This window comes from Panthera onca, chromosome A1 (assembly GCF_046562875.1).
Source record: "Panthera onca isolate mPanOnc1 chromosome A1, mPanOnc1 haplotype 2, whole genome shotgun sequence".
Taxonomy (NCBI): Eukaryota; Metazoa; Chordata; class Mammalia; order Carnivora; family Felidae; genus Panthera; species Panthera onca.
Window position 1 is genome coordinate 143,966,602 of NC_138339.1, and position 271,554 is coordinate 144,238,155.

General features: G+C 45.1%; 1 protein-coding gene and 2 long non-coding RNA genes across 10 annotated transcripts; 2 read left to right on the forward strand and 1 right to left on the reverse strand.

Annotated features, from left to right (window-relative positions):
- The first annotated feature begins 19,180 nt into the window (after positions 1–19,180).
- LOC132681651 (uncharacterized) lies at positions 19,181–38,947 on the forward strand. 3 transcript variants are annotated; one of them, XR_009611173.3, is made up of 5 exons: positions 19,181–19,535; positions 19,825–19,878; positions 20,835–21,008; positions 29,896–29,990; positions 38,437–38,947. It is a non-coding gene; the product is annotated as an uncharacterized LOC132681651 (long non-coding RNA). The 3 variants fall into 3 exon arrangements; XR_009611174.3 differs by having other exon boundaries at positions 20,871–21,008; XR_009611175.3 differs by lacking the exons at positions 29,896–29,990; positions 38,437–38,947 and adding an exon at positions 25,136–25,542.
- A 57,264-nt stretch (positions 38,948–96,211) lies between these two features.
- SEMA6A (semaphorin 6A) lies at positions 96,212–231,634 on the forward strand. Of its 4 annotated transcripts, none has more exons than XM_060636317.3 (20): positions 96,212–96,944; positions 166,526–166,663; positions 169,235–169,352; positions 174,260–174,320; positions 175,285–175,347; positions 176,079–176,180; positions 182,236–182,326; positions 185,753–185,872; positions 186,547–186,635; positions 187,505–187,722; positions 191,748–191,879; positions 193,860–194,015; positions 195,500–195,676; positions 196,002–196,142; positions 196,228–196,308; positions 199,160–199,218; positions 201,664–201,684; positions 201,822–201,872; positions 207,572–207,736; positions 227,303–231,634. In XM_060636317.3, the coding sequence occupies exons 2-20, from the start codon at positions 166,564–166,566 to the stop codon at positions 228,499–228,501; spliced, it is 3,144 nt and encodes a 1,047-aa protein (XP_060492300.1). In that variant the 5' UTR covers positions 96,212–96,944; positions 166,526–166,563; the 3' UTR covers positions 228,502–231,634. The 4 variants fall into 4 exon arrangements, with proteins under 4 accessions (XP_060492300.1, XP_060492302.1, XP_060492303.1 ...); XM_060636318.3 differs by lacking the exon at positions 96,212–96,944 and adding an exon at positions 135,936–136,038; XM_060636319.3 differs by lacking the exon at positions 201,822–201,872 and having other exon boundaries at positions 96,215–96,944.
- LOC132681654 (uncharacterized) lies at positions 108,491–226,794 on the reverse strand. 3 transcript variants are annotated; one of them, XR_009611178.3, is made up of 3 exons: positions 225,436–226,794; positions 204,759–204,839; positions 108,491–108,945 (listed from the first exon to the last, which is right to left on the reverse strand). It is a non-coding gene; the product is annotated as an uncharacterized LOC132681654 (long non-coding RNA). The 3 variants fall into 3 exon arrangements; XR_009611177.3 differs by lacking the exon at positions 108,491–108,945 and adding an exon at positions 168,528–168,887; XR_009611176.3 differs by lacking the exon at positions 108,491–108,945 and adding an exon at positions 199,233–199,436.
- Positions 231,635–271,554: the final 39,920 nt, after the last annotated feature.

A 271,554-nucleotide genomic window follows, 5' to 3' on the forward strand; every position in this document is an offset into this window, starting at 1 on the left:
ATTGAACAAGGCAAATGAGCATCCCACATACTTGGTACAGTACTGGGCATAAAGTTAAGTGCTTAATAAAAGAGTGATGGGCCTCATTATTCTTGCCATTTTTTAAAGTCTTATTTCTGCTGTTAATATTATTACTCTTCCAAAACTATGAGGACTGACCTCCTCCAATAAATGTCCAGAGGCACACTCACATGTAAAAGCTTGACTACAGTCCATGCGTTGATAGGCTATATTATCAAAAGGTACATTTATCAAGCCCAGACATATGTGCAGGTCCATGAAAGGCACAGAAGAGGTAGGGTATGGGCTTTACATCCTCAGAATCAATCATGTGTGTTCTCTGGTCCCGTTTTGAGTCACCAAGCTGTTTCTCCCAATATTCAGCATGGTAATTATTTTACATCTGCTATGAAAACAGATTCCAGTTCTCTTCTTAAACCCAGACTCTTTCACCCTCTGTAGTAATTCTCAACTTCTCCAGTGGTAGAATTCACAGGATAAGGGATGAAAAGAACTTTTAAGAAATTCATCTCCACTCCAAAGAACAAAACCATAGCCAACAGGGATTCTATAATTTACTCATGTCCTTATTCAAATTAAGATATGGAGACACCAATAAGGGAAACCAGGAAAGCTGTAGGCTAAATAGCTCGTCCAGAAGAAAAAAAAAGGGGAGGGTTTGGCCGTTCTGAAATGAAGTCTTCTTCATAAAACCAGAATTCCTGCGGGGCAAGTCAGCTGATTGGTTTTTAATGGAGTGCAAAGTTTAATCCCGTTACAAACTAAATCGTACCTAAATCAAATCGGAATCCCTCCAGCTGACTGTAAAAAGAATCTAAGAGGGTACCATTCCTGTCGCTTGCCTAAACATCTCACACCTCCATGCTGTGGCCATCATTCTATAAAACACAGAAATCATTTACCGGTAACTCTTTGAGTCATGATTTACATTGAGTCAACTGCTTTTGGGGAAAAATAAAATAAAATAAAAAAGAAACTGTCTTCTCTTCCTAAGGTCAGGAATAATCCAGGGCTTTTTTGAAACAATACAAGAGACAATATACTTTGAAAGAGGGTTACCAGTCATGTGAAAGTCAACTTTCATCTGTTTTGAACTTAGCAAAAATAAACCAAACAGTGGATGTATTTGAAGTTCTGACAAACGGAGAAAATGATCATTTATGTCAATGGGTAGAACTCATCTGGCCATGGTAAAAAAAAAAAAAAAAAAGAGAGAGAGAGAGAGAGAGGAGAAGAATTGACCATTCGTTGTGAATCTATTACGTGTCAAACAGTGATGTTTTATGTAGACTGTCATTTACTCCTCATAACAATCCAATGGTGAGAATATCGCTGTCACCATTTTAGGGATTATCAAAGAAACGGATATTCAAAGAACTTGAAAACACTTCGCCAGAGTACTGCAGCTATTAGTGACTCAGCCACCAGAGACCAAAAACCCATCCCTGGTCTCTACACTATACCATTAGCCTACCAATGGACCAACCTACCTCACACAGGTACGCAGACATTAATTTTTAAGCAAGTTCAAAAAATTATTAACCTGGATGTCAGGAACTTAAAGTGCATTTTGATATAGAAATAACCGTATAGATGACAGACACGTCGGCCACTTTGCAAACAGGTAACAAGGCCAGAATTTCACAAAAGCGAACAGCTGAATAGCCCTATTGCTGCTGCAGAATTGTTGGTTATTTGGGCTTCCTTTATTTTCTCAGATAAGGGGTTTCGGTCTGTAGGAGAAGGAAGGTGAAGAATTGCAATTAGTGATTCCAGATATTAGCCAGGGACGATCTGGTTGCAAGAATCAAAACTCACTTAAATTAGTTTAAGTAAAACAGGAAGAATATGGGGATTAAGGCTGGGACTGGCAAGCTGGCACCAACAGATATTCCAACCTCCAGCTCCGAGGGTTCAGTTCTTGCCTTTGCACTGATCTGTGAGGCTGCTTCTTTCTTCTCTCTCTGAGGATAATTTTCCCTGCCTTTCCACACTCAGGGGGCAGGGTTGGGGTGGGTGGGGTGGAGGGAGGGTCCACTTTTATCATGTCCCAGTTCAAATACGTCCCTGAAAACAAAAATCTCTGAATACATTGGCAAATATCCTTTAGAATATCTGGCTCACTGGAAACTTTGATTTCTTTTCTGTTCCAGCAGCAGAAGAGGGCTCTTCAAACACTCAGCTCATAGACCTGTGTCTTAGTCTGCTCAAGTTGCTACAACAAAATCCTATAGACTGGGTGGCTTGAACAGCACACATTTATTGCTCACAGTTCTAGAGACTGGGAGGTCCAAAAGGCAACTGTAGACAGCTGCCTTCTCAGTGTGTCCTCAGATGTACACTGAAAGAACTCCAGGTCTCTTTATCCTACTGTAAATCCCATCATGGGGACCCACTCGCCTGACCTCATATACCATCACATTGCAGGTCAGGGACACACACGTTCAGTCCATAACAAGGTGGCTCACCAGGACCTTGGTTCTCAGTGTCTCTAAGGGAGTCCCAGTCCCACACTTCCTGGCCTCTCCTTCCATCCATAATCTTTCTTCTACTGCTGACACTTCTTTTTTCTCTGTTTCATCACCTGGCAAAGCTCTAGAAGAGCTGTTGGCCAAAGACTTTGGACCAAGAGTAGTTTGGGCACTGAAAGGTCTAACAGCAGGTATACAGCTCCGGACGGGTCTCTGGTGGAGGTGGTCTCAAATGCAGCAGCCCGAGAGCAGATTTAGGGATCGCCCATCCCGGACTTTTTTCAGGCACCATCACCTGATAACAGTTATCTTGGGCAAGTCACTTGTTCCTTTTCATGTTCATGGGAAGATCTGAGTAGATGAACCCTCAAGTCTACAATTCTGCGTAGACAGAATTCTGGCATGACACAATGCCAACTTGCCCATCTTCCATTCATTTGACCTGAAGTCTATATAACTAGACTGAAGGCTTAAGCTACATCTACCCTCATATTACAAATTGCCTTCTCTCCATACTTGTGAACACAGATTTTTAGTTCTTGAACAATCACCATCAATCAAAAAGGTTATGTTGTGTTTTATGAGCTCTTTACTGCAATTCGCACTCCAGGGGAGTCATTTACTCATTCATCTCTTTGGACGATTGCTTAGTGGCATGAAGAAAAGGGTACAGGCATGGCATAACCTCAAAGGAAGCTGAACTTCAGGGGAGAGAGAAGACTGATCATCATCAAAGGACAGCAGAGAGAACTGGCAGCTTTAAGGAAGGCTAACCATCATGGCAGGCTAAAATACCTTTAAAGTTCGGAATTATGGGAAAAAATATCAGTGATGATGTTTGCCAAATTTCTAAATGTGTCTGAGAAAGCCAAGTCCTTACCAGACCAGCTCCAATAAGCTGTCTTCTAGAGGAATTAACAAGTCACAAAGATACACAACAAAATTGAGCATGAAGGGAAATAGGGGAAGGGATATTATTAGTTGGATCCAGGTCTAGTTCTTATCTTCTTGCTACAAGTGGGGAGGGGAGTGGCAGAGAAGGTAAGAGTTTTAGACATCTGTCACTCATGATGCCATATTGCACTGGAACAAAGGTGATTCACAGAAAGTCCAGCCGGCCAGCTGTGTGGGTCTCCTTGGTCATTTCATTAATGCCCATCACCATCCTCACGTAAGCCAATAAAAGAAACTCATGGTTTGTATGATTGAATTTTCCCCACCTATATTAGCTGGAATTCCCCAGAGAAACAGAAATCAGTCTACCTACCTACCTACCTACCTACCTACAAACCTACCTACCTATCTACCTATCTACCTACCCAAATATAGACAGCGAGCAATTATGAGGAATTAGTTTAAGAGATTAAAGAGGCTGAGAAGTCCTGAGATCTGCCATCTCCAAGCTGGAAACCCAGGAAAGCTGGCGGCATAATTCAATCTGAGCCAGAAGGCCTGAAAATCAGGAGACTGTTGGGGTAAATCCCAGTCCAAGGTCAAGGGAAGATGAAATGAGATGTCTCAGCTCAAGGAATGAGGAAAATAGAGGGGATGGTGGTGCTGAATTCCTTCTTCCTCCACCTTTGGTTCTATTTAGGCCATTGACAGAATGGATGCCCACTGGGGAGGGCAATCTTCTTTATTGAGTCCACCAATTCAAATGCTAACCTTTTTCAGAAACACCCTCATGGCATGCTTATAAGTAATGTTTAATCTGCTATCTGGGAAACCTGTAGCCCAGGCAAGTTGACAGGTACAGTTAACCATCATACCGCTTACCACACTAGGACATGGTTGCACTCTATGCGAATAGCTTATAAATTGGGGTAAGGAGTGATGGGGGTGGGGCAGACTAATTGTGAAATAAAGGCAACTCTAGGCCTCCCACAGGCAAGAAAATGTGCTGGGAGTCTAACCAAATAACAAGAAGGATGATCTGTGAGTTTCTGCTTTTCTTCATGAGTGTCTTCATGCCCATGTTTTTGCTCTACTCCCACGCTGCCCTCTTGACCCATTCACCGTGGGGTTCCCAGCTGGCCTCCCCAGGGCTAGGCTTCCTATCCTTCAATGGTATTTTCAAAACTTAATTAGATATCTTCTCCTGACTGATTCCATCACATCACTCCCCTCTCAGAAACCTGATTCAGTCTACATCAAATACCTGGACATAGCATTCAAACTTCCTGTTCTCATTCCCGTCAAACTGGTCTCACTCCCACAGACAGCATGCTCGTTCCTGCCTCTCTGCCACGCTCCTCTTCTCGAATACCTGACTACCTGCCCATCACTGGCTTGAACCTTCCAGTCCTTCAAAGTCAGGAAAGGTCCCCCATCTTTGTAAAAGTCAGCTGTGACCACTCAGATCCTCCCCCAGGGGATGGGCCCTTCCTCAAACATCCACACTGCCATGTCAAACAAGTTTGCGAGTAATGATGTGTTTTAATAGCTTTTAATCTTGTGTCTCCAGTCAGACCGTCAACTTCTGCCACTCAACCGGTCACATAGGCTCTATTGGTGTTTAACAACTATAAGAATGAATGACTATACTTGGCCATATGACCTATACCCTTTATCTCTCATAAAACAAGTCACACAAGGCAGTACCGATATTTCAGCCCAAGTATTAGTTAAATGGTGTCCAGTGGTAGCACTTGGAAGAGTTGTGAGGTGATAACACAGGCAAACTCTTACCTTCACGGGGCAAGGCACGTAAGTAAGAAAGACAACATCTAGGGGCGCCTGGGTGGCGCAGTCGGTTAAGCGTCTGACTTCAGCTCAGGTCACGATCTCGCGGTCTGTGAGTTCGAGCCCCGCGTCAGGCTCTGGGCTGATGGCTCGGAGCCTGGAGCCTGTTTCCGATTCTGTGTCTCCCTCTCTCTCTGCCCCTCCCCCGTTCATGCTCTGTCTCTCTCTGTCCCAAAAATAAATAAAAAACGTTGAAAAAAAAATTTAAAAAAAAAAAAAAGAAAGACAACATCTAACGTCTATATGGTCAATTGAATATTCTGGATGTATAGAGGATGGGGAGACAGTTGTCATGCGCACAGGCCACGAGAGGATGTGAGGGCAGTGGGATGGCAGGCAGAAAGCAAAAAGAGGAAAAAAAAAACTAGATTAATAACGAAGACGAGCATGGAGACATCTGTCCACATCTCAGCTTGGATAAGGATAAAGGCAAAGAAGGGAGGAAACAGGCACAAGACATATGTACAACCTGGGACCCCTTTAGCTCTGTCCCCAAAATAGGAGTCTGTGCCTGTTGGAGTTGCAGCAAGAAGGTGGGGGCTGGCTTGTTAACCCGTTGGTTGTAACTCCAAGGATCTGAATGGATGCTATCCAGTCACCGACTCCAGGTGTTGTGTGTGGGTTCTGGTGGTGATTCATTTGTTCATTTGCTATTTTATTAGGTGTTTACTGTTTGTTACGTTCCCTGCCAGCTGATGTTACGAACCATACAAGGCCCTGGGCTGGCCCTTCAGGTGAAAATAAAGGCTGATGAGAAGGAAGGAAAACGGTAATGTGAGAAAAGCAGGCAAGGACCCTGTGGGTGACCCTCTATGTGTCCAGAGAAGAAGGGCTGACTCTGGAGGCCGCTGCTGAACTAAGAATTGGTTGGAGCCAGCTTTTAAGAATGTTAAATTGTTTGGGTTTACAGTATACATTTTTTTTTTTTATTTTGCATTTCACTGTATCTGACATCAGGATAATAATAATAGCAGACATTTAAATAGCACAGGCTGTGTGCCGTGATACATTTTCAATGCTCTACAAGAGTTCATGAGTCTTTACAATGACACAATGAGGTAGATACAATTATCAGTCCTGTTTTAGCGAGGAGGAAACGGAGGCACGGGAGTTAAGGCGCTTGCCCGAGACCACAGGGTTTGCCAGGGGGAAGCCCTAGTGTTCACGCCACGGAACTGGGCTCCAGAATCCCCTTTCATCAGCAGTAAACTTAAGGGAATATGCACACGTGTGCATCGAATATATCCACCCCCAAACAGCTATTAAATCAAAGTGCATCTTAAAACCAAGGGCTCCTTCAGATCACAGAACCCTGCACTGCCTTGAATTGGGGTGGGAATCCTATGGGGTTTAGCAAATATTTATGTAGCTGTGGAGGATTAAGACACAAATAAGATGTAGTCACTCCCTGTAAGGAGGTCAACGTGTAGTGGGAAACCCAGATAAGTAAACACCTCATTATGGTGCACTGTGCTAAGGGCTGTGGTCCTATTTCTATTGTGTCGACAAGCTCGTGGGCTGCTAAAAACAAAAGGATTCAGTCTGTCTGCCAGGTCTAAAGAGGCCTCACAGCGCTGGTAATCACTGAGCTGAGTCTCAACAGAAGATACATTTCACTCGGCCTAGCAGAGGATTGTAAGCATTAGCAAAGACCTTCCAGGAGGTAGTCCTACAGAAAGCTAATAAGGGATAATCATGAAATGGAACTGTAATAGCACCTAAATTCTGTTTTGGCCTCTCCAGTCCTTCCTCTCCAAGGTTTCTGAAGAGGGGCGCCCGGGTGGCTCAGTCGGTTGGGTGTCCAACTTAAGCTCAGGCCATGATCTCACAGCTCATGAGTTCAAGCCCTGTGTCGGGCTCTGTGCTGACAGCTCAGAGCCTGGAGCCTGCTTCGGATTCTGTGTCTCCCTCTCTCTACCCTCCTCAGCTCATGCTCTGTTCTCTCTCTGTCTCAAAAGTAAATAAACATTAATCAATCAATCAATCAATCAGGTTTCTGAAGAGCCCAGGTGCACAAAAAAAAAGCCCAAGCAAGGTTAGCTAATATTTTCTTCTGAGCTTCCTGCCTGCCTCCCAACCTCAACCCCTACTATAAAGTCAGAAGCTAAGCTAGACCCGTGGAAAATGCCTTCATCTAGGTTAGGATGGTTGAAATACCCTAGAATCCCAACAGCGCAGAACCCAAACCACAGGTCTCAGCATTCTGGTTTGATGATCCAGGTGTAGCACCGGAGTCAAGACAGAGCATTTGAGCACAATGGCCTGGGCAGCATGAGAGAGAAGAGAGCCTTCCAGTGAGGAGCCTGGGTCTTTCCTGTGGCCCGAAGCACCCCCGGGCAAGTAAATGGAAACACAGGATGTGGGTAAGAGCGAGAAGCAGGCTGCTTACAGGACTGGTCCTGATCCTCAGTTCCACTCCTGCCTTGTGCGGTCCTCTGGAATTTTCATAATACATGCACTGGGACTTTATTTTTTTTTAAAGATACGGTATAATGAAATCTTTAGCCACTGGCAGTCCTTATGAGAGACGGATTTATAGCACCCGTTCCTTCATAGAGTGGAACAAGCCAGGTAAAGGGGAGCCTGAGGAACAAATGGGTCTGCATCCCCCACAACACACGGAGGCATAAAACTCCGCCATGCATGTAGGGAGCCAGTCTAATTCAGCATTGCAGAGCATCTATTCAGTGAAGAGTCAAAGAGGTGAGGTCATGTCTCCCGGTCAGTCTGTCTCCCCATTTGGAAATGAAGGAAATCATCCTGAGATCTTAGTAGGCAGCAGTTATTTCTGACACTCTAAGCATTTTTTGGTCCTAGCTGGGAGGAGACACAAGGCTTGAAGGAGGACGGGATTTCACTGCCTAGCTCTGTGGCCTCACGCAGGTTACTGACCTCCCTAACCTCACTTTTGCGGATCGGGATGTCAACAAAATGGCGGCAGTGCCTACCTCCTAGGGTGCTTGGGATGAGCCAGTGAAAGAATGTATGTCAAGTGCCTCACGTGAAGCCTGGCACGTGGAACTTGTTGGTTCTTTGTGAGGGCCTACTGTATAAGGACAGTCTCTGCCCTCAAACTCTATCAGACTGGGCATAATTACTGTTAGTTGCAGTAGGGTCAGTGCAGGAACCAGAATTCACCCCACATGTTTTCAGCAGAATGGGTTTAATACAGGAGTTGAGAGGCTGACAAATTCACTAGAAAGTGAGAGATGAGCTTCTTGGAATGAGTCCCAGAACAACCCAGAACTGGCTTAGCACAGGGCCTGCGAACGTAGAGGCCCAGCTACAGCCCTGGCAGGCGTCTGAGGCCCCTGCTGCAGCAGGAAGCAGGAGAATAGACTCAAGAGGCTGTGCTTAGAGACTGGAGATCAGATCAAGATGTGGCCACTACCCCCACTGCTTCCTGACAAGCAGGAAGCTACAAAAGACCAGAAGCCAGGGCAAGAAAGCCATGACCTTGCTGGGCAGTAAAGACAGCCAGAGTGGAAAAGAAGCCCCTGTTTCTCTTCTTAGAAATCTCCTATGAGACCTTCTATCAGTGGAGCCTAATTTATAGCTTGGAATTTTAGCCGCAAAGGAGCCTGGGAAATGTAGTTTCTAAGTAGTCAACCATGCATCAAGCCAAAACGCTAGGACTCATGACAGAAGGAACAGAATTTTGTAAACAACTAAAAATCTATTTCTTTCAGTACAAGATGAAGGAGAGGGTATGTGAAGGCAGAGAATAGTATCACTAAGCCCCCGAGGAAGGAAAAAGGAGTCAGCAAGAACAACGGGATGACCACCAGGAAGGAGGATAAGAAGGACCCTATGAAGAAAGCTAGAAACTGGGTACCTGACATTGTCTAACAGTGGAAATAAAGACCATTTCTGACTTTCCTATTTTCATCCTTTTGGAGAGTAAAAACTCCTAATTCCTTCTTCAGGATTCTTCTTTCCTAAGTGTCCCCAAATGCTGTTGAAAGTCTCATTAACTTGTCTATTGTTAACGAGAGCATCATTAACTGGGTCCAGAAAGAACCAGAGGCCCCTTCCTCAAAGGCCGGCTCTGCATGGAGCTGGTCCCCACGAAGTTGTACCACATCATCGGCTTAGTTCAATTAACGCACAAAGGAGTTGTTAGTAATTACCTGCCACTAGGTTTTCTGGATTTCTCTTTTAAAATGCCATGTCTTATTATTATTATTATTATTAATCAAGGTATGCTCTTTGAACGAAGATTGCTTAGAGTTGAGTACGGATTGGCAAAAGGAAAGCAGACCATGGGTGGCAATTAGGTGTTTACAAGGAAACATATTTTATATCTTGAAGTACAAGCCTCTGATGGCTGACGCCATTTTTCTTTGTGCCCATGGTACAGGGAAAGGCGCTAGTTCTTTACTGGTGAAAATGGGAATGGCAGAAGCAAGCAAAAAGACACTATTGTTTTCATTTTGTACTAAGGTCCCCAGACAGAAGCAGGCATTTCTCACATTTGCTTTCTCAAGGCCTTTATTGTCCCAGCTTCCTGTTAAAAATCGAGCTAGTGATGGCAGACCCATGCGATCCCGTTAGAATACTGAAAGCAGTGTATTACAGTACCAGGCAGGAGAGTGAGGCCCAGACAATAGGTATAATAGGAAAGTATTAACCCCAAATGAAATCGACAGTAAGCTGCAAATTGCAGAGCCCGGGCTCCAGCCAACACAACGAAGACACAAGTTACCATTGATGGAGTTTCACAAGCAGGCAAGATCGGAGAGGCTGAGAACAAACAGAGAGGAGACAGAGAGGTTCAGGGACCCCCAGCTTTGTTCCTGTCAGCTCTCCCAGGGAATTCACCACGTCTCTCTAATTTACATTAAGTTGGCGCTATCAGAGACAAGCATAGCCCAGACATTGAAAGAACAGTTTCAAACAGAGCTATTTGGATGAAGAATGCTGGATCCATCAAGTGGAGAAACATGCTCGGAGCCTTTAATCTTTTGTGTGCATGCCCCTGTGTGCATTATCAGCCATAACATCTAATGGTGACTCCTCTCCTTGCCTGAGCAGGGGGGAGCAAGAAGAGACTGTCTTTCAAAAAACAGAGAAGATGAACTTTCGGGTCGGTTTCTTAAGGGCTTCTGGCTAGATTTCCTCCACCCTTCAGTGAATCTAAGAGGTCATTGGCCAGAGAAAGATCAGCAGGTAAACATATAAGAATAAGGGTGAGTGATTCTTCAGCTGGGCCTTGAACATGTCCCAGCGGAAGAATTATGCTGAAATATTTCCAAATTACTAGAGAGCGTGTTTCTAAAGATGTAGACATACAACCATAGGTTCACAGCCTCTGTCCACATTAAACGTTGTCCTAGAGAAGGCAGGCCATCCCTTGCACAGAGACGAATTCAAAATTCCCCATAAAGGTATTTATTCCAAGAAAACAAAAACTCACCTTCCCCACATCCTCCTGCCTGGAACAAATGGCAAACCTTCTAGAAAGAGAAGACACATCCTAATGATCTGAGGTACACAAACTTCTCAAAATCAGCCTAGATATTTCAGCAGAGAAGATGGGTCTATTTATACACCCTTAACTGAAGTCAGGAAGTGGGAAACTGTAAGATTGTTCCCGTCAAACAAAAGACTTTTGCCTTAAGACCTATATAAATAAAATCATAAAACTTTACTGAAGAGCATAAAAGAAGATTTGGATAAATGGGGACATACCGCTTTGCTGGACAAGAAGCATCGACGTGATAAAAATGTCAATTCTTCTCAAATTAATCTACAAATTTGGTGCCATCTCAAGTAAAACACCCACGGTTTCTTTCATGGAACAGACAAGGTAATGCTCTGGGTTTCTGTGGAACAGAAAGTGTCCAAAAATAATTAACAATAATTTTTTTAAAAATTGTTTAAGTAAAGCTATATGAGATAGTGTGTGATTAGCACAAAAAAAGTCAATGAAAACAGCTAATCACAATAATGTACTAAATATCTCCCGTGTATGTATGTGTCTGTGTGTTTTGTGTATATATATGGGAAATTACTTCCAATTAGTCAGGGGTGGGGCACCTGGGTGGCTCAATGGGTTATAAGTATCCAACTGTGGTTCAGGTCACGATCTCACAGTTCGTGAGTTCGAACCCCATGTCGGGCTGTCTGCTGTCAGCACAGAGCCTGATTCAGATCCTCTGTCCCCCTCTCTCTCTGCCCTTCCCTACTCATGCTCATTCTCTATCTCAAAAATAAACAAGTAAACTTTAAAACATCAAATTAATGGGGGAAGGAGAATAACCAATGTAAATGTAGTTTTTTACCCATCTTAGGATAGATGGGTAAGAAATATAAGGTCTATCCACACCTTCTAATACAATCCCCCCAAAACAATCAAACATTATCATAAAAGCATTAGGAGATGCAAAATCTAGAAGAAATAGAAAAGACTGACAAATATAACTGTGCAAAACAAACTTGTGATCGTAACAAAATACTGTAAAGCAAAAAGACAAGGAATAGGTGAGAAGGGAATATTTGGAACATGTATCAGAAAAAGGGATAATACCTCACAATCTAGAAGTAGGTACTGCAAAGCAGTAACAGAGAGCACCATAGTCAAAATGGCAGAAGGTTTGAAAGGCAACCATAGAAGAAACTGGGCAGATAGAACTGAATCTTCCTTGACTCTTCTTTCTTTCTTTTTTTTTTTTTTTAAGTTTATTTATTTATTTTGAGAGAGACAGAGAGAGAGAGAGAACGTGAGTGGGAAAGGGGCAGAGGGGGGAGAGAGAGACAGAGAGAGACAGAATCCCAAGCAGGCTCTGCATTGTCAGTGCAGAGCCAGATACGGGGCTCAAACCCACAAACCATAGGATCACAGCTCGAGTCAAAATCAAGAGTCGGACGCTCCACCTGCTAATCCACCCAGGTGTCCCTCCCTTGACACTTCTCTGTCACCTAGCCCTACATGCAATACATGACCAGTTCTTTTCTCTCCAGTTCCACTGCCAGTATCCTAGTTCAGGGTCATCTCTCTCTCCCTTCTACCCTGACAGACTCCCAATTGAACCCCCTGGCAACTAGTGAGTCCTCCACACTGAAACCAGGCAGAGCCCGATGAAACACATCACCCCCATGCCTGAATCACTGCTTCCATTACTCTTGGGGGTGAGAACCGAGTGCCAGCAGGGTCTACAAGGCCCTACAAAGTCTGGCTCTTACCAGCCACTCTGAGCTCGTCTCCCATGGTGACAGATTTACTCTCTGGATGTTAGCCTTGTTTATTTTTCTCAGATGCATGTACCTCCTCCTATCATGAAGCCTTTTACCATGCAGCTTCCTCTACCTAAAAAGCTCAGCTGTCCTGGACCCTCTTTTCCCCTCATGCCTGTAGAGGCCAAGGGCAGGCCACTCCTGCATTGAACACAGTTTTGAGTTAAAGGCAATTAGAGCCCAGGGGATTCAAGAAGGGCTCTTTACCGCTCCCCCCTGCACCCCCCCCCCCCCAGGCCTAAATTTACACGGGAAAGGAGAGTTTATACCAGGAAGACAACTATCAACAAAAGATTCCTCTCTACCTGAGAGACTACTTACTTCATAAGGCAACCTTTATTTTGCAAGCATCTCCTCTCACATTCTTGCCGATGTATCCTCAGACCTCACCCCTCTCCTTGGCTCAGGATGGCCTCTAAGCCTCGTGGAATTTTGTGTCTGTGTAAACCCCCTCTTATGTACGAAACCAAATTTGATTTTCTGTCAACTCGTCTCCTATCAGTCTGATTCTCAGTCCAGCTAGATGGACCCCAAGGGGAAAGGAAATCCTTGCTCCTTGACATCCCTATCTTTTCAAGGCACCATCTATCTTCTTCCTGAAAATCTCAATTCAGTGTCATCAGTTCTTCCAGAAAACCTTCCCTGGCGTCTTGGATTAAGCCCTTGTCCCCAGCATAAAGTCTTATCATACGTACCTCTCCTTCATGGATGGCACTTGCCACATTTGTAATGTTACAGGTTTCTTTAATTAATCTCTCTCTCCTGCACTAGGCTGTTAGGCTCCCCAAGAAGAGGGACCATGTCGGTTTTTGGTCACCACGGTATCCCATTGCCTGGAACATAATAGATGCTCAATATATAATGTTATGAACAAGTGAATTTTTAATAAAAATGCATATATGTATACTTATATATACATAAATTTATGTATACGTATAATTATATATATTTGTATCTATCATTCATATTTATGTGTCAGATGGAAAGTGCTGGAAAGAGCACAGACACTCAGTGTTAGCAGAATTTTTCACTGGGGATTTTTGGAGATTTTTACTCAATTTCACATTTTAATAGTGAGTATCAATTCCATTGGGAAGCTAAAAAAAATGAAGTTATTACCATTCGGAGGAAAATACTCAAAGGTAAAAATTAAAGCTATGTAGCAGCTGGGAAATTTAAAAAATTATCAGATTTGAGATGATGATTCTGTATTCCTTTGTTGTTTTTCTGTTTTGTTGTGCTTTTTTTTTTTTTTTATGTGAGTTGGCCAAAAGCCACTGCTCAGGCCACCCACTCACCTACAGCTGCAGGATTTTCAAGTCACCTCACAGCTTACTACTGCAGGTTAACTTCTCTTGTCACCTCAGTTTTTTTACCCTTATCTGTTGTTGTTGTTGCTTTACTATTGTTATTAGTTTTCCTTCTTTCTTTCTTTCTTTCTTTCTTTCTTTCTTTCTTTCTTTCTTTCTTTCTTTTTCTTTCTCCATTCCTTCCTTCCTTCCTTCCTTCCTTCCTTCCAGCAAAGCTCATTTTAATTGCTCACTGCAAATACCACCTACTTACCTGGCAACACAGACTGTCCTCCGCCTGTTTGAAAAAGGGAACCTAATTAGCAATAATGCTAAGAAGAAACTAGAAACAAGAGGGTGGAGGAGGCAATGGAAAGAATAATTGAGAAAAAGTATTTTAAACAGTTTAGAGCAGGGCCCCCAAAAGGCCAAGGTGGCCCTGAGTTTTGAGCGATTGTCTGGCTTCTTAAAGGTGAGGCTTCTCAAATAATTACGGTAGTGGAGCCGGAAAAGGTGTTAATTGACTTGGGGACTCAGGCGGCTTTTCACTTTGCATAATTACTCAGAGGAAATGAAAGACAGTTGTGGGTTATCCTATATGAGTCCATCACTACAGTAACCCAGGAAGGGACTAGCGTTGTGACAAAAGAAAGTTAATGAAACGAGGATTTTTGATTAAAAGTTTTAGATTTTGGCCTCAGCATTTGTAGGATTTCATTCCCCTTGCAGCGCTGAAAACGATCATGCCCTCTACCACATTTTAACAAAATGAAAGCCATGTACCAATTTTAAATCTTGGAGACCCTTAGCAACCCAGGCATTTGCTCTGATTTTTATAGCTATTATGAAATTATTGCAAATCTCACCTTAAAAAATTAATAAGTGACACTCCGTGAGCATAATTACATTGTTCATCTTTCCATAATCCATAATTCCTCTGCGTGTAATAACATGTGATCGGTCCTTCTGTAACCCAGCTGCTTCACATAATTGCTTGCTGTCCTACTGAGAAAAACTTTTAATAAACGACACATTAAGCAAAATTGCGCAACTCTATTCTCTTAGCTACAAAATCAGAAATGGTTTTTCCCCCAGAATTGAATCCTATGATTCTTTCTCCCTTTTCACAATAGCATTGGTGGGTTGGGGAGGAGTGGGGATTCGAATATTTCAATTAGAACCCCCACAGTTCTCCAGGAATACTACCAGGATTTTGCGACTAATTGAAGAAATAGATAACACGTGTCTTTCCTGCAGCGGCTCTTATTTCCTTAATGGACATTTTTTCAGCAACTTTAAGACATGTTTCCCTTTTGAAATACAACATCACATAATGGGCCCCATCTGGAATGGAATGTGCACAAACTAAGAAATGGGGGAAGAAAATCTTTTTTCCTTTTTTCTTTTTCTTTTGGTCTTTATCTAGGGTAATTGCAATTAGCTACTGTACTATCTATATATGTTACCATGATAGAAAATGAGCAAAGCTTTTCAATGACTAGGAACTCCAAATCTTGAAAAGGCTGATATCCAAGGAAAAAAAAAAAATCTTGTGAATTTTGTTTTTCTAGAAGGGAACCGTTTTGTTTTCTATTTAGCTCTATATTACCTTCATTACTGATAGATTGGCTTTTTTTTTTTTTTTAATATCCATTTGGAATAACATCTGAAATTTCTAACCCCCTTCTTCAAATTTGGATGAATTCTGTGGTGAATGAATCTTTTCTTTCAGTCAAAAAAAACATGGAGAATTTAATGAGGAAAAGTATCCTCTGAAATCTTATCCTAGTGTTGGGGTAAATGAAGACTTGGACAAAGCAGAAGGATTTAAGACCTAGGGACAGAAAAATATTAAATCAGAGCTGCTGACTCCCTTCATTCTGTAAGGATTTCCTAGGTCTGCCATGAGAATTGCAGGTATAATTTAAAACACCAAATACCCTGTAGTGCGTGAAAGCCAAGGCCCAACCCTGGAAGTATGGACCAAAGATGACATTTGGGAGGAAGCAATAGACAAATATAAGATGAGGGGATCATTCTCTTGAGAGCGAAATCAGAGAGGGATTCCTAGTCCTGTGTGGAAAAGGCCCTGAATTTCAAGTCATGGCAGTGGGCTAAAATATTAGGTGGTTAAGGGACAACTGGGAGGCTCAGTCTTCGGCCCAGGTCATGATCTCCCAGCTCATGAGTTCAAGTCCCGCGTTGGGCTCTGTGATGACGGCCCAGAGCCTGGAGCCTGCTTCACATTCTGTGTCTCCCTCTCTCTCTGCCCCTCCCCTGCCTGTGCTCTCTCTCTCAAAATAAATAAACATTAAAAAAAATTAAAGAAAAATATGAGGTGGGTTAAGTGATATCCCAGCTTTGGCGGATACTGACAGGATGGCATTGGTGGCCACATTAACACAATTTTGTTCTTGCTCTGCCTTTCTCTGCCATCCGTGGTAAAAACCATGGGACCAATCCTGGAGACATGTTTCAGGATAAGGCAGTGAGTTCAACCCCTTCCTTTAGTTCTGTTGTACGACATGGTTCCAAATCAACAGCTGTACATCCTGTTTGGGCAGAGTTTTCTCCACCCCTCCCCCAGAAATTAAGGTAAGGTATGCTACCTGGCAAATGAAGAAGAGAGCAGGGGTTCGTTCTAATTAGTTCTAATCAAAGCATCGGGTTTTGAATTCTCCTTGTCATTCTATCTGAAGGCCTTTATAAACCCAACAATCATCTATGACAGCCAGAATAAGAAGCCTTCTCATTCTCCTCCAGCCTTTCTATCGAATAGTCTTGGGCTGCTGATTGCTAAAATGCAGATCCTATGACAGTGTCTGTGCATGGAAATCACAAGCGTCTTCCAAGATAAAACAATGAGTGCAAAGCTCAAGAAGCATTAAAAGGAAACTACCTGTATTTTCAGACCTCAAAGGAGTGTATATCTTTGGAAGATAATGACATCTTGGACACAAAAATCACTACTTTACAATAGAAATCTCTGATATTCAATCTGCCTCTGTCAACATATGTTTAGGGCCAACGCATGCTGCTTATTTCATTAAATCACCATGAATCTGGGATTGAAATCGTTACACTATTACAGTGCTGTGCCTTCCTCTAAAGCATTATGTTCCCCTTAAGTGTTTACTTTCATTCTTTATCCCAGCCCTCTATCCTATTTCCCCTCTCTCTGGCAATTATCCATGACAGTAAGAATTGTCTGCTGGTGCCATTTTGTAATCCAGGAATACGGGAGCTCATACAAAAGTTTTACAGTTAACTTTGGGGAATGAGATCAAAGACTCCACCATAACACTCTATGATTGAACAATTATCTACCAAAAAAAAAAAAAAAAAAAAAAAAAAACCCACAAACGTAGTAACTGTTACATGGAAGGCATAGCAAGTCAAAATTTCTCCATTTGTGCGTGGCTGCGATCCTCCTGACGTGTTATCCATCTAACAGCCATAACCTGCAGCCCAGAATAATACCTCCCCCAACTCCAAAACGTGGTAGATCCCAAGGGATTCCTCTGGAGTCACAGACATCCCCTCAGGGTGACATCCCATGCCAGTGAAACTCAAGTTCCCAGTTAAGAGAGGTGACCACAGGTAAAAGTAATGTTCCAGAATTCATCTTTCAGGAACGGTAAATCTAGAACCTGTGTAATTAACATTTTGCAAATGTTTCCCTCAAGGAGAAAAAAAAAATTAGATAAACGCTCCATAAATTTTCATAGCGAAAAAGGGCGACGTTCTGACAGAGGCCCACCCACCGCATAAACAACTGACAGAATGGGCACCATTGGCGAGCCCCTCTGAGGCTTGATTAAAGGCTCACTGCACTTTTCCTAAAAATCTCCGTGTTATCACACACTCTCTGGCAAACCCTGAACCCTGTCATTACCCTCGGCTCAACAACACTCAGAAACCTTGGTCCCCAGGGATGTTGCCATGTTTCACAAAGGGCCGCATTGTGTCTCTAATTCCTGCTCTCCTCGCGGTTCATTTTATATGCTCTGCATGTGTGTTTGGATTTTCAGAACATGACTCATACCTTTTACATTCCTCTGCAACCCTACCAATGGAGAAAAGGAGTGATGGGTTGGCTGATTGGAAGTGAAAGAAGGTGTCCTTCTCTCCCTGGACAGTATGACTTTTTAAAGGATGCACTAAGTGACTTCCCGGCTCACCAAGATCAATGCGATGTGACATCTGAGAAGGGACAGGAGTAGTGGGTGTTCTCCTTATGTTATTTTTAGACAGCTCATCATTTCTTCCACTGACAGAAATAAAGCTTTTTTTCTCCCCCGTCTTTCTCTCAATAGAATAACAGAGCAACATGGAATGAGTCTAGCTCCGTTAGCTCTCCCACACAATTGCATCTAACCGAAAGATTTCGCTAAGCCACCTATTTAGCGTCATAGTCAAAACACATTGAACATGATTCTGTTATCAGTGTTCGGCCCTGAGAGGCTGTGGAATTTTTAAGGAATATGTAAATTTTTCACACTTTTGTCAGGAAGTGAAGACAATTTTTTCTCTGGATCCAGTTGGAAACCCTCTTCATTATTTGAAAGAGTGCCTTCTGGAAGAGGAGGAGCCTTGCCCAGGGAATTGGGGGTGGTGGAAGGACGCTGCCCTGCTTGAGACGAGGAAATGAAATCTGTTCTTTGGCTCCCTTAATGGTAAGGGACGAGGGATGTGGGAAATGAGAAGGGTCAGGAAGAAGAGTCAGCTTTTGGAAAGAGGCTCTCAATCTCTCCTGGAAAGGAGTGGTCACTCAAGATATGTCCGGAACGGAGTACTGTCTTCACTGTTGCCGAACAAACGGAGTCCCACCTGCACACCCAGTGCACTCTCCCCCATTCCTACATGATCGACCTCATGTTTGGGATGGAAAATGGGGAATGTTGGGATCAGAGAGGCTGAGTTTCTCTGTGCTGTCTCTCTAGGTCACACGGTAACGAGTCTGCCTGTCGGCCGCAGAAACCCCAAGACAGAAACGAGAAAAACTTGTGTAACCATCAGAAACCTGGGGAACTTGTAGAAATCTTGCAGAGACTTGGGGTGCTCAGAGACTCGGGTAATCTGACTCAGATCTATAAGAGCAGAGAGGTTCCAGCTACATCTGGATTACACTTTCCCCCTCTCTCGGTATTTACACAACCTTTTTATATTTCGTAGGCGTATGTCCTGCGCACACGTAGGTTTGGGTCTGTCCATGCACGTGTGTGTGAGAGAGAATATTTACAGCAGGATCTGACCCAAGACGGGGAGCTCACTGCTCTTTTCCATTCTTCTTTTTTCCCTAAGAGCGTGGTTAGCTTGAGACAAATCTGTTAAAAACTTGGGTGAAAACCCTGGGGCCTACAGAGAAAACTTGGCTTGTCATTGAACATTCCAATTGTCCTGGGGTGGAAGGCTCTGACATCATTGGAATCATAATGCTTTTTTGTTCTTTTATTCTTTGGACTTACGTCTTTTATACTTTTCAAAGGACTTTCATATCCTTTATGTCATCTCACACTGACGACATCCCTGCAGGGTGGAAGGACAGGTATTATTATAATAACTCAGCCACTCTTCCAACAACAGTCATCATTCATGACTGAGGCCCCAGAGCCCACAGCAGGAAAAGCAACTGAATCACTTTATGGCCTCCCAATCCCCACCCAGGAAGGTCCTCTGAGGCCGACTGTGTGACCAGGCTTTGCAAGTGGCCGAAGGAAAGAGTCCCGATCAAAGGGCAGCCTGCCTGATGGTCAGATGCCAACAGCTCTGCCTGGTAGGAGCTGGGTGGGTTGGGGAGAGAGATGCTCTCCTGTACGATGACTTTTCTTCTTTTGAGTCTATTAGAGCACGTGAGTTAGAGGCATGGGGTGGGGGTGTGGGGCTCGCCAGAGTGTTTGCTGCCTTCCTTCAGTCTGGGAGATAGAATGCAATGGGACAGGATGAGAAAGAACATTCCCTGTTTTTTCGTTTAGAGTTCCTTCTTTGGTAAAGCAGCAAGAAAGCAAAACTCTCTAGATTTCGAGGAAAGATGCATAATGTTCTTTTCTTTTGTCCTTTCCCAGCCGGTGACGAACATGCTTCTGTAGAGCAAATGGCTGGACTATTTCATGGCCCCAGTGAGTCATTTTATGTTCTTCAGGAACTTCTGTGTTCACAGCATGAATTTAAAAACAATGCGCAGGGGATGCCTGGGCGGCTCAGCCGCTTGAGAGTCTGACCCTTGATTTCGGTTCAGGTCACGATCCCAGGGTCGTGGGATGGGTCCCCACGTTGGGCTCTGTACTCAGCGTGGAGTCCGCTCCAGATTCCCTTTCTTCCCCTCTGTCCCTCTCCCCCGCTTGTGTGCGTGCGCTCTCTCTCTCTCTCTCTCAAAATAAAATAAAATAAACCATAAATAAATAAGTTAACTAATTACAAAAATAAAAATGTGTAAAGTTATCAACCTAGTACCTGCTACACAGTAACAGTTCAGCAAGTGTCATCTATTGCTATAATGATATGCATAATTATATATATACATATGTACCTGTGAGTGTGTGTATGTGTGTGTATATATATACATATACATATATATATATATATGTATATGTATATGTATATATATATAAAATTTACTCTCTGCAACAGAGTAAAGGTTGGTATGTCTCTTGAAGCGGCGGGAGGTGCCACATAGTACTTCCGTGCCTAGGCGTGTCTAGATGAGGCTCATAATTTGAAATTGGCAAAACCAGCGTCCTACCTGTCCAGGGACTGGGGTAAGCCCAGCCCGCATGGAGAGGCCATTGGGTGTAAGATTACCACCAACTCTGCTGGACCCACTAACGCAGGGGGAGCACACCTACAAGCAGACACCATTACTTGGCACTAACACGTGAAACCGTTCATTAGGGGCAGGGAAGCAGTGTGACCGACTCGAACAGGCCTATTCACATTTGTTGGATCATCCCCCACACAATTCCAAAGGCAAGAGCCTGCAGCCATTTTTAAATGTATCCATTTCACAGCCAAGCGAAAATGTTTCTGTACCAAGAATAATCTTACATTAAATTTCTCTTTTTTTTTTTTTTTCCAGCAGCCTAAATTTAACCAGGGGGAATTCTTTTTTTAGACGCTATTCTACTCAACCTTTAAAAATGAAGGATCCGAATTTAATGTGAAATCTGCATTTCATCAAAGATGGGACACCGCGTCCTTGGCTTAATTATTCTTTGGAAATCGAACATCTTTACTACTGCATGCTTAACAGGTAGAAGGAAAAACAAACTGCAGACGATGTGATTCAGGCCTGAGGGACTGGAGGCACTGATTCCATCTACACTGATATCGCATGGGGAACCCCCTTTGCATTGATAATACTCACATGCTGAACTAGCACGCGGTATAATAGTCAGTGATAATGTCGCTCGATGTCTACCCTTAGAAAGAGAATTTAGAGCATGAATCAGTAGAATAATAATACTCCCCAATTACATGACACTTTGCTTTATAATCCGCCCCCCCATAATATGGATCTCTCCATTTTATTCTTTTATTAGCCCCTGGAGGGGAGAGTCACCAGGGCTCAGGGAAGAGAGATTACTGTAGGTGGTGAAGTCAAGATTTGCATCTTACCCTTTTAGAGCACTTCTCTTGCCGTGGTGCAGCTTCCTAATGAACACTGAGAGTTTTGTGAATGGGGGGGGGAAGGAAGTGTAGTAACTGTACCTCAGGAAACAGCTTCGTGAAAAAACAGAGGAAGAACTGAGGGATGAAAGTCAAACTCAGCCGGAGCCTTGATTATGCTTTTGAGGCCTCAGGGTGACCTGGGACAAGTGCCTTAAATATCCACTGCCTCTGGTTTTCATCTCACAGGAGGGAATGTTAATTCTAGTTCTTTCCACCTCATCAAGTTTTTAAGTAAAGAAGGAGCTAATGAATATGAAACTGTTTTAAAAGGTATTAACTCTTTTCAAAATGTAGGCACTGGGAGATGATTTTTGAAATAAAGTATATTGCTAGTTAACAGAAGCACTTGGATCAAATGAATGTACTCAAGGCCTAGGAGGTCCAGTCTACTCCTGGCCATTTAGATGCCTCCAGAAACCAGTGATGGAGCGGGCACCGGGTCCCTGTGCCGTTTCACTTGCATTTCCCTTTTGATGCTAAAAGGTAGAGATTTATCTTGGGAAACTCCTCCCTCTGGATCCAGACAAGAAGGGAGCTTCATCAAGGAATCCACCTTCCCTGGGCACGGGCACCCTGAACAGAAATCGGAGATTGAGCAGAAGGTTATGGTACCTAAGAAGGGTTGGTGCCCATCAGCCTGCAGTGGAGGCTCAGAAGAGGCCTCCCTGCCTCCAGTCTTCCGACAGTTCCTTACTCCTCTGCCTGCCCTGCCTGGTTTCTCAGCCTTCCTTTTGATTCTGGAAATTCTCCCACACCCTTGTAGGAAATCCCATCCATGCCCTCTTAGGGGTTGTTTTACACCACTGAGTCTAAGAGGGGCTTGCCAGGTCACCATAGTTATCAGAACAGAAGATTTCTTGAAAGAGGGACTATTAGAACCCCGTCAATGTTTAGACACGAACAACCTGTTCTTTGAGTTGGCCAGGGTTAGTCCCAGCAACTTGCAAAGAAAACACCCTAATGGTGAAAGCTGCAACACTAACAGATCATTGCAGCCAGAGGAAGGAGGACAGAAGAGTGACGATCAAGAAAATCAAACCATTTGGTCACCTAGTAATCTACTGTGGAACAAAAGACAGGCAAGTCAGGTAAAAGAGCCGCTAATAAGTCTTCAACCACCATTCTTGAAAAAGTCTCCTTTTTTCTTCCTTTGCTAAATCCATAAAAGTTTAAAAGATCAAAATAAAAATATTACGGTTATGACAAAAATTAGTTTCAAACTAAATTACACTATATGTGTATGTGTGTGTGTGTGTGTTCTAAAAAATTTTTTCTGTGGCCATGTAAAGAGTACTGTTTAGTGCTATTAGTTTTATAAGAAATGTACTAGTAACTCTGCTAAGGAAGTTGTCAACTTTTTGTTTTTTTTAACTTTTTAAAAAATATTTATTTTTGGCAGAGAGAGAGAGACACACAGAGCATCAGCGGGGGAGGGGCAGAGAGAGAGGGAGACACAGAATCCAAAGCAGGCTCCAGGCTCTGAGCTGCCAGCACAGAGCCCGACACAGGGCTCGAACTCACAGACTGCGAGATCATGACCTGAGCCGAAGTCGGACGCTCAACCGACCGAGCCACCCAGGCACCCCAGTTGTCAACTTTTTGTATGAAAGTTAACTCTCAGGGTGCACAGGTGGCTCAGTTGGTTAAGCGTCCAACTTCAGCTCAGGTCATGATCTCATGGGTCCTGAGTTCGAGCCCTCCATCGGACAGCTCGGGGCCTGGAGACTGCTTTGGATTCTGTGTCTCCCTCTCTCTGCCCCTTGCTCCACTTGCTCTCTGTCTCTCTCTCAAAAATACAATATTAAAAAAGGAAGGAAGGAAGGAAGGAAGGAAGGAAGGAAGGAAGGAAGGAAGGAGGGAAGGAAGGAAGGAAGTTAACTCTCTTCAAGACTCGGTTCTGCTAAAGTGTATTTGATGGTACGGGGTCATCACGGAATGAAATAGCAAGGAAGAACCGCTTTCCAAAACCTTCGAAATGTCCTAAAATCAGATAAATAAATATCTAGAGATACTTCCACAAGACTGTTCAACAGCCAGAACATCAAACGTGAAAGGGAAATTCAACAGGTTCCCTGCACAATAAAATCACCACCCTCATTTAGTATCACACTGTCTTCACACCTAAACATTGACATATTCCCTCTTTCAAGAAATCTTCTGTTCTGATAACTACTGCAACCTGGCAAGCCCCTCTTAGACTCAGTGGTGTAAAACAATCATTTTCTAATGTTCCCAAATTCCATGGGTCGGGAATGTGTAGCAAGGACGGCTTGACTCTGCTCCGGGATGTCTGATGCCCAAGCTGGGAAGCCATGGTCATGGGGGCGAGAATCGTGTGAAGGTGCCTTCCCTCACATGTCCACCGAGAATGCTGGCTGTCAGCCAGGACCTCAGCTGGGAATGTCAACCAGAGCATACATGAGTAGGCTTTCCATGTGGCCTGGGCTTTCTCGCAGCCTCAGGGCAACTGGACTTCTCACGTGTTGGCTCAGGACTTTTTCCATGATATCCCAGCCAACAGGGTGGGAACTCAATCTCATTTTCTGGGCTAGCCTCCAAAGTTACAGGGCGCCATTTCTGCTGGGCCCAAATGAGTGACAAGCCCATTTAAGAGAAGAACACACCAACTTCCACTCTGAATGGGAAGAGTAACAAAGTCTCCTGATAAAAGACCAGGTGGGATGGGAGAGATTGTGTGGCCACCCTTGGAAGATACAATCTGTCACATCATCAGGGATCTCTTCTTTCCAGCTAGAAATAAGCTCTCCTTCTGTAAATTCTCACAACGCTCTATTTTCGAACTGAGGCTTACAGATTTCCATCTTACACTGTAATTACCATGGAACATGGGCCATCTTCACCATTCGATGAGCTCCTAGGGTTTTCTTTCCTTTTTTTGGATCTTCACGGTACCTTACAGAGCTCCTGGCACTTAGGAAATGCTCAATAAGGTTTACTGAAGAAATGTGGGGTTTTTTTTAACCAGTTTCAGATGGGACTACAGCTGACCCTTGAACAGCACAGCCAAGCCCTGGCCCGATGCAGGTGAAAATTCACATAGAAATCCTGACTCCCCCAAAACTTTACTAATAGCTTTCAACTGACCAAAAGCCTTATAGATAACATAAAGCGTGGATCAATACATATCTTGCATGTGATATGTATTATATACTGAGATCTTAACAATAATTCCCAATTTTTGTGTTACTTTTTAGGGTATTTCTAGGCTATGTGCTTCACCTGGGAGTTTTTTCAAATTGTGGCAAAATCTCCCCCAAATTTCCCAATATATTTATTGAAAAACACCCGCGTGTAAGTGGACTCACACTGTGAGTTCAAGGGCCAACTGTATTAGCTACCTAGGAGACACTCACAAGTGCTTTTGGAAAGAAGGGAGGGATGAAAGAAGGGAGAGCGGGAGGGAGGGAAAGGAGTAGGGGGAGGGGAAGACGATGCAAGGCAAACAGGCAGGCATAACTGTTTGAAGTGAATCGTTCATTTTAGAAACATTTACATTGCTGCATTTAAATTTTTCTCCGGAGGAGAAAAGATCCAGTTCTCCACCTTTCATGTACACAGCTAAAGATCCCTAGGGAAAAACACACAATCACGCTGACAGGTGTCATTTCAAACCCAGGACCGTGAACATCAAGGAGGCACTTGTGTCGTGCTTCCTTAACCCATTTGTGTCCCTCCCTTCCCTCACAGGTGTCTATTTCATACCTTCTCCTCTCGTCTCAACCTTCAACATCTTCTCCAACATCTTTGTTTTCGGTCAATGACCTCCTTCCTTCTGTGAACAACAAAACGATGCAAAGGGAGAGCTGCAGAGACCCCTCCCCTCTCATTGTCCAGCCGGGCCTCCATGCAGAGGCCCTCTGTCTTCCCACCACTGCCATACATGGGCCATCTATGCCCCATTCCAAAGCCAGTCCCGCTGCTCTAATGCTGGACTCTAGTCCCACCTACCATGATGCTCCCAGAAGTCCCACCCCCGTCCCCCTGCACCAACAATGTCAGTAGTTGTGTCAATATGCTGGTATTTCTCCCTTCTTAAAAAGATATCTCTCTTCACCATGATTCACCAACGGCCCATTTGTTTTCTGTCCTTAATAAAAAAAGAAAAAAGTAGTTGAAAGTTGTTTATACTTATTGTTTTATCTACATCTTCTCAAAGTGTCTCTTAAGTTCACCCCAATCAGGTTTTCACCCCTACCACAAAATGTTCTTGTCAAGGTCACCCTTGGACCATCTCAGGACCAAATCCAATTTCCAATCCCCAGTCCCCATATTGCTTGACCCATCGGCAGCATCCAATGCATATCTGTAATTGACTTGGTTTCCAAAACACTGTATTTCCCCCTACCCCCAACTACCTCCCCCACTCTCCTTCTGTATCTCCTTTCTTGGTTCCTTCTCCTCTTCTTCTTTGCATTTAATGTTTGGAGCTCGAAGCTTAGACCTTGAATTCTTCTCCATCTCCCCTCGTTACCTTGTCCAGTTTCTAGTCACAAAGCTTTAAATTACCATCTCTACATGGGAAAGAGCTCCCAGACTTTATCTCCCCCCACAACTCTCGTCCAAACTCCAGACTCAACATCTCTGCTTTAGATGTCTAGGAGGTAGCTTGTACTTAACATGCCCAGTAGTGCTCGTGTAGTCTCTCCCACCTCAGTTGATGGTAAACTCCAATCTTGAAAATGCTTACACCAAAAACACTGCAGTCATTCTTGCCTTCTCTTACATTTTATATCCATTATATCGGGAAGTCCTGTATCCAGACTGTGACCACTTCTCTCCACTGTTTCAAGCTACTACCATCCCTTGGCTATTAGAATTGCCTCCTAACTGGTCTCCTCCCCACCCCCTCCCCCCCAGCTCCTGCCTCCCTACTGTCTGTTAGCAACAGTGCAACCAACATGGTTAGTTAAAATACCAGTCATATCCCGTCTCTCCTCTGGTTAAAGCCCTGCAACACCTCCCCATTTCAATCAGAGGGAAAGCTAGAGTCTAAACAATGACCAACAAGCCACTACATGGTTACTTCTCTGACTTCACCTTTTATTGTTCCCCACCTCCTCCACTGGCCTTGTTCTTTACTTTGAATGTTCCAGGCATGATCCCACATTAAGGTCTTTGCCTTGGCTCGTCCCTCTTTGTGGACTGCTTTTCTTTCGAATATGTGAATGGCTTATTCCCTTATTGCCTACAAATCTTTATTCAAATGCCATCTTTTTTGTGAGTCTACCCTGAACACTCATTTCAACCTTCAGTGACTTGCCCCTGGGCATTCCCAATCTCTCTTACCCTGCTCTGTTTCTTTGGTATCATTTATCATTGTCTAACAGACTATTTAATTTCCCCATTTATTATTTATCATGTCTACTGTTTGTTCTGTATCACTCCCTGCTAGAACATAAGCCTCAGAAGAGCAGAGCCTTTTGTCTGTTTTGTTCACGGACGTGTCGTGAGCCCCTAGAGTACTGCCTGGCACATAGTAGGTGCTTAATGAATAATTTTTGAAAGAATAGTGTGAAGACAAAAATCTGTGCAGAAATGGAGTAGAAGAGGGGCACCTGGGTGGCTCAGTCACCCAGAGTGTCTGACTCTTGATTTGGGCTCAGGTCATGATCCCAGGGTCATGGGATTGAGCCCTGCATCAGGTTCTGCACTCTCTCTCTCTCTCTCTTTCTCTCTCCCTCTCCCCCCTCCCTTCCTCTCTCAAAAAAAAAAAAAAAAAAAAAAAAAAAAAGAAAAGAAAAAGAGGGTAGAAGAGAACTTACATGGTGTGATTTTAGGGACATTGTGGCATTTCTTTTGTCCCAAAGTAGCTTGCCCAACACAATACCAAGGCGTGACCACCCTTCCTTCTCTGGCTTACAAGTGCCACCTTTAGACTCAGTCATTATTAGTCCAGAATAGTGCAGTCAATAGCTAAAACACACACTCATTCTGATGTGTTGGTAGGAGCTCATAGCAAAGTTGGGTTGGGATTGGCAAAGAGGTGAGGGAGACAAGAGACAGGGTGTTAAAGTCAAAGGGCATTGGACTGCAGTGTTTGGCCGGCTCAGTCCAGAGAGCACACGACTCTTAATCTCAGGGTTGTTAAGTCTCATGCCCACATCAGGTGTAGAGATTACTTAAAAATAAAATCTAATAAAAAAGGGGGGGGGGTACTGGACTTCGGAAGAGTTCTATAATCTCCTTTCCTCACCTGAAAAACTGAAGAGGTGTATTGTGATCACTGTGTTTCCTCCACGCAGTGAAGTACAATAAAAAGCCATCTTATTGGAAGTCAGACAGCTAGACTCAAATTCTAGCTTTCTCACTCAGAAGCCTGAGAACACCACCTAACTTCCCTGTCCGCCCTGACCAATTAGCAACATGAAGGCTCCCAGACCATGAAAGACAATGCCCGGGGTGTGTCCTCAGAAACAGAAGTTAAAGGATTTCAGGGGCATTGAAAGATAAACATGGCTGCCTCCATCATTAAGCCTTGCTCTGTAGTCTACATACGGCCAAGACAAACATAGTCTCCCCGATCTTTAAAACATCGTAGCGTTACAAAGAGGACATGTGACATGGAAAGGGATGCTCTTACCTTGTCATCCATTTATTAACTGTGACTATGATGAAAACCTAGAGGGAAACATGTCCTTACAGTAGACCCTGGGGCCCAGGACTATAACTTTAAGTCAAAAGAGACTCAGAGGCGGTACTGTAAAACCCAGCCAGGCCAATCCCCTGGGGTCCTTTTAAGGAACACAGGCATCAGAACCATGTGTCCGCGGCCCTACGGCACAAGTCAAAACAAGTCAGCTCAACAAGACTTTCATTTAGAGCTAATTCACCCTCTCCTGTAAATAAGGTCTAAGGTAGTCATGAACTGGCTAATGTAGCTTGTTCATATTCTTCCAAAATTTTTCATGGACTAGATCACTTTCAGAGTAGCTACAGTCAAATGGTACCCAACAAACGTCCCCTCTCATGCTCTTCCCCACCCTCCCTTCCTGCCTCCCTCCGTGCCTCCAAGAATGGCATGGAAACCATCACGGCATTATGTGTAGAATCAAGAAACTAAGGCGGTGTTAACAAAAAGAAGCCAGACGCCACAAACTGCATCCTGTATGATTGCCATTTATATGAAGTTCAAAACTCAGCGAAACTAATGTAGGAGGTGAGAGGTCAAGGTCATAGCTCAGTTAGTGGTGGCTGCTATTATAAGCACCTGCTAGGGAGTTTCTAGAGTGCTGGTAATGTTCTCCCTCTTCATCTGGGCGATAGTCACATTATAATATACTTTTCCATAGGTTCATTCTACTTCATGTAAAAAACAAACTGGGAAGTGTTTTTGAGGGAAACAGCCTCCTTCATATTATCAGCGAGCCCACAGTTCAATCACACTACAGTGAATATGGTGTCTGTTCTGTTCCAAAATTAAGTATATGGCAAAAAAAAAAAAAAAAGTCACAAAAATTAGTAAAAAATCTATCATACCATCACATATTTGAAAATCAGCATGGGGGCACCTGGGTAGGTCAGGTGGCTGAGCGTCCGACTTCGGCTCAAGTCATGATCTCATGGGTCATGACTTGGAGCCCCACATCAGGCTCGCTGCTGTCAGTACATAGCTCGCTTTGGGTCCTCTGTCCCCCTTTCTCTGCCCCTCCCCTGCTTATGCTCTCTCTCTCAAAAAAATCAATAAAACATTTAAATAAAATAATGTAAAGCAAAAAATAAAAAAAATCAGCTTGGAGGTCTATAATATTTTAGTATCAAATTATTCATGTCTCAAATAGAAACTCTCCAATGTTCACATTTATTTTTAAATTTTGTTTTTTTGTTTTAGAGACAGCATGAGCAGGGAAAAGGGGCAGAGGGAGAGAGAGACTTAAGCAGGCTCCACACCCAGGGTGGAGGCTGACATGTGGCTCAATCCCACAACTCTGATCATGACCTGAGCCAAAATCAAGAGCGGGACATTCAACCGACTGAGCCACCCAGATGCCCCACAAATGTTCACATTAAGGTGGCAGCTACTGCCTACTAAAATACTGACTATATGCAATGCAGGCATTCAATCAGCGTTTGAAAGTTTTGGCAAAGCCAAAGCACGGCCTGAGAACAAAGGAGAAATTGGATTCTAATAGATGTTCTGAGATGTGTTGCTGAGAAAATCCCATACTATAATACTTGAACAAAAACTGTGGTATGGAGGGGTACCTGGATGACTCAGTAGGTTAAGTGTCCCACTCTTGACTTTGGCTCAGGTCATGATCTCATGGTTCCTGGGGTTGGAGCCCCATGACAGCATGGAGCCTCCCTGGGATTCTGCCTCCCTCTCTCTCTCTCTCTCTCTCTGCCCGTCCCCTGCTTTCTCTCTCTCTTTCTCTCTCTCTCTCTCTCACAAAATAAATAAAATGAAGATTTTAAAAAATTGTGATATGGAAACTCTCCTCCCTGCCCAGATTCTGAACCAGTGAGTATGGAGAAATGCCTCTGGTGGAAGAGAAGAGAGCTTCTCCAGGAGAAAGAAGGAAGGAAGGAGAAACTCACCAAACAGGTAATTTCACAGCATCTTCTATTCCCCCGGGGAAGGAATGAGCCAAGGCCAAGATGGCAGCACTGATGCTTTTCTAGTCTCGTGGAAGGAAGCATAGTGGGGTCCAAACTCCCTCAGTTACAGATACCAAGATTTGATTAGTAAGTTAAAAGGTGCCTTTCAATGAGGTGGCTGTTGCTAAAAGGACATTCCACAGATCCAGTCTTCCACAGAGGTGGGTGCCGGCCCCAGTGCTGCTTTTTCCTATCTTTCCCCGAATGTTTTAAGGGGACCATCCTGGGGGGGCACCTGGGTGTCTCAGTCGGTGAAGCGTCCGACTCTTGATTTCAGCTCAGGTCATGATCTCAGGGTTCTTGGGTTTGAGCCCCACGCCGGGCTCTGCACTAACAGTGTGGAGCCTGCTTGGGATTCTCTCTCTCCCTCTCTCTGCCCCTCCCCCGCTCCCTCTCTTGTGCTCACTCTCTCTCTCAAAATAAATAAAATTTAAAAAAAAAAAAGAAAAAGGGAACCATCCTGGAGTGCATGAGGGGTGTCCTTGTGGAATCTGGAGAGACGAACTCTGTGCTGGGCAGAGCTGGGTGACAGGTTTATGACAGCAGGAACTCGGGGGCCAGAACAAAGGAGAGGCAGTGTGATAAGGAGCCAGACTTGCCTGGGCTCAGGGACCTGCCTGCTCAAGTACCTGGAGCTCCACCAGCCCAGGCAGGGAGCGTAAACTCTGTGTGTCTCAGGCTCCTCACCAGCAAAACAGGATAAACACAACCATCTCATGGGTTTATCATCAAGTTTAAATGACCGTATGTACATAAAGCACTTAAAACACCTGGCATACAGAAAATGTTATACGATTTTGGCTGTTATTCATATCATTGCACTAAATAATAATGTAATATAAAAGGCAGGACACATTTGGAAGCCTGGAAATGTACATGCTTTGGTTGTTTTGATTTGCTTTTCTAACCGATCAAGGGAGAAAGTTAATAGGGATGCCCAGATGTATTAGTTGAACCATGTAAAACAGGTGATTTGGGGCCAATTGTGTTGTTGTTGTTGTTGTTGTTGTTGTTGTTGTTGTTTGCCTATGCAACAGCACTTTCATGTGATTTGAACTATTATCAAGAGGGGGGATATGAATGTGGGGTTTTTTCCTGTTTTTTGAACTGTCTGGGCCCCTCTTGAACCTAAGGCCAAGAAGTGCTTATGGATTTGCAGTCCCAGGGCTCAGCCATTAAGCATCCTCTACCCTCAGATGCCTCTGGCAAAGGTGTGCAGCCGGCCACAGCCACACTGGGAGACCCTTTCTTCTCGCCTGAGCTTTTAGGTGGGCAGGGAGGCGGAGAGGGCCCGAAGGCATCCATGGTTTTACCCCAACTATTTCACGGGGCTCTTCAAGTCTGTACGCTCTTCAGATTGAAAAAAAAAAAAAGTGACGTGACCTCCTACTACAAGTCCCAACCCGCGGCTGAGGATGCCAGCCTGGTCTTCCTACAGTGTATGGACCCAGCCTGTTTCACAGTGCACAGTTATTTTTTCACTTGATCCATGAAGGTATAAAATAAATACGAAATCTTCCTTGCCTATCCTCAATAACTGACCCCTTTCCCTAAAATAAATACTCTTAAAGGTTTTTTTTTTTTAGGTATTTAGCCTAAAGAAGTTATGTTTTTACCTGTATTTAGGGTTCTGCTTTTTTTTTTTTTAAGTTTATTTATTTATTTTGAGAGCAAGACAGAGAGAGAGAGAGAGCTAGGAGGGGAGGGGCAGAGATAGAGGGAGAGACAGAATCCCAAGCAGGCTCTGTGCTGTCAGCACAAAACCCAACGCTAGGTTCGAACTCACAAACTGTGAAATCATGACCTGAGCTGAGATCAAGAATCAGATGCTTACCCGACTGAGCCACCCAGGTGCCCCAATATTTCTTTTTTAAAAAAATCTACCCAAATGATGGGATCTTCCATGCATGCTGCTTTTTCTTTCTTTCTTTCTTTCTTTCTTTCTTTCTTTCTTTTTCTTTCTTTCTTTTTCTTCCTTCCTTCCTTCCTTCCTTCCTTCCTTCCTTCCTTTCCTCTCTGTCTCTGTCTCTCTCTCTCTGTCTCTTTCTTTCTTTCCTTAACAACCTACTTAGAAATCTATTCACTACGTACATATAGGAGACCATCCTGGAGTCCACGAGGAGCCCCCAAGGAGTCCTAAAGGTCTGTTGGGGCAATGGTCAGTCATGTTGTAACACTACTAACAGTCCTATCATAAAGTAGCTAGAAGGCTCAGAGGCTAGAGAAGTCTACCTGTGGAAAATTCTATTGCATAGATGTTGCCCCCAATTTTTTAAAACAGTTTTTTTTCCCCATGACCTTCCATGTTCCTCCCAGTTTTTTGCTATTTAAAATGTTGATACGCTATTATCTTTGGCTCAGAGATGCACTATTTTTCGGACAACCTGCTCCCCTGCAGGACACTCCAGTTATTAGGAAATGTGTCCTTGATTTGATATAATATCCAACACTTTTTGAGTTCAAAGTATTGGTCATCAATTATAACTTTAGAGTCAGAGAGACAAAGAAGCATGTGGAATAATGCACTCTCAAGTTTATAAGTCATTGCCAGTTAAGTATTGCACATGTATCCCTGGCAGGCTTGACAGATTTAACAAATAAAAATACAGGACACCCTGATGGATTTAAATCTCAGATAAGTAATGAATAACGTTTTCGGCATGAGTTTGTCCCATGCAATATCTGGGGCATAATTATACTTAATAAATATTAATTGTTTATCTTAAATGCAAATATAACTGATGCCCTGTATTTACCCGGTAAGTATGCACCCTTGGGTTTCTTCTTTCAGCTACAAAGGTCCAGTTCCTGTGACCATTTTCCATACAATTTTATTCCCAGGTCCTCTAGCATTGGGACATCTATTTGTTAAAATTTTTAAGAACTGGGATATATTTTAAAATTGGGACATCTAAATTAAAAAAAAAATTTGTTTATTTTTTCAAGTTTATTTATTTATTTTGAGAGCAAGAGAGAGAAAGCATGAGCAGGGGAGGGGCAGAGAGAGGAAGAGAGAAAGAATCCCAAGCAGGCTCCATACCATCACCACAGAGACTGAGGTGGGGCTTGAACCCAAGAACCATGAGATCATGATCTGAGCCAAAACCAAGAGTCAGACACTTAACCTACCGAGCCACCCGGGTGCCCCACAGCGTGCACTTTCCTTAATGCAAACCCTAGACTTTCATAATGTCACTCACCCTTGAAGTTTCTTCTCTCTATATATATTTTTTGTAACTTTGCCAAATTGTTGGATTATCTTTGAGGCTTTTATAGGAACCAAAGCAAGCAGGTTTCCATAAAACAGATACTATTACCGCTGCTCAATTATTCATTCACCCGATCGTGTGAGCTGGGGCGTGGGCAATGGATCCATTTGTTTTGACACTTCGACTACCAGTTTGGATGGGCCGCGCTGGTTGTTGATGACAGTAAACAGAAACGGTTCAGAGTAGGTAGATTGGGCTCCCAATTTTAAGCCACGAAGGCAGGGGATTAAGAGAGGGAAGAATGGGGAGCAAAGGGGAAGGCAGAAGTCATAAAGGAAAGTGGAAAGAAAAGGCACGGGAGAGGACTCATTACTCTTATCCCTGCTCCTGAGTCCCTAACCCAGGTCATTTCTTCCTTTCTTTTTTGTTTTCTAATGTTTTATTTTTTGAGAGATCGTGCATATGAGCTAGCACAGGGGAGAGGCAGAGAGAGAGAGAGAGAGAGAGAGACAGCAGATCTGAGGCAGGCTCTGCGCTGTCAGTGCAGAGCCCAACGTGGGGACTCAAACTCACTATGATATCACAACCTAAGCCAATGTCCGATGCTTAACCAACTGAGCCACCCAGGTGCCCCTAACCCAGGTCATCTCTATCAGGGAATCATTTTCCTAAATAGCCCTGATAAAATAGAATTCTAGTAACTGCAACTTTTTCTCCACTCAACAGTGCCTCCTGAAGATAATTCCACGTCAACACTCACAGACCCACCTCACTGTTTTCACTACTGCATACAGCGTCACTGTATAAATAGACGACAATTTATGTAGACAGCCATCAAGGTGTTTACCTTTATTGCCATTATAAACAATGCCGCGAGACATATCCTGGTTCAGTCATTCTCCTGCACATTCAATGGGTTTTCGTAAGTGTAACTTCTGAAAAGTAGAATTTCCAGGCCAAAGAAAATGAACTTTAATTTAAATAGATACTGCCAATTTGGAAAAGGTCTGGAAGGTAATGGTCTGTCTTCCGGGGAAGACTGGTGTGACAGCCAAAAGGAATTTTAGCCTTATCTGGAATGTTTGAATTATTTTTTCAAGAACAAGAATGAATTCACTTATTAATTATGTAATGAGAAATAATTTTTAGAAAAGAGATTTTAGACACAGAATACATCAATGGCTTAAATAACCTTGAGAATGAAAGAGATCCAATCAACCTGCCTGAACTCTAAGGGCCCAGGTGATAACAGAGGTGATAACAGCTGTCCTACTGAAAGGAGCTCAGGCTTGCTAGATGCTTCTCCCCCGCCCCACATCACACACCATATACACAACACACACCATGCCCGCATCATACATGCCCCCCACATCACATACTACATACATCACACACACACACACACACACACACACACATACACACACACCCACACTACACGTATACCACAGACCAACCCCCATGCCTCCACACATACCACACATCACACATCCTACCCACACGAACATACACCACACATACACCCCACAAACATACCACACAAACACACTGTCTGAAAGGTATCCTTGCGTGAGTCAAACCTGGTACAAGTTGTGCTTGACGGAATTTGGGTTTCTGAAGGAGAAACCAGTGAGTAGCTTCCCCTGAGGAATGAAACGGGATTAAATCCCGTGAATTTAAACACAGAATTAACGTAGAGGCCAAAATATCTTTATCAAGCTGATTCTGTAGGTTTAAGGATATGGTTTCCATCTGAGAGTGGGTGCTCGTACTAACACGGAATTTAGAACCGAAGAACAGGCCAGACACCCCTACCAGTCAGGCCTCCCCTGGGTCCCTGCTCCCATCAGTGAAGGTCCCAGCAGGATTCAGAAGACACTCTCAAATTAGGATAATTCAGGGAGAGTGCGTCAAAAGTATGGCGGGCGAAAGTGCTCTGAGGTGAAGTTGGTGCGTCGGGGAAAAGCTCTGAGACAGAGATCAGCAGGCAGGAAGTCCACTGGGAAGCATTCGCAAGCCCCACATGTGCGAGGGAGTAACAGAGGCGGAAGAAGCAGAGGGAGGGGTTGAAAGTCCGGGACGTGGCAATTGAAGTCCTCAATTGATCCAAGGACTGGGATGAGCCTTCCCAGATGTCCTGCTCGGTGCAAGGGAGATGGGCCATTACGCTGACCCCACGCTGGACGGGGGCTGCCTCTGGGGAGCGGGCTGTGACCTGAGGGGAGAGTGACCTTGGCTCTCTTTAGCGGAAGGCAGCTCCCGGAGAGGGCCTCGGCTGAGAGGCCCGGGTCACCGAGTCACGAATGTTCTCTGAAGCTGCGGGGATGGTCTCCTCTGTCCAAAAGGGGGATCTGGCAGCTCAGCCCTGGGCCACGTGGATCCACGTTCTTCAAAGGTAAGATCTGGGAACAGCTGCCCCTGGATTCTGGCTGGCCTGTTTTTCTGGATAAATTTCCTCTTAAGGAAGGCTAGTAACATGAAACACGGCTGTTGTTGGGGCAGCTGGTCTCAAGGTCACCGATACACATCATCTCTCCACTCTGCGATTGCTTTAGACGCGTCTCGCTCTCAGTTAGCACCGTTGTGGGTCTAAGGGGTTGACCTGGTGGGCTCACCCTGACCTTCATCAATGACATGCTCTGAGCCCGTGGTCACCATGCCCTTCTCAGGCTGTGGCCACTGCCTTTGTCTATTTATTGTTAAAAATGAGTTAAGGGAGGGGTGCCTGGGTGGCTCAGTGAGTTAAGCAAAGGACTCTTGACTTCAGCTTGGGTCATGATCTCATGGTTCGTGGGATCAAGCCCCTCGTGGGCTCTGTCGCTGTCTCTTAAAATAAATACACTTTTAAAAGAATGGGTAAGGGAGTTCCAAGAGACACCCCAGGATGTGACAGTAGCCCTACCTCCTCCTGATCATCCCAGTCTATTACCCCTGCTTGGATGGAGATTATTTCCCTTGCTTGGAAGACTCTGGCACAAAGGTCAGTCAGCAGATAGGGCTTAAAGCTTAATGTGACACCTGCTGAGTTTCCTGATGGAAATGTTCTCCTTCTGGAAAGGGAGGTATCTAAACCCAGAAAGCCGTGAAGTGCAGTAACACGAAGCAACACTGCCCTAAGTGGGTCACTGGGAATGATACAAGCAAAGCCACACCTCCTTGGTTTCCAGACTCACACTTGCTACCTACTGGTGACACAGCCCCATATCATGGTGGTTGATGTAGGGTGCATTCAGTGTCCTGAGGATGGGGCCCATCCTCATAGCATATCATCTCTAAGCTGAATCCTCAGTGGCTGTTAAGAAGCTGTTTCACTGAAGCCAGCAACTTCTGAGTGACACAGTAGGTGACCAGGCCAGTGGACCCCACGGTCATGCGCCCACTGCCACACCTCTATGTCTACAATTGAGTCTCTCAGTCCAATGACGTGGGATCCTGTGTCAGTGAATGGAGCGCTCTACAAGCCCTTTGACAGTCATGCTGGCAGATGCCTCCGGGCAGAAAAAGCAATCCTATGTCTGGTGTCCGTGTTAATTCAGTCAACATGACTTGCTGCTCCTTCAAGATGGCAGCAGTTGAATGTAATCACTTACCGACAAGTCTCCACAGAGAATGATGCCAAGTTAGCAGCTCATTATTGGTCTCTATCCCTAGAATGTTGGGCAGATCACCCGTGGTGAGAGGAAACCCATGCTGTTAGAAACCCATGCATAGCTTTCATCCCTTCCACCATGGCACGAAGCCCCTTTTGCCAGTATTGGAGTGTCCAAGGATTGACATCACTGGCCAAGGCATTTTCTCAACTTGGTTGTTTAGTGTCTCCTCCATGGTGAATGGATGCTCTCTGTTGAGCATTCACGTTTAATCGGAAGTTTGCAGCATATCATGCTCCCTCCCATAGATGCTTCCATATCCTTCTTCCCCAGACTTCTTTGTCACGTCTCCTCCAATCTTTCTCCCTCTGGATCACCCTCATCAACCAGACAAGCCCTTGATTACTGACCATGAGCCCATATTTATTGTTCCTTTGGCTACTTGTCTCTCAGCACAGAGTGGCTAATCAGATACATCTCCCAAATCCCTGTTGAGAGGATTTCTCTTCACTCTTTCTTTCAAGCAGCCCCTGAACGGAGCTACAGGACAGCAGCTTACTGTCAGCTTACAACAAACACTAAGAGCCAACTCATCTGAAAACTCTCTTTGGCCTTTTACCTCTTTCCTCAGTTGGTCACAGGGGACCTTGTTGGGGGAGGTCATGGAGAGGACATGGCTGCTGGTTGAGCCATGAGCTGGACCCAGGCAACTGAAGGATCCTCACCCCCACCCGCTGCCCATGGAGTGTACGTTCTGCCCATTTATTCTGCCCATTTGTTTTATTGTGTAAAATAATAAAATAGGGAGCCTGGGTGGCTCAGTCGGTTGAGCGTCCAACTCTTGGCTCAGGTCATGATCTCATAGTTCACGAGCTCTGTGTGGAGCCTGCTTGGGATTCTCTCCCTCTCTCGCTCAAATCAATAAACTAAAAAGAAAAGAAAAGAAAAGAAAAGAAAAGAAAAGAAAAGAAAAGAAAAGAAAAGAAAAAAGAAAAAAGAAAAGAACTGTAAAATAGAAGCCATTTAGTTAATTTTTTGAAAGAGAGGAGTGGAATTCATTCTATTATCTTACAAACATGGCTCTCCCTTCCACCCCATCCCAGGGACACTAACAACAAAATCACCTAATAACAATCAGCAGCCTCACTGCATCAGAGGAAGTGAGATTCTCACCTATTTTGGCTGCCAGTCCTTAGGAGGAAAAGCCTAACAGGACAGGCTGAAATTCACTCGCAGGCAGGGGAGGGCTCTCGTCTGGGAATTACGTAATCCCCCCGCAGGGCAAACAGCCAGAAGCCAAATCTGGCAACTCACCAGGGCTTGCTGATTTCTTCGCCTGTCTGTTTGGCCCTTTGGCACACTGCTTTTGTTTTGGTTTGGGATGTTGTGAGTGATGTTTTGAGCGGTGTGAGTATTCTCAGGTCTGCCCCTTCCCTTATTGGGGGAGAAGAAGAGAGCTTCCTTTGTTTGTGAAGCTCAGTAATGATCTAGTTCTTTCTACCGCAGAAGGTGTCAGAGAGTTCAGGGGTTCAAATTTTAATCTCGCACCACTGCGGGTCCTTCTGATGAATTTGTGCTTTAATTTTTCATGCAGGTCTCAGCACCAGACATCATATAAATAAATGAATGCATAAATAAAATTCATGAGGCCGGCCCAGGGATTTGAGGCTGGGAAGCCTTGCTGAGTTCCAGGGACAAGTTTTAACATCAGAGCTTTCTCATCTTATTCTTACCTACGCAAAACTCCATAATGAAGGAACAAAGTAGGTCAGCCCCAGCTGTACTGAAGGAGGACAAGGTGAAAGAATTATCAAAGAAATGCAAAAGCCTGGCGTGGCCATCAGGAGTGCACACTTCTGTAGTGTTTTCTGGTTTTTTTTTCTTTTAGTGATAATCTGGCCAACCAAAAACATGCCAGTGGATTGACTTCTCCACTGTCATCAAAGCAGCAGTCATAAATCTGGATTCCTAACAAGGTTTGTGTGGAAAAGAGCAGTGGGTATTCATGACAACTAAAAGCACTGGGAACCTGTGTGATGTTATTCTTGTGTCTTGGGGTTTTGTTTTCCTGTGTAAAATAATAAAACAACTTCAGTTTCCTCTGACCTCCTGAAAGCTGCTTTCTACGCTTCCTGAAAGCGAAATCCAAATCCACTTTTGGCTGGATTCTACGGACTTTTCCTTGGGATTACCTGCATTCAAATAGCTCTACCAGTCTGCAAACTTTTTGTTCTGCAAAGATGTAAACAAAAACAAAGGTTTTTGGCAATTTGCCATCCTAAAAAGGAGCTAAAGTCAAATCCCACTTTAAAGAAAAGTGGGATTCAGGGGCGCCTGGGTGGCTCAGTCAGTTGAGCATCTGACTTTGGCTCAGGTCATGATCTCATGGTTCGTGACTTTGAGTCCTGCTTAGGGCTCTGACAGCTTTGAGCCCGGAGCCTACAGATTCTGTGTCTCCCTCTCTCTCTGCCCCTCCTCTGCTCACGCTCGCTCTCTTTCTTTCTCAAAAATAAACATAAAAAAATTTTTTTTTAAGAAAAAGAAAAAGTGGGATTTGAAAGACAAACATAATGAATGAAGACAGAAGAAATCATGGACTATGGGTTTTACTTTTCAGAGGGTTTCCTCCAAGAGAGGTCCCCCGTTAGAAAACATTTGCTGAATATTGGGGTGCCTGGGCGTCTTGGTCGGTTAAGCGTCTGACTCTTGATTTCAGCTCAGGTCATGATCTCATGGCTTGTGGGTTCAAGCCCTGCGTTGGGTTCCACAGTGAACAGTGTGGACCCTGCTTGGGATTCTCTCTCTCCCTCCCTCTCTGCCCTTGCCCTGGGCACATGTGCACCCGCACGCACATGCGCACACACACACACACACACACACACACACACATACTGCCTCCCTCGCTCTCAAAAATAAATACTAAAAAAGAAAGAAAACACTTATCACACAGATATAGTCTTAGCAGAAGGACGCACAAGGTCCAGATCAGCCCTTCCTGAAGGCAGGAAGCACTGTTTTCTCTGGTTCTGAAGAGATGCAGGTAAAGCCAGGAGCCTTGCACCTGAAACGCACCTGACCAATAAGTGTAAATTCCCTCCTCACTTATCTCCTTTCCTACCTCCATTTGGAGGGCCACCTGATGAGGAAACCAGCCTCTACACTCATGCCCGGGAAACCTGAACCCCACAAACCCCTTCTGCCAAGGGCTTGGGAAATCATGTCCTCCTGTTTGGTACGTACCCGACAGGCAGGGTGACCTGAGAGTTTTATCCCCCAAAGAGAAGACACCTGCTTTCTTCCTTTTCCCTCCACCTCCCCGTCCCCAACCTGCTCCCTGGAAGCATCTCTGTCATCTGACATAATACCATGTCCTTATAATACTAGCGTCCTTATCGTTAACACCCCTGCAAGATCATTTTCTCCTCTTGATGTCAATTTAGAAAGGAAAAGATCCTCAAAGGGGAAAGGTGAGCAGTGGGGCAGGTGATGTGAGAGCAGCAGAATATCCCCTCTCACCAGGCTGCTGTCCTCAGGCCACACACACACACACACACACACACCATGAGCCCCCTCCTGTGCTTCAAGCTGCAGAGGTAAGATGCACATCCTTTGAGGTCATGAGCCGGCTTCTGCCCAGCCATCCTCTCATCCCCCATGAGAAGCAGCTTCCTATGTCTAAAGGTATGGGCAGTGCCCCACGCAGGGCCCTAGAGACATGGTATAATGGAACGGTCCTGGGCCAAGTCAGATGGGCAGCCTTATCCCAGCTCCCCACGGATGCGCAATCTTGAGCAAATTACTTAACCTCTTTGAGCCTTTATTTTCTCCTGAGTACATGTCATAGTAACACCTAGGTCACAGAGCAGATAAGAGGCTCAAGAAGATAATGTATAAAAAGCTTCTAGTCTGGCACGCATCATAATCCCAATAAATATCAGCCCTTTCTCTCTCTCACACACATACTCACACGTAAGGGATGGAAAAGTCAGGAGAGGAGCACACGCAGATGTGTACAGAAGTCACTCAAGTTTCACAGGCCATGGCGTTGTCCGCTGTAAAGTCAGTAGGCTGGGCGCCATGATTTTGATGACCCCATGGAAAACCGAGGTGATCCATGACTGAGGGAGAGAAAAGAAATAAGCAGCAAAGGAATGGCAGACCTCAGAGCTGGATGGCAGGTTGGATCACAGTCTATAGAATCCCCAGAAGACTAAGAAGGCTGCCCTAGAGGGGATCACAAGGGTTCTTTGCGGTTCCCTTTAAGACTCCAATCCCAGAGGCAATCCCAGAATTCGACCTGAATAGAGCCAACTCAACAAACGTGTGTAGGTAACAAGTTCAACGGCACACCTAAAAATGTCGCATTGAGATTGGAAATGCTGCGTCCTCCTTGGCTCCTGTTGCACCTTCTGTTGAGCAAGAGGACAAGAGGTGGACAGATGGAAGGGAAGCATGGAGGAGAGGTTCAATCAGATCCCCATCCTACAGACCCCCTTCTCCAGCCTTGCACCTCAACCCAGATTCCTTGAAGAGTCCAAATTACTGGGACCTTGAAAACACATCCAAGTGTAGATTGCAAATATGCCAGGGAGTTTCACTTTTGACACACAGATTCTGGAGGTAATGCACACTTATCAAATGATAGGAGGACTCTAGCCTCCCCTTCCATCTTGGAAATGGGTCATTTCATTTCCTTTTTACCTTGAGAATTTACCCTTTATTTCATATCTGATACAGGTGAAACGAGACAACTGTCAGGTCAGAGATTTCATTATGATGTGCAGAAGGGAGTGAAAAAAAACCCAGGCATCGTTCAGAATGGGCACCCACCCCACTCTCGGGTGCCGAGAGGCCCAGCTTAGGAAGGTGGACACAGATCTCCCTCCATCCACTTCCAAAATGTTTAGGAGCTCAGGTCCAGGGTTTCTGTCACTTTCTTCCTCGGTGTATTAATATAGGACATGAAAACTCAGAATATGTCTGTAGCTACCCTCAGCATGGCCAACCCATCTGTTCTAAGTGGTGAATGATTAGAGAACATGAAAGAAGAAGACAAGCAAGATGTCTTTTAGGGTAAGTGTCTCTCTTTTAAGTTGAGCTGGAGATCGGAAGCTGGAAGTTGAGCTGGGTGGGAGTCAAAAACTGGGTGGTCCCGGAGAACTGCCAGCAACCTACCCATTCAGTGCCTCGTAGATATTCTAAACAGCAACATGTTTTACATTTTTGAAAAGGGTGTTGGCTTTGGATTCAAAATCAGTTTCAACTCAACAACATTCTTTCCCTGTCTTGTATTGTCTATGGGACATGGAAGGTTGCCTGCCCGTAAGTGAGTTGAGGGTCGTCTTTGGTGCGTTTTGTTGGAGATTCACAAATGGTGGGGAATTTTGTTTCCCTAACTCTATTATAGGTGCTTTGTGATGTGGCATGGTAGAGTCAGGGCAGCTACGTTGTACTCATTTAACCTTAAGATCGAAAGCTCGGTGCATTCCCTAATGAACACCTGACTCTCTCCAGCCAGTATCACATACAATGAGGCCAAACACTTTTTGCTGGCAGGTTCAAAAGAAAAAAAAGGAAAGTGGGATTAAGTCCAGAATGTGTTTTCTTCACTAGGAGACTTCTCAGCTCTGCTTTCTCTCATTATAAAACTGCAAGAAAGTGGCAAACACAGAGAAAATAAGGATTTCTGGTACAGTAGGTATTATGGAGGTTTTACCCTGCTAGGTAGAAGAATAGTATTTTTTTTTTTTTTTACAATTTCTTCAAATTCAGGTCCTGAGTAGGCTCACTCATATAAAACCGGACCCCACATTCCAATCTGTACCATGTCCTATCAGCTGATTCCAGGGGTCACACTCAAATGGTGTGACCTTGTGGGGAGTCCAGTGGTATGAAGGCTGGGAGGTCCGGGTCTCAGGAGCCAGATGAGCCTGTTTGATTTAGTGGCGGTACCAATCTGATCCTTTAAATTGTTTCCTAGCAGAATGTAACCAGCTCTTTTGAAAGTCAGTCTGACTGTAATTTGCTACTAATTGTGGTGTAAAATGAGCTACTCTGGGTCCAGCTGATAGCAAAACATAAATTCAAGTGGCTGTTCTCAGCATGTCCTTGGATTAAGGTGAGCTTTAATATTCTCTCTACCCGGGCTTCTGGAAATCGGATCATTTCCATGCCCACTGCACATATCACACTACTCATCAAGTTAAGGTAACCTCCCACATGATGAGAAAGATAAGAATGGCTTGGACGGTGCTGGAATTTCATCAAAGAACAGTGTCTTAGTAACTCACTGTGCAGCTTGCTTCCATTACAAATGCCTTTGGGGTGCCTAGGTGGCTCAGTCGGTTAAGCGTCCAGTTCTTGGTTTTGGCTCAGGTTGCGATCTCACAGGTCATGAGTTCAAGCCCCACATCAGGCTCTGTGTTGACAGTGTGGAGTCTGCTTGGGGTGTGCAGTCTCAGTCTCTCTCTCTCTCTCTCAAAATAAATAAAACTTAAAAAAATATATGTGTTTAAAATGTGTTTTGCTGGCTGCCCAACTTCTGACATTTTTACTGCTCCTATGACTACTTACTCCTTAGGGCTATATTCGCCAAGCATGGTCCATGGAGCACGATGGGCCCTTGCAAAAATGCAGATCCCCAAGACGTGATTGAATCCTACCGAATCAGAACTCGGGTGTGGGGTAGGAAACGGGTCCCAGACATCAGCACTTAAAATAAGACCCCAAAGGGATTCGATGCACACCCAAGTTTGAAAGTCACTGCCTTAGAGAGAGACAAGGCTCATTCAACAACGGGAAATTTTTAAGCCCAAGAACTGAGTGTTGACTGTGGTGGAATCAAAACCAAGAGGAGAGTGTGGGCTGGAGGTACCAGTAGGAGTTCCCGTATCTCCCTTCAACCTCCATTACGGTCCAAATTACTGTCACCCCCCTTCCCCCATAGGGCTGGTCAAAGGGTGGTATTAAGATAACAAACCACAGGTCTGGGCTCCCCATGGTTTGGCCTTGATGCCCTCTCTCTTTCTCAAGTCCACGCCAGGCTGGCCAGGTTAGTGGCCTCTCTTCGCACATTGGCCGTGCTCATGTGGTCACGTGCCCAGGCCAGACTCCATGCCCTTGTCCATGCTGCCTCTTCCCCCCACCCCGCCATATACAAAGCCTCACCTCTGCCCCTTGATACATCTCAATCCTACACATCTTTCCTAAGTTCTAACTCCATATGAAATTTTCTGTCCACCTCAGAACACCATCTTCTCCGTTATTTGAAATTTTATTACCCTGAGAAGCAGTCTCAGGTTTGGGTGTTTTGGTTAGCATTTAGTATGCCATGTAGGACCCATCTTGCCAGCTAGATTTGGAAGTTCTCTAGGCAAGGACACTACTGTGTTACTTATTTATTAATTTTGAGAGAGAGAGAGAGCGCACAGGGGAGGGGCACAGAGAGAGGGAGAGAGAGAGAACCCCAAGAAGGCTCCGCGCTGTCAATGAGGAGCCCGATGCAGGAGTCAAACCCACAAACGGTGAGATCATGACCTGAGCGCAGATCAAAAGTTGAACGCTTACGCGACTGAGCCACCCAGGTACCCTGACACTATTGTAATTTTTAAAAAAATTTTTTTTAATGTTTATTTACTTTTGAGAGAGAGAGAGAGAGAGAGACAGAGAGAGAGAGAGAGAGAGGAAGGGCCAGAAAGAGAGGGAGACACAGAATCTGAAGCAGGCTCCAGGCCCCGAGCTATCAGCACAGAGCCTGATGCGGGGCTTGAACTCACAAACTGTGAGATCCTGACCTGAGCTAAAGTCAGAGGCTTAACCGACTGAGCCACCCAGGTGCCCCACTATTGTACTTCTTACCATTTCCCTTAATTTTTAGCACTGAGTGCAAAGTAAGTAAACAGTGCAAATCTATTAAATTCTCATTAAACTGTTGGTTGATGGAAAATACTTGCCTGCCCGGAGGACTATGTGATGATGTCCACCTCCCCTATCCCATCTGGCCACTGTCAGCACTCACTGAGTCAGTGGTATCGTAGAGGACACTGAGAAGTTGCATAAGAAACAGGCACAGAGAGGACAGCCCTCAACCAGTCATTATTAAGCACCAACTGTATGCCAGGCACTGGGTTAGGTGCTGAGAATACAGTGATTAGGAAAACATTCTCCTTATGGAGCTCCTGCCCTCCCAGAGGAGACAGATTATTCAGGTGATCATAAAAACCAATATAAGATTGCAACACGATACATATTAGAAGGGAAGGATCTGTGTGGGCACCGAAAGCAAGATACGAGAGGACCTTATCTTTGTGCAGGATCAGAAGAAAGGAAACAGTGTTGGACACAGAACTCTGAGCCTCCAGGCTGAGACTGTGCAAACCTCTCCCTATATCCACCTCTCCCCCCAGGGACCCCCAACAACTGGAGAACTGCTTGAGTCTGTGGCTGAATCGCAACTGCCAGGTAATTAATAGGTTTTACCCCCGATGTGGCCAAATCCCTGGAATTCTCCTTGGACTTTCTGGCAATAAAATGGGTATGACAGGACAGCTCTGCTAAGGTCACACTGGAGATGAAAGAATGACCGTAATGCATTTGAACTCCTGGAAAGGTAGAGCGGTCATGGCCCCAAATTAGGAGAGTCAGCCTCAATTTTTTTTGCTAACCAACCCCAGGAAAATGTGAAGGAATGAGGGACAAGGATGTGTGTGTGTGTGTGTGTGTGTGTGTGTGTGCGCGTGCGCACATAATAAATTAAACTCAGTTACACAGCTCAGCTGTTCTCTTGTGACTTTCTGTGGATTCCAACAAAGGGACATTTTAGGGGGTTCCAAAAGAATCTTCTGAGGAAAATTTGGCTGCCTATCAAATGACAGAGGGTATTGTTTACTCCTGAATAGCTTCGTCAGCAACGGGCAAATTTAACAGGATAGTTACCCTGAAAACTCAGTACGTAGGAAAAGCAGTAACATATGGAGATAGATACATGGTTTTATTATTTTTCTGTTCTTGTAAAGCTCACATAAAATGTGTTACTTGTCCTTCCCTCCTGAGAGTGTGTGGAAAGGTAGGGAAGGGGTGAAGGGAGCCACCAGAGACGTTGGCTGGCCACTTACTATAGCCCTGTTCATTCAGACGGGTTGTACTGTGCAATCTCACACATTGAAGACATTTCTCTCCAACTTTAAAACAGGAGGCTCAAAACAGCACTGTCATAAGACCCAGAAGATCCGCACAGATAAGGCAGCTGATTGTACTTAACACATGTACACATACACACACACACACACAAACACATTTTCAGTGACTCCATCTATGGAGCACTTTTGTATTAAAATCTGATCTGCTTCTCCTAGCCGATTTTATAGTTAATGTAATATAAAAGCAAAAGAGACCTGTTTTTACAAATATATGTTTTCCTGGCCTATCTGTATGTCTTGCTCCTCTAAGAATTCAAATACTACACATTCAGAAGACAACGTAATGAGAAGAAAGCATATTTCTGTTTTTCTTTCTAGGCCTCAAGCACCACTCTGCCTTGAGTTATAGTTTAATGCATCTCCTATTTGCATACGGGCATTGTTTCCATTCCCAGATGAGGAACCCAAGGCACAGAGAGGTTTAGTAACTTGCTCTAGGTCACAGAGCCAGCTTAGTGGTTAAAGGCATGAGTCGAATCCAGGCATATGGATGCTAGCGTCCATTGTTTGCCCGCCTCTGCTATATCCTCTCTCTGACGCCATGTTAGAGAGATGGCTGGTGGTAACTGTAATTTGCTTGGAGGAGACTGGAAAAATTTAGTGTTTCCCTAGGCTTTCCATAGGCTAGTTTTTAAAACTCTTGTTTAGCTAGATGGTTAATGCTAAGGTAGTCACCAGTTAACTTATAGCAAACTAAACGCCATAAATAAATCGCAAATGGCTAATTTGTACAGCCTGAGTCAAGATTCGCAATGAAAGCAAGGGGGAGAAAATGTTTGAGCGAAGTATCTTCAGAGAAAAAAAGCAGTAAGTTAAAATTGACTCCCTGAGGTAAAAAGACTGTACTCTTTGCAATTTACCCAAGTGCTCGGAGGTGACTTATAATTCCCAGCCTACGCTCAGATCTGAGTTTAAAAGTGCTTCTTTTAGCAGCTCTTGCAAGGATAAATTATGACTTCAAAGCGGAAACGTCTCCATTCACAAATGGGTCGCTGACAAGAGCTTGAGGGTGCAAAGAAAGTCTAACAAGCAGGAGAAATATGGCAACAAGAAAAATGAATTTTTACCCTAGATTCCACTTCCTCTCGGCGCTTTCACGCTGTATTATGGAGAGCCCCATTCTCCCTCTTGTCACACTGGGAGGAGCACGAGAAGGGGAGCAGGTTCAATGAAGCCCCGTGGGTCGGGTCCACACAGAAAGAGGCTGCCCGCATAAGAGGCATCGTCTACTTCTCCGAAGGATCGTGCGGCTCTCACGGCGTGGGGGTTGACCAGGACGGGAGGGCCAAGTGTGGGGGTGGAACTCTGGGCCTGAGGTGACATGGAAATGCCCTCCAGACGTATCCCATGAAATCTCTCGGTGACCAGAGATTCCAGGTCGTTGAGGATCCGTGTAGACTTGCACCCGCTTCTTGAATCTCTGTATCAAGGTGGGGTTTCCTGTCTCAACAGGAACGGACGGTGCTGACATTGTTCCACTGCATATACAGAGGTGGCTTTGCAAATGCCAGTGTTGACAGCATAGGGATGAAAGGAGATAGCGTTCTAGAAACGTGAAAACCTTCTGTGCACCCAGAGGTAGGAGCCTAGAATGTCGGGTAAGAGCAGAGGGGCCACCAGGAACACCCAAGAAAGCAGTGGATGCGTGTGAGGGGTGGGGGCCTATGTCGCCACACAGACAGAGATGACAGGAGGGCACCCCCGCCCCCATCAGAACTTGGAACCAAAGCCAGTTTGGAAGGAGTTGGTGATGCCACTGGGAAGCAATCCTTAGCACGAGTCAGCTCAGAACCTCCAGCCAGTGGGCAATGGAATTTACTGGAAGAAGACCTGCTCCACTCGGGTCTCTGGCTCTTGCCTCAGTTTCCAGCCTGGCACCACACTTCTTCCCGAGGATTAGAGCATGGCTGGGACTCCGGCCACTCGGCTGAGCCCCCGATGTCTTATGTGGGTCCTACCATCTTCCTCCTTCACCCCTCCCGGAGGCATGAACACGTTCCCCTCCCTCAAGCCACAAGAAAGAAAACTTGGTGAAACAGAGCTCCGTTTCGTGACTAAGAAGTTCAGAGAGAACCTGCGAATATTCCCAAGAAACTGTGCCTTGCCTGTTGGCGCCCCTCGGCAAAAACGCTAACAGACTGCAGGCCAGGCTTTGTGCCAAGCGCTTTGGTTAACCGCCACGGCCTCACTGGAGAAGGAGGAGTTTTTGTCCCCATTTTGTAGATGAGGCCACAAGGCCCAAAGGGGTCATGACTTACCCAGATCAGATCTGGAGTCGGCCCTTGTGTGGTACATTCCGCTCCTTCCAAGAACGTGGCGGATATATCACATCCCCTCGCCGTGTGGCGCGTCCCCTCTCTCTTCTCTAGCAGAGGTGCCAGCTTCGAGAATGGTGTCACTGGGTGAAAATGGAATCCAGTTCAATACAGTCATTAGAAAACAGGATCCCCTCTGTGAGTCAGCAACACAAGGTGACTGGTGTGCTGGAAAGACCCTCTTATAGGAGGTGCCCGGGGTGGCTCAGTCGATTCAGTGTTTGACTTTGGCTCAGGTTATGATCTTGTGGTCCATGGGTTTGAGCCCGCTGTCAAGCTCTGTGCTGCCTGCTCGGGCTGCTTCAGATTCTGTGTCTCCCTCTCTCCCTGCCCCTCCCCCACTAGTGCACGCACTCTCTCTCTGTCTCAAAATAATAAATAAACATTAAAAAAATTTTTTTTAAAGGAGCAGTTTCTTAGGTTAAGTTTATTTATTTATTTTGACAGAGAGAGAGAGAGAGAGCGAACACAAGTGGGGAAGCGGCAGAGAGAGAGAAAGAGAGAGAGAGAGAGAGAGAGAGAGAGAGGAGGCACAGGGAGAACCCCAAGCAGGCTCCTCATCACCACTGCAGAGCCTGATTTGGGGCTCAAACTCACAAACCACAGGATCATGACCTGAGCTGAAGTCGGACACTTAACCGACTGAGCCGCCCAGGCGCCCTCTTACCGTTATTTAAGACTTCCCTCCCCACCACCCCATCTCCCTCTACTTTTGTGGTAATATAAGGAAAAAGACAAAGTCAGCATTTCAATTCTTCCTGCTGTCTTGATTCAGCCAAGAAAACATGAAAAACAGATCCAGCTCCCTGAGGAACAGAATATTGAGGAGCAGGGGTGGAAAGCGTTAGCCGGGGGCGGGGGGAGGGGGCGGGAATTGGATGCATCAAGAAAAATTAGAAATGAAAACAAAAGTGAGTTCTTTTATTACTGCTAATATATACCATATCAAGATACAGATGGAGGAAAACTTGGGTGAAAAAAAAATAAGGAAACAAAAGAGAGGGGGAAATTCCTTTTTGCAGTTATGTATCTTATCTCCAGTGGCATGATAATCCAGTTGGCAGTGGGCACTGAGGGTCCGCCCTTGGCCGTGTTGCGAGCCGGCTGTGTGACACTGGCCAAGACGCTGCCCATGCCTGGACCTCTAGGTTCTAGGTTTTGGTCCAGCCACAATCTAAACAAACACATTCAATCAATTCACCAATCCACCGGCAGTTGCTTAGCATGAGTTGTTTCTACATTTTTATGCCCGTAACATTCGGAAAAGCAAAAGGTAGGGAAGAAAATGGCAATACCAAGTCACCCGTTTTCCTGTGGGAAGAATCGTTTCATCTCAACGTCATTATGAAATAATTTAAAAGTCAGCTTTAGGGGCACCCAAGTGGCTCAGTCGCTTAAGCATCCGACTTCGGCTCAGGTCATGATCTCACGGTTTGTGAGTTCCAGCCCTGTGTTGAGCTCCATGCTGACGGTACAGAGCCTACTTGGGATTCTCTCTGTCTCCCTCTCTCTCTGCCCCTCCTCTGCTTGCACGAGCCTGCTCTCTCTCTCTCTCAAAATAAATAAACTTAGAAAAAAAAGTCATCTTTGCATATTCATACTCACATAAATGCTTTCCCTGTGATTTAAAGAAAGATGCGTACTGACATTCAGAAAAGAAAAAAAAAAAAAACAGCAGGTGGATAGACTGTGAAATTAACATTGCCATATTTCAGTTCTGCCATCCTTAACCTTAGTCCGGATACAAATACAGCTGACGAAGCATGTGGGCTTGTAGAAAATAACACATATTTCATTTCCAGGAAGAGCTCGTATCATTTCCTCCAGATAAAACAATGACTTGCGGACTTAACCTTTCTTCTCTTTCTGGAAGTGAGTAAATGTTGTAGGCACAATCATCAAATCTGAGTATGTGTTTTCCAGAATACTATTGACCCTTGAGTAACACGGGTTTGAACTGCACGCGTCCCCTCACAAGTGGATTTTCTTCAATAAATACGGGAGAGTACAGTACATGTATTTTCACTTCATTCTGATTTTCTGAAATAACATTTTGTTTTCTTTAGCTTTCTTTACTGTAGGAATATAGTATATAATCCATATAACATACATATCTGTGTTAATCGACGATGTTATTGGCAAGGCTTCTAGTCAACAGCGGTAGTTAAGTGTTTGGGGGAATCAAAGGTTATACCTGGATTTTTGACTGTGTGGGGATCAGCGCCCCTAACCCTCCTGTTCAAGAGTCAAGAGTAGGTGTTTTCAGACGTTCTTAGCTAAGAAGATTATCACCCACGTTTTTAAATGTTAAATACACACAGTATGAAAGCGACAAGCATAACTGACATTTTGTATCAAAATTAGTCTCCCTGGGGCTGCTGGGAACTCTGAACACTCCTCTGAACTACAATTGTGATGGAAACCTGGAAAAAGGCAGACGACGTCTGACGGAAAGAGAGGTGGAGAAGGGGTCTATACTGTCTACCCTTACCTACGAGATGCTAAGTGAAGAAACACAAGGAGTCGCTTCTAACCCTTGCTATGACGTGTTCTTTATTTAATGCGCTCAGCCACTTAATTAGCATGCCAATTTAAAGCTTTGAAAAACTGTGTGCAAAGTCAGCAGGGGGTCTGAGCCCTGATGTTATTTTTCCCACAGCTGAATAAGTGATTTCCACCACCACCACCAACACCACACTCGCCCTCATTAGTATGTATGACATGAGTGGAATAACCATTGGGAGATTTATACCGTGCAATCTCCAGCTTAATTAATAAGAAAGGGAGCCGATTTCTAGAGGAAGAAGTACACGTGCACAGGTTCCTACGTACCTCTGTTTAATTAATAATATAAATCCATTGCAAGGAGAGTTTAAATGTGCCCTCCTCGTTTTGTCTACCCATTTAACTATTAACTAAACTTTATAGTAGCTTACAGATGTGAAGGTGCCATGATCTTTGGGTAAGCGTCTATAATGTAATTATAACCTTAACATCCCTACCCCACACCAACTCAGTCATTTAGAGAGTATTCAATGAGAGTCAACCAGGCGAGACAATGTGTTAGGGATGCAGGACACACAGGCGAACGAGGAAGAGCCCAATTTTCAAGGAACTTTCAGTTAAACAGAGGAGACAGGGATATAAATAAATGTGATCCACGGAGGGATTTTTCTGAAGGGGGGTGTGTGTATAAATTCTAAAAAGAGCCTCAGCCAATGGTGGAGGGTGAGAAGAATACAGAAGGAAGGCAGAAGAGAGTTTCACAAAGAGCTGGTATCAGAAGACAAGGGCCAGGATGACAGGACTAAGTCCATTAAGTCACATCCACCAGTCTATCCCCAGCACCTAGCACACATTCTGTGCCCAAAATAATTTTCTGAATAAGTTCACGAAGTCTGGCAGGCATAGGATGGGACAGCATTTCAGGTGAGGCACAGGGACAAGGATGAAAGGTCTCGGTTTTGAGAACCACAAGTAACTATTACAACAGAGAAAGCGGTTTGGGCAAGGAAACGATGGGGCGGGGGGGACTAGAAAGGGATTAATAAAAATCCTGGTTTATAAAATTAGGTAAAATAGGGGCAATGGGGTGGCTCAGTTGGTTAAATGTCTGACTTTGGCTCAGGTCATGATCTCATGATTCATGGGATCGAGTCCCATGTTGGGCTCTGCACTGACAATGCAGAGCCTGCTTGGGATTCTCTCTCTCCCTTTCTGCCCCTTTCCTGCTCGTGCGTGCACGCTCTCTCTCCCAAAATAAAGAAGCATTAAAAAATAAAAAATAAAATAAAATTGAGTAAAATAAACAGCCGTCTTCAAAGAATATTTACTTCACTAAAACTTGGAAGCCTATGAGAGCGTATGTCAACCTCATACATAAATTCAGCATACTATTAGCGGGTGCCTTGATAACTACCCTACATCGTTTCTTGGCTTGTCATGCACGGCAGAAAGAAAATAGAGCCAGGTATCTCAATAAAAAACATATTTCTTTTCAGTTTGGAATGATGAAAAAGTCCTGGAGATGGACAGTGGTGCTCTCCATAACAGTGTGAACGTACTTAATGTCACTGAATTGTACACTTAAAATTATTACAATGGTAAACTTCATGTTCTGTATATCTTACCACACGCACAAAACTATTCTTTGAGGGCCTACCAGGCCCAATAAGCACAGATTTTACCCTACAGAGTTATGGTAATGACTGAATATTAAGCTCACTGGGTTTTCATTATTTTTTTGTTGCGATACACGTTACACACACACAAATCTTAAGTATACAGTACCAGGGGCACCTGGCTGGCTCAGAGGAGTGTATGAGTCTTGATCTCAGGCTCATGGGTTTGAGCCCAATGTTGGGTGTAGAGATTACTTAAAAATGAATAAATAAACTTAAAAAAAATTTTTTTAAAAAGGGTCCTGCTCAATATGTTTTAATATATGTATATACCAGCGTCTAGATCAAGCTCCCTTACCAAGATGCCGACAATTTCCAGCACTGCCCCAGGTCCCCTCCTGTGCCTCTCCCAGTAACCTCTCATTAAAGCTACTGCAACGTTGATTTCTATTTGAAGAATCTCTTCCTCCTTCTTCTTTTTAAAAAATGTTTATTTCTGAGAGAGCACAAGCAGAAGAGAGGCAGAGAGAGAGAGGGAGAAGAAGATCCAAAGCGGACTCCGTGCTGACAGCAGCGAGCCTGATGCAGGGCTCAAATTCACGAACCACAAGATCACAACCTGAGCCAAAGCTTGACGCTCAACCGACTGAGCCACCCAGGCGCCTCTCTTTCTTCTCTTGAAAATGTACGTTCAGCCTCACTGTTTCCTGATTTCAAATTAAATCTACTGAACGGTAGAAGCGTTTGGCAGCTGTTGAAAGGACAGTGTAGGTTCTATTACGGTGTCATGAAGCACCACAAACTCTGTGACTTAAGACAACATAAATGCATTATCTCTCCATGCCCAGGGGCTGAGTCCAGGCACTGGTTAGCTAGGAACTCTGCTCAGGACCTCAACAGGCTGAAATCAGGGCGTAGAAGGGGGTTGCTATTTCCTTGGAGGTGCAGAGCCCTCTCTACCCGTCACTGGCGGGGAGTAGAATTCATTTCTTCGCAGCTGAGTTACTGAGGTCCCTGTTCTCTTGCAAGCTGTCAGGCAGGAACTGCTCTCAGCTCCCAGAAGCCACCCTCTGGTCCTTGCCACATGGTCCCCTCCACTCCCACCATGGCAGCAGACTGTTCTTTCAAAAAGAAGCCATCTTGTAAGGGCCCACCTGATGAGCTCATGTCCACCCACAATAATCTCCCTTCTGATTAGCTCAAAATCCACTGATAGGACCTTAATTATATCACCAAAATGTCTTTTGCCACAAACATAACACAATGATAAGGGAGTGACAATCCATGACAGTCACACTCAGAGGAAGAGAATGTACAAAACATGCACCTTGAGGGGCAAGGGTCCTGGGGCCATCTTAGAATTTGGCCTCCTCTGGTTGCTCTTCACTTATGTCGCTTAATCACAAAAACAACAGTTTTATTTCTTTTGAAGACATTATAGAGAATTGAGAAGATCCAGATCAAAGAAAAGTAAAATACAAATTAATATTCCAATCATGATTATAACCACATAGAATCACTGTTAGTATTTTAGCGAATCTATTTCTGTTTTTTTCCTAAGCATTATAAATATGCATATGTGGGTATTTATAGAATAGAGATTGCACTGTCTAATGTTAGGTAGCTATTTAAACTGAGTTTCAGTCCAGTTCACCACTGTTTTCTTGAAGGACTATTTTCATCTTTTGATTTTGAGCATATGTGACAGACTAGCCCTGTGTTTATCTATGTATTAAGCTCGTGCATATGTGTAAAGACATACAATTCTAAGTTTCGCTAGACCAGCATGTGCAATAAGTGAATGCCAGCAAAATATCCATGAAGTACTGCTTTCTAGGTAGCAAGCTAGAGACAATGGGACAAGAAGAATGCTCCTCAGCTGAGGGACTGCCCAACTGAGCTTTTACTGGATAGCAGGAGGCACAATTCATGAACAGAGCAGTGGGGTATGTCATAACTCATTTCTTTTTAATAATTTTTCTCTTTGTATTTTTTTAAAAAAATTTAGTGTTTATTTATTTTTGAGAGAGAGTGAGAGAGCATGAGTAGGGGAGGAGCAGAGAGAAAGGGAGACAGAATCTGAAGCAGGCTCCAGGCTCTGAGCAGTCAGCACAGAGCCCAACGCAGGGCTTGAACCCATGAACCATGAGGTCATGACCTGAGCTGAAGTCAGACACTTAACTGACTGAGCCACCCAGGTGCCCTGAAGCATAAATTTTTTTTTAAATTTTTTTCATGTTTTTATTTATTTTTTACAGAGAGAGAGAGAGAGAGAGACAGACAGACAGACAGAGCATGAGTAGGGGAGGAGCAGAGAGAGAGGGAGACAGAATCTGAAGCAGGCTCCAAGCTCTGAGCCATCAGTACAGAGCCTGACGCGGGGCTTAAACTCATAAACCAGAAGATCATGACCTGAGCCAAAGTCAGACACTTAACCAACTGAGCCACCCAGGTGCCCTAATTTTTCTCTTTTTACATCTGTAGCAGTCATTCGAGCTTCCACAAATGTTCCATTTTCCCTCTTCTGAGCATATCATAGGACAGCGTTTCCCTGTCCCCACATAGCATGGCCTGTGTGACTTACCTTGGTCATGAAATGGGAACAAAAGTGATGTGTGTCATTCCACAGCAAAAACATGAAGAACGAGCTTGTGATTGGTGATGGGGACTTCGTTACTCCAGCTCTGCGAGACTGCGTGAGCTGTTTGGAGACAGCATCTTGGCCAGCAGGGTCGCTGGGTGGCCGTAATGGGCAGAGGGACTCCCTGTACTGAAAGAAACAAAATGTTGCCTTATGCCCCTGAGAGTTGTTTCTTACTGCAGCATGGTCTAGCCTCAGTTGAATAAGGCAAAAATGAAAGTTTAACAATAACTCGTCTCTTTTTATAAATTAGGGCAGATTCAAGTTTGTACCTGTAAAAACATGTCTTGCACTCACTTGCATCCTGATGAGTTTTTGCGGAGGGGGAGGGAGCGGGTCATGGAGACGCGGATGCACCGAGAAGCACACATGGGAGCCCGTCCTCAGAGTGCACATCTTCTTTCATGTGTGACTTAGCGGGAAAAACGTTGAGAACAGCAGACTATCACACTGGAGCTGTGAGGCCGGAGGGCTGAAGCATCTGTCTCCCTCGACACTTGTGTCTCACTCACTGCTAGTTCATCAGGTTTGTTACGAACTGTAAGTGAATGTATCCAAATGCATATCCAGACTAGGAAAGTCTCAAGGCCGCTACAATTCTCTTTTGAAAAGTAGGGCACCATAAATAATTACTGGTAAAACATATGAAAAGGCCTTAGTTGGTATGCACTTAACCCTTTATAGTAATGTCTAATAGGAATTAGCAGAGGGCAGAGTTCGACCACTGTAGCCAATTACAACATTATGAGGCCAAGACACGTATGAATCGTGGTGTTTGCTATTGACACTGAACAAAACAGACACGCGAACAAAAACAAAAACGGTTTTCTTGAGTGTGATGAGCTGAAGTGATATTTTTAGCAGAGAGCAGAAGAATGCTTTTAGACGAGCTAAAATCTAGCTTCTGGTCAGGTGGCATAGTTACTATATTTAATATCGAAATCACCCCTCCCTCCTCACCGCCCCCCCCCAGCGTCTATTTCCCCTTCTTCAGGTAACTCTCCTGATTTCGTTTCATTTCCAGGTAGCTACACCTTCCGTGAGCACCTTGTGCTTGCAGGGAGGTGACTGTCCCCTGCGCCCACTGAGGGTATGCTATGGAGCTCAGGCTTCAGCTAATCTCTGAGTTCTCCTCCCATGGCTACATTGATCGGCTCAAGTGGATCGTCCACCAAGTGGATAGGCAACTGTGGGCCAGTAAGACTGGAGGCGATTTTTTTCCTGTAACCCCCAAGGAAGATCCATCTTTGCTCTTTTCAGAGAGCTTATGAGAATGGCCACCTCTCGGATCTCTCCAAGGGATACCTGTGAAAGCCAGCATCCTGAGAATTTGTTAGCAGCCAGATTACCCCTGTGAGGTAAGACCAGCCTAAGGGTGAATCTGCTGTTGTGGTGAGCAAAGAGGAAAAATGAAAAGAAACCTTGATTACATTGTTGAACTACGACCTGAAGTAATCCAGAGGTCTGTCCTACCTGTAAACTACTAGCTGGACACAGTAATCTACGTGCTTCTAATGTTGAAGACTGTCTTTGTTGGGTTTTTTATTCTTTTAAATTTTTTTTAATGCTTATTTATTTTTTGAAGGAGAGAGAGAGACAGACAGAGTACAAGCAGGGCAGGGGCAGAGAGAGAGGGAGACACAGGATCCGAAGCAGGCTCCGGGCTCTGAGCTGGCAGCACAGAGCCCAGACATGGGGCTAGAACTCACGAACTGTGAGATCATGACCTGAGCCAAAGTCGGACACTTAACTGACTGAGCCACCCAGGAGCCTCTGTTGAGTTTTTGATTCTTTACATCAGACACACTTAAACAGATACAACTACAGACTGACTGCAAACCCAGTTGCCTAAAGACCCACATGGAACACAAAAATCAGAAAGTAGTTGCCCTCTCAAAGTAATAGCTTTAAGGAGACCGAGTCTAAGCTTCCTAAAATGATACATCATACTATACCCTCGCAGTTCCAATTATGTTGAACAGAATGTAAAGAATTTCAGGCAGGGTCTTTTCAGTGTTTTGGGGAGATTAAGGATGTGTGATCAGGAAGGGAATGACAGAGAACAAAGAGAGAACATAGACCCGAAAACCAAAAAAGCTAATGTTATACTGGTCTTACTGTGTGCCCAGAAGTATCATGGGTAGTGGGTGTATTAATTCGCCTTCTCCCCATAACAATCTTACAGTACAATTATATTTGTTTCAGAGAAGGAAACAGAGGCACCTGGGGTTAAGCACCGTGCCCCTGGTGCAACACAAGCTAAGGATCTGGCTCCAGTGCTGGAAGCATTTGCCATTTTGGTCACTTTTTAAGGAGACACGGAGAGGGGCCCTTAGCTAGGTGGCTCAGTTGGTGGAGCGTCCGACTTCGGCTCAGATCAGGTCACAATCTTATGGTTCAGGAGTTCAAACCCCACATCGGGCTCACTGCTATCAGGGCAGAGCCTGCTTCGGATCCTCTGTCCCCTCTCTCTGCCCCTCCCCAACTTGCGCTCTCCCAAATTTTTTTTTTTTTTTTTTTAAAGGAAATAGGTAGAGGGGCGCCTGGGTGGCTCAGTCGGTTAAGCGTCCGACTTCAGCCAGGTCACGATCTCGCGGTCCGCGAGTTCGAGCCCCGCGTCGGGCTCTGGGCTGATGGCTCAGAGCCTGAGCCTGCTTCTGATTCTGTGTCTCCCTCTCTCTCTGCCCCTCCCCCGTTCATGCTCTGTCTCTCTCTGTCTCAAAAATAAATAAACGTTAAAAAAAAATTAAAAAAAAATAAAATAAAAATAAAGGAAATAGGTAGAAATCCCTCACTATCGATACTGGGCATTCTCTGAGTGCACTCTGCACTGAAACCCAGTGGACGTACGTAGGATTCATCTGGATGAAGCAAGATGTTCACACAGGGATGTACCTGGCAGAGCCTACGTGGACAGTGTTTGCAAATGAATCACGCCAAGGAATGAGGTAAACACAGGGAGTTCTCCAGCCAGTTACCTGCACAGACTTCACTGCCACCTACTTACCTGCTGATGTCATTGAGAGCCAAAGCTGCTTCTTTGTAAACAGACTCTACCTTTCTTCCTCACTCCTACACACAAGGATGTTATATGAGGATGAAAAACCACCTATCTGGAAGAGGACATCTTTTGTGCTTAAATCGTAATGATGTTAGTCAAATCTAATTCAGCTGTGAAAGTCACTAAAAGAATATTATTAAAAGTTTTTTTTAAGTATTTTTAAGTTCTTTTTTTTAAGATGATAGCTTTACTTTTTAAATTTTTTTTAAAATGTTTATTTTATTTTTGAGTGAGAGAGAAAGAGCACGTGAGGGCGGGGGAGGGAGAGAGGAAGACAGAGGATCCAAAGCAGGCTCTGCACTGACAGCAGAGAGCCTGATGTGGGGCTTGAGCTCAGGAACTACGAGATCATGACCTGAGCCGAAATCAAGAGTTGGATTCTTTATGGACTGAGCCACCCAGGCGCCAATTTTTTTTAAGTTCTTACTTAAATTCCAGTTCGTTAACACTCAGTGTGATACTAGTTTCAGGTGTACAATTTAGTGATTCAACACTGCCATTCAATACTCAGGACTCATCGCAGCAAGAGCACTACTGAATTTCCATCATCCATTTCGTCCGTACCCCCCGCCCCAGCTTCCCCCTCATAACCATCAGTTTGTTCTCTACAGTTAAGAGTCAGGTTTCTTGGTTTGCCTATGTCTTTTTTCCTCCTATGATCGTTTGCTTTGCTTCTTAATGCTAGAAACACACTGCTTTCACTGTAAATGTAAATTATAAGCTCAAGGAGTTAAATGAGGCAGTTTTTATTAAGCTCCTTTTTCATTATCGCCAATGTTGTGGAAAGCATAATAGAAAACAACAAAAAAAGGCCTGGAGGTTAATATTTTTTTTAAATATTCACTTAATTTTCTTCTCCTCTGTATTTTTCTTCCTTTCTTTTTTTCTTCTTTTCCCAGTAAAGCTCTCCCACCCCACCCCACTCCAGCATAAGACCAGATCTCCACTCATTCAGGAAGGGCCCACAATAGACTGGAAAAAACGGGCTTTTGTGTCTTTGTTTTATAAAAGCCTAAAACCATGGGGAAAGAGATGGGCTATTCACATCCCAAAGACAGAGGAATGGAGAAGTTCCCCTAAACTCTCCCAGGTCCCTGGGCTTGGGGAAATGTGGAAGAGGCGGGGGTCTGGGACCCGTCCCAAGAGCACAGAGCTGTGCCCTGCATTAAGCAGCCTGCTAGGAAGTCTGCCAGCCTCAAGAGGGACGGCTACATTGTGCACATTGACAGAAATATAAGCAGCCTTCACGAAGATTCCTGGGCTCCCAGCAGGACGTGGGAACAGCAGAGGACCATTAAAACCGAGCACAGAGATGAGAAGCTCTCAGGGCTACCCTGTCTTGGAGCATTAACAGAGGATCCAGTGTCTTCCTGGTTGTGTTTTGCTTGTCGGCTTGTTCTTCTACAAGCCCAACAGCACGGGCAGATAGTCGGATCATAGTCGGATCTCAAGATGAGGTCTACAAAGTGAAAAGATGTGGTACTTCTTGTAGACCAGGGTTTGGGGTATGGGGCTCGCGGATGAAGAGAGACAATGCGGTGAATTCTACCATAGGGTGTAGGATCTCGTGTATATACGGGCTACCGAGACTAAACGAACCTGAGAACAACAAACACAGAAAGCCCAATGGTGAAGGAGATAGGACGGTGATCCAAGTGAAACCCTGGAGAAGGCAGAATCTCACTTGGGATCTCAACAGAATACGTAAAAACAGGAAGACCAGGGGACGAGGCAGGGCTCTCCAGGCAATGTGATGGCACGCATGAGCACGCAGAGTTGAAGGTGAGCACATTCAAGGGTGCTAATGAGGAGACGTGTCTGGCAGACTGAACCGAGGGAACAGTGAGCAACCAGAAAAATAAAGAGAGGCCGCCCTGTGGATGGTCTGGAGTGTCTGGCTCAGAAGTCTGTATCAGATACCATAGGCAACAAGATACCCACTGGGAGTCTGGACCCTGACTGTGAAATAGTTTTTGAAAATTATATTCATGGGGGTTCTGGGTGGCTCAGGCGGTTAAGCATCTGACTCTGGATTCCAGCTCAAGTCAAGATCCCACGGTTTGTGGGATTTAGTCCCGTGTCAGGCTCTGCACTGACGGTTTGGAGCCTGCTTTGGATTCTCTTTCTCCCTCTCTCTCTGCCCCTCCCACACTCCTCTCTCTCAGGGTGAATACATATACTTAAAAAAAAGAAAGTTATATTCTAAGGTTAATATGATGTTGGCATAATGGATCATGAAGAGCCAGGGAGTGATACTGGAACAAGGCAGCACTATGGGGCACCATTTGTGCAACCCAGGAGAAAAAGGAGAATGGGCCTGCGTTCGGGGGGGGGGGATGGACAAAAGAAATGGGGGCATGAAAGAGCGAAAGGAAACATTCTGACGAGTGGAACTCATTTTGGCAATCGACACCGGGCGTAAGACAGTTCATCGTGTCTAAGCAGCGTCACTGGCAAAAGCGCTGTGATATATTTCAGTCTGCTATTGTAAGCTGCTGTTCGCCCTTGTCCCTTAGGAGATTCGCCGTCTTGGTTTGGGCTGGGAAAGAATTACAAAAGTGAAGAGAAAACAAGTGTTTCCATCCTCGGAATGTTTTCATGCTTGTAATGTTCCGGCGGTACCGCTGTTCAATGTCTTCTGACGCTTGGCCACGCTGTTGCATGAGGCAACTGCAAAGACAAACGTGTCCAACTCCAGGAACAAAGCCACCTAAGACTACTTGAATTTGTTAGTCCTGCGGAAGTAGGGGAGACTTCATAAAGAAACAAAGAGCTGGGCCAAAGAACACAAACACAAACAAAAGCAAAAAAAGTGAGAAAACACACGGAACATAAAATACATTCAAAAGGCAGGCAAAGAATTGCTTCAACAGTATAGCAGAGTTTTTAGGGACCGGGTCCTGCGTTCAAATTCAGATTCCACCACTTGGTGACCGTGTAGCCTTGAACAAGTTACTTCAAAGGCTAGCCCTTAAGACCCCCTTCAAATTAGAAGCACGTGTCCCTCTGGGCAGATGGAATCCAGAGGAGGCTGGAGAACTCATTGCTGACCCCCACGCTCCCTTGTGACCGAGCACCCACGTGCAGTAAGCAATCCACGCAATGGTACACAGTGGCTCTATTGCTCTGAATCTCTGTGGTTTCATTTCCTCTTCATATAGTGAAGGAAATGAGTGTATCTACCTCATGGGGCTCTTTTGAGGATTAAATTGCTATAGAACACGTAAAGTGTTTAGTATAGCACTTGGCACATTGTAAACATACTGCAAATGTTTACTATTATGATTGCATTTTTATTCATCTAGAGCTCTCATATTTTAGGGCAGAGGTTAGCAAACTAGGGCCCGCAGGCCAAATTCAGCCCACCACCTGTTTTTGCGCAGCCTGAGAGGTAACGAGTGGTTTTTTTGGTGTTGTTGTTTTTTTTTTTTTTTTTATAGTTTTAGATGGGTTGGAAAGAAATCCGAAGAAAAATACCTCATGACACATGAAAATTACATGAAATGCAAATTTTGTTGTCCATAAGTAAAGTTTTATTGGATCACAGCTACTCTCAGTGACGTATGGATCATCTACGGCTGCTTTCACAGCACAGCGACCGAGTTGAAAGGCAGCATCAGAGATGGCGTGGCCCATAAAGCCCAGACTATTTTCTATCTGGTTTTGCGGAAAGGGTTCCGCTGATCCGTTTTCTCACTAGCTTCGGGATGTGTTCTTCAGTCTTTCCCAGGGATTAGAATGAAATCAAAATGATTTTCCAAATTCTTGAGCACCAGTGAACATCAAGCTGTTGAAAGAGAGGCATTCTGATTCTTTCCAAGTATTTTGCAATATCTTTCAAAACACTGTCACCTCCTTTCATGGGTGATGACAATGTGCTTAACATTAATTCTCCTTCTGATATACAAAGATAGTGGCGGCAGAGTGCTGTGTCAGAGCCAGAGCAAACACATGCCTGTAGAGGCTGCCCTAAGTGTTACTATATGTTAAACAGGTTCAAGATGGAAACATATTTCGTATGGACAGGTGCCAACCCATCTTTGGCTGTCACATGATGTCAACATATACACAAGCAAAGCAGAAAATTCAGTCCATCACTGAGATGTTTTATCTGTTTGATGCCAAAAATCCAGATATTTGGAAACATCTGGATAACTGATTACATTTTTCATGTTTCATCTGGATTTGGCAGTCAGCCTATTTCAACTAAAGAGCCAAATATTAGCTGTGTTCTCAATGCTAACGTAATACGTAGAACCCACTTTCCCCATAGCTTTTCCAACGTAAGTTTCCTGGTTCCACTTTTTCTTCTTAATACTTCTAGGTTCTCCTCTGTTTATCTCTTTTCTTTATCTTCTTTATCTCTTGTACTTTTTTCTTCTTGCACGCCCTCTCTCTCTCTCTCTTTTTTTTTTTTTTTTTTGCCTTGACTATTCTCTTTAGCACAATCTCTACCATAAAACTTTTAACGAGTGTGATCTTCTTTCCGACCCAAGAAGAAAAGTGAGTGGCTTCTTAACAACTGAAGTTTCCAATTAAAACCCAATGTCTAAACCTCTGATGGTGTCAAATGACCTTCAAACGCTGGGATACTGCTTTGTGTTCAATCGAGCAGACCATGTCTGTGGCAGAATTCAAGGGAAAGGTCACAGGAGCAGCTTTTCATTTACCTAGTCACACTTTTTCTATTGTTTTCAATTGATTTTGAACAATCTGTTCAATGTTATAAATGTATATAAAACCCCTGTGATATAATACAGGCTCCTCTGATCCACTTATTTACAATTATGGCAATTACACCCTTTCCTTGACTCTGGCTATTTGGGGAGGCATGGTTATGGTCTACACTGGTCCACAGTCTTCTTTTTGTAATACTATGGACATTGCCAAGACAAATGCAACCCTCTCTCCCTGCTCCCCTAAATTCCTGACTGATGCTCTGCCTTTATGAAGTCTTGCTTTGAACACAGCAGTTAACCCATGACGTTCCTGTCTGGGTGTCTTTTGCACGTTCTCGGTGAGGGCTTTTTCTTCCCCCAACAACACTGTAGAAGTCATTTAGCCCCAGATCATACAAACAGGAACACCAGCTGAAACTGCAAAGTGGAGAATGTTATTGTCCTTGGTCCTAACCTGATGACTTCATACTTAAGGAGAAAGAGCTTCCACAAGAAAAGAGAAGGGATGCCTGGGTGGCTCAGGCAGGTGAGCACCTTACTCTTGAGATTTCGGCTCAGGTCGCAATCTCATAGTCGTGGGATCGAGCCCTGCATCGGGCTCCACGCTGAGCATGGAGCCTGCTTAAGATTCTCACTCTTTCTCTGCCCCTCTCCCCCACTCTCACATGCTCCCCCTCTCCCTCCCTCCTTCCCTACCTCTCTCTCAATCTGTCTCACAAATTTAGAACAGAAAAAAGGAGAAAACATCTTGGTGTTAAGATACCTATTGCATGATTCCTGGAGGTAGTGAACTATGTTATGTTCGGACAAACGTTTGGTTTTCTCTTTGCTCAAAGATCACTCAAGCACGCACGCGCACACACACACACACACACACACACACACACACACTTTTTCCTGAAATCCTTTATAATTAAAAGGAGAAAAATTATGCTTCCAATACTAGAGTGTACCATGTCATTTTAACGCCAGCTCAAATCATAGAAATACTAAATACAAAATTGCTAGAAGAATATAAGTAATAATGATGAAGTTTCAACCAATACAGTTGTGTGACAAGAACATCATGCCAGACCAAGACATTTTCAAGGTAAAATTATAGTACTTTACAAAGTATACCATTACAGAAATATTTCTGTATCGCTAAAGTGCTTTCCTGTGTTGAGAGATAAACCAGGATGACAGTGATTGTTTAATTCAATTAAGAACAATCCTCTCTAACAAACTATTTTAGGGAATACACACTTTTTTGGGTCTCTGCCAGAAAGCCGATATTCCCAACCCTTCGGCAGCTTTTGTCCTTTACCTGTGCTGGAAAAAAAAATAATAAAGGAGAAGAGCCAACCAAGATCACCGCCACTCTTCTACTAACCTATCTACTAACGAGGCATCACTTTTTTAAAAAAAACTTTTTTTAACGTTTATTTATTTTTGAGACAGAGAAAGACAGAGCATGAATGGGGGAGGAGCAGAGAGAGAGGGAGACACAGAATTGGAAACAGGCTCCAGGCTCTGAGCCATCAGCCCAGAGCCTGACGCTGGGCTCGAACTCACAGACCGTGAGATCGTGACCTGAGCTGAAGTCAGATGCTTAACTGACTGAGCCACCCAGGCAGAGGCATCACTTTTTATTCTCCTTCCCACCCGACACCTTTACCACCCAACCACACTGCTGAACACAGGACTTGGTCCCTCAGAGGTGGGAGGAGACATGAAGAACATCTCACTCTGTCTAGAACCTACTGCTCTCTTCATTGACTGACTCACCAAAGAGCCCAGGAAGCAGTCCTGTTTGCTCCTGAAACCTCTGCTAAGAATGGAATGTTTCTAAGTTCACTGACTTCTAGAAACTTATGAGATCCTCCCTGCCTCAAAACCCTCCAGTAGACCTGCTACCCAAATCAGAATGAAATCCCAAATTGTTTTCTAGGGGGACCTATGAAAGCCCACATATCCAGCGACCGCTTTCCTCAGGACCTCAGACCCTGCCTTCTCCTGCCCCTCATCTACTCTGTCCCAGCCACACTGGCCTTTCTTCTGTTCTTGTGTATGTGCCCAACTTGTCTTGTCAAAGAGCTCCTATACTCGCTCTTTCTGCCTTCTACCAGCATCTCCCATGGCTTACTTGGGTCTCTGCTAAAGGTCAGACCCCCACAGAGACTTTTCCCAACTACTTTGTGACAGAATAATAATAGATGTTCACAGTCGCAATTTCTGAACCCTGTGAATATATTACCTTACATGGCAAAAGAGACTTTACAGGTGTGAATAAGTTAAGAATCTCAAGACAGAAGATTTTCCTGGGTTATCCAGGTGGGCCCAATGTAATCCAAAGGGTCCTTATAAGAAGGTAAGTGTTGGGCTTGCAAATTGGCCTCCATACACGGAGGGCAAGGAGAAACTGGAGAAAGAGGCAGACCACTCCAGATTGGTAGGCCATTTTAATAAGCACAGGGACTAACATACAAGGCTTGTCTTAAGCACCCATGAGATAAGTAGCAGCCATCAAAGTCTTAAAATTTTGTAGAGAGGTCTTAACTGGGTTCAGTCATGTATACCAGGCAAATGGTTCCAACAATACCTTTCTCTCTCGAGGTTGTGTCCTTCAAACAGCTCATACTGTGGGAACACTGGACAGAATATACATTCCAAGGACAGGTGTTGTGGTAAAGAGCCTCCCATTGCCCTCGTCCAGCTCCTGAGTCAACCAGTGGCCACATCCTCTCCATGACCTCCCCAATAGTAAGAGTCAGAGACAGATCTGAAGATGTTAGGCTGTTGGCCTAGGAATGAGCCAAGGAATGAAATGAATTCTAGAAGCTGGAAAAAGCCAGGAAACAGACTGCTCTCCCCTAAAACTTCCAGAAGGAAGGCTGCCCTGCAGAGGTCTTGACTTTAGGCCAGCAAGACTCATTTTGGACTTTCGGTAAGACTCAGTTTGGGTTTTTGGCTTGCAGAAGAGTAAGATAAATGGTGTTGTTTTAAGAGTAGTCATTTCTTGCAGCAGCAATAGCGAATATATGCACACCCCTCTAAAATAACCTTGCCTCCCTACTCCCCACTGGCTTGCTTTCAGTGCCTTACTCTGCTTTATTTTTCTTTATAGGACTGGCTACTACTGAAAACCATATTGCTGTCTCACCTGTTTGTTTGCTTGTCTGTCTCCTGAAACAGAATGCAAACCTCATGAAAGTAGAAACTTTGCTTCATTAACCTTGGCTTACACATGTACAAGATCACCTGAAGAGAGTAGGCACTTAGTGGATGTTTGTTGAATGAATGAATGAATGAATGAATGAGTAAATTAATACTTATTAAAACCAGACCCCACTGAAACATAATTTGGATGCTAGTGGTGTGTGTGTGTGTGTGTGTGTGTGTGTGCGTGCGCACGCGCAGGTGTGTGTACAACAAAGTGGAGTAGGAAGACTCATAGTGTCAAGCTGAGAGCTAGTACTGCTATTGATCGTGATAGTGGTATTATTGTGGAATTCAACCCATTTCTGTGATAGAGCAACGGCCCTGATTGATATTAATTGAAACACATCCATTATTTCAAGAAGGCTTTTGATTAAACCCCCATATGAAAATGCCCTCCATATATAACGTCAGGAATGTTCTGGACTATGTCTCCCTACCAAGTAGGTAACATCCTCGAATGAAAGGTCCTGCTCACAGGGCCATTATCAACAGTTTAGTGTCCAAGCATGAATTACACACTTTGAAGAATCTCCCCCAAATTACGTGGCTCAAGTAGTCAATGTAGTTGTGATCAAAGCAGTAACAAAAAATCAACCCCCAAACTACAGTCAAAACAGTAAGGTACTGGCATACAAACAGACACACAGATCAATGGGATAGAACTGAGAGCCCAGAAATAAACCCATGGGAATATGGCTATTTCATCTACAATGAAGAAGGCAAAACCGTGCAATGGGGAAAAGACACTGTTTTCAATAAATGGTGTTGGGAAAAGGGGACAGTTGCATGCAAAAGAAATAAGGTGGACCACTAAATAAGCTCAAAAAGGATTAAAGACCTAAACGTAAGACTGCACACCATACGACTCCTAGAAGAAAACATAGGCAATAGTTTCTTAGTCATCAACCTCAGCAACATTTTTCTAGATGTGTCTCCTGAGACAAAGAAAACAAAAGCAAAAATGAACTGAGATGACTTCAAACGAAAAAGCTTCTGCACAGTACAGTAAACCAGGAATAAAACAAAAAGGCAACCTACTGAAGAGAAGAAGGTATTTGCAGATATATCTGATAAGGGGCTAGTGTCCAAACTGTGCAAAGAACTTCTATAGATCAACACACAGAAAAACAAATGATCTGATTAAAAATGGGCAGAGAACCTGAAAAGGCATTTTCCCCAAGAAAATATATAGGAACCCCAGTGGAGCACTGGTGAGCACGCGGTACTTATAGAGCACTGGGTATTATACGTAAGTGATGAATCACTACACTCTACTCCTGAAACCAATGCTACACTACATGTTAACTAACTTGAATCTAAATTTTAAAAAAAAGAAGAAAGAAAGAAAGAAAACATACAGATGGCCAACAGACTCAGGAAAAGATGCTCAATGTCACTCATCATCAGAGAAATGCAAATCAAAACCACAAGGAGGTATCACCTCATACCAGTCAGAACGGATAGCATCCAAATGAAAAGAAATAACAAGTGTTGGCAAGGATGTGGAGAACAGAGAATTCTTGTGCACTGTTGGTGGGAATCCAAACTGGTGTGGCCATTGTGGAAAAAGTATGGAGGTTCCTCAAAAAGACTAAAAATAGTTTTGCACAATCCAGTAATCCCACTTCCGGGTATTTATGTGAAGAAATGAAAACACTGATTTGAAAATATACATGCACCTCTATGCTTATTGCAGCATTATTTACAACAGCCAAGACACAGAAGAAACCCAAGTGCCAACTGACAGATGAATTAATAAAGAGGATGGGATATGCACGCGCATGCCCACACACACACACACACACACACACAAGCGCGCGCGCGCCCTCACGGGAATATTACTCTGCCTTAAAAAAAGAATGGAATCTTGATATTTACAACAACATGGATGGACCTGGAGGGTATTAGTCTACATAAAATAAGTCGGAGAAAAACAAATACTCTATGCGTGCACTTACATATGAATCTAAAAAACAAAGCAAACAACATCAACACAAGAGAAACAGAGTCATAAACATAGTCAACAAATTGGTGGTTGAGGCTCCTGGGTGGCTCAGTTGGTTAAGCGTCCAGCTCTTGGTTTTGGCTCAGGTCATGATCTCCTGGTTTGTGAGTTCAAGCCCTGTGTCGGGCTCCATGCTGGCAGTGCGGAGCCTGCTTGGGATTCTCTCTCCCTCTCTCTCTCTGCCCCTCTAGCTCGCATGCTCGGTCTCTCTCTCTCTCCCAAAATAAATGAATAAACTTAAAAAAAAAAGCCAGTGGTGGTTGTCACAGGGAGGAGGGGTGGGGGAAAGGTAAAATAGGTAAAGAAAATTAAGAGGTACAAATTTCCAGGTATAAAATAAATTTTTTAATGTATTTTTTAAATGTTTTTATTTATTTTTGAAGGAGAGACAGAGCATGAGCTGGGGAGGAGCAGAGAGAGAGGGAGACATAGAATTTGAAGCAAGCTCCAGGCTCCGAGCTGACAGCATAGAGCCCGACGTGGAGATCGAACTTACGAACCGTGAGATCATGACCCGAGCCGAAGTCCGACGCTCAACCAACTAAGCCACCCAGGCGCCCCAAATAAATTTTTAAAAAAGAAAAATTAACCCAAGAAATGGTATCTCATTTTGTTTCAATTTGCATAACTTTAATCATTGGGGAATTTGACATTTTTTTCACCTACCTTTCAGGGTTTTTTTGAACTTTTTTTTTAAGACTGTTTCCTTTTTTCCCTAAGTTTACTATTTTGAGAGAAAGAGAATGCGTGACTGTGAGTGGGGGAGAGGCAGAGAGAGAGGGAGAGAGAGGATCCCAAGCAGGCTCTGTGCTGTCAGTGCAGAGCCCAAAGTGAGGCTTCATCCCATGAACTGTGAGATCATGACCTGAGCTGAAATCAAGAGTCTGACATGTAACCAACTGAGCCACCCAGGCGCCCCTGAACTTATTTTGATAACTGTCGGCTTATGATCTGCACAGATTTTTCTTTTTGTTCTTTTTCTTATTCATTTATAGACACTTTTAAAAGCTACATTCTCGATACCAATTCATTCTTTGTTACATATGCTATAAACTCTTTCTCCTCATCTGTTTTAACTTTAAAATGTTTCATTTCACTTTATTTTCATCTACACATTTTTCTTTAGCCTTGCTTTTTGAAACAAGCCTGATAAACCATATATCCATTCATGTTAGATGACTGGAAAACACATATACATATTTTCTGGCCTTGCTGTCAGAAAATTTTGTGAAAGGCTCAAATTATCTTTAGCATAACCAAACGTAGTAAGCAGAAGTACCTTTCTTAGAAGAGTCATACTGGATCATGGATAGAGACACCACAACATTTAGTAACATGATTTTCCTTAATGGCCAATCACTGTATTTCCAAATATAGTTAAAATGTGCCTATTCATTTGCAGGAATTTTCAGGAACTCTTAATATTCTTTCCACATGGGCATGTTCAGGTTGAGTGGTTTCATGATATCTTATTGAAAAAAAAAAACCCAACAAACTTCGATACGTATTTTTTGTTATGATATGGCTAATTTTACTTTTGTGAACCAAAAATGAACAAGTTCCCATACCACATTAATTTTTTATTTACCGTCAGTGATGCCTTTTAAATGACACATGCTGGGAACGAGTTTCTTTCATTTAGTATTTAAGTAGTGTATAGACTTAAAAATACAGACTTTATTATCATGTAAGCAAAATGCAATAAAATGTTACAGATTACACAATCCTTTACATTTCCCCAGAAATGTTGAAACAATGCTTTTTAAAGACCATCTAAAAGAGATCAGAAATTTCTAGAGACTCTCCCTCAAAGAAGTGGACACAAGTTTGAATGATGTGTTAGAAACAAGACCTTTCACCTATAGAATGGGTGGAACTAGGAAACGTTACAAGTTCTCAATGAGTCTGCAGAAGGAGAAAGCAAAGCCACAGAAAATTTTCATTTCCAGCCAGTATTTCAGACCTCTTTTGCCACTGATTCTCTTGTAAGAACTAGAAAGATGCAAACATGCATCGATGGGTGGACGGAAGGAATGACTTTGGTTGCTGTAACATATCAACTTCTCTGGAAAGCTCTTCTAAAGAGAAGAACAGCCAACACAAAGGAGTGAACTGGCCAAAGAACTGAGTGTGCACAATCCACAAACAGGACCATTAGCTTCTAGGGTCAATGAAACCAGTCTTGAGTCTGAACTTCTATCTGGAATTAAAGAACTAGTAAATAAGGTGGGTGTGGGGAGGGCAGGGTTGAACACTGTGTTCTGATTCACCCAAGATTTGTATTTTTTTTTAAGTTTATTTATTAATTATGACAGAGAGGGAGAGAGAATGTGAACTGGGAAGGGGCAGAAAGAGAGGCAGAAAGAGAATCCCAAGCAGGCTCCAAGATCAGCACAGATCCTGACATAGGGCACAATCCCACATCCCACAAACTGGGAGATCACGACCTGAGCGGAAATCAAGAGTCGGACACTTAACCGACTGAGCCACCCAGGTGGCCCACCTAAGATCTGTATTTAAAACATCAAAAATGTGTTGTTTATGGGAAGGTACACTGAGGATATAAGGGAGGAAAGAGGTGGATTTCTTTTATCTACCTATCTATTTATTTATAATTCACATTCAAGTTGGTTAGCATATACCACAATAACGATTTCAGAGGTAGATTCCAATGATTCATCCCCTACATATAACACCCAGTGCTCATGCCCCTTACCCATTTAGCCCATCCCCTTACCCACAGCCCCTCCAGCATCCCTCAGTTTGTTCTCTGTATTTAAGAGTCTCTTATGTTTTGTCCCCCTCCCTGTTTTTATATTTTTGCTTCCCTTCCCTTATGTTCATCGGTTCTGTGTCTTAAAGTCCTCATATGAGTGAAGTCATATGGTATTTGTCTTTCTCTGGCTAATTTCACTTAGCATAATGTCCTCCAGTTCCATCCACATAGTTGCAAATGGCAAGGTTTCATTCTTTTTGATTGCCAAGTAATACTCCATTGTATATGTATACCACATCTTCTTTATCCATTCACCCATCAATGGACATTTGGGCTCTTTCCATACTTTGGCTATTGTCGATAGCACTGCTATAAACATGGGAGTGCATGTGCCCCTTCAAAACAGCACACCTGTATCCCTTGGATAAATACCTAGTAGTGCAATTGCCGGGTTGTAGGGCAGTTCTGTTTTTAATTTTTTGAGGACTCTCCATACTGTTTTCCAGAGTGGCTGCACCAGCTTGCATTCCCACCAACAATGCAAAAGAGATCCTCTTTCTCCGCATCCTCACCAACATCTGTTGTTGCCTGAGTTAATGTTAAGCCATTCTGACTGATGTGAGGTGGTATCTCATTGTGGTTTTAATTTGTATTTTCTTGATGATGATTGATTTTGAGGATTTTTTCATGTGTCTGTTGGCCATCTGGATGTCTTCTCTGGAGACGTGACTACTCGTGTCTTTTGCCCATTTCTTCACTGGATTATTCATTTTTGGTGTGTTGAGTTTGATAAGTTCTTTATAGATTTTGGATACTAACCCTTTGTCTGATATGTCACTTGCAAATGTCTTCTCCCATTATGTTGGTTGCCTTTTAGTTCTGCTGATAGTTTCCTTCACTGCACAGAAGATTTTTATCTTGATGAAGATCCCAATAGTTCATTTTTGCTTTTGTTTTCCTTGCCTCCGGAGATGTGTTAAGAAGTTGCTGCGGCTAAGATCAAAGAGGTTTTTGCCTTTCTCCTCAAGGATTTAGATGGCTTCCTATCTTAGGTTTAGGTCTTTCATCCATTTTGAGTTTATGTTTTGTGTATAATGTAAGAAAGTGGTTGAGGTTCACTTTTCTGCATGTCGCTGTCCAGTTTTCCCCACACCATTTGCTGAAGAGACTGTCTTTATTCCATTGGATATTCTTTCCTGTTTTGTCAAAGATTAATTGGCCATCCGTTTGTGGGTCCATTTCTGGGTTCTCTATTCTGTTCCATTGATCTGAGTGTCTGTTCTTGTGCCAGTACCATACTGTCTTGATGATTACAGCTTTGTAGTATAGCTTGAAGTCCGGGATTGTGATGCCTCCAGCTTTGGTTTTCTTTTTTTTTTTTTTTTTTTTTTTTCCAACGTTTTTTATTTATTTTTGGGACAGAGAGAGACAGAGCATGAACGGGATGAACGGGCGAGGGTCAGAGAGAGAGGGAGACACAGAATCGGAAACAGGCTCCAGGCTCCGAGCCATCAGCCCAGAGCCTGACGCGGGGCTCGAACTCACGGACCGCGAGATCGTGACCTGGCTGAAGTCGGACGCTTAACCGACTGCGCCACCCAGGCGCCCCTCCAGCTTTGGTTTTCTTTTTCAGGATTGCTTGGCTACTCAGGGTAGCCAAGCAATCCATACAAACTTTGATAGAGATTGCATTGAATACATAGATTCCTTTGGGTAGTGTTGACATTTTAACAATATTTGTTCTTCCCATCCAGGAGTATAGAATATTTTTCCCTCCTTTGTGTGTCTTCTTCAATTTCTTTCATAAGCTTTCTATAGTTTTCAGCGTATAGATTTTTCACCTCTTTGGTTAGGTCCATTCCTAGGTATTTTATGGTTTTTGGTGCAATTGCAAATGGGATCGATTCCTTGATTTCTCTTTCTGTTGCTTCATTATTGGTGTATAGAAATGCAACTGATTTCTATGCATAAGAGATGCATTTCTTAAAACGAGAGACCAGATCAAGAGCTGGGCAGACTGCTCAGTGATCCCAACTGAGCAAGAATCTGTAATGACATGATGACCTTTCCTCTGCCATCTTCTAGAGGTTTCTCCTCTAAATATCTTTTTTTTTTTTTTTTTTTTAGGATCCTCTTTCTCAAAATACGTAGCCACTGTAGGGGCATAAGCCACTGTGAAAAATACATAAGCTATTTCATTCTACTTGGAGGCACTCTAAATATAGATAGGGATTGTGGAAGGAGTCTGCCACAAGCCTGCAATTGTGGGTCCATGCTATTGATGTTGGATAAACCTCTTGGGCAGTCTATTCCGTGCCAAGCCTTGAGCTGAATTAGCCACTTCAGCACGTTCAGAGCGGCATTCCGAAGAGGACAGTGTACTAGCTCTGCAGTTACACGGCCACGGATTTAAGTCCTGGCTCTACCCCTTGCCTAGCAGTGGCCTCGGAAGGTGGTTAGTCTCTCAGAGACTCAATTTTCTTCTCTCTGAATCCAGGGCGCACACCTGCCTTTCAGCTTTGTGCTGCAGAGTAAGGATGCTGAGTGTCAAGTGTCTGTGTGGCAGAAACAGCGCTCCTGGATTTCACTTCCAGTCAGTGGACGGGGAGCCAAGGGATCCACGCCCCAGGGGAGTGGAGAAGGTTCAGTGCCTCTTACATCCTTAAAGGCTGTGCATACAGATGGTCTAACTATAAGATCGAAGAGGGCTGCCAGAGATCACACGGAGCTTTGTGCACGCAAGAGGCAGACCTTTTGCTGTGTTACGCTACTGAGATTTTAGAGTTTTTCTATTCCAGCAACACCTGGGAACTGGCTGGAAATGAAAGTTCTTAGGCCCCACCACTGACGTGGCAACACAGAAAATCTGTGTGTGTGTGTGTTTTTTTTTTTAAGTTTTATTTATTTTTGAGACAGAGAGAGACAGAGCATGAATGGGGGAGGGTCAGAGAGAGGGAGACACAGAATCTCAAACAGGCTCCAGGCTCTGAGCTCTCAGCACAGAGCCCGACGCAGCGCTCGAACTCACGGACCGTGAGATCGTGACCTGAGCCGAAGTCGGCCGCTCAACCGACTGAGCCACCCAGGCGCCCCAGAAAATCTGTGTTTTAAGCAGCCCAGGAATCTGAGTTTTTAGGAGCCCCCCAAGGGTGATTCCAGTGTACTGGCAAGTTTGAGAACCACTGGTACAGACCAGCCTGACTAACCCAACCCAGCGCCAGGTGAGCACTCAACAAATAAGGAGTTAGGATTAGTTTACCGCAACTACGTAAAAACACGCTGGTTATGTTTGTCGCTACAAAATATGTTGGTCATATTTTATAAATGGAATCTGATGCCCTGTTAATATCTGCTCCTTCTTCTATCTGGACGGTGGGCAGACGGTGGGATTAAGATGATCGAGAAACCTACCATGTGGTAATCCCGATGCTAAAGGCAAATTTATGATTGCAATGAAACTGATATGTGAGACTCGCTGGTGAAGTATGGAAATCAAATCCCTCAAATTTGCAAATATTTCGTAATCAGTTACACAACAAAGCCGCAGTCACCCAAGACTGGACCTCGTAAGAAAAGCTGCAGTTGTAAAATGTCTTTAGAATTATATTTGTCTAATTTATGCCACAAAGTGTGAGTGTGTGTCTGTGTGTGATAGCCAGGTTGGTCTTCTTGGATAAAATTCTTAAATTTAATTATAATGAGATTTACTACAATTTTGCCTGCTTGCCTCTTCTTTCTACATTAATGTCTGCTTAGATTTTAAATTCTGTTCTCCCCGACCAGTGCTGTAGGGACCTTGATTCTCTAACAGACAAGTGCAGGCTCTCCGAGCTCAGGCTGAGCCACTAATATATCATATAATGACCTTGGAAAATTGTTAATTGGCCTGAAACCTTACTATGACATCGTATAGAGCCTAAGGTTTTGATCGTAACATAATAGTGTCCTACTTATCATGGCTAGCCTCATTAATTTGATGTGATGATCCGTTTTTTCTCTTTCTAGTGCTGCATAATGTATATTTATTTGTCCTAATTAAAGTCAATGAAAACAAATTTTGTCTGAAGAATTAGGTGGCATGCATGGAGCTTTCCTGGAAATCAGCAAAATCAGATCTGGAAGCCACTTTTCTGAGGATACCGCACCTGGACCATTCTGAACTAGTATGCACAAGAGGAGAAAAAACACAGAATGTTCCCCTCATGGACTTTTTCCCTTTAAGACTGAGAGAACAATTTTGCACTGGTATTTGGAACGTCCTAGGCTAGGGAGACTCAGAATTTTTCTATTTTGTCTGTGCTAAAGAATTTCGTCTTTTATGAAGTACCAGACCGTAACTACCTGGCAGTATTTGCCATCGTTATTCCCCAAACCTTGGAGGGAATTCCCAACTGACAAATGCATTTTTTTACATTTTTATTTATTTTGAGAGACAGAGGGAGAGCGCAAGTGGGGGTGGGACAGAGAGAGAGAATCCCAAGCAGCCCGATTCGGGGCTCAAACTCAGGAACCGTGAGATCAGAGTCGATGCTCATCCGACTGAGCCACCCAGGCACGCCAACAAATGGAGCTGCATAATCTCCATCCCTTCTGTCTTGCTGTTCCTTATTCACGGTTACTCACTGTGGAATTTCATATCACCTGCATTCATTGCACATTTAAGAAACATTTGTCCTCACTCACTTTATTTTTCTGTTTCATCCTATTTCCCATGCCCGTCCCTCCCTTCTAGAAGCAGCCGTTCTAATATGTTAATGTATTCCTTTTTGTTTATATTCTTGGAAAACTGTTCTACATGCATATATTTTAAATTTTTTAAGAATAGTTTGTGTTATATACATCCAATTTCCTTTCATACTGCTTTCACGCAGCAGTATGTTTTGAGATACAGCCATAGGGCCATGGATACGGCCAGTCCACTATTTTTAATTCTTGTATATTAACGATGGGCCCTTTTTCTAGCTATGAGGTGTAAAGGGTCAAATGAGAAACTTCATGGCTCCTGTTTCTTTTTTTTTTTTTTTTTTAACATTTATTTATTTTTGAGACAGAGAAAGACAGAGCATGAATGGGGGGGGGGGGGTGTCAAAGAGAGGGAGACACAGAATCTGAAACAGGCTCCGGGCTCTGAGCTGTCAGCACAGGGGCCCGACGCGGGGCTCGAACTCACGGACCGGACCGTGAGATCGTGACCTGAGCCGAAGTCGGCGCTCAACCGACTGAGCCACCCAGGCGCCCCATCATGGCTCCTGTTTCTACAGAGCTTACATCTCATTGGGAAAATACACATTAAACAAGTAACCACGCACAGCAAGTGTTTGTCATTCATGTTTTCCATAAAAATTTATTGAACGCCTTCCATGTTCTACATATGTTAAGGACTGGGGATAAAGTAGAGAATGAGACAGAAGAGATCCCTGCCCTCCTGAGGCTTATACTCCAGAGGACTGGCCAAGTCCTGAAGATCATGGTAAGGATTTAAGGTCTATGGCAAGTGATTACATGGTTTTCTGCAACAGAATGCTATCACATGATACGATATTTTTATTCTAGATGCTATTGGAATAGTGGAGGAGAGGGGAACAAGACAGGGTTCAGGGGAACCAGTTAGAAATCTGTTGCAATGAAACGGTTGAGAATGGATAGTGCCTTCAGTGGAGCTGGTGGCAGTGGAACAGAAGAGAAAGAAGAGGGTGATGTCTCATATGCTGGAGAAAGAATGGGCAAGATGTGCTGCTAGACTAACTGTGAGGGGTGAGGAGGAAACAGGAATCATCCCTGGGATTCTGGTCTGAAAGCTTAGAGGGAGATGATGGAGGGTGGGTTGAGTTTGGGGAGAAAAGTCAAATCCTCTTTGGGTAATGATGCTTAGGCAGCCTCTACACGGTAGCCAGCAGGCAGGTGAGTCTATGAATATGATGCTCAGAGTACAGCTGTCAACTAAAGATGCATTCGGGAATCATCATGGAGGGATGGTCTTTAAAATCATGCATGGGCGGGGGCGGGGGGGGGCGCCTGAGTGGCTCAGTCAGTTAGGTGTCCCACTCTTGGTTTCGGCTCAGCTCGTGATCTTGGGGTTAGTGGGTTCAAGCCCCATATCAGGCTCCACGCCGGCAGCGTGGAGCCTGCCTGTGATTCCCTCTCACCCCGTTTCTCTCTGCCCCTCCCCTGCTCATTCACTCTCTCAAAATAAATAAACTTAAATTAAAAAGAAAAATCCATGCATAGGAATGTAGACAATGGCAAAAAAAAAAAAAAAAAAAAAAAAAGTGGGGGTGGAGGAGGCATGACAGAGCCCAAATGAATCCCAACATTCGGAAACTGGATGGAAGAGAAAAAGCCAGCAGGAAAGCGTAGTAACTGCTCAGAGGTTTACTGTGAGGGAAGACACCTACAGAGAAGGGTATAAACAGTAAGCGGAAGTTAAGAAGCAGAGATGCCGTGTGCAGACAAATCTTTAGTGGATGCTGGGGGCAACGAAGAGGGAGCAAAGGCAGGGCGGAATCTGGAAGAAAATTCTGGATGAAGATGGTGTGATTGGAACATGGTGCCCAGAGAGGGTGGAGAGTGGAGTGCTCCTGAGACGCCGGGGCAGGGGCAGGCTCCTGGTGAGAGAAGGGGGCTCCCCTTCGACAGCACCCATTCCACGCCTTTCTCTGAAAGCTACTTCACTGACAAAATAAGGTAAGAGCAGGAGCCAGTGTGACAGCTCTGTTCCACTGGATTCCATCCACAACGAGCAGAAGCTAAGAGGCCTAACTTCTTAAAAAGTAATTTGTTCAAAGGTCATTGTCAAAGAAACTAGGCCTCAAAACAAGAAGATATCTATAGAATTTGGCACAGAATCTGATTTTCTATTGTCACAGGGCAAATCTGGGTTGGAAGAAGGCTGTCTGGTGGAAGAAAATTACTCTCTCTGTCTGAGAAGAGCCCGTAACAGGCTTTGACAGAAACCCAGAGAGACCGTGCAGCCTTTTTCTGCGTTTATCAAAAAGCTGAAATCTCCCTCCTTTTTTCCAGCTTCAGGAGGCCTACAGAGCAGAAGACAGATACTCCAGGATACATTAAATTCAGGAATGTCAAAATAAGGAGGGGGAAATGACCGACCAAATGGGTCGAGATCAGAAGACAGACTGCTGCCTTCCAGCATCTACCTGGGCACAGGCCAGGTCACTCTCCCTCCAAGATCTTACCTATGAGTCTGAGTGGACCAATTTAATGAATCTCTACTCAGGCTACACACAAATTACATAGTATTTAATAACAGCTAAACGATAGGACCAAATCTATCTAAATATATTTACTTCTTTAAATCTTGGACTAAAGAGCACAGATGTTAATTGCCCTGGTCATAGTATTCATAGTGTTTTTTTTCTTTTTTCTTTTATAGAGAGAGAACACATGTGTGAGCAGGGAAGAGAGGCAGAGGGGGAGAGAGAGAGAGAGAAAGAGAGAGAGAATCTTAAGCAGACTCCATGCTCAGCATGAATGAAGCCCAACAGGGGGCTCGATCCCACGACCCTGAGATCAAGACCTGAGCCAAAATCAAGAGTCAGATGCTCAACTGACTGAGCCACTCAGGCACCTGTGTTTTGGCACTTTCTGAGTTGACTGCTTATACACAGTAATTAATTTATCCAACCACATTCTCTGTTTTGTTTTTCAGATCTTCATGCCACGGAGAAGTGTAAAGAGTTGGGTCACAAAGCCAGGTCCAAGAGGCCAATATCGACGTGTGAATGTAAACAGGGTAGCCCAGAGGGGAAAAGACGTCTCTACAGGGTTAGACTCTCAAACCCAAGCTCGTAAAATGCCATCACAGGTGGTAAAGAGGAGCAGTACATTACATTGCAAAGAATGCTAACTTGGGAACTAACCTTTTGCCACTGGCCTGCCCCTAACATACAGCACCACCCTGGGCAATTTACGAACCCCCCCACGTCATTCCACCTGCAAAGTACCCATAAGCACTCAGGAATTTTTAAGGTCTATCCTAGTCTTAAAGTTTCTTGATCTGATGTATTAATAGGGATTAGTTTTGTTCCGAGTGACAGAAGCAGACCTCAAAATGACTGAAATAAAAGGGGGGATGAGAGGCGCCTGGGTGGCTCAGTCAGTTGAGCGTCTGACTTTGGCTCAGGTCATGATCTCATGGTTCAGGGAGTCCAAGCCCTGCATCAGGCTCTCTGCTGTCAGTGCAGGGCCCGCTTCAGATCCTCTGTCCTCCTCTCTCTCTGCCCCTCCCCTGCTGGTTTTCTCTCACTCTCAATCTCTCTCTCTCTAAAAAAATAAATAAACTTAAAAACAGGGTGAGGGGGACGAAATTGATTGGTTCGTACAACTGTAAAGCTATCGGCAGCCCACGAAGCCCCTTCTGAGAAATGGGAAAAGGGACTCCTGAGTAAGCATGTGGCTTGGCAAGTAATGGAAGCCTTTGTGTGAAACACAACACAACAGAACAAGTCCCTTCCTCTAGGTAGATGCAGCCCTGCTCCCCAGTGGACCAAATGGATTTCAACCCCACTTGCCCCTTTGGCTGGGAACCCTCCACAGTTCACAAACTGTTCAACTGTATATAGCGGCCCTGAATCCGAGGGTAACCGGCATCAAGTCCAGCTGGGTCTACAGACTCAAACACTATCACCAGGACTTATGATCACTCTTTCCTCCTGGCTCTGCTGGTCTTTTGTGGACTCCCTTCTTCTGTGTGTGCATGTGCATGTGCATGTGTGTAGCTATCAATCAGCTGACTGAGTAGTCTTAGAAGAACTGAGGAACCACCCCGCTAAGGTTTTTACATTAGCAAAAACCCTGAAATGATACTCACCAATACCCATGAAGCTGCAGTAAAACTGGTGTAGTTGTATTTGTGCATATCTAGGGCTCCATCAATTGGCACAAGTCTTTGGAAAGCTATTGGGCAATTTTGACCAACAGGAATACAAACTGCTGTGTCATGTGGGCCCTTATGAATACCCCTGAGAACTTACCCTAGAGAACTAACTTAAACCTAGCACTTCACATGCATGAGAATGTTTATTCAACATTGTCTACTATAACAAGTTGGAAACGGACAGACAACCACAGAGGAACAGGTAGGTGAATCACAACACGGCAACAGAATGAACTGAGTGGCCATTGTAATGACAACTGTGGGGGCACTTGGCTGGCTCAGCTGGAGCAGCGTGACTCTTGATCTCAGTGTCGTGAGTTTAATCGCCATGTCCAGTGGAAAGATTACTTAAATAAATACAACCTTAAAATAAAGAAAGAAACAAACAAACAAACCAACAACCTCAAAGAGTCTATATAACCAGGGTGCTAAGTGAAACAAGGTACGGACAAAGTTACGTACATATGACGATAAGCATACAGAGATGAAGCCTAGGAAGGGGCACCTAAAAATGGAAGTCATGTTTGTGTTTACAATGGAGGAGTAATAAGAAAGCTGTTTCCTCTTTTCAGTTTCTTGGCAATCTCGGTACAACTTTGTTTTAGAAGAACTAAAATCTAGTGAGCAAATTCTACGATTTAAGAATCACTATCTTGGGGCACCCGGGTGGCTCAGTTGGTTAAGCGTCTGACTCTTGGTTTCCGCTCAGGTCACGATCTCGCCGTTCATGAGTTTGAGCCCCGTGTCGGGCTTTGCACTTGCTTGGGATTCTCTCTCTCCCTCTTTCTCTGGCCCTTCCTTCTGCCCCTCCCTCACTTATTCTGTCTCTCTCATAGATAGATAGATAGATAGATAGATAGATAGATAGATAGATAAATATGACTATCTCAGTTTCCTTATGATGGTTTTTTTACGATTAAGTCAAAGGTTGTGTATGAAATGTTTAGGGAATGCCTGCCTCAACCTGAGGCAGAAATAAACGTTAGTCATCACTGTTAGGGTAATATACTTAAAACATCGAGTGTGCTCTGTACACAGTAAAAGAAGACAGAAAGTGATTTTTTCACTTGAGTTTTCTCCGTTAATGTGAAGACAAAGCGATTTTCCTTTACCACACATGCCCTTACCAATTCACACCGTCTTGCTTCGGTGATCTAACCTCAAGGGCATTCCATGCTATCTCCTCAGAGCCTCTTGGAAACTTTTGTTGGGAGGCTCAGAACATAAGTGTCCACCTGGATTGATACTGCTCAGGGGAAGATAAAGGCAGCAGGGAGAAGGCCAGTTACAGGGGAAGAGGGAAGACAAGACTCGCGTTAAAAAGTTAATGTTTCAGGGCGCCCGGGTGGCTCAGTCAGTTAGGCATCTGATGCTTGATTTGAGCTCAGGTCATGAGCTCACAGTTCAGGAGATGGAGTCCCATGTCAGGTTCCACAATGACAACATGGAGACTACTTGGGATTCTCTCTCTCCCTCCCTCTCTCCCCCACTTGTGCTTTCTCTCATACTCCTAAAATAAATAATTAAACTTAAAAAAATATGAAGACAGATAGTGTGAGCGGGGTAAGGGCACAGAGAGAGGGAGACAGAGGATCTGAAGCAGGCTTCGTTCTGTCAGTGCAAAGCCCAAAGTGGGGCCCAAACACACAAACCATGAGGTCATGACCTGAGCTGAAGTTGGACGCTTAACCGACTAAGCCACCCAGGTACACCCAAAGGTCAACGCTGTAATCACACAGGTCATTGGTAAATACATTCTCACTGTAGAATGAATTTAGAATAGCCAACTCGTCAGCTAAGCCTAAAGCTCAGGCTGCCATCACAAAATACCCCAGACCTGGGTGCTTCAACAACAGACATTTATTTTCTCACAGTTCTGGAGACCAGAAGTGCATGACCAAGTTTCCACAGAGTTAGTTTCTGGTGAGGACTCTCTTCCTGGCCTGCAGATGTCCTGCCTTCTCACTGTGTCCTCACATGGTAGTGAGAGAGAGAGAGTGCGAGAGCAAGAGAGAGAGAGAGAGAGAGAGGAGAGTGCGAGCTCTCTGGTATCACCTCCTATAAGGGTGTTAATCTCATCAGTGGGACCCCACCCTCATGACTTCATCTAATTACTTCCTTACTCCAGTCCTGGAGGGTCAGGGCTCCAACATAAGAACTTTGAGGGACACACACATTCAGTCCATAACAAGAGTCCCTTCCTTTCCCCACCTAGATGCTTTTCCCCCAGTTAGAACTCTATGATCAATTCTCAGGTACAGAAATATATCCAGACTTTTCCCTTTTAAAGAAAAAAAAAGAAAACTATCGATTTTATGAGGTTTATTCTGTGCAGTTTTTAAAATCTTTCTGAGCGTAGACCTCTTCAAATTCTTTTTTTTATAAAATATGTCTTGGTCAATGGTCAATGTTCAGAGTGTCTGTTGTTTTTTAGCTGCTGCATAATATTCTAAAATAAAATGTCCAGATCCTACTAGTTACTTTGTTATTTTTTTAAAGTAATCTTTACACCCGATGTGGGGCTTGAACTCACCACCCCGAGATCAAGAGTCACATGCTCTACTGACTGAACCAGCCAGGCACCACCCCCATTAGCTACTTTAAATAACTATTACCATATTGATAAATATTTAAGTCATTTCTGATCTTTTTTTCCAATTACAGACAATTCTGCAATAAAAATCTTACACCATCTCTGCGCACAAAGGTGAATGTTTCTCTTGGGTTGGTGCTGAGAAGCTGAATTGCTCGATCGCAATATATGCACATTATCAATTTTAACAGACACTGGCAAATTGTCCTCTAAGGTGGCTATCCTATTTATATTCTCACTAGTAATTTATGAGACTGCTTGAACCTCCTTGCCAACATTTGAAATTATCCAACTTGAATATTCTTTGCCAATCTCATGAGTACCCAAAATGTTATCTTACAATTTAAATTTGTATTTCCCTGTTGGATGGGAGGCTGAGCATTTTCTGGAATATTTATTGGCCAACTCCCAAGCAGTCCCTCATAAGTATCACCTCCTTATGTGTTTTGACCATTTTTTTCCCCTATCAAATTGTTTACCATTGTCTTATTCAATCTGTATGACTCCTCCATATATATACTAATCCTTTATTGTCTGTTAGTTAGGTTGCAAATATTTTCCCCCCAATCTGCCCACTGCCTTTTTTATTTATGGTACATTTTGCTTTACAAAAGTTTTTATTTGGGAAATAGACAAAAGTTCTGATTTTTTCCTTGGATGACTTTGCTTATAGTGTTATAAGAAGAACTTTTCTGTGCCAAGATCATAACCATATAAGTACTCTTACATACTCATTTAACGTTCTTGTATTTTTTCTTCTACTTTTAGATCTTTAGTCCATCTGGAACTTATTTTAAAAAATGATGTGAGGGGGGCACCTGGTTGGCTCAGTCGGTTAAGCGTCAGACTCCTGGTTTCAGGTCGGGTCATGACCTCATGGTTTCATGAGTTGGAGCCCCGCGTAGGACTCTGTGCTGACAGTGTGGAGCCTGCTTGGGGTTCTCTCTCTCCCTCTCTCTCTCTCTCTGCTCCTCCCCCATTCACACTGTCTCTATCTCTCTCAAAAATAAACTTTAAAATTTTTTTTTAAAAAAATGATGTGAGGTAGGAGCTAACTTAACTACTTTCTAAATGGATAGTCAGTTGTCCCAATCAAGGGACCGAGCTCTTTGTAAGGATTGTAAGCTCTACACTTTTCTATCTCATTGTTTCTGGATCCAGCTCAAGAGGAAATGAGGTAATCTATACAGCTATACCCAACACTCTCTGAAAGAACAGAACCTGACTCAGGAGATTACTTCAACATGAATGCTTCTTCTCAAAAGAAAATCATCTTTTCTATAAATTAAATGATCAACCCCCACTTTATCTCTTCCATAATTAAGATTTTCCTCCAATTTGGTTTTTGGTTGAATGAGCACACATTTACATTTGAACAATTTTCTGAAATTGTGATAGAGGAAGATTCGCCATAATGCTACACACATTTTGAACCAGACGCTATTTTGTTAAGTTAGCAGCAGCCTTAAACACCACATGCTTCGAGCAAGTTCTGGACCTCCATGTGTTTCTCGAAAGGGTTGGAACAAGGAACCAAATGCATGTAACACGCACGGTTCCTCTGCCTGGTGTCTCAGTGCAGCCGGTGGTGGGGTTCCAGAGACCTGGGTTTGAATTTGCCTCAATCACATTAGAACCACAAGACTTTGCCATATTTTCTTAATATCTGTTTGCTTCATCTGTTGAATGGGGGTAACACAAATACTTACTTATTAGAATCACTATAAAGACAAAATGGGTTAATACACACAAAGCTCTTTTTTTTTTTAATGTTTATTTATTTTTGAGAGAGAGAGAGAGACAGAGTGTGAGTGGGAGAGGGGTGGAGAGAGAGGGAGACAGAGAATCCGAAGCAGGCTCCAGGCTCCGAGCTGTCAGCACAGAGCCCGACGTGGGGCTCAAACTCACAAACCATGAGATCATGACCTGACCTGAAGTCAGATGCTCAACAGAGCCACCCAGGCGCCTGCCCTCTCCCCCCAACAAAGCTCTTAGAAAAATATCCGCCATGACCAGTGTTCTGTGTTAGTGGAAAGCTTTCAGCCCTGCAGGCTGCTGCTTTCATAATGTCCCACTTTTGTCCTTTTGAAAACTTCTCATGATTTTAGATTCACTTCTCTTTTTCATTCTTACTGCTTTTTTTTCTTGTGTATTTGCAAAAATAGAGTCTTTGTCCCAAATTCGCTGTCAAAGAAACCTGGGAGATGTCTCTATGGCCAGTCTGATGAGGAGAGCATCCAGATCCCTGTATCTCAGCTTGGGTTCAAGAAAACCTGAGCCTCAATCATGGACCCTCTCATAGTTACCATGACAAATTCAGCTCTAGGGGCACCTGGGTGGCTCAGTCAGTTGAGCATCCAGCTTTGGCTCCGGTCATGATCTCATAGTTTGTGAGTTCGAGGCTCGTGTTGGGTTCTGTGCTGACAGCTCAGAGCCTGGGGCCTGCTTTGGATTCTGTATCTCCCACTCTCTCTGCGCCTCCACGACTTGTGCTCCCTTGCCCGCTCACTCTCTCTCTCCCAAAAATAAACATTAAAAAATAAATAAAAAGTCAGCTCTAGGCTGCACCACTCCTAACAGCCAAGAAGCTTTGAGAATGCACTTGCCACCCATATTGAGTGAGGTCTTTTTTGTGAGCTCTGTGCTGGGTTTCAGGTCATGTGATCTCAGCTAAAGAGCTAAGGCTCAGAATCAGTGGGTGGGTTTCCAGGGTCCCACCCGTGCTTTTGGCACACAGGCTGCCTCCCCTACTACAGCTCCCCACACTGTAATTCACCAGAGGCCCCTACTTTAAAGAACCCAGGCCTCAGCCCTTATGTGGAGTCTCCCCTGTGAGCCGTACCCTGGGAGATGATCTGTTTGGGGAGTAGTCTGCATGTTTTGGCTCTACCCCAATGAAGGATGAAGTCCTTGTCACCCTGCAAGGGCCATTAAGGGCCCAGGGACCTTTTGTATGCCATATTAGGGGAGAACCACAGGTGGCAGGATTAGTCAGTGAAGATATTGAGGATATGGGGGTCACTGTTCATGCGGAAGGAGAAGTCTCAAAGAGACAAGGACAACGAAGGGAGGTCTGGAATGGAGGAGAGAGCTGGCGACCCAGCTGGGGGAGAAGCTGTACACAGTTGTATGTTCACTAAAACATGGAAGGATCGCTGGAAGGAAGGGCCAATGTGTGGATGACAACCAAGTGACAGGGGTGGCGAGCGTGGTGGGTGTCGTGCCCCAAATCTAGAAAGCCGTCCCTGTGATGTCAAGAGAAGCGAGATGTTCCACTGTATTAAAAGAAAAAGCGTAGGGGCACCTGAGCGGCTCAGTCGGTTGAGCGTCCGACTTTGGCTCAGGTCGTGACCTCACGGTTCGTGGGTTCGAGCCCCGTGTCGGGCCCTGGGCTGATCCTCTGCAGCCTCAGATCCTCTGTAGCCCCATCTCTCTCTGCCACTCCCCTGCTTGCGCTCTCACAAAAATACATATTTAAGAAAGAAATCAAAGATGAAAAGTGTTAAAACAGGCTCCTAAGCACTGTTCGAATATTTAATTTGTAAAATAGAAAGACAGTGGCTTATATGTTACATATATTCTACATATTTTATATATATACATGTTATACGTTATTTTTCGTATACGGTATGGGTGCGTATATGAAAGTTCTATGAAGAAAAGTCTAAAAGAAATTATTTGAGAATGCTTCTGAATGGGAGACGGCCCTGCAGGCCCCTCCCCTGTGTAAGACTACACAGAGGACCGTAGGCTGGGGGATTCGCAGGATTCAGCTAAGCCTGGAAGGGAGGCTGTTAGGGGCTGAGCGTTTGTACTTTCCTGAATTTCACATGTTGAAGCCCTAACTCCCAGAGGGGGCTGTATTCGGAGTAAGGAAGTAATTAAGGTCAAACAAGGTTATCAAAGTGGGGCCCTTATCCAATGGGATTAGCGTCCTTAAAGGGTGACCCAAGAGAGCTAACTCTCAGGGGCACTCAGGTGGCTCAGTCGGTTAAGCGTCTGAATCTTGGTTTCGGTTCAGGTCACGATCTCACCAAGGGAGCGATCAAGCCCCGAGCCAGAGTCCCATGTCAGGTTCCTCACTGACCTGGAGCCTGACTGGGATTCTCTCTCTCCCGCTCTCTCTGTGCCCGCCCCCCCCCCACATGTGCATACATATGTCCCACCCCCCAAAATTAATAAACTTTTTTTTTTTTTGAAAGAGGGAGCTCACTCCTTCTATGCTCGCAGGTACAGAGGACAGGCCCTATGAGGGCACAGGTAGAGAAGGCATGCCAGGAAGAGTGCTCACCAGAAACCGAATGAGCCAGAACCTTGGTCTTGGATTTCTAGACTCCAGAACTGTGAGAAAACAAACATGTGCTGTGTAAGAACGACAACCAGACAGCCAGGCGACCCAAGCCAACACACAGCCTCCTAACTTGGAGGTTAGGATGTAAACCAGCTCTCCTTTCCCTCTTGGTCTCTGGATGTGATGATGTGAGTCACTACCAAGCAGCAAGAAAAACCCTCCTGGTCCATAGCAGACATGTGCTCCCTTGGAACCTCCTAGCTCAGCCTACCTGTTCCTACTCTTCCCACGAAAGAGCAGGCACTGCTCCAAAGCGAACTGCATTAAAAACAAAAAACCACACCTACCACAGGCCGCCTATTGTAACACTGGGCAGAGAACCGGTTAAAGAGAACTCTATTTGGGGGCATTTCTGGCCAGAGAGCTACTCTCTTTGCCCTAAATGTTACCTGACCCGGGGACCCTGGCGTGACTGACGTTAAACGTGGGAAGGAGTGGTCCTGTACTCATCCGCTCAACACATGTTCACCGCATTTCTAGGATGGGCCAGGCACTGTTCTAAGAGCGGGGGATATGGTGGTACATGAAAGGCACTTTCTGCCCTGAGGAAGCTTAGGAAGCTGGGTGGCAGGAGACAGACACTAAACAAGCAAATATAGGGGCTCCTGGGTGGCTCAGTCCGTTAAGTGTCTGATTTCCGCTCAGGTCATGATCTCACAGTTGGTGAGTTTGAGCCCCACGTCGGGCTCTGTGCTGACAGCTCAGAGCCTGGAGCCTCTGCTTCAGATTCGGTGTCTCCCGCTCTCTCTGCCCCTCCCCTGCTCTTGCTCTGTCTCTGTCTCTCAAAATTATATAAACTAAAAAAAAAAAAGTTTTTAAGTAATAAAAAATAAACAATTAATTATATACAGGATCCTAGGAGAGTAGGAGCTAGGAGAAAAAACAAAGCCAGGATAGGGGATGAGGAGGGAGTATTACAGCCTGAGGAGCTATAATTTTACATATGGTGGTCAAGGAGCCTTGGCATTTGAGCAAAGATGGGCGGAGCCCTATTGGTAACTAAGGAAGGAGAAACAACAGCCCAAGGGTGGTCGTGCTGGAAGCTTCTAGGCCGAGGCTGGCTAGAGTGAAGTGTGTGAAGGGGAGCAGGAGGGAAGGCCACATGCCACTGGCTTTGGCTTTGGCTCTGAAAGAGATGGGAAAGAAACCTCCAGACAGTTTTGCGCAGAGGAGTGACAGGATTCCACCGTAAACGTTGAAGGATCATTCTGGCCACCGTTTGCGGACTAGAGGGTCGGGTAGGGTACCGAACACGGCAAGTCCAGAAGCAGGGAGACCAGTCACGACGTTCCTGGACGACTCCAGGAGAAAAGGACAGTGGCTTAGACCCGTGTGGTGGTGCAGGAGCTGAGAAGAGGTCAGATTCTGGATATATTTTGAAGGCAGAGCCAACAGGATGTGCTGACAAATCAGATGTGACCAACAAGAGTCAAGCGTGACTCCCAGCGGTTGGGCCTGAGCAGCTGGAAGGCTGACGTTGCTTTGTGATCAAGAGACACAGCACTGCGGGGCGCCCAGATGGCTCAGTTGGTTGAGCGGCTGACTCTTGGTTACCGCCCAGGTCGTGATCTCGCAGTTTCATGACTTCGAGGCCCGCATCGGGCTCCATGCAACACGCAATACTGATAAGTCAAATACCATCTTACTGATAAGTCAAGTACCATCATCTCTGAGTAACCACCACCCAACAACTCACTGATAGGAACCTGAGAGTGCCAGGCTGATTGTGGCTTCACACTGAGTGAATTAACACTGCCGTACAGCACTCTTATTAAAGTTTCTCTGTTGTGTTTTGTAAGAAAATCGCTAAACATTTTCTCTAACCACCCTGCCCCCTCCCCCCTAACCCCCCCCCCGCCCCCGCCAAAAAAAGCAACCAGAAGAAGTAATGTATCGATTAAAGCAAAAAAGGGAAAATTCCCTAAGGCAAGGGAACCCAGAGAAACAATGTCAACATTGGACCATCATAATTCAAAAATCTATGCTTGTGATCTTGTTTGGAGGGTAGGGAAGAGAAGGGCACAGTAATGGTGAGTTAGAGGCAAGGATTAGGGACTTTCAGAAGTTTGCTTAAACAAGAAAAGGCTTTAAAAGGCTATCTGAAGAAAGGAAATGTCTCCATTGCTTTGAAGCATGGAAAAGAAAGGAATTATGAGGAAATGAATGTGTGTTTTCATAAGAGTCTTAATAACAGCTCATGACACAGGACCTCTTAAGAAAACAGGCGTGTGGGTTTTCAGTTCAAATGTAAAAACGCAGCATTCTAGTTTGTATTAATCAGTAGCCGGTTATGAATAAACTATTTAAGAGGGTTCACGTTACAAGGAGAGTGACACCAATTGTTCCACTTAAATTTTGGTCAAGTACAAACTGAGCATTAAAAAATAGCGAATGATCTAAAACTTTCAGGAAGTACTGAAGAACACGTTATTTCTTTCAAAATGTAATATTTAAGCTCATTTCAACCTGCGAGTTGCCTCCGCAAACATTCTTAAATCCAGCTCGTTAAGCATCGTCAATGTTTTATGGGACTATTAACTAGAGACCTGCCGAGGTACAAAATTCACCGTCAGGGTGAGACACAAGGAAATGATTTTTATGTTTCATAATTAACCTGTACAGGGGAGTTTTCAGAGGATAGCTTTATATGTAATGACATTATTTTTTTATACTTCATTAAAAAATCTACTTCAGATCCAAACATATCATGTTTTAAGTATACTTTCATTGTCCGCAATTATCCAGCCTCAATGTAGATGTTTAAAACAGCTGTCTTCTGTTTTAAAGTCAGAGCAAACAAAACACCCTCAGTTGTCTCCATTTCTCTGGTTATAAAATTACTCTTAAATACACATTCATCCTGAACAGCCTGGAAAAAGGCTTTCAGTTGATATCAGTACAGTGTTTTCTCACATAATCTAAAACCTAGATTTGGAACAAATTTGGAAGCCTAATTTTATATTTAAACATGGGCCAGAACAATTCCCTCTTCCAGCCGCCTTCCACTACCTGGAAGCAAAGGCCTTGAAAACAGTTCTCCGCCCCCAAAAAAGTTATATTTTGCTTTTCATCATTCTTCTGGCCAAATAGCAAATTCCAAAGTGGTGCTGAATCATCTGGTTTATCTGGTTACGAGAGGTATACATTACGTTTCGGTAACTGCGTTTTTAAACACACTTTTATCCAAGTAGATATTTTTCAGTCTAAATGTTAGCAGGAAGGACAATCGAGAGCAGTTACGTTGGAACAGCAAGATGAAAACAAGGCCAGAGACAGCCCTGGCTCTGTATTACATAACCAAAGACTTCAATTAAACGTAAAGGGCTTTGGCGGGGTGGGAGGAGGGAATGGAGTGCTGGTTTACTTAACATTTATTGTTCATTCATTACCTTATTTCTAATCTACCAGTCTCCTCATTTCCCAAACAATAATTTGATATCAGAAGTGAATGGGGCCCCGGCATCACTGTGGTATAGTGGAGTGATTGTTACCCCCAGAGAGGGCACCACCCGTGAAGCTATTCATGGAGGGGCAGACAGTAAATCACTGTTAGCACGCTCTGGCTTGCTGGGAGAACGGGCCTTGGAGATGCTGCACAGTGTTCCCGGTGGATTCCAACTGCATTTTCTCTCCTTCTACGGGTCTTTCAGAGTTACCGCGTCTACTTGAGTTGCCGTGTATTTTCATTTTCAAGCATCTTGTTTGGTCATTGTGGTTATTTACGTATCACTTCCGTCTGTAAATCCTTTATTCCTCATTCGAGAAAGAAATCAGACGCTACACATGAGAAGTTCTACGTTGGGGCAAAGCCTAGTTTTTTTGTTCATCGTTAGAAGTGGAGACTCAAAGGGCACCTGGGTGGCTGGGGTCGGTTAAGCCTCTGACTTCGGCTAGGGTCAGGATCTCACAGTTCCTGATTTGAACCCCGTGTCGGGCTCTTGTGCTGACAGCTCGGAGTCTGGAGCCTGCTTCGGATTCTGTGTGTGTGTGTGTGTGTGTGTGTGTGTGTGTCTCAAAAATAACCATATAAATAAATAAGTAAATAAGTAAATTAATAAACAAATAAAGTGGAAGCTCAAAACAACTAGAAAGTTGTGTGTTTTTATTTCCATTTTTAAATGATTCTATCCCACCAAAAAAAAAAAAAAAAATCTATTTTTTCCCTACTGAATCCTTCAAATGCACCTCTCTTTTGTGGGCAAGCCCTTATTCTCTTCCAGACCCTGGAGGTGCAAGAGAAAGAAAAGAGGTGGAGTCCCAGGATTCAAAGGAGCTTCTGCTCTAACACAAAAAGACAAGCATCCAAACACGCAATTGCACCAACAGTTATCTCCAGCTGTGATACGTGGGCTAAGATGGCACGGTACTTTGAACACATAATGGAGGGGTAGGATGTATTCTAGAACATCAGAGAAGTCTTCCTTGATGCAAGGGTGTCTGGGTGGACATGTGAAGGATGAGTATAGGCTAACCAGGTAAAGAAGTGAAAGAGGGAGATGGTGGTATTCCAGGCAGAAGCACGTGGGCAGGTCTGTGGTTACAAAGGAGCACCGGGCAACATTTCAGAGGAAAAACATGGAAGGCAGCATGGCAGAGAGAAGAGACCAGAGAGGTGGGCAATAACCAAATCGTGCACAGCCTTGAAGGCCCTATGGAGGTTTGGGGATAGCAAACAGTATTTTAAGCAGGGGACTGATGGGATCAGATATTCATCTTTCAAAGATCACTTCAGCTACAGTTTGGAGGATGAATTCCAGGACAAGAGTACATATGACTTTATTTATGTTAATTGGGGGAGGGGGGGAACCACCAAAAAGATTGCTGTAGATTGGTTCTGGGTACATAAGGTATATGTAAAAGCTAGAAAATGAACTATGGGGTTGCAGAAATGTTGCCTATGAAGAAGTAGAGGGAGATAGATACAGTGTGGACTAATACAGAAGTGAAGCTTTATACACCATGGGTTTTGTTTTTTTTTTTAATGTTTATTTATTTATTTGAGAGAGAAGAGAGAGAGCACTTGTGCACAAGGAGGGGAGGGGCACATTGTTTATTTACCTATTTTGAGAGGAGGAGAGAGAATCCAAAGTAGGCTTCATGCTATCAGTGCAGAGCCCAATGCGGGGCTCAAACTCACAAACTGTGAGATCATGACCTCAGCGGGAATCAAGAGTCAGATGCTCGGCCAACGGAGCCACCCAGGCGCCCCCTAGGGAGGTTTGTTTCTAAGACTAAGACAGGAAAGCTCGGTGACCTGCTGATGGAGAGATCCAGGCGAGGCGGAGAGACAGCAAAGAATTCCTAAGTGTAAGGGATCGAACAGGTGGAGGGACTGGTCTCAGACTGGAAGAGAGGCACCAGCTCCCCCATAGGAAGAGATGTAGATGAAATAAAGAGTACAGAGGCAGAAAGTTCCCATGTGATAGACTGTTTTCAGGGAAGTAGGAGGCACCAAGGTGAAAACATCTGGTTACACGGAGAAAGTTAGAGTCTAATGAGGAAAAGGGAAGATGATGGCGAGGCAGTGCCCAACCAACTGAGGTTGATAACTGAAATTTCGCTCTATGGGGCTTCAGCTGCCTAGGGTGAGGGCAAAGACGGCTGATATTTACATGATTCAGAATTGGTTCTTAGTCAGATGGGGGTGACCAAAAGACAGTTTGGTTTTCAAGGAAGCTGAAAGTGCTTGCTAAGAGAGACCGTTATTACAAAGCTCTGTTGGCTGGAGAGGGAAATGAAAGAAGGACAGACAGATGGCTGGCTGGATGCTGGCTGGAGGGACGGACAGATGGAGGGAGGGATGTCTGGCTGGCTGCGCGGACAGAGGAATGGATGGATAGATGGATGGACAGATGGGCAGAGAGATGGATAGAAGGAGGGATGGATGGATGATGGATGGATGGATGGATGGATGGATGGATAAATGGATGGATGAATGGATGGATGGACAGGGGAATGGACGGACAGAGGGATGTATGGCTAGATGGCTAGATGGATGGATGGACAGACAGACAGACTGCGAGTGGCAGGACCAACAGCTTGTAGGTCTTCCAGAAATCAGAGCTGTGCAGAGAGCATGCAAGTGATGAGAGAGAGCTATGTCTGGAGTGAGAGCTCTGAATTAGCGATTTAATGGAGCCTTTTTTGATAACAAACCTGAGACTGAGGGAAAAGAAGAATGTACATGCAGAATGCAAGAAGCCGAGGAAACAGAGGGTTAGCGGCTAGGTGGACCCTAACACTTCCAGGAATGGTGACAAGTGGAGGAACAGATAGGGAAACATGTAGCCTGGCGCTAAGTCTTTGAAAACTGGCATACAATGAGGTCTGCGGACAACAGACATCATCAGCGTATTTGTAGAACACAGCCTCCAAAGCTCTAGGAGTTTTAGCGAGAAGGAGAAATGATCCAAGAAGCCACTGACTTCACTTCCCAACACTAGGATAAATGGGCAAGAGGAAAAATAAACAGCCCCACCAGAAAAGGCCAGGGAAGAGCAGGACTCTAGGACACAGATGAGATTCACTGCGATGGTGGTTCTCATCCACAGTTACACACTGAGAATCATCTAGGAGCTTGGAAGAAAATAACCATGCACAGGTCCTACCCTCCCCCTGCCTGATAATTCAGAATCTCTGGAGCCTGGGTATTTGTGTCATTTAAAAGCTCACCAGTAATTCTAACGTACAAATGGATTTTCAAACTGTTGATTTAAAGCAGGGGGTTGAAGGGAACTTTGGAGAAGGGATTGCAGAGAGAGGGGTTTCTTGATTATGATTGATATTGGCCTGAACGTACATACAGCACTCCCCACGGGTCCCTCAGGAATGGATACCCACAAGAAGGTGAACACTAAGCACCAACAGATCCCTCTTCTCTCAAGAGAACTCTGCCTTTCGTCTTCAAGCAGAGTTTCTGGCGAAATAACTAGACGTGGTCTTTCAAAGGATCCCTGTGTGAGCCTACCTTTGTAAACGCCCTCCACACTCTTTTCAGGTGATGTGTGTGGGGGGGGGGGGTGCAGGTGTTATCATCACAGTCGCATTTACTGAAGAGTTGTTAGGGGTAGTCCCCAGCACTGACACAAAACAAGCCTCCCCTTTCCCTGGTGCTTCCATCTGACTGACGCAGACGATGATAAGGATGACAGCGACGCTAAAGCGAACCTTTACAGCACGGTGCCTACCAGGCCCTAGACTTGTGGCTTTCACTCACCATCTCATTTAATCATACAATCTCTCGGAAGTGAGTCCAGGGGACACAGGGGAGTCCACTGGGGCTTCTGAGAGCTGAGCGACCTGCCCAAGGTCACCAGCTGTTAAGTAATGTCAAGCAGAGCCCACCTCCATGTCTTCCAGCTCCAGGAGTGTCTCTCCCCTGGCAGGGGTCCCCTTGCCCCTCACTGATGGGGGCCTCACTGGATGGTGAAACCTCGGGATCTAGCAATTGCCAGGATGATCCTGGGTGGCATTTCTTAGCCCGGTGAAAGTTAACTCCAACTCTTTTCTTCTTGTGTTCCGTAATTTAAAATTAGGTAAATTTAATCTGTCCCTTCTTGGCTCAGATTTACTGCAAATTAAACATGCAAGTATTAATAATGGAAATAATTTCCCTTTAAAAACACATCCTGAAACTCGATGTGGGGCATTTCCAATATATCCATAAAGCAAACAAGACAGCTTAATTGTTTGTTTCTCCCAGGAAAGAAGCTAAACCCGGAATTAATTCGGTTCAGCCTGTGAAACAATTCGTTTGCTGTGCCTAATTCTGCCAATTAAAGAACTTTTTTCCCAGACACAATTAGCATGTAAAGCAGCGGCAGGGAGCAAAGAAGGGGCCTCAACGATCCCGGCGGGGTGGAGGTGTTGGAGGAGAACCCCCTGGGACCTCTTGGTCTCGACCTAGGGGCTGAGGGGGAGGGCCGGGGGAGGGGGAAGGGCGCACGGACCAGCTCCAAGACCCGTTTGGCAGTGGCCCTGCCATCACTAGCCGAAATCAGGGCGTTAAACAGCGCCGCCGAGGATCGAGCCGGCCCGGCCCGCCACGGCACTTCCCCCAGTCCGGACCGGATCCCAGAGAGACCCGCGCGGCGGGAGGGCGCAGCCCAGCCCGCCAGCCCCCACGCCCCTGTGCCCTCTCCGGGAGCCGGCTCCGGTGCTGCGGGGGTTGCGCGCGCACCTAGGACCGCGCCCCCCCCCCCCCGCCACCAGGGATCTGTGGCTTTTGCTTAAGGTGGGGATAGCGGCCCCTGCTGGCAGCTCTGGCGAACAGCAGAGACTGACTCCCTCACCGTTCTCGCCACCTTTTCCAGGTGGTTTGTAGACAAGAAAAATATGGTACATACAGGGTGTTGTCGCATGTGCGTTTATTCTTCGTGAGTCCTCAAGAGCAGATGTCTGCGTAACTTGCGTTCCCAGCAGAAACAGTAGAAAAAAGAACGTGGGCGCTCGTCCCCATTAGGGAACAGGTACAGTTTCTAATACATTTATTGGAGGGAGGTCACTCGGCCTAAGGGTAACTGGGACCCTGATCCTCCTCCCAGCGCTTTTCACGGCCGAACCCATGACTGGGAAATTTTGCTTCGAGAACTGCTTGGTGGCCCAATGCTACTTTCTTTAAAGGCGGTGGCTCCAGTCCGCACCATCTGCGAAGCCCACTGGGGAACCGCGGCCACCTTGCGCAGTGGTTAGCGGGGTGTGCGGGCGCGGCGGGGAGCGAGCAGCGGCCCGGGGGAGGGGGACACGGTGTGGCCTGACTAGTTGGCATAAACCTGTAACTGCGAAGCTTTTTGGCGACCGCAAGTTCACGCGGTGGAGGAGGGCTGCGCCTGCCATTCTTGGTGTGATCGTAACAATAGCGCCGTGTAAAGAAGTTGCGATTTACTTCTCCCACGAAGCTGTTGGATTCTCACTGGGATTGTCTGCGTCGTCTTTCTGAAGTTTACTTACATTTCCAAGGACAGTCCACACACTTTCTAAGTTTCAAAACGGACTGTGGCTGTCGTTGGTGACACCATTCTTTGTACTACAGTTTACGTGCTTACTTAACATGCTTTATTAACATGTTGTATGCGCGTTAACTAAGAGCAGTGTTCGTATCTTCGATGTGTGTGTTTTTAACCGCATCGGCTTTCATCCAATTCATCTGGGCGCGTCACTTCTGGAATCTACCTCTTGATACAGTAATCAGAATTAGAAAGGCTCATCGTTCACTTACCCTCATCCTTTAAAACTTTTCCATTTAAGAAAATCGATGAACAGATCCTTTCTTGTAACTCGCTCCTGCACTACGTCTATTTTTATTTATTTTTCTGATTTGGCAGGGCTCAGCAATGCTGTCCGGGATTTTTTTTTTTTTTTTTTTTTTTTTTCTCCTTCCTCTTCTTCTTTGCTAGAGCAGATGCGGGGGTGGGGGAAGCAGGGGCGGGCTCCAGCCCGAGTCAATCCCACGGGGACCTCCACCCACAGCGCGGCGGGGCCGGGAACCGTGGTGGAAGGAAGTCTCGCTGACCAGTCGGTGCAAGGCTCCACCTGCAGCCACGCCGCGTAGGTTCTCCCCCTCTCGGCCACGCTCACTCACATTCACACACAAACACCACAGCCCTCCTTTGGGTCGGAGAAGACGCCAGCCAAAGGAGGCGGGGTTGCGGGAGGAGAGTCCGCTCTGCGCAATCCAGTCCGGGACTTGGCTCCGCCCGGGAGCCGCGGCCTCTCCAGTGACAGAGGAGTAGTGAGCGGCACCGGGTGAGGCTGCAGCCAACTCCGCTCCCCGCGCACTCGGCTGCCCAGGCGCTCGGGACGCAGTAGCGGCGCTTCTCCGCGGGGCCGACCGCCCGCGATGCCCGCTTAGGAGCGGCGGTAGCGGCCAGCGTCGCCACACCCGCGGCACAGCCCTCGCGGTCGCCGAGCGGGGCTACAGCGTGCCCCCTGCCCCAGCCCCCACCCCGCCCCCCACCCTGAAATGACTTGTTAATCCGCGCAGACACCACCGAAGGGACTCACCGGAGTGGAATCCAAGTGGAATTTGGACCTGGAGAAGACTTTCTTGAACATTCACTCCTTCCTTGTTGGTTTTTCTTTCTTTTTTCCTCTCCCCTTCTGCGCCTGTCATTGGAGATGAACACAGCGCGTTTGCATCCCAGAAAGTAGTCGCCGCGACTGTTACCCCCAAAGAGACAAGCACACATGTAGGAATGACAAAGGCTTGCAAAGGAGAGAGCGCAGCTTGCGGCCCGGAGAGATCTCCTCGATAATGGATTACTAAATGGGATACTCGCTGTACCAGCGCGCTCCGAGCCCCGGCCGCCTGCCCGTCGATGCACCGAAAAGGTACGGCTGGGGCGCCCCGGCGCGCCCCACCTCTCCGGGCGGCTCGCCTCCGGCCAGCGGGTCCCGGGGCCGCGGCCGGCCGGCACGCGCTGTCGGCTTTGTGGTAGCTGCGTTTTATTTTGTCTGGTGTCTGTCTCCCGTGCGTTGCCGGGCCCTTGGGGAGCAGTCGTGAGCCCGGCCCGCTCCTCTCCGCCCTGTGCCGGGGAGACCGCCCGGCTCCGTGTTGCGAGCTTCCCCACCCGCGCCGCGCACACGCCCGGCGCCGCCCGGGACCGCGACCGCGCGGTGCTGCCTGGCTGGGGGATGTGCGTACAGGACCCGGGGCTCGTCCTCACTTTCTGGCCAACGGGCAGCAGAGAGGCCCCGAGAGGGTGGGATTTTCAGAAGCTCCCAGTCCTGGTGCAAAGGCTGGAGAAGGGGTTCTGCCCTCGAGGGCTGGCGAACGCTGGGCAGCAGAGCGCTGTTTTCGCCCAGCACCAGGTTTGGGTTCTGGGGTGGGAGAAGGGGTTCCACAGAGACGGTGGGAAAGCGAAGAGAATCTTTTGTTGTCCGCTCGGGGTCTGGGCTGGGCTCTGTGGAGTGCGGGGAAACTTGTAATGGCCCTGGTACCCGTGCGCCCTGCCACTTGGTGACATCCCGGCTTTCGTGGCCGCTGGCACCAGAGGTTCCGGGCTTTGTTTGCTCGAGTGAGAGTGCCCAGGAACGGTCTCCTCTCGGTGTGGCGCGGCGCCCCCCGCCCTGGGTTCTGTCCCCCGCTGTAGCTCCCTTCTGGCCGGGCGAGGACAGCATCTGTCGCGGCTGCGTCCCCCTCCAGCACCGAGCCCGCCACGCCGGGGCTTGGCGGCCGCTGCGCTCTCCTCCAAAATCCACGAGGTCTCTCTAGGGAAAGGAGTTGTCCCTGAGGGGGAAGGGTGGGAAGACTTGGCAATAGATGACCCAGAGCTTGCTACCCAGACCAGGGCTCTGCCCAGGCCACCGGTTCTGGAGGTCCGAACTACTCGCTGCGTCCTAGAGAGCTCCCTCTCGGACAGTGGGGCGCTCAGGAGCTAGCCCGACAGTGCCCACCCACCCTGTAAGACCCTGCTGGGGTGGAAAGTGTCTCTTCTCCAGATTCTCTTTTTTCTCAGCTCCCCACTGTGGCACACGGTGCAAAGCAGGATCCTGAGGTCCGCTCCCTCCTCCCACGACCCGAGTGGTAAAGGGGGAGCCAGGGAGCAGTCCCGAACTTGTGCGTTTCGCGAAAGGAAACAGGATTCAGCTGTCTTTCCCGCTCCCTCGACTCCCCTCCGCCCGGCGCCGCCTCCTTTTCCACCGCGGGGTCACCCGACCAGGCGCTTCTGGAAAGTTTCTCTGAAAGCCAGGGGTGGCGGGCACGACAGGATTGGGGCTCAGCTTGTGCAATCTGCGGGAAACCGAACCCGGAGGGAAGCGTGTGGACCGCCCAGGATGCGGGGAGTTAGGTGCTGGCCCACAGGCAGTGGCGCCCACCGTGCGCAGTTTGGTTAGGGTCTCCGCGCTGCACTAGCTGGACCAGTCGAGGAAGGGTGGGGGGCGGGAAGTTAAGGGGGAGGGTTTAGGATGCTGGTGCGGCCACTGGACAGCGGCTGACGCACGGGTGGCCTGTGGGCAGGAGCCCGGACTCGCTGGCTTGTAAGTACCAGTTCCAAGTGCAGCATCCCCAGCCCCCCCCACCGCCCCCCACCCCGTGCCACGCGCAGTTTTCCAGCCGGCGGCGGGTTTCCAGGGAGGAGCGGAGACGGGAGCCAGGTGTTCATGGAGCGGGGGAGGAACTGCTGTCTTCACAGCCAAGGCAAGCACTTGCAGCCGCGGCCTCCGGCCTGTATCGGCAGTGGGCAGCCCCAACGTCCCTTCCGAGTCGGTCCTTGGGAGAAAGGTGGCTGGCTGCTTTGAGAATGCGGTGGCCAGTTACTGCCACGGGGGGATCGCTTTCTGCTTCCGCTGGATGGAAATCAAGTTGCTACTTGCTGAATGTGATCCATGAAAGGTTTAAAACACAGGCGTGCGCGGACACACACACACACACACACACACACACACACAGACACGCAGATGCTTGCACTTGTACGCACAACTTTCTTTGCCTCAAATCTGAAAAGATGTTTCACCGTGTTGCCGCGGCGTTCTGCCAGCAGGTCTCAGGAAAGCTATGTAATGCCCCCCAGCGCTGGTTGTTAAGTCTTTCCGGGGTAGGAAGGTCAGTGCCTCTGCCTCCTCTAATCCTGGTAATTGTCGGTCTTCCTTCGGACATATTTCTGGGGCGTCAAGTCCTCTCTGATGGCAGGGGAAAGACTGTTGGTTCCTGACACATGAATCCTTTATTTAGGCCTTTTCCCCAAAAGTAAAGATGCCTGTCCCCGATTCTGAATGAAAACATCGTATTTTTACACCTCCTCCAAGTGGCTACCAGAGGTCAAGATGGCAAGCATTTTATATGTTTTATTTTTTTAATACCCTGTTTAGTCTGCATGGAGTTTTATGATTTGCAGTAAGCTTTGATTAAACTACTCCAGGCACCAAAGTTAATTATTAACCTAACCTTAAAAGCAGTGGCAGACCAGTGTCTCCACCTATTAACCTAAAACTATCTGTTAAAAAATAATTGCACTATTTCAATTTGGTTTACCCATGCTTGTTTACCTGATGACTTTTATTTGAAACTTGAGTAACCCCCACCCCATATTATTATTTTGGTTCTAGGATATTCTTAAAATTTTTTGTTAATGCTTATTTATTGTTAAGAGACAGAGCATGAGCAGAGGAGGGGAAGTGAGAGGGAGACACAGAATCTGAAGCAGGCTCCAGGCTCTGAGCTGTCAGCACAGAGCTTGATGCGGGACTCGAACTTACGAACCGCGAGATCATGACCTGAGCCGAAGTTGGATGTTCAACTGACTGAGCCACCCAGGCGCCCCGGTTTTAGGATATTCTTGAATGAGGCACTTTGCCAAACAATCCGAAAGCAGAAAAGAATGGAATATCAGTCTTAAAACCTCATTTCTGGGTTGTCTTTTACCAATTTGATATAAAGATGCATTGTAGCTCCTGTTTCTTACTTACAGTCTTCCCAAAGCGTGTTATGTTTTGCAACTATCCCGCTGTGGAGATGGGCCACACTCTTCAATAATGCATGTAATCCACATATGTAAATTTTCAGCAGACACCCAAAATCATGGTCTCAGGAGCCATCTGCAGAATATATTGATTGCATACAACATCTACATTTAAATAGGCTAAAAATTCCTAAGAACTGGCATATAGACACTCAAATGTTGAATAGGTAAATCAATGAAAGAAATAGCCACACATGATTCACATTTCTCCACTTAGAGTGGACCTGGTACCCCCTCCCCGCCCCCCCCCCCCCCCCCCGTCCCCGTGGCTTCAAATAAGTGATTATTATCAAGTGGCAATAAGTGCAACTCTTTATTTACCCACACAGTGACACACATACACAAACACACAGCCCTCAAGTTCTTTCCAAGTCTAGTGAATGCTTTTCCCATCATTAAAAAAATATAGCATTTGCATTTTGAGTAGGCGGATAACATTGCTTAGTATGTTGAATCAGAAGGATGGCAAGAATTAGGAAGACTGTTATCTTCCCTGAATAAAAATAAGACACCCAAATTAAGAACTTGTATTAAATTCAAAATAAATACTCATGCTTTAAAAGCAAACGGGTAATTGCACTCCCATATGAAATGGAAGGAAAAATACTGTTTTGAACGAGGAGGTAAGTCGGATACTTTACTATGTGTACAGAGTGGTTCAGCTCTTTTCCGAGGAGGACAAAAGAGTGATCATGGGAAAAGAAGTTTTTTGGAACTAGATTGCCAAAAGCGAATATATTCTCCCCCTCCTATTTGTTTGCAGAAAGGAATCACGGAACAAGCCAAACTAATTGCAAAGGCTTTAATTAAGCATCTGCCGTTTGCAGCAGTATGTAAAGCCAGAGAGAGGCTGCACGGATCTCTGTATGGTTTCCCCCCTCCCCCACCCCAGGTTTAGACCATTTATTGTCCTCCTCCTACAGCGGGTGTGCCTGGAAGTTCACGTGTCCGGAGGAAGGCGGAGCCTGGAAACATCCTGCTGTGCCCTCCCGCATCAGTGTCCCCCTACTCTCTTGAGGTACCCCAGAGCCAAGTCACCTCTGAGATATTTCTACTCCACAGGGAAGGCTTTTCTCATCCACTGAGCTATGCTCTGCTGGCAACCTCGAGGTTGCCTCTTGGGGATGTGGTAGGGTAGGGGAGGGCGGGAGGCATTTAATCCCTCTGAAATGGGCAAGTAAGATGTCACACCACACAAACGTCAAGGGGAGGAGGCAGTACAGGCTCCTCAGAATGGGACTATGACAGTGGAGTATATACCCAAGGGCACCCTGCTTTGTGAAGCAGGTGAGTTCTTGCAAAACCTTTCGATTAGAGTCATTCTAATTGCAGTAATGGAGAGTGCCCCATAAAAGGATCAGTATTCGGATGTTTCCCAAGTCACCTCTTCAGCCGGGACCTCTCTCTCTTGGGTCTCTCAAGTAGTAAATGCCAAAAGTTAGGTAGCTCTTCTTGGATCCAATAGGTATCTCCCACCTAACATGTTTAGAACACCCGATTCTGGATCTTTCCCCCCCAAATATGCTTTTCTTATTATCATCTTCTCCATCTTGGTAACTGTTAGAGCTGCTTGCATGTAACCACTTAACAGTTATATCCTCCACTCTTCTCTTCTCGTCATCACAGCCGCTCCGCCTGCAAGGCTGCTGACCCCTCCTTCAGAATGCCTGAGGATGTCCTCCAGATCTCCCACCTCTGTGGCCCTCAGAGTAGCCAAGCCAGTGTTCTCTCCTGCTGCTTTTTACTGTGCCAGCCTCCCAACCAGTCTCCCTGCTCTGCTCCTGTCCCCCTATAGTCCTTTCTCAACACAGCAGCCAAAGTGACTTTTTAAAAACTTGAAGCCAGAGGGCGCCTGGGTGGCTCAGTCAGTTAGGAGGTGACTCTTGGTTTCTGCTCAGGTCACATGATCTTGGGGTTTCATGGGTTCCAGCCCTGCATCGAGATCTGCGCTGTCGGTGTGGAGCCTGCTTGGGATGCTCTTGTCTCCTGTCTCCGACCCTCCCCCATTCGTGCTGTCTTTGTCTCTCTCAAAATAAATAAACTTAAAAAAAAAAATCGAAGCCAGATGAGATCACTTTTGCTCAAATGCTTTCCCATCTCATTCCAGCAGAAGCCAAAGTGTGTCCTATGGCCTTTGTGGCCCTACATGTCTGTGCTCTGATCCCCACCTCTCTGACTCCCCACCCCCTTTGGGGCTATGTGAATATGCCAGGCATGCTCTCTTTATGGTCCTTTTTTTTTTTTTTTTTAATTTAAATTTTAGTTAACATACAGGGCAATATTGGTTTCAGGAGTAGAATTCAGTGATTCATCACTAACATACAACACCCGGTGCTCATCCCAACAAGTGCCTTCCTTGATGCCCCTTCCCCACCCACCTCCTTCCAGCAGCCCTCAGTCTTGTTCTCTATCGTTTAAGAGCCTCTTGTGTTTTGTTTCCCTTTCTGCTCTTTCCTGCCTTCCCAATGTTCATCTGTTCTGTTTCTTAAATTCCACATGTGAATAAATCATATTTATCTTTCTCTGACTTATTTCACTTAGCATAATATACTCTAGTTCCATCCATGTCCTTGCAAATGGCAAGATTTCATTCTTTTTGGTGGTTGAGTAATATTCCATTGTATGTATATGTGTATATTCCATTGTATGTATATACACACACATATATACACAACATCTTCTTTATCCATTCATCAGTCAGTGGACATTTAGTCTCTCCCCATGGTTTGGCTATTGTTGATAATGCTGCTGTAAACATTGGGGGGCACATGCCCCTTTGAATTTGTATTTTTGTAGCCTTTAGGTAAGTCCCTAGTAGTGCCATTGCTGGATCATCTTCAGGGCCCTTTGCATGGTCTTCACACTTGCTCTTCCATGGCTTTGGATGATTCTTTCCCCAGACAGCCATGTGATTTTCTCCTCATATCCTTAGGTCTCTGTGCAAATGTCACTTTCATAGTGAAGCCTTTTCTGATCACCTTATTTACTTCACCCTTTCCCCCAAGACTCCCTACCTCCCTGGACTGCCTCACTTGTTTCCCTTCTCACTTTTTACAGCCTGACAGACTATATGTTTTTTCTGTCTCCCACTCGAATGCAAGGCCATGAGGAAAGACTTTTCATGTGTTGTTCACTGCTGTATCTCCCAACACCTAAAACCCATGCCTGGCACATCATAGGCTATTCATGAGATGAGCTGAATCAACTCATTGATGAATCAGTACAAGGTGCATCTTTTTGCAAACACTAGTCTTTACCTCTTTTGTCTGCTCTTGTTTTCCTTTCTTACGTTTTCATCCAGTGGAATACTTCCTGCATATGTGAGTGAGTGAGTGAGTGAGTGAGTGTATAACACGGTCTTCCATGCACACAGGTGATATGTCTCATGCACCATTAGTGGAGCATTCACTGTGGGTTGTTTTCCCAGTCTTGGTGACGGACTGGAGCCTGCTCATTCCCACACTCTCACCCAGTCCCCTCTGTGGCCAAGAGCACACATCTGTGGGACACCTGGGTGAAGCTGGAGGGAATCTGAGTTAGGTAAAAAAGCAACTTGCCAAGAAACAGAGCTAGGAAGACAGCCAGCACTTGTGGGGATTGAGCTTTTGGCTTTGGCCTCATTCGGTCGGCATTCTAACCACTGGCCACAGAACTGTCTTGCTTTTCTGGAGTTTGCTAGTAGTACTTTTGAAAATTCACCTTTCTAACAGGAGGAAATGGTCTGCTAATGAACCCACATTTCTGCCCTGTACTTCTACTAGTACAGTGATAACTGTTGTTAAAGGTCTTGCACTTGGAGTCGCGTGTCCTGGGTTCAAGACTCTTCCTACCTTGGACAAGCCATTTAACCTCCCTGGAGCTACAGTACTTTATTTAATTTTTATTTCTTAATTTTTTAAAAATACGTATTCATTTTTGAGACACAAAGAGAGACAGAGCGTGAGTGGGTGAGGGGCAGAGAGAGAGGGAGACACAGAATCGGAAGCAGGCTCCAGGCTCTGAGCTGTCAGCACAGAGCCCGATGTGGGGCTCGAACTCACGAACCGTGAGATTGTGACCTGAGCCAAAGTCAGATGCTTAACCGACTGAGCCACCCAGGCGCCCCGAGAGCTGCAGTATTTTAAATAAAAATTGCGAATAGTAAACCTGTGCTTCCTACCTTCTACGACTGCTAGGAAGATAACATGAAGTCACAAATGTGAACGTTTTTGGTAAAATATGAAATGTGCTCTGGAAACTTGAGAAGTCTGATGCTAATTCCCTTCTCCCCAGCCCAGACCTTCCCGCCTCCAGCCTAGCAGAGACCTTGCTTCATCGTCTTCTAAACCATAAAAGATTATATGCTGTTGATGTCACATTTTAGCATAAACCACATTATGAAATTAAATAAGATCCTCAAGTTCACTGAAAATTCACAGTCTACATAGAGCATGTATAGCAGCCCTATTAATGAGAATGCCAACCGCCTGGAGTAATGAAAGCTTTCAGTGTGACCATTAAATCGGGCAAGGTCGGGGGGTGGCACTCTGCCAGGCATTATAAAAAGTAAGAGCATTGTTTTTGCTGAGGTAAGTCCTAAAATAGTTCATGTCAATGTAAGCATTAATGTAGAACAGACATGTCAGGGTGAACCAAGGGTAGTAGGAGAGGAGTTTTGATCCTTGCTGTAACAGGGGAGAACTCATTACGATTTTGTGACATACAATTTATAAATGTGGAGGGACTGTCAGGGGAAAGCAGTGGGCAGGTAAAGGGGCACTGCAGAGGCCATGCTTCTTAGGCACACATGACACACCGGGATCCGCATCCCATTTTTGGCCATTTACAAAGAGCGTGACTTTGAACCAGTTACGTCTCTGCCTCAGTTTCTGTCTGTAAGATGCTGGTATGATGCTAAGAAGAGGAAATATAACATCTGCAAAATTCACAGCACAATGCCTGGCACACGATACATGCTCTTTAAATACTAGATGTTATGATTTTCTCGGTGACGGTAGTCATGGAGAGTGCCCTGGTGGGACAGTACAAAGGAAATGGCCACAAAAGTGCAGCAGACAGAGATGATGCAAAGGAAACAGCTTTTGGACTAGAAATGAACATTCACACTGTGAGTTGGCCACAGGGACAAGGGTTTTAAGCTGGGAAGCGTGTGAAAGGGTCATTTGCACCAGAAGAGGAGTCGTGATCCTTTTCCTAACTTTCAATGTTGAAATATCACACCAAAAACGTGGAAGAAAAGACATTACACAAATAAAACCCTAGCAGGCAGCACAAGACTTTACATCACATAAGAGCCCAAAGGATGGCTAGTTTGTTTTCTTTTTTTAAATATGATAGCCTTCACTTCCCAACATTGAAAAATAAAATACACAACCTGCATACAACTAAAGAATCCAAGAGCAGCCCATAATGTCGGTTCAGGGATGAGCTGAATTGACCCCAAGGGCCATACCTGTCATAGGAGAGAGGCTTGTCTCCCCGCTGAGTGCTCCAGGAGGCGGTGGCTGGGACTTCTCCCAGATTGCCTTCCTGGTGGCCATACACTTCCCGCGTCACTCTTCTCTTGCCACGTATGAACTACACTTGGGAGAGCAGGAGTCTCCGTGCAGAAGCAAACTACTACCGTCCCCACCAAATGGAGCAGTTGGCCGACCCCAAGAGAGACAGCATTTACTGTACTGACTGGTATACTGCCATATTACCTGACATTTGATTCAGACAATAGTTCTCAGCAGCACCTCTAAAAGGCACAGGGACAGGGGCAAGAAACTGGTACTATCACAATTCCCTGATGGTCTCCCTCTCCACCCAGGAGGAGCAAGACTCCCTCCATGGCTTACAATTAGTTATTTTCATCGAGGAGAAAAAAAAAAATTGTCTCTTAAACTTTGTACGTGGAAAGAGGATGTCAAGAGAATGAAATAAATCCACAATTAACACACCCCAAAGGCCGAAGGGCCAGGCCCTTTCCAGCAGCAAGTGTGATGGCTGTTGCTTTGAAAGAACTGTTAGACAGGTATTTCCACACACAGCCCTTAGACCTTAGAGGCTTTCATTTAATGTGACTCAGCACTTTCTGGTGGTTTCCAACTAACCTGTAATTGCCATCTGTAGAATATTTAATTTAAAGAATCCACGCCAATTAAAACAATTTAGAAGGATCTCTACAAACTGATGCTTCTTCACCCCTCTCTTATCCCTTCTGCCCCCGCCAACGTATTTCAGACCAAGCCTCTGCCATGATTTGATGTGAAGCATTTCTAGAACACAACGGGCTGTGTCACTGAACACAGTGACAGCATGCCGCTGGAAAGTAAACATTTTAGGAAGTGGGAAGAAATGAAGAATATAGTAATTACATCCTGACGTTAGATGAGCCTTTTATAGACAAGCTTTTCTGTGAAGGCTCCATCCTTTTTTCCTTTCTCCTATTCCTGAATCTTCTTTTAAGGAACGTATTTTCCATCTTCTCAATATTATAGCGACTCCAGCCCTTGCCTCCCCCTCCCCCAGACTCCTACTGTCCTCCAACAAGGAAACTGAGAGAATGCTGATTGAGCTGGTGAATGGCAACGTTCCTTTCCTGAAAACGGAATGCTGTATGAAAAACTGCTTCCCACAAAAAAAAAAAAAGGAAAAAAAAAACCCACCCAAACAATCCAACAACTGTCTTTCCTCCTTTTTACCCCGAGAACCACAGGACTTCATTCACATATTTTGGTGTTTGAATGCATTTGTGCTTAGGCCTCAAATACCCAGGTGGAAAACCAATCTATTAAGCCTTTCATTATTCCAAAAATGTGAGCATCTGAGTCACTGAGAACATCCCCATCCCTGCATGGGGAGTGAGAAATAGAAACCAAATTGTTTGCGGCATTCGAAACCAGAGTGCATGCGGCCGAATGGCAGTTAGGTGGATTTTTTTTTTTATAGGAAGGATCCTTGTAAGTGGTCTGCGAGATGGATTCCGTGCTAATTCTTCTCGCATCATGAATGATGGCCCTAGCTAGACACTGTCGCTGGGATCTTCATCTATTAATCATGGAGGCTGCTTTCTTATTCGGTTGCCATAGTTTCAGTGCCTCAGATAGTGTTGGGGTGTCTTGGGAAAGGTTCGAGATATACTGGGGCGTGCAAGCTTCGCAGTTATCTTGGCACTTTGTGGTGCTCTGAAAGCACCGAAAACCGCCTCTCGTATAATTCAGTGTTGGATTAAAAGAGGCGACTTCTGAGAAGGTCTCTCTGGACCTTGTTATGTGCACATCCAGCTGATATCTACTCCAGGATCTGCCTCTTGCTCAGTCTTCCTGGTGGGGGGGAGGGGGGAATGACCGTCCAGGGGCCGATGTCACTTTCATCTTTCGACAAGAAAGCCGAAGGGTGCGAGCTCTTCGTTAAGGCTATTCACAAGTGCGGAGGTAAATGAGGGCGTGCGTGGCTTTGCTCAAAACGTCAGGTTCATGATTCGGTTTGGGCTCTGCAGCTTGCTGACTACACGGAAGGACCTCAGGAGCGCCGCACGCTTTGGCGTGGCGATGGAAACGGTCCGTGCTTTAAGTTCAGGTTTAACCTCTATGATTCTCTTAGGCTTGATGCACCTTCCTGAGGAGCTAGAGATCATTTCGCTGTATTTTGCGACCCTGGCCCACAGGGCTAACAGCCCTGTCAGCTCTGGAGTCCATGAGCTTTTTTTTTTTTTTTTTTTTTTTCCTTTCTGGAATTCTCATCTTTGGCAGGTTTTGTTGTTAGGTTTGTGACTTCAGGGTTGATTAGGAAAAGCTGCCTGGTGGTGTATGTATTGGGTGACCGAGTCCAGAAAAGACAGGGAGGAGGAAGTTGCTGCAAGAATGAGATACACACACACCCAGTGATTTATGTGTTTTGTGGGTGATGGAGAACACAGCTTTCCTTTGTTAGGTGCATTTGGCCGTGTGGAACAGATACTGGTACGCGTCGTAATGCTGGAGTTCCCATCTCTCAAGTGGACTTTCAAGGACTCCTACCAGTCCAAGCCAAGCCATTTCATTCCTTTGTAGATTAAAACATAAAACAATCTCACACTTGAGGCACACAGCACTGAAGTCAGGACATGCGGGGCCTCCAACAAAAAACCCAGGCAGATTCACGGGAAGAAAACCTTGAATTCATTTACCATCGGCCCTAATCTAGAAAACTGGTCACTTCCCCCCCCCTCCCTTACTAGAAAATGACTAGTTTTTATTTCAGGGTGGGAGCTTCAAAGCAGCCGTTTAAAATTTTCCCAGTCCCAGCCTGCCAAAATTTTTGAGTAAGATCAACAAGCGTTTTTAATGCACGTGTCTATTATATTGACCCCTCCCCTCCCCAACCACACTAAATGATTGATTTTAGAGGCCAATAATTTCAAGTAAATTAAAAGGATAACATGGCCTTAATTGCTACTGGCTTCACCAGGCTTCTGGGCACCAGAATTCCTCGTGGAGAAACGCTTTTAAGTGTCACAGCAGATTTTGATCATGTGGTCTGGCTTACCCATAGGCCGCAATTATCAGCACCCCCCTTTCTCCCCCTCCCCTTCCCACTATCTCTGGGAAGCAAAGAAAACATGCATTTGTAAATTCAGTATTATGGACCTCTGATTATTTGGCAGGATAGAAAATAGGTCTTCTTCATTTTACGGTAGTCTCACAAGTAAGTTTTGTTGTTTTTTTTTTAATTTTTCTTAAAGGCATAGTGATGGGGAGGACAGTGGTACTAATATTTCCGATCAGAAGCTTTTTTTTTTTCCTTGGAAGAAGAGTTCGTGTGAATTCAAGTTGCTGTCCTCTTGACAATAATGAGACTGTGATTACTCTTTGGTGTCCAGGCGGACATCGTATAGCATATGCAGCCTAAAGAAAAGCAAACAGTACTTTTGTGTGAATGTCTGTCAGATGCAATATGGACTTTAATTAACCTTAATTAATGATTTCTGATTACAGATTTTCTTTTGTGCCTCCAAGACGTCAGTGCCTTGGAGGCTGTATTTTTGGTGGAACATTTTCAGACGGCAGTGACTTGAACACGCTTCCATTATGTTGCCATGCAAAACACACTAGGTTCCTCTATGAAAAATGTGATTCTGTATCATTTGCAAAATGGTCATGTAAAGAAAGAAGAATCACTTGAGGGGCAACTGACATTTATAAGTGGTACAGAGTACTTTCAATCTTCGGGGGACGCATTTTTAACTTTAAAGGAATTTAGTTAACAAAATTGATGGTATTTACTGGCTCCTAAGGGGATGAGAGGCCATTCCTTTTCAAGATGGAATGGGACTTTGAGGGTTTTTTTTTTTCAATTTTTTTTAATGTTTATTTATTTTAGAGAGAGAGAGAGAGACAGAACATGTGTGAGGGAGGGGCAGAGAGAGAGGGAGACACAGAATCCAAAGCAAGCTCCAGACTCTGAGCTGATGGCATAGAGCCTGACGCAGGGCTTGAACTCACGAACTGTGAGATCATGACCTGAGTCTAAGTCATGAGTTCTTTCAAATGAAAGGTAGTCTATGCTGGGGGCAGTGGACCAAGTGGTATTTCCTTTGCCCAAAAGTACCTGTTAAGTGTGTGCTAAACATAATGACTAGGGAATAGGGTAAGCATGGGAGAGAAAGAGGTCTTACTTTTCGTTAAAAGTACTTTTTCCTGTGTCAGGAGTTTTACTATAGATATCAAGAAGCTGAATTATAATGTTAATGTGCAACTTATGTTCGACTTTTAACTAGAGGGTCTAATAAAAGTTAGATATAATATATTAATTATATTATAAGTATCGTATTAATTAAATTTCTGTGTGAATAATCATTTTGTAGCTTACATAAAACTCCAATAGCACATAACACATCTAGTTTAGCATAATTTGTGCTTATGAATTATAAATGCTTAACTTTTACAATTAAGCTTACCGATCTGTAAGCATCATAAGGAGAAATTACCTAAATTAAATGGATTTGTCACATTTGCTGTGCTGTGTTCTAGCGTAGTGATTATCTAGAATAATTTTTGAGATGGTTGTCCCATTGTGTGCAATACACGTTTACTTTTAGTGCAAGTAAAGTCAACGCAAGATCCCAGGCTTGTTCAGCGGAGGGGAGCTGCTGATGATACAGAGTAGAAACGAGAGTAGCTTTCCAGGGTCGCCAAGAGAAAAGGTCGCAAGCATCTACTGGGTACTTTTCTCTTTAAAGGGATGTACAGAGTACAGGGAAAGGCTTTCTATTCAAAAGTCAACTTTTCTCTACAAGGTGTTTCCTCTCATTTGTGACGAGGGGAAGTTCAGTGTGTTGAATATGCTGGTTAATTAATTCTCGTGGGATATCGTGGAGGGCAGAGCTTTCGTTCCCGTATTTTGTCGTGTCCAGAACATCAGACCTGTTAATATTGCCCAAACACATCCGCTCCCCAGAATGAAAAGGACAACATAATTGCCTCTGCTGTTAGAAAACAGCCACAGCCAGTTCCCCAGCAGATCCTACAACATGCCAGGTGTGCAAGAGAAGGCTTTGAAATGTTGTGAATAGCTTGACATTATCACTGTGTTATTGAAATGCAAATTCTGCTGAGCAGAACTTGAAAGGGTTTTGTAAGTAGGACTAGGACAATGTCTTTTCTTGCTTGTTGTCAACCATACCTACTAGTCTTAACTCCAAAGGCTCTTTCTATTAAAAGTCATCATAGCATATTTGCAAATTTCATTGTTTCTCACTGCCTGTGTTTCAAGTGAAGACACATCTTCCCAGAGTGGCACCTTCTGGGCAGAGGATGCACTGGCTTCCAGCAGCGAGGTGCCAAGACAGGACTGTTCTGCCTAGGAAGGAGTCTTGCTGAGTCCCACATCACATTCAGATATCAGGCGTGTTGATAACCACCAACATGAACGGTATTTAACAGTGTTATTATTAATGATAAAGACCTTATTTATATCACAAGGATATTTTGCAGAGCGCGTTTATAAACATTGCCTCATTTAACATCATTACAACCCAGGTTAGGCAGGGCAGGTATTATGCCCAATTTAAAGATGAGATAACTGAGGTTCAGAGAGGCCAAATAATTGGCCTAAGAGTACCTCCAGTGAGGGAAGGGCTTGCGACAGGGTCCCTAATCTTCTGAACCTGAGTTTTGTGCTCCTCCACCCCACTGCCCTGTTTGCTCAATACTTAAAAATTTTTGAAAAACGACGACAGCCTCCCAACCATAGATGTTCCTACTGTGCAGATTGAACACGGACAGAACAAGTTGAGAGGCAGCTTTTCAAGAGGGCACCTGCGTGGCTCAGTCAGCTAAGCGTCCAACTCTAGATTTTGGCTCAATGCATAATCTCAAAGTCATGGGATCGAGCCCCATGTCGGGCTTCGGGCTGATAGCACGGAGCCTGCTTGGGATTCTCTTTCTCTCTCCCTCTCTGCTCCTCCCCCATTGACATAAATAAAATTAACAAAATTTTTTTAAAAAGGAGCTTTCCAAGGACTCCACCTGAGGTTATCAGTGCAAATGGACCTACGTCCCTGCTTCTCAGTGGAATGCCATTTCAGGACATTGTCTCCAGAGGCTCGTAGGGTCTTGAGTTATCATCTGAAAGGAGATGAACTGCAAAATGGAGGATGTTTTTAATGGGGATTCTAGTCCTGTTTGATAGAAGGGATCCAAATAAACAACACTATTAAGGTACACCTTGTCCCTGGGGCACAGTAGAATGGAGGGACAGAAGGGTGAACCACACATTCCGGCAGGAGTATCCTCCAGGGGCTGATAACTTGTACCCATTGACACAGGAGCATGTTTTTAGCAAGGAGTAAACTGACCGTATGGCACAATGTCAGTGGATCTTCCCTCTGACAAAGGTCATTTGACAGCCTGGTCCAGTCTATCAGGCCTAGTGAAAGCAGCAAATCAATTTAATCCAACAGATCATATATTTAGCACTTACGCCAGGCAGATTCTAGATATGCCGCAGAGGTACAATGATGACCTAGTGCAGAATTTACCCATCGACTGTGTACCCAACGTGGGCCAGACCCTGGGCCCACGTTCTAGCAAGCAAAGTAGATATGTGAAAACTCGCTCTGGTGTAAGGTCTGATTACTCTCCATCCCTAAAGCAGAGTGCATTTGCTAAGCTGGGGTACTTAGCTAAGGATACTAAGAAGGACAGGAAGGGAGAGTTCTACCCAGCCGGGAGGTCAGGCAGGACTTTGTGAAGGAGGAAGCATCTGAGTTGCCTGAAGGAGTGAGGTTTCAGTAGGTGAGAGGGCAGGGGAAGAAAAGCCGGGGGGCTAAGGGAAAAGCGTGAGCAAAGGCTCAAAGCAGGGAAATAGAGGACTTGGCCCCAGGGCGGCAAGGGGTCCTCCTGCTGACTTGGGGATGTGGCGTGGAAGGCTGAGGACAGAAGGGGATTGAGAGCACTCTGTTGGGGACTCTGCCATGCTCCAGAGGGACCCGGAGCTGCAGACAACTGAAGCTTCCCAGCAAGAAGATGACATCATCAGAGGTGGCCTTTAGAGGTAGAAATCTGCCAGCACTGTGTGTGGAACAAAGGAAACGGATTCTGAGCAGGTTGGTAAGATACAGGCGTCAGGACATAGGGACCAGTTGGACGCGTTGGGTGAGGAAGGAGAAGGAGGGAAAATGGCTCCAAGATGTCATAACTGGGGAACTGAGAGGAGGGTGGGGGGCAGTGGCCAAGAAGGAACTCCAGTTTACAAACAAAAGAGTTCATATTTCACAGCCATCTTACCCCAGATTTAAAGGACACGTAACAGGCCAAACACCAAAGCCTTGGCCCTAGAGCCCTACTGTGCTCACACCCAGCTTTGTAGAGCGAGCACTAAAGATTTTGAAATTAAGAGTGTTTCAGCTGTCAGGGAGCCTGGGTGGCTCAGTTGGTTAAGCATCCGACTCTCGATTTCAGTGCAGGTCAAGATCTCGCGGCTCATGAGTTCGAGCCCCACGTCAGGCTCTGCGCTGACAGTGCAGAACCTGCTTGGGATTCTCTCTCTCCCCCTCTCACTCATGCTCATGCTCTCACTCTCAAAATAAATAAATGAACTTAAAAAAAAAAAAGTGTCTCAACTGTCACATTTGGTCTGGGAGCTGGGACCACTTTCTCAACATTTGGGAGGTTAATGCCGTAACAAGAGGCGGATAACCTGAGAACGACTGAGGGACCATCCAGCGCATCGATAAAAACAGGTTACAAAAGGAGTGGCCAAGTGCTGACGGCTCCCCACCCCACTCCATGTTGGGCCTATTTATATGTGTTTAATCTCTTGAATTGCCTTATGCGACCAAAAATGTTATAGATGATGTAATTCACAAAACACAAATAACACCTAACTTGTGTTGTTTATTTAATAAGACAGGGTTAGCAGACACGAGGCCTTATTTGCCGCCTTGTGCTAAAACTGAACACTGTGTATGTAGTGGAAGGAAAAAAAAAATGTGTTTAATAAGATCTTACTTTGGAACAAAGAAATCTTCATTACATCAGTGACTGAGGTATCTCGGGTTTCATTTTATGGGATCAACCTTTAGATAAGGGCCGATATAAGTACAGCTGTCCAGCAGAACCCTCCGATGTCGTTAAGAGTTGAAAATAACCAATATTAACACTGTGAAAAAAAAGGATCCTAAAAAGATGGGCATTCTCTAGTTACCCTCCATATGACATCTTTCTTTCAGGGGTTTCTAAACAAAACCTGTACCAGGAAAGCCTTACTCCATATTTTAAAAAGAGAGTAAATAACGGAAGTAACACAGAACAGGATGAATTTCCACAGGGAGGCCTAACAAACCAAGTTTCTAGAAGGGAGACAAGTTCCCTAAGTTTGCCTTCAAGTCTTATTTTAAAGGCCAATTCAAATTCAACATTAAGGAGTAATTTCATACCTATATATTACGTGGGGACACCATACCTCAGTGGGGTGTCAGAACGCTGAGAGACTGAACTCCAGATTACGACTGTGAGAATACTTTGCTGTCCTGTTGTTTCCAACTTGCAGGCTGCCCTCTAGTGTTAGTTTATCTCAACACAACCACTTTGGTGTAGCTCCCGTGAAGGTGAAAAACGAGGCAGGGATTCTAAGCAGCTAGTCAGCAGTTAACCCAGCCTGGCTAGACACGGTCTCTAAATAGAGGGTTAAGAAGCTGAGGATGCCCGGGGCGCCTGGGTGGCTCAGTCGGTTAAGCGGTTAAGCGTCTAACTTCAGCTCAGGTCGTCATCTCAAGGCTCATGTGGGTTCAGGCCCCACATCAGGCTCTGTGCTGACAGCTCGGAGCCTGCAGCCAGCAGCCTGCTTCTGTTTCTGTCTCCCTCCCTCTGCCCCTCCCCTGCTCATTCGTGCTCTCTCTCTCTCTCTCTCTCTCTCTCAAAAATAAACATTAAAAAAAAAAGAGAGAGATGGGGCGCCTGGGTGGCTCAGTCGGTTAAGCGGCCGACTTCGGCTCAGGTCATGATCTCATGGTTCGTGAGTTCGGGCCCCGCGTCGGGCTCTGTGCTGACAGCTCAGAGCCTGGAGCCTGCTTCTGATTCTGTGTCTCCCTCTCTCTCTGCCCCTCCCCTGCTCATGCGCGTGCTCTCTCTCTCTCTCTCTCTCTCTCTCTCAAAAAATAAACATTAAAAAAAAAAAAAGTATGAGCTCTGGAGTTTCCTATTCTACTAAGATCTTGGGAAAGTTACTTAACCTCTCTGTGCCTCATTTTCCTCCTCTGTAAAAATGGAATACAAGCAGTGCCTACCTCTGAAGGCAATTCTCATGACTCAGTGTGACTGTGTGTACCACAATGATGTCTGGTATACAATAAGCACTCAATAAAAATTAGCTATTATAATTTGACAACAAGTCCTCTTACTAGAACCGGCTAAATTCAGTGTTTTATGTCACCAGCAGGGTATGGTTCTTGGCATAGAAGTTAAAACTGAAAAGACAAGATGATGACAAGATGATAGCATCCAGAAGAGCCTTGCTGCCTGCTTCTGTCTCTGCCTGTCTGCTCTTTTGTATGCCACAGCATTATTCACAATAGCTGAGTGAATCGCCATTCATTATTTTATTTAGGAAATATTTAGTGCATACCTACTATGTGCATCAAGCTGTATTATATATTAGATCATACTGGATACTTCCAAAATATTAAATAAAGTGTTGGGTGGGGCAACTAGGATTCGTTCCATTTTAAATTTGCCTTTGTTGGGGTCTAGTGCCCAGTTAGGAGCCTGGGCTGGTCAGGGTTATGCCACATGTCCCAAGCTACAACTTTCTCGTGTTCTGGAAACAGAGGATATAGAAATTCCAAGGAAATAATACAGAAGGGTTTTATCGCTTAGTTTTCTGTATGCGGAATTTCGATCGCATTTAACGTTATATGTAAAATCACAAAATTCAGAAATTTTCACTAACAAAGAGGGCCCAAAGATCTGTTAATTTAATACCTGACTCAGAACCAATGTATAAATATGAAGAGGTTATTTTCTGCAACACAACTTTAAGTTATTACGTGGCATTGAGCACTTATGCTAGCAAACTGAAAACGTCACATTGATTCATGGGCCTTAAACTCTTGTTTTCCACCAAACCTAACTAACGTGTGAACCCCAAAACAGCAGAGCGGATGGGTTGCAGAGTAAATCCCTAGTCCGACCCAGCCTTCGCGCCTACCTCCCTGAGGTGTAATGAGAAGGCAGAAAAGAAGGTGGGTGATCACAGAGGAAAAACAAAGGCCAAACTGATCATCAGTTCTCCAGCAAACACAACTTCATTCTGGCTCTACCCATCCCAAGTATTTACTGCTCTGGGCAAAACCTAATTCACAAAAATCAGTAAGTTGCTGGTCAGGAGTTAGGGAATGTGCTATCAAGTCGGAGCTTGGACACCGGGTACATCCGGAGTTGGATAATAGGAACTGGGGCCCCTCCTCCCTGGTGGCATGGAGTTTTGTGTTCGTTTGGTACCCATCCAAACGCAGGACCATCTGACAGCTGTTTGGTGTTTCTTGTGAAATGGACTTGGGCCATGGCCAGATGCTAGTGGACAGATGTTCACAACACAAAACCTTCACCGAAATAGGCGCTAATTGGCACCCTCCTAATGATCTGAACAAATACGGCAGGAATGGGCTGGGTCTGCCAGTGACCATCTCAGCGTCCAAGCCTGCCTCCCTTGCTTAGCGGGGAGGCCTGGTGGGAAACCGCTTTCTCCACACTCCAGGATTTCGGGTTCCCGGACTCCTGGACAGAAAACCTCCAAAAGGAGTATCTGTTGTTTATGTCGTGTGTAGGTATGCTTGTAGGCATGTGCTTATTAACAAGTGAAACTTCTCAAAAAGGTGACCAGATCAGGGACCTTTGGAGTTCGCCCACCAGCCACCGAGGCAAGTCTTAAAGCACAGAATCTTCTCCACAAATTTGGTTTCTCTGCGGTAATTTTTGAACAAATACTGTCAAAATAATCACATGTTACCTTCACGTGAACCCTCAAATAGAATATGTGTCCTTCATTTCATACCTTTGACTGTGACGGTTAGTAATAGCTACAGTGTAACTGCGTCCCAACATTTTGGTTAAAATGGAGTTTTAAGAAACCCAAATTAGTTTCAAGGGAATAGTTCAGGGGCAAACTGGTTTGACAATGCCCTATTCATAATTAGGTGGACTTGCTCCCACATGTACAGGCTTATAATTTACTGTCTTTGATTTCAACAGTTAAACTGTCTTTTAGTGCCTGAAGCACTTTTTCCGTGGGGGTTTCTCTCCTCTCTGTTTTGCAAGTCGGGAGCAAACTTTTAACTCCTGACTCATTGCTAATACGATCTGTTACCCAGCTAGAGACTGACAAATAATTTTGTTCTAAGGCAGGATATAGTTTTCAGCTTAGGCGGCTGAGAACGTTTCACTGATGATCCTGTTCACTATTTGTTTTCCGTGGAATCCAATCACACGTGGGTAAGGACACAAAGCAGGGACCTTCCCACACTCTGCAGCCCCTACGCATACCCATTAAAGCCTCCTTGTCCCCACACCTTCCCGGACAGAGAGATCTAATCAAGACTCATCCTCCGCCCAGAGCTTTCTTTTTTTTTTTTTTTTTTTTTTTTTTTTTTTTTTTTTTTTTTTTGGGACAGAGAGAGACAGAGCATGAACGGGGGAGGGGCAGAGAGAGAGGGAGACACAGAATCGGAAACAGGCTCCAGGCTCCGAGCCATCAGCCCAGAGCCTGACGCGGGGCTCGAACCCACGGACTGTGAGATCGTGACCTGGCTGAAGTCGGACGCTTAACCGACTGCGCCACCCAGGCGCCCCCGCCCAGAGCTTTCTAAAACACACTCTGTACTACACTAAGCCAGATAAAGAGCCTGGACACATTTTATTAGTCACTTCTGTAGTTCTGTATCCCCCCACATGATCAACTTGCTGGAAGCATGGTAGGTGTAAGAGGGTTTCTCATTGTGGTCTTTGCCCTGGCTCAAAGTCTCCTGGGTTTTGTCCCCCTAACATCTTACTCTCAGGATTTCTCTGGACCAATAATAACACCCCCCTCCTTTCCATTCTCTAGCGTGGCTCCTGCTCCCTTGAATGAAAGGCAGCTCCCACTAAAGGAGCTAGAATATGCCCGGCAAGCAGTGCTGGGTACTATTGAGTCCATTGTTTGCTCTCGGCACTGTGGAGCCAAATCGCATTTTATAGCACAGTGTGTTCTAGGAATCCCACTTCACCAGGACAACAGACCTTCTCTAATGCTTTCCTCTTTTCCCCATTTGCCGCTGTCACAGGCAGCGCCACACAGTCCTGCGGCAGGCAATTATAATCCACTTCTCTCCAAGGCTCTGCTCTCGCCCATTTCCAAGGGACCACAAGGCATCAGCTGCCATATTAAACAGACACTAACGACACCACGCGTGACCAGCCAAAGCAGTCAACGTGATGGTGTGTTGAAGATCGAATACCTTTGAGGGGCTGGACTCAGGAGTTCAGAAGTGGCCTCCCTTGCGGGAGGTTTGTAAGAAATCCAGCTAAAACTATACTTGGTGCTTTGGCAAGTGTTTAAAGGTAAATGAGGTGACTTGTGTTTCAAGTGAATGTATTAGTAAGAGCTTCCCGATACAGTCACCAAAAAATAGGTCTGATACAGAGTTACATAACGTATAATGTGCTATTCGAATGCACGAGATACACTTATTTTTCCTCTATAGGTTTCAAGGCGGTTTGCAAACTAGTAAGGCTGCCCCTGTTTTCCAAGTGGAGAACTGTCCTTCGGTGACTCACAAGGATTCTTGGCAATGAATGAGTGCTGGCTCCAACACAGCCAACTCCTCCTGGACCCTTGTCTGTGCAGAGAGCTGCTTTTCTCCTGGAGACGGGATCTCCATCGTGGCTTATTTATCCCTACACCCGATCCACATAAATCTTACTTCAACTTTCTAGTGTATTTTGGCAATGGCTGCATGAACAGGTTTCCATTTCGGTCACCTCTGCCCAACATGTGGCACTACTTATGAAATCGTTTTCTAGTGCATTGGTAAAACCGTCCCATTATTAACACCTTCCTGTAATTAAGGGTAAGTGATTTTCCCCCCACTGGGGTAAAAAGGGTTTGGGGAGAGAAACTGACCTGCCCTTGCAAGTTGAGAAGCTGATGTGGGTGGACCCGTCTCCTGGTAGATAGGATACAGACTAATGCCCCATCTAAGACACAGGCCCTCTCGCCTTCCACCTTTTGGGGCTCTTACCTGGCTTGTTCCATGGCCTGGTGCAGCTATGCTGAGCGATGGAAAACAGGCCCAAGCTCGGAGGATTTCATTTCACACCAAACCGTTATCTGTCATGGGGAGGGGCTAAGTCACTGGTGCCGGACTGCCCCATGGATCTTTTATACGCACCACCCCATTTTGTCCTTACAAGACACGGTGGCACCTGTCTTTGCCCTGGTTTGGGAAAAGTGGAGAAATATTCTCCTCTTGAATAAAAAGAGAGTCGATGTAAAGTTGCGTGTTCTTATCCTTCTGCCCACCTCTTGCACTTTGTAACTTTCAGCTTGGCAAACTGAAACATGTTGAAAAGGACAGTTGGCTACCAAATCTTTTTTTTTTTTTTTTTTAAAGAAATGTGAACGTCAGAGGAAGCCTCGGGCTCTGAATAGAGTTATTTTACACATTCTGGGAAATTTTAAAGAATAGGAACAAAGACCGTGGCTCCCCTTGCAGTGGTCTTTCCAGGTGAATCAGTAATTCTGTGACTGGTGTCAATGACCAGGGGCTGGGCGGGGGGGGGGGGGGGGGGGGGGGGTCTGCACTTTTTACTTTTTGTTGTCACCATTCTTCAGGTTAATGGAAATGACCTAGTCCAGATCTGTAGACACGATCCTGTGACAGACTCTGGGGAGAGTCCTTGTGGCGAACATCAGGCAGGTATTTGTTTTAAAGCCCTACCCTAGCTGTCAGAAAGCTGATGGTTCCTGATACTTTAACTTGTCAGTCCAGACATCCTAATTCCTGAGTGGGATTATTGATGATGCTGTTGTAGGGGGCCTGTGTTTAATTGCAAACAGGAAGCTGACAGAGCAAGCTTGTTGTGATTACATCCTCTGAGATACCTATTATGTCTGAATTCAATAATCAGGTCAAAACTTAGGGGTAGGAGGGAAGGAGACTGTGCAAGAGACGAGAGAAGAGAGGCAGCGAGTCCATGGTCACTTGCAGAGAAAGGCAGAGGCCTGGGTTCAAGTCCAAAGTTCACCACGCACTAGGTGCATGACCTCAGGCAAACCACTTAACCTCCCTGTGCCTCAGTTTCCCCCTCTGTAAAACGGCGTAGTAGTAGTATCTGCCTCCGGGTTGCTGTGAGGATAAACGAGTCAATATGTATAAATTGCTTTAAGGGCCTGTTATATAGTAAGTGCTAGATAAGTATTTCCTATTTTTACTCTTTTTCCCCAAAATCTGTTCATGTAAGCATGCTGATGAGGCATAAGCTGCAAAAAGAATGTGTGTGTGTGCATGCATGTGTGTGTGCGTGTACTCACTTGAAAATATCAAGCGGAACTGATTCTACACTTGAATTGGCTTCTATTGCCTGCCTGTTTTGACACCTTCTCTACACCCAAAGCTTTGTCACCCTCCTCTTCCCCATTCCTCCTTGAGGGTCTTGTGCGTACATTTTCATTGGCCATGGCCTGTCTCTCACCTAAATGAGGCTTTACAAACTCCATAAAGCCCCTCGCTTTTCAGATCGCCCAAAACAGAGACTATAGCCTAATTATGTTTGCATTCAGAGTTACTTGTTGAATGTGCCAGTGGATGCCAATATTTAAAAACAAGGCTAACCCAACTCCTCTCTTGACAATATTGGATTCCCGTCCTTAAGGGTGAGAATTGTAGGCACGAAGCTGTTTGGGAAACTGGGTTGCCCGAGGACTACCTGATCAGAATCTCCAGGGTTGAGGCCTGGGAACCCATAAGTGTCAAATATCCCTCAGGTGACTGTAATGACCAGTTAGTCTTGGGGGCCTCTGATTTCATCAGTCATTCTGAGAAGGACTTTCCTCGTGTGTGAGGTGATCAGACAATCAAGCTTCTGTGCCCAGGTTTTGGTGCAGACCAAAGGGTGTCATACGTTTTTATACAGTGCAAAAAAAAAAAGCCCAGGTCTACCAAAGACGCTGTTCATGCTGTCAGGTGCACAGCACCTGGATGCCATGGAAGGTCTCGGGGCCCCAGAGGTGTCTGCTGGGCACATGTGGACAGGTCACTGGAGAAAACCTTGCCTTCCATATCGTCTTTGCTTCTGCAGTGATTCAGGAAAGCCAGTTAAAGGCAAGGCTTCAAGCCCATGGAGCCTGACACGGGGCTCTCTGTATCATTAGATACTATTAACATTAGCACCTTTAGAGTATTATTTCACAGACCTGGTTTCAAGTTCACGGACTAAAAGGTGGTGTGGTGGTGTCGGATAACCTGGGACAGGATCCTTCCCTTGGTAATCTCTCCTTTCTTAAAATAATCCAGACCTGCTGACCGTGTGAAACTTGTAACTAACCTTTAGTAGCCGATACGTTTATTTCGCTAAGATAAAACCAAAGGGGCTCAGCAGTCATCACAGGAATAAATACCATGGAAATTAATGACCTGATGCTGGCGAGGATGGGGAGAAACGGGAACCGTCTTGCACTGTTGGTGGGAATGCAAACTGGTGCAGCCACTCTGGAAAACAGTGTGGAGGTTCCTCAAAAAATTAAAAGTAGACCTACCCTAAGACCCAGCAACAGCACTGCTAGGAATTTACCCAAGGGATACAGGAGTACTGATGCAAAGGGGCACTTGTACCCCAATGTTTATAGCAGCACTCTCAACAATAGCCAAATTATGGAAAGAGCCTAAATGTCCATCAACTGATGAATGGATAAAGAAATTGTGGTTTATATACACAATGGAGTACTACGTGGCAATGAGAAAGAATGAAATATGGCCCTTTGTAGCAACATGGATGGAACTGGAGAGTGTGATGCTAAGTGAAATAAGCCATACAGAGAAAGACAGATACCATATGGTTTCACTCTTATGTGGATCCTGAGAAACTTAACAGAAACCCATGGGGGAGGGGAAGGAAAAAAAAAGAGGTTAGAGTGGAAGAGAGCCAAAGCATAAGAAACTCTTAAAAACTGAAAACAAACTGAGGGTTGATGGGGGGTGGGAGGGAGGGGAGGGTGGGTGATAGGTATTCAGGAGGGCACCTGTTGGGATGAGCACTGGGTGTTGTATGGAAACCAATTTGACAATAAACTTCATATACTGAAAAAAAAAAAACAAAAAAACAAATTAATGACCTGAAATAACTGAGGGACGGTTATAACGTGTGTTTTTAAATGACAATGGCTGAGGGGCGCCTGGGTGGCTCAGTCGGTTGGGCGTCCGACTTCGGCTCAGGTCACGATCTCACGGTCCGTGAGTTCGAGCCCCGCGTCGGGCTCTGGGCTGATGGCTCAGAGCCTGGAGCCTGCTTCCGATTCTGTGTCTCCCTCTCTCTCTGCCCCTCCCCTGTTCATGCTCTGTCTCTCTCTGTCTCAAAAATAAATAAAAACGTTAAAAAAAAAAAAAATTAAATGACAATGGCTGAAAATGCCTCTGGACTGATAAACTCTTCAACCGCCAACCCCTTTCCACTCAAATCCTGAAGGAATGCCATTGCTTATTTTTCTGTTTGTACAAGGTTAGGATCCATCACTGATTTAAATACGATCGTAAGATGCCCGTGAGCAGGGACACGAGTCACAGCCAACCGAATTGAGTCCCTGATGTCACCACCCCGAAGGTAGGTAGGTAGGCTTTGGCGGCGAGGCGTCTGTGAAAGTGCATGAACGTTGGTTGAGCATTCTGATTCTTGTTTGGATACCATTCCGTGCGCTGAAAATTTATAGCTGATACGCGGTATGAGTGACATGGGGGAAAACTCTTGTGAATTTTGCATACGTGATGGATTGCATTTCTGCCGTTATTAGAAAAGCACTAACGTGCCACACTCTGTTAACACTATCTGGATATTCATACCTCATTAGAAGAGGAGAGTGTCATTTCTCACTTATTATTGTAAATAAAATCATTTTTGTCACGTGTCTCCAGTTCCAACTCTGTTTACATTTTGTTTCTCTGGTCAGTGTTGGCAGAGGTGAAGAGAAAATTAGCCTCTGCGACGTGCCCCACCCCCCCAACCCAGTCAGAGGCTGGGCAACAGGGGGGCATTGTGGGTCCCAGCAGAAGCCACCCCCACAGTGGCTCCCCATCCTTCCCTGCCTTCTAAATGTCATGAGGGTTTCACGGAAGTTTAGACTTCTCCAGAAGATAAACATAATCATCCAGATCCTTCTGCTTCTTATCTCTCTTGAGGCTTTAGCCTCAATTGTGTTCTAGTATCTGAGATCTCCATACGCTATGGGTCACACACAGAATTCGCCCATTGAGACTAATTCCTCAGTCTTCAAAGGGTACAAGGTTATAAAGCAACCTCTTAGTAGATCCCTGGCTATCTTAAGGGAATTTAGTATGCAATTCTCCTCCCCTAATTTTCAGAGACCCCTAAGAGGACAGACCATGTCCATTTTGTTGCTAGCTTATAAAGAGTTTTAGTTTCAGTTAGTTGATCCACTGAGAGCCTGAAAAGTGCTTATTTGGGCTTCCCATCAGCCAGCACCAAGAGCGTTTAAATTAGTGGTTTAAAATATCGTACGTACAACATCAGGCTTTAGTTACCGTACACTTCTTTCTAGAAGTCAGAACTGCACACAGAGAAGACTCGGCCTGTCCAATTACTCCTTTAGTTTCCAAGGCAGCATTCATGTAAGAACAGAGTTTAAACTGTTTCTGGATAATGACAAAACCGTTGTGGTTATCCACTGTGGCTTATGGAACAGAACGGTGCAGAGTAGTACTGTTTTAAGTACTACTGTACTTTAAGTACTGTACTTAAGTACTTTAAGTACTTTAAGTACTACGGTACAGCCAAGGAGAAAAGAGTTGTGTTCTTCTATCTTCTGTTGACTTGGTATAATCTGTGGGCAGGCCCGTTCGTTCCGTGGCCTCAGTTTCCCAGGGAAAAGGGGATTTTAGGAAACATATCTTAAAACCCTCCAGCTGAAGAAGCAGTTATCAAGAAACAAAATGTATTATTTAAGCACAACAGCAGTGCCTCCATGGTCCATACCATTATATTTATGGACTACACGCTGAAAAGAGCTTTGAGTGTAATACAAACACGGGGAGGCCTGTTTTGCAATTCTTGACGATTGAAAACCCAGAGATGTGTCAGCAGCCGTGGTGACCCTCCAGAGCCCATTCACAAAGTTGTCTGTATACAATGACACGCACCGCGTCTGTCCTCCACAGCAGGAGCTTGAAACTTTCCTCCGTACCCCACCCCAACGTGAGTCTTCCGCTCCAGTGTGACAAGCAATGTGATATTCACTGAAACGCGCCATGAGCCTCGAGAACCACTGTTGAGCCGACATGGACGTGACAGCTAAATGGACAGTATCGAGAGTGTGCCAGCCTTCCCTGGAAGCAAGAGTTAAGGTCCATAAATCAAACCTCGAGTACAGCAGAGAAGAAAGCTGTCAACGAGGGGGAAGGCGTTCTAACTGGCCCTAGCTGTGCTACGTGAAGCCTGGCTGTGCGGATACCGACAAGAGCTCTGGAACTAACTCAAGACCCATCAGCCCAGAACTAGACAGTCAAGTTCCAGAGCTGCCAGACATCCCTGTGTGCAGGTGCAAATGTAAGTGATAGGAGAGATGGTCCTACACAATCACCAGGACAGCCACGCCACCAGAGTGCCCCAGCACTGGGGCATGCACAGTGATAAGGTGGAACGCTTTTGCAGATGGCATTCATTTGCAGCCCCTAAACACATTTTAGCCCCTCTGAAAGAGTAGCTTACATATTGCAAGGGTCTCGGTATAATATCCCTTAATTAACGGTGCTAATCATGTTCCCTCCTTATTTGCAGAATGCTTTGCATTCATGGGTGTTGACTCAAGGGATTATTCAGCTTCTTTTATGAAGTATCAGATGTATAGCAGTTTACATCATTGGATCCTCTCCTCTGGTTTAGATCCAAAGACGTTATTAGCCAGTCTTAATGCTTGCTTCTTAGTAATACTGTTATGAAATAAAAGCTTCTGTTGCAGAAGCTTCCTTAATAGATAAAAACAAAGGCCTTTTCTTAATCAGTACATTAATATTAATCAAATAGTTAAGTAAGGAGAAGAAAATGGCAACCGCTTTGAAACCTAGGCCTTTTCACCTTGAGAATTTATACCAACCGCTAATTTCTGATAACATGCCCCCCCCCCCCCCACACACACATCTGTTGACAGGTTAGGAGTTAATTCTTCAGAGTTACTTTCATATGTTTGAATACTGAAAAACAAACAAATAGGAATGTAGCGTGAATACACTGAGTGGGTTTAGCACATGCCTTGGCTAGGAATCCAATTAGGATGACCTGGGAGAACAGGATCAAAGCAAATATTTCCATAGAACTGAACACGAGGCTTTTCAGCAGCATCGCTATGCCGTGGCTCTCCACAGAACACCTGGTACACAGGCCCGCTATTACCTACCATTTCTGTAACACCACTGGAATAAAAAAGGACAGGTTTTCTTCTAAGCTAATAGATTTCTTTTAAATCCTTTAAAAATCTTCCTAGAGTAGTAGCGCAAAGGTGAAGCCAAAGCAGGGAGCAAACAGGATGACTTAATGGAAATCAGGCAACAAGTCTGGGGGGAAAAAAATAGGTTCGGAACTGAAAATAAATTGAATATATAACACCTTTCCATCCTGTTCCCTTTTCTTTTTGTTTCTCGTGGCAATCTATATTTATGGAAAAGTCAGTTGATTGCTTATCAGGCTGAAGCTTGTGTTTGCTCAGACTAGTGATAATGAACAGTAAAAAGAGGTGGGAATTGGCTGCATTGTGAGGAGGTGGAATCAGGGAAAACTGGGTGGGTGGGCTCAGGACCGGTGTCTAGAGCCCAACGCTGGGTTTGCAAAGCGCTGTATTTCTCCCTCTGCCGCGGTGTCAACTGGAGGGGGGGTGGTGTGAGGATAAGGATCTGGTCTCCAGGCCATCTGGAAAGGCGTCCGGCTCCGGGAGAGAGCGCCCAGTGATTCCGTCGTCACAGCGCTCCGGTCCAGACGACAAGGGGTCTGAGGCCTTGCTCTGCGGGCAGTGGGGCCCGTCAGCCAGTGGCAGCACCAACTCAGAGCTTCTTAGAAAGGCCGCATGTTACCAGGGTGGCCGGTGTAACATTCACGTTTGAGAGGCGCTGGCCAAAAGGACATAGAGACGTCAGCTACGAGGACACGTCGAGCGTGGATTACAAAACATGAGGCTGTCTTGGAAAATGGAGCAGGTTCTCGAGACAGCTGGCTGACTGCACTGTAGGGATGTGAGCATATCTGTCGGCAGTTTGTCTTTCATAAGGCATGCCATCAGAGTGTCTCAGGGAAGTAGTTACTTGCACCTTGACGGGCTTGTACTTCTAGAGTCACAGGAGCCCAGTGTTGGCCTAGTGGCCCCAAGGCCACGTAGGCAAATGGAGCTGAGGTAAGACAGCTGGGAGATAAGGAGAATGACACCAATCTGAACGGCCTTTCAGATTATGGCTATGCTCAGGTTTCAGACCTCTGACTCCAGGAAACCAAGACCCCGCCCTGGGTTTCCAGCACATGCTTATTACTGAAATGACTTCTCATTTTACGAAAGCTTCCTGCTTCTAAAAAACTTCATAGACCTTTGAACCAGGGTGCCTGGGTGGCTCTGTCGGTTAAGCGGCTGACTCCTGATGTCGGCTCAGGTCACGATCTCATGGTTCGTGAGATAGAGCCCCGAGCTGGGCTCTGCACTGACAGTATGAAGCCTGCTTGGGATCCTTTCTCTGTCCCTGTCTCTCTGCCCCTCCCCTGCTCGCACACCCACTCTCTCTGTCTCTCCAAATAAAGAAACCTTTACAAACACAATCTTAATCGTAACAGCCTCGCGAGATAGCTCAGTACTGTGTTTCTCTGATTCTAAAAGGCAAATGAGGGTTTCTGCCATCACCCCTGTGGTTTCCATGGACAGCAGAGCTAGACGGGGCCAGGAAGATGGGAGGATAAAAAGACAGCCCTCCACGGAGCATTCCACTGCCACATCTGAATGGCATCTCCAGGCATACAGGGAGAGACTAGACTGGCCCTTGTCTTTACTTTCCTACCCTGGCTGCCATTTTCTAGGTCAATCAAGTCCATGTGTGGAAAAAGCTTCTCACATAGTTTCCTATTATAACAGCAAAGGGTTAGGCTGCAGATAAACCCTCTGCCACTTCACTTTTTGTGCCAAAGTCTAAAAGCAGTAAATCCCAAGCTGGAGAAACATTGACTAGAAATGGTGATATCACAGTAATTACAAATCTGTTTTTGTCCTTGTAAACGTTTTGATGATATGATCTCAGTCCTGTTTGGCAGGGAGAACCCATCCTAAGAGTCAGTGAGAGGCCTCTTCTGAGAAATACACAAGGAAACTGCACACTGCATCCATGCCCTAGATTGTGCCCGGGCCTGGGAAAGAGGATGGGGAAGGAGATTCCTCAATGATTCCAGAGACCAACCTTGATAAGAAAAGGCCACCCAGTTGGAAGGAGTGCCTTCGACGGGAATAAACCAGAAGAGTAAACGTATTACTGAAAGAAAGCCTTGAGTCTATTCCAGCTTTTCCAGTACCCAAGTTATTTCTTGGAAATGTTAGGGACCAAAGGGAATTCTTTTTTCCTGTCTCGACAAGGTACATTTCAATTTCATCTGCATGAGAAATGCAGCAGAGAACACGGGCTGCCATATAATCAAAGATCCTCCAGATGTACTTCAAGAGTTGCCCAAAAGATTAAAGAATTTAAGAAAGAAGTAGAGGAGAAGAGAGAATTTGCAAAATCCAACACAAAAGTGAAAGGGGCTGCTGTGGCCATGAATTTGACCATGCTGGAGACTTGATTAGGAGCAGTGAAGCTTGACTACATTATCTCCAGGCATTTGCTTGCCTTATCCTACTGTCCTATTTACTTTTCTGCTTCTTCCAGCACAGACTAGTGTCAGCGTGTGGGGGTGGTATTTCTGCTACCTAATCTGCGTTCAACAGCCCTGGAAGGTCAGGAAAGTAGTCCAATCATAGACCTTTGGGGGAAGATCTAATAGTTATCACACGTTGATCCGTCTTGACTGTGTGTTGATAGGTCTTGACCACTCTGAATGTAAAACAGAAATTCTGGCCCTTACTTAGAAATGTAACAAGCCTAGATGCTAAGGGTAAGTGTATACAGCCTATTTTGGTTCAAGAGTAATGGGAATTATTCCAGAAAGAAAAAAAAAGTTATTTTCAGCAGAAACTAAACCAAGAGAAAAAAACCAAGAGGCTGACACCCTTGTGCAGTTTTGAAGATAACCCCAGAAAAGGTGAGAGTAGAGGAGGGAGTTCCAGGTGGTGGGGAACCTGCCATAAGCTGGGTCCTTTCACTCATGTGCCACATGGGAAGGAAGGGGGTATGACTGAATCCAGGGGTCCTGAGAGTTTTCCAGAAACGTTTGTACAATTTAGTTAGCTATAAAATAGGAAGGTAACACTTCTCTGACTTAAAGAAATTCAGTGATAAGCCTAACAGGAAAAGCGAGCATCATCCCATGGTAGTTAAAAGGTGAAACTCGCATCATCTTGAAAGAGAAAAGCAGGGCACCTGGGTGGTTCAGTCGGTTGAACATCCAACTTTGGCTCAGGTCGTGATCTCGTGGTCCATGAGTTTGAGCCCCACATCAGGCTCAGCTGCTGTCAGCACAGAGCCTGCTTCAGATCCTCTGAACCCCTCTCTCTGACCTTCCCCATTTTCACTCTCTCAAAAATAAATAAGCATTTAAAAAGAGAGAGAAAATCCAGTATTTGTTTGGGTGTAGAGGGGGATAAAAACTTCAACTTTATGATATGCTTGCTCCTTGGGCTTTGTGAGTATTCAAACAGACATACACGCACAGAATTTCAATGTTAAGAATGAAAAATGATGCCATCTCCCAAATAACAACAAAAAAATGTCAGGGCAAGGGTTCAAGCAGCATTGACGCAGCAGCCTCTGGAGTTACCAGTCTAGGGAGTGGAAGACAGAGAGTGTATGAAGTAGTACTGAATGGAAGGCCCTCACCACCGTGGATTTCTCACCACTCAGCCAGAGACAGGTCCTGTGTCCCCAAACACGATGCAGAAACCAGCTCTGTTCAGAGCATAAAGTGATGAAGACCTCCGTAAGTTTTGCTCTGATCTACCAGGATCTGCAAACGGTCAAACTCCACCTCCAAAGAAGTCCAAATTCTTCTGGCATCCTCGTGTGTGATATTTGCCCTTTTTAAATTTTATCTACTTGTTTGCTTCCTTAGTTTCTTTGAACAGATGTATGGACACGTTTTGGTGGCAAATTCCCTAGAGTCGAAGGTAAACAAGAGGGAGAAAACAAGTGTTTTCTGACCTCTGTTAATGAAAGACAAAGGGACAGTCAGGTCCTTTAAAAAGGCTACCAAAAATGATACATGTATATCAAGACGCTGGGAGGCAGGGCTCCTGGGAAGAAATAAAAACTCCATAGGGAATGAAGAAAAGGCAAATGCTGAATGTCCTATAGCAGATACTCGACTTGCCAAAGAGGTGGCCAGATTACTGACTTCTATAAACACCAGAATATGGGTCAGTTACAGTAGCGTGGTTCCTAGAACTTTACATGATCTGGTGAGCAAATATGGTCTGTAAAGGATGGAAGAAACCATGATCTCAAACGCCCCACCCGAGCAAATGGGCAACCATCAATGCATTTACCAACACAAGACATGAGCTACTTCTTCTGCACACGAGACTACCTACCTGGATAACTAAGGCATCTTGAAGAACTTAAAAGTTTTCTTCTGCCCTAGATACCCATTCATGTGGAAGATGTTACCAAGTTCACTCTAACTGTTAATTAGCGTTTGAACTTGTAATGACAATTAACTCCGAGCTTGGTACTGACAAAACGAACTTGTGTGGGTGGCCTCTTAGCACAGGAACACGCACCGTAATTAACCCTTTATGGAGTCCTGTTAGTCTGGGGTTGCTGCCTTTTGAGAATGACCTCGGATGCTAGTTATCATTTAAAAAATACAATAATAATAGTTTTGAAAACTCTGCTTCTCTCCTCCCCAACACACCATAGACATACTAGGACTTCTGAAAACAGACACAACATGTTTAGATGAAACACCTGTGGCATTCATTTGAATTCCGATTTTGAATATTTAAAATGCAATGGACATGGCGATCGTCACTAATTAGCATGTCGTGTAGCCAGGCCTGCTTGTGATTCAACTGTTTCTGTGTTTGCCCTCCGCCCCCTACCACCCATCGCTGCTGATCCACATGAATGTTATCAAGTCTTTGCCGCCTGAGGAAGACATGACCCACATCTGACTCCTTTATTTTGCCCCAGTTAGTATCAAGTGGGGCAGGACAGTCTCGACTGTGAGTCATTCACGTCGCCGTCTTACTGTTCGCATGACTGTGAACTTCACCGTCGTGGAGATGGATTGAGGGCTTTGACATCAGTTCAATGTTGCTAATGGAAAATATTATTTACACAAGACTTTTTCCTGTCTGCATTCAGCCATGCAGAAATACGCTGTCACCTAAGTGCCAAAAGATGCTGATCTGAAGTAGAAGTTGTTGGCTGGCTTTGGTGCCAGTCAGGTGAGAATAAATGGCCAAGGAAGACACAAGTGGAAAATGATGGTTTGGGCCAAGCTTTTCTCTCTCCCTCTGTCTCTCCCTCATTCTTGAAATTAGGTATGTAACGCATGCATACACACATCGGTCTCCATGAAATATGCCTGATTACAAGCAAACAGGGAATCGTGGGGCAAAACTCTGTGCAGCTTCAAAGCCTCACCCCCTCATCTTGCCACGTCATGGTTCTGACAGTGAGAGACGGAGATGAAGAGTTCATTTCTTCTCGGTTTCAGAGTATTGACAAGGGACCAGCCCCTCCCAGCAGAAATGACTTGAAAAAAGCTAGGAATCAGGGGATCTGTGTGAATGCCTGAAGCAGGAGTTTATCTAGTGATAGACAGTGTATCCAGTGGTCTCCATTGGTGGAGACAACACACAGGTGCGGGCCAGAAAATGGCCTCCCTGCTGCAAAGTTTTTAATGACAGAGTGCAGTTGGCCTGCATTTATCATAGTAGTATTTTACTCACTTTACCACATGGAAAGCGGCATTTGAAACGAATGCGAATGAAAAGCATGATAATGGATGCTTTTTCCAATTACTATAGATTAATTCATTCTAATTGTGTATTAATTACTTACATATTTAATATATATTAATAGAATTATAATTTCCAATTAATTGTACTGCTATATATATATCTTAGTGTTAGCATAACCACATGGCTTGAAAACAATGAGTTTTTGAATCGTAGCTTATTATGTGAAGAAAATATCAGACTGAGCATGTAAAGAAGATGGGTATTTTACCTAACCAAGATGTTACAGTAGAAGAAAAGGAGTTCTACTTAACAAAATACAAAGTTTAGACGCACCTGGGTGGCTCAGTCAGTTAAGCGTTCAATTTTTAGTTTCTGTTCAGGCCATGATCTCATGGTTTGTGGGTTCAAGCCCTGTGTCAGCCTGTGTGCTAACCACATGGAACCTGTTTAGGATTCTCTCTCTCTCTGTCTCTCTCTCTCTCTCTCTCTCTGTCTCTCTCTCTCTGCCCTTCCCCACTTCTGTATGCGTGCTCTCTCGCTCTTTCTCTCTCAAAATAAATTAATTAAAAAAAAACAGTTTAGCACAAAGAAACAAGATGAACCTTAATGGGAAGTAAGACTTAACACAATTAACAAGGAGATCAGAAAATTCTCAAGAACGCTTACTCAACACACTAAAGATTAGCTAAAGCAATATAATGCATTCTGTGTCTAGTGTTAATTTATGACGCACTGGAAAGAACAACTGATGTGACTGATGACCTAAATAATTAGCTTTTATATAAAAATCAAAAGGTTAAAGGCCAGAAGTGAAATAGAAACTAAAATATAAAGTCTGTGGACTTCAAAGACCTCTAAATAATTCAAGGTGGGCATCTGCCACTGACAGAAATGGTGTCACCAACTCTAGTAATGAAAATCAAGTTACTGAAGGAAACCCATCAGTTACTGAAGGAAATCATTAGTCATTTTATGTTTATGTGTGATTTGAGGAGAATTAATCAGGCACACATTTTTTAAAAAGTCACACATGTCGGCATTAGAGAAATTTTTAAATTTTTTTTTTCAACATTTATTTATTTTTGAGACAGAGAGAGAACATGAACAGGGGAGGGGCAGAGACAGAGGGAGACACAGAATCTGAAACAGGCTGCAGGCTCTGAGCGGTCAGCACAGAGCCCGACGCGGGGCTCGAACTCACAGACCGTGAGATCATGACCTGAGCCAAAGTCCCAAAGTCGGACGCTTAACCGACCAAGCCACCCAGGCGCCCCGAGAAATTTTTAAATGTGCTGCAATGAGGGGCACCTGGGTGGCTCAGTTGGTTAAGCGTCTGGTTCTCAATGTTGGTGCAGGTCGTGTTCTCACTTTTTGTGGGATTGAGTCCCGCGTTGGGCTCCGTGCTGAGCACGGAGCCTGCATGGGATCCTCTTTCTCCCTCCCCTCCCTTACTCGTTCTCACTCTCTCTCTCAAAATAAATAAATGAACTTAAAAAGTTTTAAAAAGTAAAATGCAATGCAATGAAAGGTATAGGTTAACACGTTGGAAGACTGGGAGTCATTTCTTTGGAGTGAAACCTAAGACTATGGATGGTGGTCCGGCATGCTGGCCAGCCGTAGGGGCAAGACGATTCTTCTGAGTAATGACCGTCGATGATTTGTTTTGTTCTCAGACCACAAAACAGGAAAAATGCTTTCCATAGCATGTCAGATAATGTGCATACTCCACAGTCTATAGACTTTGAACAGCCTTAGAATTAGGAATATGTGACTGAGCCACCTGGGTGGCTCAGTCGGTTAAGTGTCTGACTTCAGCTCAGGTCACGATCTTGCAGTTCACGAATTCGAGCCCCTCGTCGGGCTCTGTGCTGACAGCTCAGAGCCTGGAGCCTGCTTCTGTCTGTCTGTCTGTCGGTCTGTCTCTCTCTCAAAAATAAATAAAACATTAAAAAAGGGGGGGTTATGGGGCACCTGGGTGGCTCAGTCAGTTAAGTGGCCGACTTCGGCTTGGGTCATGATCTTGTGGTCCGTGAGTTCGAGCCCCGCATCGGGCTCTGTGCTGACAGCTCAGAGCCTGGAGCCTGTTTCAGATTCTGTGTCTCCCTCTCTCTGACCCTCCCCCGTTCATGCTCTGTCTCTCTCTGTCTCAAAAAAATAAATAAACGTTAAAAAAAAATAAATAAAACGTTAAAAAAAATTTTTAAAAAGGGGGGGTATGTGACCCATATTCCAGAAAGAACAGCCAAACCAAACAAAAACTCCAAAAGCAACCCAATGCCACCCCAGCTTTAGAAAGCACAACTACCACATCGTGTTTGCCCAGATCATCACAACTAAAATCTCACTGTAAAAAAGTTGTCCGGTGCTGAAGAAAGAAATGCTATTTGTTCTGACTCCTAGAGATGGGGGCATTGGGCTGTAGCACGTGAGGATAAGGTGCAGATAGTTAAAACCACACCTTATATGTAATGAAGAAAAATTCGCTTGATTGTAGAACCCACCATTGAAAACATTATTTCCTATGAATGACTTCCATGGAAAAACACTGCCAACACCAAAATTTTTTTAAAGTTTATTTTTGAGAGAGAGAGAGACAGTGTGTGTGTGTGTGTGTGTGTGTGTGCACGTGCACGAGCAGAGGAGGGGCAGAAAGAGGGAGAGAGAATCCCAAGCAGGCTCTGCACTGTCAGCACAGAGCCCCATGTGGGGCTTAAACTCATGAGCCGCGAGATCATGACCCGAGCCAAGATCCAGAGCTGGACACTCCAGTGACTGGGCCAACCAACTGCCCCTCCAAGATGAACGTAAAGCACCCATGAAGTATATCCAAACAGGTACAGAATATGTCAACTGAGATAGCAGGCAAAAATATCACAAACCGTTGTTGAAAGCAAAACCACATCTAGCAACCCTCAAGTGAAATTCTGCTCCTCTGGACGGAACGATCCTGAGAACTCATGCAAAATAATGGGCTAGGAGAGCATTGGAAGCCATGAGATATGGAAGATATGAAAGAATTCATGATCCCAGCACTCCAGGTGGCTCCACGAGCATGAGGGTGACAATCGCTGGGGGGGAGGGGGGCGGTAAGGTTTGCATCTTGGCCATCCCCATCACTCACTTCAGGACACCCACCAGTCACCAGGAAAAAAAATGGTAATGCCCAACAATACATTATTTTGAGGAAGGGAAGATGTTTTTAAAGAATCAAAAAGTGCCTGTTACTAACTCTGGAATAAACGAACTCATATCACTGAGCCCAAGCAGATGGACTGGAGAAATGTAAGATTCATTGGTGACGACTGAAGATAGCTATTCCCACAAAGCCTGTGGCCTGTGTTTTTAAGAGCAGGTAAAGCAATGACACGTTTGGCTCGTGTGATCTGTCTTGCATTTATTACCCATATGCGTGTTCTTATATGTTTGTGGTTGCCTTTTTTGTTTAATGTTTTTATTTATTTTTGAGAGAAAGAGAGCACAAGTGGGGGAGGGGAAGAGGGAGAGGGAGACACAGAATCGGAGGCAGGCTCCAGGCTCCAAGCTGTCAGCACAGAGACCGACACGGGGGCTTGAACTCACAGACCGTGAGATCACGACCTGAGCTGAAGTTGGACGCTTAACCGACTGAGCCACCCAGGCGACCCTGTTTGTGGTCGTCTTGCACGTCCTCCCTGTTCCTTCTTTTTTCCTAAACGTGTTAAAATTGCCGAGAAGGCGAAAACCCTACTGTTAATAATAATAGCAATGATCATAGTAACCCACATTTACCTAGGCGCTTCCTACTGGTTCATTTAATCTCCACAGCAACCCCACAGGCATGTGTTACTATCATTTCCACTTTTTTAGGTAGGTACAGGAACCTTTCCCTCGGTCATACAACTGGAAAACAACAAGTCTAGGGATTCAAGCCCAGACTGAATGACAACAAAAACTCATGATCTGGTCTGTGCTGACCCCTAAACACTGTCCCACACGCAGAGTACCACATGCAAGCCCCAGGGCGTCCTCCCCTTTGGGGGGGTTCAGAGCCTGGTTATTCGTGAAGCATCTATGTGTTTTTTGCACAAGCCACTTGGACTCTCTGGAAGAACGGATTCTCTGCAGACCGAGGGACTGGGTTCGATGAGTTCCTGCTCAAACTGTCCTGTGATTTTATCTTCCATTCCCACCCTCCTCTCAAGAAACGTATTTATTATGAAAGCATGCCGTGGTTTCCTATTGATAGGTTCCTATGAGTATGTGCATGAGTGTGTGTGTGTGTGTGTGTGTGTGTGTGTGTGTGTGTGTGTGTGACAGAGAGAGACAGAGAGAGAGAGGGAGATTGTTGCCAAAAGCTTTTCATCAAAAACACAGGAATCAAAACACTTAACTTCTAACTGATATCCGAACTGCTTCTGGCCAGGTAGGTGTTCCAAATATTGGGCTGTTCTTATTATGGACTCGATTTTAAGGCACACCTATTCTTTTCTTTTCCACACATGCTAATACATTGTCCATCTTGCCTCTCCTAATAGCCCATGAGTCTTGAACTTGCAGCCAGAAAAGTACTGCCTTTGTAAGGCACAAAAGAACACCAGTGGTTTTTTTTTTTTTTTTAAATCACACGAGGCCTGAATAAAAAGCTCTCTGGCCATTCAGAGGCTGCTTGCATTGTGCAGCTGTTCCTTGACTGCTGAGAACATCTGGCCGCTGACAATGCAGTACCTGAAGGAAACCGTGCACATGGTGCTATTTGGGAGTTGCAGGACCTGGGATTTTTGCCAGGGTCCGCTGAAAGGTCGGGGGCCCTTTTTTCTTGGTCAAACCCTGATAAGCATATTGCAGCTTGTCATTACTGTTGTTTTGCTGTTTGCCTGCCAGTATTTGTTTCACAATTTTATTATGATGATGTCTTCCCAACGTGCTGGCACTTAGGGACTTTTTCTTTTCCTGTTTCGGTCCCACCTCTGTGATATGTACAGTGAGACTTTGATTGGTCATAGTCTACTCCCAGTTAGCAATACATCACTGTGTGGACTCAGTTCCCATGACTTTGGTTCCCTGGGACAATGTCTCTTTCTTCACCAAGCTGATGGTAAATATCTGGTCAGCCTCATCTATTTAAAGCCAGCCAAGCAGGAATCCTAGTGCTGGGGAGAGGATTCTTTTGTTTGTTTGTAAGTAAACAATGGGCTCAACTCTTCCTGACTAAAATTAAATTCCAATCACTCTTAAAATAATACCAAAGAACTAATCTAATTGCAACAGGGAGGCGGAGGGCGATGAGGGCGAATTTCCTAGGGCTGCTTGCTGCTTCACCACCGTGCCTTCCGTGTTTTCTGACGATTCTAGCGAACCTGCCTATGCAAAGGAAATTATTATCTCCCTTGCAGACAGAGCTGGGTGAGCTAAAAGCCAGGTGGGCAACTTTATCTGACATCATTTCCTTCTGAGTAACCAGGATTGAGTTGACGGAGCTACTTCAGGCGTGGCATTTAATTTTTTTCATGTTAAAAAAAATTTTTTTTAAGTTCATTTTTGAGAGACAGACACAGAGAGTGAGCAATGAAGGGGCAGAGAGCAGGGGAGGGAGAGCATCCCAAGCAGGTTCCACACCCAGTGGGGAGCCCGATGCGGGGCTCAAACTCACAAACTGAGATCACATCCTGAGCCGAAATCAAGAGTCACTTAACCGACCAAGTCAACCAGGTGCCCCAAGTTTTTTTCATGTTTTTTTTAAAAAGCCTTAAAAAACAAAAGGCTGAGCAAAATGACTAGTGTCTCTTTCTGGTTTAGAATGTTCTGGAGGATGCCTGTTCTAATCCGTCTCAGTGGAGGAAAATCTGGATTGACGAAAACTCGAGGGAAGTGGGTGTAGCCTGTGTTACAGAATCATTTACAGGAGGAGCCTCTGAGGCAGGAGCTCCCCTTCTGTAGTTATAAACATGACCTACACAAAAGCTGTAGATCTATACAACACAGAAGTGTGGAAAGGTGCTGTGTATTCTTTTTTTTTTTTTTATGCTTATTCATTTTTGAGAGAGAGACAGAGCATGAGTGGGGAAGGGGGCAGAGAGAAAGGGAGACACAGAACCTGAAGCAGGCTCCAGGCTCTGAGCTGTCAGCACAGAGCCCAATGTGGGGCTTGAACCCACGAACCATGAGATCATGACCTGAGCTGAAGTCGGAGGCTTAACCAACTGAGGCACCAGGCGCCTCAGGTGCCACGTATTTTTATTTCTCCCTCGGCTCCGCATCAGCTCTGCTGGGATGAGCGGGACATCAGTACATGCTAATGCATGCATGGGCTGCCACCCATTTTCTCCCTCAGCTTGAGGGCAGCCCTCTTTCTTGGCAGTGCACATTCCTATCTGAAACACCATCAACTCAATGAATCCCGTTTGCAAAGTCAGGATAACTGCCATACGACCTTGATCAGTTTCAAATCGTTCAACATCCAAAGAGCACCTGCCTATCAAGAACCCCCTGCTGCTTCCTCGTATGTTCTCACAACAAACTCCTCCTGACTCCGTGCCTTTTGCTCATCACTGCAATTTCTATTCATCTCCACCCAAATCCTTCCTGTCCCCTTGCCCTAAGCACGGGAAAGCCAACTCTGACTGTGTGCAGACTTGCATCCCTGTTTCCCGGCCAGGTCAATGACCTTATTCCTTTGTCTGACTGTAGCCTCGGTTGGGCAAGGTTACCCCCCACGAACTTACTTCTTTGTACGGACCCCCGTCACTCGGTGCACCACGCTGCCCTTCTTCCTTCCCTTGGGCCACCCTGGCCACTGTTTCTCAACAGAATGTCTGTGCTTTTCTTTAGAGCCTCATTTCCTTAGCCAAAGACGGGTATTTGTATTACACTAAATGCTTCTCTCTTCCAAGATGGGGGGCCTGATTTATGTACGAGTAAGGATCAGTAAGGCATTTCAAATGCTAGAAAGCTTAACATGTGAATTTCTTTAGTTGTTCCTTACTGAAGTTAGGTTTCTGCTTGGGTTTATGTAGTCCTTCTCGAAAAGGCTTCTACAGTTAAAGTATAAAGTCTTGATGTGTTCATTCATATTCATTCAATAACTATGTGCTCCATGTGGGGCTCAGCACTGGGTAACCTGCTCCTTGCAGGAGCTAAGCCCGCAGGAGCATGGTAGTTCCAAGTGCACTGGGAAGCAGCGGGGTGACAGGTCTGATTTATGCTCTGTACATGTGAATTCAGCACAACAGTGGGGGCAGCAGGGATGGACAGAAGGAAAGGAACTCTGGCTGTATCCACGAATAATCAACAAGGCTTACTGAGATAAGCCAGTGGATTCTGTCTTGCTGGTTTCTGGCCGTGTCAGTGGGTTGGGAGAGAAAGGGCAAAGAGCCGATCAGCCTCCTTGGGGAGAGTGGGGAGATGACCCCAAGTGCCAGGGAAGGAAGGGGCAGCCTTGGATGCAAGTGGAGAATGGAGGGCGTGAAGCCTGGAGGTGCCAGGAAGGAAAGGGAGAGCTGATGGCCTCCTGGCCTTGGTTGTATCCACCTGGTAGAAGTGAGGTCTCTGCCCTGAGATGGGAGAGAGGTTTGGCAGAGAGTAGTAAGGGTCTGGCCTCCCAGCTGCCTCACCGATCCAGAGAGGGGCTGCTTTTGAGCAGGAGAAAGGGACGAGGAGCTGAAGAGTTGTTTGTAGCTTTGCTAAGTATGCTCTGTAGCCCTTCCAGATAGCTACGTGTAGCCTCACTCCAGAGGAAAGTGCACTGATATGCTTTGGAAAGATCTTCAATAACAAGGGCTTTCTAAGTAACTTCCAGTTTAGCCAGGAAATCACTCACCCAGAATCGCTCCCTCCCCTAAGTATTCCAGTTACTCAAAAGTTTTACTGAGGGGCGCCTGGGTGGCGCAGTCGGTTAAGCGTCCGACTTCAGCCAGGTCACGATCTCGCGGTCTGTGAGTTCGAGCCCCGCGTCAGGCTCTGGGCTGATGGCTCGGAGCCTGGAGCCTGTTTCCGATTCTGTGTCTCCCTCTCTCTCTGCCCCTCCCCGTTCATGCTCTGTCTCTCTCTGTCCCAAAAATAAATAAAAAACGTTGAAAAAAGTTTTACTGAAACATGTCAGCATTGAGAAATGCAGAAGGCAGCTAAGCAGGTTGAAGAGCTGTCAGAAATCCCGCATCTGCGCACAGAGCACCAAAGGCAGGGTCTCTTTAGAGGCTAGTCATTTCAAACCCACCATGTCCAATGCACAGGTGCACCACAGGTTACAAAAAGGAAAGACAAAGAAGAAAACCTTCAGCATGGAGTAGAACAGTCGTATTTTATGGCACATGTGTTCATTTAGTTGGCATGGGGGCATTTTGAATTGCTACCTTAGAAATTAACCAATAGTGGGGCACCTGGGTGGCTCAGTGGGTTAAGCATCCGACTTTGGCTCAGGTCATGACCTCGCAGTTCATGGGTTCGAGCCCCCCCGTTGGGCTCTGTGCTGACAGCTCAGACCCTGGAGCCTGCTTCGGATTCTGTGTCTCCCTCCCTCTCTCTCTCTGCCCCTCCCCTGCTTGAGTTCTCTCCCTCAAGAATAAATAACTATTAAAAAAAGAAGACATTAACCAATAGCTTTGCAGTTTGAGTGAACAGTTAAAAGGACTCAAAAGACCAAAATGTTAACTAATAGGTACATTTAATAGGTGCATAGGATTCATTTTAAAATAGTGTGGTCAAAATGTGGACGGTATGCAGCACAGAGCCTGCTTTGGGTCCTCTGTCCCTCTCTCTCCGCCCCTTCCCCCCTCATTCGTTCTCTCTCTCTCTCTCTCTCTCTCTCTCTCTCCCTCAGAAATGAATAAACATTTTTTTTTTTAAAAAAGCATGTGGACAGTCACACTCAGGGCCAAGCTGAGGTGTGTTTGTGAGCTGCTGGCAAAGGGCAAGGAGAAACCTGATCCTGCACTTTGTAAATTACAAACTGTTTATACCTGTCATCTCTGTCTGGGTCTGTGCTAATGACACTTGAACAATTGGCTTATGTGTGACAGAGCACTGAGAGCCAGCAGTTTCAAAGCAACCACATCCAAAGGCATTGTTATTGAGGTCCACAGGAGATTGAGGGAAAGTAACGAGGATTGTGATGTAGGTGAGGACTTTTACCACTGGGTTTGGGGTGATTTTAGAAGGGTTGGCCCTGGGAATATCTCCAGTTAGATTGGGCCTGGGTATGCAGTTATACCCCCCACCAGGACCCGAATGCCTCAGGGACACTAATCTTCCCACAATTTCTCAAATTGGAAGGACTAGTTGGAAAAGGCAGGGTTCATTATATCATATTACAGTCACTGAGTCCTTTCCATCTGGCTCAGAAAACTGCAGTAGGAATCATGTGTTTTTAAAACTTTGTTTCTTTTCTCCCCCCCTCCAGACCTTCCCCATCCTCACTGCCCAATGTCTAGTACAATGCCCTGCACGCAGACTAATAAGCACCTATGAAAGGTTTAGCGCATTTAAGACCTGGGAAATACTCTAATTAGAGGGCAGGGTGCACCAGCGCTCAGGATGTAGGCTTTGGGGTCAGCTCACCCAGGGTTCTAGTCCATCCACCCCACTTACCAGTATGTGGCCTGGGGAAGTCTCCTCACCTGGGACATGGGGGTAATAACAGCAGGCATCTCAAAGTGTCTTGAGGACTAAGTGAGCCATTACAGGAGTTAGATCAGTGCCTGACGCGTGGTAAACACATCAAGTATTATTATTTTTGCAAAAATAAATTCCTCTTGAGCAGAGAGAGCCCTTCTGAAAATACGCCACCTAAAATAATGGTAAGCAGGTATCTTTGGTCACTGGGAAAAGTTCTACAACTTCTGCATATTCCCTAGCCTATTTTTAAAGGTAAAAATTTTATTTTTTATTTTCTTTTAATATTTTGAGAGAGAAAGAGAGAGACCAAGCAGGGGAGAGGCAGAGAGAGAGAGAGGGAGAGAGAGAATCCCAAGCAGGCTCCACACCCAACACAGAGCCCAACGTGCAGCCCGAACTCACAACCATGAGATCATGACCTGAGCTGAAATCAAGCGTCAGACACTTAACCGACTGAGCCACCAGTCCGCCCAAAACACCCCTTTAAGATTTTATTCTTAAGCAATTTCTATACCCAACAGGGGGCTCAAACTTACTACCCTGAGATCAAGTCACATGCTCTACCAACTGAGCCAGCCAGGCACCCCCAAAAGGTAAAAATTTTAGATTAATATGAGTTTTCACTCCTTGTAAATCCAAAGGGGACACAATTATATACAAGAGTGTATACAATTTTGTTTAAAACAAAGCAGAAAAGTAGGAGTCTTTTTGAATAATAAATTAAACTTTAAAAATGTTTTTTCCTCTAAAAAAAAGTACCAGATTCTGTTTCCTCTTGGAAACAACTTCGCATCTGGGATGCCAAATTTCAGTCTTAATACAGTATGGAACAGTTGAGTTATAATTTTTTAACTTCCCAGAACACACAGAATTCTGATGGGAACATGGGAAAGGACATTTATCTTTTCAGCTGCATGAAAATGAAACCCGTAATATTTTAGTGAACTGAAAGAAAAATACATATTAAAAATTAAGACCATGTGTGACAAGGAGTGTCTCTATAGCTACAACATTAGATTTTGTACAGTTACCCTGCTCTACAATATGATGTCCTATACCAGTGATTGGAAGTAACAGTGCCTTTTAGATGAGAATGAAAGTAATTAGTAGTTATTTTCATTCAAAGATACTTAAGACTGACAACCATTTATTTCAAGTGGACGGATGTGCAGCCATATTGAATATAAGCCACCTTCTGATTAGGAGAATAAAACACAGCCTTCAAGGAAAACAGGGAGATGCTGATGAATATTGTTTACTTCATCCTTAGAGGGAGACTAGTTTGGAACGGCTCTCTTATAGCTGTGTCTCAGGATATTAAAATAACTGGTTGAAATATAAAGCATTCAATTAATCACTATTCATACTAAACAGATTCTCCATTGACACTGGCCAGATTCTTTCGTGTGTGTATGTGTGTTTGCTGTTTTATTTTAATGCCCGAGGTTAATAACACCCTTAAGAGACTGTCTACGGGTCCACCCAGTACCAACAGAGCCTAGGCTTATCATTATGCCAGCTTCACAACCAGAATCCATTAGTTAATTTAACAGAGTCTGAGAAAAACTCATTTGTCTCCTTCAGTGTTCTGCACAAAGTGACACAGGGTCAGGCATTATCTGGTGGCGGGGGACAGTGAAATTAAAGTCCCTGGGCACCAGCCATTCACAGCAGTAGAATGGATGATTATCAGGCTGGATATAATTATAGAGCCACAGCAGTCCCCAACAATACACTGGCTATCTACCGAGCACAAAGGTTTAAATCCTTAATTTGTTGTGGGCCAGAATTATCTGTGAAGTGTCCATGCGTTTTTGTGTATCATCAATCACAACTCAGATAGGCAACCACTGCTGTTTGCGTTTTGGAAGTTTGGCAGCTGGTAAGGTTCTGCCTAGTTTTCTGACAGAAAGATAGGAAGCAGGGCTGCAGAAAGGCTTTTAGTGGCAGAAGGATGACACTTCTGCCGAGGTCCTATCACAGGCTCATTAGCTGAGTGGAAATCCGAACCTCGTCAGTTTCAAAGGTATACTTAGACATATACAGAGTCATCTGTTTCATTAAGTTAATTTACCTGAGCCGGCTTGCCTCATAATCAAACTGCTTCTGCAATGTCAGCACCACACCTTAAAGGCCCATGAGGACAGAGTGGGGTGAGAGGCACTGCTCATCAGGACACTGGGGCTTACATGGCATACTTTAACTGGGCGCTTCCAGAAATCCACATTCTATTCACAAGCGAGAAACATGGCAGGAAGTTCACGAAGGCTTGTTATTCACTTTTGGTTCCAAAGGATGAAGTTGGAAAATGAGAAGAGAGACCGTACGCTATGCTAATCACTTAAGAATAGTATCCAATTGTTAAGAGAGGAAATGAAAAAAGGAAAAGGAAGCCGGAGAGAGGGCTACCCATTTGGTGATTAGGTGTTTAACCTCTCGTGAGCCTGGAGAGTGCAAACTGCTGTACAGCTAGATTCACTCAAATGATAGGACCTCCAGGAAACTGTACCTGCAACTTATATCCTGCAGAAGTTGCTAATTAAAGAAAAATCTGTATTTCTCACCCCCCCTCCCTTTGTTTTGTTCTCAAAGTGGTGTCTTTGTTCCTTTTTTAATATGCCTTTGTGGTATTTAAACTTGAGTGTTATCAGTGGAGAGCTGTTTGCATGTTAAAATTTAATCTTATCTAAGGTTTTGTGGTCTCAGGGTTGACTTTTAACTGAAAGTTGTTACTGGCTTTCATGCCATGCTGTTAACCCTGACTGTTTAAGACGAACAATTAGATTCCATTAGAACCAACTGGTTTGATAAAGAGACCTGAGGACATGTTATCTCCCTTCTTCTAGCACAGAGCTAGAACTTCAGTTCTCTGGAGGAAGATGGAAAAGAATTCCTTCTCCAACCTCATGTATACCTTCACCTGTTCATGGCCTACTAGGTATAAAAGATCACCTTCTCAAAGCACTTAGGTGAGAAATACTTCCCTACACATAGGGGAAAAGTCCACATATTTTCTTGCATTGAATCATCAGAAATAGTTTATTTTATTTAGCAAGCCCCAAATCCATTTGTTTAACTTGGCAATAACTGTCTTTTTTTGGCCATGTTTAATTTTCTTTATCCAACATTTTGGAAGATCCAACTCCACCCATTGTTAGAGCAGGAATGTTCAATTGCTTAGTTCTGATGACAAAATATTTAATGTCAAGTGTGACTGTGAAGGATCAACCCCCGTCTGAATGGATATTTTGCTAGTAGGAGCTTTAAGTAACAATTGAAACTTCATTGTCAGGAGTAGATAAAATAAATACCATCTTTTCACACCCAGGGGATTCTGGGCCAGCTATATCTTTCTGAGTTCTGATTTCATTGTCCACACAATTGAATAAAATATCTACTCTAATGCAATATTAAGATCACAGATTTAATAATACAGAACTTGGGGAATGCAAAATTTACTTTTGTCGAGATAACAATTTCTTCCGTGTGCTGGGCATTATGTGCACTTAAAGCTATGCTTTCAGTAACGTAACTAGGTCAGGGATTTCATAGAACGTGGAGGCGCTCTGGTTACCGTACCAATACCATCCTCTTAACATTTCGTGTATATTTCAACAGCCTGTATGTGCAAGTAAAAGGCAAACGCTATGTCAGTCTGATGTGTGTTACCAGGGTATGTATACGTAACAGAGCTTCTAAGACCAGCTAGCACTAAGGCCTTTAAACAAGAAACTCTGGTGCAATTTGCAGTAACTGCTTCAAGGCTCCAGTCTATGACCAAATGAGCTACATGAGTAAATCTAAGCCTTTCTGGAAAAATTAAAACTTAACATGTCTAGCGTTTTTCTAACAGTGCATATGTATTTGTACTCTATTTTGTAATTTGTTACTGATGTATCTGTGTCCCCATACACTGTAAATTCTCTGAGGACAGAGATTATATATTTGATTATTCATTCACTGATTCACTACCTAATGGTAGGCAGATTACTAAACAAATAATGTCAGTTTGATTGCTCTGATAGAGCACTTTCATGTGGAAGAAAGGAGAGAGAGATTAGTGATTAACAGGGGCTGGGAGGGGTGGGGAATCAGGGAAGACTTCACAAAGGAGGTGGTATTTGTTGAAGAAGGTCTTACAGGAAGGGTAGGAACTTCAAGGTAGGAAAGAGAATGGGAAGGAGAAGTGGGATGGGGCGGGAGGTAGGGGGACAATGGGGAAGGCACTGGGGAAAAAAACCCACCCTAGGGAAGGGCAGTGTAGGATGCAAAACAATGAAAGAGGAGAAAAGAAGGCAAAAGACAATCCAGTAGGAGCCATTCTCGTAAACTCCTCCAAATCAACTGAATTGTGAGAAATGCTCAACCTTATTGGCAGGGGCGGTTCATGGAAACCCTGGTGTATATTCTTAACCCTGGGCACAGCCAGGAAAGCCAGGGCAAGCTCCTCACCTCGGACTGCTAGGATGAGAAGATGCCCGAGGGCTCTCAATACTGCTTCCTTTCAAGTTCTTGTACATTAGCCCTCCCTCCTCTCCCTATTGGCCACGGTGCCTGAGACAGTGTCTTGCTCACAAAAACAATAAATGCTCAATCTGTGGTCTTTTGTAAACGCGCCTCTCCCTTTGAGGTGCCTGTAATTGTAGTTGGGGAGACAGATACGAGCCAGGTCGTAATGACGAACACCAGTAACGACAGACTGCTCCTTTTTGACACTGATGTGGCCCCAAAAACTGCACTGTAAAAAGTGCACCCCTCCTGGGGTGCCTGAGGTACTCACTCCGTTAAGCGTCCCATTCCTGGTTTCCGCTCAGGTATTGATCTCGTGGTTTGTGAGTTCGAGCCCCGCATTGGGCTCTGTGCTGGTCTCACAGAACCTGCTGGGGATTCTCTCTCTTTCTCTCCCCCTCTCCCCCTACCCCTCCCCAGCTCGTGCTCTCTCTCTCGCTCTCTCTCAAGATAAATAAATAAACTTAAAAAAAAAAAGTGCACCCCTCCCTTCCTGAAACGAGTAATTTAAACTTCCGTAAAGTTTTGGTGAGGCACCAAACTGCAGGTACCGTCATCTGAGAATGGCAGCCATCCATGAGTGCAACAAAATGTGGGCATCAGCAACATAAGACGCAGAAGGCCGTGGCTGGGAAGTTTGGGGGTAAAGGGGAAAAAGCAAACAACGGTGAAGTGTTTTGGGGAAACAAGTGTTGTGAACGTGTACAAAATCCAAAATGCTGAAATGTGGGGACACTTAAGAGTTTCCAAATGCCAGCCTCAGGCTCAAAGGGGACTGAGAAGAAAACAGAAGCATACGTTTATTACATGCCTCTTTACTTTTAATCCTAAAAATAACTGTATGAAGAGAAAGCACCGTTAGCCCCCTTTTATAGTGGAGGAACCCGTGGCTGACAGAGATTAAATCAACTAACCCAAGGCCATGTGGCCACTAATAGACGGAATAGGACGGAAATCCACTATAATATAAGCTCCATCGTTCACTGAGCAAGCCTCGGGGCCTAGAACATGGCTGGCACACAGCAAGTGCTCAGGAATTATTTTCTGAAACCACCAAACTCCAAAGCCGGTGTTTACAAAGTGGTCAGGGTCGAGTTGGTCTCAGAGAAGACGGACTTTTGTACCTGCTCCTGGGATAAAGAAATAGCTAGAAAGGCAAGTGGGCAGACATTTAGTTGGAATGAAGGAACAACAGCAGTAGAAAACACACAAGACAAGGGAGATGAAGAGTTAGGTGTTTTGCCTAAGTCTCTACCCAAAATATTGGTTCTTGTACTAGTAGAAAACTGTTTTCCTTGTCACTGAAACAACAGCTAAGACAAAGCATAGAACATGTGACCCCTAAAGAATATCTTCTAAGAATTAACAGTGTGTGTGTGTGTGTGTGTGTGTGTGTGTCTGTGTACATAATCATACATTCTACAGAGGTTAGAAACCTGTAAAAATAAATGGCGATATTGAAAGAGGTTTTTAACCTTAACTGTAGCATTTGCTAGTGGAAACTGTGATTACTGTTGTATTTTTGGTGGTGACTGTTCATGATTTTTTTAAAGGTCTGACACCTGCCCTCTTGATATTTATGTGTTTCTTGCAAGGGAACCCAAGATTCACAACTGTGAGCTTGTAATGAGGAAAAGAAGACAATACAGATATCATGAAAAGGAGTATGAATTGAATATCACCAGAGAGACAAATCACATATTCTATGCTGCTTTAATTGGAAAGCAGTTCTTTCGTGGGGTTACTTTCTCCTCAGCTAAGATAATTAAGTCTGGGCTGACACTGGTGACCAGCTACCGATGATATATCGTCAGTTACTAACAATGCAGGAATCAGTAATCAAAATTTATATTTCCCAGGTTACCAGGGCACAGTTGAAGAAGAAAAGCCGTTTTGATAAGGCTGCGAGATAGGGTTCCTAACACAGTACTCACATGGCCTCTACTCCACAGCATCTGGGGGGGTGGGGGGGAGGGGGCTAATGAGGTCTGTTTTATTTCAACTCTGTCATAAAAGAGAACCTACCTATTGTCCGTGTTTACATTAAAAATACATCATAAGCCCCATGCTAGAAGTCTCTTCCTTGCTCCCTGTCATTTTTAATGGATCAAATTATATTTTCTTAGTGGTTTGGCATGAGGGCAGGTGGGCACAAAATAGACTTAGGTATTTTAAGAGCCATGCCATGCAGCTGGCACAAGTTTTTTGAATCATGATCAGTTATCCCTGAGCAGAGCTGAAGGCACTGAAATTGAAGGATTAGGATTGTAATTTTGATCCCATTTGTTTGTATCAGCGGCGCCCAACTTGTCTGCTTACTACAATCACCTGGGGATCTACGAAAATTTCCAAAGCCCAGGCCATACCCCCAGACGAATGCAGTCACAACCTCTGGGTGTGGGACACAGGCACCTTTGATTTGCAAAGCTCTCCAGGAGATTTCAAAGTACAGGCGAGTGTGGAAAACACCGGTTTATACTCACAGTATGGTATGTGTTTGCACTTAGTTGTGCACAGAGAGGCATACGCGGGTGGGGTGAGGAAAAGGGAACACATATGATCCAAAGGGCAGTTCAAGCTGGAGCTGAAATTGGATTCTGAAACCACCGTCTCCCTCCCCAGTGAGAGAAGCAATTTCACAGTGGTTGAAAAGGACCCTGGGGAGAATGGAGAAATAAGCCTTTGGCCCCCCTCTGCTCAGCACCTAGCTCAGTGTGGAGTACAGAAGTGGAAAGGAGGGGCGCCTGGGTGGCTCAGTCAGTTAAGCGTCCGTCTTCGGCTCAGGTCATGATCTCACGGTTCGTGGATTTGAGCCCCACGTCGGGCTCTGTGCTGACAGCTCAGAGCCTAGAGCCTGCTTCAGATTCTATGTCTCCCTCTCTCTCTGCCTCTCCTCCACTCATGCTCTGTCTCTCTCTCTCTCTCTCTCTTTCTCTCTTTCTCTCTCTCTCTCTCAAAAATAAATAAATGTTTAAAAAAAAACAAAACAAAACAGTGGAAAGGAAAGAGGGAGGAGGAGTGCCTTATAGCTTACCTCCCAGAAAGGGATGTTGGGGTAGAATGAAGGATGCTTTTCCCTGATCATATTCCAATACAGTGCCCTCTTTGCTCTGTTGCTGAAGTCTTATTTTCTCTCTACTCTAGTCAATGTCCCCTCCTCTCTGGCAACAGTCATTCTGATGTAGTCTAAGGTGACCACTCCCAGAAGAGAACACCCATTCTGCTTCTAAAAAGCCCGACATCATTTAGGGATGCTCCAGAAGCCGCCTTTGGCCTTCCTGTGACATGGGAGGCGAACGCCAAGAAAGGGCATGGACGCCAAAGGACATGGGGGGTGGGGTGGGTAGGAGCCTGCCCAGAAATGAACATGCAAATAGAGGGAAAATCAGGTTCCCATACTCAGCACTGGAGTCTTGTTTGTAGAAAATATGAAGGGTAGTTGCTTTGAGCTCTTTCGATTCTTTGAATTTGACCTCACTGTGCCCTGCCTTTCTAAGTTGGTTACATTTTTATTTGAAAGCTAATAAATTAGGCAGACATTCATATGGCGTGCAGGCGGGCGGGTTCACGGTGTTGGGTAAACTACGAGCCACCGTATGTATCCATCTGTGTCACAGATAAAATTCACAAAGTTATCTCTACAGACACCACAATGCCCGTAAACGCCCCTCACTCTCATCCTGTATTCCAGAATATTATCACTGGTTGAGCAGACTACGAAGGCAGAGAGGTCCTAGGGAAAATTCTGGGAAATGGCACGTAGCAGGAGGCCTGAGTCCTGGGTCTGCCTCGGGAGACACAGATTTTTAAGAAATAACTAGTTTTGGGGTTCCCCCCCACAAATGAAATGCATGCACAAGGAACGAATTTTTTAAAAACTACAAGAGTACAACACAAAAAGTGAGTCCCTTTCCCACAGGTGACCTCCAGTCCCCCTCTTTCATAGACAAACCTGTGCTATTAGCTGCTTGTATGGCAGAAATGAAATATTCACAACACTTAAAAAATCAGTCTTGGGGTGGATTTAAATTTGCATTTTAAAAAATGCCCCTTTCACAATCACCATAGAATGCAAGGTGGTATATTTAAAAATACCCAAAGCCTCTTGAGTCAAAATCGACAAATATTTAGGGGCACCTGGGTGGCTTAGTCATTTGGGTGTCCAACTTTGATCTTGGCTCAGGTCATGATGTCACAGTTCGTGAGTTCAAGCCCCGCGTCACGCTCCGGGCTGACAGTGCACAGCCTGCTTGGAATTCTATCTCCCTCTCTCTCTCTCTCTCTGCCCCTACCCGACTTGTGTTTTCGTGCTCCCTCTCTCTCTCTAAGTAAATAAATAAACTTAAAGAAAATTTTTTTTATTCGACAAATATTTAGCAAGGACTTCCAACGTGCAAGATGTTGCCTAAGCATGGCATTTGTACTGAGGATTCTACACATTCACATTTCAGGTTTTCTGGTGTACAATCAACTCATCTAGTTTTATGTCTTTGCTTTAAATCCTTTTTTCTTTTCCAGAAACAAAGATCATCTCTTTCTTGTGCCCCACCCCCCACCTCCACTACCCCCTCCCATAACTTCTGAACTTTTCACACATTCCCTACTTTGAGATCTGTTTTGAGCCCAGATATCCGGGTGGGTGGTACCTTCTGGCCAAAGTACTATCTCTCATACCTTCTCCAGCTGGACTGGCTCAAGGATCTGCTAGTCCCCAAAGAAATAAAACTTCTCTGAGTTGCAGAAGAAAAAGAGCTGCAATGCACTATGCTGAAAAGACACATGTGCTGAAGGATGATAGTCAGGCCACAACCCAGCCGACATCCCGCCTGCATCTTGTTTGTGAAGGGAGAAACACCTCACTCTGTAGCCCACTGAGGCCCACTGTGGGCTGGCTGCACAGATGAGCACCCCATAGCCCCCTCCAGCCCCGGCCAGTAACATCTGTATGTGTTCTCTCCAGCTGGCTGGCCCAGCTGTTCTGGTGTCAGGAGAAAGTTATGAGTCACCGGGAAGGGATTTGAGGCAAGAGTGCAGTTATATCATCTCTTGGGGTCTGTATGTCATTGGCAATAGAGGCTTAATAACAAGCCAGTGGATGACATTCACCCCCAGGAAGGCCACACACCAGAACTTAACTTCGTATCCCACACTTCAAGACCTCCTCTGAGCCTTGCAGAGATGAGATGAGGTGGGGCAGTATGGATGCTGGACGTTCCCACCCTAGAAGGCCTTGGGTGGGTGCCCATCACGTTCATTAGGTTACCGCCATCTCTGGCCTTGCAACCGACCTATCTCTACACAAGCTGGTCAAACTGGGATTCTGAATGAATGAGGCCCTGCCAAAGCCTGAGGACTTTCTCTTTGGTTGTTTGATTCCAGGCAGGCTATTTCATCCACAGAGCTATATGGGCAGCCTCCAGCAAAAGCTTGAGTCAACAGCAGGATTTTCCTGGACCATCTGTGGTTTCCTGCTCTAAGCAGTGCTTCCTCAGTACGTGGGAGGAAGAACTTGTCAGAGGATCCAAGAATCAGAGGCAATCAGGGTTTCCATCGGGACCTTACATGTTGTCTGGTCTAGCCCCACATCCGATGTCTGACTGCCCCAGACAATATTCCTTCTACTTCCACACTCATCCGGCCTCCCACCCCCCTGGGGAGGCCAGTCCATGTTTGTGTTACTGGGACTACTAGAAACATTATTTGGAGCAGCAATGACCTCCTAATGGTTTCTGCCCATTGATCTTAGCTCTACCCTCATAACTGTCTTCCAGGTTTCTCTAGGTATCTAAAAACACCCATCCTCACTCCTTGAGTCTCCACCTTTTAGTTTATTTTTGAGAGAGAGAGCATGAGCAGGGGAGGGGCACAGAGCGAGACAGAATCTGAAGCAGGCTCTACACTGACAGTGCAGAGCCCAAACGCGTGGCTCAAACCCACAAACTGCAAGATCGTGACCTGACCAAAGCTGGACACTTAACTGACTAAGCCACCCAGGTGCCCCTTTTGGTTTGTCAGAAGTTGTTCTGATGCTCTTTCTTGGGGTAACATGTACTCATTATTTGAGGAGTATGTGTCAGAAGTTCACTGTGTAGTAAGCTTTGTTTCTGCACATGGAGATACAGTGACTAACAAGACAAGCTTGTCCATACCAAGGTGACATTCTATTTGGTGTTGGGGGTGGGATAGATGAAATCAAATAAGAATATAAATGTGGAAATACCAACTAGGGATAAATCTGCTACAGAAATTTGGAAGAATGTGATTTAAAAAAAAAGGCATTGGGTTGCTTTCCGAGGTCAGGAAAGGTCTGTTAGGGAAGGGACATTTTCACTGATTTCTGAACGACAAAGGTGAAACCGCTGTCTGAAGACTGGGAGAATGTTCCAGGTGGTGCAGGGGGCGAGCCGCAGGTCCGGGTCCAGAAGGCAGGAATGGAAAACCAGGAAAACCAGGTCGGTCGGATGGAGGAGAGTGTGGAATGGTGGAATGGAACCAGATGGGGTTGGGGGAGATAGGGGGTGCTTCCTGCACCCAGGAGAGGCGGTTTCAATTGCACCGTGAAAGCAGTAAGAAGCCACTAGAGAATTTATGCAGCGGAAGGCGGGACCTGACTGCGCTTTTGAAAGACCATCATAGGGAGTGAGTAGAGAGGTGGATAGATATGGCATGTGTTTGGTGATAAAATCAATATCTGGATGTTACCTCTCCATCCCTTTGAACTTGAAGTATTTTACGTTTACGCTGCTCTCTACTTTTGCTGACCTGATGCTGCCTCCCAAGGCAGTCTGGGGGCGCTCTGTAAGGGCAGAACCAACCACTGAGTCCCTGATCTCAGGATCCCCCACATCCCAGCTCCGTGCCTTGCCTGCACAGGAGACTCCACCATTTGTTGAGGGAATAAATGGATGAATCCATGAGTGAAGGGGGACCGCTGCTCATTTAACCAAACGCTGAAAGTCAAGTCCTCTCTCCCTGCCAGCACGCCTGTATGCTGTCATCTCAGGTGTCCCGTTCCCACTGACAACTCCCGACACGTTAAGGAACGAATCTGTGACACACAAAAACAATGCCCCCTTGGAATAAAACCACTTGCAAAAAATGGGGAAAATTACCAAGAACGAGTCTCGGTCTCCAAGGCCACCTCACAAAGTGTGAGGGAAGAGGTATGTCCTCATGCCAGATGGTGACATGGGGCCCGAGCCTAGGTAATCCTGCCCTGGGGGGCATACAGCACCTTGTTCCCACCTCACTGAAAATTCTGGAGGAGCCTCTGCCTTTCTTCCACGCCTTAGTGCTGCTGGAAAGGGCTGATTAAATAGATATGCGAGGAACACATCTGCCTACTCTTGCATAACACTTCAGAATGACTTTTCTTTTTTTACTCTTTGGAGAACTGAAGACTATGTTAACTGAACAGGAAGAATATCACCATTTGAGTAGAAAATGATTCTGCCTTAGTCTTTTACTTATTCACAGTGAACCTGGGGACTCTCCCTTTCAAAAAGAAGTTCATGCATTAGTCCCTCTCCAGGTGTTCTACAGCTCTGGGTGTGTGTGTGTGTGTGTGTGTGTGTGTGTGTGTGCACGCGTGTTCCATCTCACTACTCAGACCTTAGCATCCTTACCAGAGAGAAAGCCTGTATGACCCACATGGACCTCTATGCTTATCAGTAACCAGATGATGGGTAGCTTTTCAGAGCCATTTATGCATTTCCCATGCCACCGTTTCCTCCCCAAGAAAGCCGTGCATGTGTGTGCGTGCAGGGATCTCTGTGCTGTCTTGGGGTGACCAACCGCCTGGGCACGTCTGCTGGGCTGGGTTTCCTCACTTCTCTTTTGTCTGACCCTCAGCACTTTCCTTTGGCTTCTGCCTGTCACACTCAAGCTTCCTGGATAATTTCACTTTCTCCTGATTCTGGTCTCTTTCACAGACAGTAATTATACTGATTGCCTGCCATGCTATTAATTATGGGATTTGCAGTTTATTTGTTTATTCATTCACTTATTCACTCATTCTTAGATCGGGGGGTCAATTGGTGATAACCATGGACTGTTTTCCCTCCAGACAATCTGGATTGCCGTCATTAACTTTGTGTCCCGGTTATCCACCATTAGCCATCCACCTCCATTTTGGCTCAGAAGTAGAAGTGATCAGCATTGTGCCTGATGCCCAGTGCCCACGTTGTGAGAATCAAACGAGGTGGGCCATTGGCGGGGGGGGGGGGGGGGGGGGGGGGCTACAATTTGTGGGGAGATTCTCAGGGAAGAAGGGAAGAAGTATGCCTTCCCCCTCTGCAAACCCCACCTGTTGCCCAAGATAACAGCTGTCCTCCCAAAATATTCTTGAAATTCAAATGCTTCACCTTATTAATGAGCCCTTCAGTGGACTGGTGTTATCTATGAAAGGACAGTTGCAGGTATTTAAAAATTAAAGGCAAGTACCTCAAGCAGCAACTGCCAGCCCACAGTTCCCTCTGATTACAGGGACTGGAAAAAGCCATTGGCCGGGGTCATTCCACAGGGGAGAGAAAGATTACAGACCGCACACACTATGAAGGCTCCTTTGGAGAAACCACCCCCAACTGCACAGAAATGGCAGTGAAGTCTACCCCTTTAACACACTCAGAGAGAGAGAAGGGGGTCGTTGGCTGGCAGGTGGGAAGGAAAATGAAGCTCACCCAGACGGGGCGAGGGGTACTGCTGCCCCAGGTGAGGCTACCACTCGCCCCAGTGGTAGATGCCACTGCTCACCCACCAGTCCTTGCGACCCTCTCTACCAAGATCACCCCGCTGCACTCATTCTATGGAAGCCTGTTCTTGTCAGCCCCATGTATGGACAGGAACCCGTCACTATGAGCACAGAACGGAGGAAATCAAGACAAGGTGGCTCAGTCAGCAATTCCTAACCTCTGAATTATTGTTTCAAGTATAATAGGATACACATTTTTTTTAAAAAAAAAGAGGAAATGAGGCTACATTTTTTTCATTGTGAGCCCCTCACAGCACACCTGGGACATTAGAGAACTCCTGGGTTTAGCAAAGCCGGTGCTGGGAATCATGCTGTAAAGCACCTCCTTTGCCCTTATTTTTCATCTTTTTATTTATTTTTTATTTTTTTAAATGTTTATTTTATTTATTTTTGAGAAAGAGAGAAAAACAGAGTGTCAGCAGGATAGGGGCAGAGGGAGACAGAGAATCCGAAGCAAGCTCCAGGCTCCAAGCTGTCAGCCCAGAGCCCAACGTGGGGCTCGAACCCATGGACCACGAGACCATGACCTGAGCTGAAGTCGGACGCTTAACTGACTGAGCCACCCAGGCACCCCTTTCATCCTGTTTTTAATCTCTTCAGGGACAAAGGAATATAGTTTTGCAGTCTCTCTCTCAAAACCTTTGCAATAGATGTGTTTGAGAATTTTTAATTTTTCATATTTTAGAAAAGTGACATGGGACATATACCCCAGTGGGGGCAACATCCAGTAACCAAGCCATTAACACTGTTTGCAGTGGAGCATTATTTACAATAGCCAAGATATGGAGGCAGCCCAAGTGTCCACCCAGAGGTGAATGGATAAAGATGTGTGTATACACACACACACGCGCGCACGCGCACACAATGGAGTATCACTCAGCCATAAAAAAAAAAAGAATGGAATCTTTCCAACTGCAACATGGATGGATGCAGAGAGTATGATGCTAAGCGAAGTAAGTCAGACAGAGAAAGACGAATATCATATTATTTCACTCCTATGTGGGATTTAAACAAAACAAACAAGAAAACGCTCTTAAATGCAGAGAACAAACTGGTGGTTGCCGGAGGGGGTGGGAATGGGGGAGGTGAAATAGACAAAGGGGATTAAGAGGTATATACTTCTAGTTACAAAATAACTAAGTCACAGAGCTGAAAAGCAGAGCACAGGGAATACAGCCAATAAGATTGCCAGTAATGTTGTTTGATGGAAGGTGGTGACTACGCTTATCATGGTGAGCACTGAGAAATGTCTAGAACTGTTGAATCATGTCACATACCTGAAACTAATACAACACTGTATGTTAACTACATTTCAATTTTAAAATCCTTTCTGCAAAAAAAACAAAAATGTTTTTTGCATTGACATGTGTAAGTATTCATACTAACAAGAATAAATAAAGACTATAAATGGTGTCATGCCAATCTGGGTCAAATTTGGTCACCAAATAAATGGGGAAGAACTTGTAAGTTTTCAGGTAGGTCTGTTCTCTTGGTTTGGTTTCATTTGTAATCGCAAATAAGGGAGTGTATACCTATAATTCAAAACTGACTTGCTTCATCTAGATCTAAGAAACAGAAAATCAAATCTTGTTTTTCTGTAAACTTAAGAAAAAGTGAGGCATCTTTCAAGACAACTACTGCTATGAAAATAGGTCATCCAGATGCCAACCACCTTCATCTCAATGAACAGGACTTTTTAAATCTGTTTCTGTGCAGTGAACTTTAAGTCACCTATGTAAGGAATCGAGTCATTAAGTGGCAGAGAAATTTAAACAAACCCATAATTTCCTGGAACTTAGTCTTTCTGGCCTTAAGGAAGCATATTTTCAGGATGTTTGAAAATAGTTATTAATTTTGAGGGTAGGATTTCACATTATAAATAAACGATGACAGGGAGTGTGATCACCAGATTTGGCTTGATTTGAAAAGCAGCCAGAAAGTGGTGCTCTCTCTACCCCAATTCAAACGGATACCTGTTCTAAGTAAATCAAGCCAGCCTAATAAAGAATATGAACAAAGGCAATAAAGGTATCATTTGTTTCAGAAATTCAGCAATGTCTACCAAATGCAATAATAAATTTAAATGTATTTAACTTTAAATTTGAAGTTTTCATCCGGTTCCCTAGGACATAAAGAGAACTTGTTTTTCTTTTTAATAAATGAAATGAATTTCCTAAAGACTATAAGAAAACTGAGGAAAGTCCAGGGATAATGCTTCCATCTCATGTCTGTCCTGGATGTGTCTAGACGTAGACACACAGATAACCCACTGTGTACGTAGATATTTCACTGATGATAAGAACCAGCCAGGAATAGCGCGCTTTATTATGGAGCAGATCCTGAAATGATATTATGTTTCTCTATATACAATGAGAAGCTTGTAGTCAACTACAAAGTCTAGTTTTGGCTTTCACAAAGTCTAGTTTTGGCTTTCACGTTACTGGAAGAGCATCGGACCTCACTGAAAGAGACAAGGAATAGGAAGAATGAAAGCTAGCATGCTAGCGGCAAACACCAGAGAACCTGATGCAACAAGGTTAGTTCAAGAAAATGGTTTCCGCTGCCTGATCTGGAGACTGTTCTACCAAAACAAACAAAAAAAAGCAATAAAAATTTGTAGGGCTCAAAGTGTCAATCATCTGTGACTGGTGATGTTGTTATTTGGGGCTGTTGTTCAGAGCTCAAAGGAGGAGGCTTGCAGGTGGATTCCATTTCTCTCTGAGCCATGTTTGAAGCCGGCATCCACTCCAGAAGGGGAAAGAACACTATCCCAGCAGCCAGCTATGCCTGAGGCAAATCCCAGGCCCAGGGAAGAGCAGCAAGGTGAGGGTTGTGGCTGGGAGAGCCTGCTTTCCATTAACTACACTGAGAGCAAACAGAGGAGAAATTATTGGGGAGACGCGTCCTGTCAAAGGCCAGAAATTGCTCTATTTTAGTTTAAATCAGCTCAGGATTTTGACAAAGGTTCGTGGAAAACTTCAGACACTCATGTCTCTAGTTCGCTCTCTGCAACGTCACTCTGCAGATATCTTTCTAAGGGTGACAGGAAAGTGCCTCCAATTTAGGCCCGTTATTTTTGCCCTGTTTCATTTTTAATGAAATTACCGATGTACAGAAAACTAGGGAGGGTAATATGAAAAGAACTCACATAATCCGCACCTCGAATGAACTAATACCAATATTCTGAGCTTCTACTGAGAGCTCCCCCCCCCCACCCCCGCCACCCTCCCGCTTCCTGGGTCCTATTCTTAGAAGGGAAAAGGAATCTGGTCCAATCTTCATTCTCAGCTAAAATTCTTTAAACTGAACTTTGGGTGAAGTGCAAAATATCCATCCATTACTTTAGACAAATATTTGGAATTCCTTAAGCAAAGAGTGAAATGGTGTCTGAAAATCCAATCAGCACGGAGTTGCTCATTTCAATACACCCTTCTCCAGACCGGGTCCTCCTTGAGATCTCTCAGTTCCCTCTGGCACCTCCTCTGGCACCTCTGGTCCACAGTGAACCACCGTGCCACATGCCAAGTCTTTCTCCAACCAGAGGCTCTGGGTGACCACCCCAGCCCCATACCTCTCTCTGCAACACCTTCCCCCTCTGGACAGTATTCTTCTCCCACAGGACTTGTCTGTCTTTCTGAAACCTTATTGATACTTGTTTATGCCTGGGTGGCTCAGGGCAATGGGGAGGAGCTATCGGGTCCATCTACTAAAGAGGACGTTCCTAGGGGTGAGGAGACCTTTTTCTCCATCTCCGTCTCATCAGCATCTAGCACAGAGCCTGGCTCCTGAGAGCAAGCAGGGAATCGGGCAATGGAAGTAATGAACATCAGGCAGGAAGCCTAGGAGAAATGAATGAGTCTTGGCTTCCTTTCTGAAAGCACTGTAATGTAGGGACAGAGCTCAAGGAAGAAGTCAGGAGTCATCGACTGCTGTTCAGCTTTGCCACTTCTGAGCTGTGCCACACTTGGCGAGTGACCTCACTTCTCAGGGCCTCAGTTTCCTTAATGGTAAAACAAAGGGGGGATTTGTTTCTGCCTCCGGGCAGATACTGGAGTTCAGCAATACTGTAAAGGCTGCAAACATGGAGTTGGCCAGAAGCTGGTGTGTGACTTAGATGAGCATGGCTGGGACTGTTGCAGCTTTCTGAGGTCAAGACACTTGGCTACAGTAGTATTCTCGGGCCTGCTAAGGTCATGACTATGCCCACGGAGCCCTGGTGAGGCAGAAGAGTATATTGGAAACATCTGAGCAAAGTGCACTGAATGCCTTGGCTCGGCAGGGGGGCGGCTGGGGAAGGCGGGTGTCGGGGAGGAGGGGGCCATGTTGGTAAAGACAAAGAAAACGGTCGTAACACAGAACCTCCTGAAAGCTAAGACATCCCTTCTCCCCTTAAAAGATTCAATCGGTTTACAACCAAACTTTACTTTTTCCAATAAATTTTTTTTTCCTAAGGAGACTTCCGAATTCACAGCTGTTTTTCTGCTCCTTTGTGACGGTGGCTTTAGACCTAAGATGGAACATCTGTTATACACAGTGTTTATTATTATGCTCCACTGAATGCCAACATCACTCTCCAAGATGTGCTGAAGTTAGGTCTGTGACATTTCCCTTGAAGTGGGTGCTTTTATGTCTCTGCTGATGGCTGAGAAGAGGAGAAAGAGAGAGAGCGGAGTCTTTATTAAGAAGCCAGGGCTAGGGGTGCCTGGGTGGCTGTCGGTTAAGTGTCCGACTCTTGATTTCGGCTCAAGTCATGATCTTGCGGCACGTGGGTTCTAGCCCCACGTCGGGCTCTGGGCTGACAGTAAAGAGCCTGCTTGGCATTTTCTCTCTCCCTTTCTCTCTCTGCCCTCCCCTGCTCATGCTCTCTCTCTCTCAAACTAAATAAATGAACTAAAAAAAAAAAAAAGATGAAGAAGCCAGGGCTATCTTTCTCATTTGCATGAACCTTATGTCTTAATGCAAATATCACCCAACAGGTGGCCAGACGTGGTCCCTAAAGACTGGGTTGAACGGTTTCAACCAGGATCACCCGGGGCCACGTTGCTCCTAATTCCATCTGGGAAGTGTTCTTTGGTGGCCCCGGCCATGCATCCTGTGGACAGCAGCAGCCTCTTAATGCCGGAGCCCTTGAAACAGGGCTGTCCAGGCCAGTGAGGGACACCTGCTGTTTCAACACTTGTAATTCTTGAGATGGTGCGAGAATAATCAGCAGTTGGGTGTCTGGGAGACGAGTCTCCAGCATTCAGCAAGCTGGATTTTCTGCACCAGCACCTGCTCTCCCGCCTCTCTCTGGGCAGAGGCTCCTTCCCCTGACTTGAGGGGTGTCCAGATCTATTTATCTTATCAGCTCCTGAAGCAGGCGGCCTTGTTCTTACCCTTCATAACAGACACTGTTCTCTATGATGTATCGGCTTTACAACATCACTGCTGAGGAGGCTGTAAGCTGGCAAGTGGTTCCACTTAACACAATGTTGTCACGAGACAATCAATTTCTCCTAAAACTGTGGCTTGGAAGCATTTGCATCTTTCTGTCACGTTAAGCCTGCAATCACAGCGCTGTAAAGTGGAATGAGCCTTTGCATGCCGACATGTTTGGAAGCAACTCGTGTACTCCTTTTATAGTTTTATTACTGAAGCCATTAGGGACGTTCAGCCACTCTGTCCACGTGAGCAGAGATGCATCGACCTATATTCAACTATTACCTTAAGTGCAGTTTCTATTTATGTCGGCAGCTCTCTCTTTCCAGCCTTCCTTCTGTTCTCCTTTCTCGTTGATGTACTGGAAGGACATCAACGTTGGCATCACACAGACCTGGGTTTGCGTCTGCACTTCCCGTTCTTACTGCTGGTGTCGTAAATAGTGACGGTGTGCCACCTGGCCGTGTCGCCTAACCTTCCGGAGCCTCAGTTTCCTTGTGTGCATGAGACCATACAGTCTGTCTCCCTGGGTGGCTGCGATGTTTAACTAAAATAACATGCATGGTTACCTTGCATGCAGACAGTCCTCGATAGATCTCCACTCCCATCCCATCCCTTTCCTATTGTCCACATTGTTACTTTCCTTTGCACTCCAGTGAGTGCTGGGATGCACGTTTAACAAATCACACAGAGTGAATTAACGCCATTCTGAGGCAGGCTCTCCACCTCTCCCGGATGCCCACCTCCAGAGATAGGAAGCTCAGGGACCAGGAAGGAGGAAGAGGGGAGTGAGAGCAGGAGGAAAAGGGAAGGGGAAAGGCGAGAGGGATTCCTCTCCCACCAAAGAAGGAGAACACCCCAGTTGCTAATCTGGGGCCCACCTGAGAATTCAAGGAGTTCCAAGAAAAGCTATTAAAAGGTAATCTTTTAGTCTCTCAACAGAAGAATAAACATTTATTTATGGAGGGCTACCGCTTTTTATGTGCATTATCTCACAACCCAACTTAAGACACTGTTTTTACCCACTCCAAAGATGAGGAGACTGAGGCCCGGTGATCTTCGGCATCTTATCTTGTCAAAGGTCCCAGCTGGTAAGTGGGATTCAAAAGCCCATGTTTTGACCCTCTGCTCTTTCTACCCTCCTACATTATGAGCAATAGCCTGTTTTCACATATTTCAATTCAGATTTTTAAAGACAATCACATTATAAAGACAAAGGTGATGACGTCAGGAAGCTGGAGCACGATAGTCAAGATACAGAAGCAACCCAAGTGTCCATCAAGAGATGAAAAGACAAGGAAGTGGGGTGTATGTGTGTACACACATGCAGTGGAATATTACTCAGCCACAAAAAATTACAAAATCTTGCCATTTGCAACACGGATGGATGTAGAGGGTATTCTGCTAAGTGAAGGAAGTCAGACTGAGAAAGACAAACACCATGTTTCACTCATATGTGGAATCTAAAAAACACAAACAAATGAACAAGCAAAATAGAAGCAGACTCATAGATACAGGAAACAAATGGTGGGTACCAAAGGAGAGACGGGTAAGGGGGCAGGTGAAACAGACAAAGGGGATTAAGAGGTTCAAACTTCCAGTTATAAAGCAAGCACGTCATGGGATGTAATGCAGGGCACAGGGAATATACTCAATAATATTGCAATAATGTTGTATGGTGCAGATGGTAACTACTCTGAACATGGGGATCATGTTGCAATGTATAAAAATATCAAATCAGGGGCACTGGGTGGCTCAGTCAGTTAAGCATCTGACTCTTGATCTCGTCTCAGGTCTTGATCTCACCGCTGTGAGTTCAAACCCCGCACTGGGCTCCACGCTGAGCATGAAGCCTACTTAAAATTATATATATATATATGATATATATATGATATATATCATATATATATATACACATATATATATATCATATAACATATAATATATATGATATATTTGATATATATGATATATATTACATATAGCTATTTGATATATATCATATATATATATCAAATAACTATGATGTAGATCTAAACTAAAACTAATATGTCAGTTTACACTTCAATTTTAAAAATATTTTTTTTAAGCTAGAGCAATAAAAATAGAAGTGTTACCCTTAGTGTAAAACCCAACTATCTGAACGGGATTAAATAGTAATAGGTATGGTCCCTGTGGCCAGGTTAGAACTACTTATGGGACTTGAACCTTGCTTGTCCTGATGTTGAAAGCGGGCAGCATCACATGCTGGGATTCCTCTGCTCCAGCTCAAGGAACTTTTCACAACAGGAGCATCCTGGCTCAAGGTCACTCCATACTGTCGGCCCTAATCACCGCCACATACCCACTCCCTTCTTCATTGGGGCAGAGTCACCTGCACTCTCAGAGCCTGGCGGAGTCCCAGAGGCCATTACATTTGATATCCCTTCCTTTCACAGGTGAGGAAACAGAGCCAGCAAGGCTATGTGACTTGCCCAGGGTCACCCTGTTAGTGTGCCCTTCCTTCTATTAATGACAGCGAGAATTATTGATTACCTTTAAAACTTATGATGTCAGTAGAAAATGTGCTCTTGAAAAGAATGACTGAAACATGGGAGTAAATGATTTGCCTCATGGCGGGGGGGGGGGGGGGGAACCCTGCCACTACCACCATTTCCTCTTTATTTCTAGGACACACTTAAGAGCTCTTATCCAGAACATGTTGCATTTGCAAGTCTCCAGGTAAATTATCTTTCTCACCATTACCGCGTATTATTAAAACATTCACTGGATGCCAACATTCTAGAAGACTGTGATACAAGCTGTGTCCGTACAGCCAAGTCCAGGTGCAGGGGCAGGCACACTGTGCTGCAGGTGCACGGGTTGGCAGCGTGTGGAGCAGCCCCCTTGAGTCTCTAAAACGAGCAGCATACATCCACCCATTCATTTGCGTGTACCGACGCTGGGTCCCACTGGGTTCATTGGCTAAGACTGACATACCACTGCTTGCGGATACGGTAAAAACAAGCAGAATAATTCGTGCAGCAGAGGTGATGTGCCTTTCCTGGGCATGGAGGCTGCCCTCAGAGCCGAGGCTTCAAGGGTCAGACAGGTGAAGCGAGGTTAGCGGGTGAAGAGCCTTCCTAAGACAACGGAACGTGGTGGGAATGTTTCCAGTGGGAGAGGGCTAGCCGCTGTACTTTGGGCAGCCGCTGCTTGGCTCCAGAGCATTGGCCATGTGGAATGTTGGCCAGCTAAGCCAGATCTCAGATTTATCTTTAAGAAGCCAGAAATCCAGAGTTGTACATTAAATCTGCTATTTTTCTTTTCTAAATGTTGGCAACTTAGTTGTTTTTTTTTTTTTTTTTTTTTTTTTTTTTTCCCTGCTCTGTGAGCCAAGTTTTGGCCAAGTCCTAGATACCAGCAGTGTGTGAGCCCAAGTAGAATTTTCCAGGGCAGGAACTGGGGGAACAGTTGGGCAGAGGATTGGAACTAGTATCAGGGGTTAAGCATAAGTGGTACTCTGGCTGCATAGGCCTGTCATGGCTCCCCAATCCTCTCGGTGCTTATGAAATCAACCTGATGAATCAGAAGTAAGATGTGGCAATTCTCGTTCTCTGACTTCATAATCATTCCCAATTCTAGTGACATCCTGTTTCATGCTTTGCTGCCACGGAGACCTGCTGTATGACAAGGGTACGGGGGAGGGAGGTAGATGGAAGCACCAATTCCTGAAAATATTTGATCATTTGAAAAACCAAGTATCAACACAAATGCAGTCACGAGATTTTCAGACAGGTTTCCTTTGAGCCCCTTTTGTTTGGCCCTCGATCTGGAATACTGAAGGCTGCTTTCCTGGCCAATCAAGCATTCTGCACAGACTGTTCAGCCACACGGGTCACACATCATGGATCCATTACTCAATTTGGTCTTAAAAACCGTAGGGGAAAAATTACAGTAAAAGAGAATTGGTATCTGAGCTGACACCATGCAGTAAGTCAACACAATTCCTGCCCCTGTGACTCAGAGTAAAGTCAGCTCATCAATTTTAGATGTATCTAAATAGATCTAATAAATTCACCGAGCAGATGCCTATTAAAATTAAGAGTGCTCTTAAGGTTTTCCACAAATACTGTGGGTTGGAGAAGACTAGGATTATAACTTCATAGTAATGGTACATTTTACAAAGGCCATTTCTCTTCAGGCTAAGAATGGTAGAAAGTTGAGACAATTAGATGGAAAATTCAGACAGAATAAGCTTACTTTCAAAGTAGATGTTTCTGCTTGGAATCGTCACATTGAAAGCCTTCCCATTATCTAATTGTCTGGATATTTGCTGAAACCTAAATCATATTTGGACACTGTAAGCAGCGTCCAAGAGAGGGAAATCGGCAAATGTCTGCAGACACCTATAAATATGCTCTCTGTGGGTAGCGCTTTTCAAAGTTTCAAAACCTACTTAAACAACCTCTTGAATTGCAGTATCCCAGCGAGGTTAAGAGTTTTAAGCTCAGCGCCGAGCTCCTGTTTGGTTTTTGGTTCTGTACTGCCGTGGTCTTAGTAGGGAGACACAGCTCATGTTCCGCAGAACGGGAAATGACAACGTGATTGACTTGGGATCGCCCCACAAAGTAATCGTTTCAACAAGAAAATATATTGCCTACATATCTGCAAGGGTTAGAGCCCAAGGTTGGGTAGGAAGGGGATAATACATCAAAACCGCAGCTGAAGACAACTGTGGAGTGTTCGTGCGGACTGCCCGCGGTACTGCCCGAACACTTTCTCCCGTATGATGTACATGTTAACAACCTGATGATATGATGAGAGAAAGACACACAAAATGGCTATTTTTCCTGGCGCACAGCCCTACCGTAAACCGGGGGACATGTAAATAACCCATCTCAGCCATGGTCCTGGCTATGTGTGAAGGATTCAGAGAAGTCATGGAAGTGCATAATGGGTTTCTTCTGCAAGCACTGCTCTGCCTGCCGGCTCCTGGGGCTGTGCATATTGTGTCTACCCCACGCCCTCTTAGGATGGGAAACATGAAAATTGGGAGGTACATTAAAATAGCAGGACTCGGTCTCGTTAGCTTGTAGGACATTTGTACAAAGAGGAATGCCAATTGTGGAAGGCTAGGGACTCATCTGTCATGTCAAGACAAGTTAGTCTGCAAACGTATACATATATTCCCAAAGATTTCTAAAGCAATGAGAATCAGCGTTCTGAGGCTCCCATTATTCTTCCATTATGTGCAGCAAACTCTCCGAGGTAATATGCTTCTGTATTCTACGATAATACTGCTCTCGAGCCCTGGGTACATGTTGCCACTTCCTTTTCCCTGTGTACTTTCTCATCTAAAACTGCAACAGTTGACTGGTATCTGGTTTATGTCTTACTTACTCTTGTTATTGATTTCTCTTCTTTAGTGTTAAACTGAACAGATGCCATGAGAAACAAATAAGGGGACCTCAGAGCTTCTTCCCTTTGGGTTCAGTTTCTCCAGAATAGGAAGAACTGGCAAGTGAATGAATGAACAGACGATTGCTTTTAACCTGTCTATAAATACATGTTTACGTCTCTTGGTAATGGATTGCCCTTGTGAGCAAGTCCTCATTTAAGGTTTAATTTTAATCCACACATCAGAGATGGGAGATACAGAATTGCTCGGGCTTTGCTCGCAAGCTCTCTGCCTCTTCTTCAAGATAAAGCAAATTAATTAATGTGTACTTTTCAACTGAAGAAATGATTAAGACCCAGCTGTGTCTGTGAAATTGTAAGTTGCGATGCAACACTCTGGGACTTGTTAATGCTTTTTTTGGCATGAAGAAGAGAGACATAGGTATCTAATATTAAGTGGTGTTCTAAAAAGCGTTAAGTTAGCAGTTTGTTTGCCAAATTAACTTTCAAAGACATCTAAGTTACTAAGTTTGACTTTTCTGCACACAAATCTTAAATGATTGATGGACTACTGTAAAATAGCTTTGTTCAAAAAGATCATCTTTGGCAGGCTACTTCAAAGGCTTTACCACTTTGGAAAGATGAAAAGATATCCCCATTTTACATTATTTTCCCAGTAGATCAACACTCACTTGAAATATGCCTGAGAATTATGTGATATTTACTGTATTATGAGTCTTCTTTCACTGTATCCAGCAGCCCTACGTGGGATTGCTTTTATTTCTAAGATTTAGGAGAATTTTCTACACATAAAGAGCATCTTTAAGAAAATACACCTGCGCAGAACAGTATTTCTGGCATTTTTATTCACTACTGTTTCATTGCAAGGCAGTATTTGAGACTAAAATATACAGAGAGATGATTTTAATCAACAATACCATTACAGGATGTGGTTTCAGATTCTCCCTACAGTATCCTTCAGAGTCTAAAGGATCCATTTCTTTCTTTTTAGACATAGATTGTGTGATTTTATGTCTAAGGTCACTCTAGAATTATTGTGGAATTGTATAAACCAAGGGTGAACATCTCAACTAAGGGGTCAAGCAGATAACAGAAGTTAGCAAACAGGGCCCCATTATAGGGTATGTGTGTGTGTGTTGGTGTGTGTGTGTGTGTGTGTGTGTGTGTGTGTGTGTGTGTGTGTTGGGGTGTGATGCCTGAAGGGAACTGTGATTTAGGTCAGTATGTCAGATATTCTGATTTTTACTAGAAACCTCCTAATTTTGGGGGGTGCCTGGGTGGCTCAGTTAGTCAAGCATCCAACTCTTGGTTTTGGCTCAGGTCATGATCTAATGGTTCATGAGTATGAGCCTCACGTCCCACTCTGTGCTGCTGGGTGTGAAACCTGGTTGAGATTCTCTCTCTCCCTCTCTTGCTGCCCCTCCCCTGCTCATGCTGGCGTGCATGCTCTCGAGCTCTCGCCCTCAAAATAAATAAATAAAATTTAAAAAAGAAAAAAGAAAGAAAGAAACCTCCTAGCTTTTCCAATACTGACAACTACTTTAAATTTTTTAAAAATCCTGAGCTGGCCAAACAAAACATGTCTGGGGGATGGCCTGCTGCTGTATACCTGCTCAGAAGAAAAGTATTTACGTTAAAAAAAAAAATGCGTGCTCAGTTGTCCATTTTTTGGAATGCAGTAATTGTGGAACGGCCACCTATAATGGCCTTAAAATGGCTCAGGACAAAGGAACTCGGGCTCTGGGCCACGTGTTTGGAAGGGGCTTTGCAAAAGGGCTCGGATGCATGGGGAAGGAGGGTGCATAGTGGTTAGTGGTTACAGGTTTCTTATGTAAAACACAATAATCCGTGAACTCACAATGGAAAAGATATGAAGGCGAGGCCCCTGGTCTCTTAAATTTATCTTCAAGGCCATTTCATTTCATGGAGGTGAATAAAGCTGACTTGAAAAAAAAAATTCTTTCTTTGCTCTTTGGCAGGGTGAAGTAGAGAAATAAAGTCTCCCCGCTGAACTACTATGAGGTCAGAAGCCTTGCTGCTATATTTCACACTGCTACACTTTGCTGGGGCTGGTTTCCCAGAAGATTCTGAACCAATCAGTATTTCGCATGGCAACTGTAAGTATCCACAGTTTCACTGTCCTTTTCTTCCTTGGTGGGCACTGTAGGCTGCATCAGCCAGCAAAACATCTACATTTTCTAAAATCTAATACAACAGGAGACTGTTAGTCACTTTAACTTGCAGGTGACAGAGGCGTCTCGTCAAATTGGTGAGATGGCTGTTCTGTAACTCTGTTAAATACTGGTGTGGAGACACGTGTGAACATGTGTGTGTGGATGTGAAATGCTTCTCAGTACCTCTGATGAAGTCTCAAGTCACTGAAAGGAGGCCATTCATGATCATGCCCGAAAACCTGCCATGGGAGAATGTCACTACCTTCTGTGTATTGCCAGTGGTGATGTTTTCGTATGTAGTTAGTGCGTGGGCATTTTACAAGATAAGAACAGGAAATAAGACAGTACTGGAGGACTTAGGGACACAAATTAACTTTTCTTTTACACTTAGAACAGCTATCATTGCTAGCCTTAAGAGTGATTCTGAATTCACAGAGGATCTATTTTAACTATGTATAACTTTCCTTTTAGTCTCTGCCTCGGTGTCAAGGGGAGAAAACCACACAATTAAGAATTCAGTTGACTACTGGAGGGAAGTCCTACCTGAGTGTGGGATGGAACAGGCAATTAACTACTTCTTTCCCTTCTCTCCAAAAGACAAAATGTTTTATCACAGTAAAGGTGAAAGAGAGTCTTTTACCCAAATATCTATTTTCCCAGTAATCATCCCAAAACAAACACTCAACAAACCATAAGGAAGGTGTTTAGCATTTATATGGGATACTAAGGAGATCCATCAATGCCTGGCTTTCTGCTGGACAGTCTAGGTTGAAAAGAGAAATAATTTTACACGAAGGTGAAGTGGCAAGACCTGACAGAGAAAATAAAGAGCAAACAAAAGTCAGGGCGAGATTAAGGACCAAACTGTGTCATTCGAAATCGTTGTTCTTAAAGTGGCAGTCCACCTGACTCAAGGGCCCTAACCTTAATACACGTTTCTTAATCTCTAATCATAATTAAGATAGGTATTCTATCTTTGGTGCCCCTGTGAAGAAGTCCCCCAGCACAAATGTGCTGCTGAAAATCCAATGTCCGTGGACACTCACATTCTTGACAGAAGGGAGATGTGAATTTGTTTTAGCGAGCTCCTTGACGAATGGGTAAATGAAATTTCAGAGCAGTAGAGGGGGAAGCACAAGATATTCCCATACCAAGCTTGATATACCAAGGTATATTTTACTCTCTGATACCCATTGTGAGTACTGCTCAGATACTACAGGGGTTTAATGTGTATGCGTGTGTCGGGGTGGGGGGGGTGTTTGTGGTGTCTGGATGGCTCATTTAGTTGAGCATCTGACTCTTGATTTCCGCTCAGGCCATGATCTCATGGTTCATGGCATTAAGCCCTGCATCGGGCTCCACACTGACAGCATAGAGCCTGCTTGGGATTCTCTCTCTCTCTCTCTCTCTCTCTCTCTCTCTTTCTCTCTCTCTCTCTCTCTTTCTCTCTCCCTCCCTCCCCCCTCTCCCTCTCTCCCTCTCTCTCTCCCTCCCACTCTCTCTGCCTCTCCCCTTCTCGCACACATGTGCACACTCTCTCTGTCTCTCAAAACATGTTTTTTACAGTGTAGGGATCTGAGCATAAATCTGAATGGTTTTCAAATTATTATTTACACCCCACCCACCCACCCCCCAAAAAACATTTCTAAACGTGACTCATCTTTCTTTCCTCCTGAGTTTCTTTGGAGGACTGCCAGTGCTCTGGAGATTATAGGTTTAAAGGTAGAGAGATTTTTGAGATGTAGGTATTTCTAAAGGTCAGATATTATTGCAAATTGCCCACTCTCAGCTAAAGAGAACTGTAGGAAAGCAGAAATATATTCATTGACTCTCCAAGTCAGGGAAAATTCCAGATCACCCGACTGGCTACACTCCGTTTGACCCTGTCCTGTTGAAGCCCCCCGCTTCTGTGAGATTAAGCCAATTGCTTAACTCAAGAGTGAACTTCCCACAGTTCCTAGAATGCCAACCAACCTAGCAGGGCTGCCTTCAATAGTAGATTATTCCAACTGGACGCCTGTGGAGACTGTATTTTTCTTCTGGCTCCTGGATGAGGGCTCTCGCCTCCAGACCACATTGCCTTTGTGGTGATTGATGGGAAAGCTGCTTTGAAATAGTTTTGTCCGGAGACAAGATCTTTGGCAAGCTGCCCCTCGGGCTTAGCACTCTAAAGAAGATGAAAAGAAAACGGGAAGAAAAGAGCACCTTCATGTAAAGGGTTCACTTGCAAGTTTAACCCCCAGAAAGAGGGACAAGTCAGAAATTGTGACACTCAGAAACAGAAGTCCAGGCTTATTATCATCTGGAAATGAAACTGTAACTTGATCGTCCCTTACAGAGCACCGTCTATCACAAGCTTTCCTAAAATAACAGACTCATTGGAAATGGAAAGTGGTGGCATGGACTGACTCAAATATGGTTTTGTTTTGTGGCCGGGCCCCCCTCCTCTCCCTGCCCTGTCAATTCTTGGCTTGATTTCCTTTCCCTCTCTTGCCCCATCTCTTCTTTTCACAGATACAAAACAGTATCCGGTGTTTGTGGGCCACAAGCCAGGACGGAACACCACACAGAGGCACAGGCTGGACATCCAGATGATTATGATCATGAATAGAACCCTCTACATTGCTGCTAGGTGAGTTGCCTTTTCCTCATGTCTGTCCTCAGCATCCGACGAAGGTCCTAAGATCGAATGTGCCTGTGATGCCTCGTCTTAAAAGATCATGACATTCCCAAATAATGTGTTATTTAATTTGAAGGCTACTTTACTTTGTCAAGCCATCATTCTTGCAAGATTTTCTGTGTCTGTTTAACTGTAGGTGGATTTAGAGCGAAATAGTTGCATATTTTGGAGCTTAGACTCAAAGAATCCACTCTCTTGAACATATACACAAATATTTACTCCAGCAACCAGTATGATACTTGTTAAATTAACTTGAATTTGTAAACATTTATTATAAAGATATGGGTGTGGATGTGTATTAAGCCTGTTAGTATTTTTGTAGTGAATATATGGTGTATCTCATTACTGCCATAGAATGGCAGTAGAAAGTTTTTGATTTGGATCTAGTAAGAAAATACTCATCCATTGGGTATTGTCATCTAAATAGACCATGTCTTAAGGCTGAATGGCAGGGTAAGAATACAGCCTCAACAGTGCTCACGTGGAATTTAGGCTTTTTTCCTCATTATGTTCTTAACTTACCTGGACCACAACTGTTCTGGCCATAAGTGTCCTCTGTCAAATGAGACGCTGGATTAGATTATCCTAAGAAATCCCCTGGGATTGGGGCACCTGGGTGGCGCAGGTTAAGCTCTGTCGGTTAAGCGTCCGACTTCAGCTCAGGTCACGATCTCAAGGTTCGTGGGTTCAAGCCCTGCGTCAGGCTCTGTGCTAACAGCTCAGAGCCTACAGCCTGCTTTGGAGTCTGTGTCTCCCTCTCTCTCTGCCCCTTTCCCACTTGTGCTCTGTATCTCTCTCTCTCTCAAAAATAAATAAACATTAAGAAAAATTTTTTTTAAAAACAAGAGAAGTTCCTTTGGATTCTAACAATGTATGATCCTCAGTTTTGGAGGTATGTAGCTCATTCAAAATAATTCTAAATGAAGAGCAATAAAGAACGCTATCTTGTGGGGTTCCACTGTGATCTTAACTTGGGTCTAGACTGATTAATCACTTCACAGTGGGAAGAAAACATAGACAGTGTGTTTGTGATACTTGTATGCCCGTGAACATAGATAAGGAACAGGTAAATAACAACAGTGCTTGATTCTTCCAAAGCACTTAGGTGTTCTAAAATGACAAGCTAGGCAACATAAACCAAAAACCACTGGCCACATTAAAATATTCTTCGAGTATCCCACAAAACATCCTAGGGAGCAATGCCAAAACACTTTTTAACAATTTTACTTCACAAATACTTATATGGTATATACTACTTGTACGTTCTATATAAATCATGCTATGTAAATTCTTTATAAATGTTAATTCATTCAATCCTGGAGGAAAAAAAAAAAAACACCTTAGGTGAAGGAGCTATTATTATCCTCATGTCTTACAGGAAGAAAGCAAGGTACAGAAAGGTGAAATGCCTGGGCCACAGTGGCAAAGGCAGGATTTGAAATGGGCTGGCCTTGCTCTACACTCTGGGAATTTACTTCCTGTACTAGGCACCTACTGAGTAGGAAAGTTGAGCCTATTTATCTGGCAGTAACCTTCTAACCGCTGTTGCCCAAGAACACAGCCAGTGTGGGTATTCACTGGAAAGCATTCTCATAAGGGCCTCAGCAGGTACCTCTCTGGTAGAATATCAGGTCCTTCTGGGGCACCTGGGTGGCTCAGTCTGTTGAGCATCCGACTCCTGATTTTGGCCCAGGTCATGATATAATCCCAGGGTTATGGGATCGAGCCCCATGTTGGGTGGGGGGCACTTTAGATTCTTTGTGTCTCTCCCTCTGCCCCTCTCCCCCAATCATGCTCTCCCTAAAATAAAAGTAAAATAAACATTTTAAATGTTTAAAAAAAAGAGTATCAGGTCCTTCTTAAATACCATTTTTAGTTTCCTAAATGTAGCAGGACTGGAAGATTACATTTGTACCCAATTATCTATGGGCAGGTCAAAACAAATGATTATGCTTTGGATCTGTGAGATTCTTGAGTCAAGAATCTTCTGTGAATGACTCACTTTGTAACTGAGTCTCTAGTGGACTGTCCCTACACCTGATGATTTAATGTGGGTATGGACTGCAGGTCCGGGGTGGCCCCTGAGTTATGAGCCAAGTGCTACACAAACTTAAAAAGTGACCGTTATTCCAGCTTGTTAAAACCAAGACAGTGTTATCCTAACCCCCACCCCCCAGAAAGAAGAGACCAGAAATGTAAGGGGAAAAAGGAGAGAAACACATTCATGCTTTTTTTAAGACTATAAAACAGACTTGGGACTATAAAACAGTCGGTTAAATGTCCGACTTCGGCTTAGGTCACGATCTCAGGGTGTGTGGGTTTGAGCCTCACCTCGGGCTCACTGACAGTGTGGAGTCTGCTTGGGATTCTCTCTCTCCCTCCCGGCCCCTCTCCCACTCGGCGTTCCCTCTCAAAATAAATAAATAAACTTTAAAATAAATTAAATTTTAAAAAAAGACTATGAAACAGACTTGCCTTTTGTGAAAGGTCAAATTTGTAAAACGCCCTCACACTGACATTTTGACTTCCACTCTACACACACAGCCCCTTCCCTTCGATCCACACCCTTAGGAAAACTCCTCAAGGAGCTCCCTGGCCACCATGTTTAAGGTCTCTCCTCGCCCTTCAACTTCCCAGCATTGCCCAGAGGGATCCAGGTTCCTAGGCAGCAAGGGACCCGACTTAAAGTCATATCCTTCCCCCAGGCTCAAACCAGGGCAACTTTCAGTTCAGTTTTGCTCACTGTGGGGGAGGAAGAGGGAAGTCCTTGGATTAAGTCAGTTTGTGTTCAAATAACTTAATTCAGTCAGAGTGGCTTGTGAACCCTGAGATGAACACACGGGTAGCTGGGAATAGCCCTCCATTCTGGTCTTAGATTTAGCATAAAAGCGCTGTTTCTGTTCGCTGGGCAGTGGGATCTCTTGGATATTGAAAAAGATTGCCACTGCCCAAAAGGTTTCATTCAGGGAATTCTATTTCTAAAAGGCTTCCCTGCTCTTCCAGACAATCTGAGTCAGCAATCAGAAGCCAAGGCCTATCCAGAACCCAGAGATTGAGTGAGCCTTGATGGCAGGAACCCCTTTCAATTCGGCTTTATTACTATCCATTTTGAAGATCCTTTTTTTGTTTGTTTGTTTAATCTCTGAAACTGCTAATTAACATAAACAGGCCATGCCAGAAGGGGGCAATCCGAGAGCTTTCTGAGGAATTGCCAATGCATATTAATCAGTTGTTAATTTACAATTCATATATTCAGCTCCTCCTTAAAAGTTTTGAGAGGAGGCAGGGTAAGGAAAACACTAGAGTCACTGCAAACCTGATACTGAAGTAATAAGCAATTCCATCCCAATAATGAGCCTGACCCACAGCACCACCAATAAAGTCAAACAAGTAATAAAAGAATGCAATAAAACTGCCTTGAAATTAAAGGGCAGGGTGATTCTGGCACCCTACTGAGGTTCCAAGAACTTCCCAATTCAGCAATTTACCAAAAAAAAAACAAAACAAAACAAAAAAAACAGGCTCACCATTCTCCCCGACCACACACGCACCCACACGCGCGCGTGTGCGCGTGCGCACACACACACACACACACACACACACACACACACACACACAGAGGCTCACACGCTCACAGTTGCAAGGAAATTTTATAAGCCAACAGCCTTGCCCCCAACTTTTATTTTCACATGAGAGAGCCAGTTTTGATTTCTGTTTCTCTCTGTTGTACTTTTCCTAAAAGCAGTAGCAGACAGATTTCCAAGGAACTGTGGGGGGAAAAAATTAAAGTGAATCCTGACAGCAGATCGTTCCTTTCTTTTTTTCTTTCCTTTTTTCCTCCCCCCTCCCTCCACTTTCTCTTAAGTAATGAGGGGGCTTGAAAGTCTCCATGTGGGAGCCTTGAGGTCCTGGCTTAAAGCTGTGGGTAATTTTCCAGCCCCAGGACTTCCTGCATTTTAGAAAAAGTCAATGTTATTTCAAGGGAAAACGAGCTGTTTTGCTTTCCCTCACAAGCCCCCCATCTTTCCAGTTGAGCATAGTTCTTTTCTTTTCTTTCTTCTGAATTCCAGACAAAAACGCCCTTGTACTCCGCTCACACAGAAGGGGATGTTTAAATATAGCCCCACACCTGAGCTGCTGATTCTGTTTCTTCCCTTCCAGGGGGGAGATGGGCAGCAAATCGTAAAGACAACCAAATTCTCAGCAAAACAGGAAGGTGAACAGAAGCAAGAAATGTAAACTTTAGCTCAAGTACGTTTTAGACCTTAATTGACCATCGTTGTGTGAAGAAAATAGTGCTTTCTGGAAATAATTTCACCTTTACCATCTCCCAACTTGTCAATCAAATTGTCAAAGCTAAGGCTGAAAACACGTTTTGTAAAGGGGGAAACAGCCAGAGATTTGCTTTTTGTTGGTCTCCTCACCCCCCCCCCCGCCCCTCCCCACCGGTGATGAACAAGTGTGGTATGCAAGTGATCGGTTTGTGGATTTGAAGACGCTATAAAGGCACATGAACCCATCTGTGTTCTGGCTTTGGGGATCAATTTAACTTTCAGAGTCCTCTCTCCTGAACTACACACATACAGATATTGTAGTTCTGGCATGAGGGACACTACAGCAAGGTTTTTTTAAAAGGTGCCCCCTCCAGAAAGATCCCATGATTTGTCAGAAATAGCAGAGTGGGTCCATCGGCACCTCTCAGAGGCTGAGCGGTTCCCTTTTTCTTGCGTGTGAATGTCTTGTTTTTTAATAACAGGGATATGGATTTATCTGCCTTGAATGAGATATATACTCATTCAGGAGAACATTAACTATCTCGACTCTTGTGTTTGACACTATTAATTTTTCATTGTTTACAGGGACCATATTTATACTGTTGACATGGACACCTCACACACAGAAGAAATTTATTGTAGCAAAGTAAGTAGTTTTAAAACCATCTTTCTAGCATGAAGGGCTTTAGGATAGTTCTTGAAGGGAATACGTATTTTAACTGCATTGATTGAGATGACATGGCCAATAATTTGGAACATTTTGTGGAATCCTAATTTGAGGCTAATACATGTTCAGAAACAGTTACATACTTCATAGTTTATTCATTAAATATGTGTGCATATATAACTTGGGAATTTTAGGTCATTTCTAAATTCCTTTACTGCCATGTTTGTCCAGGAAAATATCAGTTTTCCTATGTAAAATTTTTGCCCCACAAATGTTTCCATGTTACATTTCCATGTCTTACAGTATTAGGATTTGACTGTTGTGGCTCAGGAATTTGATTATCCATTTCAGACAGACATAAAATACAACCTAAGCTTCCCCTATATAACTCCACATGGAGGTGTTTTAGTTATTAAAATCTACCATAGAAGTAGACGATTCCTTCGGTCCATGAATTTACGTGGAGTGTAACCTGAATTCAATCTTTGTCCACCTAAAGTGAATGTCCCCTTTATGTTTAAGTAAATGACTTCCATATTTTAAGGAAAAAACGTGCTTTATGAAAACTGATTTGTCAACTGAAAGGAAAGGGCCAGGACATGTATTTTATCAAAACGAGCGTAATTTAGCGAGTTGATTGGGATATTCTACGTGAAATTTCCACACTGCTGTTTGTTCCTCTTTCCTTTCTCCTTCATCTTTATCTCAAAAGAGAAGAAGATCATTCCGTAGCTTAATGAATAGATAGGAGTTCAAAATTAGATGAACAGTTCTCATCTCTGATCTTTTGTTGTTATGGTGAATTAATCATGGAGAAAGGGTGCGGAAAGCTTTCAATAAATATATGTTCAGCCTCCGTCTCCCCAAGGGAACGCTTACTTCTGAAATCAAATGCAACCAACCACCCCTGGACTCTAATTGATTTCTTTCTTGGTCCCTGCAGAAACTGACATGGAAATCTAGACAGGCTGATGTAGACACATGCAGAATGAAGGGGAAACATAAGGTAGGCAATTTTCATTTCTCTTGCAGCTGCCACTTTGGGTTAAGTTTCTGACGTTTATCTCCAACCGTAGACCGTGATGCGGAATGGATCGTGAGAGTCCCTTTTCCCTCGGTAATTGCTTTTTCCATCAACTTATTGAAGGCTTTAATTTGCAGAAATAGTTTGCTTTTAACGTGATGAAATATTACGACAGCTGCTAAGGCTGCATCATGAACTACGTCGGGGCGCCAGGGATTACGGCCACAAAGCTGGCTGCCCCCACTCTTCTGAGTGCACTCTCCACTAGCCCACCGCGCACACCCAGAGCCCCCAGGGAGGCTGGAGAAGCGTGCAGAAAAAAGCTGCCGCAGACATGCGGGGGGGCTGTGTCTTAGTCCTAGACCAACATAAAAACACACTTCAGCCGGGAGCCCTGCAACATCAAGGGACCCCGGGACATCTGGTGTTAAAATTAATATAATGGAAGGCTGGCACTTCCAGGCTTGTCGTCCTTTTGTGGCGTAAACACACGCTCGCTCCTCTCTACGCCTGCCGCGTTTTCACTGTTAAAAAAGCAACTGCGGTCAGCATCACCTTTTGGTAGACAATCAGGAGGAGCTCGGGTGTGTAACAGAGGAGCCCCACAGCCACCTTTGCTCTAACCTTACGGTCGGCAGATCACGGTACACAGGAAAGAACGGGTTTTCTGTACTGAACTGACTGGACACAAACGAGTCTGAATTATTTTTCAGGACGAGTGTCACAACTTCATTAAAGTTCTTCTAAAGAAAAGCGATGATACTCTGTTTGTCTGTGGAACTAATGCCTTCAACCCTTCCTGCAGAAACTATAAGGTAACTGCTGTTCTGTCTGTTGGAACCACACGGGGCCGGAGGTATTTCATAATTTACTGTGATTGTACCTGCAGCGACCTAAGACGGGTAATTCAACACCGTCGGGTGCCTCTCGCTCGTTGGGACTTCGTGTGTCCCTCCCTGCGAGTGATCCTGAGCAGGCTTCTAAGCTTCCTGTTTATGCAGGATTCAACGACACACCTTGCAGGGGCCTGCCCAGCAAAGTTCGTTTCTGTAAGACCCTACTCCCCATTGTTCAGAACACCAGCAGACTTTCCCATAGGCACCGTGTGGGCTTCCCCTCTCTCCCCCTCCCTGCCTCCCTCCCACCCCACCATCTCCTCTCTGAGCACAAAAACACACTTCTGTTGGGAATGATTCCTACTTTAAAAGGCATCTCAAAAGCACACCATGGAAACTGTAGACTTTCTTTTAGATAAGATTTCGAAGAACACGGAAATTTAGTTCCACTAAGCACTCCACTTACTTGACTGAGGCCTTACCTACTCTGGCCTTTATGCAAGGGGAAAAAAAAAATGAACTCTTGAAGCATTCATACATCTAGTCGGTTCTGAGCAGCGACAGGGGCAGTGCTGAAGAAGCAGGAGCCGCCAGCTGAAGACGTGCCAGTGATCCGAGGTCCTGGCTCGGCATCTGTTAGCTCTCCTTGCCCCTTCTTTCTGCCACAGTCTTCCTTTCAGCAAACATGTACGGAGTTGCTCACATGGCCAGGCACTGACTGGGGTTATAAGGACAAACAGGAGGCCTCCGTCCTTAAGGAAGCCAGACGGGGAGATGAGAATTCCCAACTCCATGGGCTTGTTGCTGTGACATAACCCAGGGCACTATGGAGGCACAAGAGAAAGGTACTAACCTTAGCCTAAGGTGAGAAATCAGACAAAGCTTCTAGAAGGAGGTAGATGACCCTTCTCTTCAAATGCTCCCCGTGCTGTTCTCACATGTGGAACATGAGCACCTCCAGCCCAGAAGACAGCCTAGAGTTCTGTGAGGGCAGGGACCACGTCTGTGACAGTCTGGAATCTGACCAATACCTCCAAACAGGTGCTCTGTTAATTCTAGTGGGGTAAAGAGTGAATGGAATGCCTAATTTTTGTTTTAAAGAGGAAGTAGAAGTTAGCCAAATGAAGGGAGGAGGGCATTCCGGGTAGAGGGAACAGCATGAACAAAGGCACTGAGTGAGAAACAGTGTGTTGAGCTTGAGAAACTTCATTTGATTTTGAAGTGCCGGGCTGTGAGGTGACAATAACAAACAACAGGCTGGAGAGGGAGGTGGCCCCAGGGATGAAGGGAAGAGAAGAGATTCAGGAAATACTTAAGTGACCAAAGCCAGGAGGATGTAAAAACTGATGAGAAGCACAGGACAAGGAGAGAGAGGAGTAAAGAAGGACTGCCAGGCTGTCTCTTGGGTGAGCGAATGGATGGAGCTGCCACGGGTTCAGACAGGGAACAGAAGCAGAAAAGCGGCGGGCTGGCAGAGGCAGGTAGCGAGAAGGCGCCCGAGGCTTCAGTTTGGAGCATCAGGAGGGCCCCCGGCTCTGCGGTTGGCAATGCCTGCCGATGGGACGTGAACAGAGCTAATAAGAAAATGCATGGGTGAGCCTTGATTTAGGGAGAGACATGGGGAGAAATACACATTGGGTTTCACCAGGCATAAAGAGAACCCTGAGGGGCATAAAGAATGAGAAATGATAGGGGCGCCTGGGTGGCTCAGTCGGTTGGGCATCCCGCTTTGGCTCAGTTCGGGGGTTTGAGCCCTGTGTTGGGCTCTTGCCCTGGCAGTGTGGAGCCTGCTTGGGATTCTCTCCCTCTCCCTCTCTCTCTACCCCTCCCGTGCTTTCATTTCTCTCTCTCAAAAGAGAATGAGAAATGGGTGGATATCAAAACCAGAGGGCCCACCACCCTTTGTCTCGACAGTTTTAAAACACCCTCAGCCTCAGCACAGACATCAGAAGGAGGGTCTGTGTGACCCTCAGGCTCATCGTCCATCTTACATTTGGAAGGGGCACCAGCAAGGCCAGGATTAGGGTGACCCAGGGGAGGCATGCGCCTCAGGCACAGAAAGTAAGAGAATTCCGTATCAAGGTGGGTGATCACTTAATGCAGTATTTTACAAAATCTAAATTGATGTAAAACACACTCCCCTAAAATAGCAAACTTTTTAATAGAGCTGGATCCATTCGGTCTGTAACAAAGGCAGTCCATCCAAACTCTAGCTCAGGCTGGTGACAGCGTGCAGCTGATGTTGTGACTTTAATTCTCCCACTTAATATTCTGTCTCCGTATGTCATTGTTTAGGACTCATTAAGATTAATGCTTTTCACAATTCCCAACCAATTCCCTAGCTGGAAAGCTATCTTTTATAACAAATTACAGGTTTTCTCAGCACTGTGATACACAGACCGGGAGTGGTCTAGCTCATTCTTCCCACACATGTTCCATTCCCCGGAATGCCTCATCTGTGGCGATACGTCCACCTCTCGCTTGTTCCAGTCACCTCTGCTGAGGCATGTTCTGGAGCCTGGGCCTCCCAAGAAAGCACACACGGATGTTCTTCCCGCACAGTCCCATCTGTCTCCCTGCCTAGCACTGTGAATGGTAGCAAGCACCCCTGACATCGGTCAGAGCAGTGTTTTTTTCAGACCCAGGGCACAGTGGATGATATGAGACATGATGTGTTTGGCTGCAGGGAGAACAGACATTCTTTCCCTTAAGCGCTGTTTATGAACAGATCAACAGTAAAGGTTCAAAGCAAAACCGATGACCAATCTTCCCCCACCCCCAAAAAGCCCCAAGTCTCAGCACAGAAGCATCAACTTGAAGCAGGAGGGTGACAAATTTTTGGTCTCCACCTCTTTTGGTCTCCACCATGCCCTAATTCATACAGTTTTTTCAACGGAAGTAAGCTGGATGTTTCAGAGAGATTACAGCCCCCAAACAAGATTACTTGGGAAAGAATTCTGAAGGCCACCCACCACAAATCTAAAAGTTCACTCCATACCTTTTGCCCTCCTGTTCTCCAAACCTCTTGAACTTCTGCAGAAGTAATTATCTGTACCCTATGGTGATTTAATTTCCCAGGGGCTGCTGTTAAGTCTGAGATTTGGAGACTACTACAAGGATTAGTTCTAACTTCATGGAAAGAGGATTTCACCATGGCATCGTTTTGTCTCTGGACCCTTCCAGACTCACAAACCGAAACATTAATACTTCCCTGCTCCTTGCCTTTGGCTATAGCTGAGGCTACTTTTTTTTTTCTTTTTTTTCGGAAGTAGGTTCATTTAAAAACCTAAATCCTCCCTTGTATATTGCCTCCCCATTGCCAGGATTACAGTGTGCACTGCCTGGGATAAAAGCATTTCCGCTGCATCACTGTGTACTAAGCATTACCTTTGAGTACTTGCCAGACCCACAGACCACAAAGTCTGTCACAGTTCAGCAGGATGCTCTTCTTGGGATAAAATATATTAAAAAAAAAAAAAAAAAGACTTTCAGGGGTGCCCGGGTAGCTCAGTTGGTTGAGTGTCCGACTTCAGCTCAGGTCATGATCTCATGGTCTGTGAGTTTGAGCCTCACGTCGGGCTCTGTGCTGGCAGCTCGGAGCCTGGAGCCTGCTTCAAATTCTTTGTCTTCTTCTCTCTCTATCCCTCCCCTGCTCATGCTCTCTTTCTCTCTCTCTCAAAAATAATAAATAAACATTAAAAATTAAAAAAAAAAGACTTTCATAAAAATGTGCTAAAGGGAGAGGAGTACACTTACAGATGTCTCAGCTAAACAAATAGGGTGCAGGAGATATACAGAGAGAGGAGACAGGTGCTATCTCAAAGTGGTTACAGGAGACAAGGCCTGACATATCTCTGAAACAGTTTCTGGGGGGTTCAGGGCAAAAAGCATAAACGACGGGACAACACTAACAGCTGTTCAGGAAGCACCTCCCTGCCCTCCTGGGCAACACCTCCAAACACCGTGATTTAAGGCAACCTGATTTAGTGCTAACGGCCTTTCGGTGGGTCCCCCCTCGGCATCACTGCCGTCTTAGATTCTCCCAGTTTCGTATCTGTTGTCAAACACGGCAAACCGCCAGATGTAAACAAGATCCCCTCAAACTATAAAGAGAAGATTGAACCACGGAAGGTTATAAAAACATCAACGAGGGGGCGCCTGGGTGGCGCAGTCGGTTAAGCGTCCGACTTCAGCCAGGTCACGATCTCGCGGTCCGTGAGTTCGAGCCCCGCGTCAGGCTCTGGGCTGATGGCTCGGAGCCTGGAGCCTGTTTCCGATTCTGTGTCTCCCTCTCTCTCTGCCCCTCCCCCGTTCATGCTCTGTCTCTCTCTGTCCCAAAAATAAATAAAAAAACGTTGAAAAAAAAATTAAAAAAAAAAAAAAAAAACATCAACGAGGTGGGGGAGATCACTTCACAGACCCTGTGGCATGGAGATTTAAATGCCATGAGAGCCCGCGGTGTGAGGAAAAAGAACTCAAGGCAGAAGGCAGGAACCACCCAAGTACTGGTCAGGGTGGAGCCGCCCTCTGACGAGTGTCAGTGGCCAGGCAAGAGAAGCGAATTTCCTGCTCGCATCACAGCTGAGTGCAGGCCAGTGACAGAGGGTCTATTCCACTAGGCTATTCAGAAGGCTAAGCTTCCTCCTGCCCCTACCTCTGCCAGCTCCTAGGATCCTGGAAGGCTGTACCGGATCCTCTGTATCTAGTGGGGCAGAATGTGGAAAGCAAGCAAGAGTGGAGGACCTCAGAAGGTTTTAAGAGGCAAGACCCAGAGGTGGCACACAGCCTTCCACTCACGTCCTCTTGGCCAGAGCTCATCCCATGATCACACCTGACTGCAAGGGTGGGGGGCAATGTAGTTCAGTGTGATGTGGGGGAAAGGGAAGTAGAAATTGATGAGTAATTGAACCACCAGCAAGGCTTTACCACACTCACAAATGCCTATGAAGCTACACAGGTAACTTGCAGGAGTAAGACAAGCAGGGTGTACGTGTATTTTATGGGTAAAGAGGCCTTGACGCTGGAGACCATATGCTTGTTTGGGGAAAATGGCAGAGTGGCCATTACTTAGCTTGTAGCTGGTTGCTGCCACTTGCATAAAAAGGTCTTGAATTGACTTTTCGACTTGGTCAAAAAAAAAAATAAGAAGAAGTCAGGTTTCATCTGCAGTCTCATTTTAAAATAGAGCTCTTGCCTGCTTATCTCTCTTCTTTCCTTTGATTTCCTTTCCTTCCTTCCTTTCTTTCCCCCCACCTCCATCCCTTCCCTCCTTCCTTCCTAACATACTAAGATGGCCAAACAAACCTCACTGACAGACCAGTTACATTCCCCAGCACGTAGAACAAGGCCGAGGGTGGGCACACGGATGCGTGTCAAATGGCCGCCCCACTCCTCACTGCGCTTCACTTGTGTGACCCCCGCACCTTCTAGGCCTCTCCTTCTGATCTACATGATTGGAGGCTGGGACATGTTTCTGAAGTTGGTGCAAAAGGCCACCTGAGCTCTGCTTGCATTGGTGTTTTTGCTCCTTTGCTGATGCCACACTGTCCTGCAAGCTAACCAGAGGGGGATTCCAGCATCTTCTGCTGGGATTTAACCAAAGGGGCAGGATTCCTCAGGCAAAACAAAACCAAAGACAAATCATTCTCTATAGAGTTCATGACTCAACAGATCATTCAGAGGCAGCGAGGGAGGAAGGGAGGAAGTTCTCCCAGTGATTGCCTTAAACATTCCTTTTCCAAGGAAAAGACACTTGTTTCTAGGCCATTCCAAAAGGATACGGAAACCTGTTTACTACAATGGCTAAGAGTCAAGCAAACATGACTCTCAGACTCTCCAAGCTAGAGAACCTTCGTCAAGTGCGGTAATCTCTCTAAACCTCAGTTTCCTCATCTGAAACCAACAGACTTATCTCAGAAGGCATTTCAGGATTATCTGCACTTAGGCATATGAATTAAAGCACACATGATGTGCTTTATGCCATGACTACTGTCGGTTGTTGTTGTTCCTAATTAAGTCCTATTATTTCATTTAGATGGATACTCTGGAACCTTTCGGGGATGAATTCAGTGGAATGGCCAGATGCCCTTATGATGCCAAACATGCCAATGTTGCCCTGTTTGCAGGTAAACACCACCTGGTTCCTTCTCATTGCATTTGCTCTCACGGGCCTGTCACCGCGAATCTGCTCTGGAGGATTCGCAGAGTCACAGTTGTGTTTCGATTCTCTGGTGAATACTGTAATTAAGAACGCCTTCTTCCCTTTGAAATTCATGTGGAAACTGTACTTTTGCTTCGTGAAAGGAGTGTCTGCCACTCTTACCTGTGCTTTCATGCCTTCAGAGAAGGATAACTTTGCTTCAGCTTTGCACAGAGTGTGCAACATTGGCCGCTAGGGCATGTTCGGGTTCAAATAATAAAAGATCCCACCTCAGACCAGCAGTGTGGATTGATCTTTCAAGGTAGGATCGACTTTGGGGGTGGGATGATTCAACAGCCTGGTGACATCATCCAGGACACAGGGCCTTTTCACTTCTGTGCTCTCGAAATCTCAATTCTTTCTCTGAGAGAGACCAGCCGCCCTCACAGTCGGGGACTGCTGTCCCCAGTTATGGCTACAACACATATGGCTATGTGTTCCTGTCCACATACAGAAAGGGAAAGGAAGGAGACAAGGTAGAGCCTCAGGTAGATCTCCAAGCAGTGAGGCTACATGCCCCCAAGTTTCCAGCAAACATCGCAAATGTCATTGACCGGATTAGGGTACGTGCTCATTGGTGATGGAAAGATAATAGGGCAGCGGAAGATGCTGATTAGCTTAGGGTGATACACATTCCTCGTCCTCTCCCCTTCCTTCCCCTGCAAAGGATCTAAAGCAGCAGCAAATAAGCCATCATCTCCAGATTGGGATTCTCGAGTGTGTGTGTGTTTTAATTAGGAATTTATTTAGGAATTCATTGCCAGCTGTGTGGAGGTGGGTGTAGCTCCGAGAAGTGTTGGTATAATAGTGATTGTTATAGCACGTAATAAAGCGGTTAGCTATAATTTCCATCACCACAGCTAAAAACTGGCACATCCGTGCCCTGAGGAACTTCAGGGCTCTGATGATGAAACAAGATTAGCTCTTCGAACCTCTTCCTCAGTGTCCTGCATTTGGGGGCCTGAATCTACAGTCACGGACTGGAGAAACAGCCTGTGTCAGGAAGGAAGGGTTCCTCGGGTTCGCCCCCCAAAGTTCGGGCACAGTGTTAGCGGGAGGGGGCGCAGTACAAAACACAAAGCCTTGTGAACCTGTCAGTCGACAGGCCAGGAGCAAGACCCGTGCGGAGAGTGCTTCAGTGGATTCTCAAGTAACTTCAGCTGCAGCACCTTTCTGACCCTTGAGCCTGCCGGCACCGTGGAGGATGTGGGCTACAGTGGGAAATTTAACTGTCACCGAAGAGAGGACTTGTAGCCTGAGATAGAAAGGGGACGGGGTCAGAGTATCGGCTAAGGCCACCAACCTTCCAGCAGTTACGCAGAGCGTGCCCCAGGAGATGACACTGTGAGAGCCCCTCTTCCTCCCCCTATAGGTACACTTGGACAGGTTTTCAATGGACTGTTTGAAATCCCATAAAAGCTCAGCCCTTATTAATAGAAGATCCTTGTTGGCAGCTGAATGGTTGTCATGCTAACACGAGGGGCAGAACACTGCTGTTTTAGAAATAAAAGTCCTGGTGAGACACCCAGTGATGAATGTAGAACAAAACGCATAACCAAAGAGGCACATGGGTGGCTCAGTGGGGTGAGTGTCCAACTCTTGATTTCAGCTCATCATGATCGGGGTTATGGGATCGAGCCCCCACTGGAACCCACACTGAGCGTGGAGCCTGCTTAAGATTCATTCTCTCTCTCCCCGCTCTCCCTCTGCCCCTCTCCCCCCACTCACACGTGCTCTAAAATTTAAAAAAAAAAAAAAGAGAGAGAGAGAGAGAGAAAAGGTGTAATGGAAAGTGGATGGGAGGAAAATCCACACACACTGCCCTCCCACTGCCCACCAGCACCCGGCATATGTGCATGACCCGGAGCCATGATTGTTTAAGACAAGCTGTGATTTTTGTAGATCTGTTTATCAACAGAGAGGTTTGCCATCTGTGGTTCAAATCTAACCAGTCAATCTTCACTGATAAATGGTTGTCAATAATGAAGATGTCAAGACAGCTCCAAGTTGAACCTGAGCAAATTTCAGTTTAGATCAAAAGCAGACATCAAGACCTCTGCTTAGATATGTCCGGATAAACTTTTCTAAAAAAAAAAAAAAAAAATTACACTTAATGGAACTACAGTGTATATAAGCCACTCTGACATACAACTCAACATAGGTAACCACTAAAAACGAACCAAGGAAATGGGGTGCCTGGGTGGGTCAGTTGGTTAAGTATCTGACTTCAGCTCAGGTCATGCTCTCACAGTTCGTGGGTTTGAGCCCCGTGCAGGGCTCTGTGCTGACAGTGCAAAGTCTGGAGCCTGCTTCAGATTCGGTGTCTCCCTCTCTCTCTGACCCTCCCCCACTCACAGTCTCTCTCTCTCTCTCTCTCTCTCTCTCTCTCTCTCTCTCAAAAATAAATAAATGTTTAAAAATTTTCAAAAAATGAACCAAGGAACTAATTTCTATTTTTGAACATAATTACTGTTTGTTTCACATACTGCATAGATTTTACTATTCTAGAAGGACCCATTTGATTACTTGTGTGCAGGATGTTTACTAATCCAGGAAAAGAGCCCAAAGTGGTAGGGATTAATCTTCAACTTTCTTCATCCTCTTTCGCCTTAAATATACCCTAAAGCACATACCCCAAAAAAGCATGAATTCTCAAAGGCCAGATTCAACTTGGTATCAACTTGGTACCTTCCCCTTTTCTCCTTGCTTTGGTCTCTTGAGTGTGAGAACATTTTCAGTTCATGACTCTGAAATACTGAAGCAAATATCTCTTATTTCAGCTAGACTGGCAGGGCTCAGTGGCTCTCATGAATGAAGTGACTCTCATGATCTAAGGAGCCATTCAGTCAGCATTTTTTTTTTTGCTTATGAACCCCCTGACTCCCCTCACCTGCCCAGGCGAAGGACTCTATCACTTCTGCACAAACTTAAAATTTCTGATGATACAATCAGCTTCTGTCTTTCCCTGGGCTCCCATCTAATCCAGTTTGCCATGGTGTGGTGGCAGTAGCAGTGTCCAGGGGGCCTTGGCCTTGAGATTTCGGTCAAGGTCCATCTAATCAGGTGAAGCAAACAACATTTTTCATTTACCCCGTTCCCTGAGCTGCTGCTGCTGCTGCTGCTTAGAAATTGCCATGCAATTTAAAAATGAAAAATGTTTCATCTCTCAAGATCCTAATTTACAATGGTTAGGAATGTGGGCCAAGTATTTTCCCAGCGACTCTTGGATGTTCCCCAGTTGTCCTATCTCATTTGCCTGATGTAGGAAAGCAATCTGGGGGATGTCTCTATTATTCCCCCACGCCCAGTGTAGTGCCCCAACCCCGTTCACCTCTTTTCTTTCTCTCCTAAGATGGAAAACTATACTCAGCCACAGTGACTGACTTCCTTGCCATTGATGCGGTCATTTACCGGAGTCTGGGAGACAGCCCAACCCTACGGACCGTCAAGCATGATTCCAAATGGCTGAAAGGTGAACCAACAATTAAGAGAGGGGTGGGGACTCATATCTTGAGGGAGATTTAGAGTCTGGACAGACCAGACTGGAGTTTCATTTTGGTAATAGCTTCTGACAGACAGGAAGGTGGAAATGGCATCTTTTGCCCCAAATGATTTATTTACTTCCCCCTTCTCATTTCCCATGAGTTTCTGGAGTATTAACACAACTACCAATGCAACTACAATAGAACACACCACATTCATCTTTCCTGCCTCAAGCGCTCGTTTCAGAGTCTAACATGAAAAGAACTGAACACTCCATTCATGGAAGGGAACAGGGATCAGAGGTGGTGGGGAGCAGGGAAAACGCTATTCCCAACCCGGCATGAGTCAGGGTTCACGAGGAGATGCGTACAAAAAATCCTTTCTGTAATAGGAGCATTCGTTGTGGAAAATAAAATTACAGACATATGAAAATTCATTTATTCTTCATTGTTAATTGAAACCACTTCTGAAAGATAGAATTTTGTAGGCTCGAATGCCTTCTGAAATCACCAGCGCTTGCTGGTGTGGTCATGAGAAATGGTTCGTGTTAACCCAATGTCTAATGGCCCTACACTTTTAATTAATATCATGTCTTTGGTCGCAGCTGATTGTTCTTTTAACTCTGTGTGACATGTCCCCAATTAAAGTGCCATGTGTCCACAGAACCGTACTTTGTCCAAGCAGTGGATTATGGAGACTACATCTACTTCTTCTTCAGGGAAATAGCAGTGGAGTACAACACCATGGGAAAGGTAAGAGGCGTGGATGACTCCCCTGGCCCCGTGTTGTTCTGGATGACCTTGATATAAGAACCATAAATCTAATCGCAAGGTCATCGCTTTGAGAAGACTCGGCCAAAGTTTGGTGGATGTGAAACGCTGTTCTGCCTCAGAGCCCTGTAAGCTTTTCCAGACCAGTCCCAGATTGCAGGGAACCTCTTAAATATTTCTACTGAAAATGTAATCCACAGATGTCTATCTGGGTGATTTCACACTGAGTTTCACGTATCTTGAGATGTGGTTTCCTTCCAGGTAAACTCATTGTTGTTTTTGTTTTTGTTTTCTTTTTAACTCAGTTGTTCCACAGAGAGTAGATAACCAGTATCTTTAAGCAAAAGGAGAGCCCTGATCGTCTTTTACTGCAAAAAGCAACAGAACACTTACGGGATGTCCACTTCAGTTATTTTTACCAGAGAGTAGGTCAAGGTCACTAAGTTGGAGGGCACAGACTCAGTGCCAGGGTGGCCTGCAGGGTTACAGGAATTCAGAGTATGAGATTCAGGGCCCAGAGACAGCCAGTGAGGATGGCAGAGATGCTGCATACAGAGTGTGCTTTTGTTTGAGGAAATAAAAAGCTAAGCAGTCTGTATGGAAATGAGTTTATCTGGCTGGGAGCTGATCCCCTGAAGGATTTATGGTTCTGTATTAAATGCCACAGCCTTATCTTTCAAAACATGCTGTTCCAATGAGTCCCCCCCCCTTTTTTTGCTACTAATTTTAGAAACATGGGATTAAATTAAGCACCGTGTTGTTGTTGCTTCTGTTTTCTAAGAAAGGCAAATTCTACTAACATCTTGAGAAGTGAGTGCATTTCATCTTTCCTGTGTGTTTTTCCTCTGCAGGTAGTTTTTCCAAGAGTGGCTCAGGTTTGTAAGAACGACATGGGAGGGTCCCAAAGAGTCCTGGAAAAACAGTGGACGTCTTTCCTTAAGGCTCGCCTGAACTGCTCAGTTCCCGGAGACTCTCATTTTTATTTTAACATACTCCAGGCAGTCACAGATGTGATTCGTATTAATGGCCGTGATGTTGTCCTGGCAACCTTTTCCACACCTTACAACAGGTAACCATGCCCTCGCTCTGCTGACCTAATCCATCCTTCCCAGCTTCCCTTGCCCCTAGGGGTTCTCTCCTAATGCACAAGATTCACAACTGATGCAAAAATTGATGCTTAAGTGCTCCGTTTTCATCAAATTAATAGTCAGTTAGAAGCAATATTAACTTAGGATTTTAGGGGAAGTAATGAAATAAATTATAACAATATCTTCTATTTATATGCCTGGCATACAAACACTTCTTATGTGTTATTTCAAAATCTCTCCAGTAATAATGGAAACTGAATACCGTTGCCCTCTTTTTACACTTGAAGAAACTAAACTCAATTATATTACCTGGTCCAAGTCAGGAGTCGAAAGAGGCAGCTTTAGAACTCAAGAATGTTTCTCCTCCCGCTTCCCTCTTCGAGTTCATCTAACGTTCTGTTTGACTTTTACTATTTCTATGACTGGATCGGTAACTTTTAAAGCCAAAACACTGAAAATTTACTTAAATGCTACAGAGTGAAATTTAGGGTTCAGACAAGTCCATCTCTCATCCCCCCACAAGGGACCCTGGTTATTATCCTGTCGGAGGAACCTGGACCCCAACCACCAGGGACTCCGGGGGGCTTGAGTGAGGACTTGGAAGTCATCAAACACGGTGCCTAGAAATATTGAACATCAGCTTATTCATTCCTATATTTGTGTTTATTTACGCTGAGACTTTGAGTAATCAAATGATGCACTAAAAAGTGTTCCTGGGGCAGCAGAAATGTGTGGAGATTAAAAAACAGGAGGAAGAAAGGCATGAGATTCTCTGGTACTGAGCTCTCCTGAACTTTAGAGTCCTGGCACTGCTGCGTAAAAATGATTGTGACTGGTGGGCATGGACATAAAATCTGAGAATACATGGTTTCATTCTGGATTATACTTTTTGTTACACTTGTTATTCTGGATGAGACTTTTAAGAACCTGATACGAGTCTAGATGACAGATAAATGCATGATGAGACTAGAGGGTGGCATACAGGAAGAAATGTGTAAGAACTAGGGAGAGTCCAAAACAGAGCATGCCGGAAGATGCTCTGATGTTCCTCAGTTAAAAAGAGGGCAAGAGTCAAGAACTCTCCACTGAATACGTACAAATATGAATCCATGCTGCAAAAAAAGTATTCAGTTCGATTTAAGTAAGTCTTAACCATCCACGACAGTTTTAGACTTGAGAAACAGAAAAGATACAAAAATTTAGGCTGTAACTATTCATACTTCGGAATCCCCGTAGCTAGGATTGTTTAAAAAGAATACTGTCTTGGTACTCAGGAATACAGGGGCTGGTAGAATTTGAGCGTGTTTCTAGTTTGTTTGGCCAGGGGGCCGAGGTGGGTGTCAAGGGTGCACTGGGTAATTACAATACAGTAGTAGATTCTCATGTATTAGAGAAACTCTGTGTAAGGGATTTTCTTAAAAGGCCCCTAGGAGTGGCTCAGTAGGTTGAGCAACGAACCTGGGCTCAGGTCATGGTCTCACACTCCATGAGTTTGAGCCCCGCGTTGGGCTCTGTGCTGACAGCTCAGAGCCTGGAGCCTACTTTGGATTCTGTGTCTCCCTCTCTCTCTGCCCCTCCCTGTCATGCGCTGTCTCTCTCTGCCTCTCAAAAATAAAGAAAACTAATAAAAAAAAATTTTTAAAGGCCCCTAGGAAACACCCAATTAATACATGCCTATGCAGCCTCAGAAACAGTATTCAGAAAAATCAGAAACTGACAAAAATATACATACCCGTTTTCATCTGCAAATTAGAGTTGTAGTGGTTCTGGTTTTAGTGGTTCTGGTTTCATCCATTTCCACCCCGTCTTCCACACATGCAAACTTGGTCATGAAGGCCTCTTCCAAGTCTTTGAGGTGCTCCTCCTTACCAATGGGAAAAAGCCCACGTTCCCCAGCAGAGCACACAGCCCCCCCCCAGCCCCCCAGTGGTCAAGCCCGTCTTCTCCTTCAGCTCCACGGCCTCACGGGCTGAAGCTAAGAGGTAGTTCCTGGATGTGCCAAGCCTATACCTGCCCTGCTCCCAGCCAGGTCTGCCAGTCCATCCAGTGTATATCAGCTGAGAGCCTATGTTATTTATTGGGCATTTACTGTTGGATTCTGTCAATATATATGCTGAAGGAACAGAAGGCAGGAAGAAAGGAATGAAGGAAAGATGAACAGAAAGAGGGAGGGAGAAAAGGCAGGAACGGAAAAGAAAGGATTTCACAAGCAATTCTAACCATGGGCAGATTATCAAACCCTAGGGTATCCTTAGTTATTATGAGGTGCCTCATAAAATACTTCAATATTTATCCTGTTTGTCATAATATTTATTTATTTATTTATTTATTTATTTATTTATTTATTTAGAGAGTGACAGAGTGAGTGGGGGAGGGCCAGAGAGAGAGGGAAAGAGAGAATCCCAACCAGGCTCCACAATGTCAGTGCAGAGCCCCATCCCATGCGGGGCTTGATATCACAAAATGCGAGATCATGACCTGAGCCGAAACCATGAGTCGGACGCTTAACCGAGTGAGCCACCCAGGCACCCCTATATGTCATAATATTTAAAGTAAATATGTGAACTTTTTAGGAAAGGGAGATGTGAAGAGAGTCTTACCAAATTAAATACATAAGGCTAGGGCTGTGACATCAAAAACAATGGGGATCACAGTCTTATCTATTCAATTCTGTGCACGATGTATACATATTCCACATACTTTAAAATCCATCCTGCTACTTTGTCTTACATAAGCTTTCTAATCCTCTCCCTAATTCTTGCTTTATTAGTAATACTTCAGTAATTGTGTTATGAAATTAAAGATGGCATAAAATTCTCCTAATCGTGTAAGAAGTGATTTCCAAAACCTTCAACATTTGCAAAATCAAGACTAAATCGTTCTCTCTGCCCTGGATGATGTTCCCACAATACAAAGCACCCGTGTCTTGCCCAGGATGTTCCTGCCTATGCAGTGCCCCACTACCTGAAGCCCTGATTAAAACTCTTGGCCAGCTGGTGCCTGAAATTCTTTTGATCAAAATCAAGGAACAGCCATACTTCAAAACAAACATGGGTTCAGGGCGCCTGGATGGCTGAGCCTGTCAAGCACCCAACTCTTGTTTTCAGCTCAGGTCATGATCTCGTGGTTCCTGAGACGGAGCCCCACATTGGGCTCTGTGCTGAGAGTGTGGAGCCTGCTTGGGATTCTCTCTCTCCCTCTCTCTCTCTCTCTCTCTCTCTGCCCATGCCCTACTTACACGTTCATGCTCTCCCTCTCGCTCTCTCTCGCAATACATAAGCTTTAAAAAAAGGGGGTGGGGGTTCAAAGAGTTTTACCAAGATTAATGAATAATTCATGCCTTCTCTCCATTGATTAAAAAAAAATCCCAATTCTTTTCAGGAGTAGCAAGGAAGGAGGCAATTATAGGTAGAGATTACCGCCATTACTATTATTTAGCACTTAATAGAGCACTTTATTTGCAAAATGTTCATGCTTTAGAGACTTAAATTGCTTACTCTCATGCAAATAAATAGGAAGTAAAAATTGAAACCAACAGTGACTAACATAAAATAAGCATGTTTTCCCCACACATACGTTCTCACTGTCCTTGGCTGGAGAAACCAAATTCATAGAAGCAATATGTGGACAATGCACCAATATTAGAGATGAAAAATGTTTTCCAAAGATTTTCTCTTTGGGTTAGTGACTTGAAAATTCCGGGAATTCATGAACCTTCTAAACTACCAGTTCCAAGCAAATACGGTTCCCAAGGCCATACAAACATGTAGGGGTCTTTTTTCTCTCTGAGTTTGCTGCAACCAGTCCTTTCTTTAAGGCCACGGATGCAAATGTGATTCAGAGAAACATTCGTTTTATATACTGGGATCCTTTACATTCACAGTGATCAGGGTGTGAACTTTAAATTCCAACCGCCAGTAACAGGGAAGTTGCTCTGTAGTATGTTTTCCAAGCTGCACGCGTTAACTGTTGTAAGAGGAACACTGTATGAAATGTTCTGTTACAGCATCCCTGGGTCTGCAGTTTGTGCCTATGACATGCTTGACATCGCCAATGTGTTCACTGGGAGGTTCAAAGAACAGAAGTCTCCAGATTCCACTTGGACACCAGTTCCTGATGAAAGAGTGCCCAAACCCAGGTACGTGTAAATATTTATACGACTGTTTTGAACTGCAAGAAATGGGCAGCTTGGTCCCAGACAATGAACATCTTAAGAACTGCCCACCAGCGCCTTCCATGCTGGCCACGGCAATACAACTACCAGAGCAACAGAAAGATGTATCAGGCCATTTGCCTTCATCCCCTCAACCCATTCAAAACAATGACACTCTAGTCTTTTGCTTAACCTCTACCTCTGTGGCTTATCCAAGGTCATCCTAGGCTGATGGGAAGCATCTGGCCCGGCCAGCCCCACTGGCGTGTGGCTGAGGAAACTGAGGCTCAGAGAGTTAGAGAGTGTATTGTGCAAGTTCACAGACCTGCGTGGATCATTTGCACTACTCCACCCTTCTTCCCTTCCCTTCCACACAGACCCATGTCTCTGCACTCTAATAAAATGCAGACTATAAATGGTGATCCCTGGAGTTTGTGACCAGGCTGGATGGGAGCTCAGTCCAGGACTCCAGGGCAACGGCGGGTAGGGACCAGTGAGTGCCCTGTGTTATCAGGTTTTCCCTGGTCTACCAGGTTCTAATCTGTTTTGGATCCAGACACAGCGCATATCCCTCCACCGAAACATGCCCCCAAATCGCTTTTGTGGGGAACGTGTTGTCCCGAGACCACATGGAGACCTCCTGGTCCTATGTAACCTCCATCAAATCTTCACACTAAATCAGCTAATTCATTCTCTCCCACCCAGACAGGATGAAACTCCACCCCCCCCACCAACCCCATGCCTGCCCTCATCATGTGGCACACGCTTCAAACTTTCATTACAACATTTGGCATCTAAGTTCCATAGAAACATCCCGTGCATCTGGCTTCCTCCATGGAATTGGTGTGCCTCTGCAAAGAAGCCCAATATCTAAACCTTTTGGTTTCCAACTCTCTCCTCCAACCTCCAATCACCACCCCCACCATACACACACACACACACACACACACACACAAAGTAGCCCACTTCATCCAATCAGGGAGTCCTTAAATAACAGGGTCTCCTCAGTGCGCAGAGACGGCGACAGCCAGCCATCACCAGGATACATAAACTCTGATTTTCTACCGGTGGCAATGTGTTTCTCCCCGCCCTTCCACGTGCTTTCTCCCTCCTCTTGCCGACATCAGGATGGTCTCGTGGAGCTGGCTTGGTCGGTGCCACAAAAGAGCATGCACATGAGGCCAGATCACGCCAGTGTTGTCAGGGTCTAGTTTTACTCTCCGGAACCCATAGGCAGAGCAGGGCTGTGGACAAGGGCTGTGGTCGGTGTTTCCCTGACCTGACTTTACTAAGTTGTCCCCTGACTCCCGAGACCACAGAGTTTCTTGTAGCAATGAATTTCCACTGTCATTGCTCAAAGATAAAGAAATGACCTTTCAGGAGACAATCTTCAGTGTAACTGGCTTTTCATATACCTGCCCAACTCAAACAAAAAATGAAAACAGTAAAAACAAAACCCACCCGTTCTCTGACCCCCAGGTAATGAGAGAGGGTGAGGTGGAGCCTTGCTGGTATATACTGCTGCCTGGCGGCTTTATGAATGCCTTTGTTTTTGACATTTGTGGAAGCGTCAGCTAATTCTCTCTTTGTGTGGAACAAATGCCTCAAGAACTTCCAGCAGGGTTTTAGGACAGGTAGAGCAGTCTCTGGCACAGGTGCAAAGCACATACTTCCTCACTTGTTTTAAGCTCCCATCACTGTTTATGAGGTTTGTTTGTGCTTCTGGGGGGAAGCCAAGCTGCCCCCAGCTGATGCTGAACTGCCCTGGCTGGAGCTTCTCTATGGAATGAGGAGGCGGCAGGGAGAAAATCCAAGCATATTTTTTTGGTGGCATTCTGCATTGTTCAACTTCCTCTTCTCAGCCTACGGTACATTCTCCTGCGTGCCAGATGCTTAGGGAAGCAGTTCGTTCAAAGAATTTGCCATAAGGCACGAAATAAGCTCCCTCCCTTTGTCTCTTTTTAGGCCAGGTTGCTGCGCTGGCTCATCGTCCTTAGAAAAATATGCAACCTCTAATGAGTTTCCTGATGATACCCTGAACTTCATCAAAACACACCCACTCATGGATGAGGCTGTGCCTTCCGTCATCAACAGGCCATGGTTCCTGAGGACGATGGTCAGGTGGGTGTCAAGCAAATCATGTCCTAAGTGGATCTTTCCCTACTCTGTCCCATGCTCATAAAACCTATCAGTGGATCATGATTTGAAATGCCACAAACATCTTCTGTTATCCTGGGCATTGATTCAGCTGTGAAAGGCTGGCCAGTTGGGTGCCTGCCACAAAACCCCCATAACCACATTCCCAGTGGGTAGAGTTTTGATATTTTCAGGCTAACTGGACACATGCCAGCGATTAGATGTAACGAAAATATCTCCTTCCGGGTTAGCCTATTCTGTGCAAAAGCAGAGAAGCAGTGAAGGAGAACCAGTCAATGGCTGTGGATACCTGTTTGGTTGGACATGGTTACAAAACATGCTCCAGATTCCATCGGAGTATTGCCCCTGGGTTGTTAGCTATCAGGCCAGGGATGAACGGCACACTTGGAAAAGAATGATGGTGTGAGGGATTCATACTGCACCATTTGTAACCTCAAGTGGTGGCCAGAAGAGAGGGGATAGTTGACTAGAAATCTGTGATAGCGTTAAATTCTCCTTCTTGTAATTTAGACCTGATTTCCGAATGATCCAGCATGATTTCCCAAGTACCACCCTGCAGTGGCAGTCATCAAACAAAATGTCATTCAACCCTACCACCGTTTTTACTTTAAGTAGGCTCCATGCCCAACGTGAGGCTCAAACTCATGACCTTGAGATCAAGAGTCGTGCACCCAACTGGCTGAGCCAGCCAGGGGTCCCACCACCATTTTTAAACAGTGATTTTACTGAAAGATATTAGAGTATTACAATGGCTCTTGCCCATAAAATGAAAACTGTGGTATATAACTTGCAGGAGGGTTCATGTTTTCTGGTTTCTGCCATGGTGCTTGACACAAATCAGTATCCGTGGCATGGTGAACAGCTGAGAGGTACCAGAGAAAGATGATGCCCTTTACCTTTGGCTTTAAGTGGACCTGGTTTGGCTTGTACATCCTCATATCAATTAATGGTATCAGCACCCTACCTGCCCATCCTTCAGAACTGTCAGCCCCTCTACACACACTTGGAAAGCTTTCCAGTCTGACATTTCGTTGACAAGGCTTTGCACCTCCAAGGAAGAGTATGGAAAACTGGTAGCCGTGCTCTTCTCTTCCATGTTAACTGAAATGTTAAATGAGTTCCATTATCATTTCTTCCCCTCTTCACGGGACACATCAGCCTTTCCCTGGTGCTCATGGAAGAGATAATTGCTGAGTGGTTTCAGATGGTTGGGCTGTCTCTTTGCTCTGTAACTTGGCCTCCGCAAATGCATACCTCCTTCCTCCCCTTGGAGCCACACTAATGCTCCACATATGGAAAGGACCAGAACAGCTTGAGAACATTATCTATATGCATACATTTTTCTTGAGGTCATTACTAGAAAGCGAAGTCACAACTGTTTGAAGTGGAAAAGGGGACCCCTGAATGACAGACCAACAAAGATAAAAACTGTGATCCTGTCATCTTAGATACCGCCTGACCAAAATTGCAGTGGACAGTGCTGCTGGGCCCTATCAGAATCACACTGTGGTTTTCCTGGGATCAGAGAAGGGGATCATCTTGAAGTTCTTGGCCAGGATAGGAAACAGTGGTTTCCTAAATGACAGCCTTTTCCTGGAGGAGATGAGCGTTTACAACCCTGAAAAGTACGTAGACTGTTGGGCTCTTTCTTAGTCATTCTTTGTCACTGTGATCCTTTTCATTCAAAGGAAAATCTGAGAAGAGCAGACTTCAGTTGTCTAAGCATTTAGGAGGCTTTTAGTATTGTTCGGGGGGGAAAAAAGCATTATTTTTCTCTTTACCAATAAATGTGCATTTATATAGAGACACACCACACAGGGCCAAGGAGGGGGGCATCTTTAGGATCTGTATCACCTTCAGTGAGATCAGATTAAGGGATCACCTTGTGGGCCGGGAGGCGGGGTGGCCGGAAAAAGAGAACTGACTCATGATCCTGCCTTATAAAATCAGGTGCAGCTACGATGGGGTAGAGGACAAGAGGATTATGGGCATGCAACTAGACAAAGCCAGCAGCTCTCTGTACGTTGCATTCTCCACCTGTGTGATAAAGCTTCCCCTGGGCCGCTGTGAACGACACGGGAAGTGTAAAAAGTATGTATTTTGCCTCCCCAACCATGAGAGGGCACGGTGCTTAGAGGGGAGTCCGGGGTAGCTCATGGTCATCTTTTTCCTGCAGAACCTGTATCGCCTCCAGAGACCCATACTGTGGGTGGGTAAAGGAAGGAGGTTCCTGTGCCCATCTGTCACCCAGCAGCAGGTAAGGAACCGGAAGTGTGGAAAAGCGTAAAGTGGCCCCCAGCCGCGGTGCGTTCTAGATGTACGATTGACTGTGCTCTCACATGCCGCTGCCATTCAGCCTTCTGTGCACAGACCTCATCAGTGGGGCTGCTGGCGGTCCTCCTGCCTCTCCCCATTTCATGCAACACCCCGCCATCACATGTGGCAGATTTACGATTGATTAATCACCCATCCTCAGACTGATTAAAAACACAGAGAAACGAAACACTGTGGGCTTCTAAGTATTCCCTGGAGAGCGGGACAAGAAGATGCACGCCTTGATCACTGCAGCATAAGAGCAGCAGAGAAAAGGAGCAGGAGGGTACCAATTAGATTAGTGCTGCGGTTTGCCCAGCCACAGCAAAAGTGACTCCTCTAATTGACCATGCAGGGCCGAGAAGAGCTCACGGAGCATTTGTTAAGCGACGCATTTGTACTGCAAGTATGGCATATGCATCCAATAAACCATTCTCTTGCACTGAGGAACAGTCGACCCTATTACTCGTTAAGGAGCCAATCAATTCTTGGCAGCTCTCCAATAGATCAGCTAGATCGGGCCAGCCTATCGCACCTGTGATTTGGGTGCTTAAAATTGTTACCCTGACTTTAAGGGCTTGAATGGCATTAGTTAAAAGGTTTCTTTTCGTTATTTTAGTGGATGTGAAATCCAGTGCACGTCTTTTGACAAGTTATGGCAACTCAAGGAAGGTGCCATACGACAGGACAGTTCTGTCTTAGCCATTCTGTCATGTTCCCCAGGTCTTCATGGCACTCTGGACCTCTTCTCCTATCTCAGAATAGCTAGACAGACAGGAGGGCACATCTGATGACCGCCACAGGCAAAATTTGAGGGAAAGTATTTCCACAAACAGAGCCAATGATAATTGTGAAGTCTGACTTGGAAATCTGACTAATGTGAAAGGTCGACTCAATATGTATCACTATATCAGCTCCACAAGTAGCAATATTGACATACTAGAGCTTTGTATCTTTTCATGGGGACCCTCGAAATGAAGGAGAAAAGATCTCAAAGCACAGGAGGGGAAGCTAACAAATGACCTATCTCCTTTCTACATTCAAGGTGTGACCAAAGGTAGTAAGACTGACTTTTAAAAATCATTTTTAAGGGGCGCCTGGGTGGCTCAGTCGGTTGAGCGTCCGACTTCGGCTCAGGTCACGATCTCGCGGTCCGTGAGTTCGAGCCCCGCGTCAGGCTCTGGGCTGATGGCTCAGAGCCTGGAGCCTGCTTCCGATTCTGTGTCTCCCTCTCTCTCTGCCCCTCCCCCGTTCATGCTCTGTCTCTCTCTGTCTCAAAAATAAATAAATGTTAAAAAAAAAAAATTAAAAAAAAAAAAATCATTTTTAAGTCAGGGCGCCTAGGTGGCTCAGTCGGTCATCCGACTTCGGCTCAGGTCATGATTTCATGCTTCGTGGGTTTGAGCCCTGTGTCGGGTCCTATGCTGACAGTTTGGAGCCTGGAGCCTGCTTCAGACTCTGGGTCTCCCTCTTTCTCTGCCCCTCCCCTGCTCACGCTCTATCTTTCTCTTTCTCTCAAAAATAAATAAATATTAAAATATATATGTATTTTTTAACCTGGGTGGCTTGGTCAGTTAAGCCTCTGACTCTTGATTTCAGCTCAGATTACGATCTCACGGTTCATGAGATCGAGCCCCCAGGTCGGGCTCCAGGATGGGCATGTAGCCTACTTGGGATTCTCTCTCTACCTCTCTCTCTCTGCCTCTCCCCTGCTCACGTGTGCACGCTCTCTCTCTCTCAAAACAAACTTTTAAAAATATCACTTTTAAGTCAATATGTGAATGCCAAAATTGTTCCTTTAAGGATTTACATATATATTTCATTGCTTAAAACATGGTGGAACTCTCCTTGAAGAGTGGTCTTCAGGGACTGATGAATACTGGCTTTCACTACCACTGAAAATCCTTATCCTTTGAATATGAATTTGATTTTTAACATAGAAAAAAAAAAACACTGGAAAACAAACATGGTGTATTATTAGATCAAGGTGTGACTTTCAAGATACTTTTCCTATATGGTCCATAAAATAAACTCTAAAGGCAGCTGCAAAACAGAGTTTCAATTACGTCGTGAGAGGCGGTACAGAGTTCTCCCCCAAAAGGACAGTTCTCCCATGGATGATTCCAGTGTGCTTGTTTTAAAAATCAAAATATATATATTACGATTGGTCTTGTTATAAAGCTCATTCAGCCCGACGGTGACCAAGGAGACTTGAAAGAAAAGTCAGCATGAGGGTAATACTCCAGAGTCACAGGGCCACAGAGTCTCAGGTGGTCTCAGCCAAATGTACCACAATGTCCCATCCCCTCAAGGGAGCTCCGTACCCACCAGCCAGTTGTTCCTTTGAACACTTTCTCATATAGGTTATTTCTGGGCAAGAAAATAAAGGTCTAGGAAGGCAGTGCTGGGGTCAAACAAAAAGTACAGAGGAAAAGACCTTTTCTTTTTTTTAATTTAGAGACTTCTGTATCACTTATAAAGAGTTATGTTGACATTTAAACTTTTTAAACGCTTAAGAAATGCTCAATCTGTAAAAGAAGGATATAAATAATCTGCAAACTAATTAACTCCCTGAATAATATCAGAATTAACTGCTCAAACCATGGAGAGTCACAGAAGACTCATTTCTGTAAACTTCGGAGACAAATTTTCAAGCTGTTATCTACTTCTTGTTTCTGCACCTGCTGCTCAAGTTATCAAACTGTGTTGGTTTCTTTAGTGAAACTTCAGACTCATTCTGGAGTAACGACTCATGATGTTGAATTTGTTTCTTTCTCTCTTTTTTTTTTTTTAAGACTGACTTTTGAACAGGACATAGAACGTGGCAACACAGATGGCCTGGGAGACTGTCACAGTAAGTAAAGCTTTTTATCCACGCACATCTTGGTGCAAAGACCCTTTTATCGGACGGCCTAGAAACGTCACCCCACATGTGGCCCTAGTGCGGCTCGCACTAAAATATGCATAAGTAACAGAAATCATCTTCTACACATCAAGGAAACAGCGTGTTATGAAGCCAGTGTTGTCGATGTCGTTGCTACAAATGCTGGCGCCTATTCCACGGTATTCACTCTAGAGGATAGTAATTATAGCAGAGCAGTAAGTTAGATCAACATTTCCATTAAAAAACTAGTTTCAAAAAACGTGTTTTTACCCCGCAATTTTTAACCAAATAATAAAAAGATTGATTGCTATACTCTAGCTTTTTAATTGAATGGGAGTGTTTTGTTCTTCTTGAACTTATCGACTAACAAAAGTAATTATTTTTCTAATGAGATTTATGTCTATTACCATTTGCAGTAAAGAAAATTTTCAGAAAGAACCCACTCAAGTAAAGGGTGACTCAAAATAACCTTTTTATAGGAATTAACCTTTTATGCTTAGCCCCAAGTTCATTTCCAAAATTATTAAATGGCAACATTTTAGTTGGAACTTAGTATAAAAGGTCCTGGTCAAATGTCTGCCCAGTTGTCCTGCGATCTGATTAATATGGGTATTCTCCTGAAAATGTTTATTCATGCTAATTTAGAGAAGAATGCCATTCTCTTAGAAAATACTTAGTTTGCAGTGTTTTAAATCTTTGAGCCATAAGTACTGAAATTTCTGACTCTAAGGTACCATTCAACTTTCTACCGTATCTTTTTTTGGAGATCAAATATAACCAAAGAGGGCTATGGGCATCCTCATCTCCAAATTTTTTGCTGTATTTATTTTGTTTCCAAATATTCGATATTGGCAAAAGCTTCTTCTTATGTCTTCAAACACAGAATTTATGAGTTCAGAAATCAACACGGGAGACAGTGGCATCACCAAAAGATCTGTGTTACTTGTGTGCAGTGAGACAGTTTGAGGTTTGATCAGTGGATCTCAATCACATTGGTGCCTCATGGCTCCATTTTCAGGGAAACAAGTTTCGGTTTGTGCATGTGTCTATGTGAGCGAACTTAAATTAGCTGACTTCAGTGAATAATTTGCTTCATATTTTTAGGATCTGGTGGTATGGGCATCTGTAGAAAATAGGAGTGTCAACGGGAACTGAATAACTAAACACGTGAGAAATGTGAAAATGGTTGTTAACTGTCTCCATCACATGTCCACAACACCAGTAGGGCTCACACCGCATGTGTGTGTTCGGGCCAAGGAACCTACGGAAGCCTCTGTACCTAACACGGGGGAGATCCTCAGGCCCCAAGCCAGCGATTTACTCTTCAATCTCAGTGTTCAAGCCTCCGTGTTTTCGTGTGCTTCCTAACCTTGAACTCTATTACCGGTGCAACATTTAGGGTGCCGGCTTAGGGCAGGAGGTACACTTGACCTTCTGCTGCCTTTCCTAGTGGCTTCTCTGCTCTTTGTGCTCCTGCTGGAGTATGACCTGCTTCTATGAGACACATCTATTCACACAGAGGCACGCAGAGGGTTCAGATAACATGTGCACGGTGACTCTTGAACAGGATTGTAAAGGGAAATGGGGGAATCATGAAGAGTTGGTGTCAGAGGCTGGATAGCAAGCAAGCTAAATGAGCCAGTGATAAGACCCAGACACATGCACATGTGTGCGTTGCCTATACGTGTATATGAGTATTTTTATTTTTTATTTTTTTTTTTTAATTTTTTTTTTTTTAACGTTTATTTATTTTTGAGACAGAGAGAGACAGAGCATGAACAGGGGAGGGGCAGAGAGAGAGGGAGACACAGAATCTGAAACAGGCTCCAGGCTCTGAGCTGTCAGCACAGAGCCCGACGCGGGGCTCGAACTCAGGGACCACGAGATCGTGACCTGAGCTGAAGTCGGCCGCCTAACCGACTGAGCCACCCAGGCGCCCCTATTTTTGTTTTTAATTTCCCAATGAAAACCTATGATGAATTCAGAACATTGTGATACTGGACAGTTCCTTACAGCATGGTCGAGAGGATGAAATGAGAGAGAATATAAAGAAAACTGTTTTGCAAGTGTGGTCCGACTGTCACTTATTTCGCCCACATACACACCCCACTGTACAGAGTAAGGCACATAGAATGGCAGTTCCCATTGTTTCTACAAACTCTTGCTTTTTCTTTGAGTCTTGAAAACAAAGGCAGTGACTCTGAGGAAACTCACTCGGAAAAGAGATAGGAGGGTATGAAATCGGACCCAGTACGAAGCGTCTTGTATTACAAGCAGAAATTAAAAAGCACTTACTTAGTAGTGGGGATCATATGTTAGCATAATTCTGTATTAGCTCATTCCTACTTACAATGTAAGTCACACTAAGCACAGTGTTACACATTAAGTAACCTTCTCCTCCCTTTTGTCTTCCAGATTCCTTCGTGGCCCTGAATGGTAAGGAAGATATTACTCATGATTTAATATCGATGGAAATCTATGTGGGAAATCCTCTTCCACTAATCCTCTTGAGTATTTTCAAACCTTAGGTTTCTTTTTTAATTAATTTTTTATCCTCATTATTTTTTTTATAGACATTTCAACTCCTCTTCCAGATCATGAAATGTCTTACAACACAGTATATGGTCAGTTTATAGATTTTTTTTTTTTTTTTTGTAATTTTAAGCCACTCATCCTGTGGTAGTTTATAGTTTTCATCCCTAAACATCACGGACCAGATTCTTTGTTACTTCAGGGCCCCAATTCACTAAAATTATTTCTTAATTTCACAGTGCTTCAAAAATCACTCTATGAGAGACAACTGACGTATGAGACTGGTTCCTACATTTTTAATCCACATAACGTGAAATTTGCCAACCTTAGGGAATTCGGTGAATATGTTTAATGAGTTCTTGAGGGAGAAGTAATTGCTTTTGGACACAAATTCATCCAAGATAAAAGAACAGTGCTTGTAACTAATAGGCTGTAGCTCTTGACTGGTAAGAATACCATTCCCTAAAATGCTGACTTTCAGGGCAGTAACCTCTGCAGGGGAAAAAAAATCTAGACATCATGCAGACACCAGCCCTTACTAGGCAAACCTTTCCAATATCACATGGAAATTAGCCATCAAAATTTAAGTTCACAAAGAGTATGACTATTTAGACATATTTTCAGTGACAGTTCTTCAGAATGTATACAGGGAGGAGTGGTGTGGGGGGAATGATGTGCAAACAGGATTCCTCCCGTTGTTTCCACTCTGAAATACACACTGTATTAAACAAAGCCATGAAGTCCATAAATAAAACATTCTGAGTTCTTTAGAAGAAAACTTTAGAAGTGCACCACTGCCATTCTCAGAGTTCTCCCTAATGTTTGCGAGGATAAACCATTCGTGTGTTTTTTAATGTTTATTTATTTTGAGAAAAAAAGACTGAGTGTGAGTGGAGGGGAGAGAGGCAGAGAGAGGGAGAGAGAATCCCCAGCAGGTTCTGTTGTGTCAGCGCAGAGCCCTATGTGGGGCTCAATCTAATGAACCTCAAGATCATGACCTGAGCTGAAAGCAAAAGTTGGAGGCCTAACCGACTAGCCACCCAGGCACCCCCGTGTGCTTTTGAAATATAATATGAAAAACACGTGTGATGGTAGATTTAATAAGCTTTGCATTATAATGGGGACCTAAGAGTTTCACAGATGCACATTTTATAGTTTTTGTGTTAAAAATCTATAACAATTACAGTTCTAGGATGGTGTTTGTAGAGGTAATAAAGGAAGGGGGAAACAGGGAAAGAAAAGAGAGCAAGGCAGGTTTAGAATCTGAAGAAATAGTTCAAAATAGTTCAAAATAAACAAACATGTTTAATAGCGCTATGTCCACTCTTCCTCCCTGTGTCCAACTGGTGTAAATAAAAAGCCTCTTTGAAAGTACTAAAGACCATGTGGTCCTAAATGAGCTAGCTGCACAGTTATGGAAAACAATGCCTGGTTTCTCCTTCCTGTTCTCCTGGTGGAGGGAGGCAGTGGGGAGCAGACGAGTCCACAGAATTCATCCACCTTTAGCCTTCTCTCATCTGTGACTCAAGCCAGTATACTGAAGACCAGGGACGAAGAAAAATTTCTCAGGAGGCAGATGTCGTCTAGCTTAGCTCGCCCGTCAACAAGAGAACCCACTTAGCATCTACTCTCCTCCAATATCATACTCTGCAATCACTTCCTGTAATTGAATAATCTTTATCAGATATTGAGAAATCCAGGTCTTAAGTCTAATTGAACCAGCAACCTCCCTAGCATTCATCAACTGGACAAAGACCAATTTTAACTCCCAGGTAATTTCTTATATAAGAAAGAATAATCAAATCATGGGATGCTTTTTGTGAACAAAAATCACTCTCCAATCTATGCTTCTCTCTTATTTCCTTTACAAAAGGAAAGGAACTTACTAATTCCTCCATATTAACATAATGCCTGTTCGTCCTCAGCTCTTGATCAGTGATTTCTGTGATGAAAAAGAAGAGCTGGACTTTTCCTTAATGATCCTGTCCGTTTTAGGCTAATTCGTCCAGTGTTAAGTGGTTAGATGATTGACCGCCAAAATGAGAACTCAACCAGACAGTACTTACGAAAGAAAACACAGAGACTTTCTTTTCACAAACTATTGTAAGAAATGCTTACTTTGCCGTTAGAAAACCTAGAATAGATTTAATTCACTCAGCAAATATGTGTTGAGTGCCTTCTGTGGTGCCAGGCACTGGACTAGACACTGTATTTCTCCCATCAAAGGAGGGACCAATGGGGTGCCTGGGTGGCTCAGTCAGTTAAGCGTCCAACTTTGGCTCAGGTCACGATCTCGTAGTTCGCGAATTCGAGCCCCGTGTCGGGCTCTGTGCTGACAGCTCAGAGCCTGGAGCCTGCTTCAGATTCTGTGTCTCCCTCTCTCTCTCTCTCTGCCCCTTGCCCGCTCACACTGTCACTGTCTCTCTCACTCCCTCTCTCTCAAAAATAAACATTAAAAAAATTGTTTTTTATAAAGGAAGGACCAAATTACTATTTTTATCTGCATAGATATAGACTAGGAAGCCAACCACAAAGTCCAAAATACACCCACTGTTTCCAGCTGTGTCCTTTGCATGTCCCCATAAAATGTTCAGGGGCTGAGTGCAGGTTCATAAAGAGAGCCACAAAGCTCGAACTGCCTAACCCAGAAAAAGGAATCATTACAATAAACCATGCAAACTCTCCGCTTGGCAAAAGTTCTGTGCAACACCAGTTACATATGTGAGAACCCCCTTTTTAGTGAATTGGACCCTGACTATTTTCCTTCTTTCTCCCTTTCTTGTATTGATTTAATGTCTCTTGTTTTGTGTCTAATTGGCTACAGTCATTGTTAATAAGTTATAGTAGTTTGAAGGGTCTCTAACCTCTGGAATCACAAAGACTTGTAGATATAGAGAAACAATATGATGCATATTAAAGTTAACTTCTAAAATATATCTATTTCATTATATATTATAAGAATAATATATTAGGGGCACCTGGCTGGCACAGTCAGCTGAGCGTGCAACTCTGGATCCTCAGGGTCGTGAGTTCGAGCCCAACACCGGGTGGAGAGCTTACTTCAAAAAAAAAAAAAAAAAAAAGAAGAAGATGTCATAAGGTCCACTGATTAAAATATGACCTTTCACAGTGGATTAACAGGACAAAATTATAGGTTCCAAACCTACTGACTTGTAATACCGTATTTACAAATGACTGCCTATTTTTGTAGCATGATTTTGGTTGCAGAGTCTCGTAATGAATGCACAAAAAATTATATAGCCTGTAGCGTCAGATGTTAAAAAGGAAGATAAGTGATTTCCTTTTAACGTGTTTAAGTTTAGAGAAGTAGCAATACTAATACACCTCTTTGATTTCAAACTAAGGACTGCTGTTTAATGATGCTTTTACAAGGCAGTCCTAAAACTTTTGAGAATTTCTTTGACTCTGATTCACCAGTGGCACGTGTTACCTGTCCTCACGCATAAGTTCCAAAGAATACAAACCTCATGCTGCTCGACTTTTTTTTTTTTAATTTTGAGTACATCGGATGCATGGTTTCTCTAGATTTACATATAGAAAATGGGGATGTGGTGGGTATTAGACTAACGCTTCAGCCATAGGAAGGAGCTGATTTCTCACATTTGTGTAAAGCATTTTCCTACCTAACTACCATCTGGTCCACATTAATTTCCTCTCATAGCCATAGCTTTCCATTACCAATGAGTTTTCCATGTATTTGCAGCATATGGTCCAGGAAATCTTTCGACGGAGAATGTGTCCCTTAGGCATATATTTCCCCTAGATTACCGTATTAAGAAATGTTCTCCCTAAACCATACTTAGGGCATTACCATAAAATTGCCCCTTGAACACAGTTAAATTGAAAGTACTCAAAATGCATATCAATTCAGGTAAAAGAAATTCTTGCTACTTGGAGAAAAGGGTTTGTTTGGTTTTTTTTTTTTCCTTCCCGCCTTTCTAACTCCCTACAAAGCAATGTCTCATTGTTTGCTTATGCTGGGTGCTGAATGCTCTCTTAGGCTGGCCATATATTTTGTTACAGCAGTGCAGAATTCAAGAGTAGAAAACGGAGGCTACATTTTAGACCTCAGTATAAGCGAAAAAGAAATAAAAGAAATTCTGTATTTCCAAGTCCAGGTTAATTTCCCTACCTCTCTGTTCTCTTATCAGCACTGAGATGAGAAGCAAAACCCAGAAATGTAAAGAAATAAAAATTAAAAAAATAAAAAAATAAAGTCTAGGTGCAGACATTCCTGAGTTTGAAATGAACATGTTCTTAACAGTTGGATATAAACCAGACTTTGTGCAACAAAGCTGATGTCTGAGGCTGTGCAGAAGCCAAACAAACTCTACATAGAAAGCGGTTTCTTAAATGTTACTCAAGTTCTGTGGTGGCATTTAAGGGTGGTGCTTCCAGAGAAATCAATATAGCTTAGGTGAACCACCTAGCTTCCCTGCTTCTTCCCCGCCATCTTTCGAACAAAATGTTGCCTGTCGCGTGCAGTATTAAAGTCTCCTGGGAATCCAACTTCCCATGCTAACTGTAAAACAGAAGAATGCAGAGTATTGCTCATTCTAATCTTTCTTTCTGGTCACCAGTATTTTATTGAACACATACATGGTGATCGCAGCCCAAGGCTGGAACCACTTGTGAATCCACCCTACCTTCTACCAGAGGCACCGGTTACAAATTCGCAGTAGTTGCCTTGATATCTTTTTAAACATTGTTCGAGAGGCTGCTATAGGTAAGACAGTTTCATAGACTCTACTCGGAAATCACAGAGAGGTAAAGTTTTCTTTCTCCGAGAGAGAACAGGTAGTGGGGCTTCTTGAAATCATCGTGACAGTTTATACCAGAGCACCTGGTGCCACTTGTACTTAGCCTTGTGGCATGATGGGAGGAAAGCAGAGGAATGTGTTCACAGGAAAAATCCAGAGTGTCGGCCCTAACTCCCAACCTGGCCATTCTTTTTCTGATGTTTTCCTGTGGTAGGCTACTCTGGATCCCAAAAAGCTCTCCTTTTCTAATCTGAATCACGTCAGTCAGTGTGGCCTCAAGAGCAACCTTTACGAGGTAGGAGTCATGAAACCGTGAAACTGGCTTTGCTGGAATGACACACAAAAGGCACAGCCAGAGCAACAAGGGGCGGCTGACACTGCCATCCCAGGGAACCGGTGGTGGAGGCAGGCAGGCACTTCTCTTTAGAAAGGCAGGCGGGCACTTCTCTCAGAAATAGGAAGTTTATGAGGCCGAGTCGAAGCTGAAAACCAGACACACCCTCCGTGAGAAAGGCTCAGGACAGCGGCGCTGTTTGTAACACTACCATGCACCTGCCCCGCCAGTCACACATGGTGACCCCCCAGAGCAGACCCGTCCCGCCTTGACCAGTGCTGAGGGAAGACCCAAGCCGGACACTAGGACTTCTTGAGCGTGTTCTGTGTGTCGGACACTGCTGGGTGCTTTCACCACCATGTCGCTTCTATCCTCCCAACGCGGAGAGGGAAGCAACATGCCCATTTCGCGCACAAGGAAAACGAAGGCCCGGAGAGATTGAGGGAGTCTCCCAGGCTCACCCAGAGAGCAGCCCAGATAGGATCTGGCCCTTCATCGTCTAACGGCCAGGGCAGGGAGTCTCCTGCTGAACCCCAACCCCTCAAGCCTGTTCTTTCTCGGGCCGTCTCCTTTCAGGCTTACTGCCGGCTCGGGTGTCCCGCTCTTGGCCTCTGTGCCAAGGGAATGTAGGGGTCTCCGCTGATGCTCTCCCTAACTGTATTTATGATGAAAACAGGGCACTCCAGTTCCCTCTTGCCCAGCACCACCACGTCGGATGCAGCGGCTCAAGAGGGGTATGAGTCTAGGGCGGGAAAGCTGGACTGGAAGGACCTGCTGCACTCACCCGACAGCACAGACTCTTTGGGGGCGGTGTCTTCCCGTAATCACCAAGACCAGAAGGGTAAGGCCTTGGAAATGCCTCTTCCTCGGGGGGGAAGAGGGAGGGAAAAGTGAGGAGGGCTGTGTAACTGCTTCCAGCTGAGCCACAGCAGCATCTCAGGCACCCCCAGCACACGATGCTCCCAAGCTTCCTCAAAAAACACCTCTCTGCACCAGGCTCGATCCTAAATTATACCCCCAGCGAGGAGAAACCACACAAAACAAATAACACATCCTTCTGAGCTTCCTCCATCCCAAAGGGGAGCAGCTTGGCCCAGTGCAGATCCTCCCCCCACCCCGGCTCCTCTGAGCTCAGGCCTCAACGCTGGGTCCTCTTCTCCCATTCCCTAACTGGATGGAATACAGGGCCGGCCCCGGCGTGTGCGTGTCATCATAGTAAAGGCCCGTTTTAATGGGTGAGTGGAGAAATAGCAGGGCAGAGCCTTTTCTGGCTGGTGGCATCTCTCACTCGCACGTGGTGCTGAATTTGAATAGAGCCGCGGTCCTGCAATGTACTGTAATTGCCCTTTGAGGACAACAGCTAAGACAAAAATATGTTATTTAATCAAGCAGAATTGCTATGCATTTAAAACGGAAAGGAAGCTGCACTCAATGAAAGGGACTCTACTGTGAACTGTCCTAAATTCTCCCCTGCTTTCTTTGCTCAACTAGAGACAGGAAATGTCCTCTTCTTTTCTCGCCAGTGGCTGCTTCTGGTAACACATCCTACTTTAGCTGCAGCTGCAACCAAAGAGGCCTTTACTTGTCCAAAAAACAGTCTTGTAAATCAGAGACTGAAAAGCCCAGTTATGTTGCGAGCTGTTTCCCCTCATTCAGAATTGTTCACTTCTATATGTTTTCAAGGGTTTCATCCAAGCAAGGGTTTGAGTCTCGAGGACGGAACAGCCATGGTGACCCTTTGGAAGACCGTCTGTCATGTCCTCCCTCAGGGTTTTCTCTATATGTATTTCCATCTTGACTTTTAGATGATGTTTTCCAGGCAGACTCACATGCTCAATTTTCACCCTCTTTTTTGCAACTCACGTCGTGAGAGTGCCATACGCTCTGCTGCTCTACGTGCTAAAAAGTGAAGATTGTAGCCCTTTTAACTTGTGCTCAAGCACGTTCCCATAATCACTTTGATTATTCTTCTATAACTTTTCATATTCCCTGCCCCAAAGCTTAAAAACAGCAGCTTTTGTCTCAGCAGCCTCTTGAAGTTGGAGGCATCCCTCCCTTTACCATTCCCTAGAAAGCGCCAGGCTCCTCAGTGGTGGCACAGAACTATCACATCAGGCCACGAGCCCTAGCATGTGCCATTATTTGTTATGTGTGGCTCCAGATCGCAGATGTGGGAGTCTTGGCCGAGTTCTCAAGAAGAGACGGCTCTGTAAAATTGCTTCGTGTTTGCCCACTGCCAACTTTCTGAAAAACCAAACGGCCTTTCCAATAAAGCATTAAATATGTCAGCCAAATATCTAGCTGTTGGTTACAATCATTTCCTCTTCACTTCACTGAGACGGGTGGCATGAATCTTCTCCAACCGTTAACTCCCCCAAGGGATGGAGGTTATCAAAGAGTCCAATTAACACTTTGACAGATCATTTTAAAATTCGGCATTGTTCATTCTCTTGGGTCTTATTATGAATATTGACAAAGCTGGAAGCAGTCTACAAATTGTCAGACAATGGTGGCAGAGGTGATTGCATGGGTGTTTAACATGATCACTGTTCTTGTGCTATTAACTCCTTGCCTTGCCCTGTCAAATTCGAGTTTGGTTTTTGACAGTTGATTATGTATTTGATGGGGCAATGACAACGGGTTGTTATGCAGAAAAAAAAATTTTTTTAATGTAGCTTAATGTTCCTTTTACCATGATTTTTATGATTTTAATTTCCATTTTGCTCTGAATTGTTTTTCTGTTTTAATGTTCACGATTTATTTCAAACTTCTGTTCTGTTTTGCCAAGCACTGTGTGGTTGGACTTGGTGATGGCGTTCCTCTGTTGGAAAAGTCTAGTTTCTTTTCTGACTCATTATGACGTCCCTTAACTTGGCCCAATCTGTGATCTCCTCGCTTCTTCTCATTCCCTGATGTGGGTGCCTTAATGATGTCACATCCGTGTGTGCAGCATCTCTGGGATGCGAGGGTTTCCTGGGTTTTGCGAGGGCCTCTGGCAGGTGCTCTTTTCACTGGGTCAATTGTCTCATGGGAATGTGACATTTGTGTGCTCCAGCTTTAGGAGCTAAATATACTCTGGAATTGTTTCTAAAATATCACACATTTCCCCGCTAAGCAGAAAATGTGTCCCGCTCACCAGCTAGCTAAGGAGTCAAGTGTCCCATGCCTTTTTTATTCTGGCTGAATAAAGCCAGTGAGCAAAGGAGCCCACAGCTCTGCTCTGCAGACATGGTGAACACCACTGGGCTGGTCCCGCTCTGCCCCACCTCATCCTCCAAAAGATGCTGCATTTCCAGAGTATGTTTGCTTGCTGTTTTCTTTCTTTTCCTCGCTGTGTCTTTTGTCCTGATTTAATGCTGTGTCTTTTGTCCTGATTTAATCCTGTGCGTCCCTCACATTCTGTCAAAGCACCAATCCTCACCTTGCAATCTAACCCCCTTCTGCTACCATTGTTCTCAGCCTCCCCCTTTCAAAATAATAGACCCAAGCCCTCTCTCTGCCCTTCTGTGGAATGTTCCAAGGCTCTTTCCTTCTATACTGTAAGTAGCATTCTGAGGCTGTATGTACACATACAGGCATACTAACAAAGCGTGAGAAGAGGCCTGTGAGGCTCGGAGAAGCATTATCACAGAAAATGAAGTAATTTTCTCTCTCAGTAACTGGCCTTGCCCTTCATTACCCTACTGGCCTTGTCTAATGTCTCTTGTCCTTACTGCTTTTCTTTAAAATTGCCTGATATCTTTCAAGCCCTAGATTCATTAGTAAAAACACAGCCAACTGCACTGTTTTATCTCTGGGTCCCTAGATGTCTGGAGCCGCTAGAGCCAGCCCTTTAATCACCAAGTTGATAAATTGGATGCAGCCCTGGCTACTTCTTTCTTGGTTTTGCCACATTTAAAAATATATATTATTTATTCATCTTATAACCATTGAGGTGGTAATGAGTAGTTACAAAGGGGCTCTAATTACATATGAATAAGAAAGAAAATCCACTTTATTTTTAGATCTGGCTTGTCTCCCCCCACCTCCCTTTCCACAGCAAAAGAAATAAGAGCTTTCTTTTTTAGGTTAGGCAATACTGAAAATTAATAGCCACTCTTGTGCCTCTTGTTTCTGACCAATAGTAATAATACTATAAAACCTTATTTCCAAGAAGACTGGAAGATACGTGAGGGAATTAGCCATGTACCGATCTGCCAAGAAAGCTGTGTAGCGTCAATATAATATGTAAATACTGACCACTCGTGTTAGGTCCCAAGAATAAATCAGAACAGAAGGAAATCCCCTACTTCAGACTTGCGAGAGTTCTTGCGAGCTGTCAGAAAACAGATAAAATGGTCAATCTATACAGAGATGTTCCCATTTGAGTGGAAATGCCAGCACTGTCGTATGCTTATATATTTCGGGATACCTTTAAAGTGAGATGTCACCAATTACATTTAGTCAAGAGGATACACTCACTGCAGACAAGAAAAAGAGGTAGAAATAGAATTTAAATTCGAGATCAAATGAATAATTTAAACTAAAACATACAGTAGATGCTGAGTATGTTTTAATCAATGTACAAGCTATCTGTGTGAGCAATTTTACTTGGGGAAATAATATTACAGTAAGATACATAAAGTATGATGAGGAGTATATTGCCCACCCTTCCTAACAATCCTGAATAGAATTTTTTTTTCTTTTTAAAAAATTTTTTTTAACATTTATTTATTTTTGAGAGACAGAGAGAGAGAGAGCATGAGCGGGGGGGGGTGAGACACAGAATCCAAAGCAGGCTCCTGGCTCTGAGCTGTTTGTTAGCACAGAGCCTGACACGAGGCTCTAACTCACAAACTGCAAGACGGTGACCTGAGCTGAAGTCGGACGCCTAACCGACTGAGCCACCCAGGCGCCCCCCTGAATAGAATTTGCTAAAATCACAGAGTTTATCAACAATTCCTCCAACGCAGGGTCACCTAGAGCAGTAGGGGCCCCCCCAAGTAGGACGATGATTTAGGTGCCTCTGGTGATCCTGGCATTTGAGAGTACTAAATCCTGTGGAAGAAGGTCACATCACACCCTTTTTGTTTCTCTTTCAGTCTTCTGGGTTAGGTTGAGGAAGAAGTCTGTTTGAGGCTCTATCATTAACAACTCCCTTAACGTGCTACTCTCCTGCTTTGACAAGAAAAAAACAGGCTTTCGGCTAGGGGCTTCGCCAGGCAGCTGTAGCTAGCTGGAATTAACACTGTTTTGCTTTTAATTACTTTTTTATGGTTACTTCCTATCTATGAAAAGTGACATGCTTTTGTGATAATGATACAAAGTTTCTATCTGAAATCTACTTTAAAGGTAATTTAAATAAAATACTAAGTAAACACGAATGCAGGAAGTGTAGGGATATAAAAATACTAAGCAAAGAGTATGGTCAGTGAGTCTCACTGGAATCACTGAAATTGTGGTACTGTAGTTGCCTGACTAAGCTCTGGGTAACTCTGGCCCGGGGCAATTATAGGAGCCTGGTGAGGATTAAACTCTCTTCTGCCTTTGGAAGGACCAGATGTAGAACCACCACGCTGCCGATGGCTGGGCTCTGAGCGCTGCAGTGATACGATCCGGTGCTCTTCCAACTACTGAGCTCTCTGAGTGGGGATGAGAAGTTTGGTCAAGTAGCTGTTTAGAGCAAAATGGATTTAGACTAAAAGGAAATCACTTACTCTAGCCTTGTTAAGAGTCTGGTGAGACTTTAGACCAGCAGTGAGCGCCCGAGTGATGCTTGCAGTGAGTTATTCCCCAAGTTGTGGCCTAGGGAGAGCTGAGCTTCGGCATTTCTGCTGCCAGTCTCCTTTTCTGAATTGGAAAGGACCCGTGCGTGATACAGTGTGTTCCCCTGACCTGGCAATAACCTACACTTGACCCTTTTTTCCCTGTGCTCTCATTCAAACCCTACCTATTCTGACTCTCAACCCCTCAGAAGTAGGCCTTCCTCATTAACAAGTTGAGAAATCCAGTTTGGGGTGAGTATTGTAGATACCAGAGCCTGGCCTTGAGTGCGCTTGCGTTTTAACAACCTCCAATGCTTCAAACCTAATGGATTGGGGATTTTCAAGGGCCCCAGTTCTCTCAATGGGGTAAGTTATTTCTTGGCTCCTATCAAGTCTTATGTAGGTGATCTTACATACGGGAAAAAGTATCACTGATGACAACAGTAAAGGAAGAAAAACAAGCTTTTCTTCTTTGCCTGACTCCTCAACTTGGGCCAGATTTTCTCTGCCATTTCCTCAGTAACATTACCATAACAAAAATGTTTTCTGAGGCGTCTCAAGCAAAATTTATTACTGGCTCCATAGCACAGTGTTGGACGCCAGTAAGGAGTGAGAGGCTACACAAGAGATAGACACGGTTCCCATCCAAGAACCAGTGGACTGCCAGACAAAGCGTGCGCGCGCGCACGCACACACACACACACACACACACACACCAAAGTGCATCCAGAAAGCCTCTCCGACCACCACTGCCTGTGTGAGCAAGGCAAAAGTGTGCACGGCAGGCTTTAGAAGAAAGTATCAGACAACTGAAGACAGCTTGGCTGATGTCAAGGAACTTAGCCCTTGATAAAGGTTTCTCAGCCCCTTTTCTTTAGCCCTTCCCTTCAACCTGCCACTTGACGGGAAGGGTGCAGGGGATGGGGGGGCAGGGAGTGAGTATGTTTGGTACAGGATTCATATTCTAAGGTTTGAGGAAATGCTGCCCAAGTCAGGCTTTTTTGAACAGCTTGAGCTTTATTTCAAAAAGACCTAGCCTGTGGTAATTTGCATAGCTTTTATTAGTAAAACCTATAGTACCACAGTCAGTTTTAAATGTGACGGGAGGGCAGTCTCTGAGAATTCAGAGAAAAGGGCTCAGTCTGATGGCGAAGCCTACGAGAGAGCAGGCAGGGGCAAGAGGGTCCAGCTCCCACCCCACACTCCATGACTGACTGCACCGGGTGGGAATGGGCATGCTCACAGCCCAGGGACATGACGCGGACAGGGAACTGCCCACCGTCGTTCCAGTAACCATTCCGAATTCAAGTTCACTTACGTCTGTTTTTGAATGTTACAGGAAAGCTAGCCTTCAAAGTTCATAACACGTTTCTGAGTTGCTATTGCTGCTGATGATGAAAAAACAAGATACAATTCTTGAAATTCAGTCTATTAATATTTCAATTTGTAAATGGCACTATACCCACCCCATAAAGGTTTAGTATCATTTTTATTACTCTCTGTTAAACTATTGTAATCTCCAAGGTGGAGATGGGTCTAAAGAATGTTTGTGGGACATTATTTAGCGGTGACTGAGTAGGGTTACTAGATAAAATACAGAATTCCTAGTTCAATTTCAGATAAGCCAATGATTTTTACTGTAATTATGTCCCATGGATTGCATGAGACATTCTTATACTAAAACGTTATTGTTTAGCTGAAGTTGAAATTTAACCAGATATTCTGTATACTACCTGGCTATCCTATTCAAAGAGACCGCTGATAATTTGACTTCAGTGAATATATATCTAATCTCTAGATTACAACTATCCTCTAACTCTTAGAAAACCTAGAATAACCTTTATAAGAGAAATTAAAATTTTCATTCTGTGAAAATATTATTACATATAATTTCAGAGAATTATCACCAGAAGTTACATACATGTTTGAAAGGTGATAGATTTAAAATTAAAAGATTAACACTGGAAAACAGGCTTTCAAATGCCACTTTTAACCGAGAAAGGCTCAGAAAACAAACTGTTCCTAAACAGGGGCATAGTTAAAACTATTATTTTATTATTATTATTTATATGCTTTTCTGTATTTAAAAAAATTTTTTTAAGTTTATTTATTTTTGATACAGTACAAGTGGGGGATGGGCAGAGAGAGAGGGAGACACAGAATCCAAAGCAGGTTCCAGGCTCCGAGCTGTCAGCACAGAGCCCCATGCGGGGCTCAAACTCATGAACTGTGAGATCATGACCTGAACCGAAGTCAGATGCTTAACCAACTAAGCCACCCAAGAGCCCCAAAACTATTGATTCTTTCTAATTCTATTGAACCTCAGGTTTTTATCAACTATAACAGTTGATGTTAACCATATGTATTTTTTTTTAATTATATGGCTGCTTTTGTTTTCCATTTCCATGGCGTTAGAGGAAATTAACTGGAATTCAGAAAGCACCAGAAAATATGTTTAATAATGATGACAACAGCTCCAGTCTCAAAGAAAGGCAAACCAAAAACCTTAATTTCTTTCTTCATACGTTCAACAGACATTCAGCTAATGGTGCTATCTATAAAATGAGTGTTACATTGGATACTGATCTGAATTCGACATATGTCCTCAACTCAAGGAGATTATAGTTTTTCAGGGGGGCACATGCAGGTGACCTCCTGGCTAGCCAATGGGGCAAAAGTGAAGTCTGAGAGTAAGAGAGGTAAAGGAAAGAGGGGCCAGTAGAGCTCTGAGAGTGGATTAAGAGAGACATAACTCAGATCCAAGTTCGGGGCTAGAGAAAGGCCTGGCAAAGTATTAAAGGATAAAAGGGAGAAGAAGGACATTTCAAGTTCAGTAAGTGACATGACCAGAACATGAAGTTAGGCAAGTAGAGAGTGTAATGAATGATAAAGAGACAAATGATGTGCTGTGACCAAAGTGAGAGAGTCTACAGAGTCCAGAATGGGACTTGACATTGAAATGGTGGTCTGGAGCCTTAAAAGTCATGCTAAGGGGGTTGGGCTCTAGCTACAGGCAATGTTGGGAGAGGAAGATGGATGAGTGGGGAAAAGGGATGAAAGGAGGATGGGAGGGAGGGAAAGGTAGAGATCAAGAGGACGACAAACAAATAATAAAGGGATCACTCAACAGTATTAGGTTATTAGTTACACATACACAGTAAGCTTGGGAATTGGAATTTTGCATTCGTTTTGGATCTAACATGTCTATTTCTACACATCGTTGGCATTTACCTCGTAGATGTTCCTTGCCAAGCAAAGAGCTCTATCCTAGGTAAAGCCCCCAGCAAGCTGAACTCCAAATCTGGGCTTCTCTGCCTCTTTCATGAAAAACTTGGTTGCACATGGCACAGAGTTTTCACCCAGATCAGACTTTGAAACTGTGGGGGGCGGGGGGGGAGGGGAACCTGAGAAAGAATGATAATATAATTCAGGAGCCACCATTTATTTTCACTATATTTAATACTTCTCCATCACTTACCAGAAAAGGAATCAATTTGTAGTCTCTGGCTTTCCTTTGAATAACTGAGGAAAGCAGTATAGTAAGAGGGTCAGGCACTGGGCTTCCCCACAGGTGATGTGGAAGTTTCCATGTAGCATGTGCTGGGGAGGAGGGCAAGGACTGGGAAGCCCGTGTGGAAGGCTCGAATTGTACTTGCAGCAGTGTAGGCAGGGACGGAGATTTGATCTAATTAATTCTGTATCCTCCTGACAACTTGCTGAATTTATCTAAGGTCTTGATGAGATTATTGTGGAAAGGGTAGAAGAAGAAAAAAAAAGTTAAATGTCAGCCATGTAGAAAGGTGTTTCATCTCCCTGCCTGCCTGAATCTGCACGCCAATATTTGAATTCTCCTTTTCTAGAGATCCCAACTAAAACTTTTTTTTTTTTTTTAACCTAACATCCATTGTCTCAAAAAAATGAAGGGCTTAAATTATGATTCTGGAGACTTGAATTTTTTCTTCTAAAATCAGCAACTTAAACTTAAAAAACCAATTCACGTTCTAGAGGTGCTTCTTACCTTTAATCTGTAGCCACTTTTCAAGCCACATCACCCTTGACACGAAATCATTTTACCCCCACCCTTTCCCCTCAATCTTTTTCCATTCTCTCCTATCTTTTGCACAAAAACACGCACAATGGCAAAGTTTTCTGACAGCTTAATGGAACTTTCAAGGACTACAGGGACTAAGTTAGGCATGATCTTATTAACTGAACATCTGGAGTCGTTAAAAATTTGCTCTTTAACTGGTTCAACTGCATGGTGTTCATCTAAAATTTGTTTTGTCCTAACAATAAAATGGTAAAGAGTCCATCTGTATTTTGGATCACGTGTAATATTGGAAACATAATATTAGCTTTATCTCAAAACTTACTGATAGCTCATGTCCCAGAGTTTAAAAGTAAACAGACCTACCCACCCACCCCCCCCCAAAAAAAAATGCTTGTTCCAAGTTTCACTTTGCAAACATCACTGCTCCATAGACAAAGTGGTCCAGTAAGGGCAAAAGAGTGGAAAGTGGGAAATTTCCTGAAGACAGCTTCTCTTTCTTGACATGGGACATGAGAACGGCCCCAAAAGCTGCAAGCATTGCTCAGAATGCATAACTCATGTCCTTACCATAAAGAGAAAGACGCCGGAAAAGCTGTATTTGCGCACCGGGCCCAGGGAGACACAGGCAGTGCGAGGGACAGGTCAAGAGGCCTGCAAAGCGTTTGGGCTGCGTTGCCGGCCTGCACGGAGCCACACAAGCTGCAGCACACGTAAGTCTCCCAGCACCTTGAATGACAGAAAGGCCCTCCAGTACACTAGTGAAAATTAGGTGGGCTATCCTCAAACATACCGAGTGCACAGCAGACGGGATCTTAATCGGTGTCAGAAAGCTAATTACGGGCAGTGCGGAGGTTTGTCATCTTTAATTAATGTTTCTTAAGCTCTTGTAAGCCTACGGCCTGGGAACCGTCTTTGTGAACAGATTCATTTTTAATGGGATAATAGGAATTCCCCACTCCACTTATTTGTTAAACTTCATAATTTTTAAAGGATGCATTCTTTTTAAATATGTTTCTGCAATTACATTTCTTCACTGAAGGCAGAAGCAGTCATGAACTGTATAGAAATAATGGAAGTTTGGTATAGTCACCATTGACAGTGCTTTATTAGGAGGGAAAATAGTGTCAAGAAATTTATAGGGCAGCAATCTGCATTATGCCTAACCTTTTGGACATATTAAAGCTTATCGTTTCCAGTCCTGCAGGCTCTTGTTATTCATAAATAATAGATAACACTGGACACAATCATCTGACATTTGTTAAGGCAATAAATATACCCTAAGTGCTGATGGGTCTTACACTGCATGATTTAAAAAGCACACAGCAGAAATTTAATGTAACTTAAAATGTCTTATATAATTCTATGGATTTGCAGATTCAGTTCAACTCAGCAGATCTGTAGGCACTAAGCTCTGCTGACTACACTGTTGTGTTAGGCATTTTTAATATTATAAAGCAGGACCTTGGTTTGGGGAATGAGCTCCAGTCCCTCCTTCAATCCAGAAATATAAGAGAATTTTCCTGAGCTGCTTATTCTCGCCTGATCATGCAAAAGTAGGAGGAAAGACGCCCTGAACAACCACTATCTAAGGTTGCTTGGTGGCGATGCATTGTTTGAGCGGAGTCGGTGCAAGGTGACCTGACCCAAGACTGCAGGCCTCCAACGGAGGTGAGCTCCCCAGAGGACCTGCCTCCTCTGGCCCTGCGACTCAGTTCTGACTGGGCCTACCCAATCTAGGACATATCTGGGCTCTGTAGTACCAACCACTACCTGATGGCCCCTGTGACAGAGACGGGGAGCCTCAGAAATTCCCCTCTGTGTCTTCATGCTGGGGCAGATAAAGAGACCACAGGCATTTTTCCAACAGCTCTCGGCTCTAGCAAATTGGGCTGGTTCTCTTACAGCAGCGCTGCTGTGTTTTCGGCCATATGTCAAGCTTCTGTCAGGTACCAAGGGAAAGTGTGAGGGATTTGTTTGTCTAACAAAATCACATCAACTTCGTATTCTTTGTCAGAATACGGTAACCGCAGTAAAGAACGGTCGTACCCGAGACCCACGAAAGCCTCATACTTTGACCACGGAGCACCGCATTTATTTATTTATTTTAGAAATCATGTTGAAAGTCTGGCAATGCATTGCCTCAGTAGTCCATGAGGCTGGACTTTAAAACTAAACGTTCGTTTTCTGGCATACCATTCGTGTCACGCAGGGCAGTGTTGCTCAAGTTGTAGTGAAAATAAGAATCATCTGGAGGCCTTGTTAAAACACAAATTTCTGAGCCCCAACGCCAGAGGTTCTGATTCAGAAAGTCTGGGTAGGACCCGGGGATTTGTATGTTTAACAAGTTCCAGGTGATGCTGGTATCGAGCAGCACTGATTTGGGACACTTTCCAAGTTGTTATGTGTTATCCTACTTAAGGTCCTTCTCTAATATTTTGTTTTATTTTTTTATTTTTAATTTTTTAACGTATATGTTATGTTTGAAAGAGAGAGACAAAACATGAGTGAGGGAGGGGCAGAGAGGGAGACAGAATTGGAAGCAGGCTCCAGGCTCTGAGCTGTCAGCACAGAGCCCGATGTGGGGCTCGAACCCATGAACTGAGAGATCATGACCTGAGCCGAAGTCAGACGCCTAACCGACTGAGCCACCCAGGCGTCCCGTTTTTTTTTTTAAATCTTGACTTTTCTACTCTTGGCTGACACAATCAAACCCTACCAAAGTGTCACATTAAAACAGTCTACCTTGGACCCTGTACAAGGCAGGTAACCTGTCCAAAATTCTAGAAACACTTCCATTACAGTACATTGACCATTAACAAATGCCCTGCACAATGCCAAGTGCTTTACATGCGTTCATTCGTTTAATCTATTAAATCCTTCCAATGACACCCATCTGCTAGCCAACACCACTAATGCTCAGAGGGACTAAGTGACTTGTCCAAGATCACAAAGCTCGTTAGTTCTAAAGCCAAGACTTAAGCCCAGGTCGTTATGTTCATGTTCTTGACCAGTTCATGTTCTTGACCAGTAACACCCAGCCTCATTCATAATCCAGATCCCAAGAATGACATCTCCAGCAAGTTTAAGTTGGCAGCTTTAGTATTCAAACAGCCTTGTTTCCTCCTATTTGTGTCGTCTTTGCTTTGTGGAGAAAAAAAATCAAAGCGCTGAAAATAATCCAAAGAATCACCTGAATTTAACAGTATTAGTGAAATTTTAGTGGGAGATCCACTTCCCCATTTTGTGGTTTTGATGCCTTGTGAGAGAGCAAAGGAAGAAGATGGGATTAGAAAGTCGGAAAATAGAAATGTTTTGTCTGGTTTCAGAAGAAACTCCTTAGACACTCGGTTTCCAGTCTAATTAGAAAGAAAACCTTTAAAAAAAAAAAAAAGGAAAATAAACCATGCAAATTTTGCTAAAACTTTGCCCATCTGAAATGATCATCACCTTTACAAAGACAGTGATAATTCTAACACGTGAAAACACTGACCCACATTTCAGGATATGGCTTTTAAAAGTTATCTCATCATGACTCCCAATCTAGACTTCAATCCATGCTACGGAGGTAGCATTCCCATTGGTGGTGCCGTGTCTAAAAGGGTACAGCAGAGAAGGATCAGAGATGCCAGGATTCCCACTGACACAAGGGAAAATGAAGCTATTTCTCCTCTAAAAAATGTGAAATAGAACGAACTTCATGCTCGTTCTCCCTTTTCTACCTGTGATGGCATCCCAACAACAATTTAAAAAATGCATCAATTTCAAAGGTGAGAGAACTGGAAGTAGATTCACCCACAGACAACCACAGTAAGCACTATTTCAATATGTGAGTTTTAAAACAGCTTCTGAACTGAGGATATTAAGCAGCCAGGAAGCTGCCTCTACTTTGGCATGATCAGTCATTAACTTCATACATCTTGAAGACCATGGCGCCTCCTAGTACCTAATCTTCAGCCTGCCAGGGAAAAAAAAAAAAAAAAAGGAAAATAAAAAGGAAAAGGAAAGTTTGAGTTATAAACTCTGAGCCCATTTCCAAGGCTGCTGGCGGTTCAGTTTATTCTTAAGCCATCTGGATCACGTTATGCCCCAAGACAAGAAGAAGGCTCCTTCCTGCCGAGATAACCACAGAGAGTTCCCACTGCGTTTTCAGTATGGTCATCTCCATCGGGTGGGGCATGGCTTTGAGGATAAATTGTCTCCAGCGAGGGTTTTTCCCCTATTTGTTTTCTTCTCTCCTTAACAGGGATTACAGCCTGTCCACTGTGGTTAGCATCCATGATGCCTGGCCTATGATTGGTTCATTCATTCATAGTGCCTTGTAGGACTGTCAGCCTGGCATTCTGTTGCAATAAGATTTTCAAACAAGAAAAATTGGGTTGTTAGATTCCATTCACCCAAGTTGTTATGAGGATTTCAAGGAAATTGCAGGCTTGTCTTACTATAAAGGAAAATCAAGGGTTTATTTTTAGGGGATCCTACTCCGGGGGCTTTTCTTGGTGTTTTGCCATCTTTGTTAGCTCTCAGACCCAACACGAAACTCTCTCTGGCTCCGCGGTGAAGGAAATGTCCATTCTCCTTTTTGCCTTTGCATATGTCTCTAAAGGACACAGAGAGGCTTTGTTGTCTTTGTGGTCATCGGGTCTGCTTTACACAGATGCCTATTAATCACTTCACTATGGAGACAGACACATCCATCATATCACAGCAGCTCTGAAACAGGCAGTCCAGTGAACAGGGGTGAGAGGGGAAAGTGCACACTTAACCATTTCAAGGTCCTAGCTGCCAGGGGCTCCTATACTTAGCAAGGTAATTGGTGGGGATGGGGAGGGCTCCTCCTTGGTATTTAGCTTAACAGGTGCAGTGATTTTGTGTACTTTTCGTTTGTGTGTCTTGTTGCATGCTTTGATAGAACAGACATCTCCCAGCTTCTGTAGGATACAGCGGATAAGTATAGTGGAGAACAAGTTTTAATTTTAAAAAGTTATAGTAAACTCAGGCGGACTACCTGTACTTCTGAGGCAAAGCTGTTGACTCTGAAGCCAGTAGTTTTTTCGAATAATGGAGTCAACATCAAGCAGAGTAAGCTGAAAGTCAGCCTTCTCAGGCAAGACAACCCTTAGAATTGCAGGTAAGTTAACCAAGACTTTCCTTCCAAAACTGGCTTGTCCACCATGTCTTTTTCAGTCATTCAAGGCTTTTCACAGCCTGCTTCCAAATGGTGATCAGCTCTCACTCTTCTGTTGCCTCTACAAGTACTCATGCATTCATTCACTATTTAACAGATATTTACCGAGCACCTTTATGCCTGGGAATTTAGGGGTATATCTCCCTCCTAGAGAAGAACAAACGTACAGTAATGTAAAAGTGATGAGTTAAGAGAGAGAAGTTAAGGTCTCTGGGGAACTTAGGAAAGAGCTAACCCAGTTGGAAGAAGTTGGAGAAGGCTTCCTCTTTTAAGCCGAGGCCTAAAGGAGAGGGTCAGAGGAGTGGGAGGTGAGCAGGGATATTCAGGACAGAGGGAAGAGACTATGTGAAAGTCCAGAAGCAAGTGAGAGGATAGCCAAGTGGCTGGTGTCTATAGCATGAGTGACTAGATGGGAGTTCAACTATCGACCATTATGAATACAGCTTTCACTTCCTTCCCTCTGTGCATTGGTTCTTACTGCTGCTTCAGCTGCCATCCTCCACATCCTTAAGGCCTGCCTTAAACACCACTTCCTAGGCTGAAGCAGAAGCAGTGTATCTCTTGATGCTTCCAAACACTTTGGATGCTCACATGTGAGCACCTGCCCTCTCCCTTAACTGGATCGCAGAGTTTGTGCCTCCTTCACCTTTGTCTCTCCACAACCTGGCACAGTGCTTTGGTCTGTGCTCAGTAGATGCCTGCTGAAGGCACCAACAACATTACAGTCCAAGAGGGCATCTTTTCTGAGGTCTGCTGTCCCAGAGCCTGGCACTGGGCTTCCAGGGCAGACTAGGCAATTGTAGAGAACCCAAGAGAAGGGCTACCGGAAACCTTATTATATATAACAATCTGGTGTTTGAAATTTCAATATGCCTTCATGTGGTCATCGTGGGAAAAGTTAGAATTGTGTTGGACTTCCTTGAAGTTTGTAACTGTTCTTATTTTAATTACATTTTGCAGGGCCTGGAGGGTGGGGTTGTTCATAATCTTTTCATGGCTTCAGCCTCCAAAGAGCTTAAAATTGTCCCTCTGAGACCTCCCTCTGCAACCCTCCAGCATCTAAAAACTCTCTCACCTCAGGGGGAAAAAAGTGAAGATTCTATTCTTTCTCAGTTCTGCCAATTTAAGACATGATTTCAGAGAAATCTCTAAGCCATTGTGTGCCTTGCTTCCTGCAATAGGAAGGTGGAAAGAATAACCATTTAGCACCTCATGACTGGTGAGAAATAGTTGGTGGTTAATGAATCAATGCAAAGGCTGTTTCAGATACTGTTTTCATTATATGCCCCATTTTCGACTGGTGAGAGTAAAAGGCCCAGGAGTTGGTAGAGGAAGGCATTTCAATGCCCCAGGATAGAGAAGCCAACTCTTATTGGTCCTCCTAGTTGGGGGGGGAGGGGGGGGTGCGGGGAGCGAGATACCTGGAGATGGAGTATGCCACCCTACAAAGGCCCCTCCACTTCCCCAGGATTTCCATGCAACATCAGAAGCAATGATGTTCAGCCAGCTCCCTTTAAAGAGTTGTATTTTTTTTGAATTATTCAATTATTTAATTCCACCAGAGCACCCAGTTGTTACAAATAACTCATTTACCCTCAACATCTCTTTTGGAATTATCCCAGAATGAATTTCTTTTGATTTTTCAAATAGTTCCTCATTATCATTTTGAACATACACAGAGCACCTTTATAAATTTGTTTTGTCTAATGGATGTTAGTATTATTATATTCTGTTCTATGGATGGAGATCTAATTTGGTTCTGTGACTTCAGGTTATGGTCACTCCAAAAATGACCCACCAACTTTAGAGGCCCACTTAAAAGGGTCTCTACAATGTACTGCAAACCCATTTATTCAATAATCATTTATCAAGTGCCCAACTAAGATCCCTGGTGATAGTAAAGGTTATAAATGCATATAAACTAGAGTCCCTGCCCTCAAGGAGCTGAATCCAAGATTATTAGTCCACCAGAAGTCTATAATCACCGTGTTTTGTTCAACATTTCCCGCTTTTGTTGTTTTACTTACTTCACAATGCAGAACCTACAGGCAGTCCTGAAACAGAGGTATGTGCTCTCTTACGTTGCCTCAACACATCATCCCTTTGGCAGCATTTGGACAGCACAAGGTCTGGAGCTGGGAAGGGCAGGTCCACCCTCCTCCCCAGGGAGACCCATACATAACAAATGGAATGAAATGGAGCAGCTGTGACTATTACTCTTATGCCCTCAGTGAGCTACTAACCCACTTCTCTTCTGTGGCTTCTTTTGACCTTCAGATTTGTCCAGCAAACTACAGCATTTAAGTTCTTTCTTATTCGTCACTTCATTAGATTCTTGCAAGAACCCCGGAAGGCTTTAAGAGTTGCAAATGAAACAACTGAGGCCCAGAGACGATAAGTCACCTGCCAGAAAGGTCACACAACAGCAAGTGGGAGCTTAAGACCCCAGGCCTTCGGAGACCGCTAGTGCTGGTTGCACCCCCACCCCTCTGACAAACCCAGTGTGTTTAGTTCTTGACAGTGACCAATGTCACAAAGTTGATGCAATCATTTCCATGAATGCCCCTTTGCCCTTTTCACGATATAAGCAGAAAGCTTTAAGTTTGGAAGGCATTTTCCAAGAATAACTTAGAACTTGTCTTCTTGACTGCTCTTTCAACTTAATCTCTGATCTATTTCCAACTTTGGACATGGGATTTCTGAATTTACACAAGCAGATGAGGGAAGCCACCTGCTTCATGGTAGTGATCTCAAAACTGAAGGGATGCAAGTTTTTTAAGGGCACTATTTACATAACATAATGAGATGGGGGGGGGGGACGGGGGAGGGGTGAGACACCATTTTTCTCAAAGGTCAGACCCTACTTGATTTGTTAACAACCAAAAACTTGAACTCAAATGTTATTCCCTTAAAAATGTTCTTCCCAGTAAAAATGCAAGTGCTTTCCATGAGATTAAGACAGTCAAGGACCTTCAGACATCAAAGAGGAATATTTGGGAACTAAAAGTAAAGCAGCCCTGGATAACCTTGAAACTTTTACATTTTTCCCAATTAAATAATGAATAAAATACATGGGACTGCTTTAGCCTTATTCTTCTTTCCCAGTTCCTCTCAAGCTGAGAGGCAATTTAAATTGTAAAATACCAAAGTCAACTGTAGATAACTACCTATTATAAGTATGCATTTATTGGGAAGACACAGCCCCATAAATAGTGTTGCCAAGAAGAGATCCATGAAATACCCACTAAGAAAAATTTACCTAGTTCCCCCCACCCCCACCCCATGGGCGAGGTCTACCCTGTGGTTAAAATTCACTGAGATCACCAAGTCAATGAGGGAAATCAAACCCATTTTATTCACAGGTGTACATTTTTGTGCCATTGTATGTAGGTGGTTAAAAATGATGTTCAATAGAACACCAAACATAATCAAAACCGAAAGAAAATCAGTTGCTATTTCAGCATTACAACAAGGAAATGCAAATTTAAGGAAGAAATTTTCATTAGCACAGTTCCTCTGTGACTAGGTATTAAAACAGATTTAAATGCAAGGCACCTCACCGTTTGGGAAGCTCCACGATATAAAAGGTGTGAGTTATAGCTGAATCCCCTGCTGTTTTTTGCTTCTCTGTTTCTACCCCCTTAAAAGTTCACGAAGATAAATCTGGAAATATTTGAGAAGTGTCACATTTGGAAATTATTCAGAATCTTGCCATCTTACAGACTTTTTCCCTGGGTAAAGTGCCTGCTCTGCCCTTCATTACCAAGGGCATTTGTTTAATCACAGAATCTTTGTTTCTCAAGAGGTATCTGCTGCTTCTATTTATTCGCCCCTGAAGTCACAATCCTTTGTCACAGGACAATCATTTCCACAGCAACCAACTGTGATGTCACAACTGAGGGGAGGAGGAATGTTTAGAAAGAAAAGAGAAAGAGAATGTTCTTTTCCACAGGCAAAGGCTTCTGAGTTTTAAAACCACGGCTTCACCAATCAAAATATTTTAGCAGAAAGATCCCATGACAAAGCTGCACTTCTTCAAGGTCTCAGCTGTGATGGTTACAAAGTATCTCAGCAGAAGTTGAAGGGTTGCATGTTGTGGGTTTAGGAAGGGGTAAGAGTTTCATTTTGCTTCATTCTAATTCTGTGCCAGCAATATCTGCCAGTAAAATACATTAAACATATTCCAGAAAGAGTTGATTTAGTAGATGAAAAATGTTTCTCCTGAGAACAAAGAAGGTACATTTTCTGTCTTACTATCATTTCCATAATAGGAACAATGTTTATATTTCCTCAGCCCATGCAGTATATCTCTAACGTATTCATGTTCTTTCACTCTCCAGAGGCAGGAATTGAGGTATTTGAGATTTTGTTTTTAGCTACCGCATCAAGCACTTAAGATCTGACAATTGTGATGTGTATACTCACTTGGTATTAAAAACTAAGAGCTTCAGTGTTTCCATTTGATTAGAGTCTCTCAGCTTGGTGGCTGATTAAGCAGGAACAGGGAGAAAGCAACTTTCTTGAAAAATACAGCATCTCGGTTAATGTAGTGTAAGATTATTGACGGGTGTAGTCACATAATTTTTATTAAATTGAAGAGATTAGCTCTGCAGAAGAATCTCACCGTGGCAGCAAACCCTAACTGTAATAATGAGACCTGACGCTTCTCAAACCCACTACAGGGCCCCAAATGGTCTTTTTCTTCCCCTTAAATATTCTTTCAGTTTAAGGAAGGAAGAGCTTCATTCACATATTCAGCATATTTACCTGAAATTGAGTGCACATGGGTTTTTGTGGGTTTTTTTTTTTTGAGAAGGATGATACAAAATCAGCATAAACATTTGTAATGTGAGCTTTAACTGTTTTCTTTCACTGTAAATGACACACGTGCTCTTTCCTCCAGTTGCCTGAAATGCAAACACAGCTTTTCTCCAGATAGAGGCCACGGGCCCCACAAAGAAGTCATAAGAAAAGACCCTGGAAGCCTAGAGGGTTGTGCCATTTGTTCATTTAATGGGCATACAATTGTTGCCTCTTCCTCTCCCGTACTCAAAATATCTCCATTATCCCAATGTTACGAGGGTAAGATGGAAAAAAGATGAAGGGGGAAAGGAGGAGGAACAAATTCTGGAAATGAAAAATCATCATATTCCAGGGGCTGAAACAAAGTAGAAAGAGCATATACTTGACAGAGGTTAAAGCACTTTTTCAGAGCACAAAGAAGCAACAAAGGAAGTCTATTTGCATACTCTACGGGGGGGGGGGGGGTTAATTAGTTAACGTTTGGCAAGCTGCGCCCCAAGACAAGTTGTGCAGAGGTGCTATTGTCACTTATTACTGTTATTAATTAACGGGGTGAACTTCAAACCAAAATAAGCCTCGCGGTGTGCTTTCATGTCTTAAAACTGTATGCGATGTCTATTGCAGGAGTGATTCGGGAAAGTTACCTCAAAGGCCATGACCAGCTCGTGCCCGTCACCCTCTTGGCCATTGCGGTCATCCTGGCTTTTGTCATGGGGGCCGTCTTCTCCGGCATCATCGTCTATTGCGTCTGTGACCACAGGCGCAAAGACGTGTCCGCCGTGCAGAGGAAAGAGAAGGAGCTCACCCACTCGCGCCGGGGCTCCATGAGCAGCGTCACCAAGCTCAGCGGCCTCTTTGGGGACAGCCAGTCCAAAGACCCGAAGCCGGAGGCCATCCTCACACCACTCATGCACAACGGCAAGCTCGCCACTCCCGGCAACACGGCCAAGATGCTCATCAAGGCTGATCAGCACCACTTAGACCTGGCGGCCTTGCCCACCCCGGAGTCCACCCCAACACTGCAGCAGAAGCGGAAGCCCAGCCGCGGCAGCCGCGAGTGGGAGAGGAACCAGAACCTCATCAATGCGTGCACCAAGGACATGCCCCCCATGGGCTCCCCCGTGATCCCCACGGACCTGCCCCTCCGGGCCTCCCCCAGCCACATCCCCAGCGTGGTGGTCCTGCCCATCACGCAGCAGGGCTATCCGCATGAGTACGTGGACCAGCCCAAAATGAGCGAGGTGGCCCAGATGGCGCTGGAGGACCAGGCGGCCACCCTGGAGTATAAGACCATCAAGGAGCATCTCAGCAGCAAGAGTCCCAACCACGGGGTGAACCTCGTGGAGAACCTGGACAGCCTGCCCCCCAAAGTCCCCCAGCGGGAGGCCTCCCTGGGCCCTCCGGGAGCCTCCCTGTCTCAGAACGGCCTGAGCAAGCGGCTGGAAATGCACCACTCCTCCTCCTACGGCCTTGACTATAAGAGGAGCTACCCCACGAACTCGCTCACGAGAAGCCACCAGGCCACCACTCTCAAAAGAAACAATACTAACTGCTCCAATTCCTCCCACCTGTCCAGAAACCAGAGCTTTGGCCGGGGAGACAACCCGCCCCCCGCCCCGCAGCGGGTGGACTCGATCCAGGTGCACGGCGCGCCACCCTCCGGCCAGGCCGTGACTGTTTCGCGGCAGCCCAGCCTCAACGCCTACAACTCGCTGACGAGGTCGGGGCTGAAGCGCACACCCTCGCTAAAGCCGGACGTACCCCCCAAACCCTCCTTTGCCCCCCTTTCCACATCCATGAAGCCCAATGACGCGTGTACATAATCCCAGGGGGAGGGGTCAGGTGTCGAACCAGCGGGAAAGGCCAGGCGCGCGCTCAGCTCGGCGAGGCCCTCCACTGCCTGAGTACCCACCAGACCAAGATGGCCGCGGCGGAGCAGAGGACGCTGGGTCCCCCTCGGGGATGCCGGGGGACTCTGGGAAATTGGGCCACGTGGTTTGGTGAAGGTTTGCGACGCGGGACTCACCTCCATTCTCGGACTTCACTCTCCCGGAACACCGTGCAACAGGTCGGACTCACGAAAGACTTAAATTATCATCACAAACATGAGCCAAAAGCACATAGCCACCCACCCCCCACCCCCACACGCATGCGCGCGCGCATCCGCGCACGCGCACAGGCGCTCACACCCACGTGCGCGCGCACCCACAAACACGCGCGCGCGCGCGCACCCACACACACGCACACACAGGTGAACGACTGCAACGTCTTTGTCCATGACCGCACGGGGCGCTGCCGAGCAGGGCTGGCGTTCCACCTGCAAAACACAAATACATTTTTAAAAATCATGAAAATTCAAAAGACAAAAAAATAAAGGATTCATTGATAATTCTAACTCAGACTTTAACAATGGCAGAAGTTTACTATGCTCAGATACTGTGAAATGCCCACCAGTGTTACAGCTTTCTGTTATTAGCAGATTAATGCCATGTTGGGCAACTATGTCATAGATTTCTGCTCCTCTCTTTTAATGAAATAACGTGACCGTTAACGCAAGTAACTCTTTATTTATTGTTCACCCTTTTTTTTTTCCTTAAGGAAAGGACTCTTCCATATACCATCCTATGAACAGCTCTTCAGAAAGCCCCTTGAAAGTTAAACTATTTAACGTGAAATCCATTAACTGGAATAATTGAGTTTATTTTTACAATAAATTCACTGAGTAAATAAGTTGGAGCTGGAATTCTGAGCTTTGTGTTTGGACTGTCTGATCTCTAGCTAAAGGAAAAAAGTTGACAGGGGAATATTTATTCAAATCAACCAGTTAATTTGTTGGCCAGGTCTCTGGCCTGTAACATGCAAAAAATTAATTAGCTTAAAAGTCCTTCCAGATCCTAACTTCGAAAGCAACCGGGAGAGGAACTTTTAGAATGACACATCCACGTCCCATTTCTGCCAACATGGCTTTGTCAGTGGTTCCTACTTTCTGTGAAGGCACCAGCTTGTGATACCCATCTCATTTCACCTTGCATGTGAGACCGCAAACAAAATCCACTAAAGGTGTGAACTAATTAATACGCTGGCTGCTACCTTGCATAAATTAATGGTTTGCTCACACGGGTTTTTCGTGGGGTTACATCTGTGAATAGCCTCTTTTCCACATGTAAATTTGTGCCTTACACCCTGAGTTGTGTACACTTGTAAACTGTCGTTATGATCCACTTCCCCCCCCTTTTGAAATAAATGCAGATATTTATTTGACCCTCCCTCCCCCCACCCCCACTCCAGCCCTCTGGAAGATTAGCATCTAGCAGATGGAAGAAGAATGTAGTGGTGATGGTAATAATCCTGCAGCCTGGGAGAGCTGGGCGGCACCACGCCCTCCGATTCACACTTCCTTCTAGTGCCAACTCCACCCACCCCTTGGCTGTGCTACCAAGCATGGCCCCCAGTGTTGTGGGTGGCAATACCCTTTCTCCCTCCAGCGTTCCCTCCTTCCCTTATATTCTCAGATCATTTCAACATGGTGATATCCTCATTGGCCAGCAGAGAAGGGTCTAACGTCCCAGCTCCTCATTTCTGCTGTGTCCTCTGGCTGGAGAACACGCTGTGTGCGGTTGCCAGGCACCTGGGAGGTGTCTCCAAGCCATGGGCTCAGCACACACGTGCGCTACACACAAAGAAATGACGTGGAAATAGATGCAGGCGGGCTGGTCCCTGCTATGATGGATGAGTAACTCCAAGTACAAAGCCAATCACAACGGATGCTGCAAAAACATTGACTGGGGTGGAAGATTTTTAATTTTTTAAAAACTTTCTTCATCCTTGTGTTGTTATTGTTTGTACGGGGGCGGGGTGGGAGGGTGTGTGCTCCCCCCTGGTTTTCATTAGCTGGAGCACACAGAGGGGACTTTTGTTTACTCTATCATGAACAAAAAAATTGTCAACATACTGTAAACGGTGAGCATTGTTTTGGGTTGTTGTGTTCTTAAACAGTTAAACAGTATATTTGGTGGCCTCTTTATTTCTTTTTATTTCCAGTTTGATCTTCTGGGTTTAGTCTTGTCTTTAAAAGAAAAAAACTTTCAAAAAAAGACTATTTTGGACAATTTTGAGGTGGCTGGTGAAAACGTGGTACCTCCATAATCAGAGACCTAGGTGTGTAATGAGGACACGTGCATATGGCCTTCCTTTCCTGTAAACATCCCTTGCAGCTTTGCTGCCGTGCGGGCTAGGTTTTTGCTGTTTTGTGTTGTCCTGTTTTTATTTTGTTTTGTGAGCAGAATCAATGTTCACCTCCTGAGAATTCCGTGCCCTGAAACCATGAAGTCTTTTCTAGAAACTGGGATAATTGTTTTTTACCTTGACTTTTCTTTGGAAATGCAGAACTTACTTAGGAAAGTGATGGGTATACACCCCCCTGCTACCTTCTCCCCCACACTTGACTCCCAAGAGCATTGGCCATGCAGCACCCACTGTCTTGTCCCCCATGCGTGGGCATCATTGCCTCAGCCGTGTTACGGAGACCTGTGTCAAAACTTCCATCCCACATCCCCACAACTCCTCACTTGCTGTGTTCTCCCTGAAATGCCCACTTGTATTGAGCTGGTCTTTTGCATTTAAGCATTTCCTTCCCCTTTTTTTTTCCCCACTGCGCGTGGGGGGAGGGTCCATAAACCTGAGTGTGCCTTTGCTTTCCACCCTTGCTAGACACTGGTAGATGCAACAAACTCAGATTTATATTTGTTGTAAAGTTGTAAAAATATTGTGACGTCACCAATTTTCCTTCCATCTCCACATCCCCTAACATCTGATTCATGACTTAATGTATGTTGTAAAATGGGAAGAAAAAAAAAAGAAAAGAAAAAAAAGGAAAAAAAAAGACAAAAAAAAAAAAAAAACAAGGAAAAGGCTCTTTATGACTTAAAAGTAATAAAACAAGACTGTTCTACATTATCATTTGTGTCCTGAATGCTTTTATTTATCTCTTAATTTTCCCCTTTGGAACCCCACCCTTCTGGGGTTGGACTTTACTCTTCTTCCCATCTCTGTCGGGTTTCCAGAGCATCCATAACGATGTGGTTAGACCCATTTGTTTACAGTACTCACACCCTTCCCCCATCACCCACCACCACCCAAATTATTGATGTGTTTTCTCTGCCTGCACCCAGCCTGGAGCAGAGTTGTAGCAGAAACCGCCGGTAATTAAAAGGCAGAGCACGCATTGACTCCCTCTATTCATTTTACGCATTTTCTTTTTATGGGCTTGTTCATCATCAAACATTTATGGTAGGCTTGATAGTTTAAGAGATCAAGGCTAGGATTTTAGTATGTAGGGTCCACTAAAAATAGATCCTTGCACAGATGTGACTTCAGCCTTTTTACATATTAATAAGATGAAGGGTGCCGGGATTTTACTCCTTGTTAGCATTTCTCTCTCTTGGAACCCAGAAGACACAGTTGGAGGTATATCAGGACGCAGCCCTTGATTTTTATTTTGCAGAAAAGCATTGCGAAATGCCTAGATAAGGTTTTCCCCTCTGGAGTGTTTTTAAAACACTTATTTACATAAGTCCGCAGCTACAGTATTTTACTTTTGACTTTCTGAAACAGTGTTTTAGGTCAGTCTGCATGTGGGAAGCTGCGGGGTGGGTTTCAGTTCACACGTATAACCATCCAGTCACCTTAGGGTATTTCCAGTTACATTTCCCTTTTTTTTTTTAAGTTTATTTATCTTGAGAGAGAGAGAGAGAGTGAGAGAGAGAGAGCGCATGTGCTCAAGCAGGGGAGGGGCAGAGAGAGAGGGACAGAGAGAATCCTGAGCAGGCTCTGTACTGTCAGCCCAGAGTCTGACGCGGGGCTCGAACCCACGAACCATGGGTTCATGACCTGAGCCAAAACCAAGAGCCGGTCGCTTAACCAAATGAACCACCCAGGCGCTCCCGCCAGTTACATTTCTTGAATCCCATCCAGAGGGTCAAGCATGTCAGGCACACAAGTTGACTAGAATGTAGTTCTTGCCTCATCACTTACACGGAGAGATGGGCAGGCTCTTTGTAATTGCCCAGGAGGAAGTGGCCCAAAGGTTTGGGGCACAAGGGCTACATTTGAGCTGGTTCTTCAGAGAATGAGTTCTCTGGACAGCTAGACCAGGCAAAAGGGATAACTTGTACAAAGTAGCCAAGTGTGCTGTGACTGGGAGACAAAAGGTTTAGGGGCCTTGAGCAGGGTCGTTGAGATGAACCTGCTAGAAGCAAGGCTGCGAAAGGGGAAGAGGGGCCCGGTTACCATGTGTTAGGCTTTTAGCTGATGGGCCGCAGGGCATCTTTGGAGTGGATGAAGCAGGAAACACATGTGTTTGTGCTTTAGAAATCTACCTGGCAGCAATGTGGAAAATGGATCAGTCCACAGAAAGTCTGTGGACCACCGGGCAATGCGCCAAATGGCATACCAAGTAGGTGGGAGCGCCACAAGCAAAATCTCCCATGTCTGACTTCAGATTCTTTAGAAAAGAGAATTGAATCTGCTCTGCAACCGTCCCTTCTTTTGCTAAACTGAAGGTCTTCCTTCTCCTTATGTGACCGACAGTTTTGCCCTGCCTGGCTGTCACTAAATGTAGAACTGAAAGCTAGTCTGAGTTTCATTTTTAATTTTTTAAATTAATTTATTTTGAGACAGAGAAACAGGGAGAGCACAAGCAGGTGAGGCGCAGAGAGAGAGAGAGAGAGAGAGAGAACCCCAAGCAGGCTCTGAGTTGTCAGCACAGAGCCCATTGTGGGGCTCCCTTTCACGAACCTGTGAGATCATGACCTGAGCTGAAATCTAGAGTGAGACACTTAACCGACTGAACCACCCAGGCGCCCCTGACTTTCATTTTTAAAAAAACGGGGAAGCTGAGATCCACCAAATGAAAGGATTTGCCCATGACCCCAAAGCTGGCGATACAGCAGCTCTTCCAAGAACAAATTCATTGTCTCTTACCTCCATTCATTTACAACATTAGAACATTATTAGCCAGGAAGACATGACCCCCCTCACTTGGTCTCCCTCCTCTCAGGAAGCCCTTTGTACACACCTCCCCCTTCCCTGGTGGGGGATCCCAAATGCCTTCAACTGGGCTGAGTGGAGGGGGCAGGCTGGAGCTTGAGTCACACTGGTTTGAAGCTGACAATCCCCTCAGTGTAACCTGACACCTGCTATGGTGGCTTTTGCCCCAGTCAGCTTTGTTCTGGTCTGGTGAAGAGGAGTCCCAGGCTGAACAGGTGCAGCCTGTGTTTTAGCCGGGGCCCCAGGGATGTCCTCACTCAGACTCGAGGAGTGCCTCCGATAAGCCAGCTTTTTAATTGTCGTGTTTACTCTCTCGCTTGCTTGCTGCAGGGTTAGTGGTGTCTACAGGGTGCTTTCAGACTGCTGGCCCCAAGGAGTGGCTGTCCCGACACAGCCAACAAGCCAGGCATTCTATGGGGCCAGAGCTGGCATCTTAGACCTGCCTACCTCCCTCAAGCGCCATGTCAAGCAAACACAAACAGGTCTTGTTGTTCAGTCTTATCATTTGGCAGAAGGCACACAAAGTACCCCAGAACCACAGCGCCTGGGTTTGAACAGCCTGAACAAAAGCTCTTTCAAAAAATTCATTCAGCAAGTCAAAGAAAAGTGATCTAAAAGGCACCTACATTCTCAGGCACTGGTATATTTTTTTTGCTGGAGGCAAAGGGGTGAGGGGAATTTAAAAGAACGCCTTCGTAACAAAATAACACGATTAAGACCATAATCCTCATCCTGGCTGAGCAGTGTGACAGCTGGGTGCATGCACCCAGTAACCCTTAGAAACCCACATCTCACGCTTGTCTTAAAACCAGGTGGTGTCTTGTCTCTTGCACAGAATTGGGAAGGAAGGGCTCACATTTATTGATCGGGACCGCCAGACAGATGGGGATCTTCAATATTCCATTTAGAGTATTGTGTATCTTTAGCTCTAACCCCCCCGGGACGCCTGGGGGTGGGGGCGGTTGACCTCAACAGAGGGCTAGGCTGCACTGATGTGCATTAAATGTGGCTGGGCAGAAAAATGGGCAGATGTCTCTCTAGCAAATGGAAATGAAATTTGAGCAAATCAAGAGAGGCAGCTGAGTGGTGGGGAGTTCCCCATCCCTCCTCTGCAAACACATCCACACACACATGTGCCCACAAATGCTACCATGAGGCTTTTTTCTCCAGAGTCTAATACCAAAAATGTCATGGAGGTCAGAACCCGTGTTTGCTAAAGGTGGACCCATTGGAATTTCTTTCATCCCATTTCCTGGTACAATGTGGGCTTCACCTCAGCACTTTCTAGTTAAAATTGAAGTGTCACAGGGGTTCTTGGGTGGCTCAGTCGGTTAGGCGTCCGACTTCGGCTCAGGTCATGATCTCACAGTTCATGGGTTCGAGCCCCGCGTCAGGCTCTGTGCTGACAGCTCAGCCTGCTTTGGATTCTGTGTCTCCTTCTCTCTCTGCCCTTTTCCCGCTCGCATTCTGTCTCTGTATCTCTCAAAAATAAAAATTTTTTAAAACAATTTTTTAAATGAAGCATCATAAACCGTAGTCTCAGGAATGGAAGCCAAGACTTTGCAGAGGAGCCTGGACATGGGTCCCTTTCAGCCCTGTGGACAATGACTTCCATGACCAGCAACTTTTTGATTCTTCTAATCACTTTCACATAGTAGACTCTGTCGGGAATCATTAAGATCATCCCTAGAACAAGTCATTGGTCCTGTTAATGGGCTGCAATAATGGTCCAAATAAGGGGATGCTAATGAAGGAGAAAAATAGGTAACCATGAAATGAGAAGCATTTTTCATTGATGATTTTCAGCCAAAAAAAAAAAAAAAAAAAAACAGATGAAGGTGACATTGGACACAACACCAAACACCAGGAGACCAACAAGAAAGAGGTTCAGGCGGGATTCCCAGGGGGTTCCTAGGATGCACTAGATGATGTAAAATCTGTGTGAGAGCCCAAAGCTCTGTTTTCTCCTGTTCAGCATGACAACTGCCCTCAACCACATTTACAGGGTTGGTAAGGAGGGGAGCCGATCTTGACAAACTTAGTATCAGTTCTCTGGTGTGGATGCGGAACATTTTGCACACAGAGGGCACAAGCATGAATTTCAACAAGAGAAATGGTCAGTAACAATGACAGTTTACATTGGTGGCATTTTACAGTTTGGAGACCTAACCTTGTCCATGGTATTCTTTGATCCTCATAACAGCATCATGTCTGAGGCATCCTCATTTTACAGGGAGGGGAATTTGGAGAGAAGGAATCTATTGGATCACCGATCGACATGAAAATGGAGTCATGTTTCATAAACCTGTGTGTTGACATCACCCTCTCGGCCCCCTTGGGGACACCTCAGGTTACACAATCACTCCGCTTCACCAAAGGGGAAAAGCCACCCACAGCATTTCCCAGGAGACACAGTTACAACAATAAAGCCTCCGAAATAAAGGCTAGGCATACACATTCTATTTTAAGGGCATTGTGCTCTAAGATTTTTCCATCATTAAAGAACACATCTCTTCCTTCCTGCGTCTGCAAAGTCCTGATGCCAGCAGTGTTATTACGAACTGTCAACAAAGCAGGAAAAGAGAGAGCTGAAGCCAAAGTCAGTGACCTCCCTTCTGGAGACGCACCCTGCCACCTCCGGGGCAGTGACAGAGACCCTCAGTGGGAAAAAAGGGGATGAAAGGCCAGCTTTTACAGATTCTTCATCCTACTCAAGCCACACGGATCACAAGAGAAGTTCGAGGAGCTTAAGATAGCGCAGGGTTAATTGGTAACAGAGAAGAAAGGCCCTACACCTACCAGGGTAAAGAATTTGCTCCCGCTTCCCTTCATAGAAAGTAATTGACGAGTAAGAAATATCACTCTTGCTCTCCACGTTGGCACCATTGACCACTTCAGCACTATGGGTACCAGGTCAACAAAGCAACTTCCTCTCTGATGTCAACGATGGGACCATTTGGTTGAGAACTAGAGGTGCCTGCGTGGCTCAGTCAGTTAAGCGTCCAACTTCGGCTCAGGTCACGATCTCAGAGTTCATGAGTTCGAGCCCTGTGTTGGGCTCTGTGCTGACAGCTCCAAGCCTGGAGCCTGCTTCATATCGTGCATTTCATTCTCTCTCTCTGCCCCTCCCCCACCTGTGCTGTCTCTCTCAAAAATATAAATAAATGAAACATTTTAAAAAATCACCCAGAAGGAGACAGAAGGTAGCAGTGGCCTCTACCTCAGTACCTATCTTCCTCCTCCATATCACTGCCCATATTCCATGTTGCTCTGGCCACAGACTAGCCCTCCTGGAATGAATAAGCTACTTGGTGTAAATGCACAGGATGCAGCAGAGGCAGGACCACCTCTCTGCAGTGGGACGCCTGGCCTCCCTCCTGCCCTGGGGACAGTGTGGCCCAGCCAGGTACTACACGCAACTAGCTTCTTCTGCCCTCAGAAGAAGCCGGCATCTTCCATTAGCCACCATGACGGATAGCCTTAGGCAATTTCACTCAGAGGGAGGGGGAAAAGGCCATTCTTAGAACTGCACTGTTCTCTTTCTGCTTTGTATTCGTTTGTTTGCCATTTGAAGCCCTGTTCCCATAAAGCCTTTTCCCAATACATAGAAATGCTTTTGGGGCACCTGGATGGCTCAATCGGTTAAGTATCTTCAGCTCAGGTCATGATCTCACGATCTGTGAGTCTGAGCCCCGCATCGGGCTCTGTGCTGATGGCTCGGAGCCTGGAGCCTACTTCAGATTCTCTCTCTCTCTCTCTCTGCCCCTCCCCTGCTCACACTCTGTCTGTCTCTCTCTCAAAAATAAATAAACATTAAAAAAAATTTTTTTAATGCTTTTTAGTAAAGACCAGGGCTGTTGCCACCAACTTTGGTAGCACTGGTACAAGATATATATGTAATTACAGTTGTTACACAGTGATATCCATCTAATTATGTACTCAGTAAAGGTAGCAACCTTTGAAACAACTGATATTCCCTGATCTGAAGGGTGCCCGTCAATAACTGATTGACTTTGTGAAGGAAGTTTTCTACTCCAAAGGATGCATTCCAGGACAACATCAAATGCTAAAGTTCTTCTGAAGACCTCCCTTCTCCATTCCTGGGAAAGGATACATTTTTTGTGTGTACAGGAAACAGAATTGTCTACTGAAGTTTGACATAGGTGTTGGCTGATTTAAATTCTTACCGGTGTTTTATTTAAGAACTAAAGATTCATCCCTCTTTGTTTCCAGGGTGAAGATCTGTGATCACATTTCCTGCTTGGGGAAAAGAAAGAACGTGTTAGACTTATATGTATGAATAGAAATAGGTAAACAGTCATATTTCCTTCTGACTTTGTAATTTAAACAGTGTAAGTCAGTAGGGAAGGGCTGTATTTGGATCCAAAGTACGTGAGGTGAAAATTACTAGGTGTTGGACCATCTGCATTTCGTTTTAATTAGGTGACTGTAATAGCGAGATCAAAAACTTCTCCTCGTCATTCAATCTGGGGAGCTTTCTAATCCAGAAACCAAAGGGCTCTTTCTGTCCTCCGGAGAGAGTGACCCAAAAAGGTCCTCTCTAATTACTTGGCCAGAACAGCAGACAGGCCTGGGCCAGGGACAGACCAGGGCTCAGTGGTGGTGGCGTCGTGAGGGTGAGGTGCCCCGAGACCAGCCCCCACAGAGGCCAGTCCCCAGAGGCTCTTAGAACAGTCATCCCTAATCTGGCAACTGGGAGTTTCAGCTTCTCCCAAGACAAAGTCGCTTAGAAAGCACACCCGTGGTGAGTCTGTGGGCCTGGCTTCTAGTCTGAGCTGGCCTCTGTGACTGCGGGCCGGTCTTTCAAACTCTCCACAATTCACCTTCTCCAGCTGCAAAATCGATTTAAATCATGGCTGTCCTGCCTACCCCACAGGAGTGTGTAAAAGTCAACTGAGGTGAATGTTTTACCGGCGCCTGAAAAACTCCAAATCCCACCATGTCCTTCTTCTCCAACTTGGCATTCACACACAAGATCCCAGTCCTCGAAATCTTCAGATTAAATAAATGACTCTGAGTCCCCCATCCTGCTGATAATGAAAATGTCTCTTTTCTCTCTCCCCTAAATACTCCTTATCTGCCAACAAAAGCAGCCAGCCAGACCTGGTTAAACAAAAGCCCTGCTTGGCCGGATAGAGTTCTGGCTCTTTGTCACACGTATAGCCATCTGTGCCACAGGATGCCTGCACAGAGGCCTGGGGGGTTCTGAACACCTCAGGGCCGTCCTCTGCCATTCCCCCATGGCTGGTCTGGGGAGAACAGAACTTACCATCACTCAGTTGGCCCTCCTGTGCTATCTGGGAAGTCCTATCTGCTTAGACTGAACTGGTGCCTCTGGGCAGGACTCTCTGGACCCCAGACTGGACCCAGAATGCACTACAAAGAACAAAACTATAAGGTCCCTCACCCCCTTTGTCCAGGAGGCTCCTGGCCACCAGTACAGGATGCCTGGAGGCCTTGGATTGCCCATCTGCTTGCTGACTTGCTCTTTGAGCCGATTCTCACGGCCCTTTTCCCTGCACACACCTACATTGCTGCCCTGCCTGGTCCCAGGGCCATTCCAACCTCAGAATCTCAGCTGCGGTTAACCTGGATGGAAGTAACTGCTTGCTTAGCCCCAAACCTTGTCCCATCTCCTGGCCAGAGACTTGAGACATTTCTTTTAAGAGAAAAATTACTTTGTGACACGGGCGCCTGGGTGGCTCCGTTGGTTAAGTGTCTGACTCTTGATTTCAGTTCAGGCCATGATCTCAGGGTTTGTGAGTCCAAGCCCTGAGAGGGGCTCTGCTCTGACCACGTGGATCTTATTTGGTATTCTCTCTCTCTCTCTCTCTCCCTCTCTCTCTCTGCCCTTCCCCTGCTTGTGCTAGCTCTCTCTTTCTCAAAATAAACTTTAAACAGAGAGACAGAGAAATTACTTTGTTATAAGAATAAAGCAGGGCACCTCGGTGGCTCAGTCGGTTAAGCGTCCAACTTCGGCTCAGGTCATGGTCTCACGGTTCCCAAGTTCGAGCCCCACCTCAGGCTCTGTGCTGACAGCTCGGAGCCTGGAGCCTGCTTCAGATTCTGTGCCTCCCTCTCTCCCTGCTCCTCCCCTGCTCACACTCTGTCTCTGTTTCAAGAATAAACATTAAAAGATTTTAAGAAAAAAAAAAGAGTAAAGCATCATACCAAAAATGTAAGTGATAGCCATTATCTCATGGTGCTGAAAGCCCCTCTTTTTGGAGATGAATAAATCATTTTGAGACATTGCTCAAAAACACACTGCTCGTTGGCAACAGATTTGATGGCAAGAAGTGGGTAACCCAGTTCCTAATTCACTGCCTGATACCATACTCTGTCACATACAGACTTAACTTCTGCAACAAAGTACTGCCAGAACAAGGCAGCTGAACAAAAGATAGAAATTTGTTTCACTCTTAAGCAACAGCCCCACAGCACGGGATCCATCACTGGTGGGGCAGCTCTGTAATCTTCCACGTGTGGCTTTAATCTTCTGATCAAGACATTTCTCTTCGTGCCAACTTCTCCAACAACAGGGAAGGCAAAGGAAAGAGTGGGTGGAGCATACCCAGCCATTTTTAGGGGCTATTCCGTAGTGGCACAGAATACCTTAGTTCACATCCTAGGAACACAAGTACACTCACAGCTGTGACTACATCAGGCAGCAAGGGAGGCTGGGGAGTGTAGACTTTAGTGCCTTGTGACCTGCTAACACTTGGGAACACATAGTGCTTTAAAAATAGGAAGGAGGGGCGACTGGGTGGCTCAGTCAGTTGCGGGTCCGACTCTTGATTTTAGTTCAAGTGATGATCTCACACTTGGTGGGCTCGAGCCCCGTGTCTGGCTCCGTGCTGAGCGTGGAGCCTGGTTAAGATTGTCTTTCCCTCTCCCTCTGCCACCCTCCCTGACTTGCATGCTCTCTCTAAAATAATTTTTAAAAAAACCAAAAATGAAAAATGGAGCGGGAATGCATACTGCAGGAAGTCAGCAATCTGCCACATTCTGTACACAGAAGAACACCTAAATCTTATTGCATAGTACATACATGTAATATATGTGTGCATGTGTGCATAGGTGCACATACACATTTTACAAAAATAAATTTTAATCAGCCACTGCACATGCTACATCACCACCTGTCTCTACCAAGCTTACCCTGAGTTCCCAGGCAGTATTGGGCTCCCCTTCCCTCCTCCCCTCCAAAGCATAAAGATCTCGAATGTGTAGCACCATGTATTGGAAAGATATGCTTCTCCATTCACCTGTTAGCATATCAAGGGCAGGAACTGTATTTTTATTTATTTGTTTGTTTGTTTGTTTTTACCTTAAAATTTTTTTTAACGTTTATTCATTTTTGAGAGACAGAGGGAGACAGAGTGTGATTGGGGGAGGGGCAGAGAGAGAGAGACACACAGAATCCGAAGCAGGCTCCAAGCTCTGAGCCGTCAGTCAGCACAGAGCCCGAAGTGGGGCTTGAACTCACAAGCCATGAGATCATGACCTGAGCCGAAGTCAGACGCTCAACCGACGGAGCCATCCAGGCGCCCCGATTTATTTATTTATTTTTACCTTTATAAGTCCATAGTCCACACTGAGCTGGATAAGTTGTAGGTGCACCACAAATCATTTGCTAAACTAAGTTATCAAGTTACCATCAGACATAAGATGGTAAGGGGTGAGTCTCCACTCGCATCCATACAGAAACGATATTATTGCTAAGGAATTGCCGTGGCCGTCATAATAGCCATAGCATGAATCCCACGCTCACCACCGGATGCCAAGTACTGGGTTATGTGTTTCCCCAGCATTAGCCCCCTCAATCCTTATGAGAATCCTACCCTTTGTTCCTTCTTTTGGAAAGGTAAGGCATCTGAGGCATGGAGAGGTTAAAGAACGTTCCCACATTCACTGAGCTAGTAATTGGCAGACCCAGGGTGTACATTTGGGTGGAACCCATAGCCAGTGCTTTTAGTCATCCTGTGTCTTATTAAGGGAGGTGAGCTAGGGAATGCTTTCTTTTCTTTTCTTTTCTTTTCTTTTCTTTTCTTTTAACATGACAAAGAAAGCCTATTGGAAACCAAGAGATAGCCAACCCTGTAGGGAGCTAGGTGATTAATGACACCAGGGATGGGAATCACACTAATCCCTTAGGGACACTTCCAATAACCCAGACAACATGCAGCCCACCCCACGGATCGTCCATACGTGCACGCCCACATCAGTACTTGGCGACGCTCGTCCTGTTTTCCGAGGGTTTTTCACATTGGACATAAAGTTAGGAGCTGAAATCTCAAGTATTAAAAGCAATCAAACTTTCCAATTCCCTAAATCCTTGACCCTCATGAGATTCCCCACTCCACCGCACCTTCAAGAATCTTCATCGTTTGCACAATGATAACAACTGACTATGTAATGATAGAAATTTATGCATGTAATGTAATATATGTAACGTAATATAAATCATGATGGCAGAGCAAGCATTAGGGGACTCTGAGCTGGTGGTGACATTGGGGACACATAAGCACATCAGCTCTGGAGACCAAGCCCATGCGTGCTGAATATCAGAGAGAGGAGAGAGAGAGAGAGAGAGAGAGAGAGAGAGGTTTATTTCTCCCTTCGCTGATGCTCTGCTGTGTAAGTGCTGATAAGAACCTCCTAAAACTATTTTAGGAGATATTTTAGTGCAACTTGGGTGTGTTGGAGAGGGGGGAAAGACTCATGATTTGAAGGCAAAAAAGACAACAAGATTTGATTTCACAGACACTTCAGAAATAATGGCATAATCTTATCCGTTTACAGCAAATACAATCAAGCATTCAAACCCCCGATAAAGGTGTAGCGCCGTCATTGGGGCAGCAAACTGCAGATTAAGCGCTTTTTTTTTTTAAATGCTGTTCAAATTGCCCGTGAAGCAACCTTTTATGAGATATGATGGTTCAAACAATTTTGCAAAGAGCAGAAGACAAAGAATACGTTTTTACACTGAACTGGTTTCCTAGGAAACCCTGAAAAAAATGTAATATGATATCTCTTAGAGGTAGTTCAAGGACCAGGACTCCACTTTACTTATTTAATTTTTTTTTTGAACGGTGTTTAATATCTGCCTCTCCCCCTCTCTGCAGTGGGAGCTAGAAGAGAACAATCTTTCTTGTACCCAGCAGCGGGAGTGTCCTCTCATTAATTGAGTGCCCGATCTGCACAAAGGAAAAATATTTGAGCCAAGTTGAGCCTTCATTACACTCTGCAGCAATTTAGAGTAAGAAATTAAAGGGATAGAATTTGAACTTTTTGCTCTATCATTAAAAAAAAAAAAAAAATCCCCAAATCCCAGCTAAGACATTAAAGAAAAAAAAAAAAAAAAAAGCCAACCCACTCCTTTTCAAACCACATCTAAATTAATCTGTTTCAAGGTCTTCAAATACCATTTATTTTAGGTTTATTTTTACTCTGGCTCTCCATCCGTCTCTGTGATGTGCTGGCATATGCAGGCTGCTGGAGGATGCCTGAATTAGCAGGCTTACACATCTCCCAAGTTCAGGCGCAAGATCACCAGGGTCTAGAGGTGGCAGGGAAGCTGTGGACGAAGAGATGGGGAGTCTGCAGGTCAGGAATCCTTCAAGGAGCATGAGGCTGTTTTGCAAGGACACCTCCACGGGCCCTAATTTCCATCAGTCATCACTCCCATCAAGAGGAAATCAAAATAGGCAAAGTGAGGGAACATCTGGGCTGTGTGGGAAGGAGTTAAATTTGATTTTCAAATAAATAAGGCATCTAAGCTTCAAGTTGCACTTATTCAACAATTGGAGATGGAAATCATAATGCTGGCTTAAAGAGGCTTGGGATGTGTCTGTGGGCGCAAGGTGGGGAGGGGGCTGCGACCTCCTGCGAAGGTCCTCACTCGTGGCTCTTTCCCCACCTCTGTGCAAAGACCTGGGGAGGGTCTGGAAGAGGCGCACAGCCAGGGAGACCGCTGGTGATGGACTGTCTCTCAGCACCAGCAGACCACATACATCTGCCTTTCGTCACCATCACTGAGTCTGGGTGACCATGACATTCTGGGAGCAAACCTCTTCAAGCTGAAGACAATACCATTGTTTCTCATTCAGGATCTTTGAGCCTACAAGCCTTTAGGGTCACCAAAACACATTTAATAGCTGCCTTTTGGGATGCGACAGTTGCCCAGGAAGAGAGGGACACCCAGAACTTGAAGACCTTTCACGAAGATTTAAAAAAACCATGAGGGACACCTGGGCAGCTCAGGCGGTTAAGCGTCTGCCTCTTGATTTCGGCTCAGGTCATGATCTCACAGTTCGTGGCTTTGAGCCCCACAGCAGGCTCCACACTGACAGTGTGGAGCCTGCTTGGGATTGTCTCCCTCCCTGTCTCTCTGCCCCTCCTCCACTCTCTCTCACTCAAAAATAAATAAATAGACTTAAAAAAAAATCTAGGGGCGCCTGGGTGGCTCACTCGGTTAAGCGTCCAACTTTGGCTTGGGTCATGATCTCACGGTCCGTGAGTTCCAGCCCCGCGTCAGGCTCTGTGCTGACCACTCAGAGCCTGGAGCCTGTTTCAGATTCTGTGTCTCCCTCTCTCTCTGCCCATTGTGTTCTGTCTCCCTCTGTCTCAAAAATAAATAAACATTGAAAAAAAATTTGTTTTTTAAATCCAGGCAAGATATTTCTTAAAAAAAAAAAAAAAGAGAGAGAGAGAGAGAGAGAGAAATGCCAAAGCAACAAAAGAAGGTTGACACACACAGTAGGTACCCTCAGGGCTTCATGGGATCCAGCTCGTGCTAAAGGACATGGTAGGCCCTGAAGGGACCCTACAATGCCAGCCAACACATTTATTTTTTAAATGCAGGTTGAGTTGGAGTTCTATGAATACAGGGAATCTCATTTGAAGGTGGGAAATCCAACTTTAAAAGCAGCTGCAGCATAAGTGGAGAAAGAAGAAAGCAACCCTTCCCACTTGCCTCGGTATAATAAGGAAACAGGTGAGCACGAGCCAAAGGTACACATCAAAGTCTCAGGTACCAGTGGACATGTGGAGGCCATGTTTCCTTGCTTTTTTTTTTTTTTTTTTAATAACAGCACCCTATTTCCCTTTTGAAGAGTGGTGTCCCCTTCATCATGATCTTGATGGGGGCCATAAATGAAGGTTGCTTCTTCTCCCCTAAACAAGAGGTGGACAGGTGACCCAACCTAGATCAAAGACTTTCCCCAGAATCTTAAAGAGAAAGATGTCCTCCATAGTTAGCACTCATGCCTTAACAGTTGGATAGTCACCAGGATGCACCCTTGAAAGCCGAGGCTCAGTCTTCAGAGCCAAAAGCTACCCTGAATACGGCGACAGTAAAACATCCATATCCCCTAAGGGCCGGGATGAGTGTAGTCTGAGGGGAAAGGCACATACTAGCACATGAGGAAGTGAGACAGGAAGTAGAGGCCATTGTAGGAGCCACTGTACTGAGTCTACCACAAGTGGGACTATAGACTGCATCATTCAGCTAAATCACCCTTGGCAATCTTCTGGAAGCCATGGTGATTAATGGCAGTTTGCACCCAGCAGTGGTGAACCAGGGGGCACTGAACCTTCTGGATATAGGGTACAACTTGGGGACCAAAATAACATGACACATAGTCAGGATTCAATTGAGTAAAATCAGAGTTCATTATCAGGATATGGGGTTATCTCAAATGCTGACTGTAAGAGTTCTTTGGGCCTCATGAGGGCTTAGAACCCAAAACTTAGAAAGTCAAGAAACAGGGTGCTCTCTGTTTCTCTCTGGAGCCCCTTGGCCTCTAGTGCCCTGTCTTGGCCTAGTCCCAGAGACTGCTGCTCTCTGACCATCTACACATGAGTCTAAAGCAGCCACTCCAGAAAGGTAACTTTCAAAGCACATAAATTCTCTATTTAAATATTTGACAAAGGGGCGCCTAGGTGGCTCAGTCCGTTAAAGCATCCGACTTTGGCTCAGGTCATGATCTTGCGGTTGGTGAGTTCGAGAAGCGTGTCAGGCTCTGTGCTCCATCGGTGTCTAGATTCTGTGTCTCCCTCCCTCTCTCTGTCCCTCCCCCACCTGCGCTCTGTCTCTCTCAAAAATAAACAAACATTAAAAAATTGTTTTAAATAATCAATCAATCAATAAATACTTGGCAGAGATTGACCAGCCTTTCTGAGGCTCAGCCTTTGGATTTGGGATTGGAGCTCAGGGGTTGGAGTCTATAGCTGGGGTGGCTGACACCAGGGGAGGCCAGGAAGCCACCCTGTGCTCCAATGAGACTCCATGCAGATGAGGCATTGCCCTGTCCTCTGGAGAATGTCTCAAGTGCCATCTAAGGATAGAAGGAGGGAGCACAGTCTGATTTGGAGGTTCAAGAATTACCACTTTTCAGCTGGGAGGTTGGGGAGAAAACCCAAATCTTTCTTTCTTAATCTTCCTGAGCTCCCAATTCCTCATTTAAAAAAAAGATAAGCTTTGGGGCGCCTGGGTGGCTCAGTCAGTTAAGCATCCAACTCTTGGTTTTGGCTCAGGTCATGATCTCACGGTTTGTGGTTTTGAGCCCCACGTTGGACTCTGTGCCAACAATGCGGAGCCTGCTTGGGATTCTCTCTCTCCCTCTCTCCCTCCCCTCCCCTGCTCACTCACTCTCAAAATAAATAAATAAACATCCAAAAAAAAGATAAGTTTTTTTTGGAGATCATTAAATTAGATCACTGAAGAAAAGTGCTGGTACACACTGGCTCTCAAGAAATGGCGGCCATTTCGCCATCTTGCCTAGCCACGTAGAGGGTCACAGGGGGAGCAAAGGACAGAGGCCCTTTCCTGTGGTGTTCACATGGCCCTGAGGATTCACACACATGTAGGCAGTGCAGGAGTTTTCTCAGCTTTTCGGAAGGTCCATTCCGGCTATAAATACAAATTCACTGAGCTGGCTCTGACATCTCCATGCCACGTGTGAGAGCATTAGGCCGCGTGACAGCTCTATAAGCAGTCTCTGGGCCCTGAACGTGTTGACACAAACATGACATTCCACGTGGCTGATGGGAGTCAAGTGGTGCCCAATATATTTTTACTCTTTAATGTTAAAATTAAAATATATCTTCCTCAGAATATCAGAACACCAGCCAGGTGAGGAGGAAAAATCTCAATGCATGCATTGTCATCAGACAAGGTGAGGAGTGGGGCGCTTGAAGGCAGTGGGTAGGAACAGAGCCGTCATAATATAGACTTTCCTCACCCTGGTTGTTTTAATGTTAGGCTCATAGGAATTGTGGCGTTATTCTCAAGGCCACACACACGCATACACACAACATATTTTCCCAAAGTACCTATCAGGAAATCTGAAATTAATTTAGCCAGCACACATGGATTGCACATCAGGTTGCATGTTGTGAGCAAATCACGAGATCAGTGTGGAGGTAGGTAGGGCAAGTGCTACGACTGGACACGTGTGGCCCATTGAGAAGCCAGAGGAGGGACGCCCTCCCCAGACTGTGAGACTGGAGGGGGCTCCAAGAAGACCTTGAAGGAGGTAGCCCCGAAGCCTGAAAGATGAGCAGGAATTAGCTGTAAGAGGGAGGATGGTGCTTGTGTTTGGACATAGGGTAGCATCGAGGGATGGTTCCATGAGAAAAAACCCCCAGCATACATAAATAAAGATCCCATAGAAAATGGCTCCCGTAAGAATGTGTAGGTACCCCAAGTCTTTACATCTAGGATAGACACATTTCTTGAAATAGTAAGGTCTCTGAAGGAAGTACACATTACACAATCAGTATCTACACATACTATTGTTTTTACCCTGGGTGGCTTGATCCTCTTGTACACACACACACACACACACACACACACACACACTGCAACCACTGTTCATTATTAAACATTTGCCCCCCCCACCCATTTTCTTTTGCAGGATTTTTTCCAATATGGAACCTCTCTAATTTCCATTAACCGTATATTGCTAACCACATTATTTGCACTAACCAGACACCCAATGAAGAGTGGTATTGGTCTCCATAATGGTACAAATATCCCAAATACGTAGCATGATGTATTTTGTTGTCTCCGTGTTAGCAAGGATGTGATTCATAAACTTGAATCTATAGCTTTAAAAACTGACATTATTATGCTCAGTGAAATAAGTCAGTGAGAGAAAGACAGATATCATATGATTTCACTCATATGTGAAATTTGAGAAACTCAGCAGATGATCATAGGGGAAGGGTAGGAAAAAGAAGATAAAAACAAAGAGGGAGGCAAACCATAAGAGACTCTTAAATACAGAGAACAAATTGAGGGTGGATGGGGGGGTGGGGGAGAGGGGAACATGGGTGGTGGGCATTGAGGAGGGCACTTGTTGGGATGAGCACTGGGTATCATACGTAGGTGATGGATCACTGGAATCTACTGAAGCCAAGACTACACTGTAAGTTAGCTAATTTGAAAACAAATAAAATTTTAAAAAAGAAAAAGAGAAACCTGACATTATTTTTATTCATTCCATTCCAAGAAGTTGGATCAGTATGACAAAAAGGTACATGTATTTCGATGCCCATGTGTCTGAAAATCAGTCAAAAATGCTCCTTTGATTCATAGTGATACCAATGTCTTTTTTTAATATATAAAATTTTTAATGTTTATTTTTGAGAGAGAGAGACAGCATGAGTGGGGAGGGGCAGAGAGAGGGAGACACAGAATCCAAAGCAGGCTTCAGGCTCGGAGCTGTCAGCACAGAGTCCAACTCGGGGCTCGAACTCACGAACCATGAGGTCATGCACGACCTGAGACAAAATCAGATACTTGACCAACTAAGTCACCCTGGTGTCCCCATAGTGACAGCAATGTCTTAGTCCGCTCAGACCAAAATACCATAAACTGGGTGGTTCATAAACAACAGTTCTATAGACCGGAAGTCTAAGATCAGGGTGACAGGATACTTCTTGTTGAAATCTCACATGGCGGAAAGCAGAGAAAGGATACAGGGTCTCTTGTGGCTCTCATAAAGGCATTAACTGCACTGGTGAAGGCTCCACCCTCATGACCCATCTAACCCGAAGTGCTCCCCAAAGGTTCCACCTCCTAACACCATCTCACAGAGCGGTAAGGTTGTAACATAAGAATTTGGGGAGGAGCATATTTCATCCACAATAACCGACGACGAATGTGATTACCCTTCTCCCCCTACCCTAACCACCCTTGGAAGCACTCCATCTTTTTTTTTTGCAAGTTTATTTATTTATTTTGAGAGAGAGTGAGTGTGAGCAGGGGAGGGGCAGAGAGAGAGGCAGTGAGAGAATCCCAAGTAGGCTCTGTGCTGTCAGCTCAGAGTCCAACTCAGGGATCAATTCCACGAACTGTGAGATCATGACCTGAGCCAAAATCAAGAGTGGGGCGCTTAACCGTCTTAACCCAGGCACCCCGATGGCCTCCATCATTTTAAGTTTCGTTAATCTTGTAGGCAAAAAGTCTGTTTTTCGTGTCCATGTTCATGAATGTGAGTAAAGCTAAGCAACTCTTCATTTGCTTAGAAAACAAAAAAGAGGATGTTTTCTCTTTTTTCCATGGATTTTCTCCATTTTCTTAATTTAATTTTATACACGCACTAGGCAAGGCTTGAAGCTTCTTGTCTTTCAAATAGGTGCAACTTGTTATAACCCTATGTATTAAGTGAGGCAGCCCTCTCCACTGTTACGGTATCACCGTGATGACTTTGAACTCTGTCAACTCAGCTAAGCTAGAACTCAACTTCCCCAAATTCCTTCCCATACGGTTCTGGGTTAGGGATGACTATGAGAAAAAATTAGAAGGTGGAGGTAACACGGCGGCTCTTGGGTTTTGAACGTCATTGTAGAGGGCAAGGTGTTCTCACATGTGGTTGGCTTGGGGCGTCAACCAGCACTGGGGCTTCTGCGGCCTCTCTGAGTCCTGGGCCGGATGCACACGTAGGTCGTTGGCACCGAGCACCAGCTTCTCCAGCAGGTCACCTGCGACATCAAGGTGGCGAGACACACTCACAGGTTCCAGTTGTTTCTCGTGGATTCCAGCTTATCCTCCCTGGTTTACCCAAGTTTGTCCTTTTTCTCACCAGTTCCACATCCGTTTTTCTTCCTGGCTGCCCTCTGGTGACTCAGGGCCCAGCTCCCATTGTTGCTTGAGGTTCTATAATCAATCCTTTGTATCAGGGTTTCTCGGTCTCATTGCTGTTAACATCGGGGTTGGGTAATTCTGTTATGGGAGGCTGTCCTGTGCATTGTAGGAAGTTTAGCAGCATTGGGACCTCAACCGATTACATACTAGTGGACCTGCCCCTTAGTTGTGCTTGTAAAACATGTGTCCACAGGTTGCGAAATGTCCCTTGGGGCCAGGTCACCTCTACTGAGAACTGCTGTTCCATGTCCTTGACGGTGGTTCCCCTCCTGTGATGCGACCCTGAGTGACACCATCACCTTTATCAAACGTTCTTTCTGAATTGACTTGGATCCCTCTCCTTATTCTCTTCCATGGATCAGCGTATGTATTTGTGTCAGTACTATGCTTTTTTTAGTTATGACAGTTTAAAGCAGGAACAGAAAACCCACTGCATTGCTCTGTTTTTCACATTAACTTGGCATTTTTCACATATTTATTCACCCACATATGAGGTAGCCCCGATTAATATGTAGTCATCCCCAACCTGGAACATCCTGTTTATGCCATCCTATAGAGAATGGGTTTTTATTTTTACTGTTTTGAGAGGCGGTGAGGGGCAGAGAGAGAGAGAGACTCTGAAGCAGTCTCCATGCTCCGCACAGAACCCAATTCAGGGCTCGATCTCACAGACAGTGAGATCATGACCTGAGCCAAAATCAAATTATATAAACATATATTCATATATATATGTATGTATATATATATATATATATATATATACATATATATATGAAACAAACTATATATATGTGTATATATGTGTATATAGATATGTGTATATGTGTATATATATGTGTGTATATATGTGTGTATGTGTGTGTGTGTGTGTATATATATATATATATATATATATATATATATATAATTTGTTTCTTGAGAGAGAAAGAGACAGAACAAGAGGGGAAGGGGCAGAGAGAGAATCCCGTGCAGGCTCTGCACCATCAGTGTGGAGCCTGATATAGGGCTTGAAGTCATGAACTGTGAGATCATGACCTGAGCCAAAATTAGGAGTCCTGAGAATGGGTTTTTAAACTGGAGTTCCTTCATGAGGGAAATACAAATCCAAACCACACTGAGATACCACCTGAGGCCAGTCAGAGTGGCTAAAATGAACAAATCAGGAGACTATAGACACTTGCGAGGATGTGGAGAAAGGGGAACCCTCTTGCACTGTTGGTGGGAATGCAGACTGGTGCAGCCGCTCTGGAAAACAGTGTGGAGGTTCCTCCAAAAATTAAAAATAGATCTACCCTATGACCCAGCAATAGCACTGCTAGGAATTTACCCAAGGGATACAGGAGTGCTGATGCCTAGAGGCACTTGTACCCCAATGTTTATAGCAGCACTTTCAACAATAGCCAAATTATGGAAGACCTTAAATGTCCATCAACTGACGAATGGATAAAGAAGATGGGGTTTATATATACAATGGAATACTACTTGGCAATGAGAAAGAATGAAATCTGGCCATTTGTAGCAACGTGGATGGAACTGGAGAGTGTTATGCTAAGTGAAGTAAGTCAGGCAGAGAAAGACAGATACCATATGTTTTCACTCTTATGTGGATCCTGAGAAACTCAACAGAAAACTGGGGGGGAAGGGGGGGAAGAAGTTACAGATGGGAGGAGGCAAACCATAAGAGACTCTTAAATACTGAGAACAAACTGAAGCTTGATGGGGGTGGGAGGGAAGGGAAAGTGGGTGATGGGCATTGAGGAGGGTACCTGTTGGGATGAGCACTGGGTATTGTATGGAAACCAATTTGACGATAAATTTCATATAAATAAAATAAAATAAAATAATAAAATAAACTGGAGTTCCTGACCCCCTTGAAGCTGTATATAAACTGTGTGTGTGTGTGTGTGTGTGTGTGTGTGTGTGTCCAGAGATGCTATAAAAAGTGATCACTCTGCCTATAACAGTTTCAAATCTCCCCACCTTTTCAGAATCTCCTACAAAGCACCTGACAGGCAAGTCAAGGTGGACAGTTCACAGGAAAGATGAATTCACGGCATGCATAGAACCCTTCCTCTGAAATTTATGAGAGATGCTCTGCAGAGTAATATAGCCAAGGGACTCTCTCCTCAGGTCCAGCTAGCCACGATATGAACAGTGATAGAGACCTCTTTTCCTGTGTGACCAAGGGTGACCAAGGATCCAGAGTGTGTACCTTGGGGGGCACACACCCCCAAACAGGGGGACAAACCTTCTGCATTAGCAGGCAAGGCCATTATGAAGCATCAGAAGAGCATCGTATCATATGTTCCTCTCTTATTTATTATTTATACTCCACCTGCTTCCAAAGGGATGTGACTTTTCAATGAAAAGCTCAGCTCTGAAAGAACCGTACAAACTCTAAAACTAAGGTCAGAGGACAAGAGCCAAGAAGGACAAGAGGCAACAGGGGAAGGGATAGAACAATTATAGAGTAATTATACCGGAAAGCAATGGCTTAGCGCCCACTTCCCATCATCCAAGAAGGAAAGAAGAAAGAAAGAATACACAATGGCATGTAGTTCCCTTTAGCTAGTAAAAGGAAACAGATCACCAGGAGAGGCATTAGCCACCACCCTAGAATTATGGCCTCTTTGGCCAGAAGAGAGCTAGGCAAGGGGAGGACAATAGGTGAGTCCCTCCCCAAACATCTGGCTGCCACAGGGATGTATGTCCATTTAAAAAGCACTAATTTTCTGTTATCTAAGGTAAGAGTTGGAGAATTGTTCATTTTACTCATCAAATACGTGCTGGGCACCTGATCTGGCCAGACTTTGTAATGAGGATTTAAAATTAAGAGTAAGGGACCACCTGGGTGGCTCAGTCGTTTACTCATCCGACTCTTGATTATCAGCTCAAGCCATAATCTCACGGTTTGTGACATCGAGCCCTGCCTCAGGTTCTACACCGGCAGGATGGAGCCTGCCTGGGATTCTCTCTCCCTCTGCCCCTCCCTCACGCTCTTTCTCTCTCAAAATCAATAAATAAACTTAAAAAAAAGAAAATTAAATTAAGAATGAGGACTTGGTGCCTTCCTTCGGGGAGCTCACACTCAAGAAAGGGAGATGTGAGCCAACAGATGGAACGTGCCTTGCTGGGTGTCCAGTAAAGGATAACCTCAAACATGGCAGCACAGAAGGGAGCCACCAACTTCACTTGGGAGGGATGCCAGTGCCTGGAAGCCCAGGATGGGGCAGAGGTGAGCTCCCAGCTGAGGGCCTCGTATGGGTAGAGAGAGTGCAGAAGCGGGTAGCCAGTGTCGGCAGAAGGATGCCAGGTGGAAGGCATACAGTGTGTGCATGGTCATGATGCAACAAGTGGGAGCTTGACAATGTGGCTGTAGTTAAATCATGAAGGGCTAAAGAATCTGGGCTTTGGTGTGAGAACCATCCAAGATGTTTAAGCAGGGAGTGATGAGCTCACATTGTGGGTTTTGTGCATTTGCTGAAGATCCTTAAATCCGTATTCAGAAAACTTATAGAGAGTCCAAACTTGACCAACTTGGGTGCCTGGATGGCTCAGTTGTGTGAGTGCTTGATTTTGGCTCAGGTCATGACCTCGCGGTTCATGAGTTCGAGCCCCGCATCGGGCTCTGTGCTGACAGCGTGGAATCTGCTTAGGATTCTCTGTCTCTCTCTCCCCCCCACCCCCACACATGCATGTGCTCTCTCTCTCTCTCTCAAAATAAATACACTTTTAAAAATAAATAAATACATACAAATAAAACTTTAAATTCAGTCAACAAACCCTCACCTGTAATGACTAAGAGTTGAAACAAGGGCATTTCAGACAAGTTCAATGTTCTTTTGTAAAGCAGAACTGTGTGTCCTTCCTCATCATAAAACAGATAACAAGGAACTCTGGCCCAGCAATCCTCTTAGGCACAGCCAAGAAGAGAAGTAAAGTCAGCAGCGGGGGGCTGCTTCCAAGAATAAACCTAGGAGTTTGGGAAGAAAAAGAAAAGATGCATTTGGAAGGCATCTAAAAATATATTCCTTGGTGAAGGACACATAGGTACTTTCTGTTTCTCTGTAGTTAAAAGAACAAAAAAAAAATTGCCTTGTTCCCATTAGTACTGCAGGTTTCTAATGGGATATAAAGCTAAGGGCAGCACAGCTGAATGAGCCCAGAATGGACAGAGACTAAGAACAGTGGTTCCAGGCAAAGCCCAGTGGTTTGTGGGGAACTGGGGCAGGAAATATATCTGTTATTTATTTACCTTTTTTTCCCCCCGAGAGACTGGGGGAATCTTAAGCAGGCTCCATGCTTGGTGAAGAGCTCCACACAGGGCTGGATCCCACACCCCTGGGATCATGACCTCAGCAGAAACCAAGAGTCGATGCTTAACTGACCGAGCCACCCAGGTGCCCCAGAAATGCACCTGTTCCAAATATCGGGGAGAAGGAAAGCCTAGGAGGCTGGAAAGAAGCAAGAAGCCAGAGAGCACTGCTCTTCCTGCTCTCTATGGAGAGGAAGAGGGGACCGCTCACCTATGCTCTGCCTCTGACAATCACCAGTTACCCTCTTCCTCCCTGACAAGTGTCAGCAGCCTCCCATTCAGGGCCCATGGTCCTTGACCTGCTTCGCCAGCCTAGGATGTGTTCATTCCATGTGTTCTGAACCTGAAGCATCTGGTCAGAAAAAGGACATAGTTCCATAGTTCGAACATACAAGCGATTTAGGATACCAGAAAGCAGGTGTGGGCTGCAAAGCAGCCAGCCTACTCTCATTCTATGACTATCAAGACCCTGGCGGATAGATCCTGAGAATTAATTGGGATGTCATACAGGAAGTCCTCCCTAACAGGGCTGAATGATGTCATACATTTATTTACCTTTTCAAAATTTAGAAGGGATTTATTTTCTCTCTGCTCTTTATTTATTTATTTTTTAATTCATGTTCTCTCAGCTCTGAGAACCAATCTTTGATAGTCTCCCATGGCTTTTATGACTCCCCCACAACTATGTCTCTGGCCGACTTTGCCTATGACCATTCAACACTTCAGATCTCCCAGAATCCCTTGCAGAGATACATGTTCCTCAGAGCTTCTGACTCCGCTAGTAGAGATAAAACCGTTCTCTCCTTGGAGCTTGCCTCCTTTATTCTCTGACCCCATTTGGACTGGGATGCCAAGATCCGGTTTTGAAAAAGGCTACAAAGGAAGGAATAGCGCTTAGAGAAGAAACTTCAAACTGAAAGATTTTGTGCTCCCTAGACAAGCTGGTGGATGTGACACATTTTCTGGTCATGGTCCATCCTCCTCTTCCTGGCCCTCCCATCTCACTTGGCACCAACTTCCTATGTTCTCTCTGTCTCTCTAGGGCTCAGATTCTTCTTTCTCCTGGATCCTTCACCCAGGTTTTCCTGTTACCACTTTCCATGTTCCAGACCTTTCCTGAAGCCCCACCTTCCGTCACACCAGCTGGTGCTCCATTGCCTCACGTCCTGAACTCCATTATTAAATCTAGTGGTGAAGTCACCCAGCTGTGAAAGCCCTTTCTGATGGCAGATTTTTGGGGGGTTTTTTGCCATGGAAATTAAAGACATTTATTGATAACTGACCCATAGTGGCCATGACAATTATGAAACCAACAGTCACCACCAGAATGTGTTCAACATTCAATATGGCTCAACTGAATGCTTTATTTTAGGGAATGATGATCCTTCCTAAGTTTTCATAAGGTTATATATAGGATTGTGTATATGAGTAAAAGAGAAGTAATAAACATGGAGGGTATGTTAAATAGTACATTAAAAAATTTTTTTAACGTTTATTTATTTTGGGGAGACAGACAGATTGTGAGTTGGGAAGGGGTAGAAAGAGAGGGAGACACAGAATCTGAAGCAGGCTCCAGGCTCTGAGCTATCAGCGCAGAGCCTGACATCGGGTTTGAACCCACAAATTGTGAGATCATGACCTGAGCTGAAGTCGGATGCTCAACCGACCGAGCCACCCAGGCGCCCCTAAATAGTACATTTTAAATCTATGACAAATCTGAGCTACATTTGTGCTAATTTGCATTTTTCCAGTCTTTTTATTTAAAAAAAAATTTTTTTTTAACATTTATTTTTTAGAGAGGGAGAGAAAGAGAGACAGAGTGTGATCACGGGAGGGGCAGAGAGACTGAGACACAGAATCCAAAGCAAGCTCCAGCCTGTGACTCGGTCAGCACAGAACCCGATGTGGGGCTGGAACTCATGGACCGTGAGATCACGACCTGAGCCGGTCAGACGCTTAACCAACTGAGTCACCCAGGTGCCCCGAGTTTTATTCTTTATTAAATGAAGTTGACCTAGACCTTTTTTTCCCCCTTCAATCTTTAAATTAGTTCAAATTCCTTGTAACACAAGATACACACAAGTGCCAGATTAAACGAAAGACCCCTCTAAGTCTCAATGCTAATAGCAAATGGCTGTCTTTTCCCCAAGCACATATACACACACTCTTATGACTTTGGTCTGTTACATAGTTTTACAACAATTATATGCATAAACGGGTACCCTTAGAAAAATGTGCAATGCTGCATTCTTTTCTTCTTCTTTTCAGTTTAAATCCAAGTTAGTTAACATATAGTGTAATAATGGTTTTAGGAGTAGAATTTAGCGATTCAACACTTACATAGAACACCCAGTGCTCATCCCAAGTGCCCTTCTTAATGCCCATCACCCATCTGGCCCATCCCCCCCACCCAACACCCCTCCACCAACCCTCAGTTTGTTCTTTGTATTCAAGAGTCTCTTATGGTTTGCCTCCCTCTCAGTTTTTATCTTTTTTCCTTCCCTTCCCCTATGTTCACCTGTTTTGTTTCTTAAATTCCACATATGAGTGTGATTCTATGATTGAACAAGAAGCTGCTTCTGCCGCTAGAGCATGCATTTGGTGTGTGTGCCTCCCGCACCCTTTCCCCGTTTATTCCTGGTAACGGCGCCCCGAATCCCTTTGCAGAACTTCATTTCATGCCTCCTTGACAGGACTACTGCTCAGGATGACCTTATCTGTCATAAATAAGGGGTGGTCACAGGACCTTAAATGGGATGAGCTGGCTTTCCTTGAGCGAAGTAAAGGAAAGCAGTAGAAAACAATTGATCCAAAATTCATTAATAATTAATAAATAAATAAATGCAAAAAAAAAAAAAAAGCCATGCATTAATTCTGGAGATCTAGATCTCCACACCTAGTCTGGTTCCTCTCTCTCTTGTCCTTTCTAAGGCCTAAAAAACTATCCAGTAAAGTACCCACTCTATCCCTCCTACCTCGTTTTTCATTCTCCCTTAGATGAATTTGTAGGGCAAAAAGCCCTAATTACCATTTCTTACCTCAAAAAAATGGTAAATTGGGGACACCTGTGGGCTCAGTTGTTTAAGCATCCGACTCGTGGTTTCAGTCCAGGTCATGATTGCATGGTTCGTGGGTTTGAGCACCTCACTGGACTCCGCGCTGACAGTGCAGAGCCTGCTCGGGATTCTCTCACTCTCTCTCTCTCTCTCTCTCTCTCTGCCCCTCCCCCGCTCATCTCTCACTTGTTCTCTCAAAATAAATAAATAAACTTCACATTTTAAGAAAAGGAAGACTTGGAAGACATTACTTTAGACCACGTGGTCTTTGGGAGGGTTGGGTGTGCTCCCTGAGAAAACAGGAAGTGGTGGCAGATTTTCCAGCACATGAGAGAGCCTCCCTGTTGTTCTACCCATAGGCTCCCCCTGGAGGGATGATCAAAGGGCTGAGGGTAACACTTGACACACACCTGCAGAGATCCTCAGCAGGAGTACCCAACTCTTTCTGTGGTCAGGAGGGTTGAATCCGCCCAAGTAGCTCTGCCATGGCCTTGCTGGTTTCCTGTGAGGGCAACCCCACAGAAAGTGGCCAGCGGCCATGTTGGCCTGGCTGTGAACAGTGAAGGGTGAACTAAGGGCCTTCCCCACAGGAAGCCCAGGGAGGAGCTTTCCCCTCGTCCCCTCTGAGGAGTCTCTGGCTCCCGGCTCCTCTCCCTGTTCTGGACAAAAGGGGGATGCAACTGAATCAACTGTGGCCAGAGGCATAAGTACCCGAAAGCTAGGGGCACCTGGGTGATTGAACTTCCTACTTCTCAATCTCATGGCTTGTGAGATCGAGCCGCATTGGTCTCTGAGCTGTTAGCAGAGAGCCTGCTTGAGATCTTCTGTCCCCACTCTCTCTGCCTCTTCCCCACTTGTGCCCTCTCTCAAAAATAAATCTAGAAGAAGAAGAAGAAGAAGAAGAAGAAGAAGAAGAAGAAGAAGAAGAAAGAAGAAGTCCCCTTCCTGAAGCTAGGAAAGCTCAAACTTCAGGACCGGGTACTGATACCAACCCCTTCTATTCTCATAGTAAATAACGTTTCACTTTTATACCTACATCTGTAAGGTTCTTTTACATTTTATTTTTCATAAAACAGTCCCTCCAGATTGCGTAAGCATCAGACCCCACCACACTTGGATCTATCCTGAGTGTTTTACAAACAGGAAAGAGAAAATGAGGAAGCGCAGAGCCCTGGGCACAAAATTAAAAGCTGAAAATGACTTTTGCTTTTGAAATGGAAGAGAATTGTAACCAGGGTGTGTCAGGACACTCCCTGCTTTCTGTCCCACCATGGATGTCCCTCATTACCTAATGGGGTTGGGCGGGGGGAGTGTGCCCCTGGTGAGCAGAGAAAAACGCTTCAGGGTCCTCCGCGCCGGAGGAATTGTCTGTGGTCTACAATTGGCTCCTTCTAGCACTCAGCTGCGGAAGGTCAGGTCGCTGCCAGGTGACCAGGAAACAGGTGCTTCCTCTTTGGAAGGACCATCCGGCATCCTCCTCAGAAGGAGCCCACTCTGAACTCCGCAGGGCACTTTGCTGAAAGTTCAGGAAGGTGTCCTACGGCAGAGGAGCCGGAAGAAATGGCTTTATTTAACTAACTTTGTTCCCTCGGTGGTGAAGAACAATACCCCAGAGTTTGGCCTGCAGGGATGTCTGACACAGGTGCTTGGTTCCGGCCTAGAGCAGTGGCCAGTTTATGCTGTGCTCCTGGGGGAATTAGAAAAAGTAAGCTCTCCCGGAGGCTCTCTCGATGGTGCTGGACGTACTTACTACCTGGGTTGGCAGGTGGAGCATGGCTGGGATTCCCGTCAAACTGATGAGCAAGCTAAGGCCAAATCACAAGCTATCACCCCGCCCCCCTCCTCCAAGTGGGACATGTGTGATATTGCTCAGGCACTCCCAACTGCCCAAGGACAAAGGAAAGGACAGAACACCAATGGTTAACTGATAGAGATCACAGTCCTGCAGGACAGGAGTCTCCATCAATTTGCAAATATCTTAGTAAATTACAAGAAAAAAAGGCAATCTTAACTATAGCCTAATCTCCAGAAACCTACAGACTGAGTTTTCTGGAGCCCCTGATATCACCGCCCTCCCCCCCATAGTTGATGTGGGGAACAAAGGCAAGAAGGAAATGGCAGGTAAAATTCACTTCTTTATAACCTGCAACCCATTGACAAATACTTGAGGCCAATACAGAGTAGAACCTTTCTTTAGGACCCCCCCTCCCATCCTAATGTTAATGCCTTACTAGAGGGAAAACAACCTTAGCGGGACAAAAGCAAGGCCTCAGGTATTTTAGGAGTCCTCTTTAGCATATCAAAGTCCCTCTGGAGACCTCCCTTTGACCTTACCTTCCCCAACTCCATCTTAAATAGTCACTCTTCACAACCCCAGTGCAGCTCTTTCTGCCCATGGGTCCTGTGTCCGTGCTTTAATAAAATCACCTTTTGCACCAAAGACGTCTTCAGGAATTCTTTCTTGGTCGTTGGCTCCAAACCCCCGCGGCTCCAAAACCCCATGAAAATCACTCCACCAGCTCACTGATACTCAGAGTGTAAATGACCTCACCTGCTCTATCTCAGGACACTTCTGTAGCTCCTCCCCCCCCCCATCTGCTTGGGTACAACACCCCCCGGCCCCCCCCCACCCAGATGAATCAGCAGGGCCATTGTGAAGGCAGTCTCCTAGAGCTCTGTGACTGGAATCCCTTGAGTTTCCGCACCACTGATAGCTCAAGCTACCTTATGATCACCTGAGAGCAAACAACCTCACCCAAGAAGAATTCTCGTGTCCATCTGAAATCAATACGATCCTGTTTCATACAAAGCGTGCTTACCTTTTTCTATTACCAATCGTTTGACCCTGCTCAAAGCGACGAGAATTCTGGCATTATTACCTGGCAGGAAATAGCGCCACCTCCAAAGAGTCTCGCTTTGCTATCAAACCCCCAATCACAAATAAAGATGGAGGGGAGTTTCAGCACGTGACACCACAAAATGTTTTTTGGGTTTAGCAGGAGACAAAAGCTCCGGTCCCTTCTACGTGCCACGATTCACATCATCCTGCCCCGGAACAGTTAGGTGTCTGGGCTATTTAATATATGACGCATTTACTATGGAGTGTGGAAACTGTAAGGTCCATTAACTGTAAGGTCCATTAACTATTGCTAGGGCAATGCAACGTCAACTCAAAGGCACAAGAGCATCAACATTTATTTCTCCCTGGTGCGTCTGCAGATCGGCTGGGGTTGAGCTGATCTAGGCAGGGCTCAGCTGGACTGGACTCCAAGCTCCTTCACCACCGGACTCTTCCTGGTTCAGCAGCTCTGTGGGGCATGTTGTTCTCGTGGTAAAAATTGGGACAGTAAGTGCATAAGCTCACCCATAAAAACACATTTCAAGCCTCCATTCATGTTGTATCTGCTAATATCCCAATGGCCGAAGCAACTCACCTGGCCAAGCCCAAATCAAGTAACCCGGCCCACGATCAGTGGGGCAGAAAAATATATTCTTGCCTCTCATGGAAGGAATACCAACGTTCTGTAGCAAATGGTACACAGTAAAGGGTGAAGAATTGAAAGTAATCAGCCACTGACCATAGGGAGGCAGGAAAAAGGGAAAGATGGCAAAAGAAATAAGATTTTTAGGGATTGGCTTTGAGCCAGGTACTTGGCTGTGTGTTTCAGGCTCAAAATTCTATTTAATGTTCACAAGAACAGGGGCACCTGGGTGGCTCAGTCAGTTAAGTGTCTGACTTTGGCTCAGGTCATGATCTCGTGGTTCGTGAGTTCAAGCCCTGCATCTGGCTCTTTGCCGACAGCTCAGAGCCTGGAGCCTGCTTCAGGTTCTGTGTCTCCCTCTCTCTCTGCCCCACCCCTGCTTGCACTCTGTCTTTGTCTCTCAAAAATGAATAAATGTTAAAAAAATTTTTTTTAATGTTCACAAGAACCCTTTATTAAAAATGGGGCACACCTGGGTGGCTCAGTCAGTTAAATGTCCAGCCCTGGATTTCAGCTCAGGTCATGATCCCAGAGTCATGGGATCGAGTCCCATGTCTGGCTCCATGCTGAGTGTGGAGCCTGCTTGGGATTCTGTCTCTCCCTCTCCACACCCCACCCCCCTCTCTCTCTCTTAAAAAAAAAAAAATGGAAAACTGACATCTAGATATCTAGGTGGGAAAGCTGGTGAGCAACCAAGCCAGAATTTGCACATAGGTCCAACGGACTCCAGACTCTGCCAAGAGGCAGAGATAGCAGCGTCTTTAGCTGCCTCTTGCTCTTTCAGAACTACAGATGGATATTGAGCCAGAAAGAGGTAAATAAACTGTGATCTTTTCAAACCCAGGCTTCTCCCAAAGGGCTTGAAGCAGGGACATTATGCCTGAAGCAATAATTGGAGTCCAATGACCCAAGTCCTCTGTCATTAGGCTGTAGATTGGCTGCTTGCTTATTCCCAGGGCTCTTTCGGGCATTCAAGCCCATCTGAGGCAGACAACCTTGCCTTCAAATCTATGTTATAATGGGATCAAGAACCATTTTCAAGTCCTCTAGAACGAGTTCGCATTTGTACCCTTTTTTTGTTGCTGTCTGGCATTTGGCTCCCTGCATGTTAGTGCAGATGGTCAAGTATGAGAGAAAGCAGAGCGTGTTACCAGGGCCCCAGGTGTAGCTGTCAAGCCCTTAGCATCAAGTTTAAGATGCACTTGGATGCTCTTAGGAAGAACGCAACGGGACACGGAAGTGTGTGGCCGCTGTATTCACTTAGTTGGTGCTGAATACATGCTTTGCAAAAGAACAAATTCATGGACGCAGCCGTGATGCATTTCGAGCCATGAGTTCATGGGCCCAGAAGGATGACTGTGATTCTTCTCTACCACCAATATCCTTCCACTCAGAGAAAAACCCTACCTCTGAGGTTTGTCCCAGAGTGCCCACGCTCTCTCCCCACCTTCAGCCATCCCTTGACGCCCCGGTGACGCCCTTGTATTCACTGCTGATTTGGCCTCCTGCATTACAACCTTTCCCTGTTCTGCTAGGGACCGGGGATACCACTGTGAAGGATCATGTGGTACCTGGGCCTTACAGGTGCCACCTCTGTCAACTCCGGCAGCCTCACTCAACCTTCCTTACCCACGCCCACCTCCCGTGGGCGGGTCTCGCAGTCTAGCGCTGCCCCCTCACCGTTTTCAAATGCAGGTCAGAGCCACTGGTGAGTCACAAAGTTAGTTTCAGGGGACTTGCAGCATTTTTGCCAAATAAAATAGAAAAGAAAATACCTGACAGCCTTCTGCGTAATAAGGGGGTATTTTTCTCATGCAACTTTTGTTTGAATTATATGTATTGAGAGGTATACGGGGCTGTGATAGCAGATTTTTTTTTTCCCCTGAAGGTTATGGTCAAAAAAATTTTGAAAGATACTTTTCTTGGCACTTTTTTTTTTTTTTGCAGAACATTCCATTTTTTTTAGTTGAGTTATTTATTTTGAGAGACAGAGAGAGCATGCAAGTGAGAGGGGAGAGGCAGAGAGAGAGAATCCCACACCAAGAGTGCAGAGCCCATCGTGGGGCTCAAACTCACACACTGCAAGATGATGACCCGAGATGAGAATAATAATTGGACCCTTAACCTACTGAGCCACCCAGGCATCCCCAGAACACTCCATTTTTATTTTTTTATTTAAAAAAAATTTTTTAATGTGTATTTTTGACAGAGTGAGAGGCAGAGCATGAGCGGAGGAGGGGCAGAGAGAGAGGGAGACACAGAATCCGAAGCAGGCTCCAGGCTCTGAGCTGTGAGTACAGAGCCCAATGCTGGGCTCAAACTCACAGACTGCGAGATCATGACCTGCACTGAAGTCAGATGCCTAACTGACTGAGCCACCCAGGAGCCCCAGAGAACATTCCATTTTTAAAATACCATTCTCTCATAGCTCCCTCTAATGAATGGCACCTGCTCACTCTCTACTTTTCAGACACCCATTGTTGCAACACTTATGGTTACATGTGGCCCATTAGCACGGCAGGTGAAAAACTAAGGACTGGGATATTGTTGCCTTATAGATCTCTTATTCTATCCCAATCCCCTCTGAAAGACAAACACACACACACACACACACACACACACACACACGATACTGTCCTGCACGCATGCACAAATTATCTAGTGGGTATGGCATGAATACACACACCCTCACACTGCAGTGGATACTGAGACAGAGAGTGAGTTTCCCACATGAGCTGACATGGGGACAGAACAGGCACACCGCGTGTAGTCAAATGAGACGACCGGAAGTCACACGTGAAAGTGTGTGCGTATCCGGGGCAAGGAGGTATGGACTCATGACATTAACACAAGAGGCATATTTGGGTTTTCTTCAAGATGACAAAGTCATGACCCAGAAAGAAAAGCCCCAGTATTACAAACTTGAGCTGTAATATAAACTCTGAGTCAATGTAAATGGTAAATTCAAATTTTCTCTTGGGTGGTAGGATATAGCAGGATTTCTCAACCTGGAAAGTATTGATATTTTGGGCTGGATAATCCTTTACTGGGGAGGGTGGGGGGCTGTTCTGTGCATTGTAAGTGGCCTCACCACTGCCCACTAGATGCCAGTACCACCCCCTCCCCACTTGTGACAACCAAAAATGTCTCCAGACACTACCAATTGTGCCCTGGGGGCAAAATCATCCCAGTTAAGAACCACTGGAATATAGCAAAACCAAGGTCATGAGGTGTCCCATGGTTGATGAGTTCCTCTGTGGCTATGATTTCCTTTAGCCCGCACAGCAGCCCTGCAAGGTAAGACTGGCCCTGTTAGTGTTATGCCCAGAATTCGGGATCCACAAAGACCACCAGGGAGCCAAGTCTGATGAGCTAGCTCAAGCTCAATCCCCTACCTGCACCGATGCAGCGGTGAGATGCCAGGGAGAGAGAGCGAGTTTCAAAAGCACAAAGGGGTCTAGGGGCAGTTGGTGAGGTAATGGCTGTGGCCTCAGCCAATTGGCTGGGGAAGGGTCACGGCCTCAGCCGATTGGCTGGGGAAGGGTCGGAGTCCTGTTACGCGGGTCGCCAGGCATGTTTTGATCGGGAAGTTTGAACGGGTGAGCAGGAGGTTACTCAAGGGGAGGAGGCGTGGTCTGAGGTTTCTGCGATTTTCCCAGAAAGGGGGCATGTCGGGGACATAGTCACTCAAGGTGGAGGACACAGAACAAGATGGAGTCGGCTGGTGTAGGTCCGCTCTTTCATTCCCCCCCTTGTCATGTAGCTTGCGGACCCAATCATGGGACCGGCTGCATCTACGCATGGAATCCGGGGGCGTATGGTGACAAGGGGAACAGAGTTTGGAGGTCTACGCAAAATTCTGGGAACCATGTGTCCCTGGGATGGCTCTGGGAGGTCTGATTAAGTATTGTCCCCGAGCTAGTGTCTATGATCTTCCAGGTGATGTTTTGGGGGGCATGGGGACTCCCGGCAGCATGAACAGTGACAAGCAGAGCTAACAGAGTTACCAATATTAGGTGGGTCAAATGCGCCGTAGCTTGAGCTTGAGCGGGTTGTGTTGGTCCCGATTGATGGCCCATCGCGTGATGAAGTCCTTCTGGATCGAGCGTGGGTGTGATGGACCCAGGTTGCGATGCCGTCTACTTTGAGAGCGGTGGGGGTTGTCAGCACCACGATGTAGGGTCCCTTCCAGCGCGGCTCAAGGGTCTCTCGGCGGTGCCTCTTGACATAGACCCAGTCTCCCAGCCTGTACTGAGGTGTCGGGGTCGGGCCAGCCTCGTAGATGTCACGGAGGTGCGGCCAAATGTCATCGTGTGCCCTCTGGAGCCCTCTCAAGGAAAGAAAAATTCTTGATCTTTAAACTCAGCAAGAAGTTCAGCTCGAAGGTTGGGAATAACACGGGGTGGCCTGCCAAACATGATCTCGTAAGGAGTAAAACCCAAGGTGTAAGGAGTGTTCCTAACCCGGTAAAGGGCATACGGTAGGAGAGTCACCCAGTCCCAGCCAGTCTCCATGGTTAATTTGGTAAGGGTCTCTTTTAGGGTTCTATTCATTCTTTCTACCTGTCCTGAGCTCTGGGGCCTATAAGCACAATGTAATTTCCAGTTTGCCCCCACAGCCTTGGCTACTGCCTGCGTTACCTGCGAGATAAAAGCTGGTGCATTGTCTGATCCTACCATGGCAGGAAAACCATACCTGGGTAAGGTGTCTTCTCGTAGCTTCTTAGCCACCGTCTGAGCCGTTTCATGCTTGGTTGGGTATGCCTCCACCCAGCCAGAGAAGGTGTCTGTAAATTCTAAAAGATACTTATAACCATACTTTCCTGGTTTGACTTCAGTGAAGTCGACTTCCCATTGGGCCCCCGGTCTGGTGTCTTTGAGCCTGGTTCCTTTTTTATTTGATGTGGCTCTCGCGTTGGTGAGTTGGCAGGTCTTGCAGGCAGATACAACTTGCTCTATTTTGGTGTCCTGTTGGTGAATCTTGATTCCGGCATGTAGGATTAAGTCTTTTAATTTTTGGGCCCCCATGTGAGTAGACCGATGCATGTGCTCGAATATTGAGACTCCGAGCCGGTCTGACAGCACGAGCTCCTTGTTAGGTGAATACCACCATCCCTTTATCTCCTGGGCCATGGGGGGTTTCTTGATCTGCTGTAACTCCTCCTGGGAGTATTTGGGCTGGTCTGGTAAAACTGGGTCTCCCGGGTCCAGTAGTTGTTAAGCCGTTTTCTAGTCCCCAACATTAGCGCCTTGGTAAGGGTGACGAGCTCTGCTCGCTGGGCTGACGTTCCCGAGGGTAGAGCCTCCGCCCATACGGTGTCCGTTTCGGTGACCACCGCTGCACCCGCATACCTGTGTCTGTCTCGCACAAAGCTGCTGCCATCAGTGAACCAAGTAGCCTTGGCATCGGGGAGGGGCCGGTTGGTCAGGTCCGTCCAGAATCCATGTACTTGTTCCAGGATTCCCGCACAGTCATGTAGTGGAGCACCTAGGTCAGGGTCAGGCAGCAGGGTTGCAGGATTGAGGGCCGCACTGGGGTGGAACCTCACTCGTGGAGGGTTGAGTAGGAGGCTCTGGTAATGAGTCATACGTGTGTTGCTCATCCATCTATCAGGAGGCTGTTTCAGGACCCCTTCAATGGCGTGTGGGGTCATGATCCAGATCTCCTGTCCTAGGGTCAGTTTGTCTGCGTCCTTGACTAGGAGTGCTGTCTCCACAATAATTCTTAGGCATGGCGGCCAGCCGGCAGCCACTGGGTCTAGTTTCTTAGACAGGTAAGCCACTGGGCAGTTCCAGGGGCCTGAGGCTTGAGTTAGAACCCCTTTTGCTATTCCTTTATGTTCGTCTACAAAGAGGTGGAAGGGCTTCGTAATGTCTGGTAGGCCCAGGGCTGGGGCACTTAGGAGGGCCTTTTTTAACCGATTAAAGGCAGTTTCTTCTTTTTCAGCCCATTTAAATGTTTCCCCCTCTTTGGTAGCTTCATATAGGGGCCTGGCGATCTCAGCAAAACCTGGAACCCAGAGGCAGCAGTAGCCAGCTGATCCTAGGAATTCCCTCACTTCTCTTCGGGAGGTGGGAGTAGGGATCTTTAGGACAGTTTCTTTTCTGGCATCTGATAACCGCCGCTGTCCGCCCTCCAGGATATATCCCAGGTAATTTACCCTCTCCCTGCATATCTGAGACTTCTTCGAGGATGCCCGGTACCCTAAGGCTCCCAGGGTGGCCAGCAGGTCCTGGGTCCCTCGCTCACAGTCTTTGGCCGTGTGGGCAGCAATCAGGATATCATCTACCTACTGCAGGAGGGAGAGACCAGGGTGCTCCCTTCTGTACTCACCCAGGTCCTCGTGTAGTGCCTCGTCGAAGATGGTGGGCGAATTTTTGAATCTCTGAGGCAGCCGTGTCCAGGTGAGTTGCCCACTGTATACCTCCTCTGGATCATGCCACTTGAAGGCGAACAAGGGTTGGCTCTGGGGTGCCAGCGGCAGACTGAAGAAGGCGTCCTTTAAATCTAGTACAGTATACCAGACCCTGGAAGGCACCAAGGAGCTCAAGAGAGTATATGGGTTGGGAACAGTTGGGTGTATGTCCGCGACCCTCTTATTTACTTCCCGGAGGTCTTGTACCGGTCGGTAGTCATTTGTGTGAGGCTTTTTGACCGGCACTAGGGGGGTGTTCCAGGCAGACTGGCAAGGAACTAGTACCCCTAGGCTTCGTAGTCTCCGGATGTGTGGCTGGATCCCCTTCTGGGCCTCCTGAGACATGGGGTATTGTTTGATCCTTACTGGACTCTCTCCTGGCTTGAGCTCTACCAGGACCGGGGTCCTGTGAGCAGCTAGTCCTATCCCCCGCCCCCCCAACTCTGCCCAAACCGAGGGAAATTCTTGTAGCCATCTGTCTATATTATCCTCTCTCGGGAGCGCCTCCTGGTGGAGGCAGTATTCATCCTCCAGTTTCATGGTCAGGACCTGGATGGGGTGGCCCTTGCCATCGGTGACCTGAGGCCCCCCTTGTCTGAAAGTTATCTGAGCTCCAATCTTGGTCAGTAAGTCCCGTCCTAACAGCGGGTAGGGGCATTCCGGTATTACCATAAAGGAGTGGGATACCCGGCCCGTCCCCAAATCTACTGTTCTTCAGGTAGTCCATGAATACTGGCTCACACCAGTTGCCCCTTGTACCCAGGACTTCTTGCTGGCTAGTTTTCCTTGTGGGGTGCAGAGGACCGAATGTTGTGCTCTGGTGTTGACGAGGAAGTCAACAGGGGTCCCCTCCACTTTAAGAGTTACCCTGGGTTCGGGGAGAGGGTCCAAACCCCGACTCTCCTAATCACTTAGTTCATCTAGCTCTAGGACTTTTACTCGATCAGTCTTGCTTCCATTCCTGCCGGCCTTTTTTGGACAATCTCGGGCCCAATGCCCTATCTCCTTGCAGTGTGCACACTGATCCTTCTGCAGCCTCTGCTTCTCCCCCTTGGTGGTTCCTTTACCTTTTCTTGTGTTGTCTGCCAGCTGCCGGAGACGGCGGTCTTGTTCCTCGGGGGAGTCAGCAGTGGTAGCTAGTAGTATTCTGGCCAGGTCTCGAGTCTGCTTACTGCTGGCAGCTGCCATGGCGCGAGCCTGCTTGTCCTCAGGAGGCTCCCGGTTATTATATACATTTTCGGCTACCACCAGTAAGTCCTGCAGACTTTTTTCTCCTAGTCTATCTATTTTCTGTAATTTTCTCCTAATGTCTATGGCCGATTGGTTTACAAAGGCCATGATAACAGCTGCCTTGCTTTCTGGAGCCTCTGGATCCATGGGGGTATAGGTACGGAATGCTTCCATGATCCGTTCTAAAAAGGCAGCCAGAGATTCATCTTTTCCCTGTTGTACATTTCCTACCTTGGCCAAATTGGTTGGCTTTCTAGCAGCCATTCAGAGACCCCCCATTAGAGTCTGGCGGTAGACCCGGAGCCTCTCCTTACCTTCTGCCGTTTTGAAATCCGACTGGGGCCTAGTTAAGGGGAAGGAGGCATCTATCTGAGGCTGGTTGGTGGTGGGATTCCCCTCTGCACCCGGAACTAGTTTTCGGGCCTCATTGAGGATTCTTTCTCTTTCCTCAGTCGTGAACAGGACCTGCAAAAGCTGCTGGCAATTGTCCCACGTGGGCTGATGGGTAAAAAGAACAGAGTCTAATAGATCAATAAGTCCTGCCGATTTCTCGGACAACTTAGGATTCTGAGATTTCCAATTGTGGAGGTCACTAGTGGCGAAAGGCCAATAGTGATGGGGCTGATTCCCCTCCGCGTCTGGGGGTCCGGTGGCTCACAGGGGCAGAATAGTGGAGTCGGTGGTGGAGACGGATTGCTCCCTCTGAGCCTTTTGTCTGGTAAAGGGCAGGCTTCCCACTGGAGCGTTTCTGCCTCCCGCTCTTGGAAGAGCGTCTGCCTCCCCCGGAGGGGGAGGATGGTATTCTTCCGGCATCCTAGGGGGGTTATACGGGGGAGGAAAAATTAATTCTTCTTCAGTCCCCCCCTGTAGGGCAAGGTAGAGGGGTGTTGAAGGCTGGGTAAGACTAAAGTGATCAATCATAATACTTAGAGGAGTAGTCTGAGTCTGTCCCATAATGTCTGTCCAGTAAGTCCACAGAACAAAACAGAGAAACACAGAAACAGACAAACAGAGGGCCCCTAGAAAGTCTTCCAACTCCATGGAAGCAAAACTGAAAGCTAGACGACAGCCTCGCGCCGACCAGCGGGAGCGACCTGCCTCGTCTCAGACCTTTGAGGGGATTCCACGTCCCTCCAGAAGGGAGGATCGGAACGTCTTCCGAAACTCCTGGCCCGAGGTCCTCCAGTGCATCCACTTAGACCCCGCCAGGCACTACCAGAATTTCAGAAATGAGCTCACACAGAAAAGACGGAACGAACAGACACTAACCTTGGCCAGTCAGGCTCTCCAGGTCAGGGGTCCCTCGGGGGTCTTGGGGATCCCGGGCGAGTCCCCAAAAGTTATGCCCAGAATTCGTGATCCCCAAAGACCACCAGGGAGCTGAATCCGATGCAAAAGCAAAGAGCCTTTATTCGAGCTAGCTCGAGCTCAATCCCCTACCTGCACCGACGCAGTGGTGAGATGCCAGGGAGAGAGAGCGAGTTTCAAAAGCACAAAGGTTTTATAGGGGTCTAGGGACAGTTGGTGAGGTAATGGCTGTGGCCTCAACCGATTGGCTGGGGAAGGGTCAGAGTCGTGTTACCCAGGTCACCAGGCGTGTTTTGATTGGGAAGTTTGAACGGGTGAGCCGGAGGTTACTCAAGGGGAGGAGGTGTGGTCTGAGATTTCTGTGATTTTCCCGGAAAGGGGGCATGTCGGGGACATAATCACTCAAGGTGGAGGACACAGAACAAGATGGAGTCAGCTGGCATAGGTCCGCTGTTTCATTAGAACTTTCCATGGTCGCAGTGACCCATCGCCCAGGTATCCCAGTGCTCTTGGGAGCTCTGCCTCAGCCACCCAACTCTGAAGTAGATGACCAGTGGCTTCAGATTGTGCATCAATCACAAAATGAGTCACCTTTTACCCATTCTCAGTCATTTGGCAATGCTAAGACAGGAATCAAAATATTACAAGACAAGACACTGAAAGTACTTTAGGAGGCCACGTTTGGATATTCCAGCCCCACTTTGAACTACAAGAACACAGATTATTAACATCATTAACTGTCCTTATTTATGGGACACTGACACCCAGAGAAAAAGAAATAACCTCCCCTATGTCAAACATGTATCAGTGGTGCCCCCTGCTCTCGCCCCCTGCTCTCGTGCCTCACTCTCTGACCCCAAGACTGACCCCACTGTACTCAAGGAACGTAAACCCAACCTATTACAGTCCCAGTCTGCCAGCATACCAATTCCAAATTCCTGAGAGCAAGTCACAATGGGGCTCTTACGCGGGGGCATTGCACCATGCTAGGGGCACCACTCACATAGACCATGGAAATCCTATGGTACTTGATTCCAGAGTATGAACAGGGCTTCAGGGACCAGTCCATGGATAAAGAGCAAATCTCTGCGAAGGTGGTAACAAATTAGACAGGTTACCTCTACAGATGTCGACTGAAGTGATCTCACACAAATCACGAGACTTCTTGATGCTTCAACGATCCCATCTCAGTTTGGCGATTGTAAAACATGGCCCCCTGATTCCCTGCCACTCCCCGCAATGGAAGGTAGAATCCTTTGTCCCTGCCCCTTCAATCTGGGCTTTGTGACAGTCTGACCAGTAGAATTTGATATAAATTCTGCTATGGCAGTGTCCAGACTCAGGTCTTTAGAAAAAAATGGCAAATTTTCACTCCGTGTCTCTTGGATGCGTGCTCTTAGTGCCCAACCACCATACTCGGAGGAAACCCAAGCATTCCTGGAGAAGCCCACCTGTCCAATGGTCTCTGCTTATCTTTCGTGGAGCTGGGATGAGCCTTCCTCAACGGAGCACATTCCCAGTTGGAAACCCACGTGGTTAAAACAATAATTGTTAGTGTTTTCAGCCACTGTGTTTGAGGGTAGAGGTGGTCGGGTATGCAGCGATAACCGAGAACGCTCATAATCTCAGCCTTCCTGGTAGAGGGTATTAGGTAATCCATTGAGATACAGTATGAAAAGTGAAAGCTCTTGGTACATTGGAGAGCATCAAGTCAGCTTTAATTTGTATGATTCCAAGGTAAATGGCAGCAAAGCCGTGGTTCTCCCGGCCAAGTCAGCAGCTGGCTCGTGTTCAGGGGAGAGGAGGCAGTTGCTAACAGCAGCCAGCACAGAAGCCAGGCTGGTGAGGA

Excerpts from the sequence above, each read along its gene's own strand:
- SEMA6A (XM_060636317.3), top strand. The coding sequence starts at position 166,564 with ATGAGGTCAGAAGCCTTGCTGCTATATTTCACACTGCTACACTTTGCT. Across the intron at positions 185,873-186,546 it reads TGATTCCAAATGGCTGAAAG|AACCGTACTTTGTCCAAGCA; the intron begins GTGAACCAACAA and ends ATGTGTCCACAG. Across the intron at positions 186,636-187,504 it reads AGTACAACACCATGGGAAAG|GTAGTTTTTCCAAGAGTGGC; the intron begins GTAAGAGGCGTG and ends TTTCCTCTGCAG.